Genomic DNA, 288358 nt, shown 5'->3' with positions numbered 1-288358 from the left:
GTTTAAGCTTAGCATAATAATTAATTGTGTGTTATGTCAATTGATGTTTTTATTCAGTTCAATCAAAACAATTGATTTAGAACTCGTGATTTGAACAATTACTAATTAATAGGTACATTCAGGTACTCGTAAATTAAGAAGAGGTTAACGAGTTTGTTTGCCCATAAAATCTTTAAGATATTAGGTTAAACTTATTTGGCTTGCTGTCCACTGAAGAGGGGCTCGATGAAGCAGCTTCAACTCGAGCTTTGATATACCCCCCCAGTGGCTAAAAGTAGGATATGATAATTGAAGGGCAAGGTACCTGAGATGAAGGTGGAGTTTGGGGAGGTGGAGGGATACTGGAACAGCTGATGCAAGAGAGAGGTAAGCGGCTGCTTATATACTCAGGCTGTTGATTGAAAGATTAGATGGGCTCACTCCTCCCTAACTTGCGTTTAGGAACTTCATTTAACGAGTTTGTTTGCCCATAAAATCTTTAAGATATTAGGTTAAACTTATTTGGCTTGCTGTCCACTGAAGAGGGGCTCGATGAAGCAGCTTCAACTCGAGCTTTGATATACCCCCCAAAAGTGTCGAATACAAATTTGGGACAGCAAGTTAGAATAGCATGATTAAATAGTTTAAGAAACTTAGAAAATACAGTATGCCTAAGAGCTTTAAAACATTCTACCCCCCCCCCCCCCCCCCCCAAAGAAAGTGGAAATTTAAAGCTGTATGGGGCATGGTTTAACAGGGATCCTGTGGTAACTCTGGCTGGACTGCGTCTCCCTACTATGCCCACCATGTGGGGCTATGAGTGGAGCTCCGGCGGGAGCTGTGTTTGAAAGAGTGTGCCTGCGTTCATTGTGGAGTGGAACGACATGAGCTTGTGGAAATTTATTGGGGTACATCTCACCGCTGTACTGCTGCGGCAGTGACTTTCAGAAATTACTCCTGCGGGAGTATCCTGGGACTGGAGGTTTGAGTACGAGGTTGGAGAACGCCCTGCCGCATCCATGACATGGAGCCCCATGGAGTTAAAGAACATAGGGCCTCCAGATGTCACGAACGGGGGAAGGAGTCCTCGTCCCTAAAGGCAAACGGGCCATCAATACTCGAAGCAAAACTCCCTACACAGCAAGAGGGAGCCTACGGTATATAGAGGAAATGCAGAACTACCGTCCTTCTGACGCAGGGGGCTTAGATCAAGTAAACATAATGGCCCGTCGCGCTCGAGGGACCTTGGTACCTCCAGTCCTCTTTTCGGATAGGAGGGCCCACACTGCGATCCGAACGGGAGAGCCTCCATGGTTAAACATGAAGGGTCACACAGCGATTCGGAAAGGGAGAGCCCCCACGGCGCCCGAACGGAAAGCTCATACTGCAATTCGACCGGGAGAGCTCCCGCTGCATTTCGAAGGAGAGAGCCCCCCCAAATGTGTAAATAGGGAGTTCAACTCTGCGATCAAAAATGGGAGAGCCCACACAGCAAGTCGAACGGGAGAGCCTACGATGCATCTGAATGGGGGAGCCCACACAGCGATTCAGATGGGAGACCCCACTCCAGGAGTGGTATGTCACGCGCATCTGAAAAGGGAGAGCTCTCGCTGCATCCAGATGAATGCACGCCCTGCGGGGCTAGGTAAGCGGGAAGATGCAAATAGTAGGGAGAAGCGGTCCGGACTCAGAAGGATGCTAGTGTTTGTTGTGCTTGTCTAATGTTATGCAGATCTGAACGAACATATGTTTCAAAGGCGTGGGACGACCATCGACCTAGCATTTTGATTTGGTGATCGGAAAGGCCCCTTTGCGCTGCTGTAGTGGCTGCACCTATTCTGAAGGAATGTGAAGAGAAATGTTTGGTTGGGATGCCGGAACTGTTGAGGATGGATTTGAGGTTCTTTTGAAACCAATGTCTGGAGGCAGGGAGGTTTTTATCATCAATAAAAAGAGGGTCGAGAGAAGAGGTGATTTGGGATTTCCTCTGGTGAAGAAAAACGTTTAAGGACTGGTATGGTTGGATGGGGGTTGGCAAATTGAAAATGAAAATCGAATGACCATGTTTCAATTGATCGGTTTTGCTTTGTTTGATGTTGAAACGTATGGTGTCATGGTTTATTATTTGAAGGTCGGAGAATGTAGGATGGATGGATGGGTTGAATTTTGAGTTGGTGGTGAATTCTGAGACTCTGAGGAAACCAAAGAAAGCCAAAATGAACATGGCGTCTAGGGTTCTTGTTTTGTTGGGAGGAAAAAGACCTGAGCGGAGAGTGGTTAGGCAGATGCTAAGAATGTCGATGGTTAAAGGTTGTCTAGAGTCTGGACGAGGGGGATTGGTTTTTTGTAAACCTTTGATGAGGAGGGATATCTGAGGATTCGAAATGTTGGGGCACTGTTGGCCGTGGAGGAGCTTAAAAAAGAAATGAATTCCGCTAAGGTAGACTTTGATTGATCCTGGTTGAATTAAACTGGTGTGATGGAGGTATGTGATGAAGGAGGATATTGAGAGGAGGGAAAACTCAGGAAAAACCATGTTGTGAGCTCTGTGGAAGTTTTTGAAGGAACCCCAAGCTGTCCAGTAGGTTTGGAGTGTTCTGGGAGAAACGGCTTGTAAGATGGTATTTGTGGATAGGGTATGGAGATATCTGAGGGGATGGTCTAGAGGAATATGAGTTCTGAATAAGGTGGAACTGGAGTTGGATCGGAGTCTGCTTCCGGAGCCAATGTTCTGAATTTCTGAAAAAGAAAACGGGATAAAGCATCAGCTATTTGATTTTGGTGACCTGGAATATGTTCAGCTTTAATGACAAACTGATGACAGGCAGAGATCCAAATGAGACGTCTTAGAAAGGGCATGATTTTTGGAGCATTAGAACGGCTCTTGTTGATACAGTGAACGGTGGCAGAATTATCACAGTGGAACAGGATGTTTTTTGTTGACCATTCGGATCCCCATAGATAGGCTGCTACTACTATGGGATATAGCTCGAACAGGGCGGTCGATTCGGCAGTTTGAGGTGTATTGGTGAGCTCAGGAGGCCAGGTTGATGCAAACCAACGTCCTCTGTAGAAACCTCCAAAACCTGTGGAGGGGGCTGCGTCAGTGAACAGGGTGATGTCGCAGGGTCGGGACAAAAAGTCGTTGTAGAAAAAGGTAATCCCGTTCCATTGCTTGAGGAACGTGATCCATAATTTCAAGTCTGCCCGACATGGTTGGCTTAGTGAAATTATGTCTTCTAAACCTGATGCTGAGGTAGCGAGAGTTAGCAGGTGTGAAATGAAAGGCCGGCCTTGGGGAACTATGCGCATTGCATAATTTAGGTGGCCTAAGAGAGAAAGCAGATCACGCTTGCTGCAATGGTTAGCTTCCAGCAAATTTGATGCGATTGTGATTATGCGATCTATTTTTTCTTTGGGGAGAGAAGCTTGGAATTTGACAGAGTCTAGGAGGATTCCAAGAAATTCCAATGATGTAGATGGGCCTTCGGTTTTCTCAAGAGAGAGGGGAACTCCTAGTTTGGAAAACACTGTTTGGATGACGGTTAGGTGTTTTGCTGGGGGAAAATTACTTGGTGAGATGACGAGGAAGTCGTCGAGGAGATGAATGAGGTATGGGATTGCATAATTGTTTTGTAGGATCCAGCAGAGTGCTTCTGAAAGCATGTCAAAAATTTTGGGACTGCTTTTACAGCCGAAAGTTAGACGTACTGCAAAGTAGTATTTTTCGTTCCAACGAATGCCGAAAAGGTGCCAGAAATCTGGGTGAATTGGCATGACTTTAAAGGCAGATGTAATGTCAACCTTTGCTAGCCAGGCTCCGAAACTGGCGTTTTTTATGAGAGTGATTGCTTGGTCTATGTCGTGGTAGTGCAGTGAGAATTCATCTAGCGGAATTAGGCTATTGATACTGGGTTGGGAATTTCCATGAGGAGCAGAGAGATCGATGATCATTCGTTTTTTGCCGGAAAATTTTCTGGTGGCTACTCCGATAGGACTTATACGGAATAATTCGAAAGGTGGAAAATCAAAAGGGCCGATCATGAAGCCTGAATCTAGTTCTTTTTTAATGAGGGCTTCCACTATATCGGGTTCGGCTATCGCGGATTGCAGATTGTTGCAGATCAGGCTGGAATCAGGTATGCTTTCCAAGCCGGGGTCAAAACCTTCTTTCAGGCCTGAAAGAAGAAACTGGGTGAAGTTTTTGTCTGGATAATTGTCTAGTTCTCTAGCTAATGAGGAAATAATGATTGGACTAGAGAGGTACTTTTGAAATTTTTTATTAAGGTTAGCTGAGGAGCGGCGCACAGGGCAAATGGAACGGGCATGAGCTCCGCCACAGAAATTACAGACATGGAGGAAGCGGCATCGTTGTCTGTTGCAGCCTGATGAATTGAAGCTGTTGCACACTTGTCTGCCTGAGACTGAGGTAAAAATCTGGTTACGGTCATTCCTTGATTGAGGGACATGTGAAGTGGATTTTCCTTGGAATGGAGCTGGATGGGTTGGAAGATCTGGGCTGGTTTGGGGACATTCTGAAGTAGAATGAATGATAGACCTGCAGATGGCGCAAGAAAGGCTTCGAACACCTAAGAAAACTCTGTTATATAGTTCAAGGTCTAAGGCTCCCCAGTAAGGACACTGGTTCCAGTGGGTGACGCGGGCGGTGCATTTAGCTGAAAAAAGCTTGTGGTATGTATAAAAATGACTACCTCCGAAAGAGAGACTGAGCTCTGCTATGATAGAGAGGTAGTCGTTTAATTCCTTGCGTCTGGCTGGAAAAGAAGTGCAAATTACTTCTGTGTATCGGGCAAAAGCAATGCAGAATTCTGCAAGTGTGAGAACTCGTTTTGAAGGTTGGATGGAATTTTTTAGATTGATGGTTAATGGGCCACAGTCAAAAGAGCGGTGGGATTCATTGAGAGGGACAGAAGTCAGAAGAGAAGGAAGATCGATATCTGCACCTGATAGAATTAGGGAACGGAGATGGGCTGAGACTGGAGGTGGTTCCATGGCGACTGCGTTGGGAGGAGCTGGAAGATGGACTGCTGTGGAGAGTGAATGGGCTGGCAAGCGGATGGTATCTGAAGAGCAAGTGTTAGTGTTGAGAAAAGTTGATGAATGTTGATCGGAGGGTCCCATTACTGACTGGTGTCCAAGATGGCTGGCATGGGCTGGAATGAGAGGAAAAGGAGGGTTTGTGGGAAAAAGAGGTGTAGAAATTCTTTGCGGAGGCAACCTCACGCTCGGATGTGTACTGGGAAGGATATTGGGAGGTAATTGGAGGATAGAAGGGGGAAGAAAGGATTGAGGTGAATTGGAATGGAAGGAAAGAGGAGGGGGGATGGCTAGCGAAGGCAACCTCGCGCTAGGATCCGCTATCTGAGTAGGTTGGTTTGAGGGTGAGAGAAAAGTAACTGTCTGTGAGGGTGACCTGGCACAAGGGTTATTGTAAAGAAGAACTGGAGAAGCAGAGGGAAGAGCAGTGGAAAGTGTTTGGAAGTTTGGTTCTTGCCTGAGGAGTGGGGCTGACTGCAAAAAGTTTGAGAGAACTGGAGAAGAAGCGGAACTGTTTTTTGCCACCGCTGTTGTTGGCCGGGTGGAAATACCGGCGGACAAGGAAGAGCGAGACGTGGCAGCGCCGGCGGCCTTCGGATCGGCGCGTTGGGATTGTGTGGGTTCAGAACGCCGGACCGGGAGAGAAACGGAGGTAGAAGAGGGGCGAGTCTTGCTTTTATGAGCTGTTGAAGTGTTTGTTGGAATGCTGGAACTGATGAAAAGATCGTAGAGTTGAGCTTTTGATGATCTGCGGGAGAAATGGATTCCGGAGCTGGAGAGGACTTGACGTAGGCTGTTGACTGAACATTTAGAAATGGGTGGAATCGGTGTAATAGCAGCGGTAGAATGAAGAGATGAAGTCTGAGAAGATGGACGAGGCTCAGTTAAAACTGGCGATCTTGAAGGTGGAGGAGAGCGTTGTCTTTTGGAACGTGGTTTGTATGAGCGCTGGATTTCCCGGCCAGAACGCTCATGAAGATTATCCGTATTTGGATCCGTAAGATCCGATCTTACGCGGGGAGTGACTGTCGGTGTTTCAGGAAGACTTGTCAGTTCGTCGTCTGAAGGAAAGAGCTGGATTTCCGGGATGTCGGACATTATTCCGTGCGGCAGTACCAGATACTGGAACAGCTGATGCAAGAGAGAGGTAAGCGGCTGCTTATATACTCAGGCTGTTGATTGAAAGATTAGATGGGCTCACTCCTCCCTAACTTGCGTTTAGGAACTTCATAAAATGTCTTAATTCTGTAGAGTATAAGGACTCTAAATAGGTACATTACTGTAAAGATAAAAATAATCTAGGGACTATTTTTGAAGAAACTTGAGGGTTTTAGAACCCTAATTCAGATATCATAGATGCTAAAAAAAAAAAAAATTAATAGTTGTAATAGTTGTTCTCTAATAAGAGAGGATAAGTTATTTTGCCGGACTAGGTCCGAATAGATAATTGGGTAAACTTCTATAGCGATTAATTAATGACTACATTAAATATTTTTTAGGTGTTTCCATTTGTTAAAATAGCAAAAGAAAAACTTTCAAAAGGAGATTGATTTTGGGAAACATATTTAATTTCTGGATTATTATTAGTTAAAGAAGTTACCAGTGTGATTATTGAAATGTTCCTTTCATGTATTGTCTAATGTCTGTATTTGATATCTGAGAGGTGACTACGGGTCTAGTCAATCTATGAATACAGTAACAGTGCTTGCTAATTTAGCCAGGCTTCCATAAATGAAATATGGACTTGTTTTGTTGAGAAAGGTCTTCAACGAATTAAAAATAATTATGTAGGGGGCACAAAGTTAAAACCTAGACCAAGAACAATGTAACACTTTTGAATTTGAATTTAACACAGTTGAAATGTTAAATTTAAACTAAAATGAATCGTCTCCGGTTACTTATTGTAACCTTGTTCCCTGAGAAAGCGGAATGAGATGCTGCGCTGCTCAGCGCATTGGGAACGTCTTTAATCGTGACCAGCTGTGAATATTGTGTATAACACGTCAATGAAATTGACCCGGAGGCAATATAGCCTCGGTCGGTGACGTCATCGGCGCGCCCCCGCGACACGAGGCTATAAGTAGATGAGCCACAGGTGCATCGTCAGGATATTTTGTCTGAAGAGCAGTCCTGGGACATCTTCAGCACGGCAAAGTAGCGCAGCATCTCGTTCCGCTTTCTCAGGGAACAAGGTTACAATAAGTAACCGGAGACGTTCCCTTTCGAAAGCTACAATCGATGCTGCGCTGCTCAGCGCATTGGGAACGAGAATACCCACGCCGCCGTGCTTGAACATGTCTGGACTCCCACGGTTGTGCAGGTGTGTTTCACAAGAACGTAAGAAGGCCTGGACATTAGCTTGCGATGTCGACTCAAGGACATGAGAGCCCGGAGTGGCATGAACATCCAAACTATAAAATCTTATGAATGTGTGCGGAGAGGACCGGCCTGCCGCATCACAAATAAACTGCAAGGGGCACCTCTTGCCAAAGCAGCAGAGGAGGCGACCCCTTTAGTGGAGTGAGCCCTTAGAGCCATTGGCGAAGCTTGACTGTGCGCCTCAAAGGCAAGAGCAATAGCATCCCTGACCCAATGTGACATGGTCTGCTTAGTGGCGGCAGCCATCGGTTGCGGCCCCCATAACAGACGAAAAGTCGCTCTGACTTACGCCACTAGCTAGTGCGGTGGACGTAGGCCTGAAGAGCACGGACTGGACATAGTCTATGAGATATCTCCTGTTCCGGCGCCGTGAACGGCGGAGAGCAGAAAGCCTCAAGCGTGACAGGATGTATAGCCGAAAAAGGCACCTTATGCAGGTAATCAGGATTAGGATGCAAAATCACTTTCACCATTCCTGGGGCAAAGTCTAAGCAGGGTGGCAAAATCGACAGAGCCTGCATATCCCCAATTCTTATAAAAGAAGTTATTGCCATAAGAAAAAACATCTTTAGAGTCAGAAGTTTTCAGACGCTGATTCTAGAGTTTCAAAAGGTGTCTCAACCAGACCCTTCTAGGACTACTGCTATGTCCCATGATGGGATATTGGTTTTTACGGGAGGCCTCAGTCGTCTGGCCCCACGAATGAAACAAGCGAGCAGAGGATGTCTCCCGAGTGGCACCCCGTAAACCAAGGCATGGCAAGCCAAAAGAGCGGCCAAATAAACCTTGAGAGTGGCGGGGCATGTGCCTGTTGTTAATTTTTCCTGCAGAAAATCCAGAACTGAAGCAATCTGGCAGTTGACCGGATCTGCATTATGTACAACACCTTTCAAAGACACTCCATTTGTTGGCATAACTCTTTCTAGTGGAGGAATCCCTAGCACTTAGAATGGTCTCAATAACGGCAGGCGAAAGCCCAGTGTCCCTCAGTTGGTACCCATCAGGGGCCAAACATGAAGGTTCCAGAGGTTGGGCCTGGGATGGAATATCGCGGCCTCCGTCTGAAACAGAAAGTCCCTCCTCTCCGGAATCGTCCATGGCGAGCCGTTGAGGAGAGATATTATCTCGGAGAACCAAACTCTGGCTAGAACTCCTGGGAGCAGAGAAACTGGAGGAAACGCATACAGGCACATTCTGGGCCATGTGTGCGCCATCGCATCCAGACCCAGGGGCTGGGTGATTCAGAGAGAAGTAGAGGGGACATTGCGCTTTCTGATAAGAGGCGAAGAGGTCCAACACCACTTCGTAAAATCTGGTCCAAATCTGTTTGACTACTTCTGGGTGGAGTTTCCATTCCCCTATCGGTAGTTTCTGTCTGAACAGTAAATCCGCTCCCACATTCAGGTGCCCTGAAATGTACACTGCCCTGAGTGACAGGAACTTTTCCTGGGCCCAGAGAAAGATCTGCCTCGCTATTCTGTTCAGATTGCGTGAGCACAAACCTCCCTGGTAATTTATGTAAGAGACTGCCGCTGTGCTGCACTAGGACATGACGGTCTCTCAACTGAGGGAGAAAGTATTTCAGGGCCAGAAATACAGTCATCAGCTTGAGGCAGTTGATGTGCCAATTGAGCTGATGACCCTCCCATTCCCCTTGAGCTGGACGACCACTTAAGACCGCTCCCCAGCCCATCAGGGAGACGTCTGCCGTTAGCATTCTGCGACAGCGAGACGCACCTAAAGTGGGACCCAAAGCAAGGAACCGGGGTCTGAACCACATAGAAAGGGAACGAAGCCGCAGCGCGTAACCCTTACCATAAACATGGATTTTAGAAAGTGCACGAAGCGTTCAGCGCGTGACTCACCATAAACATGGATTTTAGAAAGGACACGAAGCACTCAGCGAGTGTTCTTGCCTTTATTTGCCCTTGGGGATTGTAGTTGAAATCCCCCGTTTTGAGCCACAACTAAAATGGTCTCATGCGCAAAAGGCCCAGAGGAATCATTGTGGACACAGCTGCCATGAGACCCATGTAATGTCCTGACCTAGCTAGATGTTGCTTAGGATGTTAAAATTGGTCCTGACACGAGCGGGAGACAATTATGCCCGATGGTGACAGAGTCTCATTTAACCCCAAACATGTTACCCTCAGGGTGGGAGAGAGAACGCCCTTGGCGTTGACCTCAGCCCCCTAGAGATAACATGGCTAGGTCGAATGGAAGGACCCAAATTGGTAAGCTTTGCCCCCAAAAGCAAACTTGGGAACCTCCTGTGTTGTGGCAATATTCTATATGAAAATATACGTCCTTCAGATCGATCGTGACAAATCAAACGTGATGTTGAATTTACGACACGATCGTCTTACCGTTAACATCTTGAACTTGAGTGCTTTAACTGTACGGTTTAAGCCTTGAAGATCGAAGATTGGACGCAACCCCCCATCCTTTTTGGGGACCAGGAAGTATCTGCTGTAATAGCCTGACTCTCTCTCTGGAAGAGGAACATGTTCTATGGCCTCTTTTCTCAGCAGAGATTGTAGCTCTTGTAACAGTACATGCGCCAGTTCCGGTCTCACGGAAGTGAATACCACGCCGTTGAAACGCGGAGGACGATTAATAAATTGGATTCTATCCTATTTGTACTGTACTTAATACCCACATAGAAAAACCTGGCAGAAGTTTCCACGCTGCCAGACTCTCTGAGAGTGGTATCAACTTAACACTTCCTTTTGAGGGGATGTTAGATGTTCCGTGTCCTGGATGACAGCAGAAAAGCAACAGAACATCTAACATTTCGCTGGAAACCGCTGCTCCCCGAATCACCAGAGGTGGCGAGGAAGTACAGTGGTTTCGTGAGGGTGTCAGGTAGGAGCTGTTTGATTTACATGTCTCGTCCCGTAGGGGCACACCCCCACAGACCTGGGACAAAACAACCCTCAGGATTTTGTCTTAGGTCTATTATGCAGCTGCTGAGTACAACGAGCCGATCCCCAGTTTTCACGAGGGGGAGCGCAACTCGTTACACTCTGCTTTTGAACCCTCCTAAAATGATGATGAGCAAAAAGAAGAGAAGAAAATGTCTCTCAGACTGGCCCATCATCGTATAACCACACAGCCCCGCACCCATGATAGTCTTAATACGTCAAGGGCACAAAGATGCACGAAGAATAAGGTTTTCCCATAACCGAGTTAACGTCATGGAGATCCTCAAGGAGGGCAGTCTAGCTGTAATCCGACCATCACTCAAGTCACCACCAGAACCTCTCAAACGTTTTAACATAACGAGAGATGTGTTCAGAGGCAGCTTTAATTCTTCAGAATTAAATGTGTCCGGAAAACAGCCAGACAATATTATATTATATATAATACATACATATATATGTATATAATTATATTATATAAATATTATATATATAAATATAAATATCAGTTCCTCAGCAATAAACACATCCCAATCAGACAAGCAAACACGGTCTGGATGAGAGGCTGTGTTTAAATCTTTCATAAGATCAACCTGGTATGCTTTTCACACGGCCATGGTGTACAACGCAGTACCAGCCTAACCGCTGAAAATGCATCTGATAATATGATCCCAGGGGAGAGATAGCCCGCGAGCGTCTCTCCAAACTGAGGCAATATCATATAATCGCGTGCCCTCGCACCCGCGATAGTAGAATGGCTCGATGTCGAGGACACAAGACATAAATATTTACAATCTTTATTTATTTATAGACTGTTTTTTATGTGACTCTTTTTGTTGTGATCAGATCAATCTGGTCACTGCACAAGCGATCGCCACGAGCGATCTCCTTTTATCATCACGGGAGAAACGCTCGGAGGCGACAAACCCACGAGATTCAATGTCCTCTGCCCGAGCCGAAGAAGCGCCGAGGCACGCTTCGGTAGTCAGGCAAAAGGACATCGCGATCTGGAGAGAGAGCGAGCGATAGGGAACCAACGTCTCTCGCTTCTCAGCCAGACAGGGGCGGATCTAGAAAAATATTTATGGGGTGGCGAGAGGGGGGCAGGAATTTTTGAGGGGTGGCAACATATGGCAGAAGTATATATACTGAATTTAAATCGCAGTTAAATTGGCCATAACTTTTAATTCGTTGCTGCCAATAGGGATGGGTATCGTTAAGGTTTTAACGGTATTACTACTCTTACCAATACTCCTTATCGATCCGGTACTTTAACGGTATTCTTATCGGTTCTTTTTGTTATATAAAAAAAAAGGGGGAAAAAACTATTATGAACACATTTAATATTGCTTTATATTTATATTTTGAACATTACTGTTCAGGAGTAATATGGGCTAAAAAGACATCTAATAAAGTCAGATTTAAAATAACACTGCATAGGTTATCATAGATTAAAGTTATAAAAGCCAAAATTATTCATTCAAGAGCTGCGACTGATTTTCTCTTTGCCTTTTGTTGTTTGGTTCACATTAATGGAGCAATCGTCAGCAGGTTTATTAGACTGCTGCCCCTTTAAGACCAAATGCAGATCTAATCATTATTACGCATCATATTTTCTCCCAACTATTAACGCCCATTTAAGACATAAACTGTATTTAAGTGAATAAACTGTTTAAGTGAATCTCCAAGACAGCCATTTTGACATATTTGATCGTTTAGATGTGCACACGAAGCCCAAAATATACGTTGTTTGTCTCGGTAGTTGAACTTTTCTATTGTAAAACAGTCAAATATAAAACAAAAAATTCTACTTACATTTTACCAGGCATTCGTTAACTTATTTAATCATTTTGACGATGAGCTAGACCGCTGAACTTTTAGTCTTCCTAACAACAAACAGAGCGTTGCGTAATGTAGTGCATCAGAGCAGGATCAATAATAATATCAAGTGAATCTCTTATTTGCATCTTAAGTTTATTGCCAATAATAATGACAGGTTTGCGAACGTGAACTCGGTGAGCTCGCGCAAAACACATCTTCAGCACAGCGACTCATTTAAACGCCTCTGATTGGCCGATGTGATCAACAGACATGTCTGTGATTGGCTACAATGCTCAACGCTGCAAAAGCACGTCAAAAGTACCTTCAATGCAAAGGGAAAAATATAAATAAAAATGTAATATGCACTGTTCACGATTAGGTAATCGCGGCCGCTGTAATCTTATTCACATTTGTTTTTCTGATTAATTGCTTTGCTCTGTGAGAAAGACAATTGAACAACATATTCGGGGCTTTACTAAAAACATTCGGGGCTTAAGCCCCCTTAGCCCAGCCCATAGCGCTGCCCCTCAATATTTTATATTTTTTATTAAGCTGTTCTTGTCTTTACTAAAATCAAAATTAGGCTAATCAAAGGGAAGAGTGCTCTTACAAATCACGAGGGAGCGATTTGACCGCTGATTTTGGCTAACGTAATAGACTCGCTGTTTTTGCTGATGCTGAATTGTCTTTAGCATACAATACATTCATTACAAATGTAACTTTAAGTTAAACGTGTGTTTAAACTACACCTGGGGAAACTCACTTCACCTTCAGAGGCTCTGTCAGGGGCAACTCAGTCTAGTCGGGTTGCAGGACCACCGCACCGCAGCAGACTTGCTGTGTGTGTGAGCCAGACTGAGCGAACGCCGCTCTGCACGTTTGAATCAGGGACGTAACTATTTGAGAAGCAGGGGGGAGGGGCGAATAATACATTTAAAATAAAAAATTAAATTGTTCACTTTTGGTAAATGTATTGGACATAGTGGTGGGTTGTTTTTGTAAGTACAGTTTTTGGATCATCAAAGTTAGGGGGGCAGCTGGGGGGGCAAGGCTCTAGAGTGGCTCTTGCCCCCCTGTAGATCCACCCATGCAGCCAGATCACACGCGAGCCCCACAATCTTTATGGGCGCTACCCCTTGAAATAAGCAAAGCGAACGCAAAGCACTTAACTGTAAACATTCCACAGTGCTCGCAATCACCATGCTCAAATGCAAGGGCAGCATGTTCTTTCCCAAACAAAGCAAGCAGTAAGTGTGTGTATCCAGTTCTGACATGGAATGGGAGCATGGAGGAACACAACACTTATTGTTTTGTTGGCTCATTTCTCCTCTTTTTAAACTCTTTGATGTGCGAGAGAGAAAAGGCTTGAGAAATGAGAAATTTTCTGCACACTGCCTGAATAAACTAACTCCTAGCAAAGATCTGTAGCAGATAAAAGGTAGAGAGAGAGTTTTGACGTTCACACATGCACAGTAATGGACTGAAGACAAAAGACCTGACGATGCACCTGTGGCTCATCTACTTATAGCCTCGTGTCGCGGGGGCGCGCCGATGACGTCACCGACCGAGGCTATATTGCCTCCGGGTCAATTTCATTGACGTGTTATACACAATATTCACAGCTGGTCACGATTAAAGACGTTCCCAATGCGCTGAGCAGCGCAGCATCGCTTGTAGCTTTCGAAAGGGAACTAAACAGTTAAGACATTTCAGTGAAATAGAATATTTGCTCATAAAGCAAAATTCTAAAAAAGCTTTCTTAATTCAAAATGAAGTTACAGATTTAATGATCTGGATCAATGGATCCATTATGAATTATTCTGCATTGCCAACAAATAGAGGCAGGACATGTTATGTCCATCAGTTAATTCTGGAAAAAATTGGATTTTAGGATAGATAATAAAAGATTAAATGACATATCAGCAGCTAAAGCTATTCTCATGGCAACAGCTGGGTGAGATAATTTTAAAATTAATGACATTGTTTGAAACAAGATAATACAATTATTGATATTTGTGTTAAGGATAAAAATGAAAGTATTTTAGAACTTTTTGGTTAGATTTTATTACACAGATCCTTAAATAGATCTGACTAAGTAAAACAATCGCTTACTTGAATTAACAGCTAGCAAAATAAGGTTAAGAAAAATGGTTAATCAGCAGGTATCAGCCTGTTAAAGGCCTAATAGATCAATGTGATTCGAAATTTAGCAAAGGATAATGAAACTTGATTCAAAGTTAAAAGGCAATGTACTATGGTATGATTAGTTTTTTTCTGAAAATAGAATTAGATTGCTAGAATTAGAATGTTGGGAAGAAGATGAAGTTGAGGTTACAGTGCCTGAAGATGAGGTATACGAGAACAAGAGCGAACATGAGTTTGACTAAGAAACTAAGAAAATTTACCTGTTGTAAATTAATGATGTTTTATAAACAAAGTTCGGGAGGAGCACGTTCAAATAAGCAATCCAATCTACTCGTCATCAAACAATTATGTCTACCCTAATCAGCATGACTAGAAGTATATATACACTCACCTAAAGGATTATTAGGAACACCATACTAATACTGTGTTTGACCCCTTTTCGCCTTCAGAACTGCCTTAATTCTACGTGGCATTGATTCAACAAGGTGCTGAAAGCATTCTTTAGAAATGTTGGCCCATATTGATAGGATAACATCTTGCAGTTGATGGAGATTTGTGGGATGCACATCCAGGGCACGAAGCTCCCGTTCCACCACATCCCAAAGATGCTCTATTGGGTTGAGATCTGGTGACTGTGGGGGCCATTTTAGTACAGTGAACTCATGTTCAAGAAACCAATTTGAAATGATTCGAGCTTTGTGACATGGTGCATTATCCTGCTGGAAGTAGCCATCAGAGGATGGGTACATGGTGGTCATAAAGGGATGGACATGGTCAGAAACAATGCTCAGGTAGGCCGTGGCATTTAAACGATGCCCAATTGGCACTAAGGGGCCTAAAGTGTGCCAAGAAAACATCCCCCACACCATTACACCACCACCACCAGCCTACACAGTGGTAACAAGGCATGATGGATCCATGTTCTCATTCTGTTTACACCAAATTCTGACTCTACCATCTGAATGTCTCAACAGAAATCGAGACTCATCAGACCAGGCAACATTTTTCCAGTCTTCAACTGTCCAATTTTGGTGAGCTCGTGCAAATTGTAGCCTCTTTTTCCTATTTGTAGTGGAGATGAGTGGTACCCGGTGGGGTCTTCTGCTGTTGTAGCCCATCCGCCTCAAGGTTGTGCGTGTTGTGGCTTCACAAATGCTTTGCTGCATACCTCGGTTGTAACGAGTGGTTATTTCAGTCAAAGTTGCTCTTCTATCAGCTTGAATCAGTCGGCCCATTCTCCTCTAACCTCTAGCATCAACAAGGCATTTTCGCCCACAGGACTGCCGCATACTGGATGTTTTTCCCTTTTCACACCATTCTTTGTAAACCCTAGAAATGGTTGTGCGTGAAAATCCCAGTAACTGAGCAGATTGTGAAATACTCAGACCGGCCCGTCTGGCACCAACAACCATGCCACGCTCAAAATTGCTTAAATCACCTTTCTTTCCCATTCTGACATTCAGTTTGGAGTTCAGGAGATTGTCTTGACCAGGACCACACCCCTAAATGCATTGAAGCAACTGCCATGTGATTGGTTGATTAGATAATTGCATTAATGAGAAATTGAACAGGTGTTCCTAATAATCCTTTAGGTGAGTGTATATCCACACTGTCAACTCACCTAATATTCCTTGACAGTTTTTCAGCATCCCTCCACCACCCCGACTCCTCACTCTTGGCTTAACCCTCTGAGGTCGGCAAACGCGCCCCCGCGTTTTGTTGGATTTTCTTCACATTGTAGCACTTTAAACTTAAATTACTCCGTCATTTATGGTCATACAGAAAAAAAGAAATATAAAAAAAGAATCTGTGATATTTCTACTTTTGTATGTGTCCACTTACAATCAAATCAAAACATTGTGCTTTTGAAAAATAAAGAAAATAAACAGGGTGTGCGTTCTGCCTCTCCGTCGCGGTGAACTTTTTTTTCTTGAGCACGTCTATAAACTGAAACAAAACTCAGCGAATACTTGTCACACATTTATGAGCCATATACCTTTATAAACATTTAAGTGTGTACTTTTAAATGATCGGATTCAAACTGAAAACAAATATTCTCTGTTTAAGTAATTTGTATAAAACCAACAAGATGTCCAGTATCTCAAACGCTTGCTCATTAGTTTTAATTTGACCACGCCTACTCGCGCAAAAGATATTCACATGCAAATCTCCACATGGAGCGCGAACGCGCTCATTACCTCAAAAACAAAACACCAAAACACTTCATCAGTCTCTGCTTTTCATCGAGATTGAAAGACGCGTCGTGAGCTTACATTGGCTTTACCCCAGAAGATGAACGCGATTTGAAGACAAGAAAGATAAGGTAAGAAATTCTTACATATTAGTTTGTTATTGTTGCATAAATTTCACATTGCAGTTGAACTGTTGCTAGATATATGGTGACTATTATCATATTTAGATCCGTGTTTACTGTTACTGTGTCTGTGGATATCTGGTCAAACGTAGATATGTATGGTAACCATAATGTTTTATATTTGAGCACGATCGCGTTTGAATGTATCACATTTTGGATCGCGATCGCGTTTGAATGTATCATATTTTGGAAAAGCAAAACGCTCCAAACGGCTTCATGTTTTTACTATTATCTCATTTCATATCATCATAACGAATGGAAACATTTGAAGTAACATGATAATCAATATATTTTTCTCTAGCTTAGTTACTGAAATCTTTTGGAAGATTTATATAGGCTGCTATATTGTTATTATTTTATGCAGCACTGCGCATAGCCTATGCCTACAAGGCACAACAAACGTGGTGTTCATTATATAATATATTGTTGGAAACATTTGTGTGTGTGTGTGTATTCTGTGAATTTTAAAAAGCAATTTTAACCAGAAAAATCTCAAATGTATTCCCAAAATCGTGCAGGCCTTTCTCTTGATATCAGTGTGTTCACTTTTTTTTTTTTTTTTCAGGACCCAGATGCCACTGAGTCCTGCTGACTTCAACATTCACAGTACATGTCTCTGTACATGAACATGGTAAAGTGAAAATCAAACACCTTGGAAATGAAAGGTATGTACAATGTTTTTAGGAATGGCACAAAGGTCTCTTTCTTTGGATCATGTTGTGTTGTAAATAAATCCAAACAATCTAAAAGCCATTCTTTTTTAAATCTCCTCATTCTTTGTGGAAGGTTGGTCAGAATGATGGGCCCTGATAAGCTCCTAATAGGGCCATTAGGGTGTGTCTTTGTCTTTCTCAGGTGTAAAAAGCCTTACATATTAATGAGATGATCCGCCCCTTCGCATATTGCTTTTTCACACAAAACACGTCGTAAAAATTTCAAATCAATATATTGTCTTCTCTGAATGAGCAGTCAGGGTGATTTTCACATAGTTTTGGAGCAAATATTCTAGGCTACGCCATACAATTTTCAAAAGTCTTGTGAAGAAATAATCAGTATGGGTTTCATGACCTTATTTCAGTGAGAATTTTTTTTGTATTTTCACAAACCACGCATAAATGTCATTATCTCAAAACTACAAACTTTTACACACATGCTGCTGATATATTATTGTAGCAGAGTTTGTGCTGAATACAGTGTAATCAGACTTTAGCCATGAAAATGTCACAAGTAACAGAAATAACCACAAATGTCAGAGCATGTCAGAACACCTCCAGGGCCCAGAAAACAGCTCAGACCTCAGAGGGTTAATCTTTACAGCCAGGAATACGGGGGGAGTACTCTGGGTTCGAGCCGAATACCGAGCCCGGAGCCCTCTCCTCGGACAGCACGCCAAATACGCATTTATTCTATCTAACTTATTTGTAAGTGTGAACTAGTGAACTATGATTATGGAGAAGTAAATGTCAAATTGTGTGTATGTTCTTTGAATGAACATGGGGTGGATTTGTATTGGAATTTTACAATTAGATGTGTTTTTTACTTTCAGATGTGTGCAACTTGGGTTAACGTTGAACATTTATTTTTACTCATAAGCATTTAAAGAAATATAATCATATAAGCTTGCAGGAACAAAATGTTCAGGGTAGCAAAGAGACTATGTGTACTCAAAGTGACCTATTGTTGTACTTCAAGTGTGAAAAGTATGTGCGCAGCTTTGATAGAAATAGAGATAAGCAAAATATGTGAATTTGAGCAGCAGCTAAAAACAGGAACTTGTAGTAGGCATGGTATTGTTCTGTCTAGATATAATTTATGCAGACAAGAGATCTTGAACAAAATTGTTTCCTTTTAAGGTAACTAAGGCAATCTTTTGAGAGAGACCAGGATGTGTTTTGTGTATGTGGCAGTTTGAGACTTCAGGTGAATTCCGACTACGCCACCCAGATGTAATCTGGGAACCCAGAAATAGTTTAAGTATTTAAAGCACACAGGTACGCAATGGCTGAGTCAGATACCAGACAATGGTGAAAGTACAAACAGTTTATTGAAAAAGCATAATTTACTAAACACACTTTTTAATAAAGAATCTTAAAACCAGACACGTCACACATTACACACACACACACACACACACACCCCCACACACACCACTTCAGAACCTGGGGAATTTGTCCTGGCTATCAGATCAACACTGCAACCACTCGTGCTCTCTCACAACACTACACTCACTGTGAACACTGCAGACTGTCAATCAAACCACCACCACACCCAGAAGACTTCAGGAACCACGGATGGCCCCAGATTCTGAAGGGAAAAGACAAAGAATATTCAATACAAAAAACGATACACGAAACATGCACTCTCACATCAAGGTTGTCAAAGAAGCATATAAAAATCACACGCACGGCCAAACAGGCCAGTTTCTCTATAATGACCGTGCTCAGCACGATAGCGGGAGGTTCTAGACCACCCCACAAACTTCCTGACAGAGAAATTAACGACAATGTCACAAACAGTAAATCAGTTCATCACACAATAATGAATGCAGAATTCGGATTAAACACCCATATATAAACTATATAAATACAAGGGTGACATAGCGAATTTGTCAGTGTGCAATTATTCCCCCCAACCTCAGTTCAACAGCCGAGGAATACTGTCACATTAAGGAACGATTTTAGAAACATCCGGGCAGGCTGTACGTTCGACGCGTGCTTCAATCGGCTTGAATACGGTCCACAACCGGATGGAAGCAGTCACACTGTTGAAATAGAATACAGCTTCTCAAAATAGTAGACAGTTTGAGCAAGAGACGGAAATGAGGGCGAGCACGGAAATTTACACGTGAAACGCCACCCCATCCACTTCAGGGTCGTTTAGTAACACACGTAGATAAACAGTCAGTAAGTAGCGTGAGCCAGTCTTCAAGGTCTGCCAAGCCTGCTGCAACACCTCCACGTTTGTATCGCTGTGGTAAATAACTCGCGGTGCTCAATGCACTCAATAACGTGCTAATAAAGAAAAGCTCGTAGTGATAAATGTTTGCCTCTTGTGTCTGCTAGTCTCCTCTGCCGCACTCCTGAACCGAAACCGGCGCCCCGAAAATGACGTCACTTCCCAGAAACGGAACAAACGCTCGCCCAGATGTCCGTCGCATCTCCTTTTATCCTCGCGGAAACGCCATATTTGGGAATTAACCCCATGATGTCTGATAACATCACCACATGTATATAAGCTGGGCAAAAAGCAGAAGTCGGGGCCTTCTCATATCAGACTCTGACTGATGTGTGAACTGCCTTTCTTGCAAGGAAATAAAGCTGATCTTTGTTAACCTTTGAGATATCCTACTGTCTTACAATTATTGATAAAAGTTGAGAAAATTATTTCCACAACAAGGGTGATGCACAGCCACCAGGTGAAGACCTGTAGGCTGTGCATGAGCCCAGGACAAGACAAAGAAACTGACAGCGAAGGAGAAATAAGGATGGAGGCGGACGAGAAGGAAAAAGTGGAGAGGGGACAAGTACGAAGAAGATCGCTAAAGGTAAAGCCAAATATAGAAACTGCAAGAAAAAAAGTGCTGAAAAAAGGACTAGTGAAATGTTTAAACAGGTTTGAGGCGTTAAAGGAACTGGAGGAGAAAGACTGAGAATGATGGGTTTTAGATATTTATTTATTTTCTTTTTAATGGTTTTAAGTTGTGTGACTATTAATGTGAGAGGACTTTTGAACTTTAAGAAATTTGAAAATGTAAAAGAAAAATGTAAAAGAGAAGACATTATTGTGCTACAAGAAACAAACTGGAGAGAAAATGTGATGAATGAATTCAAAAAGAGATGGGAAGGAGGAATTTTATACAATAATGGAGATGGGAGGCTGGGGAGAGGTGTGGCTTTTTTAATGACGGATGAACTGTTTAAAGCAAGTAAAATTATATACAAAGATACGATGGGGAAATGTATGCTGGTTGAGACAAAACATGAAGGAAGAGAATTGATTTTAGTAAATGTACATGCACCAACGGAGGAGAAGGAAAAGAAAGAGTTTTTTAATGTTTTAAGAAATATTGTAAAGAAGTATAAGGAAATAATAATGATGGGGGATTTTAACACGGTTTTTAGTAAACAAGACATGGCAGAAGGAATGGTTTTTAAATCTGATACAGGGAGAAAAGAATTAAAAGTATTAATGGCAGAAAATAATATGATAGATGTGTGGAGAGAAAGAAATGAAAAGAAAAAAGAATTTTCAAGGAGACAAATAGTAGGGAATTTTGTGTACAAAACAAGAATTGACTTTATTTTATGTACAAGGAATGTGGAGAATTTTATCGAAAATATTAAGTACGAAGACACAAGTTTTAGCGATCACAGTTTTTTATTTTTTAAAATGGATTGGAATAAAGTGCAAAGAGGGCCAGTAATATGGGTTTTAAATACAAAAATGTTACAAAATGAGGACTATGTTTTAAAGGTTAAAGGAATTATAGAAAAAGAAAAGCAAAATGAAATGTATGAAGAAGATAAGAGAATATGGTGGGAGAACGTAAAGTTTTTAATTAAAAAATTCTCGATTAAGTATTGTAGTATAATACGCAAATGCAAAAGATACAAAGAAAAAGAAATAAAGGAAAGTTTGGAAGTGGAATTGAATAAAGAAAATAAAGAGATACAAAAGATAAAGGAAATGGAGGAAAAACTGAAAGAAATAGAGGAAAAAGAATATGAGGGGGCAAGGTTAAGAAGCAAAGCTAAATATATGGTGGAGGGAGAAAAATGCACAAAGTTATTTTTTGATTTGGAAAAAAAGAAAGGGAAAGCTGAAACGATAAAAGAGATAAGAGGAAAAAATGGGGAAATTGTAGAAGGGAATGAAAATTTTTTAGAAGAAATAAGGATTTTTTATGAAGATCTTTTTAGTACAAGGGGTGTAGAAGAAAATGAAAAAAGGGAATTGTTGAATCAGATAAAAGCAAAAATAAGCGAGGAAGATAGAAAAGAATGCGATCAAGAAATCTGATATATAAAAAGAAAGGAGAAAAAGTAGATTTAAAAAACTACAGGCCAATCACAATGCTGAACACAGATCTTAAGATTTTAGCAAAAGTTTTAGCAAACAGATTAAAAGAAGTAATGCCAAGTATAATTGAAACAAACCAAGCGTACGGAGTAAAAGGAAGGGATATAGCGGATATAACAATGAGCATAAGAGACACAATATGGTACATGAAAGAAAAAAAGGAAGATGGATACGTAATTAGTTTAGATTTTGAAAAAGCTTTTGATAGGGTTGAACACGGGTATTTATTTGATGTTTTAAAGAATTTTGGTTTTGGGGGAGATTTTATCAAATTGATTGAGATTTTATATAAGGGTGCTTTAACAAGAATAAAATGTAATGGGTTTTTAACAGATTGTTTTAAAATCACAAGATCAATAAGACAGGGTTGTCCGCTTTCAGCGTTATTATATTCACTTGTATCGGAACCATTAGGATTAGCTATAAAACAAAAAGAAGGAATAATTGGAATTGAAATTGAGGAAAACAAAGCTGAAGGGAAGGTTTTTCAATATGCTGATGACACTACAATAATAGTAAAAGGAAAGGAGAGCGTCAAAGAAGTTATGAAGGTTGTAGAAAAATATTGTAAAGGATCTGGGAGTAAAGTAAATGAGGATAAGACAGTATATATGAGATTTGGTAAAGCAATGGTTTTAAGGAATTATTTTAATTTCAAGGTAGTGGAAGAAATTAGGATTTTAGGAATTTTAATGGGGAAAAATGAGAGGAAAGTAAGAGATGAAATGTGGGAGCAACTAGTAACAGAAATAGAGAGAAGGTTACATTTTTGGAAATTGAGTATATTAAATTTGAAAGGGAGGGTTTTAATATTGAATGTTTTAATGGTTTCTAAGCTATGGTATGTTTTATATGTGTCGGAGATGCCATTGTGGACAGAAAAGACGTTGAAGAGTTGTTTTCTTGACTTTTTATGGGAGGGGAAACCAGCAAGAATAGCTTTTAACACGATTTTAGGGGCGGTAGACAAGGGGGGGTTAGGTTTAATGGATGTGGAACAAAGAAAAAATAGTTTGAGAGTGAAAATAGTGAAGAAATACCTACAAGATGAGGGAAAACCAGAGTGGATAAAGACGATGAAATATTTTTTAAACAAATGTGGGAATTTTAACACGGGGGATGCTAAATTTTTAGCGCCTGGGGGAAATTTTTAGCCAAAGTTGAGTATGATCCACATGGGAGAGAAAACATTTTAAATCGACCTCTGTTCTTAAACAAAAACATTTTAAACCAAGAGAAAGAAATGTTTTTAAAGAAATGGATGGAAGTGGGGATAACAAGAGTAAGAGACGTTTTTTATGAATTTAAAGAAGGGTTTTTACCGACACAATTTATTGTGGATGCAATGGAGGAGGCAAAAGAGGATTACAGTGAACAAGGGATAATAAATAAGTATGAAATCATTAAAAGTGCAATACCCGAAAAGTGGATTAAAAGAATAGAAAGTATGGAAGGAGAGCCAAAAGAGAAAGGTATTTATGTGAAGTTAGGGGGAAAACTGTATGATTTTAAGGAATGTACTGTGAAAATGATTTATTGTTCTTTTAGAGATGGTGTTTTTAAAGAGCCGATTGCAAATGGATACTGGGTGCAGAAATTCAAAGATTTAAAAGAAGAGTGTGTATGGAGAAACATGAGGGGGAGGTGTGTGGAAACAAAATTGGAATGTTTGGAGTATTTTATAAGGCATAAAGTGGTTTTTACTGAGGTTGTTTTAAATAAAATAGGTTTTGAAGAAAACGCTCTGTGTAAAGTGTGCCAGGAAAAGGAAGAGTGGATTTTACATATGTTTTTATATTGTAAAGAACTGGAGGAATTTTTAGAAAAATGTAAATGTTTAATTAAAGATTTGACTGAGGAGTGGGATGAAAATGGAATGGAATGGAACAGAGTGGTGATGTTTGGTTGGGAAAAGAAGTGTTAAAACAAAAGTTTTATCAATCTGTGTGTAATGTTAATGAAAAGTGCAATATAGGAGAGAAGAACTGTGGCTAAAAAAGAAAAAATTGTATTGGATGTTTGGACTGTGTTTAAAAGGAAAACGGAGCTATATATTGAAAGATTGTATATGTATTTTAAATGTGAAAATATGTTGGATGCTTTTTATCGTGTTTTTACCCCAAATGTTTGTTGTGTTTTAAAGGATTTAATGTGGAAGCTGCCGGGAAGTGAAGGTGATTTTTAAATTGTGTATGTAAAAGAAAGATATGTGATGTAGAGATGATTGTAGAAGAAAATATGTATTTTTTATTGTATTTATTCTTGTTGTATTTTATTGATTGAAATTTCTTAATAATAATAATAAAAAAGAAAAAAAAAGAAATAAAAAAAAGGAACGCCCGATCTCGTCTGATCTCGGAAGCTAAGCAGAGTCAGGCCTGGTTAGTACTTGGATGGGAGACCGCCTGGGAATACCAGGTGCTGTAAGCTTTTTAGTTTACTTCACTAATGTTCTAACCTTTTAAATAGCCCGTTTTTGGCAGCAGATTTCGCTTACGGCCATACCACTTTGAGAACGCCCGATCTCGTCTGATCTCGGAAGCTAAGCAGAGTCGGGCCTGGTTAGTACTTGGATGGGAGACCGCCTGGGAATACCAGGTGCTGTAAGCTTTTTAGTTTACTTCACTAATGTTCTAACCTTTTAAATAGCCCGTTTTTGGCAGCAGATTTCGCTTACGGCCATACCACTTTGAGAACACTCTGTCAGGTGGAAACCCCGCAGCGCTCCGCTTCTTTTTCGTGGGCGGGCTGCTGCTCGCCGCCGCTGGAAACTGCAGGAGGAACGCTCCAAAGTCCCTGCCATCCTGGTCAGCTGCGCCTCTGCCTCTCTTCTGCTTCCGACCTCTCCTCACGTCGGCCGGCTCATCAGAAGAAGAGCTGAAAATTTGAGAAGATTTCCTGTTCAAAACTCTGACAAAAAGCTAGACAGACCTTGGAAGCAGCTGACAAACAGAAAATATATGAATCTTGTGTGTTTTAGATTATGACACACACCATGCCATAGTACTTTTGGCTCTTCTGGCTTGCTGGCTCGAAAAGCTTGGCAAATCGTACCTGCAATGAAGAACAAATCTCAGATTAATCCTCAATAGGTGGTTTGCAGTCACGTGATTGTGATGACACGCGAAATTCAGATGGAGGGCAGGAAGTGAAGAGCGGAATGGACGAGATGGAGGAAAGTCCGAACTATACTACTTTAGACGCTATTACAAGCGAAAAATATAACAAAAAATTTAAACATATGTTGGACGTGATCCTTACGTATTGAAGAGGAGTGATTTTTCAACTGAATTGAAAGATTTGCCTGTAACGTTACATTTGTCTTCAGTTAACTTACAACCTCAATTTTGAGTTTGCTATAGTGCTTCCTAAATGTAACAAATCACTTCCTGCCCTCCATCTGCATTTCGCGCCATGGCAACGCAGTGACGTGACGTCATATGCAAACAAGCTATTTTTTCAGTGTATTTTTCTTACAGAAAATAATATTATTTGAACTTTATGTAGTACATAAGCCAGACTATCAACTTAATCATTTTATATTTCTCGGTACAGTGTGTATAAATGCATACACTATTATACATGATTCTGCTAAAACTAACTGTTCATGCAGACGCCTGAGGTCGCTCGTGACGTTGCCAACTGGCAGCCCCTGTTTGGACAGGAAAAATCTGCCCTGGTCGTCCACACTGTCCTGCAGACATCCTGGACGAATCTTCTGGAAGTATGTGTCCAGCATCTGTGGAGATCAGATAGGAAGTTAATGCATACTGAAAACTGTAAGAGGTCTGACCTCTGACCCTGAAAAGATTCTCCCCAGGTACGTACAGCAGAGTCCTCCTCTGTGAGGGAAAATGTTGCACTCTGCTTTGTGGATTGCACCTCCATGTGAATTCGTCCATCCACATTTCTCTTGTTGATCCAGTCTGAAGCCTGGAAAACAAATAAAGACCACAGTGAGTGACTGACTTTAAACACACTGAGGAAACACTGTAAACTGAAAACAGTGTCAAGTTAACAGACCTCCCCCAACTCTCACACACACAGAGTCCATTGAAATGCTAATGAGTTGGGCCACTGCTGCTACACACAGAAGCACTTAGTAAGTTTAGGCTTAGTTAGTTTAGCTGTACTGTATAGTAAAAGTACTTACTGTGAATGCCATCACTGCTTCTGGTCGCTGGATGTATCTCAGGACCAGGATGGCTTCGCAGAAGTACCGGAACAGCGTCCTTTGGTCTTCTTCCACATGCTGCTGGTCCAGGAGCTTCCTGTGGATGTCCAGCATGTCCGACTGGGACACTCTGAGGACTCTCTGGCAGGCTTGGAGAGTCGGCTGGGCAGGCCTAGAATGATTAGATGAAACAAAAAACAAATGAGGAGGCAATATTTCTGTATGTGTGCCTGGCAGCGTTCCAATATTAAATTGAATGACTCTGCATTAAATGAAAAGTAATACTAGTAAATAACAACTCACTTTGCAGCGCCTGGTGGTCTGTGACTGGATTCAGCCTGTGCGTTGATGGGGTCATTTAGGATCAAAAAATGCCTCTCACGCAGGTCTTCCAGAAGAGCCTGTCTGGACGCCTCATCCGGATACCGTTTGACCATGGTGTTGTAGTCCCAGGTTCTGCCTTGGAGCGTCCAGGCCTTCATGGACTTTTTGGCTCTCTCTACCTCTGCTTTCCTCTCCTCATCAGTTTGGCCCTTCATACAGACCCTCAACAGGTGGTTAGGCAGCATGTCCTGTGGCTTGAAACACTGCAGACAACAAATGATGCGACGATTTCATTGTCACTGTGAGAGAAAGAAAAAGAATCAAAAAAGTGTTCGAAGTATTCACACAGAAATATTTGTGACTGCCATTAGAAGCATGGTAACAACCACCACAATGACCTCTGATCTCAAATGATTATTCTTGAATTTAATAATTCTCTAAATGAAGGAAACATACTCTGAATGAAACACAAATAACATAAGCACAAACAGATAAGAAACAAAAACACAAGCCTTACCTCTTCTGAGCCTGTTCAGCCATTGTAAAGGTATCAAACAAAGTCAAATGAAGTCAAGTCAGAGCAAATATGTGTCCTCCAGCAGTTTGAAACAAACAAGTGTCTCAAGCTATCCAAACTATCCATAGATAACCCCAGTCGGTATTCAATCTAGCCAATGAGGTTGCAGCATTCCACAAAGCCCCTTCCAGGTGAGAATGGCCCATCATGGCATTGGCTAGAGCCATGGCAAGCTGAAAAACTGGTTTTGAGTCAGAGGAGGAGTCAGAGTCAGCTCTCTCAGAAAAGATGTTTTTATAAGTTTCAAATTAGTTAAAAATCAGCAAATGTGACAAAATCTTTGTAAACTGAACATAAAGAGCTTCATTTTGATAGGAAACACATGAAAAAAGCTTGAGATTTTAAAAGAAAAAAGAGTCCATATGCACTCCATCCTCAGATGAGAGAGCCTTCTTACAATGAGAGCAATACATAACAGTATTTGCCCCTCTTATTTCTTTCCTTTATTTTACATTTTTTATACAGTTTTATCTTTTCAGTAAAACTGTGCCACAGAGTTTAACTAAATTAGTCTCATTGTAAGAAGGCTCTCTCATCTGAGGATGGAGTGCATGGAATCTTTTTTCTTTTAAAATCTCAAGCTTTTTTCATGTGTTTCCTATCAAAATGAAGCTCTTTATGTTCATTTCACAAAGATTCTGTCACATTTGCTGATTTTTAACTAATTTGAAACTTATAAAAACATCTTTTCTGAGAGAGCTGACTCAGCTAGCTCAATGAAACTTTAAAGTGGCCATTATAACAGGCCAGTGTGGCCGTTCGTCTGACCGAATGTGAGAACGTGTTTTCTGCCATGCATGGTGGATGTCCATTAACGGTTCAACACTGACCATTAATGGTTCAACACTGTTCTAATTGCTGCTATTTCTGAGTCAGTGTTAAACCATTAATGGACCATCTTCTGACTCAAAGCCAGTTTTTCACCTTGCCACAGCTCTAGCCGATGGCAATGATGGGCCATTCTCACCTGGTAAGGGGCTTTGTGCAATACTGCGACCTCATTGGCTATAGTCTGAATACAGGTTTATGGTATCCTGGTCTACAGAGAAAGAAACACACACAGTTTCAAAAAGTCAGCTAGAGGACAACTCACCAATTTGTGGACAACGTATAACTGTTGATTTCTAAAACAACTTGAAATGGCTTCTGAAGGGTAAGTGAATCCTATATATTATTAAGCTGCCTTCTCTTTGTTGCTGTCTTTGTTTGGTGAAAGACCTAACTGAATTTTCTCATATGTACCTAAGGGCCCGTCCACACGGAGACGCGTTTCGCTGTATACGTATACATTTTTTATCGTATTGGCGTTTCGTCCACACGGATCCGGCGTTTTGGGAGACTGAAACCGCTATTTTTTTAAACCGGGTCCCAAAGTGGATAAATCTGAAAACGACACCCTTGCGGTTTCGTGTGTACAGCCAATCCGTATATTTTGTGAAACGATGATGTCATCACATCACGTGTCGTCTGTGTCACGAGTAAGAGCAACAACAATAATGGCGGACTTATATGATTGTATTCGTGCTGCAGAAGCTACTAAGCCTACTAGCTTTATTACAGCTAAATCTATTGCTTCTCTGCAACTGTGGTGAGCAAAAAGCGATAATCTTTGTCTTCTTCTTCTTGGTTCGTATACAGCGCGCAAGGTTATGCGCATGCTCAAACTCTTCTTCTCCGTGTATAGTGTATCTCTGTGGCAGAATTACAGCGCCCCATACTGGTCTGGCATATATACTACACCGTTTTCAGTCGGTTTCAGTGGTTTGGTGTGTACGCAGATATTTCTTGAGACGACGCCGTGTTTACGGAATTTTTTTTTAGAACGAGGAAAAAAAAATATCGGATCGGGAACGCACCGGCTTCGTGTGGACGTGGCCTAAGTAACTTTAAAGGGATAGTTCACTGTATGAATTTCTTTCTTCTGTTGAACACAAAGGAATATATTTTGAAGAATGTCAGTAACCAAACAGTTGACTGGAACCATTGACTTCCATAGTATTTTTTTTTTCCTACTATGGAAGTCAATGGTTCCAGTCAACTGTTTGGTTAGTGACATTCTTCAAAAATATCTTCCTTTGTGTTCAACAGAAGAAAGAAATTCATACAGGTTTGAAACAACTTGAGGGTTGAGTAAATGATGACAGAATTGTTATCCCTTTAACAGTAATGCTGTATTGGAGATACTGGTGTCTATTAATTAGATAAATCAAATTTCAATCTGTTACACAACGACGTCATATCCCAGAGTGCTTTGCATCAAAAAAAACATGGCCGCGCCTTGCAATGTAATAAGACCGTCATAATACACTAATATCTCTGCAAAAACTGATCGGATTCGGCGAGCTATTAGCTCGTTCGAATCGTTTTGACGTACTGAAAAGAATGATATAAGTTTTATGATTGTGAGTGTTTTTTTCGCGGAGATCAGTGGGCGCGCGGTGACGATCTAGATTAGAAATATTAGATAGAATAGCTCTCGCGTTCGTACTGGGGGCCGCCATTTTGCCGTTCTATGTCATATATTTCTAATCGCGCACCCGGTGGTTTTCGGCTAATATCTCCGTGAAAACACAACGAAAAATCACGAACCTTGTACCGTTCTTTTCAGCTCGACTAGATGATTCCACAGAGCTCAGTGCACGCAGGATCGTTTTAAGACGCCCACTATGTTCTAATACTAACAAATACTAACATAGTTTTGCAGGCCCTGTTTGTTTGTCCACACACAAACACTAACATATAAACCTACAAAGTGTTTCCTCTCCACCATGCATTATTGTATTGTGAACCTTTAATATGATGCAAAACAGAAAGAAAGCTTGTTATTTTACTGCTTGTTTTAAGCAAAAATTACTTAAATTACTTTCTGTTTATCTGAAAACAAAATAGAATTCCTTATGTCATTTTACTTCTCAAAAATACTAAATAAGAAAAGCATTTTTTTGCAGTGTAATTTGAAGTTAAGTTAACCAAAAACTAAAGGGTCAGGTGTAAATTGGTCAGTCACTTTAGCACACACCAGGCCTCTGTCTTAAGAAGGCTGAAAAACTGGTTCTGGGAGCATTACAGTAGCTTTCTATGATAAGTTTTGCTGGTCAAGGGTCACATTAGGCCTCTGTTTTAAGAATTCTCTGTCTTCATTCATTTTCACATTTGTAATCTTTGGTGTGTCTGCTTTGTCTCACAGCCAGAAATCCGACCGTCGCATTGTTCACTGCTTGCTGTGTGAAAAACCACAGGAGATGCTGACGACGCATCTGAGCAGGGTCTGCATGAAAAAGAATACACCTGAAGAACGGCTGGAGGAGGCGAAGAGGGCCAAGGAGTCCACCAAGGTGTGGACAAGGGAAGCCAGGAACTGGGACTACAAGGAGATGGTGAAACGTTACCCCCACAGACCATCCAGGCTGGCTCTTCTGGAAGAGCTGCACCAAAGAAACTTTTTCGTGGCCAATGCTCCTAACCAGGCAGACCTGGAAGAGGCTTCCACCAGCACAGCTGCCGTTCCCACAACCAGTGACCTCTCTGGAGCAGCCGGTGGCAGCTCTCAAGCGGCTGGTGGTGTCTCTGTGGCGGAGGACAGCAGCTCTGAAGGCAGCACCACCGATCCAAGCGACCGAACATGGCAAAGGTATGTTCTAAACCTCACACACATCAGTGCATGCAAAAAAATGCTTTTCTTACTTAGTATTTTTGTGTTTTTTCCAGTCCAAATATAAAAAAAAACTTAAATCAAGAAGCAATTACTAGATGAGTATAATTACATAAGAAATTCTATTTTGTTTTCAGATAAACAGAAAGTAATTTAAGTAATTTTTGCTTAAAACAAGCTAAATTATCTGCCAGTGGGGTAAGAAAAATAATCTCAATTCAAATAGAAAACCAGAAATAAATCTGAATTCAAATGGAAACCAAGATTATTTTTTCCTACCACATTGGCAGATAATTTTGCTTGTTTTAAGGAAAAATTACTTAAATTACTTTCTGTTTATCTGAAAACAAAATAGAATTTCTTATGGCATTTTACTTCTCTAGTAAATGCTTCTTGATGTAAGATTTTTTAGATATTTGGACTGGAAACAAAACAAAAATACTAATTAAGAAAGCATTGTTTGCAGTGCAGAAACTGTGAACAAACTGTAAGGTTGCTTTGAGCTAATTTTCTTCTGTCTGTATTTTTTCAGAGATCAAGCGCAGCAGAGCACAAGTGTCCGGGTCAATATGATGCAAATGGGGCTCTACGAAAAGTTTGACGAAGAGGGCGCCCGGGCAGAGAAGAGAAGGCGAGTGGAAGAAAAGGTGGGCAGCCCAACACCGGACTTTGACGTTTTCCTACAGTCCTTCCCGGTAGGAATCACTGGCCAGCCACCCAACAAAACCCAGAGAGCAAACGCTGGGTTCCCCGCCGACAGAGTCTTCTATGACAAGTGGAGAGCTCTGCAGTACAGCAAGCGGAAGCAACATCTTTTGTGTAAGTGTAGATACTTTCTTAGCCAATGATTAGATATGCTCCAACAGAAACATTTAGAACTCGTGTGTGAACCTGAATTTTAATTTAAATGTTCTCTCTTTGACAGCAAAATGCTCAAGATGTGCCCCAACTGCAGCGAAGGTGGCTAAAGTCATCAAGGCAGAGGGGTGGATGGCCAATCATCCCCGCCCAGAGGACATCATCGCGAAGTGGAGGCCGCTCAGCAGAGCACAGGCGGAGAGTGACCCGGCCATCATCAGGGGGGTGACCAGGCAGAAATGGCGGGGTCTGGCTGTGAAGGATTTTGGGGAGCAGAAAGGTATGTACAAATGTCTTATGAGCACAGTAAAATCCATCCAAAACAGTTGTTGCAACAAAGGCCTTCGGCAAGGGCTCCATCCTGTGTGATTTCCACGGAAACGTGATCACAGGCGCTGAGGGGAGGGAAATGGCACAGATGCAGGACGAGCTGGGCCACTTGTTTTTCTTCAAACATGGCAGTGATGAGGTCTGCATTGATGCGGAGACCTTCCCCTGCGAGTGCCACCCGTCTCTGGAAACCACAGGGAGATGGATTATGCACTCCAAGAAGAACTACAACGTGCAGCCACGCCACTGCATAGTGAAGCTTCAGGAAGGAGACAGGCACGTCCTGCTCTTTCAGGCCACAAAGGACATTCTCAAAGATGAGAAGATCCGCTTCGACCACAGCATAAAGAAGAGGTCTTTTCGTGGGGAGGAAGTGGAGCTGGAGTGGCTGGACATCTGATTTGTGAAAGATTCTTGTGTCATGTCACAATGCTGAGAGCTTGCAATGGACTATCAATGTGTCATGTCACAATGCTGAGAGCTTGCAATGGACTATCAATGTGTCATGTCACAATGCTGAGAGCTTGCAATGGACTATCAGTTGTGTCATGACATAGATAGTTCCATGGAGCTGTTAGAACTGACTTTGTTAATCCTATGGTAATATGGAGCTGCTGTTTGACTACGGCGTCAAGCGCAAGTCTTTTCGAGGAGAAGGACTGATCCTCGACTGGCTGGATGAGTGAACACATCAGGCCGTTCATTCAACAGTAGATTATTGTTTTATGTCACAAAACGGAGAGCTTGCGTGTGGACTTCCGATGTATTATGTCACATAATGAGAACTCGCGTAGGGATTATCAAACATTGATAATTCATGTAAAAGGAGTATCAGTTGTGCATAACATTGGTTAGTTCATGTGAATGGGGCCTCCATGTGAACTTTGAAACGATTGAAACATCTGTGTCCTGGAGCTGGAGTGGCTGGATGTCTGACAACCCTGACAGACTCTATAGTAAGACTCTCTATAATTTTGTACATATATTTATGCTTACATATTAATGCTTACCTTTTATACTACAGTTAAATCACATCAAATGCATTACTATGAACAGCAGCTATGCTAATTATTTCCCATCTGCTTTTCTGTTATTATCTCGGGACGCCAGTCCCGAGGTAAATAGAGTTTGACGACTCGACGCCCGTGAAGAGACGAATCGATGCCCGTGAAGAGACGACTCGACGCCCGTGAAGAGACGACTCGACGCCCGTGAAGAGACGACTCGACATGATTAACTAACTGTATTTTTTATGTACATTTCTGAAATGTATTTTCTATAAAGCTGCTATACATATTTTGTTACTGTTTTAAAAATAAAAATGCCTTTAATCTTTTGATTCATTTGATTCTTACTTTTATCAGGATAAGGCATGCATCTAGGCTATATGTTACCCTTTGTTCACAACTGCCTGTACTTGCACTGGCACTGGTGTTTTGTTTTGCAATGAAATCAAAAATCATATTAAAGGTATGTATACAATATTTATTTTTATTTACAAAAAAAAAAACCATCCAACCACATTAAGCAAGGAATAAAAAGAACTGCATTTATTCAAAATAAAACAATATTTTCTAACAATATAAATATTTACTCTCAGTTTTTTTAATTTAATATTAACTTGCTCAGTATTCATTTATTCCACAAACTTAGAAAAATCAAACGAAACAAACTACATTTCCCATAACTCACTGCCCGGAGTCATTAGCGCATTCACCTGTGTGTCATTACCGTGTTTAACTCACACTATAATAGCCTGGTTTTCACACTCACTCACTGCTAATGGTGCGTTCACACCGAACGCGAATAGCGCGTCAGGCGCGAGTGATTTCAATGTTAAGTCAATGCAAAGACGCGTTTCGCGCGTAAAAAATTCCTGCGGCGCGAATGAGGCGTAGAGCGCGGCGCGGTAGACGCGAATACGCCTCATTCGCGCGTCAAGTTCGCGCGAATAGCGCGAATTGAGCGTCTAGCGCGTTAAGCGCGTTATGCGCGAATGATTTTATTAGTGCTATTTGTGCATTCACGCGTTTGACGCGAATTCGCGTCTGCCGCCCGAGTTGAAAAATCTGAACTTCTGCGTCAATTCGCGCCGCGTTAACCAATCAGGAGCCGGCTTGCTGCTGTCACGTGGTGAACTGACAGTTTATAATGTTATTTTATGTTTGGCCTCAATAAATTATTTTGTAATATGACTAAAATGCACAACAAAGCAAATCTTTCACATAAAAACTCGATTTCAATATGAGAGATACTCATTTTTTATTGAATGCTATTTATTCCATATCTATTCTAGATTATATGAAACTTTATTAATCTAATGTAAAGACAACAAACACAATTTAGTGTATAAAAACTTTTTAAAAAAAATCACAGGACAGGTTTCACTTTTGGAGGCTGACTCTATTATCAAAACAAAAATAAATGACAGATTAGGTGCGGGTGAGGGTGAACCTCGCGCCGGGCTGTACAGCGCGGGCTCGTCATGCAGCGACCACTCGAGGCCGAGGCTTATACGGCCTACGCTGTCCTCGTCAGCGTCCTCACCGTTAGGTCCACCAAACCTACCTCCTGGAGCAAATTGTGAAACTCCTGAAACCCTCCGGAGGGTCTGGTGGACCCGAGTACAGCGACGATGTCCCCTACGCAGCTGTTTCTGCTCTCCAGAGCATATACGAGCGGTGACTCTCTCGATTAATGCTACTGCTAATGCTCGATAAACATCTAAAAAAGATGGCCGCCAACAGGTTTCGAAACTTTCGCCTCCGGATTTCGCCTCTGACGCGCGTAAATTTCATTTCAAACTTTTGATTTTACGCGCGTCAATTTCGCTCTTGACGCGCGAATTAACACAAAGTGGTCAAGCGTATAACTAGACGCGGCAGGCGCGAATTTGACGCGCTATTCGCGTTTGGTGTGAACGCAGCATAAGTCTTGCTTTATTTGTGTTCCAGTGAACAGAGCATAAAATCCAAAAACCGAGAGCCAAGAGACAAGCAAACAGAACACTCAGAAATGCAGTACCCTTTTTGCCTCTGACCCTCGCCTGTTTTGTCTTTGGATTTCCCTTCTAAATAAACCCACATTTGGATTTAACATGAGGTAAGTCTTACAGTTCAGAATTTCAAATTGTCATATTATTTTTCTAAAGCATTTTTCTTTTTTTAAGCAGTCAAGTCAACAGTTCATTCAACCTAGCAGAAAATCCACTACTCAAAAGAAAGGTATGTTTCTGCTCAACCTATTTTGAAATATTTGATTTAAATATTAACACTTGCGTTTAACACACAAATAATGCAATCTCATTTCCATCCATCTTCTTCCGCTTATCCGGGGCCGGGTCGCGGGGGCAGCAGTCTAAGCAGAGAACCCCAGACTTCCCTCTCCCTAGACACTTCCTCCAGCTCTTCTGGGGGGACACCGAGGCGTTCCCAGGCCAGCCGGGAGACATAGTCTCTCCAGCGTGTCCTAGGTCTTCCCCGGGGTCTCCTCCCAGTGGGACGCGCCCGGAACACCTTCCCGGGAAGGCGTCCAGGAGGCATCCGGAACAGATGCCCAAGCCACCTCAGCTGACCCCTCTCGATGTGGAGGAGCAGCGGCTCTACTCTGAGCTCCTCCCGGGTGACTGAGCTTCTCACCCTATCTCTAAGGGATCGCCCAGCCACCCTGCGGAGAAAGCTCATTTCGGCCGCCTGTATCCGGGATCTTGTCCTTTCCGTCATGACCCAAAGCTCATGACCATAGGTGAGGGTAGGAACGTAGATTGACCGGTAAATCGAGAGCTTTGCCTTGCGGCTCAGCTCTTTCTTCACCACGACAGACCGGTACATCGACCGCATTACTGCAGAAGCTGCACCGATCCGTCTGTCAATCTCCCGTTCCATCCTTCCCTCACTCGTGAACAAGACCCCAAGATACTTAAACTCCTCCACTTGAGACAGGAACTCTCCACCAACCTGAAGTGGGCAAGCCACCCTTTTCCGACTGAGGACCATGGCCTCGGATTTGGAGGTGCTGATTCTCATCCCAGCCGCTTCACACTCGGCTGCAAACCGTCCCAGTGCATGCTGAAGGTCCTGGCTTGATGAGGCCAACACGACAACATCATCCGCAAAGAGCAGAGACGAAATCGTGTTGTCACCAAACCTGACCCCCTCCGGCCCCTGGCTGCGCCTAGAAATTCTGTCCATAAAAATCATGAACAGAACCGGCGACAAAGGGCAGCCCTGCCGGAGTCCAACACGCACCGGGAACAAGTCTGACTTACTGCTGGCAATATGAACCAAGCTCCTGCTCCGGTCGTACAGGGACCGGATAGCCCTTAGCAAAGGGCCCCGGACCCCATACTCCCGGAGCACCCTCCACAGGCTGCCGCGAGGGACACAGTCGAATGCCTTCTCCAAATCCACAAAGCACATGTGGACTGGTTGGGCAAACTCCCATGAGCCCTCCAGCACCCTGTAGAGGGTATAGAGCTGGTCCAGTGTTCCACGGCCCGGACGAAAACCACACTGTTCCTCCTGAATCCGAGGTTCTACTATCGGCCGGATTCTCCTCTCCAGTACCCTGGCATAGACTTTCCCAGGGAGGCTGAGAAGTGTGATCCCCCTATAGTTGGAACACACCCTCCGGTCCCCCTTCTTAAAAAGAGGGACCACCACCCCGGTCTGCCATCCCAGAGGCACCGTCCCCGACTGCCACGCGATGCTGCAGAGGCGTGTCAGCCAAGACAGCCCCACAACATCCAGAGACTTGAGGTACTCATGGCGGATCTCATCCACCCCCGGTGCCTTGCCACCGAGGAGTTTCTTGACTACCTCGGTGACTTCAGCTTGGGTGATGGACGAGTCCACATCTGAGCCCTCAGCCTCTGCTTCCTCAATGGAAGACGTGACAGCGGGATTGAGGAGATCCTCGAAGTATTCCTTCCACCGTCCAACGACATCCCCAGTTGAGGTCAACAGCTCTCCACCTCTACTGTAAACAGCGTTGGTAGGGCACTGCTTCCCTCTCCTGAGGCGCCGGACGGTTTGCCAGAATCTCTTCGAAGCCGACCGATAGTCCTTCTCCATGGCCTCACCGAACTCCTCCCAGGCCCGAGTTTTTGCCTCCACAACCACCCGGGCTGCAGTCCGCTTGGCCTGCCGGTACCTGTCAGCTGCCTCAGGAGTCCCACAAGCCAACCAGGCCCGATAGGACTCCTTCTTCAGCTTGACGGCATCCCTCACTTCCGGTGTCCACCACCGGGTTCGGGGATTGCCGCCTCGACAGGCACCGGAGACCTTACGGCCACAGCTCCGAGCGGCCGCTTCGACAATGGAGGTGGAGAACATGGTCCACTCGGACTCAATATCTCCAGCCTCCCTCGGGATCCGGTCGAAGCTCTGCCGGAGGTGGGAGTTGAAGATCTCTCTGACAGGAGACTCGGCCAAACGTTCCCAGCAGACCCTCACAGTACGTTTGGGTCTGCCGAGTCTGTCCAGCTTCCTCCCCCGCCATCGGATCCAACTCACCACCAGGTGGTGATCAGTTGACAGCTCCGCCCCTCTCTTCACCCGAGTGTCCAAGACATACGGCCGGAGGTCGGATGAAACGACCACAAAGTCGATCATCGACCTACGGCCTAGGGTGTCCTGGTGCCACGTGTACTGATGGACACCCTTATGCTTGAACATGGTGTTCGTTATGGACAAGCTGTAACTAGCACAGAAGTCCAATAACTGAACACCGTTCGGGTTCAGATCAGGGGGGCCGTTCCTCCCAATCACGCCCCTCCAGGTGTCACTGTCGTTGCCCACGTGGGCGTTGAAGTCCCCCAGTAAAACGACGGAGTCCCCAGTCGGAGCACTTTCCAGCACCCCTCCCAGAGACTCCAAGAAGGCCGGGTACTCTGCACTGCCGTTTGGCCCGTAGGCACAAACGACAGTAAGAGACCTATCCCCGACCCGAAGGCGCAGGGAAGCGACCCTCTCGTTCACCGGGGTAAACTCCAACACATGGCAGCTGAGCTGGGGGGCTATAAGCAAACCCACACCAGCCCGCCGCCTCTCACCATGGGCAACTCCAGAGTGGTGAAGAGTCCATCCTCTCTCGAGGAGTGTGGTTCCAGAGCCCAAGCTGTGCGTAGAGGTGAGCCCGACTATCACTAGTCGGAACCTCTCAACCTCACGCACAATCTCGGGCTCCTTCCCCGCCAGTGAGGTGACGTTCCACGTCCCTAGAGCTAGTTTCCGTGTCCAGGGATCGGGCTGTCGAGGCCCCCGCCTTCGACTGCCACCCGATTCTCTAAGCACCGGCCCCTTACGGTCCCTCCTGTAGGTGGTGAGCCCACGGGAAGGCGGCCCCACGTCGCTCCTTCGGGCTGAGCCCGGCCGGACCCCGTGGGGGGAGGCCCGGCCACCAGGCGCTCGCATACGAGCCCCAACCCCGGGCCTGGCTCCAGGGTGGGGCCCCGGCTGCGCCATACCGGGCGACGTCACGGTCCTCTGTTTTTTCTTCATCATAAGGGGTTTTGAACCTCATTCTCAATCTCATTTCAAAATACACAAATGTTTAAATGTTATTGTATGTTATTTGTTGGAAAATTTGTAGATGTTTAATCATGGATCAGTCCTAGATTTTAAGTTTGTGAGCTTTGGCTGTCCATGTTAAAGAAAGGCCTTGAAATGTATAAACTAAGTTTATTGTGATGCAGCTACTGAATGAGTTAATCGTTTGTATTGTAGTCTTTTTATCAGGTGTGCACAGAGTATGGATTATCAGTGAACGTTACATATGCCTCCACTGCCAAACCACTGGACCTGGGAAGCCAGGCCAAGATTTGTTCCTATGGTCTCTCTTGCTCGCTGTTGGCCACGTCTAGTTGGCCACCTCCTCCTCTTCCAACAGTGCCTTGAAGGAAGAACTGCTCCGAATGTGCTCGTGATTCACTGTGGAGGCAACGACCTAGGACACCTAAATCCAACCTTATGTGTTGCGTTGTCTCAGACATGGGCCAATATCAGTTAAAAAAAAATATATAATTTCCCTTAGGGCTTAAATGAACCATCTCTTAAAAAATAGTTCAGGCTTTTCAAACAGCGATCCGGCGGCGTTATTCCCATGACCCTCTGGGCAGCTTGCGGGAAACCGTTGTTCACAAATTTTCTGATTTTTTTTTTTTTTCACAGTATACACAATACAGACAATAGATTTATATACAGTGCCTAAGAACAAAACTGATGAACTCGCAGAGACTATGAAAAAGAAAGAAGAGGAGAAATGAAAATAGCAGCAGTTAAAAGAACATGTCAACTACAGAACCTTAAACAAGAACACACACATTAAGCACTGAAGACGGCGCCGGTCTGTTCATGCTGCAGTGCTGCAGTAGCCTGGCGAGCCAGACTTACATCAAGATGTTTTGTCTGGAAACTCTCCATAGACGCGGCTTACTTTGAGGGGCGGGATAAACGGTTGTCTCTCAAAATCCCTCTGCACGCAATAGGATAGCGCTTCAACCAATCAGAGCAACGAAGAAGGTGACGTAGTCAGAGCGGCGGAAAATAATTGATGGGAAAGTGTTTCGCGGTAAAGTTTGAAGAGATTTCTGTAAGCGACCAAATGTTGTTGTAATGGAGCATAATGACTGTTGCCGTTTTTGTGAAAAAAAATATGAGAATTGCGGGTGTGCTTGTACATTCAGCAAGCATTTTCGATAAACAGAAGAAACAACTAAGTATTGCAGAGAGATTACTGCATGTCGGAGTGGCGGTAGTTAAAACATCGATAAAGTCGAACAGGATTTGTAAGGTCTGTCTCAATCTTTTATCGAGACTTGAACGTGACTTGCCGGTGTACTGGAGATGGGTGGAGGATGAAAAGAACGAGGAAGCCTCCGCAGTAGAAACAATTACAGGTCGTTCAGATAAAAGAGAACGTGAGCCTACTCCGTCGAAGACCCCCAGGGCCTTGAAGAAGTTCTGCCATAAACCTGCAAGTCCTGGAAGAGCTAATATTCGACGCAGCATCACCGAGGTATGATAGTTGTATTGTTACATATGTTTTAACATCCAGTAATAGTGCAGAACAGCCTGATTTTCATTACAGATATGTTGCCCACCAGTTACCCTGGGAGCAACATCATTTATTGATATGTTTACTTGTACTAGCCCTGTTTTCAAACGCTTTAACTAAAGCTGTTTATATCTTCGTGTCTGTCAGATGTCTATATCAAGGGCTTTGTTTTTAAAAATTCTGTCATACCATGAGTAGCAGACTGAGACAACTTGTGAACTTTGTAGTAGCCTATTCGAAGTACAGACGTTGCATGGTCTTGATAGCTTATTTAGATCTTTACTGTAAAAGTAATGATATGCTGCAAAGTTACTCGACACTTCATAGACCTATTAACAAACTTGTCAACATTGCTGTGAATGTAGTCGTTGACTGCATTACTCTACATTGTAGATTTTCACAATAAATCATTTTCACATTAGAACTGCTTTGACTCGTTTCAGGTCATCATCAAATGCCCTAAACAAAAGGTGTGCGAGGCTGAGGATGCTTTGATGGTGAAACACATAAACAACAAAAAATGGAAAGCGGCGGCCAAATTAATCATGAAGCATGAGGAGCTTCTACAGGAAGTGAAGGTCATCATCCTTACAGTCATTGCAAGTGAATGCAAAACACTTTGCGACCCCAGCCAGAATTTCATGTTGTGGAGGTCTTCAGCAGAAGATTTGAGATCTTTCTCAATTAGCAGCCTTGAGTCAGACCTCCAGCGCCTCTCACCACTCCTCTTGTCTGTCTTTTCAACCATCACAAGCCATTTGCGTCCTGTCACCTGTGCTGCTGCTGCGATTTCACTGAGAGGTAGAGAAACCCGACTCTCAGCGTTCGCTCACTACATAAATTGCATTCTTCAATATGGGGGTGCGAAGAAGGCAGTGTTTCAAAGGCTCAGCAAATTTGGCATTTCAACGGTGCACAAAAATGCTATTGGAAAGCAGAAGGAATTGTCTAACAAATGTGGATCTGGTCTTTGGCATCTAAAGAGGCAAAATGAAGAATTCATAACTCTGGAAGCTGAATGTCAGTCTGTCAATCAAGGACAGAACAAAACCTCCATAGACCACAGAAGTGAGTCTGAGCTGTTACTCAGTGATGTCTTCCGAAGCATGGAAGATCTTCAATTATCAGGTGAAAAATAACACATACAGACACACACTCACACACATAGAGATACTTTCATGTGCAAGATATGTGGTTATGCTGTCTTATATCTATGTGTCTAATGTATGACAACAGATGAGGTAGCTGAAAGCAGTGCCGTAGACCATGCTACACAAGATGAAGAGGTGAGGATCACATCAGAGGTAGTTGAAGGCAGTGCCGTGGACCAGATTTCTGGACATGACGATGTGAGGATCACATCCGATCCGTGGACGGGGACATGGCCAACTCCACCACATACATATTCCTTAATTTTTGACAATTTGGATTTCTACATGCATGCACACCACCAGTCCACCCTACGCAGCAACCGGTCAATACACTGGATACACCACATTGCAGTCCAAGACCGGATCCCAATATATCACCTGGCTAATGACAAACCACTTGGAAATCTTCTGCACTATGACCTGAATTTATCACTCCCTGGAGAGGGTGAACAAATTCAAATGCGAAGGGAATACATTGTCCTTACCAGCCGAATCCTGACAACTTATCTCTCTGTATTCAAGCCATTCTCCAACGTGGTCTTGCGTCACATACCACATCAGTATTCAACAGAAATGGCACAGCGTTCCACTGATGTAAGAACTTAAGATAATACTACATTAACACCTGTACCAACCGATTTTAGTGTAACAATTTGAATTGTGACTTTTTCCATTTACAGTTCCCATTAGGACTGCTTTTTAAAGACGAAAACAAATCCGCTGACCTGGCAGAAGTACTTCAACACTTTCAGAAGGCGTAAGCATGAATTAGAGTCATACAATTACTTCAAATCTAATTACTGTGAGCAGTGGTTCCAAAAACAATTGCCTCTGTCTTCATTGTAGGTATGTACCGAAAGGACCGGATGGACTGTCAGCAATTTTGGTGGGAGGTGACAGGCTCTCTGAAGCAAGTAGCAGAAATCTACAGTGGGCCTATGCAGATGGTATCAACATAGAGGAGCGATTAGATGGCATGGAGTTCATGTTTGAGGATTGGCATGCCATTAGGGTGCTATTCGGAGTAAGTAATCTATCACAATGTAACATGGTTTGCTTGAACTGTTATATTTATTAATTTATTTAATTTGTTCATAGTTGTAGTTCAACAGTATTATGCTGCAGTGTACCTTGCTGCTTTGTAGGCTGCCTTATCCTTTGTTTTGGTCTTACTGTTGTCTTTCCCTTTTTAAAAAAAAACTTAGATCCACTTCAAAGTTTTCTTCAGCGAGAAATCCGCAAAGGAACATGGGACACTGTGCGCCAACATGACAAAGTTGAGGTACAGCTGCTGCATTGACACTGAATTCATGACTTTTCCGCTGCAATTGAAACATTGGCCACTTTGACCAGCATAAAATATTTTGTGCTTGCTACCTAATGTTATCTAAATTGTTGACAATGTTCTCTGCAGTTTTGCTGTTACACAAACTCCAGTCATCCTGTACATATTTCCGAATACACCATGAATTTATGTTGTTTGTGGTGGGATGGGATGGGATGGTATGGGCCATCAGGAAAAGCCGTGGTTCGGTGAATTTACCAGTATGGTACGGGATTACAAGTTTTCCAATTGTACTGTCACTAACTTTCCCAGAATGAAATGTTTGTGTGTTTGAAACATGAAAGGTGGGGTGAGAGATGACTGACGTGTGTGTCCGTGTGTCCGTGTGTCCGTGTGTGTCCGTCCCCATATGTTCAAAAGGAGAGTTATAGTGATACATAAAAAATGTGTACCAACTATTGACTAACATATGTATGTGTCACAGGTGCAGCAATGTGAAACAGGGGCCCCACAGTGCCTACAATGCATACAAACATTTTTTCATCACAGACACAACTGCGTTGCTTGTGACGGCAGCAATGGAGCACTTTGGACTGCAGGATGTAGCAGGTAAACAGGGTGATATCAAATGGGACAACAATGCTTTCAAAATAAAGTGTGTGGGGATGAGGAAAGATTGATAAGACTCATTTTTTGTTTTTTTCCATGTGACTTAGAAATCCCTGAATCGTTTGTTCCGGAGGAAATTGCATCTGGATCAACAGATGTAAGGCGAACGTGGTTGCATGCTAAATCTGCAGAGATTGTGGAAAAGTTCATCCTGCTTGGGGACGTGATAGAGGCCAGGACTGGTCTCTGTGAAGCTTCTGTGACATCAACAAAGACAAAGCATTACCCTTGTCGAGCACAGGGCTGTAAACAGGTATACGCATATCTCAAAGCCAGAGAAAACCACGAGCTTAAAAAGCACAACTTGGATGTTCCTTCCGAAACGTTGTCTGAGAATACGACACTGTCCAAACGAGACCACAAACAAGAACGCACTTTGGCAAGGCTAAGCTTTAGCTTTTTGATTTTGGACATGCTTGATGCGATAAAAGAGGGTGACGGTGAAAGACTATTGAGGCTGTACAAAGTTGCCATGCTGTATTACAAAGGCTATGGGCACAGCCACTATGCTTACAGTACTTTACTCATGACACTGCAGGTGAATGCGTGTCTGACCCCTCGGTTGTCGCATAGTGTGATCTGGAACCGGTGTTGGAACAGCAAGGGAGGGAATGGAAACAACATCCCCCTAGACCTTCATTTAGAACACCTGAACAATTTTCTTAAGTCTTTCCTGAAGGGTCTGGGTCCAAACCTTTCTGAAAAATCAGCAAGCCGGGTCAGCCAGTCCATTGGTGTTTTGAAGGAAATGATGGAGAAGGTGGATGGCGATTTGGGTATCAACTGGCACCCATCGTGCCGAGCAGCAGACACAGGATGTTATGACTCTTATAGAAGTTTTCAAGGCGGGTCAATTGTTTACAGAAATTCCTGGCAGGGAATTTCAGGCCTACCCTAGATTTGACAAGAACCTGTTGCGCAAAATCAAATACAAAGATATGTGGCAGTGGATGAGGCTCAAAATGACGGAGTGGAGAAAACTCAAAAAGTAATTCACACACATTTGTGGTTTCCTATCTTGTCTATAGACCCATTGTGAATAATCTGTAGTTACATAATCTTTCATTGTTAGACAAGGCACATGTTCAAAATCAACAATCTGTTCCAAAGAACTTTGACAATGGATAAGACAAAAAAAAGAAATGGAGAAATGTGAAAGGTAATTACACTTTATCTTTGTTTGTTAAGCTTGTATACAGACTCTTTGAAAATAATCTGTACATTGTTTCACCTATTTTTTATTGCTGGTCAAGTTACATATTTAATTGTAAAACAATTTGTATACACAACATTTTCAGCTTGTTTGTTACTTTCATTTTCACCCCTTTTTCTATTGTATGTAAATGTGAAATAAAGACTTTGACAATAACTGTAAATATATCAATCTCAAACTTTATTTATATACAGTCATATGACATAAGTTTGGAGAGCATTCATGGAGAACTTTCAAATACAGGTCGGTGGTCATATGTTCAACTGTTATATACAACTGTTATATATGGTGTGTCATATATACAAATATTTAAAAATTGCTTTTAGGCATCAGTCTGAACTCCTCAAATGTGTAAACCCAGATTCAAAGCTGCTACATAGTGATAGGGTGTCTGGATCAGACTCATCATCAAAATAACCTGTGTAATCTTGGTCAGGCACCACAATGTCCTCTGCAGGCAGATCAACGTCAATGTATTCAAAATCTCCAAAGATATCAAAAAACACCTTTAGAATTTTTTGTCCGTGCCTTTTACTAAACACGGGTAGGTTGTCCATTATGAAAGTAAGATCAAATATTTCTGCGCTACGCTCAAGAGCACAGTCGATCAGCTCATTACTAAAACCAGTGCAATCTGTGCTGTTAGTGTACAGATGTATGTGCTGTACTAAGCTGAGCTTGTACCTGTACAAAAGATCTCTAATCAACTCTTTGTGATCCTCTGTAACTTTCCTGCTTTTGACTGTGGCACGAACGTCTGGAGACATTTCGTATTCAGGTATTGCCAAGTCACAACCTGCAGAGCTGCACAAACAAACTGAGTGGCAGTATGAGCAGCACAAATGTCCTGGTAGAACGCTTTCAGTATGGTGCTCAAACTGCGAGTATAACGCCTTCCTAAAGCAGCTAGTGGTGCCCTTTTTTAACAGTGTTTTAACACCCTCATCCAATCTTATCTGCTGCTCTACATTGTAAATAATGGCATGTGATGGAGACCCATCTCGCCCAGCCCTGCCAACCTCTTGTACTATGTCCTCCACATCCTCTGGTGAGCCATACATTATGACATGGGATATGTTGGGAAAGTTCAGGCCCATTCCGAGAGCTGTCGTGGCTACAACCACTCTGCATGCACCATCGCCAGCTAATGAAGCAAGTACTCTACTCTTGTGATGGGGAAGTGTTTGGCTATGAAACATACCAATAAGCAAGTTTACTACCCTGTGTTCTGGATCCCTATCAACCCAGCAGTCATCACCAAGTTCCTCTTTTAGGTGACAGAACACCTTTCCACAAGTCGTCAGTGTACGGCAGTAGATTATTATTGGTGACATTCTTGGGCCGTTATCTCTCAGTTTTCTCACAACCCAGTTCAGACAGTCCATAGTATCTGAAGACACTGTAGTCAGGCCAAGCCTAATATTTGTTCGGTTTGGGCTTATGGTGACGTGAGTGGCATTCTCCAAATGCAACTGTCTTTTGATAATTGCTCGGGAATCCAGGTCCGCTGTTGCTGTCAAGGCCATTATAGGTGTACCTGAAGAACAAAGGCAATTGCATTAACACTTACAATACAATGTCATTATAGATTTCTGTTTAGCAAAGTGTTCACTAATGTAACAAAACAAATTTTTAGTAAATGATAGTCCATAGATCATTTTTCTGGGTTTATCAACCTTAGCCATTATCAGGGAGGAATGTAGTTAATTTCAGCATGGCAGCAAGTGTTTATCAGAGAAGGACAGGTAAACAAGCTAGAGGCTTTCTTTATAAGAGAGATGATACTGATAATCATTAAGTCTTTAGTGGCTACTGCACCTGGCTCATAAAAGTCTTCACATATAAGCCTGAGTGTTTTTTTTAATAATAGGCTGAAGAGAGGATCATGGTAATGTGTCTCACAACTTCCATACTTACCCTGTTTTACGATGGATCGCAGTTCTCCTAGCCTTGCAAAACTGTCTCTGAAGGCCTTCTCTCCTCTACCAGCCTTTCCCCTGGTAGATAAATCAACATACATGTACATGTTAAATATATCAAATTTGAGATAATATCAATGACTACCGAAATAACAAAACACATTCTACAACAAAATTTTTTTTTTAGGTCTGATAAAACTGTTCCATTAGTTAATTGTTATGTGATGTCACTGCTGTAATGTAACATCAGACTCTTTAAAAATTATAGGTTGACAGGAAAAAACAAACCATACAAGAGATGTCAAGGCATACATTTTTATTTATTTTACATTTTTATTTTAAATTAAGATCAAGCATTTGCCTCTGAAGATACACACATTTGACATATGAATTTTAATTTGGACTTTATTTGTTCTTGATATTTAAGTCCAATCGTTATAACAACTCATTTTTTTGTGCCAAATGCTGTCAAAATTTTAAATAGACATTTTTAACATTGATATGTGAGTCTGGAATTTTTTTATTATTGCAATGTTGTTATGTTGTAATTATTGTATGCATATTTACCATTTGTACGTGAGATGTGCTTCATCCACCACAATTCCCAAAATGTTGTCTTGAAAGAACTTGGTGGACAACATATCTCGCCATTGCTTTTGAAGAATCCAGGATTCAGGACTCCCGTATAGCAACTGACACCGGCCGCTTCGAATGTCCCCCTGGTCGCCTTTGCCAAGTTGCATGGCCTTAAGTCCAAATTTTGTAGCCTCCTTTAAAGGCCATGTTGCAGGTTAACCACCACTGTTGATCAATGGGTACATTAATCACTCAAATTATGTATACCATTTTTAAAATGTCTCAAAAATGGTCTTAAAGACCAGTTTTTTACGTTTTTTGGTATGAACGTTTTTTTTTTACGCAATTCGGTGATGACGTCACGTTGGGGAGAAGCGGAGGAAAGGTAGCCTCAGCCAATACAGTTTGTATTAGAACTATGGCAACTGACTGGGAAAAATGAGTGAAAAATCAACGTTTTCTTTATATCTAGTGGCAGTGATCATGACATTAGTTCAGATAAGTACCGGTAAACTTTGTCTTCATCTAGAAATAGAAGGCATCATGCTAGCTATGGGCTAATTTGCCAGTCCCACCTGTTATCCACCCCCTCCAGATAATCCCTAATTAAGTCTTTCCCCCAACGTGGTAAACACATTAATGATTAGTTATCCCACGTTTTGATGGTAGCTACTAGCTCCAGTAACAGCATCATTGCCAAGTGTTTCTAAGCGTTTACCTCTTCCTCCGGTGAAAATGTTGCAAACACAGCCGCCGCATGTCTGTCGCTGTTTGGCAGGTGCTTGTGTGGGCGCCGGCGGTGCCGTCCCATGGAAACTGCGTTGGAAAGCTTGTGCTGTAAGTGAGTGCGTTTTGGTCGCTGCATGGTCGAGGAGCTCACCCCGCGACCAGATGTGACGTGCCTCACTCAGCATCCAGGATTTGCATGCTGCCTGAATCCGTTTGTGCTAAAGATAGCATACACCCATTTCAGGCAGGATCATGGTCCCCTTCAAGCCGGCACGCAAGAGTATGTTAATTGTTTGTTTACTTTACCATTTTTTTTTTACACTAAGTCTTATGAACCGGCTTAAACAGTTATAGGTGACTAGAGATGTGTTGTATAATCTGCGCTATCTGAATACTCTCGTCTACTACTCGTCTCTCTAGTCACTCTCAACGCTCTCAAGGCGGGCTTTGGAATATTCTCTCCCCAACGTGACGTAATGGAATGCATTGTGGCGGAAAAGAGAATCGTTGCAAACCGCTGTAAGATAGCCTACTTTTTCATTTATATTGCGTTTTGTGATACCCAACAACATAAAATACAATGGATAACAGTTTAAATGTTTATTACCAACAAGTAAACTGCACAAATTCGATGAAAAAAAAAACCTGCAACATGGCCTTTAACTGGTCCTCCATAAGCGCTATCAATGGTGAAACAACAATCACAAGCGGGTTGTGGCTGAGTCCCATGCGTTTTCCCACCAGCGGAGCTAATTGGTATATTAAACTTTTTCCGTATCCAGTCGGCAAAACTCCAAACACATCTTCCTTTTTTAAAAATGACTTAAGTGCCGTTCTTTGCTCTTTTCTTAAAGAAAAACTTAACTCCAAGTCCTCCAGAGTCGCGGCCAAAGCCGATTCGAAAGACCGCTGTTCGCCAGCTGCAGCCGCCATTCTTGGTTTTCAAGTGGCAGCCGTCGCAACTCTGTCGTCATATGTTAAGCCCGCCCCGCCTACTCTATACGCGTTGTGATTGGCCTGACCCAATTTGGGTTTTTGCAGCTAGAAGGTCTATTGAGAGTGTCTAGACCACCTGGCTGCAAAATACATTTTGCTGCCACTAGGGTGCGTCTAGATTTCTAGGCTAGTGCTGCAGTCCAGTGCACGCCAATATCATGTCACCATCATCTGCTTCATTAGCTCAAAACTGTCACAATATGACGTCATCCCTCTCCTCCTCCTTGGAGAGCTCCACTGTCCAACTGCTGCACTTGTGTAGCGATGACGATGACTGCATTCACTGTTTTTTTTACGTGAATTTAAACATTAAGAACTCAGAAACCGATATGTACAGCCAAAACATACATTGTGGCTGTGTGTGTGTGTGTGTGTGTGTGTGTGTGTGTGTGTGTGTGTGTGTGTGTGTGTGTGTGTGTGTGTGTGTGTGAGAGAGTGACCTTACCTGGTTGCGTGTGTCTGTAAAGCATGTCTGTCCTCCTTTGGTCCAGCATCTCAGCAGGTCAAATCACTGGAAAACAAAAATAAGTCAGTGACCTCTGCTTATAGAGATTGAATAAATGATTTAAAGATCTACATCTAAAAGATGGGCTGTATCTAGTTCCAGATGGCTTTACGCAGCTAGGAAGTGTCCACACCCTAGTGTGTGGCCGTTGTGTTTCCATGGAAATCACACAGGATGGAGCCCTCCTCCAAGGCCTTGGTTGCAACAACTCCTGTGGTCAAAAAGAGGAGTCATTAATGTGCTGTCCATGATGTTTGTTTATCCACTCACAGATACTAACCTGAACAAATATAAACCTACAACCATATAAATACACAAATACTAACATAGTTTTGCAGGCCCTGTTTGTTTGTCCACACAAATACTAACATATTAAACCTACAAAGTGTTCCCACTTTGTTAAACATCTCCCATTACAATACGATGATCATTTTCATTTCACCCCCTTTATTTAAGTTAAACCATAAATAAAAAAAATAAAAAAATATATCTTTTACGTCTTGGTACTTGCCATAAGCGCGTCATATCCCAGAGTGGTCGCCATTTTGCCATTCTTTGTCATATATTTCTAATCGCGCACCCGGTGGTTTTCGGCTAATATCTCCGTGAAAACAACGAAAAATCACGAACCTTGTACCGTTCTTTTCAGCTCGACTAGATGATTCCACAGAGTTCAGCGCACGCAGGATCGGTTGGGTTTTCTCCGAATTACGGCCGTTTTAAGACGCCCACTATGTTCTAATACTAACAAATACTAACATAGTTTTGCAGGCCCTGTTTTTTTGTCCACACACAAATTCTAACATATAAACCTACAAAGTGTTTCCTCTCCACCATGCATTATTGTATTGTGAACCTTTAATATGATGCAAAACAGAAAGAAAGCTTGTTATTTTACTGAATTACAGACTTTTCCTTTCTGAACTTTGCCCCTTTAATTTTAATTACCTGAACAAGATACAGCTCTCATTTATTGTGTGTGTGTGTGTGTGTTATTATTATTTGTGTGTAGAGTTCTGAGAGTATGAGGCATGCTTTCAGAAAATGTGTGTAAACAATTGAGAAAAACTGTCAAAAGAAAAGCAATGAAATTGTTTTATACTTTAAACTATGCAACACATCAGCAAAACATTTTTGATTAAAAGTGATTTTACCCTTTAGTCAGCATCAGTCTGCTGAAAATCAAGAAAATGTGACTTATCTGAAGACTAATAAAGAAATGTGCACATTGTCCCTTTTAAAATAAATTAAAGAATAAAAAAGAATGGCCAGTCAGGTATGCACCTTAGCACTTAAATTGTTTGTATTTGAAAATTAAAAGCTATACGTAAGACTTATATGTAAGAATCAGTAGCACTTGATGTAGGCTACTGTAAAGTTAAATAGATTTAAACTTAATCTCTCTTTTACACCTACACACACACACACACAGACAGAGAGAGAGAGACAATGGAAATGCTAATTACAAACATCCCCCCACTCCCTCCATGAAAAAAAAAAAAAGAGTCTAAGAGTTTGTTCAAAATGACAAAAATTGTCTCTGAGTTTCTTCAAAAAGCCCAGTCTTGGCAGCAGAGTTTCTTCAGAAAATCTGAAAAATCTATGAATTTCTTCAAAAAGCCCGTTTTTGGCAGCAGATTTCGCTTACGGCCATACCACCTTGAGAATGCCCGATCTCGTCTGATCTTGGAAGCTAAGCGGAGTCGGGCCTGGTTAGTACTTGGATGGGAGACCAGAAATTCCCCTCCAAACTTAAGCGATCGTCAGCCGTCCAATGGGTGAGCAATGCTGAGCAGCGATCAGCTAATGGTTGAGCAATGCTGAGCAGAGCTCAGCGCTCAACAGACCAATCATTGAGCGAAGATCGGAAAACGTCATCTAGCTGTGTGAGCGTGTGAGCTGTTTTATAAAAATACTGGCGGCCATATAATGTATTGTGGTCGGCGTTATTGATGACCGATTGGACTATATTTTTACTCTCAGGTACGTTTGGGATAATTATGTGCTAAGTAATGAATGAAACTCGATATATTTTTGGATAATTTGCCTGATATTCAGTGATAATATTTTTTATCATATATGATAATATCTCGTTAGCGCCGTACTGACACTAATTTTCTGCCACCAATTGGCTAGGCTAGCACTGCTTGTTTACATTAAAATAGCTGAAATGCGTTTAAAATGCGACCAGACTATTGATTTTACATGTTGAGACCTTGAAGAATGAACTACTACTGTGTGGACTCGCCGGCGCGTTTTGCTGGATTTTCTTCACATAGTAGCACAATAAACTTAAATTACTCCCGTCATTTATGGTCACGCAGAAAACAGAAATATGAAAAAAAGAATCTGTGATATGTCTACTTTTGTATGTGTCCACTTACAATCAAATCAAAATATTGTGCTTTTGTAAAATAAAGAAAATAAACAGGGTGTGCGTTCTGCCTCTCCGTCTCCGTGAACTTTTTTTTCTTGAGCACGTCTATAAACTGAAACAAAACTCAGCGAATACTGAATGAATGAGCTACCAATCGCCGCTGTAATGACCTGACGATGCCTGGAAATACTTCAAAAACGTGATCAGACACTCTAGCTCACTTCTTAAGAGTTGAAATTCGATGTGTAAATATGCTTTAGAAGTGTAAACATGACAACCGCGATTTGCATTCTAAAAACAAAGTGATGAATGAATGGGCTGTTTTTGGTTACTACTTTTACGAGGGCTGCAGGGTCTCTAAAAATGTATTTAAGCTCTCATCTGCTTTTAGTTTTACTCATTTATTCATGTTTTACTGTACCAGATGAAACATGGAGAAGCCTAGACATCGGTGCGACGTGTGCGACAAGACTTTCACTGAAAAGTCCAACCTGACGAGGCATCTGAAGATCCATGCCATCGCCAGGGAGACCTTTGACTGTGATGTCTGCAGGAAGAGCTTGACCACCAAATCATTGCTGGTCAGCCATCAACAGCAACACCAGTACCCCAACATCGTTTTGTACCGGCAAGGAGAGGCCAGGCTGCAGTGTACAGAGGCAGCAAAGTCTGTGGCAGAGGCCCCCAGCACCGTTGTTGACCCTACATGGCTGGATCCCAAGACAGCAGAGGCGGCTGCCAAGAGGTCCGGGGGTGAGCTGTGGAAAGGTCAGCTGGTCATCGTGTTTGGGAAGTACGCCGGTCAGACCTTCAGGTGGCTTCTAGAAAACGATGTCGGCTGGCTGGTGTGGTTGCTGTTCCAGTACTGCCAGCAGGGAGAGCAGAACGAGCTGCTGAAGTGGCAGAAGGAGCGACTGCTCGAGTACGCCAGAGAGTTCCCTCCTGTCACATGGCACCTTGACAGGAGGTTGAAGGTAAGATAAACTCAGTTACCTTTTAGACCTGAGTAATTGATGTTAAGCAGTAACCAGTATTAGTAAAAGTATTATTTTATGAGATTATTCTATGGTTGTGTTTTATTTTCTGCAGAAAGCGCAATCGAAGAAAGACCGGGCTCCTCCGACCATCCCCGACCTCTCTCAGCAGGACCTCAACTACGCCAGCGATGCAGAGTTATTGGCTGCTGCAGGTATAGTAGTATTATGCTGAAATGAACATGAAATGGCTTTGTAGTATGCTGTGGAGCTGCTAGGACTTGTGTTTGTGCCACGTGAAATTCATCAGTATGTATCGAGCAGTGCAGCTGATACATTTTTGTGGTGTTCTCCTCTTCAGAGAGTGTCCTGGACAGGTCTGAGGCGTCGGTCAGCACGCAGCTGACCACCTGGGGAGACCTCGCCAGCTCTGTGTGCCAGGACGACAGGCCCGGACCCTCGTCCCTCCGAGAGACCTCGGAACCCGGTGGCGTCGTGCTGCAGGGCTGGCAGAAGTTCTGGGAGCAGCCGCCTGAATCCGCCCAAGCCCTTGGTATAGCCCCCGCGAACATCAAGTGGCTGAAGACCAACGAGACCTACGGGCTGTTCGAGAGGGCGTCCAAGTACAAGAATGTCAGGGGAGAGATGGCCGAGAGGAAGCTCTTTAAGGAGAAGATGGACTTCCACCCGCCCCCACCTCCTATGGCCGTCAAGGGAGCTGTGCCCAATATGCTCTCCTTCTTCACCTCCCCTGCCTTCTTCTGGCGCCCGGTCGGCGTGATGAAGGCATTGATCCACTGCCCCAACACCAACTGCCCCGCACCACCAGAGTACTACCTGGAGAAGAGAGGGTACGGCAGCTACGCCAGGCAAGTGTGCGGCATGAACTTCCATTACACCCTGCTGACCGAGAGGTTGATGTGCAAACACTGTCTCAAGCTGAGGGAGGAGCCGAGCCAGGCACACGCGGACGACAGTGACGACTACGACAACGAGGAGGACGGCGCCCACCGTGCCCAGCAGCAGTACACATGGCTGGCGTACAGTCCGAAAATTCTGATGAACCTCGCCCCGGCCGTCAGAAGCATGTTCCCTGCCATAATCTGCGGCAAGCGTGCTGTGGACAGGAGTGTGGTCACCCTGATGAGCGACCGACTCAACGCTGTCTCAATGAACAAGGTGCAGAGGCTGCTGCAGCAGGGCCATGACGAGTGGTACGTGGAGCGTTGGGACCTGTACCAGACTCTCCTGTACGATGCCCACACGTCGGCGGCTGGATCGTCTTCGTCTCAGCGAGGCATCCTGTCGTTTGCCAGAGCAGCCGGCACTTACACCCCTCCCATCGCCCCGTCTCCCCTTCCTTCTGCTCGGGTCCTGAGGCATGCGCAACTGATCCTGGAGATGGAGAAGATGCCCGTGTACAGGGACCAAATCCTCAGCACGACTGGGGAAATCTTGTGTATCGACGGCACGAGGAAGGTATGTACAGCATAAAGTACTTGTGATCACGTCCACATGCCCTGGACGCGTACTCAGGGCATGTGCGGAGCAGCTCGCTGGGGTTTTTACAGACATTTTCAACCTGTCTCTTGCCCAAGCAGCTGTACCAACATGCTTTAAATGCACTTCCATTGTGCCAGTGCCAAAACACTCCAGCCCGAAGTGCCTTAATGACTACCGCCCTGTAGCACTCACACCCATCGTAATGAAGTGCTTTGAGCGGCTGGTCCTGGCACACCTAAAAGACTCTCTACCATCCACATTGGACTCACACCAGTTTGCCTACCGTAGCAATAGGAGCACAGAGGATGCAGTCTCCATGGCACTGCACTCTGTGCTCACACATCTGGACAATAAGAACACTTATGCACGCATGCTGTTTGTTGACTTCAGCTCAGCATTCAACACTGTCATCCCAACTAAGTTAATAGCCAAACTTGGAGACCTGGGCTTCAACACCTCCATGTGCAACTGGATTTTGGACTTCTTGACCAACAGACCCCAGAATGTTCGATCAGGCTCCAACTGCTCCACATCCATCACACTCAACACTGGTGTACCACAGGGCTGTGTGCTAAGCCCGTTCCTCTACTCCCTCTTCACCTCCGACTGCAAGCCTGTGTACGGATCTAATTCCATCGTCAAGTTTGCGGACGACACTACGGTGATTGGTCTCATCAGCAACAACGATGAGACTGCCTATAGGGAGGAGATCAAGCACCTGGCCACATGGTGCACCGAAAATAACCAGCTCCTCAACACCACCAAAACGAAGGAGCTCATCGTGGACTTCAGGAAAGTGTCAAGAGGCACACACGACACCATCCACATCAATGGAATGGCTGTTGAGCGTGTCTCCAGTTTCAAGTTCCTGGGGATCCACATCTCGGCGGACATGACCTGGACAACCAACACCTCCAGCCTGGTCAAGAAGGCTCACCAGCGCCTTTTCTTCCTGAGGACACTGAGGAAGAATCAGCTTTCCTCCACTATCCTGGTGAACTTCTATCGCTGTGCAATAGAAAGCATCCTGACCAACTGTGCTACAGTGTGGTATGGGAGCTGTTCTGTTGCAGAGCGCAAGGCACTGCAGCGGGTGGTGAAAACCGCCCAGCGCATCACTGGGACTCCACTACCTGCCATCGAGCACATCCAGAGGAAACGCTGTCTGCATCGAGCTCGCAGCATCCTTAAGGACTCCTCTCACCCAGCCCACAGACTGTTTTCTCTCCTGCCCTCCGGCAGGCGTTTCAGGTGCCTCCGGACCAGGACCAGCAGACTAAAGAACAGTTTTTTCCCCAGAGCTGTCTCTTTATTAAACTCTAACCCTCATTGATCCCACTCCCCTCATATACTGATTGACTCTCCTCTCCCTCCTCACACCTGCCTCCATTTTGTTATTTGCAATACTATAATGTTCATTTGCACTGCTGACTGTTATTACAGTAACAACTGTTTACATATGCATCTTGCACTACTACCTTGACTGGAATATGCTCAATTTGCACTGCCGACTGTTTATTACAGTACCGACTGTTTATATATACATTGCAATATCGTACCTTAACTGTAATATGCAATTACTTTCCACTGCACTTTCACTCGGATAGCTTCTGTCCAAACTTTATTTGCACTACTTTAAATCCATTGTTATACTGCTCATTAGCCTAACTTATACATATATCTATTTGTTAAATTCTGTTTATAGTAATAGCCATCTGTATATTATGCTCACATTCTGTTTATAGTAACAGCCATCTGTATATATATTCATAGTACATATCTATCTGTAAAATTCTGTTTATAGTAACAGCCATCTGTATATTATATTCAGTACATATCTATCTGTAAACATTCTGTTTATAGTAATAGCCATCTGTATATTATTATATTCAGTACATATCTAGCTGTAAACTCTGTTCACAGTAATAGTTATCTGTATATTATATTCATAGGACAATCTATCTGTAAATTTTTGTTTATAATAGTATTCAACTCTATATTTATTCAGTACATATCCATGTTCTGCACTTATGGAACCACTGTATATCCTGCACTTGCTGCTATTGCACTTCTGGTTAGACCTAAACTGCATTTCGTTGCCTTGTACCTGTACTTGTGTAATGACAATAAAGTTGAATCTAATATAATCTAATCTAATCATATGGAACAGACTGACTGTTGATAAAAACCACGCAATGAATGTTCTGCTTTGTTTTTATAGATTCTCAAGAAGATCTATGGCGACGGCCAGGGCACCATGCAGTACGTCACCAGCGTGCTGAATGAGTGGGGTCAGTTCTTGACCACAGTGGTGGTGGCGTCCGAGTCTGAGGGGTGCTACGCACGCATGGCCAGAGGTCTGGTCGCCCGCTTTCGCCGTGCCAACGCTCCTGCTCCAAAGGTGGTGTACGCGGACAACAACTGCTGTCGGTGAGTTCAATAGCAGTTGAAACCTATGATGAAATGGATAATCCAACATGTTAACACACCTACACAAAATGTCATGATATCATTTTCAGTGACAGCGGTTCGTCGTTCTTGGAGAATCTGTTTGGTGACTGGGTGAAGAGGGGTACCGTCATCAGGCTGGACATCCGCCACTGGCTGCACCACTGGGACGCCGTCGTGATCAAGCAGAGCCACGCCAAGTACAGGGCTTTCATGAGTGCCATGGCGGGTGCCGTGCTCGCCTACAACAAGGCGGACATGATGCTCCTGGTCCAGGCGGTCAGGAACGGTAACCCAGAGCTCTACGGCAGGTACTCTGATGAGGAGATGATGGCCTTCCTCAAGCCTCATCAGATCAGGTCGTATGTGAGGCGTATTACCCGTGGGGTTGTGGTAAGTGTGGCTTTCATATTCACATATGGATTCAACTGATCCAGATCTATTAAACACTCAACGCTGAGAATATATCCTATGTGTTACAGGAGACTGCTTTGGTGATAGAGTCCATCCTTGCTGAGTTCCGGGGACCAGCCGGCCTTGACATCGATGGCATTCACCTGTTCAAGTCGCCAGAGGCAGTCGACGCTCACTGGGCAATTGCGAGCAAGCACCTCAGTTGCATGCAGGTGGGTTAATGTCTTTGCGGTCATCGTGTGTCAAAACCATTCAAACTTGTATATGGCAACATTTCAAAAGGATAGCAGAATAAATAAGGACCTTGCAATATGTTGTGTGTTACAGGATCCCCCTGGCATACCACTGTATGTGTCTGTGAAGGTGGTGGTGATGAACGGCGTCCGACTGAACAAGCACAAGTGCCGGCGAGGCCCATTCTGCCAAGGCCTGCTGCATCCACCCACCTCCAGCCAAAGCCTGCTGCGCCCACCTATGGACCACCCCCTGTGTCGGCAGCACCCATACTGCTGGTTCTCCCCGCACAGCCACAGGCTCCCTCCGTCCTGTTTCGTGGGCCATCGTGCAGCCAGAGCTTTGTACCTCCTGCACCAACAGTCAAGGCATTCATGCCGAACAAGTCCTCGCGGCCATGTGGGGCTTGCCACGTGCCTAATTGTGGTGGACAGCGGAAGAGGTACACACCTTCTAAGGACAAAGTGGCTGGAAGCACCCAGAAGATATTTTCCTACTGTCCATCCACTAGGAAATCCACCACAACTGGGTTTGATAATGTGGTGTACAACAGCTTTGAACACTTTAAAAGTGTGGTGGATGCGGAGTTGGAAAAGAGGAGAACTGTGTAAATAACTGTGTAAATAACTTACCTGTGTGATGCCACTTGTCCTGTGCCATATGTAGGAGAGAGAAAGGGGCTTGTTTGTTTGTTTGTTTGTTTGTGTTTGTGTGTGTGTGTGTGTGTTTGTTTGTTTGTGTTTCAAAGTGCTTCAGCAAGTACAATCTATTTATTTATATAGTTCAAAAGTTCAAAAAAATGCACTTTACAGTTTTACTTAAGAATGTTCTTGTCTTTGTTTTTTATTATTATTTATGTTGCTGTTAAAATGCACTTTGTAGTATATTTTATATAAACATGTTCTGGCCTATGTTCAATATCAAGGCCAATCTAACCTCAATCATTTTAACCTTAATCAGTTCTGATCTAACACAATCAGTGTACATACCCTTTAGTGGTTGTTCATGTTCAGATAATCTGTGTTTTTGTCATGCGTGTTGTTTGTTTGTCTTTGTCAGCTTCATGTCTTTGTGATGTTTGTATGTCTTTGTCTGCTTCATGTTTAACAAAAGTTTGCCAAAGAAAACACACACAAAAAATGTAACAGACAGGAATGGCTTGAGCCTTTATTTGTTGATTGGTGACCTGAGTCTTTGGATAATCCTGTTCTTTATTGGGCTTTGGCCTGTACAAACCAATTGTTAATTTTTATCTTAAGTACAAGTTGTTTTTTATTAAGTGTTTTTGATTATTATTAATGTTATTTATGTGTGTGTGTCCTTGTGATGTTTGTATGTCTGTCAGCTCCATGTTTAACTAAATGTTTGCAAATGGTAGTAAATGTTTGTGGCGAGCACGACGAGGTCGAGGGCCGTGGGAGGACGGCGCGAGGCCGGTGGCGCGATTGATAATGAGCGACACGTGCGCGACGCACCGGTCTCGCATCTCTCACGGAGGAGCGGAAGCATAAAGGAGGAGCGACGACAGTGAAGAGCGAGAGAGGACAGGCCTGGATTTTAGTTGATGTGTTGTTTCTGCTTTGTGTTGCCAGCAGTCGTCCGTGAGGGGCTGCTGGCTTTTACTTTCATTTTTGTATCTTGTTTATTTATTTATTAAAATGTTGAATGTTTGCCGGTTCCCGCCTCCTTCTTCCCGTAACAACATACCCCCTTACAATGTTTGTCTCTCGTCTTGTCTCGTGTTCTCGCTCGTAGATCTGTACCTTGTCGTGGTGAGCGAGCTTTAAACCAAACAGATCTTGTTTACTTGTGTTTTCATGCATTGCCTTTTAAATGAAACATTCTGGGTGAAAAATAAAAGTTGTAAAAGTATTTCAAGTATTTTGGAGTCTCTGTATGCTTGGGTTTCAGAAGGGGTGGGATAGTGTAAAAAAAAAACACATCAAAGCAATAGTCCTTGTTTCTTCTCCGCCACTACCAGAGGTGTGAATACACTGTGCGCTGGCTGTACCCCCTGGGTGGTCACAACAATGAGTTCTGTGAACGGCTCTGATGTCTTCCAGACAAAGTGAGAGTGCACTGATACATTGCACCCTTTCTTAATTCAGCCCAAAAATGTAACAATTGCACACTTTTCCACTTGACTATATGAATCTCATCAGTTACATGAACTCAAACTATGAAAATAATAAACAAAACATTCAGCAGACTAGTGGATTGGCTCATGACCCCCCCAAGTACATATTCCTCAAACCTGGGATCGATCGAAAATGATCAAAACGGATGGTGCAATCTGGTGGTCAACGTCCTGAAGTGTTATTTACAGAAATTGTCATGTACAATGCCTAGTTTATTGAAATCCACTAGTCTGCTGAATGTTTTGTTTATTATTTTCATAGTTTGAGTTCATGTAACTGATGAGATTCATATAGTCAATTGGAAAAGTGTGCAATTGTTACATTTTTGGGCTGAATTAAGAAAGGGTGCAATGTATCAGTGCACTCTCACTTTGTCTGGAAGACATCAGAGCCGTTCACAGAACTCATTGTTGTGACCACCCAGGGGGTACAGCCAGCGCTCAGTGTATTCACACCTCTGGTAGTGGCGGAGAAGAAACAAGGACTATTGCTTTGATGTGTTTTTTTTTTACACTATCCCACCCCTTCTGAAACCCAAGCATACAGAGACTCCAAAATACTTGAAATACTTTTACAACTTTTATTTTTCACCCAGAATGTTTAATTTTAAAGGCAATGCATGAAAACACAAGTAAACAAGATCTGTTTGGTTTAAAGCTCGCTCACCATGACAAGGTACAGATCTACGAGCGAGAACACGAGACAAGACGAGAGACAAACATTTACTACCATTTGCAAACATTTAGTTAAACATGGAGCTGACAGACATGCAAACATCACAAGGACACACACACATAAATAACATCAATAATAATCAAAAACACTTAACAATTAAAAACACAAACTTGTACTTAAGATAAAAAATAACAATTGGTTTGTACAGGCCAAAGCCCAATAAAGAACAGGATTATCCAAAGACTCAGGTCACCAATCAACAAATAAAGGCTCAAGCCATTCCTGTCTGTTACATTTTTTGTGTGTGTTTTCTTTGGCAAACTTTTGTTAAACATGAAGCAGACAAAGACATACAAACATCACAAAGACATGAAGCTGACAAAGACAAACAAACAACACGCATGACAAAAACACAGATTATCTGAACATGAACAACCACTAAAGGGTATGTAAACTGATTGTGTTAGATCAGAACTGATTAAGGTTAAAATGATTGAGGTTAGATTGGCCTTGATATTGAACATAGGCCAGAACATGTTTATATAAAATATACTACAAAGTGCATTTTAACAGCAACATAAATAATAATAAAAAACAAAGACAAGAACATTCTTAAGTAAAACTGTAAAGTGCATTTTTTTGAACTTTTGAACTATATAAATAAATAGATTGTACTTGCTGAAGCACTTTGAAACACAAACAAACACACACACACACAAACACAAACACAAACAAACAAGCCCCTTTCTCTCTCCTACATATGGCACAGGAGAAGTGGCATCACACAGGTAAGTTATTTACACAGTTATTTACAGTTATTTACACAGTTCTCCTCTTTTCCAACTCCGCATCCACCACACTTTTAAAGTGTTCAAAGCTGTTGTACACCACATTATCAAACCCAGAGGTGGTGGATTTCCTAGTGGATGGACAGTAGGAAAATATCTTCTGGGTGCTTCCAGCCACTTTGTCCTTGGAAGGTGTGCACCTCTTCCGCTGTCCACCACAATTAGGCACGTGGCAAGCCCCACATGGCCGCGAGGACTTGTTCGGCATGAATGCCTTGACTGTTGGTGCAGGGGGTACAAAGCTCTGGCTGCACGATGGCCCACGAAACAGGACAGAGGGAGCCTGTGGCTGTGCGGGGAGAACAAGCAGTATGGGTGCTGCCGACACAGGGGGTGGTCCATAGGTGGGCGCAGCAGGCTTTGGCTGGAGGTGGGTGGACGCAGCAGGCCTTGGCAGAATGGGGGTGGGCGCAGCAGGCATTGGCCGAGTGGAGGAGGACGACGCCGTGGGCTGAACGGGCTGGTTCACAGGAGGCACAGGCTCTGGCTCGTCAACAAATAATCTGGAAATATAAAATACACATGTAATGAGTATTGATATGATGTGTGTGCTATTTGCTTTCCAAAGCCAACAGGTGAAACAAAGTGCTTATGACAACTTACCTCCGCTTCTCACCACGCCTTTTTCCAGCCTTGTGATGAACGTGCTGGTACTGGACCTGAGGCCGGTCTGGCGGTGGGAGGGATGTTGGCAGCGCAGGAGCTTCCGGGAACGGTGCGTCCAACAGCACTTTCAGGTGAGGCGTCACCTTCGGCAGTACCGTCGCCCCAAAGTTGGCCTTTTTCTCCTCCCTGGCAACGAAGGTCGAGATGGACTTGGCGTTCAAGTTGGGCAGTGGAATGGCGAGACCGCCGAGGATGGGGTCGTCTCGGACTCGGTCTGCAATCCTCTTATACTGTCCCTTCAAAGAAGCCGTGACCTTGCCGGGGGAGGTGAGCTGATTGGCCGGCGCTCGGTTCTTCAGCATCTTGAGGAGGAGGTAGAGCAGGCGACTGTCCTCGGTCACCTGTGCCGCCTGAGCGTACCTCATGCAGCCAAACTTGGTCTTCTGGGCTGCTCTGGTCTCGGGAGAGTCCGCCCCAAGGCACCGACCGAACAAGGACCACCTGGACTCGTACCGCTTGACGAAGCGGGCGGCGGTCTTGTCGTGGTCGTGGAGAGAGCTGGCGGCGGCTGCGATCTTCTGCGATCTTCTGCCTGAGGTCAGCCGGCACTAGGTGGTGGTCGCTGTTGTGGGCCAGTTCTAGGAGGAGCAAGGCCAGTGCCTCCACTTCCTCTATACCTGGCAGATGCAGATGTCGATGGCTCATCAGCACGTCTTGCAGGGCAGGACTGTCCTCCTCTTCCGCCTGTTCTGCCTGGGTGAGGACGACGTGCTTCCCACAGACTCTGTCTATCGGGTCCTCCTCTGTATCAGAAGACATGCCGAGACCCTCGTCCGCCATCTCGTCGTCTCCCTGCTCAGCCTCCTCCTCCTCCTCCTCCTCCTCCTCCTGCGACTGCTCTTCCTCAACTGCAAATATGTAATTGTACTAATCACAAACGTGTCTACACAACAATAGGTTTTTTTTTTGCACCAGGTTTGTCATCATTGTTTAAGTGTGTGTTCAAGTACTGTACCTTTCTGCACGTAGTAGTCCCTGGCAGTGAAGCTGGTGGACTGGCACATGGCGTACTCGACACCAAGGAGCTCCTCCTCGTCGGGGTGCTCGTACGCTTCGGGGACCGGCATCGGTGCAGCAAAGTTGGGCTCTAGGACGTGCTCCTTGCCGAAGAGAACCTCGGCATGCTGGTTGACGCGCTGGATCTGCCGCACGTCCAAGCACGACGTCTGCCGGCCATGACCACCAGCGACACGGAGCGATGCCATGCGGTGGTATCACTGCACGGCAAAGGACACCAAGTATACCTGAAACACATTTCCATTTTGACTGTTATTGTGTACAATGTTTACAAGTGATGACTGGAGCTGTGAAATAAAATGTATCATTGAAATTATCATTGACACTTTTCTTTTTAAATGATATTGTATGATGTGCTATATGAACATGTGTCTGCAATAAAGCTTTATATATATTATGTTTTAATCACTCACTTGGAATGGCATAATCCCACATCGCTGTGAAGGGACGGTGTTGAACAGGTGGGCGTGCAACCCATCCAGAGAGTTGCTGCCTCACCGGCACTTGTGCTTGTTCAGTCGGACGCCGTTCATCACCACCACCTTCACAGACACATACAGCGGTATGCCAGGGGGATCCTGTAACACACAACATATTGTAAGGTCCTTATTTATTCTGGTGTCCTTTTGAAATGTTGCCATATACAAGTTTGAATGGTTTTGACACACGATGACCGCAAAGACATTAACCCACCTGCATGCAACTGAGGTGCTTGCTCGCAATTGCCCAGTGAGCGTCGACTGCCTCTGGCGACTTGAACAGGTGAATGCCATCGATGTCAAGGCCGGCTGGTCCCCGGAACTCAGCAAGGATGGACTCTATCACCAAAGCAGTCTCCTGTAACACATAGGATATATTCTCAGCGTCGAGTGTTTAATAGATCTGGATCAGTTGAATCCATATGTGAATATGAAAGCCACACTTACCACAACCCCACGGGTAATACGCCTCACATACGACCTGATCTGATGAGGCTTGAGGAAGGCCATCATCTCCTCATCAGAGTACCTGCCGTAGAGCTCTGGGTTACCGTTCCTGACCGCCTGGACCAGGAGCATCATGTCCGCCTTGTTGTAGGCGAGCAGCCAGTGGCGGATGTCCAGCCTGATGACGGTACCCCTCTTCACCCAGTCACCAAACAGATTCTCCAAGAACGACGAACCGCTGTCACTGAAAATGATATCATGACATTTTGTGTAGGTGTGTTAACATGTTGGATTATCCATTTCATCATAGGTTTCAACTGCTATTGAACTCACCGACAGCAGTTGTTGTCCGCGTACACCACCTTCGGAGCAGGAGCGTTGGCACGGCGAAAGCGGGCGACCAGACCTCTGGCCATGCGTGCGTAGCACCCCTCAGACTCGGACGCCACCACCACTGTGGTCAAGAACTGACCCCACTCATTCAGCGCGCTGGTGACGTACTGCATGGTGCCCTGGCCGTCGCCGTAGATCTTCTTGAGAATCTATAAAAACAAAGCAGAACATTCATTGCGTGGTGTTTATCAACAGTCAGTCTGTTCCATATGATCACAAGTACTTTATGCTGTACATACCTTCCTCGTGCCGTCGATACACAAGATTTCCCCAGTCGTGCTGAGGATTTGGTCCCTGTACACGGGCATCTTCTCCATCTCCAGGATCAGTTGCGCACGCCTCAGGACCCGAGCAGAAGGAAGGGGAGACGGGGCGATGGGAGGGGTGTAAGTGCCGGCTGCTCTGGCAAACGACAGGATGCCTCGCTGAGACGAAGACGATCCAGCCACCGACGTGTGGGCATCGTACAGGAGAGTCTGGTACAGGTCCCGTACGCTCCACGTACCACTCATCATGGCCCTGCTGCAGCAGCCTCTGCACCTTGCTCATTGAGACAGCGTTGAGTCGGTCGCTCATCAGGGTGACCACACTCCTGTCCACAGCACGCTTGCCGCAGATTATGGCAGGGAACATGCTTCTGACGGCCAGGGCGAGGTTCATCAGAATTTTTGGACTGTACGCCAGCCAGGTGTACTGCTGCTGGGCACGGTGGGCGCCGTCCTCGTTGTCGTTGTAGTCGTCACTGTCATCCGCGTGCGCCTGGCTCGGCTCCTCCCTCAGCTTGAGACAGTGTTTGCACATCAACCTCTTGGTCAGCAGGGTGTAATGGAAGTTCATGCCGCACACTTGCCTGGCGTAGCTGCCGTACCCTCTCTTCTCCAGGTAGTACTCTGGTGGTGCGGGGCAGTTGGTGTTGGGGCAGTGGATCAATGCCTTCATCACGCCGACCGGGCGCCAGAAGAAGGCAGGGGTGGTGAAGAAGGAGAGCATATTGGGCACAGCTCCCTTGACGGCCATAGGAGGTGGGGGCGGGTGGAACTCCATCTTCTCCTTAAAGAGCTTCCTCTCGGCCATCTCTCCCCTGACATTCTTGTACTTGGACGCCCTCTCGAACAGCCCGTAGGTCTCGTTTGTCTTCAGCCACTTGATGTTCGAGGGGGCTATACCAAGGGCTTGGGCAGATTCAGGCGGCTGCTCCCAGAACTTCTGCCAGCCCTCTAGCACGACGCCACCGGGTTCCGAGGTCTCTCGGAGGGACAAGGGTCCGGGCCTGTGGTCCTGGCACACAGAGCTGGCGAGGTCTCCCCAGGTGGTCAGCTGCGTGCTGACCGACGCCTCAGACCTGTCCAGGACACTCTCTGAAGAGGAGAACACCACAAAAATGTATCAACTGCACTGCTCGATACATACTGATGAATTTCACATGGCACAAACACAAGTCCTAGCAGCTCCACAGCATACTACAAAGCCATTTCATGTTCATTTCAGCATAATACTACTATACCTGCAGCAACCAACAACTCGGCATCGCTGGCGTAGTTGAGGTCCTGCTGAGAGAGGTCGGGGATTTCAGGCCTCTGCCACAGACTTTGCTGCCTCTGTACACTGCAGCCTGGCCTCTCCTTGCCGGTACAAAAAGATATTGGGGTACTGGTGTTGCTGTTGATGGCTGACCAGCAATGATTTGGTGGTCAAGCTCTTCCTGCAGACATCACAGTCAAAGGTCTCCCTGGCGATGGCATGGATCTTCAGATGCCTCGTCAGGTTGGACTTTTCAGTGAAAGTCTTGTCGCACACGCCGCACCGATGTCTAGGCTTCTCCATGTTTCATCTGGTACAGTAAAACATGAATAAATGAGTAAAACTAAAAGCAGATGAGGGCTTAAATACATTTTTAGAGACCCTGCAGCCCTTGTAAAAGTAGTAACCAAAAACAGCCCGTTCATTCATCACTGTTTTTAGAATGCAAATCACGGTTGTCATGTTTACACTTCTAAAGCATATTTACACATCGAATTTCAACTCCACACTGTTGTAACACCATCTCTATGGTCTTAAGAAGTGAGCTAGAGTGTCTGATCACGTTTTTGAAGTATTTCCAGGCATCGTCAGGTCATTACAGCGGCGATTGGTAGCTCATTCATTCAGTATTCGCTGAGTTTTGTTTCAGTTTATAGACGTGCTCAAGAAAAAAAAGTTCACTGAGACGGAGAGGCAGAACGCACACCCTGTTTATTTTCTCTATTTTACAAAAGCACAATATTTTGATTTGATTGTAAGTGGACACATACAAAAGTAGACATTTCACAGATTCTTTTTTCATATTTCTGTTTTCTGCGTGACCATAAATGACGGCGTTTATTGTGCTACTATGTGAAGAAAATCCAGCATAACGCGCCGGCGCGTCCACACAGTAGTAGAACATTCTTCAAAGTCTCAACATGTAAAATCAATAGTCTGGTCGCATTTTAAACGCATTTCAGCTATTTTAATGTAAACAAGCAGTGCTAGCCTAGCCAATTGGTGGCAGAAAATTAGTGTCAGTACGGCGCTAATGAGATATCATCATATATGATAAAAAATATTATCATTGAATATCAGGCAAATTATCCAAAAATATATCGAGTTTCATTCATTACTTAGCACATAATTATACCAAACGTACCTGAGAGTGAAAATACAGTCCAATCGGTCATCAATAACGCCGACCACAATAAATTATATGGCCGCCAGTATTTTTATAAAACAGCTCACACGCTCACACAGCTAGATGACGTTTTCCGATCTTCGCTCAATGATTGGTCTGTTGAGCGCTGAGCTCTGCTCAGCATTGCTCAACCATTGGCTGATCGCTGCTCAGCATTGTTCAACCATTGGACGGCTGACGATCGCTTAGGTACTTGGAGGGGAATTTGCTTGGGAATACCAGGTGCTGTAAGCATTTTTGTAAAAAAAAAAAAAAAAAAAGAGTCTAAGAGTTTGAAGAATTAAAGTTCTAAGTTCTAAGAATTCTGTTCTAAGTTCTAAGAAGTTCTAAGAATTAAAACACCAGTGTTTTAATTATTCTTATTTATTTTAATTATTTTAATTTCTTCTATGTAAAGCACTTTGAATTGCCATTGTGTATGAAATGTGCTATATAAATAAACTTGCCTTGCCTTCTTGCCTTGCCTAACCTTTTAAATAGCCCGTTTTTGGCAGCAGGTTTCGCTTACGGCCATACCACTTTGAGAACTCCCGATCTCGTCTGATCTCGGAAGCTAAGCAGAGTCGGGCCTGGTTAGTACTTGGATGGGAGACTGCCAGGGAATACCAGGTGCTGTAAGCATTTTTGTAAAAAATCTTAAGAGTTTGTTCAAAATGACAAAAATTGTCTCTGAGTTTCTTCAAAAAGCCCAGTCTTGGCAGCAGAGTTTCTTCAGAAAATCTGAAAAATCTATGAATTTCGTCAAAAAGCCTGTTTTTGGCAGCAGATTTCGCTTACGGCCATACCACTTTGAGAACGCCCAAGTGGAAGCAGGAAGTGGTACAGCTTGCAGGAGAAAGCAAACAAAGTGTGTTTTGAGTTTGAGAACTGGAAACTGAAACCTTTGTCTTAAAACAACCTTTAAAAAAAAAAAGGGAATTGGTGTGCAGTAAAGTTATTTAATCCCCAAACGGCTCTTGCTGTTTGGGGATAAATACTTTCTGTGCTGAGAAGGCTACAACGCTGGATGACAAAATGGAGAAGGGAAGAGGCCTGGAGAAAAGGAACACAAGAGAAATGGATGGAGAACTGGATCATAGAAGAAGGAATTATGAAAAGAGGCTCACAGCACTGGTGGAAATAGAAGGTGAAGATAGAATAACGATGATGGAGATACTGAAGAAAGTGAGAGAAGAGTGTGGAGTGGTGATCGGCTGTAGATACAAAACACCGAAAGAATACGAGCTGACAATGTAAGAGGAAAAAGGAAAGGAGAAGTTGTTGGATGGCCTAAAGATAAAGAACAGTAGGGTGATGGCGAAAGAGGTGGACTGTATGGAGATGGTGGTGTCGTTTCTTGGTCTACCAATGTACATACAGGACTAGGAGATACTGAGAAAGCTGTCGGAATGGGGAGTTAAAGCGGTCTCAAGAGTGAAAAGGAGAATGTGGCCGGGGACAGATATCACTGATGGGACAAGATTTTTAAAGGTAAAATTCAATGATGTGGTAAAATCACTGCCGTATTCAACAAAGTTTGAGACATTAGGAGGGACGGAGTACTTCAGGGTAATACGTGACAGGCAAGTGAAAGTCTGCCGCCTGTGCATTCAGCCAGGTCACATTGTAAGAGACTGCCCGAGCTTCAGATGTTTTAAATGTGACAAGCAGGGACATTACGAGAGAGAGTGCAAGGAGGCAAACTGCAATATGTGTAATATGCGACCTGGATTATGTGTGTGTGAAACGCCGGCGGAGATGGGTGAGGAAAACAGCGATGAGGAGGATTCGGATCTGAATGAGGTGGATGAAGAGGTGGAGATCGAAGGAGAGGAAGGTGAAGCGACTGGAGAAGAAGAAAGAAGGGATGCATGGAGTGTAGAAGAAAGAGCAGTGGAGTGGAGAGCGATTGAAAATGTGAGCAGTCAAGAGGAGGAGGCTCCAGGGCAGAGGCAGAGAGAGAGAGAAAGAAAAAAGAAAGAGAGGAAAGCAGAACCCGGAAAGGAGATGGCTACAAAGGGCTTGGAGTGTGAAGATGGAGAAGGGGAGACAACGAAAGGTGATGAAGAGAGTCAGGAGGGTGACAGTGCGAAAGGGCAAGGCGAAAAGCTGCAGGTGGAGGGACGTGGAGGAAAGAAAGAAGTGCCAGAGAGTCTAGCGACAATCAAAGACGAGGACATGGATACAAGCGAAGGGAAAAGAGTGCAGAAGAAAAGAAAGAAGAAAGAAATGAAGGAGTACACTGCAGAAAGTAAGTGCCTGGATTTAACAAAATGAGTATGATTTTTTTCAAAACTATGATACTTGCTATGTGGGGCATTATGAGCATTGCCTGTTTGAATAGCAATGGATTAAGAGATGAAAATAAGTTTGAGAAGGTGAAGGGTTTGTTAAAAGCGGATATACTCTGTTTGCAAGAGACACACTGGTCTGATGACATAATGGACAACATAAGAAAGAGGTGGGAAGGTGACATTATTGTTAATCATGGGAATGCAAAATCCTGTGCCGTGGCAACCCTGATAAAAGGAGATAGATTAAATAATGTGAAGCAAGTGTAGCCAATGAGAATAATCTCTCTCTGGGGCGTGCCTTATTTTACGTGGCCTATAAAGATCGCTTCGGGTGTGGTAGGAAGGTGCGTCTATTAGTCACAGGTGACGTCATCTATTTCCGGCGTGTCGCGGGAGTGTGTTGTCTGGTAAGGAGCTGCAGTCGCGGCTGTATTCCTGAACGTTTGAGTTGAACTGTGCTTATTTGGCTCGCGTATCTTTCCAGTGTGGACTGAGGAAGCCTGCGGTACAACGCATGTGGTACCCGATCGCTTTTACGTACTGGAGTTTAAAGGCCCTGTGCATTGCAAGCAGTTTAAACGAGTAAGGGGAGGCTGCAGACCTGGAGCCGGTAGATCTACGCCCCAGGCAGTTTTACGCCCCAGCAGTTTTACGCCCCTGCTATTCCTGATGCGTCCAGTAGGGGGAGACTGTACAGCGACACGAATTGAGGTATATTAAATAATCTGCTAAAGTTATTGTTGTTTAGCAATGAAGCAACATTTATTATTTATAAACGATTAGCTTGATAGAGCAAAAAGTTCTGGACGGTCAGGTTGATGTTCTGTCTGGCTTAAACTTAACTAACCACGTGTAAGTTTAGCTGCCCTAGTCTTCTCACTTTCAAAATTAATTTTCTTTTGTTGCCTGTCTTTATCTTGCGTGAGATGGCCTCTTCTGGTTAGACTTTGTTTACTCCTTTCTGGTTTGAGTTGTTTCTTATAAATGAGATGATCTAACTATCTAATTTATATCTAAATATACATTTTTCTTAAAATTGTTTACTGATCTGGACTAAAATGTAGTCTGTGTGAACTTAATGTGGGAATTATCATACTCTGTCTTTACCAAGTTCTCTTTAACTTGCATCCCATCTTTTTTTTAACTGCATTCCAAACCAATAGCTTCTCTAGTAAATAAATGACTTACAGAGACATACATGGACATGTTTTTAATGTCATTTTCAATTTTCTCTGCACAGTTCATCATCAGTGGCCAAAAGAAATAAAAGTGTCTTGACACTTTTTCCAAAAGTGTTCCACCAACAAGTGCCTGTGCCGTTGTACTTTGAAGATCAGGAGCAAATTGATGCAATCCACACTCACCTGACATAAATTCTGGGCAGCACACCCACACACACTGTGACAATATCAAATTCACCATATCAAAATTCCTTTTAATGTTTTTTATTTATTTAATTTTTTTTTAATTTTTTTATGAAATACCCACAGATATGAAACTCAAATTAAAAAGGCAGTTTGTGTTCTCGTAAAACTTTCTTTTATGTGGTCTGTGACTCTTTTATGTGGGTCTACAGTTATTCTGCAGGGTCTCCAATAAGTCTTATAGTTTATCTCAGTTGCTTTGGTGCATTTCTCAGATCACAACTGAAATCACATCATCTTGTCACTTGTGCACATCATAAAAGCAATTTCTCATTATTTTATACAAATTCCAAATGCTTCAGTACATTCATGCAATTGATAATGTACAACTGTCTGCTGTTTCCTACATTATCAACTCTTTAGGTCATGTTGATCAAAATATAGGCCTATTATACTATTTCTCTGTTGAATTGTCATACTTCTCAAAACATAGGCATTAGTTCCTTGCATAAGTCATTAAATGCAAAATGGTTGACTATATAAACTGTCAAGCATGTTTTCAATACATTTCTATTAGACTTTATTTTGTAAATGTGTCCTGAATTGATCAATTGTGGAGGTGTATTTAGAATTTCACTAATAAAGGAAATAATGAATTGATAAATTAGGAAGCAGCAAAGCAATTCATAATCAATTGCATGAATTTACCAAAGCATTGGCAATTTGTTCAAAAGTAGTTATGAGAATTTCAGTAGTGATCTGAGAAATGTACCAAAGCATGATAAAAAATTAAGTATTCAGGAATTGTATACAAAATTTAACAGTGAGTCCTGCTGCGTGTGAATTTGACAAGATCAAATTCACCATGGATGTCCTTTTTTTTAATGTTTAAAAAATGTTTTCATCAGTGAGCAGAAACACTTTGACAGGAGGATAGAAAAACAGTTAAAGAAGAGTGGCAAGCCATAGGGGAGTCATCATAATTCATAAATGGTGTTGATAAATAATGTTTTTGTGAACAACAATATTGTCTATTTCTTCTAAATGGCCCTTGGAATTTTAGAAAAGGGATAAATTGTGTTTGTCTTCATAAAATGCTATGTAGGACACTGTTTTGTAGCTGTATGATGATCAATAGTGAATAGTACAGCAGATATTTCATCGAGGATCCATATGATTACACGGTGCTGTATGTCTAATGGGCTAAATATGGTTAATATCTAAATGTAACTTTATATAAATTCACAATAACATATTTCACTCAGTCTCCTGTATATATTCTATATTATAAAAATATATTTTATATTCAATATTCAATGAACTATTCTACAGTAGGTCATATATCATTACTTGTCATCTGATCCAACTATGTGTATTATTAATTTTTTAATTCACAAAAACATAGTCTTATGTTAATTTTTTAATTCACAAGAAAATAGTCTTCTGTAGGCTGAGTGAAGAGAGTGAAGCCCAACTGAATATCTACAGATATTTTAATCCATAGTGCAGATCTACACTGTAACGTTTATATTTAAATTAACAAAAAACACACAATTGGGCAAAGTCTATGAACGGGAAGGTTATTAATGTGTAAGTTTTGAGCGTCGATTTAATGGTGTTATTTCGCAGTATATCCCCCTACTGGACGCATCTGGAACAGCAGGGGCGTAAAACTGCCATGGGGCGTAGATCTACCGGCTCCAAGTCTGCAGCCTCCCCATATAGGTTTAAACCGGTAGGTTATTTATTGGTTGTTGCACTAGGGTCTGGATTGACCACTTTTAATTTGTATTTATCTTTCTAGTTTACAGAAACATTGCAGTGGGTTTCTCATCGGGGCTTTTGTGGCTTGAGTATGCTGACTGTTCACTGATTGTTGTTCAGTAGCGCTGCATATGGTCACGTTACAGACTCTCGTCTCACGGTGCTTTGCTGGCTCGACTGCAGGAATGGATGCGTAATCTACCGCGAACTGCATTCACGTGCGGCTGTGGTCTTGTTTATTTCTGCTTAAGGCTGGACACCTGCAACATCAACTGATTGTAGCCTGGCGTGCCGCAGATTCGAAACGACGGCCTACGTTACTTTCGCTTTGAGGCATCAAATGGTTTCACCATCCAGCAGTCATTATTTTGATCTGATTCCTTTTTGAGTGGTTCAAACGCTATATAATTTGAATTATCTTTTTGCTTATTCTGTTTTGCTTTCTTGTTTTGTTTGTGAACTCATTGCTTTAAAACATTTAGTATTCTTTGGTCATAGGTTTTTGTTTTGTTTTCTGAATTTATTATTTGTTGTCAACCAAGTCTCTGTGAGCTGGTTGTTAATCGAACGTTTTCTTTGATTAGATTTGTGAATTTGTAGTATATTTTTCTTGCATCCACCGTTTCAGTGAACTGGTTTATTAGCGGATGGCAACAACCATACATGTGTGTAATTGCTCTTAACTCATTGAGTACTTGGTTTTATAAGAATGTGTGAGTGTGTTTGATTGTATATTTAATGTGCAATTCTGCTTCCTCTCCAGTTGTTGGGGGTGATTAGGATTCGTGTCGGTGTGGACGAGTCTCTCTCTCTGCTTGGTGGTGGTCTCTTCCGATTGCAGTGTTCCACATTTGTGGTCTGAAGTGTGAGTGCACGAGTGTTTGCTGTGTCATTTTCAGAGAATGAGCGAGTAGTCCCCAGCTCTGGAGTGGAGGCTGAATTGTGTGTTTGTGTGTATTTTGATTCGTATATTTAATACAATTATTTATGGTGTCTAAATAAAAACTGTAATTTTGTACTTCATCTCTGTCTCGGGTCTTATCTCAGCTGCAACCGAACCTGTGTGCTTTAAAGTTAATCTTATCAGGCGATTTTCCCCGGTAAATTTGCCTCCGGGGTGGCGTAGTCGGGTATCTTAGAGGAGTAGAGTTTAAGTGTGCCTGTTGGGGGTCAGGCAATACTCTCTCCCTGGTGTAAACTTTTATTATATGCCCATTCTGAACCAACACGTATGCCACACAAGTATACAAGGATGGTAATGGGAGACTGTTAGTGACTGAATTTGTATTTCACAATGAACTGTTCAGGCTGATAAACATTTATGCACCTAACATAGAAAATGAAAGAAAAGTAGTCTTTAAAGAAATTAAGCCGTTGTGTAAAGGCAACTATATAATAGTCGGAGATTTTAATGTATGGTGCACAAGACTGGACGTGTCAAGTAGCGCAAACTTTAAGTCAGATGTATCCAGAAAATATTTAACTGAATGGATGCAAAATGAGGACATAGTTGATGTATGGAGGGATGAGAATCCCTACAAAAAAGACTTCTCTAGAAGACAATTGGCGATGGGAGTTTTGAAACAAAGCCGTATAGATTTATGTTTAACCAAAAGGGAAATGTTAAAATATATAAAAAATTTGAAATATAAGTTTGTGGGAGTAAGTGACCATGCTATGATGATGGTAAAGATGGGTGTAAATGAGGAGGAGAGGGGGGGAGGAATGTGGTGTTTGAATGCAGACTTGCTAAAAGAAGAGGCATACAAAGAAAATATCAGAAAATGTATAGATTATGAAATGCAAAATGTATTATTTGATGAAAATGTGCGGGAGTGGTGGGAGAAAATGAAAGGGATAATTAAAAAAAAGTATTAGATATGCTAAACAAAGGGATTTTAAGAGAAGGAGTAAAGTTGAGGTAATGGAAAATGAATTGAAGATGGAAGCAGAAAAAAATAGAAAGTAATCCCGAGCAAGATAAAGAACGCTTTAGGCAGATAAAAGCAGAAATAGAGGAGTATGAAAAAGAAAAAAGTAAGGGTGCAATAATAAGGAGTAGAGCGCAGTATGCGTTAGAGGGAGAAAGAAGCACGAAGTTCTTTCTAAACTTAGAAAAGAAAAAGCAGAGGAAAAAGTATATAACAGAGCTGGAAAATGAAAAAGGGGATAAGATTACTGATTATGTGGAGATAATAAGAGAAGTAGAAATATTTTATAAGAAGCTATTTAAGAAAGAAGGGGTGAAACAGGAGTATGTGGAGGAAGTTTTAAACTCTATGAGTGCGAGGTTAAGTGAAAGTGAGAAAAATATATGTGAAAGTGACATAGGTATTGAAGAAATAAAAGAAGCAATAAAACAGACAAAGAAGAATGAAAGCCCGGTCTCAGATGGCTTAACGCATGAGTTTTACAAGACTTTTGAAGAGACTGTAGCACCAATATTGTGGAAGGTTTATAGGAGTATGGAAGAGAGAGGGGAAATGCCAGAGTCTATGGGGCTAGGAGTAATCACAATACTATATAAAAATAAAGGAAGTTCACTTAAGCTAGAGAATTATAGACCGTTGAGTCTTTTAAACACGGATTATAAAATACTGACAAAAGTGCTGGCAAATAGGATAAAAGAGGTAGTAGGGTCAATAGTATCACCAAGCCAAGCTTATAGCATAAAGGGAGGAGACATTACAGATACAATTTGCACAATAAGGGACGTAGTAGAAGGGATGGGGAAAGATGGGAAAGGGGGATTGGTTTTATCTGTAGACTTAAATAAGGCTTTTGATAGGGTGGAACATAGCTTTATAGAACAGACAATGGGGAGATTTGGGTTTAGAGAGAGAATGCAAAAGTGGATAAAATTAATATATGGAAATGCTAAAAGTTGTGTTAAAGTTAATGGGGTGTTAACTGACCCCTTTCCGTTAGAGAGGTCAGTAAGGCAAGGCTGTCCGTTGTCTGCAATATTGTATTCAATAACAGCTGAGCCGCTGGCGACACTTATCAAAAAAGACAAGGAAATAAAAGGTATTCAAATACCAAATGGGGGATTGAGTGTAATACACCAATATGCAGATGATACAACTTTTACAGTTAGGGATATAGAGAGTATAACTAAAATTAGAAAACAGATGGGAAAATATGGGTAAGCGTCATGTGCAAAAATAAATGTGGAAAAATCTGAAATAATGAGTATAGGAGGAGTAATGGTGGAAGGGTCAGATGTTCCATTTAAAATAACGAAAGATTTTATAAAAATTGTAGGGGTAAACGTGGGAGAGAATGCAAAAGAGGCAAGAGATGCAACATGGTCGGGAGTGCTAAACAAAATCAAGCAGGTGTTACAGTTTTGGAGACTAAGGGAATTAAGATTAAGAGGAAAAGTGGTAGTGGTTAATTCTTTACTGTTAACGAAATGTAATTATGTGATGGGAGCAATTGATTTACCAGACTGGGTGTTAAATGGAATAAAAGAGGCTGTGAATACTTTTGTGTGGGGTGGAAAAGGAGTAAAAATATCAGCAAAAACACTAATAGCAGATTATAGTGAGGGGGGTTTGAAATTGATGGATTTAGATGTGAAAAGGAAGGCAATAAGAGTTAAGACAATAAAAAAGTATTTATGTGGCAAAGTAGAATATGGATGGAAGGGGTATATGAGAAAATATTTAAATGAAGGAGGGTGTGGTGAAGAAGGAGTGTTCATGGTTTTAAAAAAGCCAATGATTGAAAAGTTGCCTTTGTTTTACCAAGAAGTGTTTACTGCATGGGCTGAATTTGTGATAAATGTAAACTATGAGTGTGAAAACATAAACCAAATACACAATCAACCAATTTTCCTGAACCCAAGAATAAGGAGGGGAGGGAAAATGCTCTACAACAGACTGTTCATGAGAGCGGGGGTAAGGAAAGTAAAGGATTTGGCTTACGAATATGTAAAGGAATTTTTACCGAATAGGGCAATATATGATTGTGTGGTGGGGTGGGATGATGAAATTGAGAAAGCAAAAGTGGATGGTGAATGTGAAAACATTAAAAAAAGCCTGCCTGAAAGATGGGCAGAAAGGATTGAAAGGGAAACTGTTAAAGTGGGAGATTGGGGAATACCTGAAATATATATTGTGGAAACTGGGCGAAAAAAGTTTTTGTGGGAGATAAATGTGAAAACTATATACAAAATAATGGTCAGAAAGGAGATCAAAGTGCCTGCATCAGAGGCGGTATGGCCAAGACTGTTTCCTGATTTGAAAGTAAAAACAATATGGAGAAATTTAAATGTAAAATACAATGGACTAGACTGTGAAAATTTGGACTTCAAGCTACGACACAATAGAATTTATACAAAGGTGGTAATTCATCAAATGAATAAAAATGTGAGTAGAGAATGTGATATAATAATAACCTGCAGAGAACGGAATTCCCAGAACGTTCTCTTTAGGTTATAAAAATAAAACCTAAAAATAACCTGCAAGGAAACGTTCTGGGAAGGTTCTCTTTAGGTTATTAAATAACAACCTGCAGGGAACCTTCCCAGAGCATTCTCTTTAGGTTATAAAAATAAAACCTAAAAATAACCTGCAGGGAACGTTCTGTGAAGGTTCTCTTTAGGTTATAAAAATAAAACCTAAAAATAACCTGCAGGGAACGTTCTGTGAAGGTTCTCTTTAGGTTATTAAATAACAACCTGCAGGGAATGTTCCCAGAACGTTCTCTTTAGGTTATAAAAATTAAACCTAAAAATAACCTACAGAGAACGTTCCTAGAACGTTCTTATTTGGTTCCCAAAAAAATAACCAAATGGGAACCATATGGGAACGTTAGGGGAACGTTCTGTGTTTGCTGGGTTTAGCCGAATTCAGTTCTCTTTAACTTTCTTTTGAGCTTAAACGGATACGTGCACGCAAAATGAAGTCAAAATGCCTATCTTGGCGAGTTTCCTCGTAAACAGTCTTGTGTTTTAAACAGAAAGAAAACGAATGCGTGTCATTTATGTCTAGGATTAGGATTAGGATTTAGGTCTGCGCATTCGTCTTAAAGGGACAGCAGCCTAACTTTGTTTGTGTCGCCAACGGTGATCAAACATCAAAAGAGAAAATGACTTGTAGCTTTAGCAAAGATACATTTAATTAATTTATAGTTCTTTTATTTTTACAGTGAAGACTTATTTTACATTTTGATAATTCAATTTCTGTACCTGATAAGTTAGATTTAACTGAAAAACATAATGCACTGCTTATTTCAACTGTATTTTTCTTCTATTGTATTTATCTATGCTTGTTATCTATTGTAATTTTCTATGCAGGTTCACTCCTCTACAAAATCCATTTCCGCTTTTCACTTCCGTACACATCTGCAGCGGTAGGTGATCTCTGAGTTTACTCTTAATTTTTGCTTATTATACTAAAATTCTTACTTCTGTTTTAATTAAAATGTCACGAATGCTAAAATATCAGAAAAGGGAACATCCGAACAGCAGTTTTTGTTGTGTGCCGATCTGCTCTATGTCGGGGAAAATGAGTAGTACAGAAGTACAAATAGGTTCTGTACTCATAAAGTGACGTCAACATCCGCGTCAGCAGTAGCATTCGCCGTCAGGCAAGTGTTCTTTAAATAAACTCCTGATGTACTTACAAACTTTCCAATGCCTCGTTTAATGAGTACAGAACCTATTTGTACTACTGTAGAAGTTTGGTACCATTCTGGGCATTATTAGTGGGGTAATTTACGAGATTTAGCGCCGTTAGCGCCTGCACTAAACCATACGGCAGATATCTCTAAATAAACTCTACATTTTTCAATATCGTGCAGCACTAATATTGAGCATATCTTAAAGTGAACCTGGAATGATAATTTGTGATACCAGATGAGATGTATGTATGATAGATTTTGAACTGTACTATTTTTTTTTATTTCAGGTTTTCTGGGATCCCAGCAGAAGGCATCAAGGCATCAGATGTTGGCCTGGACAGATGTACCTGTAAACTACACCGACCTTTGCTTTTGCATGGATGGCTGATTATTACCATGTTCTGTGAGGGTATCATTATAGCAAAACTGAGCAAACTGTGACAGTGGAATTTGTAGGTGTAAAGTCACAGAGATAAATAAAAATTGATAGCAGTTTCAAACATTTTTTCTCTTTCTCTCTCATAAACAATACAGCAGTTACAGGTTTTCAAATTCTTCATCGGAGGTGAGACTTATACGTTATATGTAGAGCGAATTCGCAGAGTTCACTAGACTTGAATATTATTTTCTCTGTTTTTTATTTGACTTCAGAGTTGAAAGTGGGCTTAATGGGTAGTACCCTTACCCCTATATAAAACATTCCTTTTTTGATTTGTAGTCTGAAATAATTAATAGTGCAATATAAAGAAATGCAATGTAGTGTTTTCAAATGTATAAATTTTTCTATACACATTGATGCTGAAATATCTGAATAAATACACGATACCAGCAGCGCTCATGCTCTCATATCTCCTATAGCTTGTGACACACAATCTTACCTCACTCTTTTCATCTGCTCCGGATGAATATTAATGCCATTACAGGGCTTGGCATGGGATTGTGTGTCCATCCCAGCTAACAATTTTTGGTTCCCTTAACGTTAGTTTTTGGTACCCAGAACATTCTCAGAATGTTAGTTTATGGTTCCCAGAACGTTATTTTTTATGGTAACCACCCAGCAACGTTCTGGGAACGTTATTTTATTGTTACATAAAAATAAAACCAAAAAAGAACGTTCCCCTAACGTAAGTATTTGGTTCCCAAAAAAATAACCAAAAAATAACATTAGGGGAACGTTCTGTGTTAACTGGGATGTAACGCGTTGTATTTTTATTTTCCTGTTAAATTTGCAGATGGTGTTGGGAGTTTAAATGTTTTGAGCGGAGTGAAGATTGGCACATTCATGTATATTGTATATAAATTAATACTTTTTCAATTTTGTTGTAAGTTATAGGCTATAGTTTGCAAAAAGATTGTTTTAATTAAAATGTTTGTGCAGTTTTATTTGAAATATTTTCATGTGTGAAATATTAAGTGTAAATTACTGTTACTGAATACCTGAATACATTTTGCTAATGCTGTTTTTAATGACTTATTTTAGGTTGATAATTAAACAATGAATCAACAAAAACATGGATTATGTGCTTATTTATTTATTGCAAACTGATTGATTTACTTATTAATGATAGTTTCTGTTAATTCAATTTATTGTAATAATAATATATTCATAGGATTCTTAAGTGTTTGAACAATAAACAATGTAGAATGTGTTGTTTGTAGAACGTTCCCAGAATGTTCCCAAGAACGTTCCCTATTGGTTAGCCAGGAAAGTTTTCTTTATGTTAATAGAACGTTCCTTATAGGTTAGGGGAACGTTCCGAGAACCTTCCGGGAACGTTCTGAGAACCTTCCGGGAACGTTCCGAGAACCTTCCGGGAATGTTCTGGGAACGTTCCCCTAACCTATAGAGAACGTTCTATTAACGTAAAGAAAACTTTCCTGGCTAACCAATAGTTCTTGGGAACGTTCTGGGAACCAAAAACTAACGTTCCCAGAACGTTCCCAGAACGTAAAATTGTTAGCTGGGTTTTCAACAGTGCATCAGTTGACATTCAACAACACTGTTTCAACAGACAAGTAACATACGTTCAACTGACTGCCTATAGACTATAAGGTACAATTCAAGTGTTAATCTACAGATTTTACAAAAAAGTGCCTGTTGACTGTCAATATTATTTTGCAACAGGTTATTAACCAATTGTCGACTAACTTTCAATTGTCAACTAACTTTCTGTAGATTGAGTACCAACAACTCAAGATCAATCTGTCAGTTAAAAGTCAACAGTCATGTCAGCATATGAAGTATATGATACTGTATATCCTACTCAAGGGGTCTCATATGCATCAAATTAATGATTATTTTAGCTGATTTAAAACTGTTTTTAAAAAATTGTTAACCATTTGTAGATAATCTGTTGATAGTCAACTAAAGATTAGATCTGTTGCTTGTCAACAAATAAATTGTTTATGATCAGTAGACTATTAATAGACATTATCCACTAAGTGTTAGTAGATACATTTTAGGACTATCTAATTAAAGTGAAAAACAGTTGATATCAGTAGAAAGTCAATAACCTATCAACAGATTGAAAACATACTTTTTTTTTTAACGTTTGGATAGATGCTGAAACGTAGCCTATGATACAGACATGTCTGCAACGTAGAATTATTACGAATTCACAGCTACAAAACGTTTACGAATCATAAAGATATCTGTATCATTTCCCTTATACTGTTTTATAGATAAATGTAAGTTCCCTTAACCCTACTCCCAAACCTAAATATAAATTACTCATTTTATACAGAATATAAAAAGAATAAAACACTTTATGGACAGAGATGTGTAGGGAAATGCCAGTTTTATTAATAGCATTAAAATATATTTTGAGCCACTAACATTAATCCTACTCCTGCCCCTAAACCTGTTATAGTTTTGAGTTCTGTTTTAGTGTTTTCAGTGTTTCTGTTATCGTTTTCCCCTGTCTTCTGTTGATTTTGGTTTAGTCCTGTTTTTCCCGGTCTGTTTAGTTCATCATCAGTAGTTCAGTTCTGTCACCTGTGTTTAGTTAATTAGTCTTTGTTCATCATCACCGTCACCTGTCATTCACTCGTTATCATCTGGGTATTTAAGTTCCTGTCTTTCACTTTTCAGTTGTCGGTCAATGTTTATGTTAAGGTTATCTTTGTCTGAGCACACGCTCCCTGTTTTTGTGTATCTGTGTATATTGAGAATTAAAACCTCGTAATTGATCTCCTTCGTGTTCATCTCCTACTTCATCACCCCGGAACCCTAACAGATTGACCGACCAAAAAAGAGAAGAAAGAGGATGGGGAGATTTATTGCGGGGTTCTTCTGCCCCAGAGCTCATAAGCTGGTATCAAACAGTGCGGATCTGGCTTTGAAGATGTTCGACCCAGCCTTCATGTCAGTCAGAAAAGCCTTCGAACACGCCAGTCCAGCCGAGCTTGCACTTCACACCAGTCCAGCCGAGCCTGCACCTCACGCCAGTCCAGCCGAACCTGCACTTCACGCCAGTCCAGCCGAGCCCGCAGAGCTAGAGACTGACAGCGTCATGCCCGCAGAGCTTTTGTTCTCTTTGATCCCGCCGAGCTTGAAGCTCCCTTCGCCGCTGGTTCCGAGTCCAGTTCCGAGTCCAGCCGAGCCCGCACTTCACGCCAGATCTGCCGAAGATAAGGCAGTTCGCGTCATGCCCGCCGAGCCTGAGACAGTTGTTGGCCCAGAGAGGCCAGATCCAGTTCCGAGTCCAGCCGAGCCCGCACTTCACGCCAGATCTGCCGAAGATAAGGCAGTTCGCGCGATGCCCCCCGAGCCTGAGACAGTTGTTGGCCCAGAGGGGCCAGATCCTGTCCCGAGTCCTGTCCCGAGTCCTGTCCCGAGTCCTGTCCCGAGTCCTGTCCCGAGTCCTGTCCCGAGTCCTGTCCCGAGTCCTGTCCCGAGTCCTGTCCCGAGTCCTGTCCCGAGTCCAATTCCAAGTCTAGAAGAGCCAGAGCCAGTCTTCGAGCAAGAGCCAGAGCCTTCACCGCTGGTCCCGTCCAGCACAGAGCCTTCACCGCTGGTCCCGTCCAGCGCAAAGCCCTCATCGCTGGATCTGCCCAGCACCGAGCCCCCAACGCTGCCCAGCCCAGAGCCGCTTCCGCCCCCTGCCTCTTCAGGTCCAGTGTCGAGACCCGGGACTTTCCCCAAGTATTTTTTGGGGGGCGGCTACAGGCCTCCGTCCTGGCCATTTGAGGGGCCACGGTCACCCGAAGGGTTCTCACCACCGTGGCCACCCGAAGGGTCTGCACCGCCGTGGCCACCCGAAGGGTCTTCTCCGCCATGGCCACCCGAAGGGTCGTCTCCGCCGTGGCCACCCGAAGGGTCTTCTCTGCCATGGCCACCTGAAGGGTCTTCTCCGCCATGGCCACCTGAAGGGTCTTCTCCGCCATGGCCACCTGAAGGGTCTTCTCCACCATGGCCGCCCGAAGGGTCCGCACCGCCATGGCCGCCCGAAGGGTCCGCACCGCCATGGCCGCCCGAGGGGTCCGCACCGCCATGGCCGCCTGAGGGGTCGTCGCCGCCCGAGGGGTCCGCACCGCCATGGCCGCCCGAGGGGTCGTCTCCACCATGGTCGCCTGAGGGGTCGTCTCTGCCGTGGTCAGGCCTACAGTCTGCTCCGCCGTGTCCACGCCCTCAGTCTGCTCCGCCCTGGAGGCTTCCTGCCTTGTCTTCCCCGTCACCCTCCAGGGCGCCCACCCTCACACCCCTTTGGTCTTTCTACGGCGCGAGGACGCGCCTACCGGGAGGGGGGAGTAATGTTTTAGTTTTGAGTTCTGTTTTAGTGTTTTCAGTGTTGCTGTTATCGTTTTCCCCTGTCTTCTGTTGATTTTGGTTTAGTCCTGTTTTTCCCGGTCTGTTTAGTTCATCATCAGTAGTTCAGTTCTGTCACCTGTGTTTAGTTAATTAGTCTTTGTTCATCATCACCGTCACCTGTCATTCACTCGTTATCATCTGGGTATTTAAGTTCCTGTCTTTCACCTTTCAGTTGTCGGTCAATGTTTATGTTAAGGTTATCTTTGTCTGAGCACACGCTCCCTGTTTTTGTGTATCTGTGTATATTGAGAATTAAAACCTCGTAATTGATCTCCTTCGTGTTCATCTCCTACTTCATCACCCCGGAACCCTAACAAAACCTACCCATAACCATTTCTTAAAACTATGCAGGCTAAAATTATGAAGAAAAACAACAGATGTGCAGTGTAATCATAATGATTTATTGCGAAAATGTAAATCGGTACCAAAAGTCGCTCAAATGGCGATGTGTTGCAGTCCTCTCTGGCAGCATATAATAGTTTTGTATAAGGGACAGAGCAGAATTTAAGTTATTAATCCATGAAAATGTTAACCCAGCTTCCCTCTGTGTGAAGACGGCGCGCGCGCTTCTGCATTTCAATGTTGTTTCAACTGAAACACGGCATGCTACAATCTGTGACGAAGCAGGCGAGAGCCAATGAACGTTTGATATCACTGCTGTAAAACTTATGTTTTGCATAAGTAATTAAAATTATGTATTTTGTTCATTTATATTGTGTTTTGGTGTATTATGGTTCTATAGGAGAAAACGCCTTTTGTGTCTCACCATAACGTTAAATAAACTAAATGTTACAAAATGGTTAAACGATTAAAGAAGGTATTGTTAAGGGTTTTAAACGATTAAAGAAGGTATTGTTAAGGGTTTAAACTATAGTCTTGTCTGTTAATCCTCCGAAGTGAGTTTGCAGCAGGAACAGAGATTATTTCTTAAATGAGTAACTGTTATAACGTTAAACTGCATTTAATAAATGTGATTTTCTGTAAAACTTACTGTCATGAAAGGCTAAATGTATTAATTAATAATTATTGTTATTTGTTGTTTATAACTTTTGATCTTGGCCTCGGGCATTTGAAATGATGTAGACTATTGAGAGTTTTCTCATTTGGAATGCTCAATATAATTTTTTTTTCACATAATCAGATGTGATCGTGATATCCTAGTAAATAATGGGTTGTATTATTATTATTTTTTTTTTTTTATTTAATAAAAGTGCTTTTTTTTTCTCTGATGTGCTGGCCATAGTGTTTGTTCTACTTCAGTCAGGTTAGGTATGCAATCTGTTGATAGGTTATAGACTTTCTACTGATATCAACTCTTTTTCACTTTAATTAGATAGTCCTAAAATATATCTACTAACGCTTAGTTGAGAATGTCTATTAATAGTCTACTGATCATAAACAATTTCTTTGTTGACAAGCAACAAATAAGCAACTACATGTAATCTTTAGTTGACTATCAACAGATTATCTACAAATGGTTAAAACATTTTTAAAAACAGTTTTAAATCAGCTAAAATAATCATTAATTTGATGCATATGAGACCCCTTGAGTAGGATATACAGTATCATATACTTCATATGCTGACATGACTGTTGACTTTTAACTGACAGATTGATCTTGAGTTGTTGGTACTCAATCTACATAAAGTTAGTTGGCAATTGAAAGTTAGTCGCCAATTGGTTAATAACCTGTTGCAAAATAACATTGACAGTCAACAGGCACTTTTTCGTAAAATCTGTAGATTAACACTTGAATTGTACCTTATAGTCTATAGGCAGTCAGTTGAACGTATGTTACTTGTCTGTTGAAACAGTGTTGTTGATTGTCAAATGATGCACTGATGACAAGCTACTGAATGACTACTAATAACTAGTATAGTCTCAACGAACAGACTATCAAAATAAAGTGTTACCAAAAGAAGTCGTGACATCCCATTGACAGATGTTCTCCAGTCCTAAAAGTAAACAAAAAAACACAAACAATCTGTTTTTAAAAGATCTTTTAGAAAGTCATGGTCTCTTTTGAGCCTTTGTCAGTGATGCTTGATTTCTTTCTTTCAAGACACCTGAAATACTTCCCATCCCATACATGAAAAAAACAAAAAAACATGCCGTGTTGGTGATATCATATTTTATATATATTAAAATATTCTTACATAGGCTATATAAAATAAAATGACACAACTCTGTCTCTTTTTGTTAAATTTCAGTTTTATTGATCAATAATAGCCATTATAAAAGCAGCCTAAAAGGTATAAGAAGCTATATAAGTCAAGAAATAAAGTAAACCGATTCAGTCAAACATAAGTCAGCAGGCTACAACGTTAAAGATAAATAGCCTAAATAATTTAACGTTATATAAAGTTATGAAACTAAAACTTTGCCCTCAGCCAAAACGATTTGCCACAATTGCCAGGGAACAAATTATAGATTAATGAGATCAAAGATCGTCCGTTAGATATAGCCTACACAAGACGAATGGCAGCACTAGCCGAGGTAAGGCTGTTCCAGGCGGGATACATGAGCGCTGAGCGCCCGGTGATCCCTTGGATCTCACATCTCCGAAAACGTCAGATCAAAATTTTAAATAGGCGCTATCTGTATAAACAAACAACATATTTGAGATTGAAACAACTACATTATCGACTGAAAAACTCTTAAAACTACATTTCGTGACACAATAACAGTAGTATTTTTTTTATTTCGCGGTCTTTCTCCTCTGCTATTGACGCAACTTGAGATTTTAAATATTAGCTATAGAATATACACAATTTACATATACAATATACAATATAATTTAATTTTACCTTGCATATAGCAGCGGGATTTAGTATTCTACATAAAGCTACCACATAATAACACTAAAACAGCTCACGTTAGCTACAAGTTATCGCGAGAACAGATTTAGATCAGGCATACTACTGGCATACTGGCATACTATTTGGGTCCTAAGCCCGGACTCATCACTTCAAAGTGACCGGATACTTCACCACACCGGCGCGTTAACTGACTGAACGTCATTTCCCTCTAAACGCCACACTGGCCAGAAATGGAAACAAATCCGGCCGCTGTATACTTCCACCACCCCACTAACTGTGCTTTCCTAAAATCACCAACTATAAACTATATAAACATCAAATAAGAAAGATAGAGCAAAAGATCACAACCACTCACCAAACACTCTCAGACACGCGCTCACTCACTCACCCGCACCAGTCGCGCATGCGCACAGAGAGAGAGAGAGAGAGAGAGAGAGAGAGATAGATAGTTAGATACATACAACACAATACAACAGTACATAGAGTAACAAGATACAAGACAAACGTGGCTCTCAAAAGTGCCTTTTTATTTAGAGAAAGAGTTTACGTACTACAGAAAGAGTTTACGTACTGCAGAAAGAGTTTACGTACTGCTTTATTTCCCAACCTTTTTTTTATTTTTATTTTTTTGTGTTATTTTATTTATTAAATATTTATTTATTTTATCTAAGAAAAACACAGATTGAAAGAGGGAGAGAAGAAAAAAAATAGGAGGGAGGGGGAGGTGAGAAGGAAGAAAGGAAGGAGGAGAAAAAAAAAAAGAAAAAAAAAGCTTCATTCAGAGGGTAAGGGTGACGTGGGCATGGGACTTGTAGTAGTAGACGTTATAGTATTTTTAGTAGTCACTCCTTACCACTGATTGATTTCTTTATATTTGTTTTATTTATATCTGTTATTTGTTTTCATATACTGACTTATACATGTTTATGTATGTATGTTTATTTGCATATATATCTTTTTTTTTTTCTCTATCACTTGTTCTTCAAAGTATGTACTGTGACACATCCACCCAGTTACCTTTACATGCACACACGCACGCATCTGTCAGTTCCTGACTGTATTGGTTTTGTTTTGCTTGTTTGTTTGTTTGTTTGTTTATTTGTTTTCCCTGTTTGTGATCCCAACTTATGTACATCTTGCATATTCTAATAAATAAATAAATAAAATAAAAAAGTGCCTTTTTATGTAATGAGATGCTGCTAATAAGTATTAGGAAAGGACAGGGATTAAGGAATCTGCAGAGAAAGAGAATAATAAATCAAAAAAGAATAGATCACCAAACTACATATGAATAACTACTAGGCTAAGAAGTTAAGTAAATGCTGCTCTTGTTCATTCATGTAATCACAATATCATAAAAAATGAATGACTTTAAAAAGAAGTCATTGTGTGAGAAAGGGTTCTATCATGATATTTTGAACACATCCTTGTTCTGCCTTAATTAAAAAAAAAAAAAAAAAAAAAACAGGAATAACATGATCAGGGTACTTGTATAAACTTTGCCTTGCCAGACTTAAAACATCTATCTATCTATCTATCTAAGATCTCAGAGTTACAGGGTTAGCAACAACGTTAGATCTTGTGTGCGTTGCAAGCAACAGCATTTGTTGTTTCTTGGTTGAACAATGGAATGAGTTAGTTATTTGCAACACGGTCTCACCCCATTCGTCAAAGTCCTGCCGTTTGGTCATTTCCCCCTCACGTCCGTAAGCTGACGTTGAGGGTACTCCCTCTTCATCACTTGACACTGTAGAGGGTCGCTTGATAGATTTGAATGCAAATCCTTCATCTTTGGATTGTGACGAAAGGGGGTTAGCCGGGGGCGGGCTCAAGATGGCGGAGAGAGCAGACGCATTCTGAATAGCTCAGAGTAGCAAAGCCTTGAAAATCAACGGAATTAACTTTTAACTCAACAAAACCCTCAAATATCAGATGTAAAATTGTAGGGAACTTATCATATTAATTCAGAAACGTGTGAGTGACCCGGAGCACCTCCTGGAATACAATATTGCAGACCATAACATGGCTAGCACAAAAGCTAATGCAAAATTGAAGGCTCTCCAAGAACACGACTATGGTGGTCCAGAAAGGATGGAAACTAACACCAGAGGAACCAAAAAACACCTTAGCATCTCCTTCCAAACCACCAGCACCACAGAAAAAGTCAAAACCAGAAGACGTCGTGACTGCTGGAGCCCATGCTGAGGACGACTCTAACGCTGCGATCCTGGCTGCTATCGGCACTCTTCAAAACATGATGCAGGACTTCAAAGCGGAGCTAAAGCAGAACACACTGACCATAGCCAACATCGCGAAAGCGGTAGTTTAACTCTGCCAAAATCAAAGAATGTAAAGAACAGTGCCAAAACCTGCACGTCGAGGTGAAACAACTGAAAGAGGAGAACACAGATCTGGGGAAAAGAGCAGCAGAAGTGGAAAAAAGAGCTGTAGAGTTGGAGCATTATAAAAGAAGTTGGAACCTGCGAGTAAATGGCTTACCGGAGGGAAAAGACGAAAACACACGACAAATCATCTCTGATATCATCGGAAAGATTGTGCCACACTGGAGGGAGAAGATGGATTTCATCCTGGATTCGGTGCACCGACTGGGGCCGAGTAACACTAACCGCCCTCGTCAGATCATCACCCCGTCTGCAAGGATCTCACATCCGCTTCGCAGAAGATCTCACCAAGGAAGACAGAGAGGCACGGAGGGCTGTGTGGCCGAAAGTTGAACAAGCAAGGAAGGCAGGGCTAAAGACAGTGTTCCGGGGCCCCCATGCTTTCATTAATGGACAAAGAGTCTCACCATAGACACAACTATCCAGGGTTTTTGAATCCCGAAAAAAAGTGAGTTTGAATGAAAACGTATTCTCTGGGTTTTGCTAATATTATATATTCCTGATAGGAAACTTCTACTGTTGTTTTGAGTAAGTTCAGCAATCCGTTCTTGTTGATTGTTTATTAATATATATATATTTTTTTCTATGTTCAGTTTAAAGAGTAACATTTCTCTAATTTCTGTTAATGCAAGGGGTTTAAGAGACATGATAAAAAGAAAAAGTATTTTTTTATTTTGTAAAGGGAAGAAATCAAATATAATTTTTTTGCAGGAAACACATTCTAAGGTTGATGATGTTATATTTTGGTCTAAACAATGGGTAGATGAGGCTTATTTAGCCATGGCACTTCAAGGTCAGCAGGTGTCGCCATCCTCCTAAATAACTTCAAAGGTCATATTGTGTCCCATATGGCAGATGAATTTGGTCACTGGCTGATTCTTATCATAAATGAAGTTTTATTAACTAAGTTCGGGAGGAGCACGTTCAGATAATTAACACGAGTGGATAGCACTCAGCAATCAATGATAAGAGGGTATATATAGACTCAGCAGTCTTACCTCGATCCATTGACAGTTTGCAGCAGTTAATAGATTCTTGCTTCTTCGCTCAGCTACTAGCAGCTATGTCTCAAACAAACTCCTCTTCCGACGAAGACGTTAACGTCACCAGGGATGCACCCTCGCACTCCGCCGGTCCCACGGTCATCCCTCCTACGCCGGTCGTCGCACTTGAGCCCCCGGCTTCTCCTCGCGGCCGCACACCGGCCCGATCAGCCCGGCGCTCAACAAGACGCCGAGACCAGTCTTCGCCGCCCCCGGCAAGACTCCCATCTTCTTCCCCAGCTTCCTCCTACCGCTCGGCCGTCCCGACGATCCCACCCATCGGGAAATGGACCGTAGCTGGACTGAGGCAAGCGCTGGGTAACTCAGACTTACAAGCTTCGAGGAAAATGAGTAAAGCGGAGCTGTATGATCTGTATGTCTCCTTAAAGTCAACTCCCAAGACGACCCACAGGCAGAGCAAAGCCCGCAGGGCTCAAAATTTGCCTGCCCAGTCTCCACCGTCGTCTTCCCGCAAAGGACGCGGCTCGCTTCGCAACCCCCACCAGTTTCCCATTACATCCGCGCTCAGATCCTCAGTCTCAGGTGCGGATATAGACCTCTCTTCTCTGCTCTTTCTCCTCCCCGCAGCTGAATCCGACCGCCAAGTGGATTACGGTGATTTCTCAGTTACCCTGAAAAACACAAACACCCACTCATCTCGCGTCCTTTCATTTCCCGAATTTACGATCGCTTTTTCACGTTTCACCGAAATCATCTGTTCAGCCTTCCCCCACAGGCGGCGCGAACTGAACGATTCAAGCAATCATTGCCGAACTCGTGCTGTCCTATGGGGGCGGGCATTTCTACACTTACCATAAACTTTTTTCAGCCAAAAGTGCCGTGCGAGTCGCACAATGGAATCAGTGCACATACTGGGGTGCACTTGACTCGGATCTCCACAGCAGGGTGGAGGTTGCAAAAACATCACCTGTGCAGTTTGCAGGTCAGTGGCGCACTCAACTGCATCGTGCCCACAGGTTAACCCTTCCTCTCTTCCCTACGTGGGAATAAGCAATACTAAATCCACCAGCTATGTGCCGCGTGCAGCAACCACCAGCGCAATACAGGACTCTGCTTTCGATGAAAGCAGGCAGCCTTGTAATCATTTCAACGCAGGCAAATGTCAAAGAGCGCGCTGCCGGTTTATGCACATCTGCAGTTTTTGTGGCGGCGCCCATGCCCGCATTGTATGTCCAGTCTTCAAGTCCAGTCTACAAATTACTTGGCGACTCCTATGAACATAGCTCATCACCCGGATGCCGAATTTACTGATTATCTGCTCTCAGGCCTAAAAAACGACTTTAAACCCAGCTTAGAATGCCCGCTTTACCAAAACATCATATGTAATAATCTCCAATCCGCCCTTATAGAACCTGAAGTTGTAGAGAAACTGATCAAAAAAGAAGTTGAGTCTGGCTTCATGATCGACAATCCTCCATTTAATCTGTTTCGTATCAGCCCCATTGGAGTGGCTACAAGGAAATTCTCGGGTAAAAAACGCCTAATAATCGACCTGTCAGCCCCGCACAATTCCCCGTTCCCAAGCATAAACAGCTTGATCCCTCTCTATGAATTTTCGCTCAATTTTCAGCTAGGAATTCCTATCGCACAGGAAAAAACCATGGGCCCTGCAACATCCATCGAGTTCCTAGGAATTAATTTGGATTCAGACAAATTCCAAGCATCCCTCCCCAAAGAAAAAATCGACCGAATAATCCTCGTCTCTTCTACTTTCCTATCAAATTTTTCAAAATGCGAACTCCTATCCCTGCTCGGACATCTAAACTTCGCAATGCGCATCATCCCGCAGGGCCGCCCCTTCATTTCGCATCTCCTCTCACTCGCGTCCTCTGTCCACTCGCTAGAAGACCGCATTTCTATAACTCAAGCATGTCGCGACGAACTCAGGCTATGGTTAACATTTCTAAAACAGTGGAACGGCCTATCCTTTTTCTACAACAACCTTGTTTCATCCCCCACCGACATCCAATTGTTCACAGACGCCGCCCCCTCAATCGGGTTCGGGGGATTTTATCAAGGTCGTTGGTTCACGGCTCCGTGGCCACCTCAGCTCCAGGACATATCTCAATCCTCAGCTCTATTCGAGCTTTACCCTCTCGTAGTAGCAGCTTTCCTGTGGGGAAAAGAATGGGCCGCTAGTAGCGTTTTAGTGCATTGCGACAATGACGCAACAGTGCATTGCATTAACAAAGGCCGTTCCCATTCACCCGCTCTGATGCCACTCTAAAGGCGTCTCCTCTAGATTTCAGCTTGTGACCAATTCATTATCATTGCTAAACACATCCCTGGGTAAAAAAACCAAATCGCTGACTCTCTGTCTCGTTTTCTGTTTCAGAAATTCAGGATGCTGGCTCCAGAGGCGGATCAATTCCCAACTCCAGTTCCTCGCTATTCAGAACTAATATTCCCGTAACCCACCCGTTAAAACCCCTGCTTGACGCATCACTCGACACTATCCTCCAAGCAGTATCTCCCAGGACCCTTCAATCCTACGTTACTGCTTGGAGATGCTTTAAAACATTCCATGTCTCTTATAACTTGCCTTTCCCAGATTTTTCTCTTCTTTCAATCACCTCTTTTATCTCCTACCTTAATATCATTAAGGGCCTACAAGTATCCGGCATCCAGTTTTTCCATAAATTGATGTACGGCGCTCCTTCCACGGAGATAAACAATTCACAAACCTCCCTCCTGATTAAAGGGATTCAAAGATCCCAGCCCACCCGCCCCGACGCCAGACAACCCATAACGCTAGACATTCTCACCAAATGTATTCAGGCCCTCCGCACAGGCTACCAGCCCCTCGGTTCCACTCGCACACACGATGCTATGTTTATCCTAGCCTTTTTTGGTTTTCTTAGATGCTCGGAACTCGCCATCACTTCTAAATTCGACCCAAAAATCCACCCCACCATCTCAGACTTATCAGTACTAGACGGCGAAACCATTTCATATTTGATTAAACAAAGTAAGACTGACCAAACCAAAAAAGGTAATTTCATCTACATTTTTAACCTCGCTTCGCAAATCCAACCATACCAGTCAATTCTGGCATATCTGCAATGGAGAAGTTCCCAGGCTAAATCTGCCCTGGAACCCCTGTTTTTAGACGAATCCAAAAAACCCGTGACACGTTTTTGGTTCCAGAAACACCTCAAATCTGTTCTCCAACAGTCAGGCATTCCAGCAAAGAATCTTTCAAGTCACTCATTCCGCATCAGGGCAGCAACTTCAGCAGCCCAAAAAGGCCTCTCCCAACAGCAGATTCAAGCCCTTGGGAGATGGTCCTCCGATGCTTTCCAAAGCTATATCAGGACCAACCGGTTCCACATTAAAAAAAGCTCACCAAACCCTCATCGAGTAAAAAAAAAAGGGTAGAGCACTCAATCTCCTCTTTCTCCTCTTTCCTGTCTCCTCTTTCTGTCCAGCGAGCATTGGTCTCACAGCGGACGGAGTGAGAACTTTCCCAGTAGAGCGCTTACGTTTTCTCTTTCATCCAGCGAGCATTTGGTCTCACAGCGGATGCATTGTGAGAAAATCTCCTGGGCAAGCACTCATTTTCCTGTTTCCTGTTTCCTCTTTCCGTCCAGTGAGCATTGGTCTCACAGCGGACGGAGTGAGAACCTTTCCGGTAGAGCACTTACGTTTTCTCTTTCATCCAGCGAGCATTTGGTCTCACAGCGGATGCAGTGTGAGAAAATCTCCCGGGCAAGCACTCATTTTTCCTCCTTTCTGTTTCCTCTCTCTGTCCAGCGAGCTTTCAGCGGAAAAGCGCAAATTCTCCCGATCGGTCATTGTAAAAACTACAACCGCTCGCCGTTCGCAGACCAACAGGGGCCGTCAGTCCAGGCAGTGAGCCACCATTACGGGCCTCCCCTGTCAAGCATCCAGGCCCCTTCTCGAGATGCCAGCCCGCCAAACTCTGCACTCATTTGGGGGGTCTTTAGTCTGGCGGCTGTCCTCTGCTCTTTAGCCTATTGGGGGGAGTACTCTGGGTTCAGGCTGAATTCCGAGCTCGGAGCCCTCCCTCCGGACAGCACGCCAAATACGCATTAAATCTTACTCCCTCAAAATTATATGTAAGTGTGAACTCGTGAAATGAAGTTTTATTAACTAAGTTCGGGAGGAGCACGTTCAGATAATTAACACGAGTGGATAGCACTCAGCAATCAATGATAAGAGGGTATATATAGACTCAGCAGTCTTACCTCGATCCATTGACAGTTTGCAGCATCCCCCCACCACCCCTTCTCCACACTTCTAGTTCTAAACACTTACATGCGGGGGGAGTACTCTGGGTTCGGGCTGAATTCCGAGCTCGGAGCCCTCCCTCCGGACAGCACGCCAAATACGCATTAAATCTTACTCCCTCAAAATTATATGTAAGTGTGAACTCGTGAAACATAGATGGTCTGATATTCCCTAATATTTCATAAAAACAACGTTACAGTCAGGCGAAATATGAAAGACAACATTTTGTTGACTAGATTTGGGTACAGTTTTTACTGTAGAATATACTGCCACATCAAATAAGCTTTGTTTAGCAATTTCTGCTCATATGTTCTATATATATATATATATATAATACTATTTTTGTCAAAAATAAAGTCATAAACTAAGATGTTAGATGTTCCAATGTTGGCTATATTCAAACTAATGAATACGTATGATAAAATGTAGGCCTATAGTCATTTTTTTACAAAGAAAGAGTACACTTGAAATATGGTTGAAATTGTAATTATTGTTGTAATTGTAACCTTTTTAATAAAATAGCAAAACATATTTACAAGATAGATGTAAGCAAAATCTTAAATGGTCAATATAAGTCTTCTTCTAAATATATCTTTTGTCCTTGCATTTATTCTTGTGGCTCAGTCAGTGTCACACCTGAATGAATGGCTATGCAAGACGTTACACATAATGGGTGGGACATTGTATTCTCAGGTGTAAACTACTCCCCCTTTACGCCCCCCTCGCATATTGGCTTTCCAAGCAAAACCTGTCTTACACAATTTAAATCAATTTATTGTGAATGATAAAGCAAGACTATTTTCACATAATTTTGAAGCCAGAACTCGAAGCGACAACATCCATTAGTCAAAAGTCTTGTGGACACATATTTAGTATGAGTTTTGTGGTCTTATTTCAGCAACTTTCATTTTTATTTTTTTCAATAACCACGCATAAACATTATTCTCTTAAAAATACAAACATCTACATACATGTTGCTCACATATTATGGTAGCCCTGTTTGTGCTATATAGAGTGAATTTACACCTTTGCCATTAACATGTTTATAAATAACTGAAAAAAGCACAAATGTCAGGGCATGTCAGAACATCCCAAGGGCCCCAAAAACACCTTAGACCCCAGAGGGTTAAGATTGTCTGCCCCTGCTTTAAGGTGATTTGATTCTTCGCTGGCTCTCAAAGGTTAACTGTTTGTGATATTTTGCCATTCTGTGACCTGTTCTTTCTTTCTTTACTTTCGTTATTCTGTTTATATATAGTCTTTGTTTAAATGTAGTCATATGTTATTTTATAGTTTCATTTATTAAAACCCATTATACGCTTGATTGTCTCTGTCTGCTGCTCACTGAACAAAGTCACCGAACAAGTTAATTGCTACAGAGCAGGCTCCCGCACCGCCTCCTCTTCACCACCGGAGGGAACCGTCTCCGGAATATTAACATTACTCCCCGAATTCCCATAATGCCTCTTACCTGGGACTGATTGCACTACACACCTGCACCTCATTTAAACACACACATATAAACCACTTCCACACATCCATTCAGTGTGAAGTCTTGATCTGCCCCGGCCATCATCTCTGAGCATTAGTTCCCGTGTTTGATTTTGTTTGGACCTTGGACTGTTTATCGTTGCTGATTACCTTCTGTCTGTTCTGACCTGGATTGTTTATTGACTTCTGATTATTGCTGCCTGCCTCGACCCTTTGGCTGTCAACCTGGTTTGTCTCTGCCTAACCTGCATTGCCCTGTCTGCTGTTATTGACCCTGCCTGTCTTGACCATTTTCTAATAAAGCTGCAAATGGATTCCATTGTCTCTGCCTCTTCACAAGAGAAGACATCGCCAATTACGGATCCAGCAGCAGTCATGCAGATCACCACTGAATTATCTGCTCAAGCATCGCAGTTATCTCTCCATCATCATCAGCTGAATCGTCTCACTACCCTCACTGAAGAGCTTGTTCAAGCACTACAAGTTCTCCGAACTTCAGCCAGCAACGCTCCCACTGAACAAACACAGAGTGCATCATCACATCCCGTCAACGCTTCAGTCAACACTCGTCTCGCCTTCCCGGAGAAGTTTGTCAGTAATCCAACCAAATGCAAGGGTTTTCTGTTACAATGCACACTCTATATCGATCAACAACCTTCATTGTATTCTGACGATGCTGGACGCATCGCTTTTGTTTGTTCATTACTCACTGGAAGGCACTAGAGTGGGTCACGGCAGTTTGGAGACCAGAAGGTTTGTCATTTTCTTAATTCGGAGCATTCATTCAGCAATTCCGTAATGTCTTTGAACATTCCACAGCAAGAGGGAACCCGGGAGAACAATTGTTAAACCTCTCTCAAGGAAGAAACACCGCCACTGAGTACGCTCTCACCTTTCGCACTCTCGCTGCTCAGAACAATTGGGTAGAAGATACACTCAAAACCCTCTTCAGAAAAGGGTTAACAGTCGAACTGCAGTCTGTGTTGGCCTGCCGAGATGAGGGTAGGAGTTTAAATGAATACATCGATCTCACTATCCAGGTTGACAATCTGTACCACTGTACCACGCTCACGAAACCACCACCACGCACAAACCCATGCAGCTGGGATTCACTCATCTCTCTCCAGAAGAACGAGAACGTCGCCAGCAGAACCGTCTTTGCCTGTACTGTGGTCAACCAGGTCACATGAAAGCGTCTTGCCCTGTTCGTCCTTTCAGCAAACCCCAATCTGTGAGTCCTAACACCAAAGAGAATATTTTAACGTCTAGTTTCCTGCTACCCATTCGCCTGTACATCAAAGACCGAATCATTACTACCACTGCTATGCTCGAGTCAGGAGCCGCCGGGAACTTCATTTCTCATGAATTCGCTTCACTACATCAACTGAAATTAAATCCCTGTAATTCTTCCTTGACAGTGGAGGCGCTAGACGGCTGCCCCATCGGAGGAGGAAAAGTTCATCGCTTGACCAAAGAAATCAAGATGCACATCGGTACCCTGCATTCAGAAACAATTCAGTTTTATGTCATTCAAGCTGGGTTTTTCTTTGCAAAGAAGGATGGAGGTTTGAGACCCTGCATTGATTATCGTGGACTGAATGATATCACTGTCAAGTTCCATTATCCTTTACCTCTGGTTCCAGCCGCTCTAGAACAACTCCGCCAGGCCAAATATTACACCAAGTTGGATCTTCGTAATGCCTACAACTTAATTCACATTCGTGAGGGTGATGAATGGAAGACAGCATTTTCAACCAGTAGTGGGCACTATGAATATTTGGTTATGCCTTTCGGCCTGGCTAAAAGTCCTTCTGTGTTTCAGTCATTCATGAACGACGTGTTTCGGGATATGTTGGACAGATGGGTGATTGTTTACATCGATGACATCCTGGTTTACTCAAACTCCCTAGAGTAACACATTCAACATGTCAGAATTGTCTTAAAACGTCTTTTACAATACCAACTCTACGCTAAAGCAGAAAAATCATTTCTGGGGTATGTAATCAGTCTAAAGGGAGTGGCCATGGACGAGAAAAAGGTCAAGTCAGTGTTGGACTGGCCAAAACCGTCAAAGAACTGCAACGCTTCCTGGGGTTTGCCAACTTATACAGACGTTTCGTCAGGAATTTCAGCACCGTAGCCACTCCTCTAACCACCATGACCAAACGCCCCACACTTCCCATCTGACCTGGTCCGCAGAAGCACACCAAGCATTTGACAAACTCAAGACCCTTTTCACTTCTGCTCCCATTCTCCGACACCCAGATCCCAAACGTCAATTCATCGTGGAGGTGGATGCCTCCAACACAGGGGTAGGAGCCATCTTATCTCAGCGTCAAGGTAACCCAGAAAAGATGTTCCCATGTGCTTTCTTCTCCAGAAAACTGACCCCAGCGGAACGAAACTACGACGTGGGAAACCGCAAATTGTTGGCCATGAAACTCGCTCTTGAGGAATGGTGACACTGGCTGGAGGGAGCTACCCAACCTTTCATTGTCCTTACTGATCATAAGAATTTTGAATAGCTAGACGTCTGAACCCCCGTCAGGCTAGGTGGGCTTTATTCTTCTCCAGATTCCAGTTCACTGTCTCCTATCGACCAGGGTCCAAGAACATCAAAGCTGATGCTCTCTCTGGCCAAGCAAAATAACCCGTTCAACCTTTCTCCAATGACACCATCATTCCAGAGAATCTCTTAGTGGCTCCGGTACGGTTGGGACATCATTACAAAGATCGAACAGTTCAACCGTCAAGCAGAACCTCCATCCGAATGTCCCGAAGGTCTTTTATACGTTCCAGAACCCATACGCTTACGACTACTCGAATAGGTACATTCAGCACCCAGTTCAGGACATACCGGGATCACAGCTACAATCCATCTACTACAGAACCGCTTTTGGTGGCAAACCTTACAGTCAGATACAATCACCCACATACATACAAAAAACATACATTTGCTGATTTTTCTATCAGAGTTAGTATTGGCTGCAGTGCAGATAAAGTCCTAATTGTTGGTGATTTTAGATAAAATGTAGATAACGAAAAAGATGCATTGGGATTGGCATTTAAAGACATTGTAAACTCAATTGGAGTTAGACAACACGTGTCAGGACCTACTCATTGTTGTAATCATACTCTAGATCTAATATTATCACATGGAATAAATGTTGAAGACGTTGAAATTCTGCAGCAGAGCGATGACATCTCAGATCATTTTCTAGTCTTGTGTAAACTTCATGTAGCCAAGGCTGCAAAGTCGACTCTGTGTAACAATATGTTAGACCTATCACTTCTGCCACTAAAGATTGCTTTATCAATAATCTTCCTAATCAGTTTCATCATCTCAGCATCCCGGATAGCTTAGAAGAACTAGATATTGTGACAGAAACTTTTAACTCTCTCTTTTCCAGCACTTTAGACACAGTTGCTCCTTTGCACTTAAAGAAGATTAAAGAAAATAGTCCAGCGCTGTGGTACAACGAGCACACTCAGGCCCTTAAGAGAGCAGCCAGAAAAATGGAGCGCAACTGGAAGAAAACAAAACTAGAAGTATTTCGCATTTCATGGAAAGAGCGTTCGATTGCATACAGAGAGGCTTTAAAAGCTGCTAGATCTGCTTATTTTTCAAACCTATTAGAAGAAAATAAATAAAACCCTAGGTATTTATTTGAAATAGTGGCTAAACTAACAAAAAATAAATCTTCAACCCCATATGTTTCCATGCAGCCCAGCAGTAATGACTTTATGAACTTCTTCACTAACAAGATTGATAATATCAAGGAGAAAATTATAACTATGCAATATACTACAGTATCGCATCAGGCAGTGCATTGTAGTCTCCTTGAAGAAACATTTTGATTAATTCGTTGCTATAGGAGAGGAAGAATTTACTAAACTCGTTAAAGGGACAATGTGTAGTTTTTTAGGTATTTTATTATCTAAAATCAATATTTTTAATCATAAATATGTCCTCAATGGTGTACAAATACCTCTGCTAATTATCTGACTTATCCTCGTAAACGAAGAATTTTTTATTTTTATATACATGGGACGGGTAGGTCCACGGAGGCTTCCATGTAGTTCCGCCATCTTGAAAAATAATAATAGCAGAGAGGGACAAAAAGTCCTAGGCCAACGCATTTCCACAGCGCGTTTTCGTTCAGAGCCAGCGTCACGTGACTGAAACCAGCAGAAGCGGAGGAGCAGAGCAGTGAGAGGCGCTTGTCACTGCCCCGGCAAGTTCAAAAGGCTGCACTGTACGGACCATACATATGCTGAGTTACAGGATAAGGAGTCCTCGTCGTCGAAAAAGTCCAAAATAGACCGTAAAAGGAAACGTGACCGGAGATTACAAAAAACAAGGGTTAATGTCGGGATAGCTAATGCAGGAGAAAGCTTTCAAAAGAGACGCTGAAGTTGCCTGCTTTCTTCTCCACAGGTAAGTCAATGTTACAGTCTTGATTACAAGCTTTTTTTCAATGCTTGGTTGTGTACTTTATTATATAGACAGTAGAACATTTATAGTTAAAAGTTAAACAGACTTTTTGATGAATAGCAGCTATTGAGTAAAGTAGAGAAGGCCCTAAAAACAAGGTTGTAAGTTTTGTTTGTTCAAAACTGTAACATTCGTTTGTTCGTTGTGTCAAGTTGCAGTTTGTTTGAAATAACAAACCAGTTCACCTGAAGGAAAACTCGATGAAGTGCTATTATAAGACATCCTGTCATAACTTTTTGGTACATAACGGCTACCGTAGATGCAACACGCATTTGAAAAAGCGAGGCGCTGGAGAGCACTATTTGTTTGAATGCAAAGTACAATTTCACCGCTAGATGGGAGAAAATCCTACACAATGTCCCTTTAAATCATCTAAATCGACAACATGTATGTTAGACCCTATACCGACTAAGCTACTGAAAGAGATGCTTCCAGAGGTCATAGATCCTCTTCTTAATATCATTAATTCCTCTTTGTCTCTAGGATACGTTCCAAAAAACTTTAAGCTGGCTATGATTAAACCGCTTGTTAAAAAAATGCAACTTGATCCTTCAGAATTAGTCAATTACAGGCCGATCTCGAATCTACCTTTTCTGTCAAAGATACTAGAAAAGGCAGTAGGCTATCTTCACAACTATGTTCCTTTCTAGAAAGAAATGATATCTGCGAGGATTTTCAGTCCGGATTTAGACCATACCATAGTACTGAGACTGCTCTCGTTAGAGTAACAAATGATTTGCTCTTATCATCCGATCGTGGTTGTATCTCGCTATTAGTGTTACTCGATCTTAGTGCTGCGTTTGACACCATTGACCACAACATTCTTTTAAATAGACTAGAAAACTATGTTGGCATTAGTGGAATTGCACTAGCATGGTTTAAATCATACTTATCTGACCGTTATCAGTTTGTAGCAGTAAATGAAGAGATGTCTTATCGATCACAAGTTCAGTATGCACTGTTAAAAAAAGTTCCGTTAAAAAACGGAAAAAGTGCTGGTAATTAATTACCAGCACTTTTTCCGTTATTGTACGGGCACTTCCGTAAACCTTAAAACGGATATTTCCGTAGATTTACCTGAGTTTTTCTGTACCATTGACGGACACTTCCGTCAAACCTAAAATGGAAAATTCCGTATTTTCCGTAAATTTTTGCGTTATTGTACGGACAATTCCGTAAACCCTATAACAGATATTTCCGTAGATTTACCTGACTTTTTCTTTACCATTTACGGACACTTCCATCAAACCTTAAATGGAATATTCCGTATCATTAAAGTACTCAATCGGTACCATTTACGGACACTTCAGTCATCTTAAAATGTTTAATTCCGTACAGTTCTCTATACCGTTTATCATCAATAAAGCACAAATGTAGAATCACAACAATTATTTATTTCCTTTAACAGCTGCCAGTGCTTTAAAGTGATTGCACTTTTTGTGGTGAATGAATTGCAATATTTACATTACAACCATTAAAACATTCAGAACATCACAACCATTAAAACATTCAGAACATTACAACCATTAAAACATTCAGAACATAACAACCATTAAAACATTCAGAACATCACAACCATTAAAACATTCAGAACATCACAACCATTAAAACATTCAGAACATCACCTTCACATTCAGAGCAATTTTACATACATAAACCAGCTGTTCTCTTAAAGAACTACAGCCATGTCCTTTAACAGGGAGCTGCCAAATCTAGCAACTTTTTAGCACCCACAGGCTGACAGGCATTAATAACAAATGGATTTGTTAAAGACATTGACAAAATAAGACAATAAAACTGCCTGCATTGCTGTTGCTGTCTCACCTGTCAGTGCAAAATGAGGAGCCCCCTCCAGGAGGATGCAGAAACCTACACCTCCAACTCCACATATCACACCGACAGGCAGAGCTCTGCAACCAGTGTCTGACCTTTCTACAAAAAACAAATAAAACATTAGAAGTATTACATTATACAACTTTTCTATAAAACATCAGTGCAGCAATAACAACCATGACCTTAGAAGGATGACTCTGTGCAACATGCCATAAAGAGATTTCTGCAAAAAATAAAACTTAAAACTTACACCTCCAACTCCACATTGACAGGCAAAGCTCTACCTGGAATGACAAATATCGCCCACCTTCCCTCCCCCTTAACATGGGGGATTTGATTTGAAACTGCAGCATGTGTGTTGTGGGCATCTAGTTAAAACATCTGAACTCACATCATACTGTAAAAATCTGTATTTCTACTCCCAATCCCAATGTTTTTGGATTTGTTTGTGTGTTTGTGTGTGTGTGTGTGTGTGTGTGTGTGTGTGTGTGTGTGTGTGTGTGTGTGTGTGTGTGTATTCAGTCCAAAAAGCTTTGAGAACAGCTCAAATGGCCCACTCAGATTCCTTCTGCTTGCATTCAAATTCCTTCAGTTGAGAAACCAGCTTGCACACCTGTGGAGGAATGCAGTGCTGTTTCTTCCCCTTCTTCTCTGCCTTGGAGCCTCGCTCAGGATTGATCCCAAAGAAAACTCTGAGAAAAAAATAAAAATAATAGTGAGATGCAGACAAAGTTTGCACGTGTAGTGTGGCTTGACAGGAGTGGAGCAGTTCAATAAAATCATACATTTGTTTTCTTCAATATGCCCCTATGTGTGAACCTCTCTATCATTCTAGTTGACCATCTGTCTAGTACCCAATGTTGTTGTGGTGCTGGTGCCAGTGGCTAAGCTTATCTTTTCCTTTGTCTTTTCAAGACACATGCATTCACACTGCGCATATACAGAAATGTTTGCAAGGGCGAGAAGTCTGCTTATCACCAACACATGACAGCATGCATCCTCAACATGTGTGCAGGGATATTTTAAATGCACAGAACACAGAAGGGGATAGAAAACACAGTTGACATCGTCCTATCAAAAGGTGTAACAGCACATTTGAACACGGACTGTCCTGGGGGTTACTCAAACATGGAGTGGAGCAACTGTGACATTCAGTGCATGTTACACATCAAAGTATTAACATTTGGGCATGAATCCAGCATGTATTATTTTTTAAATGAATATGTTTAGTCTTTGCTTCTGCAGGGGGTTCCTGGAACAACATATTTTGAGGTTGGAGTCTGCAGCCAAATACATTTCAGTTTGTGTGTCTTTGACATGAAAAGGTTTGAACACCACTGACATAACCTGGTCTCAGGTGCTAATGGTTTTAAAGAGATAGCTCAAACGAATTTTGTGTCAAGAAACCATTCTAAGAAAAATATGTTTTTGCTCCATTTCCCAACTAGAATCATGTTATGTTTGTTTTGTTTTTGATTGACTTGGGACACTATGTAAAGCAAAAAGCATGTTACCTGCCATTTTAAAAAATATGACACGTTTATTCCAACAATAGTCTTCAACAGGGAGCTACGAAATCTACGAACAAATCCATATTCAGGGGGATCATAAGCCAATAACAGCTGATCTAAAAGCTCACAGCATGTGGCGACACATTTTGAACTTGTACATCTCAGGCAAAGGGGTTTGGTGTAGATTGACAAAAAGCAGGTCGGGTGCAGAAAGGCACGGCAAAGTCACATTTACAAAGTATTTCCAAACAATGAGTGCTTACCTTTGCATGAATTCGAGAGTAAAAGCCATCTCCGGTGGGTATTGAACGTTGCAGACATAAAACATGGAGAAGACGTAGCTCAAGGCCACAATGGGAGAGGTGATGTGGTCATTGACAAGTAACCCATCAAGAGCAATCTTGAATTGCTGGTCACCTTAAACACAGATAAAAAAAAAAGATTAAAAAAAAAAAAAAAAATTCTGAGCACCATGTACAAAAAACATAATCCTATATTTTAAGGCAAGCAAAACATTTCTTTAATAAATACGACAAACCAACAGCTTATAAAACAGCTCGCTGAGATACAAAAAATATTTAACTACAAACCTCTGACTAGGATGCATGGGGTCACTGGGAGTTCGACTTCAGGATCTGCAGAGATCTGTTTTGGTGACAGACATGACACATGAATTAATGTTTCCAGTGCAACACGCAAAATTCAACTTACCTAAAAGCTGTCGTCTCCTTGTCCGACATCTTGTCCCGCTGACGCTGTGTTTGATTGACGGGTCGTGCCGTGTGCTGCAAAACCACGCCCATCTTAGGTAATAGGTCGTTCGGACGTGGGGAATGATCAGATAAAACTACAGTCTATCATAACACATTCCCTGTTTTCTCTTTGACTGTAATTGCAAAAGTTTATTTTTTTTTTTTTGTATGATGAAGAGCCTGCGTGCTCGAAACGTTACCGCTATGCGATAGTTGTCTTGATAATAAATATTTTTGATAATTTTGGAGCTTAGGTGTTGCCGACTTTATACTTATACTTATTTTTTTTAGAGGTAAAACCAAATTTATAATTGACTGTACTTTTTGAATTATTTCCTGTTGAATCGATAATTATTTTATATCTGGGATTTTTTTCTAAACTAATAATAATATTTGAAAAAATATTTTAACCCCCCAAAAAAATTTCAGTGCATTGTGTCAATGTATATACAAATTATGTTTCTGAAGTTGTTTATTTGTTTTAATTTAGTAACGTTTTTAAAACGTTCCACTAACAAGTAAGAATAACGTTTTGATACTAACGTTTTTAGAACGTTTATCAATGACATGTTGGCACAACGTTACTTTGGTAACTTTGAGAGAACTTTTATCTAAGTTAATCAGCATTGTGATAAAAGTGTCTAATTCATACAACAAGCAAAATGCACTCAACTTAAATGAATACTGCTATTTTCCTGAACATAATTATTTTATATTCTGGGATTTTTTATTCTGACCATAAAAAATATTTAAATGAAATAGTTAAATAATTTCAGTGCATTGTGTCATTAGTTGTGTCACTGGATTTACAAATGATATGTTTCTGAAGTTGATTTGCAGAATAAAAAGCTGTATAACTAATTTGTAATGACTAATATATATTTTTTAACATAATAATGTTTTTTAAAACGTTTATCAATGACATGTTGGCACAACGTTACTTTGGTAACTTTAAGAGAACTTTTATCTTAATATATATTTTAACAATAACGTTTTTAAAACGTTCCACTAACAATGTAAGAATAACGTTTTAATGCTAACGTTTTTAGAACGTTTATCAATGACATATAACGTTGGCACAACGTTATAATAACGTTACAACAAGAACGTTTTTGATAACTTTTAGAGAACTTTCAGAGAACGTTAGCCAATGTTCTGAGAACGTTCCCTGTTAGCTGGGTATGAGTGGGCCAAATTGTAAAGTCAAGTGTGCATAGTGAAGCAGATAGCCTAGTGGTGTTTCGGTCTAAGTTGAACTCTTGGAAATAACTCTTGCCTCAATTCCACATACAGTTCAATCAGTCCCTTCATGAAAGCAATCTGCGACTCTGAGAGCCGAGGTGCACAGACAAATTCAACAAGCTCCCTCAGAAGTAGTACCAGTCCCCATACTTCATTATCAGCATCTTCAATTGTGTCATGCACCAAAACAGGCAAGAATCTCAAAAGCCACCTGTTTTGGGCTGCATGCCCTCCAAGCCTTGCTCCTGTAGTGGGAATAGTGTTTAGCTTGTCGCTGCTTTCACCAGGAAATGATTTGATTCTTTCATTAAGAACCTCATAACTTAACCACTTTTGTGTTCTGATTAAGAACTGCAAAAACAATGCCAAATCATAATCTACTACCCCCTCAAACAGATAATGAGCTAAACAAGCTGGTAAGCCTGGCTGACACACATGAAAGTTGGACAGTTTGTTGAAAACACTGTCACATTTAACACCGTGATGAGTGTGTACTTCATCGTTACTTTCCAGAAACCGCACAGTCTCATTATGATCAGCTGGATTTCTATGAGTGAAAACTGTGAGAGGGTTCGACTGAAATTCACTTTTTGTTGCCAAACAGTATCTGCAGAAATATTGAGCTGTGCTGAAATTTTCTGTAAAGCCACCAATCATGTGGGAGCCCAGATTATCTCCCATTATGCACGCAACAGTGCCTTTATATATCTTTCCATTGAAAGATATGCCCCTTTCCTCCAGCTCACACAAGTCTGACACTAGCTTATTGAAAATCTTATCCATTCCAAAGTATTTGCAATCTTTCTCTACACAGAGTAATGCCAACTGTATCTGATCAACAGTTGATCGTTGGTGTGGATGAAAATTTCCAAGTGTGAAGTAGACAGCCAATACTTTATGCTTTGTCTTGGCAGATCCGAGTGGATTAGCCACCTCAAAAGCATCCTGAAAAAGCATTACCTTTAAACTGTCTGGGTCTGAGGAAAACATGGCATTGGATTTGATGGCCCACCCATCAGTGACATCACAGAGTAAATCATCTTCAGAATTTGAACTAGGACTGTGCTGATCTAAACCTTGCTGTTTCAGAATTACTTTGAGGGTTTCCAGTATTGGGATGTAATGATAGTACCTCTTCTGGCCACAGCGATTGCGTCGAAGAAAGACTTCAACAGGTTCAACATAGTCATAGTGTGACTTGTAATATTTCAGCCTCTTGTGTTGCGTAGTTAAATGACCCTTTTCATGTAATGCCTTGTGCATAGGGCTCTGCTCGTATACACTATTCCCAAGAGATGTTACAGTCTCCTTTGGAACACCATACTGCCCCAGTTCACGGGCTAGTGCATCCACAGAATATTCCTGTTGAATATCACTTATAGTTCTCATTTCATTTGCTATATCTGTTATTGTGGAGGCTGGGACCAAATATTTTGCCTGTAAACCCAAGTAAAACTGAGCAAGACTCTCTGTGAAGTTGTCTTTCACTTGATCACTGCAGAAATTATCACTTTGTTCTGCATCAATGTTAAAACTTTCAGGTTCTTCAAGTTCTACAGGTTCTACATGTGATCCTTCACCTTGGAAAGACCGTTCTGTTAGTTCACATATATGAACTGGGGCTATCTTGGTAACATCCCACCCTTTATGGTATCTGGAAATATGCGTTAAAAAGGATGACTTTACATTGAATGTCTTAGAACATCCATCAAAGGGACATGTTACAGTCAAACCCTCATCTATGTGACCACTCAAATGACACTTTAAAGTTTTAAGATCAGCATATTCACTGCTGCAAAATTTAAATGAGCACTTTAACTGTACAGACACATTGCGGTTCCATGTTTGTGTGCTCCTACTGTCTACATGTGCTCGTGACATGTGCACAGCAAGGCTACTATTAGCGGTTGTGGACGAAGCAAAACATAGTCCCGCAGCCGCGAGGGACTAAACACTGAGAATCTGAATACACTGCGACGCGCAGAAACTCATTTCCACTCGTTGATCCAAATTCAATCATTTATTGTACTTCAACACGTAAAAATACATGGTACTGCAGTTACCAGGTGATAAAAGTGCTGTATGAGTGCTAAAATTGCGGTCAACAGAAAGTGTTCGCTCCCCAGGCTCACTCCCTCTCTCCGTCAAAGCCCCATTGAATTCAGGTGAGCCCGTGAAGCAACAAATAAACCACTATCACTTCCGCCCAAACCCCGGTGGACACGCCCACCACCTTCAATCCGAGTGCAGTAAATATTTATGAATGAAACCATACAGAACACATAGGAGACTTACTGGTGGCTCTTACATTCCGGCCCCTAATTATTTTCACATAATAATTATACAACTGCACATTATGGAAGAGATCAACAATAATATATATTATTATTATTATTTTTCAAGATAAGGCAGTCCGTTTGAAAATGTCCTTTCTTCTTTAGACCAAACCAAAGAAAGAGACAAAGTCCTTTGTCTTGTAAAGAGTGATCTTCACAATCACTTAGTCAGTCATGTAAAGAAAAAAGGTCCGTATAACAGTGTCAAAGTTAAAGTCAAAGTCTAAGAAGTTCAAAGGTCAGATGGATATCCTCATGGCTCCTCTGCTTCCTGTATAAGGCAAATCTTGGTAATAGGCCTGTCCAAATAACTGGTCTTCGTCCTAATTCGCACTTGACGAACGAGTCCTCTTCTGTCAGGGACAGTTTGCACAATCCTTCCTGTAAGCCATGAGTTGCGAGGTGCTGAGTCGTCAACTATGAGTACAATATCTCCAGTAAGAAAGTTGCGCTTGACACCAGACCACTTCTGACGCTCCTGAAGAAGAGGCAAGTATTCTTTAATCCAACGTTTCCAAAACAAGTCAGATATATACTGAACTTGTTTCCATCTGCGACGAGCGTAGATGTCCTCCTTTTTGAACTGACCCGGTGGCAAAGATGGCATAATCTTGAGCAGCAACAGATGGTTAGGGGTTAAAGGTTCCAAGTCATTGGGATCAGTGGATGCCTTGGTAATAGGACGGCTGTTAATAATGGCTTCTGCTTCACAGAGAACTGTGTGTAGACTCTCCTCATCCAGAGTCTGCAACCTCAAGATGGAATTCAGGACCTTCCTCACAGACCTTATCAACCTTTCCCAAACCCCTCCATGATGCGATCCGGTGGGGGGATTGAAAATCCACTTAATTCCTTTCTGAAGGAGGGTGTTGTTAATTAGAGCATGATTCCAACCTTCCATTGCCTCTCTCAATTCTCTCTCTGCACCGACAAAGTTGGTTCCATTGTCTGAGCGCAGTTCCGATACTTGTCCACGTCTTGCTGTAAAGCGTCGAAGAGCATTAATAAAGGAATCTGTGTCCAAGGATGATGCAACTTCGATGTGGATCGCTCTTATGGAAAGGCATGTGAAGAGAACCCCATACCTCTTCAATGTACTCCTTCCTCGCTTAACTTCAAAAGGTCCGAAGTAATCAACTCCAACCCGAGTGAATGGCGGTTCATCTGGAGAAACTCTGTCCTGAGGTAAATCTGCCATCTGCTGCTGCCCTGGAGCTGCATGGAGTCGTCGACAGACAATACATTTCGACAGGGTTCTCCTTATAGCCACACTAACCCCAGGAATCCAATATCTTTGGCGCAGGCTAGCTAGCATGTGGTTACGACCACTGTGTCCCACCTCTTGATGTATGTACTGAAGAATTATGTCAGAAATATGTAAATCTTTTGCCAATATGGCAGGATGCTTAGCTTCTTCCGGCATAGCTGCTCTGCTAAGTCGTCCTCCGACTCTCAGAACACCATCTTCAAGTATTGGGTTGAGCTTGTAAATGTGACTAGTCCTTTTCACACTTTCTCCCTTTTGCAAGCTGTTGAATTCTCCTGGAAACCTCCTTCTCTGACAAAACTTAATAATCTCCATCTCAGCTCTTCTGAGTTCCTCAACTGAAAGAAGACCACTGCCAGTCTGAGCCTTGATACTCTTCATCTCTCTTTCTATTTTTTTTTTCCTGTTGGTCCTTATCCAAGCCAGAATGAGCAACGCTCAGTTGCTTTCTCTTCTGACTGAAGTACAGTAGTAGACTCTTCAGCTTAAGGAACCAACCAACCGTCTTCTTCAGACGGGTCCAAGAGGAGAAGTAGTTATCTCCTATCTAGTAGTTAGAAGTATCAAGCGAGTGACTGCATCAATCCTTTCTTCAGCCTGCACGGCATTCACAATCAAGCCCATCTTAACCTCGGGATCATCTGTCGGGATTCTCACAGAGCCATCTGGGTTTTCAGGCCACCCCTCCTCAGGCCCAACAAGGAACTGAGGTCCAGACACCCATATGTTGTTTCTCAGGAGTGATGTCACCTTTACTCCTCTGGAGGCCAAATCAGCAGGATTGCTTGTGGTGTTAACATATCTCCACTGAGATGGGTTTGATACACTCAGTATCTTTGAAACCCGATTGGCTACAAACGTACGAAACCTTGAGGTCTCATTGCTGATATACTTCAGTACAGAAGTACTATCAGTCCAAAAAATTGAGTCCTGAAGTTGCATCTGCAGCTCCTTCCTCCACAGCTCATCCATTTGACCTGCAACCATGGCAGCCGTCAACTCCATACGAGGGATGGTGATTGGCTTTAATGGAGCCACTCTGGCTTTACCCATTATGAAAGCACAGTGAACTTGTCTATCTATGTTGTTTAATAAAAGATAAGTCACTGTTCCATAGCCGCTCTCACATGCATCCGCAAAGTGATGTAACTGAGCAGAAATCACTTCCCCAAAATCCATTGGTTTTAGGCATCGGTCAATTTCAAACCTTTCAAGCTGCCAGATCTCCTTCAACCAACTTCTCCACTCCTGTGCAGACAAATCTGGTATAAGATCATCCCAACCTAGATCCTTTCTGCACAAGTCTTGAAGGATCTTTTTGGCAGATAAGACCACAGGTGCCAAAATTCCTAAGGGGTCATAGATTGAACTGACCGTGGAGAGGATCCCTCTTCTGGTTAAGGGTCGATCCTTGATGAGGATTTTGAACTTAAAAGTGTCGGACTGAACACACCACTGTACACCCAATGCTCTTTCTACAGGAAGTGTGTCATTGTTTAAATCCAAATCCTTAATCTCTTTTGCTCTCTCTGTTGCAGGTATGGCTGCCAGCACGGCACGTCTGTTGCTGATCCACTTCATGAGCTGAAAGCCCCCTTTCAAACAAAGGGCACGAAGGTCCTGGTAGAGTGATATCGCCTCCTCCTCAGAAGCCACTGATGTTAGGCAGTCATCCACATAGAAATTGTGTAGTACCGTTTCGATTGCTTTGGAGCTGAATTGCTCCCAATTATCTTCTGCACACTTTCTGAGAGCAAAGTTTGCACAACTTGGCGAGGACGTGGCTCCGAACAGATGCACAACCATTCTGTGCTCCACTAGGCTCTGTTTATGGTCTCCATCCGGCCACCAGAGAAACCTCAACAGGTCCGAATCCTCTGCTGGTACTCGGACCTGGTGAAACATAGCCTCGATGTCAGCCATGAGCACAACAGGCTCCTTTCTAAATCTGGTCATAACTCCAATTAGCGTGCTGGTAAGATCGGGTCCCTGTAGGAGCTGAGCGTTCAAAGATGTTCCCTGGAATGTAGCTCCGCAGTCGAAAACGACCCTGATCTTTCGTTTCTTTGGATGATATACACCATGGTGTGGTATATACCATACCCTGCTGTCGCTCCGATCCAGATTTTCAATTGGTACCTTCTCTGCATAGCCCTTGGAGATGATGTCATTCATAAATGTCGTGTAATCAGCATGAAATGGAGTACCCTTTTCAAACCTCCTTGTGAGGCTTATAGCACGCTGTTCGGCAACTCTTCTATTGTTTGGCATATTTACATCCTTTTTTCTTAAAGGTAAGCCGACACTATAATGGCCATCCACCAACTTAGCAGATTTTGTAACATACTCGATGAACTGACCGTCTTCTCTTGATAACCCCATCTGCTCATCCTGATTACATTCAGGAAAATCTGCCTTTAGCTGCTGTTTCCACAGATCATTGAGGTTTGCAATAGAGATCCTATTGACAGTGACATCTGGCCGTCCACAAGTAGTTTCTCTACTTTCATCGCCTCTAAGAGGTCCGTTTACAGTCCAGCCCAGCATCGTTTTGACTGCGTATGGGCCCCCCTCCGTGCTTCGAATGACTTGCCATGGTTCCAATGCTCTAGGGACGTTGGATCCAATCAGCAGGTCAATATCTGAATCAATCTCCCTTAACTGGACATGTTTCAGATACGGCCAGCGTTGGAGGTCTTTCTGGCGAGGAATATTACCTCGGTGAACTGGCATGTTTTTCTGCGTATAAACATCAGGCAGTTCACAAAAACAACTGCTGTCTAATTCAGCCACCTCCAAACCTGAGACAATATGGCTTCCAACGAACTTCTCCTGACCCATAGTCCGAAGGAGAATACCAGTTCTTCGTCCCCTGACATTCAGCTTGTTCATCAGTCGCTCTGTGCAGAATGACGCTGAGCTCCCAGGATCCAGGAAAGCATAGGTGATCAACACCTTATGCCCTTTCCTAGGTTTAACTTGCACTGGAACTATGGGGAGCGTACAATCTTGGTCACCGGCCCCAGTGAGACCACTGGATTGAACGGAGATCAGAGCACTGCCCACTGCTGTCTCAGATTCTTCTTCAACTTGCACTAAATTAATTTCTTTCTCTTTTGGATAAATGTGGAGTGCAGTAGGGTGCTTCAGACTGCATACTTTACATGAGAGACGCTTCCTACAGTCTCGGCTAATGTGCCCACTGCACAAACAGCCAAAGCACACACCATGTTCCTTTAAGAAAGTAATCTTCTCACTATGCACCCTATTTTCCAACTGGCGGCACAGATCCAATGTGTGCTCACCTCCACAAAACATACAAGCCTTCATAACAGCTGAACTTCCCTCTTCAGGTTTTGTTCTAGGTTCAATTTTCCTTTCCACTGTTGCAATGGTGGTAGCAAAGCTACTCCCCCTGGCTCCAGAACTAGGCTCAAACCTAGATTTCCTTGCGTCCTTATTTGCTGTTGTCAATGGTGTATCTTGTATATCCCCAAAAAGCGGATCACTTGCAATCTCCACTTGTCTTTCAATGAAACCAACGATATCTGTAAATGTGGCTCTCCGGCCACTCCTTTCCTGCAACTCACAAGCTATAGTTCTCCATCTGTCCCTATACTTGTAGGGCAGCTTTTTTATGATGGTCAGCATGGTGGCAGGAATGTTCAACTCTTCCATATATTCAACATCCTCCATGGCGTTACAACATCCTCGTAGAAAAAGACTGTATGCCTGTAGAGATTTCACATCTTCAGATTTTATTGGTGTCCATGAAAGAGCCTTTTCCATGTAGGCTGAAGCAATTTTCTGTGCATTACCAAAATGCTCTTGTAGCAAAGCCTTAGCCTTGGCATATCCTCTATCATGTGCCATATGTTGACAGCTTCTGACAAGCTCCCTTGGATGCCCCCTGATGTACTGTTCAAGGAAGTACAAACAGTCTTTAGGATTGTCAGCCTTCTCTTCGATGCTGTGTTCAAAGGCCCTCATGAAGGTATGGTATTGCAAAGTATCACCGTCAAAAACCTGAATGTCTCTTTTAGGCAGCAATGAAAGAGATTGTTGCTGAACCAATAAAGCAGTTATCTCGTTTTGTTTTTCCAATACCGTAATTATTTGACTTTGATCACTGCTGCTTGTCACCTGTGTTGCCGATTGATGACCTCTATGCTGAAACAGTGGACGTGATTGTACTGTGGACGTGATATCTTGATGTCCCGTGACTTCTGGACGTCTAGATGATGTGGGTTGAGGTTGTGGTGGTTGAATAACATTTTCCACTTGAGGGTTTATACCCAAGAAATGTGGACTGAGCTGTCCAAGTATTGGAATATTCATATCAGGCACAAATGATTTTGCCTCAGCATTTAGTGTTTTACTTTTCCTTTGTCCCCTTTCTAGATAAGAATTCATGCCATTGGATTTCACAGATGGATGACTTGAAACACGAGACCCTCTTGAGCCTCTCAGCACATTCACTTTGGCCACTGATGCGGCTATTTCCACTTCAAGATCAAACTCTTCCCGTTTTTTCCTTAGCTGCTCCTCTTGTTCTTCTAATGCATGTTTATCCTTTAATAATCTTTGTCTTACCATGAGAGCAGCCATATCTGCCTCTGCTTTAATGCATGCCGATGATGTTGTTGAGACACTGGACCTTTTCCCAGCTGAGCTCTGCCCAACGCTAGAACATTTACTTCCCATGTTTGACACGCTATCACTTGGTTTAATTTCATCCTGTGCAACAGAGACTTGAACACTTTGCCCAGAGTGATTTGACACATTAGACTTATTATCATTATGAGGTTTGTCCAACATGTGCATTGATTCCTTTTGTGATACAAATATGGGAGCATCATTTGTGACAGAATGAGCAATAGTACGGCTTGTTTGTCTCCCAATTTCAGAAAGCCATCCTTTTACATCCTCCATAAATCCATTGTGGCATTTTAGTACATTCACAAACCATTCCTTTTGTCTTTCCTGTTCCTCTTCAGGAAGCATAGGAATCACAGACTCATGTAACGTAGTAGTTTCGTCCACCATTTGACTCATTTTTTCAAGATGGGAACGCACTTGTGGGGCATTATCATCCTTTTGCATGAGATCCTTTATTGTCTGTATTAGACCTTTAATTTTATGAACCTTTTTCCTACGTTCCTTTTGTAATGTTTCAATTTTATTCACTTGTTGCCATTTCCCAATATACCACAAATCATCCAAAATCCGCGCTTTTCAATCAGTCAATCCATCCATCAATAAATCAACTGCTGCGTCATAAACCACGTCCGAAGACCAACAATAAACACCAGCAAGCAACAATGCGTCCCCTATGGACGAGCGGCAGTAGCCTGTTTACACTGTGTTCAAACAAACAACTTGCACAGCACAAATTGGCGTGTTGTTATTACATACCGCTTCCGTTGCTGTATTGATCGCGGCCGATGGCTCCCGTGTTTCCTCTGATATCCAAAGTGTTCCGTCGTAATCCACGGAATCCGTGATGAACAGCTCGTTTCCGTAGAACAACACTCTGGTTTAAAGAAGCATTTCTGTTGACTATATTAGCGGTTGTGGACGAAGCAAAACATAGTCCCGCAGCCGCGAGGGACTAAACACTGAGAATCTGAATACACTGCGACGCGCAGAAACTCATTTCCACTCGTTGATCCAAATTCAATCATTTATTGTACTTCAACACGTAAAAATGAGTTTCTGCGCGTCGCAGTGTATTCAGATTCTCAGTGTTTAGTACTAGGACCGCTGCTGTTCACTCTGTACATGCTACCCTTAGGAGATATCATTAGGAAACATGGAATTAGCTTTCACTGTTATGCTGATGATACTCAGCTCTATAGTTCTTCACGCCCTGACGAAACTTACCAATTCACAAAATTAACAGAATGCATAGCTGATATAAAAAACTGGATGACTAGTAATTTCCTACTACTAAATTCTGAAAAAACAGAGATTAATTATCGGACAAAAAACTTCCTCAGGTAATAATCTAGAATACTGTCTAACACTTGATGGCTGCTCTGTTAAGTCTTCGTCGTCGGTTAGGAACCTGGGTGTGCTCTGTGATACCAATCTTTCATTTGAAAGTCACGTGTCTAGTATCTGTAAAACCGCATTTTTCCATCTTAAAAATATATCTAAATTACGCCATATGCTCTCATTGACAAATGCAGAACAAGTAGTTCATGTGTTCATGACCTCAAGGCTAGATTATTGTAATGCTCTATTGGGTGGTTGCCCTGTAAACAAACTACAGCTAGTTCAAAACGCAGCAGCTCGAGTTCTTACCAGAACCAGGAAGTATGACCATATTAGCCCAGTTCTGTCAAAACTGCATTGGCTGCCTATTAAACATCGCATACATTGTTAAATATTGCTGATTACTTACAAAGCACTAAATGGTTTAGCTCTGCAGTACTTGAGCGAGCTCTTAATGCAGTAGTCCTTCACGTCTATTGCAATCTCAAAATTCCGGCCAGTTGATAATACCTAGAATATCTAAATCGACTGCAGGCGGTAGATCCTTTTCCTATTTAGCACCAAAACTTTGGAACAGTCTTCCTACCATTGTCCGGGAAGCAGACACACTCTGTCAGATCAAAGCTAGATTAAAGACACATCTCTTTGACATAGCGTTCACATAATACATTATAGACTTCTATAATTCAATGTTAGGCTGCATAGATTAGATCAGCCGGAACCGGGAACACTTCCCATAAATCCTGATGTACTCGTTACATCATAAGAAGAATGGCATCTACGCTAATTTTAGTGTCTTTGTTTATCCCAAGGTTTTCTCGCAGCCTCCCGGATCCAGGCCGTATCCAGATCTGACGAAGGACCTTCGCCTGGACCCGATGACAACGCAGTGCTGAAGTGCCAACTAGTCTCTCCCTATGGAGGATCCCTTTACCACTCTACAGATAAAGCATTTTTGAAGGGAAATTCGTTTCACGCACCTACCCCAAAGTGAAAAAATAAAATAAAATTCTGTATAAAAATGTATAAGGAAAGACCAGTACTTTGTTTAGGATTGGTTTGTAGGGAATTACAAACCTGCGCACATATATTCAAATACACATAACTATAGAACCAATTCTTAATGCGCACTTGAACGCCATCAGCGTTTATCACAGGTTCACGTTTAAAGTCTGTGTAGAGAGAATGGTGTCGTCTTAGCGGCCCCTAATTTAATAACAAATGATCGTTGCGACGGAAGCGAATCAATCAAAAATAACTTTAGCTGGAGAATAACTTTATTAAAGAACTGCTGTAAAGCCAAAACAATCTCTGTTACCTTAAATTAAACGTTTATCTCTGTAAAGCTGCTTTGAAACAATCTTTGTTAAAAGCGCTATATTGTTAAAACAACATTGTTAAAAGCGCTATATAAATGAGGATGACTTGACTTGACTCTACAAATCTTTAGAGCATGGCTTCCTACCAGAGACACTTACACAACATCCAGAATTCTGCTACTTACAAAAAAAAAAAAACTACAACCACAGTCTAACAAGCTACAACCTCAGCAACAATGAACAGAAATACAGTAGTTTTGTCTCCTTGAGCTGGAGCTGGCTACAATACATCCTGAACATCCTGTAACCTGCAGAGATTGTGGCTCTCATGGACCATTAACACTGCGCCCTGACAATCACCTCACTATCTCCCACCCTATTGTACAAAATAGTATTATATCACAACACAGTATCACATTAAAATAAAAAGAGAGCTTGATCTGTTGGTGTTTTTGTAAGGTTTATACATTTTTCAACATTATGAATTTCATCTCATGGTTTAGCAAGTTAGGTAGCCTGTTAGCCATCTCGAGTAGCGGTTAAACTAACATTAAATTTAAACTTACCTTCATGTGTAAGATGTGTATGTGTTAAGCAGGGCGCGGCTGAGAGCTGTGGGAAATGAGCAAGTGATGATGAGTATCTCGCGGAGGAGTGACGACAGTGAAGGATGAGAGAGGACCAGGCCTGGACTTGGACTTCTGTGTTTTGTTTATGTGGCAGTCATCCGTTTTGATGTTTGTTAATCTTATTATTAAAGTATGTGAAATGCCCCCTCCTTCCCTGAACATTTAACTGTGTTACAATGTAGTTTTCCTAGAAGAATTTATTACCCTTCTCAAGTTTATCTTTGTTTGATAATGATTTCTGACAAGGGAGATTGCGAAGCGATGCAGTAAACCTTTGTTTGTCCATTGCTGCTGCAGAGCGGAAATTCCTTTACGCTACTAATCCCATTAGGATGTGACGACATGCGGATAAATGTGAAAAGGCCTATTCCCGCATTATAATATTGAGTTTAGTTTTTAAAATAATGTTTGTCTGTTCTTTTATTTGTCTTTGACACTTTAACTGATTTATTCATCTGTTTCTTTGCCCAAAATGATGAAAGTTTGTAAGTAATCGTGCTTAACGCTAGGTTAATTTGCCTAGCTCAAGGTGTTTTGCTTCATCCAGGAACAAATTTTAGTTTTTTTTTTTTTAGAATAAATAATAATTTCTTTTAGAGTAAAATTTTTTTTTTAGAAATAGTAGAGAATTTACCAAAGTAGTTAATTAATTGACTTGTAGCAAACAATGTTCGACCACTTACAAATGCGTCAACGTTTTTCTCTCCTTAGGTACTAAAGTTTTTCAATTTTGAAACGACTGAAGACACTTTGCAATACATGATGAGTGATTTCTTTAAAAACTGCTATAATTGTTAATAGATAATGTGAATTACTAATATTGGATATGTTTGAGTAAAATCCAACTAATGCTGTCTATTGACTTGCATGTTATCCTCATTAACAAACTCATTAACAAGTGTCAGACTTAGAATTATCCAAACAAAATGTCCATTATCTCTTTCTTGTGCCACCCCAAATGCATGTGACACTTTTTTTCTGAAAAATATGCCTATTTTTAGTTTTGTTTTGGACTCTCAATGTGACGGTAGCCATGGCCTTGCATTATAATGATCATATGAATCACCAAGGACCACGGTTTCAGTTAAAAATCTTCTTTACATTTCTACTGAAGAAAAAAGACAGCTACATCATAGATAGCCTGAGGGTGAATAAAAATTCACTGCAAATTTTCATTTTGCGTGAACTATCCCTGTAACACTAAGCTGTTATAAACACTTTCCATGATCTGTTTGATATTATTTACATTTACATTTAGTCATTTAGCAGACACTTTTATCCAAAGCACTTACAAATTAGGACTAAAATAAGCGAGTGATTGTGAAGAGGCGAGCAGCGAGAGGTAGCCAGTGCAGAGAGATGAACAGAGGAGTAACGTGGGCCCTCTTGGGCTCGTTGAAGATGAGAAGAGCTGCAGCATTCTGAATCATTTGAAGAGGTTTAGTTGCACATGCTGGAAGTCCAGCCAGAAGAGCATTGCAGTAGTCAAGCCTAGAGATGACCAGGGCCTGGACGGGAAGTTGTGTTGCATGCTCAGTTAGGAAAGGCCTGATCTTCCAAATGTTGTGCAGTGCAAACCTGCATGATAAAGCTGTCTTTGAAATGTGGTCTGTGAAGAATGATTGGTCTGTTTTATAGTTCAGTTTAGGGCATAACTAAGCTTTTCTAAAGCACGTCTTATAATATGTTTATTATGGTTCTATTTTAAGAATATATTAATTGTCTTTATGTGGCTCATTTTAGGGCATAACCACTAAATGATGTTTTATTAACAAGGTTCGGGAGGAGCACGTTCAGATAATTAACACAAGTGGAGAGCACTCAGCAGTCAATGGTAAGAGGTGCATATATACTCAGCAGTCTCACCTCATTCCATTGACAGTTTTTTGCAGCATACTAGCAGCCATGTCTCAATCAAGCTCCTCTTCCAACGAAGACGCAAACATCTCCAGGGATGCACCTTCGCACTCCGCCGATCCCACGGTCATCCCTCCTACGCCGGTCGTCGCACTTGAGCCCCCGGCTTCTCCTCGCGGCCGCACACCGGCCCGATCAGCCCGGCGCTCAACAAGACGCCGAGACCAGTCTTCGCCACCCCCGGCAAGACTCCCATCTTCTTCCCCAGCTTCCTCCTACCGCTCGGCCGTCCCGACGATCCCACAATAAACAAATGATAAACAACAAATTTATCTTGTTTATCTTGTTTATCTATCACCCATCGGGAAATGGACCGTAGCTGGACTGAGGCAAGCGCTGGGTAACTCAGACTTACAAGCTTCGAGGAAAATGAGTAAAGCGGAGCTGTATGCTCTGTATGTCTCCCTTCAGTCAACTCCCAAGACGACTCACAGGCAGAGCAAAGCCCGCCGGGCTCAAAATTCGCCTGCCCAGTCTCCACCGTCGTCTTCCCGCACAGGAGGCGGCTCGCTTCGGCCATCGAGTCGCCGCAGCAACAGGCCCTCAGTGAGCCTGGGCCAAGCTCCAGATTTCGCCATGGCAGGTCCACTACCACCTTTCGATGAGGCCCAGCCCTCCACCTCTGCTTCCGCTGCCGCAGCGCCGCATGCAGCCGGGCCCAGAGGCCTACCCACAGCCGCTCAGTTTTATTCTCCCGCGGTTCATATCCCTTTTCCTTTTCAGTGGCCTCCAGCTCCAGTGGCAGACACTAGCGCGAAGCTATCGCCGCTAGCATCACAGGTCCATCAATGTCAACAGTTCTACCCAACAGGTTACAACCCCGCCCATTTCCAGTGGCCTGCAGCTGCAGTAACTCAAACGAGCGCGGGCCCGCCTCCGCTTGCAGCTCAAGCTCACAGTGCTTTCTATCATCCCTCACATCCTCCTACTAACTTTCCTTTTCAATCTTCAATAGGTCTTCCAATTGCAAGGGCACCGCTGACATTCGCAGCCCCGGATTATACCCTTCCCAGCTCTACCATACAAACTAAATCACCATATTCTCTCTTCACAGCCACTCCGATGCCCGTGCCGTCCAACGCAGTTGCTATGGAACCCCCACCAGTTTCCCAATCCATCCGCGCTCAGATCCTCTCAGGTGCGGATGTAGACTTATCTTCTCTGTTGTCTCTCCTCCCCGCAGCTGAATCAGACCGTCAAGTGGATTGCGGTGATTTTTCAGTTACCTTAAAAAACACAAACACACACTCATCTCGCGTCCTTTCATTTCCCGAATTCACGATCGCTTTTTCACGTTTCACTGAAATCATCTGTTCAGCCTTCCCCCACAGGCGGTGCGAACTGAACGATTACCAAGCAATCATTGCCGGACTCGCGCTGTCCTATGGGGGCGGGCATTTCTACACGTACCATAAACTTTTGCCAAAAGTGCCGTGCGAGTCGCACAATGGAATCAGTGCACATACTGGGGTGCACTTGACTCGGATCTCCACAGCAGGGTATTTAGGCTGCAAAAACATCACCTGTGCAGTTTGCAGGTCAGTGGCGCACCCAACCGCATCATGCCCACAGGTTAACCCTTCCTCTCTTCCCTACGTGGAAATAAGCAATGCTAAATCCACCAGCTATGTGCCGCGTGCTGCAACCACCAGAGCAATACAGGACTCTGCTTTCGATGAAAGCAGGCAGCCTTGTAATCATTTCAACGCAGGCAAATGTCAAAGAGCGCGCTGCCGGTTTATGCACATCTGCAGTTTTTGTGGCGGCGCCCATGCTCGCATTGTATGTCCAGTCTTCAAGTCTGTGAATAAAAAATCTAAAAATTATTGGGAGACTCCTGTGAATATTTCGCGCATGCACTTCGAACTAGCTCATCACCCGGACGCCGAATTTACTGATTATCTGCTGTCAGGTTTAAAAAACGGCTTTAAACCCGGCTTAGAATGCCCGCTTTCCCAAAACATCATATGTAATAATCTCCAATCCGCCCTTATAGAACCTGAAGTTGTAGACAAACTGATCAAAAAAGAAGTTGAGTCAGGCTTCATGATCGGCCTGTTCGACAATCCTCCATTTAATCTGTTTCGTATCAGCCCCATTGGAGTGGCTACAAGGAAATTCTCGGGTAAAAAACGTCTAATAATCGACCTGTCAGCCCCGCATAATTCCCCGTTCCCAAGCATAAATAGCTTGATCCCTCTCGATGAATTTTCGCTCAAATACCACGACATAGATCAGGCTATCGACATGATCAAAATCGCAGGTCGGGGTGCTTGGCTTGCAAAACTCGACGTTACATCTGCTTTCAAAGTAATGCCTATCCATCCAGGTTCATGGTACCTATTTGGAGTGCGCTGGTTCGGGAAATATTATTTCGCAGTACGTTTAACATTCGGATGCAAAAGCAGCCCGAAAATATTCGACATGCTATCAGAAGCCGTTTGCTGGATCTTGTCGAACAACTACGCCATTCCTTACCTCATTCACCTGTTAGATGATTTTCTAATAATCTCGCCTCCCGATGCTATCCCAGCCGCACACATCCTCACGGTACAAAACGTTTTTTCTGAGCTAGGAATTCCTATCACACAGGAAAAAACCATGGGCCCTGCAACATCTATCGAGTTCCTAGGAATTAATTTGGATTCAGACAAATTCCAAGCATCCCTCCCCAAAGAAAAAATCGACCGAATAATCCTCGTCTCTTCTACTTTCCTTGAAAAATCAAATTTTTCAAAACGAGAACTTCTGTCCCTGCTTGGACATCTAAACTTCGCAATGCGCATCATCCCACAGGGCCGCCCCTTCATCTCGCATCTCCTCTCACTCGCGTCCTCCGTCCACTCACTAGAAGATCGCATTTCTGTAACTCAAGCATGTCGCGACGAGCTTGGGCTATGGTTAACATTTCTAAAACAGTGGAACGGCCTATCTTTTTTCTACAACAACCTCGTTTCATCCCCCACCGACATCCAATTGTTTACAGACGCCGCCCCCTCAATCGGGTTCGGGGGATTTTATCAAGGTCGTTGGTTCACGGCTCCGTGGCCACCTCAGCTCCAGGACATATCTCAATCCTCAGCTCTATTCGAGCTTAACCCTCTCGTAGTAGCAGCTTTCCTGTGGGGGAAAGAATGGGCCGCTAGTAGCGTTTTAGTGCATTGCGACAATGACGCAACAGTGCATTGCATTAACAAAGGCCGTTCCCATTCACCCGCTCTGATGCCACTCTAAAGGCGTCTCCTCTAGATTTCAGCTTGCGACCAATTCATTATCATTGCTAAACACATCCCTGGGTCAAAAAACCAAATCGCTGACTCTCTGTCTCGTTTTCTGTTTCAGAAATTCAGGATGCTGGCTCCAGAGGCGGATCAATTCCCAACTCCAGTTCCTCGTTATTCAGAACTAATATTCCCGTAACCCACCCGTTAAAACCCCTGCTTGACGCATCACTCGACACTATCCTCCAAGCAGTATCTCCCAGGACCCTTCAATCCTACGTTACTGCTTGGAGATGCTTTAAAACATTCCATGTCTCTTATAACTTGCCTTTCCCAGATTTTTCTCTTCTTTCAATCACCTCTTTTATCTCCTACCTTAATATCATTAAGGGCCTACAAGTCGGGTCCATTAAAGGTTATTTGAGCGGCATCCAGTTTTTCCATAAATTGATGTACGGCACTCCTTCCACGGAGATAAACAATTCACAAACCTCCCTCCTGATTAAAGGGATTCAAAGATCCCAGCCCACCCGCCCCGACGCCAGACAACCCATAACGCTAGACATTCTCACCAAATGTATTCAGGCCCTCCGCACAGGCTACCAGCCCCTCGGTTCCGCTCGCACACTCGATGCTATGTTTATCCTAGCCTTTTTTGGTTTTCTTAGATGCTCGGAACTCGCCATTACTTCTAAATTCGACCCAAAAATCCACCCCAACATCTACGTACAACATCTGGACGGCGAAACCATTTCATATTTGATTAAACAAAGTAAGACTGACCAAACCAAAAAAGGTAATTTCATCTACATTTTTAACCTCGCTTCGCAAATCCAACCATACCAGTCAATTCTGGCATATCTGCAATGGAGAAGTTCCCAGGCTAAATCTGCCCTGGAACCCCTGTTTTTAGACGAATCCAAAAAACCCGTGACACGTTTTTGGTTCCAGAAACACCTCAAATCTGTTCTCCAACAGTCAGGCATCACTCATTCTGCATCGGGGCAGCAACTTCAGCAGCCCAAAAAGGCCTCTCCCAACAGCAGATTCAAGCCCTTGGGAGATGGTCCTCCGATGCTTTCCAAAGCTATATCAGGACCAACCGGTTCCACATTAAAAAAGCTCACCAAACCCTCATCGAGTGAGTTTAAAAAAAAAAAAAACCTCTATCCTCTCCTTCTCCTCTTTCCGTCCAGCGAGCATTGGTCTCACAGCGGACGGAGTGAGAACCTTCCCGGTAGAGCACTTACGTTTTCTCTTTCATCCAGCGATGCAGTGTGAGAAAATCTCCCGGGCAAGCGCTCATTTTTTCCGCTTCCTCTTTCCGTCCAGCGAGCATCGGTCTCTCAGTGGACGGAGTGAGAACTTTCCCGGTAGAGCACTTACTTTTTTCTCTTTCATCCAGCGAGCATTTGGTCTCACAGGCTGCAGTGTGAGAAAATCTCTCGGGCAAGCACTCATTTTTCCTCCTTTCTGTTTCCTCTCTCTGTCCAGCGAGCATTTGGGCTTTCAGCGGAAAAGCACAAATCTTCCCGATCAGTCTCTGTAAACTACAACCGCTCCTCGTTCGCAGACCAACAGGGGCCGTCAGTCCAGACAGTGAGCCACCATTACGGGCCTCCCCGGTCAAGCATCCAGGCCCCTTCTTGAGATGCCAGCCCGCCAAACTCGGCACTCATTTGGGGGGTCTAGTCCGGCGGCTGTCCTCTGCTTAGCCTTTGGGGGGAGTACTCTGGGTTCGGGCCGAACTCCGAGCTCCGAGCCATGAAAGCCTTTCTTTTTGCAGTATTATTTTATTGCAACTTCCCTTTCGTTCTGATGCTCTACATTGTATCTTGAGTTATTAATCTTTTTAAAATCCAAAATGCCTTTCTTTAATTGCCACTGTGCATCCTTCAGACCACCATGGTACATCTTTTAATTCTTTCTTTCCATTGTCATCAAAGAAATCTATATTGCTGCAAAAAAAAAAAAGAAGAAATTCCTTATAATATTTTATTATATTTTACTTCAACACTTACTTCCAAATTTATATTATTGACTTTTTCTTCACACAACATATAAAATCACATTTTGCACACCGATTAACGTATTATTATTTTATTTTTTATTTGACACAAGTTATGTTATAGCGGCGGTTTCTTCATTAGGGCGATTGGGCGACGCACCACCAAAGTGTGAAAGGGACTTTTTCAATCACAATCTCATTCAACCACAGAGTTACGCTAGCAGTCACTCACTGTTGTTCTGCCTCTGGATATAGTCCAATCAGCGCCAAGTCACGTTCTGTGGAGTACCGCCTCTTTTTGGGCGATTTCACTATGGCCAGAGCCCGTCTACGGAGAGCCTGCCCACTCCCTATTAAGCTCTATTGTACCGAATTTTGGTTGTAGTACCACCAGAGTTCCACTGGGGACGATCGCCATGAGTGCAAAATGAATGGGAGTCAATGGGGCTAGACAGCTAAATTTGTCTCTTTCACCCGATTGCCGTTGAGAAATCTCAGATCTGATTGTAGATTTTCCTAGTTCAACATGGGTTTTAGGTCGAAAGTTGAATGAACGAGTACTTATGTCCTTTTGATTTCTTACAGGTTGAGTTGTTGTTGCCCATAACACGCTAGCATTCTGCTAATGAACGCTGATTGGTCAGTGATGGGCTGATTACGACCAGAGATACCGCTTGATGGCATCGTGTCATCTGCAGCGGGACCAGAAACAAACAAAACAAAAACTCTTCTAGCACGTGTGTTTACCTGTGTCAGCTGTGTTGTCGATGCCTCGAGTGAAAAGAAAGTGCAGAGCGTGAACGCACCAGAGTGAGTGAAGGATTGCCGTGAAGCAGTATCTCTGGTCGTACATGTGTATGACGTCATTGACACTTTAAAAGACTTTTTAAAGCAAATAAGTGACTCAAAAAAATCCATCACCCAGCAATGTGTAATTTATTTGCATCTCCTTTCGAATTCAACATTCAAATTACTAGACAAAAAATTATATCCTGAGAAAAGTGGATTTTTATTGGTATAGCGCCATAGACCTCCATTCATTCTGCACTCGTCCTGTGAGCGCCCTCATATGGAATCAGAGAGGAAAATGCAACCAGTTCAGAAGCCGGAAGTGTACTGAGAGTGAAAGTTCTCGCCATATTAGACATTCTCTGCTATGGCCGAAAATCGCCCAGAGTGTTCCCATCATAGACAGTATATAAACTGGACACAGCGACCCCATAGGTTTCAACGGAGAGAAGTGAAGCAGATTAGAAGCCCTCATTTCCTGATTGCCGAGCGTACTGCGCAGACTCAAACTGAGCTTGACGACGTGGATGTGACGTGAGCAGCCTGCCTGACAGTTGTAAGTTTTCTAGTAGCTGTGCCAAACGAAATCTGAACCATTCCCTTCCGAATCTTGCAGAGACGGAAAGCGTGAGTAGGATCTGTCCATGAGCTAGGAGCAGGAGCAACGTCATGACTCTCTATGGGCTTCTCCCTTGACTTTATCGGACTTTATGCCTCCACGTCCCCCCGATTGACTGCAAGCTTCTCTTCCTGTCTCTACGGTAATTTCCAGAGAGTCGCGTGGTTATGACGCAATCGTTAGCCTACTTTTACAAAAACTGCTTCTTTTTTTTTTTTTTTTTTTTTTTTCAAAAAGCTTTATTTTCAATTTATAATATGTCATATAAACTTAACATCAAAAACTCGTTTGAGGAAAAAACATGTGCTCGCATTTTAAACAGTACAAACTCACATCATATCAACAAATAAGATAAATAAAAATAAAAAATAAAAAATAAAAATTTACAGGGGCTGACAAAACAACATAGTGCTTCAAGCGTGTTTAAGAACATAGGACTGTAAACTCAAGGAGCAAGAGACTCTGACATTGTTCCATATAACTCATTTATGGACTGGTTTTCTTCCGATAACACCTTTAGAGATGCTATATAATTTTTTATTTCATTCTTAAAACAGTTTATGTTGGGCTTGCTGTTATTCCACTTATTTTTGTGTATATGATACTTCCCCATAATGAAAATAATGTTCACCATTTTAGATACCTTTTTTGACAGACCATCCATATCATCACTTGAAATTTGTTAAACAAAGAGTTGTTGATCCCAATATTTAACCATCGATAAACATCCTTCCAAAACCCCATTGTGACTGAACAAGAGAAAAAAAGGTGTTCAATTGTTTCGTGTTCTGTCATACAAAAAACACACTGATTAACTTCAAAATTGAACCTTTTCCTTAGGGTTTCAGCAGCAGGATAAATATTATGTATTAATTTGAACTGAATTTCTTTTACCTTAGGTGAAATTGGCCATTTAAGATAGCTACAACAAGTCTTTGTTAATGTAACTTGATTATCTGTTATCTTTATTTTCGTTGGCTTTTTGATATCATAGAATAGTTTTTCTTTAAACATACTTCCAAGTATTTTGTTATTACATTTTCTTTCTCCAAATTTCAATTCACCAATTTTTAATTCAGGCAATTTAACAGTCACATTTGAATTTGTGAGGATATTTTTAATCATGAATTTTAAGGGAAGTGGAATAGCTCTACTGATTTGGTTAAATTCTCTATAAGAGCATTTTAAATTAAACTTTTCGACAAAGGAATTAAACTGCAACAGACTGCCATTTTTATCCATCAAGTCCGTAACATATAGAACATTTTTATCATACCATTCTTGTTTAAATAGTGTCTTTCTGTTAATTAATATGCTTCTATTATTCCACAAGGTGGAGCTATGCGGTGTGAAGTTGTGAGTGAACATCATTTTCCAGTAGAGCAGTATTTGTTTATGGAAGTCAGACAGTTTGATTGGTAGTTTAGTTATTTCAAAGTCACACCTTAACAAAAATTCTAATCCACCAACATTTTGGAAAATATATTTTGGTATGTGGAACCATATGGAATTTGGTTGTGTCAAATAAGCTTTAACCCAGTTCAACTTTAATAAACCTATCATGGATTCAAAGTCAGCAGCTTTCAGCCCACCGTGTTTATAGTCTTTAACCATCACAGACTTTTTAAGGTAGTGTGTCTTATTTTTCCACATGAAATTAAAAATGATTGAATTTACCTTTTTAATCATTTGGGGGGGGACATAAAGAGATTGACAAGGATATACTAATTTTGATAAACCTTCTGCTTTTGTTAATAAGATTCTGCCAAAAATAGAGAGATCTCTCATGAGCCAATGATTAAGAAATTTTTTCATACTCTCTATTTTCCCTTCAATGTTTAGTTGTTCTCTCTTATTTCTATCTTTAGACATTATTAATCCTAGGTATTTTAGTTCAGTTTTGACAGGTATGGAGTCTATATTCGTCTCAGCACATGGATGAAGACATAGTATTTCACATTTTTTCAGGTTTAGACATAATCCTGAAGCTTTGGAAAAAACTGATATTATATCTAGGGCTTTTCCAATTAAAGATTTATCTTTTAAAAAGATTACTGTGTCATCTGCAAATTGGCTTATTCGATATTCGTAATCGAAAATGGTGATTCCTTTAATTTGAGGGTGATTTACGATTAGATATGCTAGCATTTGTGTACATAAAATAAATAATTTTGGTGAAATAGGACAACCTTGTCTAATACCACGCGAAATCTTAATTTTTGGTGTCATTCCAGGGTTGAGGGAGATGTAACTATGAATATCATTATAAAACATTTTTATGATTTTGCAGAACCCTTCTCCAAATCCGAATTTTTTGAGCACCGTAAACATGAAATCATGTTCCACAGTGTCGAAAGCTTTGAAAAAATCTATGAATAGAACAAGACTATCTGATTGATTGAATGAATGATTGGTAGTCAATCATATCTAGAATCAGACGAATATGATTGTGAATATATCTTCCCTTTATAAAAGCTGATTGATACTCTTCAATAAGTTTTCCAATTACATGCTTTAAGCGATTTGCATACACTAAAGCAAGAAGTTTATAATCGCTACATAATAAGGTTATTGGTCTCCAGTTGTCTAACATCAACAAATCTTTTTGAGGTTTTGGTAATAAGGTTATCAATCCTGTTTTCATAGTAGGGGACAAACATCCTTCCTTAATACATTCCAAAAAAGCTTTACATAGTAACTTTTTAATATCTGCCCAAAAATGTTTTAGGAATTCAGATGTTAACCCATCTATTCCTGGGGATTTACCGGTTTTCATTTGTTTTAATGCAGTTTCAATTTCTATTATAGTTAATTCTTCTTCAAGTATGTGTTTGTCTTCCACATCCAGTTTTTTAAAGTTTACATCGATTTTTTCAAATAAAAAGTCACAATCTGATTTGTTAAATTTTGATTTATATATGTTACCATAAAAGAGACTAATTTCATCTTGGACTAATTTCAGATCTTTCATTGTTATACCATTTATCATAAGTTTATTTATTTTTTTCTTACTTTGTCTTTGTTTTTCAAGTCCGAAGAAATAAGTTGAACTTTTTTCACCCTTTTCAATCCATCTAGCTCTTGATCTAACATAAGCTCCATTTGCCTTTGTTGTGTACATGTCATCTAATTGGGACTGCAATAACTTTAATTCAGTAATGTTGTCTAAGGATAATTGTATATTACTTGTTAGGTGATTGATTTTGTCAATTAGATCCTTTTGCTTCCTTTTCCTTATACATGACAGTTTTTTACCTGTGTCAACTGCTATTTGTCTGGTTTTGAACTTAAACCATTCCCATTTACTGATATCACTCATGTCTAGCTTTTCAACCTCTGGGATAAGAGACTTCACCTGTTCACAAAATGCAGCATTTTTTAAGAAATCATTATTAAACTTCCAGATATTTGGAGAATTCAATTGTTGAATTTAATTCAACATTAATAGGTTTAGACTAATCATGCAATGGTCTGTAAGCGGAGAGGCTGATATTTTACAATCTGAAATATCACTACATAACTCACATGAAATCAACCAGTAATCTAATCTTGAACATTGACCATTTCCTGCAGAGTTATACCATGTAAACTGAACTGAAGTTGGATTTAATGCTCTCCAATAATCAATTATATACGTTGTTGTACATAAAGAGAGTATAGTGTTGCTATATACAGGAGGTTGAGAATTCCTATGAGGTAGCTGGTCTAGCCATGAATCAGGGGCTATATTATGGTCTCCTCCCAATATTACTTTATCTGAATCATATGTTGTTTTCCATTCAATTATAAGTTGGCTTAATTTCGCATACAACTTCACATTGATTGCTTGGTTGTTAAAGCCATAAACGCATATCAAAATATAACGTTTGTCATTTGTCTCCACAACCACCATTAACCAGTGACCTTCAGTATCTTTTTTATGATCCATTATGTTACCTGGAAATCTATTAAATAGTATCATGACTCCTGCTGAGTGTGATGTTCCATGTGCAAAGAAGGCGTAATCCCCCCCATTGATTTTTCCAAAATTTTTCATTATCCATAACAGAATGAGTCTCCTGTAAAAAGATGCATTGCGATTTCTGATCCTTACAAAACAAAAAAATGGCTTTACGCTTTGTAATGTTATTCAATCCCCTAACATTCAATGATATAAAAGAAAGTATGGTTGTTCTAAATGCGCTTAACTTTGTTTGTTTTGTTTTTTTTGCAGGAATGAACATGTTGTCCTGATTAACATATCAAAAATATAGAAAAAACATCAACTTGTAATTGAAGTCCTTCAACCCCTTTAAGCAGTTAAATCAATTAAACGTTCACCTGGTAAGATTCATACTAACAGAATATAAAATACCTGAGAGTTCTTTCTGTAAAACTTATAGGCCTACATCTTACCATGTTACTGAATTTTTGCTCTAAATAAGCAGAAAGTGCCTGAGCATTTGCTTACTACACAGTACTTAAGGGTCAACTCTGCGTCCATCAATGAGAGCGTATCCTTCTCTTAGGGAGGCCTTTTTTCCGTTTCTTCTGGCTTCTTGCACCTTAGGCCAAAGCTTTGCACGAGCCTCACGATCTTCTTTTGAGAAGTCCTCCTTGAACTGAATGTTCATCTCTCTGCACACTCTTGCCTCTCTTGATCTCCTCCATACTTCATCACGGACAGTTCTCAAGGCAAACTGGATGATTACAGGTCTGGGCATCTTGTTGGTGGCTGCATCGTTCTTCCTTCCCAAGCGGTGCACTGTGTCAACTGACTCACGGAGTTTCTCCACTGACACCGGGATCACTCTTGTAAGGATGCCAATCACGGTCTCTCTTGTATCCTCTTTGTCTTTTTCAGGAAGGCCCATCAGTCTAAGATCCCACCTTCTCTTATACCTGGCTTGCTCCAAACAGATCTGCTTCAGTGACGTATTTTCTTTTTTCAACAGCAACATTTCTTCCTTCACTTTGCTTATTTCTTCCTTATTTTCTCTCACTGCTTGTGTGTTAGCTTCCATTCGACTTTCAAAAGCTTTCAGTCTGTCATCTTGTTCATCAAATCTCTTTATCAAAGTTTGAATTGCATCTAAGATGGTTTCATTTGTTATCTCACCCGGCTGGTTTCCCACATCTTGATTCTTTGGTTTCATTTTCTTGGGATTTGGGCTAGGCAAAGGTGTGTGGTCATGAGACATTTTCCGATTTTCTTCCTCCATTGCCTCTATTTCTTCTTCCTCACATGCCTCGCGCAGGGCCGTCAGATTATAGTCGTGGTCTGTTAGCAGTTGAGCTTTAGCCGCTTTGCTAACGTTAGCCATCTCGGTCACGTTGCAGATAAAGAAAAACCGAGCAAAGGTGGTCAGCTTCGAAAAACAGAACTCCGTGGGGCTGAGATGTTGTTCGTGCAGTTCTTATGTGAAGTTGCTGAGTTTTTCTGTCGGAGATTAAATGTTTAGGACGATTTCAAGACTTTAATAACAGAGCCTGCAAAAAACGCTACCGCTCATTCCGCCATCATAACTCCTCCCTGCCTTCGCTGACTGCGACGGAAGATCTGTGGTGAAGTATACGGTAACTCTCCAAAAACTGCTTCTACGGGGCCATAACGTCAGATACAAGGTAATGAAGCCTTTTATACATTGTCGTGTTTCTTTAGAAATAAACCATGGACAAATGGAGTCTATAAACACCTCAGATGTAAAGTTATTCGCTGTCAAAGTGACGCCAAAATGAATGGGAGTCAATGGGATGCTAACAGCAGGTGAAGGCTTGTTAGCCAATGGAGGCTCCCGGGGGTACCTTCAAAATAATATGAAACGCTGCCCCCCTGGTTCCCATAGACTTACATTCAAAGATCTGCAGGCACTGCAATGCATTCTCTATGGGTTCCGGGAGGGCTCGCACTAACGTGCTTTCGTCATCACACATAAACTTCACTTGTGCAGCGATTGGTTGAAACAAATATACCTCTAATAATATTTAGCCATAAGCTGAAGTGACATCCAATAATTTCCTCAGTGCATAACTTACATTTCACGGACATATTCTCCATCTGTAAATGTTATAAAGTCAATATTTCCAGCTTGTTGTCATGAGCTAAACTTCCGTGAACGAGCGCCGCCGCGTGCATGCGCGCCGAACAGACGGAGCGCAATAGAATAAGAGCGCAATTATTCTTACTAAAATATACATTAGCACTAAATTATAAATATATTTAGCTAAAATATTTGTTGTTGAATATTTGTTGTTGTTGGTGAACATAAATGTGCTAGAGAATTTCAAACCTACATGTGTATTTTTTATGATATTAGCTTTGTTTTTATTTTTTTTATTTTAAGTTTAGTAAATTTAACTACTTCTTTAAAAAGCATTATTTAGTTTTTAGATTGTAATGTTGCAATGTTAGAATGTAATGTGATTTGACCCCTTTTTTGGATAGACTGCAGATAGACAGCAATGTTTCACTATGTTTGTTTTTATAACCTTCAATATAAACATTGTTTGTAGGACAATATTGATCAGGATATTAAATATTTTTAAAAAAAATTAAATAGTTTTTTTTTTTTAAATAGAAAAATAATAATTAAATATTCAGATTATACCATACATCGCCATTTAGCCCAAAAATTCAGATTTATTTGGCAATTGGCTATTTTCCAACCCTACCAGCTGAAGTTTTAGCTAAACTTTAGGCTAATGATAGCTACATTATCACTGTTAAATTGTTATTTAACAATTAGCCTACATTCAGTCCTGGATTAACAATTAGCCTACATTCAGTCCTGGATTAATAATTCAGTGTGTTGGCCCCCCACTGGTACTTTTTTTAGCACCAGCCGCCACTGCTATAGACATAACAGTATTATTATGAGAACCCGAAACAGCAAACAGGACTTGCCATGATCTTGAAAGTGACGTCAAATGACGCGCCTCGCTGTGGTCGGGGTTGATCTGGAGTTGATCGACCTGTGCCGAGTTCGCATGTTGGATGTCCGAATTCTAGCGGCGTTCCAGGCGTTATTCCTAAGTAGGATATGGGAAACATCCAGATTCCCAGTTGTCTGTAGCATTAGCTGCATCACTCTACCTACGTCATCGTCACGTCTCGGGTGTTGCGTGGGCTAGCGTTAGCTTTAGCTTTAGCAGCGTTAGCTGTATAACGGTGATGGCGGAGAGTGAGGATTTCTGAAACACCAACGGAGATCGACATTCATGAGAGGCGTTTATTAATAGTGAGGTGAGTGAATGTTTTCTTATGTAAAATGAGTGCGCGTTGTGTTGATCGCTTATGGCGTGAATTATGAATGTGTGAATGCGATTGAGTGAACGACAGATAAACACATCAGCAGGGAGAGACAGACAGACAGATCATATCCTCGATGCCCTTTAGTCCTGCTGTAATCTTCTATATGTCTAACGTTTTATATATATATATTTATGGCATCTGCCTCTGAACACACACGCACATATATGTGTGTATATATATATATAGGCCTATATATATATATATATATATATATATATATATATATATATATATATGTGTGTATATGTATATGTGTGTGTGTGTGTGTGTGTGTGTGTGTGTGTGTGTGTCTGTCAGGCTTTGATATTGTCATCATGCCGTTTGATCAAATATGCATTATATGTATGATCTTTAAAAGTGCATTTTTATATTTCTATCTATCATTGTTACCATTATAAGAGCTTTTTTTTCTAATCATCTTTTGTCAATTTCTTAACTTAAAATAGAATATTTGTTTTTAAATGTTAATTTTAACAATAAATTCAGTTACAATAAGGCCTATTCATAAGACAATAAGAAAATCAATCAGACTGTTACCAATCAAATGAAATCAGCGTCAATAAATCCATCTTTGCACTGCAGAAGAGGCACAGAAGCGCCACCTGAAGTGGTATTTACACTCTTAACTTGTGAGTCATTCATTGAATCGTTCAAAAAGCAGATTCATTCAAGAATCTCCATTGCTTGGAGATGTGCAACACGTCTGGTGTAACTTTTTTAAAACTATTTTTACAAAATAGAGCAAAAACAAAGTACTGTGAAGTCACTTTATATCAACTTGTTCATTGGACTTCAAGATCAGAATCATATTTGCAATCATGCCAATGATTCACAAGACGATAGCGGAAGATTTGGTTTTAAAGCGAAATGTAAAAGTACCTATTTAAGCGAGTTTATCATTGCAGATTGCACTAGGGATGTCATGATACCAGAAATCTAGTACCGATACCACCAAAAGTACTCAATACCAAAGTCAATACCATGGTTAAAAAAAAAGCAACAAAACAATAATATTTAAACATTACCTCATAAAAACACACTGTATTTGTGTTTTTATGATGTAGTGTTGCAGTAGTCAATAATAAAACAAGAATGAATAAACACATTAGAAGCAGTAGCATAAATAAAGATACAAATTTAACAATGCAGTATAATTTTTCAGGTAATTCTAACAGTAGTATTCAAGTAAAAATACCACAGAAATTGAATAATCAAATAGAAAACAACTAGAGATGCACCGATTACAATTCTCTAGGCCGATTCCGATTTCCGATTTTTCACTGAGTTTGACCTGCCGATACCGATTTTAGCCGATTCCGATTTAATTTTTTTCTAACCACTTTACAGCACACACAAATATTTATTTTCCATCTTTTCTTTAACCCTTTCACGCGTAAGTTTAAAATATTCTAACTGACACCCCCACCCCCAGAGTGAGTTTTTTCGCGAACGTTCCCTTTAATGTTTCCATGGCGACGCGTCACGCGATACACCGCAGCCACAATAAAACTGTATGACAGATGTGACGCTTTTATTTCACTTTTCCTTTTTTATTCAAAATATTCACAAACTTGCTTACCATGTCATCAACTAGCCTATCTGATATTCCGATTCTCAAATACGTGTAAGTGAGTGGTCGTTTAAAAACCTTTAATCTTGATCTATAATGAGATTGGCGCCGCAATGTTGTCCTGTCAGTCGGATTTACAGCACGTGAATTCATCAGTTTCTCCGAAATAAATGCAAGAAAGTGGCCGGTGAACTGAGAAGAATAGAGTAAACTTTATAGTTACTTCCCCTATGTTTGTCTGATATGAATAACACACATGTCGGCAAATTATATTTGAATAGATTGTTATTGCTGCTTCCACAGACATCAGTGTGTGTTTTACAAACTCCAAATGTATTGTTTTAATCGTGCTTATGTGTATTTAAATATCTGAAACCTAAAATAAACATTATGAGGTTGAAAACACTGCTTAGTTGTGCCATAACAGCGCTGAACGCGTCCGACTCTGGCTCAGCGCCAGGCAGCCAACGCGCGAAAGCACAGTTTGAATCTGGCAGTTATGCGACGTCACTGAACATCTAAATGTGGCACCGCACCGTACTCTCATGGGCACAGACATACAAATCTCATATATGAGACCGTACCGCTCAAAAGGTTAATCATGCGGCGCCCGAGTGCATTTGACCGGCATAAAATCGGCATATGTCAGACTGACCGGCCGGTCGCCGGTCATGGCCGATCACGTGAAAATCGGCCAATTCCGGTCACCAGCCGAGCAATCGGTGCATCTCTAAAAACAACCATATAGATTAATCCTCATTAAATTAGACCTACCTGAAAAAATATACAGCATTGTTTAATTTGTATCTTAATAATACAGGTGCTGGTTTTAAAGGCCCCCTGAAATCATTTTGTTTTTGTTTTTTAGCTTTTAGTATGAATTAGGCTTGGCACGATAGTCGGTGTTACCGGTGTTACATGGTGTTCAGTCGCAACACCGGTTTCATCACTTGCCCACCGCAGCACCGCAAACATTTTTTTTAAAGCAGTTACGCAGTATCCGTATTTTCGGTCACCAGTTGACTAGCGTTATATGATCACGCTCAACCATTCAAGCGTGACAAAACAAGAGACCGCGCTGTAAGTTCTGCCTATTACACACATGTGCGTACACACGGAAAAGATGCGCGTCAGTATCAAGTTCTCTTTTCGGCCTTGAACAAAACATAACACACACAAATTACGCCAAAATGTCCGTTTTGTTGTTGCGTTTTTCATGAATAATAACGAATAATAACGAACCCACCATTCAAAACACTGTGGTTGAATCCGAAATCGCGCCCTATACCCTCAAATCGCGCGTTATTGTTCTCAACATGATCTCAAGCAGTGAAAAATAGAGGACACTGACAACGCGCTGAAATACAGGACCGAGCAGGTAATATTTAATATTAAACAAAGTCTTAACTTTCAAATTTGGTCAGTCAAACAAAAATAAAATAAGCCTACCGTTTTTTGGCTCTTTAATGTGTCGTGACAGATTGCCTCAGTTAAAGCCAAGTTCAAATCCACCAAAGTTAATCAATAACTCTTCTGACTGCTTTGTCGCACAAAAATGGTGGAATTTGATTGGTTAGATCGCATGTCAATCAAATTCAACATGAATGATGAATTGACGCCATGTAAACAAAAAAAATACATCACTCTAACACCCCCCACCCCCACGATGAAACCGGTAATACCGGTGTTGTCACAATTCGATTAACCGGTGGGAGAATATTATCACCGTCACATCTCTAGTATGAATATGTTAGGCTTAAGGTTTTGAATAAGCTGGTGTGTTCCAAACCAATGACAAAATTCACATTTAGGAGATATAAGCATTCAAAACTCACTGTCCCTCATTTCCGTTAAAATGCATCACGGATATTTATCAGTTAGTGTTTCCGGTGGCTGGAATTTTGTCAGTCAAAAGTAGTCGATCTCCGAATGCAACGTAATGAACTGAGCTTTCCATCTTTACTCCCCTCATGTTGCGTTGCATTCGGAGATCGACTACTTTTGACTTACTAAATTCCAGCCACCGGAAACACTAACTGATAAAGTGAGTCGTACAATTCCTTTCTTTTTAGTAAACTTTGTATACACAAACAATGTCAATGCTGGAGTTCATGTGTAGAGCCCCTGGTGATACTTCCAGCACAGTTTCATGTTGTGTCGAGCCTCCTTAGTGTTTTAAAAATAGTGATTTTGTAGTGCCCCTAGCGATCCCATTCAAAAGGCATTTTGACGGAAAACGAAAATATGGTCAATCTTAAAAGTGGTGTTTCCATTCTAATTATGCTTTACACAAATGTTTGACTCGGGTAGATGAACAAAAATAGCATAGGTTGCAATTTGGCGAGAGTTACCCTTTAAGAATAATTCAAGAAGAATCATTGCCGCCTCCGAATTGCTGCTAATTCGAAGCGGCGCTTTTTTATAATTTTTTTGGTGGCATTTTTGCCCCAAGCCTCCATTAATTTCCGACCTTGCTTATGATAATCCAAATGTAGTTTTTCCAGTTAATTTGGCTGCAAAGAAACGTCAACAGCATGAGACGGTCAGGTAGTTGAATAGAAATGTTTGCAGTGTAGAGCCCTGAGGTCACAATGCAAAATGGACATACAAAGTGTTTGAAAGTGCTACAAATTAAAGGCTGTGGTTGTGGGTTGTGGGATAAATACTCCAGCTTCGAGATCTGACCACTGGGTTGCAGTGATATTCATTTCTTAAAGGAGAACTCCGGTCAATTTTAACATTGAGCTCATTTTTTTGTACATTTGGAGTGCTGTCAGTACAGAACACAACGACAAAAATCGGTGTTGCCTACACCGTGTTATCCTCTTTTTAAAATTTGCACCCTGTTGACTTCAATGGGGCAAGTTTTAAACCTGCTTTTAGGCTCTTAACGTCCTTGATGTGTCATTACAAGTGCACAGGTCATGTGAGTGATTCCTTCGGAGTGAACGCGAGTGAATCTGACTGCAGTAGATGTGAAAGAAATATATAAAAAATTATGTTTATTCAGCCAGCGCACATACCTGTATTTACATCCTGTTTTCGGTCGAAGTCCACAGTAGTCGATTAATCGATTACTGTACACTTCGACCGAAAACAGGATGTAAATGGGTCAATGACGTATAAGGATTTTCAACAGGCCAATTTTAAAATCCAAAAAAACATAATACCTGTTGCAATTGTTCAAACATTAGGGTGTTGTGTACACCTAAATTCATTTTAAAAAATTTAAGTGATTTTAGTGTTTTTTCATCTAGATGAATTGTCCGTAGCCTTAAAAAATGTCATGTGGTGCGACCATGATTTATCTTAAAATTAATTCATTTCCTTAACATGCATAAACATTTTTTTACAAGTTCTTGGTAATTAAAGTGTTTAGAAACCAAGTATTTGCATTTCTTTTGAGTTTTTGTAAATAATGATCTTATTTTTTGTTCTATAATTTTCGAGTTGCCCTCTTAAATCTAGTTAACAGACTTATTTTTCCTGTAAATCACATAAAACTGATAGAAATGTTTTAAAAATATAACTTACTAAAGCATACTGAATCAGTGATTCATATTTCAGCCACAGAAATAAGATATTTTATTTTAAATTTAATACAGTGATTGCTTTTATTGGTCGCACCACATTATAAGTGGTCGCTCCAAATGACACGAAGACCTTATATAGTTAAAAATCTATTTAAAGAGATCAATGAACAATACATTTTATACAAAAAAATAGATTTAAACCAGATTTTATACAAATTTCACAGAATTTTCCTGAACATAAACATTTAATAAACTTTTTTTTTTTTTATAAAAATCACATCACAAACACAAGTGCACCATTTAATTTAACTTGACTTAGAATTTCTTTCTAACAAATAATAATGTTATAGATATAAATTATTTCATAAAAGTATTGTATACAGTTAACATTTGGGGTCAATAGTTTTTTTTTAAGTAATTAATACTTTTATAATCAAGGACACATTCAGTGTCGCATTCAGGCGCAGGCTATAATGTTACGAAAGATTCTATTTCAAATAAATGCTGTTCTTTTGAATTTTCTATTCATCAAATAATCCTGACATATAAAATGTATCACAGTTTCCACAAAAATATGAACATTGATAATAATCAGAAATGTTTCTTGAGCAGCAAATCATTAGTGACTCTGGATCACAAAACCAGTCACAAGTCGCACAGGGTATTTGTGGCAATAGCCAACAATACATTCTATGGGTCAAAATTATCGATTTTTCTTTTATTCCAAAAATCATTAGGATATTAAATAAACATGTTTTATATTTTGTAAATGTCCTACCATAAATTTATAAACATTTATTTTTGTGAGTGAATATAGCAATATCGCAAACATAAATGGACAACTTTAAAGGTGATTTTCTCAATGTTTCGATTTTGTAGCACCCTCAGATTCCAGATTTTCAGTTGTATCGGCCAAATATTGTTCTATCTTAACAAATCATACATCAATAGAAAGCTTATTTATTCAGCTTTCATATGATCTATAAATCTCAATTTCAAAAAATTGACCCATATGACATTGACCCATTGAGTGGTTTTGTGGTCTAGGGTTACATATTAGAATGATTTCTGAAGGATCATGTGACACTGAAGACTGGAGTAATGATGCTGAAAATTCAGCTTTGATCACAGGAATAAATTACAGTTTACTATATATTCACATAGAAAACAGATATTTTAAACTGTAATAATATTTCACTCTTCTCCTATCAAGGTACTCTGCTTTTGCTGCTTTTTTTTTGCATTTTTCTCATATTGTACAAAGAGTAAACATAAACATAAAAGAGTAAAAAAAAATCCCAAACTGCATAAAAATCTATTCCAAATGATACTAAAGTAAAGTACTTTTTATATAAACCGTCAATTCAATATAAAAGCATAAAACTGCCAATCTAGGACATATATCTATCATTGAAAACAGTCTGCAGTGGTCGCGCCACATGATATTTGGTCGCACCACATGATATTTTCAAATTCAGTCATAATTTACAGGCACAGAATTGGCCACCTAAACAAAACAAGCTAGCTTGCCAAAAAAGGTCACTATGAAATTTATAATAAAAATATATATTTGTAGAAATAACTTTAATATAAATTTTTTTTTGAGGTCATACCACATGACATCCAAATTTGGCAACTACATACCAACCATTACAAAGGTTTTTTTTTTTTTCAATTTGAGAGAATTACAAACCTTCTTGCTGCTTCCATGGGTCCTTGGTAAATTGGTTTATGATGTAACTTCCTGTGTTTGAATAGTTTTCAACATATAAGTCCCAAAATGGTAGTTCCTTGATGGTCGCACCACATGATATTTCATAAAATGGACATCATCGGACAAAGTTTGTTTGTATATTATGATGGAAATATAAATGCAAATGCTTTGAATTTTTTTTAAAGGATTACAAAACATTTTGGAAATCATGCCAAATAGTGCAGAATATAAATTTGAATAAATTCAGAGCAATTTCAAAGATGTTTTCAAAACAGAAGTTATGGTCGGACGGTCGCACCACATGATGTTTTGACACTTTAAATAACAAAAAAAAATAACAAATAAGTAAAGGTTTTTGAAAAGTTAAAGTGAGTACATACATGGGAGAGGTACAACAAATATGCAGTATCTTTTTAGGCATTTAAACCCATTTTTGCCTGAAAAAATGCAATCGGACAGAAAATGTAGGCGTCACGTCATTGACCCAAATACAGGTATGTGCGCTGGCTGAATAAACATCATTTTTATTAATATCTTTCACATCTACTACAGTCAGATTCACCCGTGTTCACTCAGAAGGAATCACTCACATGACCTGTGCACTTGTAATGACACATCAAGGATGTTAAGAGCCTAAAAGCAGGTTTAAAACTTGCCCCATTGAAGTCAACAGGGTGCAAATTTTAAAAAGAGGATAACTCGGTGTAGGCAACACCGATTTTTGTCGTTGTTCTCTGTACTGACAGCACTCCAAATGTACAAAAAAATGAGCTCAATGTTAAAATTGACCGGAGTTCTCCTTTAATTTATGTCTGGAGTGCAAAATAATCAAACTGTATTTCATGAAAATAATTTCTCTCTCGTTTGCTCCGTTTTATTTGTGTTCACATGCATGCACTACACAGTGTTCGTTAGGGCTAGTTGCACATATTTGGAGAAATATTGATTTATTCTCACGTTTGCAAAATATTTTGTCATACATAATTCCATTTCTATTTATTTCTCGCTGAAGTATGCGATCTGAAAGGGCTAGTTCAACCCAAAAATGAAAATTCTGTCAGTAATCACTCTCCCTCATGTTGTTCAACCCCGTAAGACCGTCGTTCATCTTCGGAACACAAATTAAGATATTTCTGATGAAATCTGAGAGCTGGCTCACTCCTCCATAGGCTTCTCTGTTATTGAAACTTGCCGGCCCAGAAAGTTAGTAAAGACAATGTTTAAAATAGTCCAAGTGACTACAGCGGCTCAACCATAAGTTTATCAAGCGACGAGAATACTTTTTGTGCGCAAAAATAAAAATAAAATAACGACTTTATTCAACTATTGATTTTCTTCTGTGTGGCCTGGGCCTCTGAGTGAGTTCACGTAGTGTAACAGCGCAGCCAGCATCACACACATGACCAGTTGGCCAATAGTGATCCTACGTTCTGACGTACAACCCAGAAGCGCTGCGCTGTTACACTACGTCAACTCACTCAGAGGCCCATTTTATTTTAATGTGCTTTTTAAAATGCTTTAAAATATAAATGTAACAAAGTTCAAAGTACCCCGTAGGGATGAAGGGGGAACCAGTGAACGGTAAACGGAAGTTTTAAAATAAAGAAAACAAAAGAAAACGGCACACTCTAAAAAACACTGGGTTAAAAACAACCCAATTTGGGTTGTTTTCAAACCGAAGGGCTGGGTAAATACAGGATGGATCACATGTTGGGTTAATTTTACCCAGCATAAAGGGTTGATTCATTTGTACTTTTGTACTAGCGTTTTTTTGTCTCTCTTTATTTATTTTTTTATTTTTTCTCATACAGTAAATAATGTTTACGGATTCACTTGAATCCTCTAAACTAAACCTCCACACTAAAACTCCACACAACCACTGGTTTGTTTGATAATTTGCTTGATATTTTACGGTATAGACTATTTTATATAGTTTTGAATACATATTGCCAACATTTTAGCTCATTTAGCAAATATTGTAAGTAATAATGAACATTTATAAGTAGCCTAATTCAAGTGTAATGGACCAGTCTCTGTTGTCCCGCTGGATCTCGTGCTGGAGCTCATGTCGTGTTCAGCGGGGGAACTGTAGCCCAAATATTCTTTATGTACGTAGGGGAGTTTATTTGACATAAAAGGTGATGCATACCTAATAAGTTTAGAAAAAATGTCCATATATAGGTAAAAATGCCCCTGGAAATCAATTTAATGTGGCAAATATTGCCCCTTCGTAAAAATGTTCATTTCTGTCACTGCTGTGAACTGACCACTAGGGTGGTCCTTATCAAGTCCAATTTTTTTTTTTTGTGCAAAATGTTAGTGTCTTAACCTCTTAAACTGTTCCTTTTAACTTCAAAATTAGAAATATGCAAAAATGTTGACAAAAAAATTATATCTAGAGGTAGCTCAATCATGTGGAAGATTGCCTATGTTAAAGGTCCCGTTCTACGTGATCCCATGTTTCAAACTTTAGTTAGTGTGTAATGTTGTTGTTAGAGTATAAATAATATCTGTAAAATTATAAAGCTCAAAGTTCAATGCCAAGCGAGATATTTTATTTAACAGAAGTTGACTACATAAAACGGCTCGATTGGACTACCGGTACATCCCTCTACTTCCTTCATTAGTGACATCACCAGAACTGTGTTTAGACTAACCTCCGCCCACAGGAATGCTCCCTCAACTCTACTGGCTACTTGCGCACTTCTTATAACTTAGGCTACTGTGTTTACTCAGCTCTTACCGTGATTTTCTGAAGTAAAACTGACGCTTCATCTTTTGTGTGATGTACAATAAACTTTATTAAACTCATCAGTACATGTTTGATCATCATTCGGACTTGGTCCGAAACAGCAGACTTGTAGGCTGTTAATAAATAATGGATACATACAAGCAGATGACAATACGTTATAATAACCGTAATTAAACTACTAAACCATACCTGTTTCATCTCTATACAGCACTCTGACTCTGTAGGCATTATTGTCCGACTCGAAATGAACGCCGTTACTGAGAGTTTCTGATATTATCATCATTCCCTGAGATGAAATTGTCCTGAGAGACTGAGCGCGACCTCATGAAGCTCCGCCCCCTGGGTCGTCCAGCAGCAGCTCATTTGCATTTAAAGGGCACACACTGAAACAGCTCGTTTTTCTGAGCCCCAAAAAATGTAAATTTAAACATGCTGTAAAAAATGATCTGTTGGGTATTTTGAGCTCAAACTTCACATACACACTCTGGGGACATCAGAGACTTATTTTACATCTTGTGAAAAGGGGCATACAACGGGACCTTTAAGCTGTGCGGCGTTATTGTGATATGCAAGTAATATTTGAAAAAAACCTATTGAAATCAGAGCAACAATGACAACAATCTAAAAAAAAGCACAAAGTTTTCAACAATCCCTCATTTCTGATGCTCAGCAGCCAGTGTTGACTTTTTGCAGTCTGGATAGATCGGTCGGTGATCTTCCACCACATGAAGGAGAAACTGCAATTGTTCTTCAGAGTGTGTGAGATAGCCATTGTATTCTTGAATCAGAGCCACTCCTCTCTCGGTGTGATCATTGACTACTTTCATTGCATGTGTGGTTGCCTGTGCCTCCTGATAATCTGCTTGCAGGGTGTCCGCGGGGTTGTAAAAGGTATTAAAAGGTAGTAAATGAAATTAGCCAAAATTAAGGGCATTCAAAAGTATTAAAAAGTAATAAACGTCATCTGATGAGGTATAACATTTTCGAGCCCCCATCCAACTAGGCATATGAGTTTCAATTTGTGTTAAGTGCAGGCCTTTCTTCTAAAAATCCAAAATTTCGCGTAGATTTATTTATATGTTGCGAGTAGGACCCGAGCGATATCATGTGACGTGGTGTTCGTTCATCGTTCGCGCTCGCGCTGAAACAAACTGGGTACCCGGCTGGCTGGCTTGCTGTCAAACCTGTTTGCGAGTTCGCTTCTATTTCAGTCATTTAAGAGACATCAGGGTTTTTCCTGCATTGAACTTTTTTTTGGCGGCCGCCAAAGCCTTATTTGATCGATGAGTAGCCTAATGTAGATGACTGCTGCGTTCGTGACAGGGTGCATGTTAACTGAAAGAACGAGCAGAGAGAGAGTATTTTCAGGTTATTTATATTATAATGTGTAGAAACATTACCCCAAAAAAATCTTTTAGTTTAGACTGGAGTGAGGTGAAACCAGAAAAAAAGTGCAAAGCAAGTTATTGTTATCTAGCAGCTTTTTTTTTTTTTTTTTATCTGGCAGCTAATTTTATTCAATTGTACAGTATAATGGTAGAAAATTAGACTAATAGTTAAAATGAACTTTTTAATGCTGCTTTTTTAATTCTACTTTTTGATATTGATATGATTATAGACCAAAATAATTATCAGGTCTAGCAAAGAAGGATTTTATCTTACAAAGCTATGAAATCAAGTGGTAAAATCACAGCTTAAAAAACAAAACAAAAACCTTTACTTTTCACTTTACACCGCTACAGTTGCAGCTTGAAGTCGTGCTGGTATTAAAAAAAATATCGTGAAGGTATTAAAAAAGGTATTAAAAGGTATTAAATTCAACTTAAGAATTTCTGTATATATCCTGAATTAGGCCAAAGTTCCGGGTCAATTTTAAGGAACGTAATGTCATTTTTTAAACCAAAAAATGTGCTCTAAACCCAAACAATAACCAAGGTGATCATCAATAGAAATATGTATTGATTCCACCAGGAAAGGTAAATCTGCTAAACTGGGTCATGGATAGATTTATTTGGATTTAGTTTCTACAATAAGTAAACTGAGATATGTATCTAAAATACATATTTAAGAATATATGGTGCATTAGATGCTTTTATGGAGATCTCTTTTTGAATTTTACTAGCCAGATACAATACCAATTCAAATGATCTGTTTTTACGAAAATCATCAAAATCTCAGAAAGTTTAAAGGGATACTTGAAGACTTGAAACTCTTTGGTCATTTTGAAAGAAATGCTACTGGACTCATCAGATTCAATGATCTATGCTAAGCTATGCTAAAAGTGGTACCGCCAGACCCGGAGTTCGGCTGAATGGATTCTAAAACGGTAAAACTCAACTGTTTGACTCTGAGGGAGTTGTAAAATGAGCATATTTCCGAAAAAAGTGGAGTATCCCTTTAAAGCTATTGAGCTACCAGTAATTATTATGTTACTGCCATAAAAATTGGCATGCTGTATTTTCTTATATAAAGGAACAATTTAAAGGGTTAAGAGCATGACAATTGGAGACTTTAAAAAATAAGGACCACCCTACTGACCACTGCATAGAATATGAAAAATATGAATATATATTCGTGAGTCAGCTGTCAACAACAGGCCTAAACCAGCCATGGCACCGGTACAAAAACACAATCAGTAAAATAGCATCTAATTATTATCAACAAAACTTACGAGATATATTTTTGTCAATATTGCACACCCCTAATGTACAGTATTAATTTAGATTCCTTCAGGTTTTAAAAAGCCTTAAATTTGACTTTAAAAAGTGTGCAGCAACCCTGGTACAGTTCTGAGAACATATTTCAACATCCTATGTATTTATATTCTTTTTCAAACACTGAAAAAATAACCCAAAAAAATCTACCCAAAAGCTCAACCCAGGATTTGGGTAGAAAAAATAACCCAAGATTTTTCAATTTGTTTATTATTGAAAATAAAAGTCATTTATCTGTGCGCGTCAGAAATCAATAGGCACAGTAGGACAAATCGCCCAAACTATTTCTAAATGTCAAATAATGTTCATTGTCTATATTATTTTATTTACACCTTTTATGTCTTTCAAAAACTAGCCACCAGGGTGGTTCCCTCAGGAACGCTTTCCCGGTAGGAACTTCCGGTAGTGATGTAAGACACGCTTGTTGTTGTGACTTTTATTCTGACGGCGCTGAGAACGCCAGCCTGAGCTCACAGTGCTCGCATTCTCCTGTTCATTAGTTTACGATCTGATCTGTCTAACACGTTATTAGATAGAACTGCAGAACAAACCTCACAAACCTGTTGGTGATTGGTTGGAACACTATTTATTTTGGTTTTGAGTGGTTGGTGAAACCAATTGTTTTTGTGTGCAGATTAGGGCTGTCAACGAATATTCTAAATTCGAATATATATTCGAATAGTTTTAAAAAACAGAATTTCGAATGTGAAAATTAATATTCGAATGTGGAAAAACGCCCGCGGTAGCAGAGGCGCGGCTGTCTGCTTTGCGAGTGGGCGCGCTGCCTGAGGGGTCAGGGACAGGTCACAGGAAGAAGCGTTAACGTTAAACAGAAACATTACTAAAGTGTAGGCTACTGTACTGACTGAATAGATATTGCATGAATAAGGTAGGTTAGATACAGCAGTTTCATGCACTGCAGGCTTCCACTGGTTTGATTATTTTCCGTTTCATGTCAAGGAAAAGTTCTATGTTTACCACAGCACAGCTCGCTCGGAGCGTTCAATGTCGGATTCAAAAAGTAGTTTGAATCCGACATTCAAACTATACTATACTATACTACTATACAAGTAGTTATGTCTCTTTCTATTAATTTGTCCTGTTATTGACGTAATGTGCGTCATTGACAAAATGCGCAACCAGATGTTCGAATAGTTCGAATATATGTGTTTTTTTTAGAGGGAATATTCGAACGTCATTTTTGAGCAATTTTGACAGCCCTAGTGTAGATCTCAGAGGCTGCCTACAGAGACGCGTTTTTTTGACGGCCTGCTTATGGGGCGGGCAGCTAGCGGATCGTTAGGAAAGATTAGATGAATGTGATCATTTATGTTTGGGCCTTTTTTGGGCCTGAAATCGCTGATACAACCTTTAAAGTGCGCACATGTGGCGAAATAATCGTTTACTTCGATTATCTTGTTTTCTTAATCGTTGGAAGTAAAAATAAAATAAAATACAATTTTAGTCGCACAGCCCTACACTAAATCTTTTATTGTGCTTTTATAAAAGCTTTTTGTCCTTTTAGTAACAAACATTTTTAACACACAGTATTGGATTTGGATCGATTCCATCTGATCGATACCCAATCCAACAAAAAGGTTTTTTGTCAGTGCTGAGGCAGATCAGGGTATAACATCCCTAGCTGTGAATAGTAAAACTGAAATGTAAAATGATTAGATGTGAATTAGGATTTAGCATGTTTTTCACAGTGAGTTTGTGTGTGAAATGTTCATGTCTTTGATGGAGTTACAGTAAAGGTGTTTGTGTGTTGTTGTTTCAGCTCTGTGTCATGTCTGTGAAGAACCCCTCAGACCTGCTCAATGAAAACACGTACATCCCACCTTCACTGACCCTTGACCTCTGCTTATCTTATGAAAGAAAGTTGGGCCTGAAAGATACTCCAGGTTCAACCTCTTTCTCTCCAAAGAGTCGACATAACTACGCCAGCACAACCTCCATCCAGCTCCTCAAAGGCATTATGGGAGGACTAGAGAACGATGATGCGTCCCTCCAGCACCAGGAAGATGAATGGAGCAGAAATCAGGAAAATGAACATAGTCTTCCAGTCTCTGAGAGCAACACCAAGTGGATGAAGGAAGATCAGAACCAAATATGCAAGTTAGCAGAGCAGCAGCAGCAAGACCAGAATCTCAACCTGGTTGAAAACAAGAACGAATCCACAGATAGAAACCCAAACCAGAACTCACAGCGGCGAAATGAAGAGAAGAACAAGACCCTGAAAGCGCTGTGCTCTGACCTGCAAGACTGGGCGGCTGATGAACCTCTTCTCATTTACTCTTCTGCCGCCATGATGGAAAACAATCAGGAACACCAACAGCAGACGAGAGACAAGGAAGCTGAAAGAGAGGAAGAGGAAGGCTTGAATCCCAGCGTATGCGTGAACACAGACGCTGAGCTGCAGAAGAGAGCCGGCGAGGGTGGCGGCAGGAACGCGGGTCTTCTGTTGGGCCGGACCGGCGTGACCAGTGACGAGGACTCCAGCTGCATGTCTCTGTCCCAGGGCAGCACTGCGAGCAGCACCCCCGATGGAGAGCCAGGTACAGCACACACACCAGCAGATGATCCCAGAGAAACACCCCACACCAGTGGTTTCCTACCTTTTTTTGTCTGAGACCCCCTTTTTCCCAAGAAAATATTTCAGGGCCCCCCTTCAAGGATGACAAAAACATTAGTTTTCAAACAAACGGTATGTTTATTACTTTAAACAGATATATTTATGCAAAAATAATAGCCTATATTGAAAACACAATAACAAAAGCATCAGTAGGCCATTTGTAATTATTTATTTACTCCTAAGTAGCCTATAAACTGGCCCTATTTTAAATGAAATAACAAAAATGTCAGTATTCACATAGGAAAAAAAAAAAACGAATAGACTATTTCAAAATGAATGCTGTCTGGGACCTCAATACTTGAATGTTATAATATACTGCATGTTATCTGTGAGGCTTTAGCAATCAGTGTGAGGATCGCTGCTGGCAGTGAGTAATAATTTGGTCAGTGCGTGGAGAGATCTTTGACAGGGCGAGATGCATATCATCCTCAAGGGTCAGCCTGGCCCTGTATTTGGTTTTAAGGGCTGTCATGGGGGGTGTTCTGCAGTTTCAGACCAGAATGACTCCAATGGGACCTCACTGAAACCTCAGGCTGGCATCTGAGGATATTTCTATAAGCTCTTCCAGAAGTCTTGATAGCAGAGTAGCTGGAAGCTTTGCTCTCAGTGAAGGGGTTTCTGACCCACAGAGACTCAGCTGCTTGCTCCCCAGAGCTTGGAAATAACTATCAGATTTCTCCAGGACCTTTGATAGATGCACTGTTATTTGACGTTGAATGATTTTAAAATTCAAATGTCTGTCTGCAATAAGTGCATGGGTGTGCTCGAACATGTCACTGATTCCGGAGGAGACACGGGTTTTCCACGTGTAGTTTTCTTTTGAACGCCTCAACTCGTTCATGCTGCACCACAGTGTTTATGTTTGCACCTTGCAGTGCTCTGTTAATTAATTTCACCGAATATGTCTGAAAGGTAGCTGAGTTGAGCAAGCCATTTGTCATCCGCTTTATTGCCACGAAGTCACGCAGAAAGCTGATCATTCTGACATTGTTGCGATGCGACGTTTGACTGTATTATTTGATAATGGTTTCTTAGCCAATTGTTTTGATTTGTCCTCTCCAAATAATTTCTTGACAATCTCTGTTGCGCATGGCAAAATCAAAGTTTCTGCAATTGTATGCCCTTTCATTGCTTTGGTGAATTTTTTTTTTTTTTTTAGCAACTGTATATGATATATAGTTTCTTGTCAGTAGCTGTGACTTCCCTCATCTCATTTTGTGAGAGTGTCAATTCTTTTGCTTTGCATTCAAAAAATGCCCTGGGCATGTCGCGGTATTGGGGACGAGTTGTCTGAAAATGTCTTATTAGTTTGGACGGCCTCATGCACTCGTTAGCAAGGACTTTGACGCAGAAAATGCACTGTGGCTGGGTCAGGGACTCTTTGCTACGATAAAATGAAATAAAGCCATAGTCAAGGTAACTATCTTGCTATTTCCTGCATTTCGTGTTTCCCGTATTGCTAGCACTGCTAGCACCGCGACCAGATGTGATGGGAGCTTCCTCACCTGGGTCATTATTATCAGCAGCTGTAGGCGAATCGGTGGGACTCTGTCTTTTTGTGGAGGACGAATTACAAATTTGTCCATTTTTTGGTCAGCTAAAATGAGCTAATCTAATATGATCGTTCTCCTTAATGCTCACTGCTCAACACTTTTCAAAATATGACGCGACCCCCCCACAGAGCTCGCTGAGGCCCCCTTGTGGGCCGCGACCCCCCTGTTGGGAACCGATGCCCTACACCATAGTGGGATCCAGCTCCGCTGATCAGATAAAAGACATCCGCTCAAACCACATCCAGAGGTAGTTCCAAACATTTCACATTTGTAGTGAATACGCTTATCTGACACATCCCAATAACACTGGGTTTAAAATATTTGCCAGTAATGAGGGGCTTTAAAATGACATATTTGGAAAGCTTCAAACTACTGTTCGCATTTGTGTATTATGCACATTCAAATCGACCTAACCTTTAATTTCTCTGGTTTAATTTAATTTTTTTTTAAGTTTAATATCATTCACCATTGTTTTGAAGCTCTTTTTTTTTTAAAGTATCGGTTCAGGCACCGGTACCATTTTCAAAGTATCGATTCGGCACTGGTATAAAAATAAAATAAAAAAAACGATACCCAACCCTACTCAACTGTTTGTTATAGGAACTGTTGCGATCAGTTAAGTTTCATTCAATGTTTTCCCCTTTTACCTGATAACCAATAATATAATTTTACTGCCAGGTGTAAACGGCCATCCGCCTCACCTGACAACTTTTGATCAGATCACTTGAAGTGTTAATACCAGGTGTAAACAGGCCCAAAGAAACGTTTCTTTATTGTAGAGTCCTATTGGGATGGCAGTGCGTTTGAGACGGACACGGACCTGCCCGCTGGCTGGATGCGAGTGCAGGACACATCAGGCACCTACTACTGGCACATTCCCACAGGCACCACACAGTGGGAGCCGCCCGGGCCCCTGGAGGAGAGACCCGCCAGCGCCTCGCCTGCGCTCACACCCGCTGACGGGCCACAGGTGCGCACACTTATTAATATATCACATCAGTATAAGGACTGTTGTAACCCATGTGAATGCTTATGTCACATTTGTAATTAGATTACATGGAACGGTGTTTCACAACCAAACACATTGAGTGTTGAAGAACTCTGGCAGGTAGGTTCATAATGGTGTTACAGACATACAAACACCTTATTCTGTTTTTTTAAGTCCATATAATGCTGTTTTTATTGATCAGAAGGAGGATATAGCTTCTGATGAAAGTCTGAAGGAGTTTGAGGGAGCGACTCTACGCTACGCCTCCATCAATCTCAGGTACAAGATCAATCAAACATCACACTGAGGCCATCCTTAAAAATATTCTTGTTTGCCGTAACCCGACCGACCCTGTCAATTTAGTACCGACCCAATTATTTATTTATTTTCCCTTTCAGTCCGACCGACTTGCCGGTTGTAAACTTGCGTTAAGACCGACCGATTTTTTTTTAACTCTTCAAACAACTAATACAAATGCAATAAAATAATATTAGTTATTAAGTATTGTGAATATAAATTGCCTAGACTTACATACAAACATAAGCTACGTTCTTTCTTTTAAATAAAAACCCGTGGCGCGTCATCTGATTATGTTTACACCATTGGTTAACCATTAACGCATGTCACACTACTGCCTGCAAGCTAATGGTGCGTTCAAGTCGTCTCGTATAGATCGTATTTACGAGTTGAACGCACTTGAACGCCACCACAATGTCGTAAATACCAGTGGGGAGCTCGGGATTTTCTCTAAGCTCCGATCTTTCCGAGTTGGGGGCGTGTCAGTGATTAACATGGCGGAATACACAATACGTAAAGGTATTTAGCTGTGATATTGTCAGGCTTTTCTATTAACAGCTCAGTTAGCTAATCGCCAACACAGAATACGATAGTATTATAATACAACAATGCAACATGTAACGATGTGTTGGCAGTGGCTTCATAAATGAATTAAAAACATAAAAATACAAAGTACACCTGATGCACATTTCTTTGTTCTTCATTTTCTAGAACTAGAGTTTAAGAACCTTACTGTATTTTTGTGTAATTAATTAAGAGAAAGTACTCCGCCATTTTGCTCTGAGCCGACGAAAGTGACTTGAACGCACATGCCGTTATAAACACGACTTCCCACCTCGTACGTACGAACTTCTCAGGAGGACTTGAACGCACCATAAGTTTGCTTCGTTTCATTCACTGTCAATGGTTCGCGCTTGGTAATGATGGCTGCGGCTTTACTCTAAAGATTATTTCATTTTTATATGTTTAAAAAATAAACATGCGAGAGCGTGTTATAGGCTATATGTCATGTTTTAGTCAGATATGACGACGCTACTGCAACACGCATTGCCGCAGATGAGAAGCTGAGCATCAACGTGCAAACTATCGCAAATCAAAGTGAAAGTAAGTCGCTGACGCTTAACACACAATCATCATCATTAAATGTAAAGAAACGAAATGATCTTACCAAGGCTGTTTCCGCTTTCTCTTATTGCGGACTTTGATTCAGAAATTTTAGCTGATCAATAAAATAATGTAGTCATAACTGTTGCTTTCGGTGACCTGCACTCCATTAAATCTACATATAGCGGTAATTGAAGATCGGATTTATATCCGCAAAAAAACAACACACATTTAGCCTATGTAACCAGGTGTAAATGGAATCGTTTTGATAAATCAGATTGCAATCCGATCTGAGAAAACCGAGAAAACGCATGAAGTGGCCTGGTGTAAACAGCCCTTAGACATAGGTGAAAAATGTCATCCCACCCCCCCCACCGACCCTGATTTTCTTTTTTTTTAAATGAAAAAATATATACTTTTTTATATTATTTTTTTTATATATAAAAAAATATAGACCGACCTACCGACCCTTTTTTTTCTTTTTTTTTGCTGTTACTGCAAACCAAAATATTTTTAAGGATGGCCTGAGCATGACACAGTATCACGGCACAAAAACATTTATATGGCGTTGCATTTATGCATTTCTTAGACGCTTATCTAAAGCCACTCACGTTAAGACTCCTGAAGGGGTGCCCAATCCTGTTCCTGGAGAAAGTTCAGCTTCAACCCCTGATCAAACGCAGCTGAACCAGCAGATTCATATCTTCAGGAACACTTGATATACAGAGAAGTTTGCAGGATTGGGCTCTAGTGTTTGAGCTACGGGAGTATTGACCCGTCTCTGTGTGTCATCATCTTGTTGTGTGCAGTTTTTCTCAGTCTGAGGAGGAAGAGGAACAGTCTTATGTCAGCAGTACCGAGGGGGTGAAGGTAAACACACTGATGACTGAACACATACACATCATCTAGATGCTGGTGTTCTTCATGCTTGTGTGTGTGTGTGTGTGTGTTTGCAGTGTTTTGCGGTGCGATCTCTGGGCTGGGTGGAGATATCAGAGGAGGAAATGGCTCCTGGCAGGAGTAGTGTTGCCGTTAATAACTGCATCCGACAGCTGTCCTACCAGAAACACAATCTCGACGACGCGGCTGGCATCTGGGGCGAGGTGGGTGCATATGTCTGGAAATTGTTCAAATTTGAATGGATGAATGATTAAAACAGACATTGGCTATGTTATTATAAAAAAAACACTACATTGAAGAGAAGCATGGCAGCACTTCACTCCAAACACAGAAGCAAGCAACATTTTCTATGGTTTTATTTAATTTTTGATATGTTTGCCAGTATTTCATAGTTTGTATGTAAAATAGTAAAATAATAATCGAACTTATTAAAGTTTAAAATCGATTGTAGAATTACAAGTTTTAAATCAGGATTTTTTCAAATGTGTCTGTCCATTAGAATGTACAGTGGATTCCAAAGTCTATTATGAAATCACATTCCAGTAACTGAAGTCCAGTAATGCTGATTGAAATTTCTTATATAAAAAATCTATATCACAGTACCGATACCTTTTTTTTAACAACTTTTTCATATGCAGAATATATAGTTCTTGAAGTGCTTGAACATATAGCTGATGGAAATATCTCAGATGTTGACTTTATGTGGAGTGATGAGGAAGATGGAGATGTAAGAAAAATATTCGTATTTAAAACTTTATAAAGTAAAATGACTAGCTTCCGGCCAAACGAACATACGGATTTGACTTAAATCTAAAGCATAACTTGAATATGAATATTTTACTTACACAAACGCATCGCTTCGCTTCAGAAGGCCTTTATTTACCCCCCAGAGCCACATGGAGCACTTTTATCATGGATAGATGCACTTTTATGGACTTTCAAAACAGAAACAGCCATTCACGGCCATTATAAAGCTTGGAAGCCAGGACATTTTTTAATATAACTCCGATTGTATTCGTCTGAAAGAAGAATGTCATATACATCTAGGATGGCTTGAGGGTGAGTAAATCATGGGCTAATTTAAAATTTTGGGTGAACTATCCCTTTATAGGTACAGTACACCCAAAAATTATATTTGTCATCACTTTAAATTATACAAATATCAGAACTAAACCCATTTTATTCTTTTTTTAAGAATTATGTTTAAGTTAAGTTTAAAAACAGCCAGAATAGTTATTTAGTCCAAAAAATAAATAAATGAAGTCATTCATAGTGCTATGCTGCCCTCTTGTGTTCAAAATCAGGTAGGCCTATAGTATGGTATAGTTGTATAGTAGTATAGTATAGTATGTTAGGGATGTGACTCTGGGAATATTTCCCCACCGGTTAATCGACGTGTGACATCGCTGGGGGCTTTTGAATCGCTAACTTAAAAACGAAAGTAAAATATGTTCGTCCGCACGGACATTGATAATGGTGCGGAGCAGAGCGTGCGTTTTCAATGAATTCCTATGGAAGTAGGAAGGAACTAAAAAACGTTGACTCTGTTCTGCTCGTTCCTCACACGCACCGTTATGAATGCCCGTGCAGCCGTGAGCATTTTTGGTTTAATTTTAAAATTAGCGCCTTTCGGGGGGTGAATTGCTTGAATTTATTTTGCAAAAGCACAATGTTGTGTTTTATTGCGACTGTACATAAATATAAGTTAACACTTTGTAGTTTGAACGATGTCCTGTATGAAAATAATGACAGAGTATATTTTTGTGTGTCCACTGTTCAATCGCGCCCGCGCCCCACACACACACACACACACACACACACACACACATTCCAGCATTGCAATCTTGATATCGCAGCCTGTTCATTATAGCCTTAATAAAAAATAATAATAAAATAGTCAACCTAACATATAAAAATTACACTGCTCTGTTTAAATAGTCAGTAGTAGGCTACAATTCGTACCATTCACAGTAAGCAGTGCTCTGATGTTTCCAAGCACATTTTTGCACGTGTGAAGAGGATGATTTTTTTTCCGTTGATATTGGAATGTGAGTGAAGTACAAAGCCTATGATAAAGAATAGTTTAGCATCCAAATACATTGCAAATGTTGAAACATTTTGATTCTAATGAGAGGGTTACGTGAGCCAAACACTTACTTTTGTTTTCATTTTAATTTTATTTCGGTTTGGCTTGTTTATGGTTATATAATAGTTAATTATAGTTATTTTTAATATTATTATATATAATATATAATATATTTTTAATACTATTATATATAACTATATAATAGTTATTTATAGTTATTTTTTATTATTGTTCCGTTCTGAATATCATTCAATTTAAAGGATTTGTTGTGGAATATTTTGAGTGTATCATAAAATCAGAATAATTCTCTCGTTTTAGTGATTCCCTAGTTATTTTTATTTTTTTTCATTGTTCTAATCAGGTCAGGCAAGTAAAATTCTCTGTCTTGTCCCTTAAATTTTATATATATATATATATATATATATATATATATATATATATATATATATATATACATAGTGGTTAAAGTGGGATTTGGCAGGTGTGGGAACCCTCAAATTTTGTGTAGGTGCAACAGGGAAAAATTACTCACTGTGGGACAACACATTTAGTATTGTGGCATAGCAATACTTTTTGGGACAAGAGCATCACTGTGGCGCCAAGTATCACAAAACTTATTTACTTGATATTTTAATGGTATTATTTTGGTCCATCTACATCTACACTGATATGATGACAATTCTATGTTAAAATTGCTGCCCACCACAATATGTAACACAACCTTGTTTTGGAAAATTTGGATTTCTCTGACATAATTATGTGCAATTTAGGGCTTTTGAAGGCCAATTTTTTATTTTTTTTTATAAGAAATAGGTTTAAAACCTTGTCATTAGATTATCAATACCTGCTCTCTCCTCATCTTCATCTTTCTTTTTCTCTCAGTCTCCTTATCCTGCCCTATTTCTTCCCCTCCTAAAGCTGAACTTTGACTGATAGTGTTTTCATTTTTCGTCTGTGTCAGTGAAGAAAGTAAACAAAGGCTCAAATGTTTTATGAATCATTTTCTTAGACAAGTTAATTTACTCAAGGCTACCAGGAAAGCTGTAGCCTAAGTCCGTATTGCCAATAGGAACCTTCTACAAGCTTTGGAATTTGAAAACGTCTGTTTTTAAATGTTAAAAGCAATTTTAAATAAGACAAATTATAGTCTACGTTTAACACAGTTGGTGGAATTGGCAGACGTCCTTTAGGTGAGTGTGTGTGTGTATATATATATATATATATATATATATATATATATATATATATATACACACAAGGGCTGCACGATATTGGAAAAAAAAATTACATTGCGATATTTTTTTCCCAACGATATATATCGCGATATTGCGAGCCATCAATCCAGGCTAAAGTCAATAATTACCATTCCATGTTATTAATAATTTCACTAATAAGCAAGCTTCATTACAAGTGACAAAAAGGCCACTTAATATTTTATTCCAGAAACATATTTCTCTCAGAATTCGGTGAACGTTCTACACAGGACCTAACGTTCTTCAGGTTCTAGGACCCGAAAAATGATGTTTTCTGTGCTGATTCAGTGACGCGTTCATGTAAACGGCACCTAGAACCAGCAAAAGTAATGATTAATAGTATGTAAAATATTATAATGAAACATTTTAATTGTTTATTAATAAACAAGTGTTTTCTGTAAAGATTAAGTTGACAATAGCCTACTTTTTTTTTTTAATGGTTCTTCTGTAGATAAGTTACATTTCTATTTTTTTTTTATTATTATTGTTATTTTTCGGTGTGTGAGGCGAGTAGGCTACCTTTTATGCTGAGTTTCGGTTCATGGATGATAGCTTAATCTCCAGTTCAGGCGCTGGCTGCTATATTTAATTTTTAGGCTATTTATTAAATCCAGGAAATTGGATAATGAAATACTGATTAAAATTAAGATACAATTAATACAAAACGAAATTCGTTTTAAAGAAAGGCTTTGTGCTTTCTGTTTGAGGTCTCTGTGAAAGTTTTAAAGCAGTCTTTTAGTGCCGCTTTCATAACAGCCGCGTGACGAGTCCGTAATGTCACGTAACATTTTTTTCCTCATAAATGCGAACACGAAACGACTTTTTTTTAAAAGACAACCATCCACAACTTTATAACACTCCAGCAAAGTAACCTACCTCTTTTTGGTCAACATCCTCCTTTTTGTAGACGAAATAGGCTAGTCCCAAATAGCTGATTTTGACTTTTTTTGCGGTGGATCCTCTTCGTCGCGCATTTTTAGCTATAGGATTGCCAGTGAATGTTGGCTGTGAGTGGTGAGCGCGTTCCTGTCAGATCCTCACTGTGCAGGCACGCGGAACGCGTATGTCACCCCAGCAAAAAGCCATACAACAAACTTGTGTTTAGTCAAGTCAAGTCAAGTCATTTTCATTTATATAGCGCTTTTAACAATGTAGATTGTCTCAAAGCAGCTTTACAGAGATAAATGTATAATTTAACGTAAGATTGTTTTGCGGTTCTTTAATAAAGTTATTTTCCAGCTAAAGTTAGTTTTGATTGATTCGCTTCCGTCGCAACGATCATTTGTTTCCTAACTAGGGCCGCCAAGACGACACGATTCTCTCTACACAGACTCTAAACGCGAACCTGTGAGAAACGCTGATGGCGTTCAGATGCGCATTAAGAACGGGTTCCATAGTTATGTGCGTTTGAATATATGTGTGCAGGTTTGGAATTCCCTACAAACCAAACCTAAACAAATTACTGGTGTTTCCTTATAGTTTTGATTCAGAATTTTATTTTATCAATTCGGGGTAGATACGCAAATTGAGTTTTCCCGACGACGCGTTATCTGTAGAGTGGGAAAGGGATCCTCCATAGGGAGAGACTAGTTGGCACTTAAGCACTGCGTTGACACCGGGTCCAGGCGAAGGTCCTTCATCAGATCTGGAAACGGCCTGGATCCGGCAGGCTGCGGGAAAACCTTGGGATAAACAAAGACACTAAAATTAGCGTAGATGCCATTCTTCTCATGATGTAACAAGTACATCAGGATTTATGGGAAGTGTTCCCGGTTCCAGCTGACCTAATCTATGCAGCCTAATATTGAATTATAGAAGTCTATAATGTATTATGTGAACGCTATGTCAAAGAGATGTGTCTTTAATCTAGATTTGAACTGACAGAGTGTGTCTGCTTCCCGGACAATGGTAGGAAGGCTGTTCCAAAGTTTTGGTGCTAAATAGGAAAAGGATCTACCGCCAGCAGTCGATTTTGATATTCTAGGTATTATCAACTGGCCGGAATTTTGAGATCGCAATAGACGTGAAGGAGTATAATGCGTTAAGAGCTCGCTCAAGTACTGCGGAGCTAAACCATTTAGTGCTTTGTAAGTAATCAGCAATATTTTAAAATTGATGCGATGTTTAATAGGGAGCCAGTGCAGTTTTGACAGAACCGGGCTAATATGCTCATACTTCCTGGTTCTGGTAAGAACTCGAGCTGCTGCGTTTTGAACTAGCTGTAGTTTGTTTATTAAGCGTGCAGGGCAACCACCCAGTAGAGCATTACAATAATCTAGCCTTGAGGTCATGAACGCATGGACTAATTGTTCCGCATTTGTCAATGAGAGCATATGACGTAATTTAGATATATTTTTAAGATGGAAAAATGCGGTTTTACAGATACTAGACACGTGACTTTCAAATGAAAGATTGGTATCAAAGAGCACACCCAGGTTCCTAACCGACGACGAAGACTTAACAGAGCAGCCATCAAGTGTTAGACAGTATTCTAGGTTATTACGTGAGGAAGTTTTTTGTCCAATAATTAGAATCTCTGTTTTTTCAGAATTTAGAAGTAGGAAATTACGAGTCATCCAATTTTTTATATCAGCTATGCATTCTGTTAATTTAGTGAATTGGTAAGTTTCGTTAGGTTTTGAAGAAATATAGAGCTGAGTATCGTCGGCATAACAGTGGAAGCTAATTCCATGTTTCCTAATGATATCTCCTAATGGCAGCATGTACAGAGTGAACAGCAGCGGTCCTAGTACTGAGCCCTGTGGTACGCCATACTGAACTTGTGATTGATAAGACATCTCTTCATTTACTGCTACAAACTGATAACGGTCAGATAAGTATGATTTAAACCATGCTAGTGCAATTCCACTAATGCCAACATAGTTTTCTAGTCTATTTAAAAGAATGTTGTGGTCAATGGTGTCAAACGCAGCACTAAGATCGAGTAACACTAATAGCGAGATACAACCACGATCGGATGATAAGAGCAAATCATTTGTTACTCTAACGAGAGCAGTCTCAGTACTATGGTATGGTCTAAATCCAGACTGAAAATCCTCGCAGATATCATTTCTTTCTAGAAAGGAACATAGTTGTGAAGATAGCCTACTGCCTTTTCTAGTATCTTTGACAGAAAAGGTAGATTCGAGATCGGCCTGTAATTGACTAATTCTGAAGGATCAAGTTGCATTTTTTTAACAAGCGGTTTAATCATAGCCAGCTTAAAGTTTTTTGGAACGTATCCTAGAGACAAAGAGGAATTAATGATATTAAGAAGAGGATCTATGACCTCTGGAAGCATCTCTTTCAGTAGCTTAGTCGGTATAGGGTCTAACATACATGTTGTAGATTTAGATGATTTAACGAGTTTAGTAAATTCTTCCTCTCCTATAGCAATGAATGAATCAAATTTTTCCTCAGGGAGACTACAATGCACTGCCTGATGCGATACTGTAGTAGACGGTTGCATAGTTATAATTTTATCCCTGATATTATCAATCTTATAAGTGAAGAAGTTCATAAAGTCATTACTGCTGTGCTGCTTGGAACCTTCTGTGTTTGAAGCTTTCTTTTTCGTTAGTTTAGCCACTGTTTCAAATAAATACCTAGGATTATGTTTATTTTCTTCTAATAGGTTTGAAAAATAAGCAGATCTAGCAGCTTTTAAAGCCTCTCTGTAAGCAATCGAGCTCTCTTTCCATGAAATGCGAAATACCTCTAATTTTGTTTTCTTCCAGTTGCGCTCCATTTTTCTGGCTGCTCTCTTAAGGGCCCGAGTGTGCTCGTTGTACCACGGCGTTGGATTATTTTCTTTAATCTTCTTTAAGCACAAAGGAGCAACTGTGTCTAAAGTGCTGGAAAAGAGAGAGTTAAAAGTTTCTGTTGCAATATCAAGTTTTTCTAAGCTATCCGGGATGCTAAAATTATGAAACTGATCAGGAAGATTATTAATAAAGCAATCTTTAGTAGCAGAAGTGATAGGTCTAACATATTTGTAACACGGAGTCGACTTTGCAGCCTTGGCTAAATGTAATTTACACGAGACTAGATAATGATCTGAGATGTCATCGCTCTGCTGCAGAATTTCAACGGCATCAACATCTATTCCATGTGATAATATTAGATCTAGAGTATGATTACGACGATGAGTAGGTCCTGACACGTGTTGTCTAACTCCAATTGAGTTTACAATGTCTTTAAATGCCAAACCCAATGCATCTTTTTCATTATCGATGTGTATATTAAAATCACCAACAATTAGTACTTTATCTGCAGCCAATACTAACTCTGATAGAAAGTCCGCAAATTCTTTGATAAAGTCTGTATGGTGCCCTGGTGGCCTGTATACAGTAGCCAGCACAAATCTCAAACGTGATTTATCATTTTTACTATATATTTTTACATTAAGCACTAACACTTCAAAAGAATTATATTCGAAACTTGATTTCTTAGTGGTTTTGAAAATATTACTATAAATTACAGCAACACCACCCCCTTTGCGTTTCAGACGAGGTTCATGTTTATAACAGTAATCTTGCGCGGTGGACTCATTTAAAGTAATGTAATCGTTTGGTTTTAGCCAGGTTTCTGTCAAACACAGCACATCTAGGTTATTATCTGAAATCATATCATTAACAATGAGTGCTTTTGAAGTAAGCGATCGAATATTCAGCAACCCAAGCTTTAGCATTTGCTCATCTGTATTATAGCTGTTTTTTATTTGTTGAACATCAATTAAATTTTTAACCTTGGATAGGTTTAAACATTTTTTGGATTTCCAAAATTGGGGAACAGACACAGTCTCTATATGATGATAGCTAGGTGAAAGAGGCTCTATGTGATGGGATTTATCTGACCTGGGTGACGCGAGGCTGCTAGCAGACGGTTGGTTTAGCCAGTCTGTCTGCTTCCTGACCTGGTGCCCAATTTGTCATGTTTGAGCTCTAAGACTATGAGCCATATTACTAGATAGAAGAGCAGCACCATCCCAGGAGGGATGAATACCATCTCTTTTCAACAGGTCAGGTTTGCCCCAAAAACTTTTCCAATTGTCTATGAATTCTATATTATTACACGGACACCACTCAGACAGCCAGCGATTCAGTGAACACAATCTACTAACTATCTCATCACTCCTGCGAACAGGAAGGGGGCCAGAGCAAATTACAGTGCCTGACATCGTACTTGCAAGTTCACACACCTCTTTAATATTAATTTTGGTGATCTCCAACTGGCGGAGTCGAACATCATTAGTGCCGACATGAATAATGATCTTAGAGAATTTACGATTAGCATTAGCCAGCACTTTTAAATTTGCTTTGATGTCAGGCGCTCTGGCTCCCGGCAAACATGTGACTATGTTAGCTGGTGTCTCTATTTTCACGTTCCGTGTGATCGAATCACCAATTACTAGGGCACAATCAACAGAATTCTCAGTGGGTGTTTCACTGAGCGGGGCAAATCGATTTGTTGTGGTAATCGGAACGGAAGAGTGGTTTTTTGATCTGCGACTAGAGCGATCCCTCACTGTCACCCATTTGCCCGGCTGCACAGGCTCTACTTCAGCTGGAACCGAATCATGTAAAGAGTTCACTATGCTAGGCGCATCCAAAATAGTATCTAAAGCTCTAGCACTCTTACTATCCTCAATTAAAGTTTGGATGCGTGTCTCTAATTCTGAAATCTTCTCTGTCAGCCTAACTGTCTCCTTACATTTATCACATATAAATCCTACATTGCCAACAGAGAAGTCTATGCTAAACATGTGACATGAAGTGCAAGTGACAATAACAGGACAAGACATTACTCACCGTGTTTGTTGACTGATTATCACTTACCTGAGCTTTTATGAACTCAAAGGCGCGAGCGCGCGAGAGAAAAATAAATAAATAAAACAGCTGAGCGCACGGGTGGCGCGTTAACAGGCTAGCAGTAGCGAATTAGCGTGTTGTGTTAGTAGTAACGGAAGCTAGCGATGTCAATCTGAGATGTTGGGTAAGCTGTATTTAGTATAAACAACTACAAATTGTAGTAAATGATGGTTCAAAACAAAGAAATACGAGGCTAAGACGGAGCTTACAGCACCGAAGCAAACACACTCACAGGCAGCAGGCAGCGAGTTTACTGTGTGCTACCCTGGTGCTACCGTTCTCTTACACTATGGGTGCTACTAACGTAACGTTACCCTTCACATCGCATGTTCCGGCGATGTGACTATCGCTCATTCGCACATCGCGATGTCGATGTTAAACCAGAATATCGTTCAGCCCTAATATATATATATATATATATATACATATATATATATATATATATATATGTATATATGTATATATATATGTGTGTGTGTGTATATATATATATATATATATATATATATATATATATATAAATATAGCTGCGAGCAGCGATGAAGGGCCAAAGCCGGCGGCACCGCTTGGGCCCGTAATCGCCCGAATATTTCCATCATTATTTTCATAACTTGTAACGAAATAAAGTCGCTCACCTCAGAAAAACGAAATTTCATGTCCTGTCATCGTTATACTGTGCTCGTAGCGTGCACTCTTTAATTGCACGCGCAAATGTGCCGGCACACGCTGTATCACTTCACTAAAGCGCAAAAGAAATACGACCTAATTGTTGTTTGTTTCCATAACAAAATGCCACTGTGGTGGCTCATACCAAGATTGGATTAACAAAAACTAGTTTGGGACTGCTATTTAATAGCTTAACCTCGCAGTGACTACTTTTTATCAGTATTTGTCATATTCTTAATTTTTTTTTTGTATGTTAAGTAAAGGGGGACAGAACTTGTGTGTCAACAATTTTTGTGTAAACAAATGTATTATAATAGGCCTAAATAATTTCTAAAAAGGTGGGTCACGGCTTGATGACCATGGGGAAATGTGGGTCCCATGGCCAAACTATTCAGAACATCATTCAATGTAGTGATAATCGTAATTAATAATCACAATTACAATTTCTAGGGAATAATCGACAATTATGATTTTTGTCATAATCATGCAGTCCTACTTAATTCAAATAAAATGTGAATGCATTTGACATTAATTGTTGTTTACTTGTTTGTTTATATCCATAATTAATTGATACCTGATTCCCTTACAAGAATTTTTGGCCAAAAAGTCACTGAATCGATTTCAAGTCACTGAATCGTTTCGAATCGTATCGTTCTAAATGAACCAATATCGTCCTTGAATTGTATCAACAACCACGAATCGCGATACGAATCGAATCGTTGTTAAAACGAATCGTTACACCCCTAACATTTAGCATTGAAAGGTTGCCTCTAGTTCACATTTCAACATGTTTCTGTCTATATATAGATAGCCTACATATACATGTACGTCATAGGCTTCATGTTTTTACTCCAATCTCAATTCATAACGTACATTTTAGTCTGGCACCAGTTTAACTAGTAACTACAATGTAAAGTTTATACAACAATAACGTACTTACTATTAGGAGTGGAAATGTCTTACCTTAAAAATCTTCTCATCTTCAAATTGCGTTCTTCTAATTCTTCTGAGGTAAATCCAAGGTAAACAACACAGCACAAACACAGTCTCGATGAAAAGCAGAGAAGTACATTACTGTAATCTCTGATTCTTTGTTTTGAGGTAATGAGGGCGTTTACAGGCCCGCGTGGACTATTTGCATGTCAATCGCTCGTGCGCGCGTGAGCACATTAGAGGTAACTATATGTACCGCATGGCGGTACAAAATATGACCGCCGCTCAGGCCTGCACTGGCTTTCCACAAAAATAAATGACGTGGAGCAATTTGGCTGTATTGCGTGTTTATGTATATACCTAAAAAAAGTAGTAGTATGTGCATGTCTGTCTGTGTGTGTATGTGTGTGTGTTTGTGTATGTGTGTGTCTGTGTGTGTGTGTGTCTGTGCGTCAGAGGTGGGAGTAAATCACTAAATGCCAGTCTCAAGTCAAGTCCAAGTCTTAACATTGCAAGTCAAAGTCAAGTCAAGTCATTCTGTTGTAAGGCTCAAGTCAAAGTCAAGTCAAGTCATTCTGTTGTAAGGGTCAAGTCAAGTCAAGTCATACTCTTTGTCAAGTCATGATACTCTTTGTCAAGTTTGTGATTTGCCATTGTTGAGGACATCTGACACTCGTCATTTCCGGTGAGAGTACGCTGTGCGCGCCTTTGCTGCCGCTTCTCGCTGGAACTTTTTGTTTGTTTGTTTTGAACACTGTGCTGTGTTTCGCGTCTACCATGTCATCTCCCTGCTGAACTGGACGTTTGCTTGGACTTTATTGCTGTCACGACTAACACTACCTCTGGATCTTATTTCGGATACAACGCAGACACGGACTTATTCGAATACAACGCAGACACGCTGTAACTTTTGTCTGTCTGTTTTGAACACTGCTGTGTTTCGTGTCTACCGTGTCATCATCATCTTCCCTGCTGAACTGAACGTTTCCCTTGACTTTATTGATTGTCACTTACCTCTGGATATTATTTTGGATACAACGCAGACACTGACAACTCTTCGACTCATCACTGGCATTCATCCAACTCACACTACTCATCTGCTGTTTGCCGATCCTCGCACTACTCCACTGTACCTTCTACATAGGTGGCCGGTGAGTCTCCACTCCCTCGCTTATCTATCGTGGACAGTCTTTTGGATGGTTGGTTACCCCCAGTCATTCAATTTATCTGAAAGGTCGTCATGCTGTGTTGATCGTGCACAATTAGCAACGAGAGTAACGTTACAGCTGCTTTCTTGCATTTTTTGCAAGAAAAGTACGGTTTTCAACTGCCAGTGATGTTCTGTTGTCCCGCGGTCTGAATATGCATATTATTTGCAACATCTCTGCACTGCTTGGAGTTTTAACTCTGGGTTTATTGCTGAACTGTGTACCTATGGCTCTCAACTATTCATTACTCCAACTGCGTAGCCTGAAATCTCATCCTCGTCTTGATGCGACTACATACAGACTCTGCACGGAACTCGGGGTTGCTAGGCGACCGCGCTATGTATATCGTTCCTGTCGTCGCCATTTCTCCTCGCGCTGCCCATCGTCGTTAGCCATTCCTTCCATCTGGTCGAACAGATCGGATATCTGTAATTCTATACTGCCGTCTACTCACCGTGGTATACATCTTACCTCACTAATAACGGTTTCCTGTGTGATCTGTCTCTGACTAACCCATATACACGCAATAATTGCGCGTTCGATCCTGCAGTTGCGCTGTTTAACTGTCGGTCTCTCACAGATAAGGCTACTGTTCTTTGCTCACTACTAACTGAGAAAAACTTTGACTTTATGCTCCTCATTGAAACATGCCAAATTCCTAATGACTATTTCCACCTTAATCTACTCACTCCCTCTGGATACAGCTACCTGGCCAAACCTCGTCTGACATCAAGGGGTGGTGGCCTGGCTGCTGTTTATCGCAACAGTTTCAGTTTCTGTCAAAACTATTGACTTTCATGTGACTTCAACCTTTGAATATTTAGTTCTCAAAGTTTCCGGCACATCTCCAATGCTCTTGATTCTCCTGGATCGTCCACCTAAATCTGCCCTCAATATCCACGCCCCTCTTAAAAGTCGATTTGTGCCTTCTACGCACACGTCTCCCTGGTTTACCCCTGCACTTCGCAATCTAAAAACAGCTGGTCGTCGTCTTGAACGCCTGTACAGGAAAACTGGTTTAACTGTTCACCTTACTGCTTACAATGACCATATTCAGTTCTACAAATCTACTATATATACTGCACGCTCTAGTTACTACTCTGCCATCATTAACAATGCATCCTCTCGACCAAAAACACTGTTTTCTATAGTCAACAAACTCACCAACCCTCCTGCACCCGCTATGAGTAACTCCGCAGACCTCTGTGAGTCATTTCTACACTTCTTTCAAAGTAAGACTGATAGAATCTATACTCTCTTCCCATCCACTACCTCTACTATTGTTACACATGTCTTCCCCACCTCTTCTACATTTGGTACTCTCACTGCTTTTGCCCCGCCAACCCCTGCTTATATCTCTGAGTTAAATAACAAAGCAAACTCATCTTCCTGTCATCTTGATCCTGCTCCTACTACTCTACTCAAAAAAAGTGCACCCGTTATTTCACCGTCGATTTCACTTCTCATCACTCAACTTTTAAGCACTGGTGTTGTTCCTCTGGAACTTAAAACTGCTGCCGTCACTCCTGTCCTAAAGAAACCTGGCCTCGACCCCTCTGACATGGCCAACTACCGACCTATTTCTAATTTACCATTTCTTTCAAAACTGCTTGAGAAAGTGGTTGCTGCTCAACTTCAAACTCACTTGTCATCCAACAACCTTTATGAATGTTTTCAATCTGGTTTTCGCACCCTTCACAGCACTGAGACTGCACTTCTTAGGGTTGTTAATGATCTCCTTGTGGCCACTGACTCCGGCTCCACCAGTATTCTAATTCTCCTAGACATTTCCTCTGCATTTGATCTCAACTGCAATCTCTCATAGTATTCTCATTTCACGACTCTCTGCTCTTGGTATTTCTGGAACTGCCCTATCCTGGTTCACCTCCTACCTGTCTGATCGCCAGCATTACATCTCCATCCGCCAGTCAAAGTCCATTTCTGCCTCTGTCCCGCACGGTGTTCCTCAGGGTTCTGTTCTTGGGCCTCTTCTCTTCATTATCTACATGCTTCCACTAGGTGATATCATCCGTCATCATGGCTTCAAATTCCACTGTTATGCAGACGATACCCAACTATACATCCATTCCCTACGCAATGCTCCTTTCCCAACGCTTTCCATATCAGCTTGTATTGATGAAATAAATGCTTGGATGACCAGTAATTTTCTCAAACTCAACACAGACAAAACAGATTTACTTCTTATTGGTTCACCTCAAACTACATCCCGGGTCTGTGTTGACAATTTCAATATTGCTGGAGTTCCGGTTAAACCTTCCACCACTGTCAAAAACCTGGGTATAATCTTTGATTCCTCTCTTTCCTTTCTTCCTCACATCTCCTCTCTCACTAAATCTGCCTTCTTCCACCTTCGCAATATTGCACGCTTACGTCCATTTCTTACCATCAGTGATGCTGAGACCCTAGTTCATGCTTTCATCAGTTCACGGCTTGACTACTGCAATTCTCTTTTCTATGGTCTACCAAACTCATCATTAAATAAAATTCAATATATCCAGAACTCTGCCGCCAGAGTCCTCACTTACACTAAGAAATCTTCCCACATTACTCCCATCTTACGCAGTCTACATTGGTTACCCATCCGCTATCGCATTCAGTACAAGATACTCCTTATTACATTCAAAGCACTCCATGGTCTTGCCCCAAACTATATCTCTGACCTCATCCATACATACACACCTGTCCGCACACTTAGATCATCTGATACTGGTCTGTTGACAATCCCACGGCACAAACTATCATCATTTGGTGGAAGGGCTTTTTGCTCCGCTGCACCAACTCTTTGGAATTCAATTCCACAACAAATCCGCAATCTCTCATCACTACAAGACTTCAAAACCCACATTAAAACACATCTTTTTGTCACTTGTTTCCCTGACCCCTGAATGTTCTGATTCTATATGTACTATACCTCTACTATGTTATCCTTCACAGTTTATATGTATCGTCTCTGTCATGTTTCTATGTTATGTGTAATTGTAATTATTGTAAAGCGACCTTGAGTTCTCAGAAAGGCGCTATATAAAATAAACATATTATTATTAAGTCAAGTCAAGTCGCAACTTAGTCATCAAGTCATACCAAGTCACACACAGGCTCGTTTTACACATTTTTTTTAACTCTGGGACTTTTATTACAGACACAGAGGGCTGATGGGTTACAAAAATAAATAAACTAACTTGTGTGTAATAAATAAAATATCATTAAGAAGCACTTTAAATGCTCTAAAATAAAAATAAATTAAATGAACACAAGTAAACAAGAATTAATAAAACTTTTCCCATCTTGTGCTAGCCATACATATAGTTATTTTGCTGTGATGTCAAATTTCCAGATACTTACATAATTGTGATGAATTTAATCCTTTTTAAGTTATTATTTTGCAGTGTAAGATTCCAGTTAACACCTTTAAATATTACATAAATGTATTATGCATTTTTATTAAACTTAATGTGTATAAATCAGCAGCAAAAAGTAATTCTTGAAAAAAATCTGCACAGTAATTTTATAAAATCTAAACATGTTAATAAAAACAAATTACTATTAGTACTCTTATAAAATTCAATCAGGCAGTCATACATTTCACAATTTTATATTTATATATTAATGTCAAGAATTCAGAAGTGTATTTATATAGCCTACACTACACAGAAATAATATACAATTAAATGATGCTTATTTTAAATGTATTGAGCAGGCTAGGTATAAAAAGATATAAGCTTTTAATAATCTTTCAGTGTGCAAAACTATGATAATGAAACGCTTCAAAACAGAACGCACAAAGCGCGTATGCAGAATGATGTGCTCAAAGCAACATGGAGTCACAGTGTTCAGCGCTGCGCTGCACAAGTGCGCATTTAAAAGTTCACGGCACAAAGCGAAGAAATGTCGAGCGCACAAATCCTAGTGTATATCTGTCCAACAGTTTATTGATCATTTGTTTCACAGTTTTAAATTCCAGTTATTGTGCGTTTGATGCCGATTCATAGTCCTTGTGATGTGCGTGATCTAACAAGCACACGGTAGTGAGTCGTTTAAAAACAGCAACAAACTCCAACAAAATAAAGTCATTTTATGCAAATCCACAGCCTTTTATCTACAGATCATGCATTATAATGTGAATATATCATATTGGAGAATGGAGAGAGTTTTACCGTGCATCCAACCGGAAGAGGCGCGCGCGCTGTTTGAATACTGAATGGAGAATGATTGACAGCCACAGAGGAGGGAAAACGAGTTTCCGTAAAAAAAAAAAGAAAAATTCACAATAATTGAAATAAATTATTTTCCACAAGTCATTTCAAGTAAATAGGCACAAGTCCGAGTCAAGTCTAAAGTCACAAGGAGCAAGTCTAAAGTCAAGTCGAGTCTTTTCAGAGATCTAGTCAAGTAAGTCTCAAGTCCAGAAAATTGCGACTCGAGTCTGACTCGAGTCAAGTCATATGACTCGAGTCTCCCACCTCTGCTGTGCGTGTATGTATGCGTGCGTACATGTGTGTGCGCGTGTGTGTGTGTCTGTGCATGTGGATTTGTATGTGTGTGTATGGGTGTGTGTCTGTGCGTGTGGATGTCAGTGTGTGTGCATGCTTGCGTTTGTTTGTATTCCTGCATGTGTGTGTGTGACAGTATCATCCTAAACCAGCAACCCTTCGCTCAACACCACCATCTACAGGCCGATGAGTGTACAGTCACTAAATGTGCACATAAATTAATTTATTTTATACCCCCCCCATGGATGAAATTCTACGAAACTTAGCATACCCCCAGAGGATGTCAAGTTAATCATACACATGAAATATGGTGCAGTTCTGAACATCTCAACTGAAGATAGGGGCGATTAAAGCAGAATAATATTGCATTTTCATTTTTTATGGGAGGGGCGCAAATCACAAATGAGTGATTATGGGCTAGGTTGATGTGGGCCCTTAAGAGCAACATACCATAAAAATGTCTTCATCCTCAGTGCCACGGTTCAGGTAGTTATTTAGGAAAAACTGCATTTTTTGGGTTTGGGGGGGCCCAGCGCGGGGGGGGGAGTGGCCCCCGGGGACCAAACGAAATTTTTCCGTAAAAGTCTAGTGGGGCTACATGCCCACCAAATTTCATGTTCCCCGGTGTTTCGGTGTCCCTGGTATCGTTGAAGAAAAATTCACAGGGGGCCCAGCGCGGGGGGGGAGTGGCCTCCGGGGACCAAACGAAATTTTTCCGTAAAAGTCTAGTGGGGCTACATGCCCACCAAATTTCATGTTCCCCGGTGTTTCGGTGTCCCTGGTATCGTTGACGAAAAATTCACGGGGGGCCCAGCACGGGGGGCCCAGCGCGGGGGGGGGGGGGGTGGCCCCCGGGGACCAAACGAAATTTTTCCGTAAAAGTCTAGTGGGGCTACATGCCCACCAAATTTCATGTTCCCCGGTGTTTCGGTGTCCCTGGTATCGTTGACGCAAAATTCACGGGGGGCCCAGCACGGGGGGCCCAGCGCGGGGGGGGGGAGTGGCCCCCGGGGACCAAACGAAATTTTTCCGTAAAAGTCTAGTGGGGCTACATGCCCACCAAATTTCATGTTCCCCGGTGTTTCGGTGTCCCTGGTATCGTTGACGAAAAATTCACAGTGGGCCCAGTGCGGGGGGGGAGTGGCTCCCGGGGCCCAAACAAAATTTTTCCGTAAAAGTCTAGTGGGGCTACATGCCCACCAAATTTCATGTTCCCCGGTGTTTCGGTGTCCCTGGTATCGTTGACGAAAAATTCACGGGGGGCCCAGCGCGGGGGGGGAGTGGCCCCCGGGGACCAAACGAAATTTTTCTGTAAAAGTCTAGTAGTGAAAGTGACACGTGACGGCCAAGTATGGTAACCCATACTTGGAATTTGACCTCTGCATTTAACCCATCCAAGTTAATGCACACACATTAGGAGCAGAGTAGTGAGTAGTTAACACACACACACTGCAAACGTGGATACACACCCAGAGCAGCGGGCAGCCTTTGTGTGGCGCCCGGGGAGCGATTAGGGGTTAGGTGCCTTGCTCAAGGGCACCTCAGTAATTTCCCACCGGTTCTGGAATCGAACCAGCAACCTTGGGTTACCAGTCCAACTCCCTAACCACTAGGCCATGACTGCCCCCTAATAGTAGACCAACATACCATAAAAATTTCTTCATCCTCGGTGCCACGGTTCAGGTAGTTATTTAGGAAAAAATGAATTTTTTGGGTTTGGGGGGGCCCAGCGTGGGGGGGGGAGTGGCCCCCAGGGACCAAACAAAATTTTTCCGTAAAAGTCTAGTGGGGCTACATGCCCACCAAATTTCATGTTCCCCGGTGTTTCGGTGTCCCTGGTATCGTTGACGAAAAATTCACGGGGGCCCCAGCGCGTGGGGGGAAGTGGCCCCCGGGGACCAAACTAAATTTTTCCGTAAAAGTCTAGTAGACCAACATACCATAAAAAATTCTTCATCCTCGGTGCCACGGTTCAGGTAGTTATTTAGGAAAAACTGCATTTTTTGGGTTTGGGGGGGCCCAGCGCGGGGGGGGAGTGGCCCCCGGGGACCAAATGAAATTTTTCCGTAAAACTCTAGTGGGGCTACATGCCCACCAAATTTCATGTTCCCCGGTGTTTCGGTGTCCCTGGTATCGTTGACGAAAAATTTCAGTAGATGACGAAAAAAAAAAAAAAAAAAAACCTTTGACATTCCCTATATGACCGCTTTCGCTAGCTACGCTAGCGGCAGTCATAGTTAGCTCAGACTGGAGAAACTGTTTATGTCGTTGCTTTCATACGGATTACTTAAACAGAGAACATTTGTTTTTGATATGATTTACATCATTTAAAAATGGAGACTTCAAGCTTTGTAAAGACATGTTTCATGTCACAGTCAGTGTCAAGCATTCGCTGAGTTACAGAACATTTTCTGACGCGTTTCAGAATGATCTTCACATTGACAGTGTTTGATAAGATGGCACCGTTGTGTCGCAATCTCTAGTTTTGCTGTCCTTACTGTTCTTATGCATATCTTTTTTAATCACTGGTTGTAAAATGGCGTTGACGTACGATCGTCAAATACTTTTGGACATTCGAGTGGCTGTTGAAGCTGCTAGAGGTGACATTTGCCTGCCTCGTCCCTCTCCTCTGCCTACCCATACTTATCTTCCAGTATACCAATATTGGCGTCCTGCTGATTTGCCTTGGAAGAGGAAGCGTCGGAGAAAACTTGGAAAGCGGGGTGGAGTTGCTGTTCGGCTTAGGTCTCCTGCGTGGTCGCCGTCTGTGAGGGTCTGTGAGCGGCGCGCTTGCCCGCACTCGCTGAGTACTGGTGCATGGTCGCCGTCTGCTGAAAGGCTATCTCCTTTGCCTATGACCCGAGAACGGCGTGCGCTCTGGCGTCCGCTAGATACATCGCATCGATGGCTTCGACCCGTGGTTCCCAGCACTCTTTTTATGTCTACGCGCCACCTTCCTCCTCGTCTTCGCGCTTGTGGAGTGAATACCTCTAAATCTTCGACCGTTGCAGAGATCAACGCAGCTCCAGGAGGATACGAAGCTACTAAATGTGGCTTTGATCAACGCACGCTCTCTGGTAAATAAGACCTTTATATTAAATGACTTTTTTACCTTGCACACCTTGGATATTTTATGCATTACCGAAACCTGGATTAAACCGGGAGACTTATGTCCATTTACTGAACTGGTGCCACAGGGCTGCAATTTTCTTAATTCCCCTCGATTATCTGGTCGTGGTGGGGGGTTAGCGACAGTGTTTAAAAACAACTATCTTTGTCACTGTTTATCAACTCAGACACGCAGGAGTTTTGAAGTTCAGCTGTTTCAACTTTCTCTGGTAAATCCAGTGGTTTTTGTTATTATATATCGGCCACCCCATGCAAATAATGACTTTATCAATGAATTTGCAGAATTTCTGGCTGAAATTGTCACCAGCCATGATAGAATTCTAATTATTGGGGACTTCAATATCCATGTGTGCTGTGACTCTAAGCCTCTCTCAAAAGACTTTCTTAGCCTAATTGACTCTTTTGACTTTGTGCAATGGGTGTCTGGACCAACTCATGTTCAGGGGCATACTTTGGACTTGATTTTATCTCGTGGTCTATCAGTGTTGAACTTCAAAATTGGTGAGCCTGGCTTATCTGATCAGATGCCTTTATTGTTTTCTGTGCCATTTGATGGAAATACTGAAGGACATTCTCCACAAGAATTTTCACCGAATGTTCAGGCAATGAATTTTGTTCCAGGTATGTACAATTGGGTGCTACTCAGGATACAAACCTTTCCATATCCCACTTAGATGCTGATGAACATTTAAATATTTTCAATACTACTTGTTTTAACATCTTAAATTCTATCGCACCTCTAAAAGAGAAAAAAAGCAAGCATAATTCATTACCTTGGCATAATGATATTACTCGTTCTCTCAGACAGACCTGTCGAAGGGCAGAACGCAAATGGAAAAAAGACCGATTACAAGTTTCATATGAAATTTTAAGGGATTCTCTTTCTGCCTTTCAACGAGCTGCTAAGGTTGCTAAAAGTAGATACCTTTCAAACTTAATCATACGGAATAGTCATAAGCCAAATATTCTATTTTCCACCATCGAATCTGTTCTCCATCCAAAGGCTAATTCATTCCCTGAAGCATCTGTCTCTTTATGTGAGGACTTTGCGACATATTTCAATGACAAGATCTCCAAAATTACATCCCCGTTGTGTATTTCAGCGTATAAACTGTCTGATGTCTCACTCTCCTCTTCCACTTGGTCTGTCTTTGAGTCTGTTAACCTCAATTCTCTGATTGAGACTATGTCTCATTTGAAACCAACTATGTGTCCCAATGACGTCATTCCATCTCGTTTCCTTGGGCAAGTTATTGAGACTGTTGGCCCTGACCTGTTGTCTGTCCATACTGGTACGGTACCTTTTGATTTTAAACTTGCCACAGTGCGACCCCATCTTAAAAAAACAAGTCTGGACTCCAAACTGTTGGCTAACTTTCGACCTATTTCAAATCTACCTTTTTTATCTTGTTACCTTTTTGGATTGTTTGGAAGAACTAAAACTCTGGCTTGCGACCAACTTCCTGAGCCTGAATGAGAGTAAAACCGAATTTATTGTGTTTGGTTCAAATGGACACTATGTACATGATCCTGAATTTGCATCTTTGTCGCTTTATAGTACCACATGTGTCAGAAACTTGGGTGTTTGGTTTGATATTAATCTTAAATTTGATAAGCAGATAAGTACTGTGATTAAGTCGTGTTTTTATCATCTTCGTCTTCTGTCAAAGGTGAAGCCTTTTCTTTCCCTTAAGAAATTCGAAACGGTCATGCATGCTTTTGTTACATCACGACTGGACTATTGTAACTCATTGTACATCGGTGCTCCACAGGCTTGTGTTGCACGTCTACAGAAGCGGCTCGGCTTCTTTATGGGAAGCGTAAATATGAATCTGTCACGCCGATCTTGATCTCACTACATTGGCTGCCGGTCAAATATAGAATTGATTTTAAAATTCTATTGTTTGTTTTTAAATCCATTCATAATGAGGCACCACAGTATTTGTCAGACCTGCTACACCCTTACGCTCAGTCAAGGTCACTTAGATCAGCTAATTCTGGTCTATTGCAAGTTCCGAGGACTAGATTAAAAAATAGAGGAGATCGTGCCTTCTCTGCCATTGGCCCTAAATTATGGAATAGTCTCCCGGTCCATATCAGAATTGCCCCAACTCTATCGACCTTTAAGTCTACTCTTAAGACTTATTTCTTTTCTTTGGCGTTTAATATATCTTGACTCATTGTTTTATGATTTTACTTTCGTGTGTTATACCCATTTTACAACTGGTGTTTGTAAATTGTAAAATGTTTATTCTTACATTTTATCATTACTAGTCTTTTTATTATTTTCTTTTTTTTTTCTCTCTTTGTGTTTACAGCACTTTGGTCAACTTCGGTTGTTTTTAAATTGTGCTTTATAAATAAACATTGTATTGTATTGTATTGTATTGAGAGACGGGAGAACGCGCAGTGTTTCCCCTACCATTATATAAGGGGGGCGCCCCGCCCTCCTAACGGCTCCCCCCGCCCCCCTTGGAGGTCAAGTAAATTTGATTTGATTTTCTTTATAGCGACAGATTACAATTTGTTATTTTATAAAAAAAAAAAAAACCTAAATGGCCCTTAAGTAATATGTTATTTATCTTATTTCCACGATGGCATGTCTTTTCTGTCTGTGTTTACAATTATCCCAATGAGTGCGCACACTCACACACAAACAAACACTTGCGTCACATACAGTTGAGCACTAGCGGACAGAGAGCGCGCGGCTGGAAATGTGTCGCTGAACTGAAGATGGCAACACTCGCTCTACTGCGAGTAGCAGCCGGAGTAGCTCTCCTGCTCCAAGTCTAACGCCCGTTTCACATATATTTCGTTTGCGGTGAGTATTTTTTTTCCGTACCCATGTTAACAGAGCTTTCACACTGCACGAGGATGCAGTCCGTCGATGATCGATCTGTTCCAGTTGCGGTGCGTATACAGCAGTGCAGAGATCGTTTCTGCACCGAGTCTATTTCTGCTGTGCTGCAAACGCTGAATTAAAGTGACAGCGCATGTTTCGTGGTCAAAATGAACACCGATTGACCTGAAAATGTAGTAATTTCACCATAAGTGCGATTAATTAAATAAAATGTAGTAATCTCACCATAAATTTATTTAATTAATTACTACTTTTTTCACTTTAAGACTGAGTTAAAGCAAGGAAAACTACAATTTACCTCAACAAGGCGACATAATGAACAACACTCGTCTTATTCGTGGAGGTGGAAAAACAAGTTCTTTGTGACATGCAAGATTTATTGTATTAAAATTTAAATACAAAAGATTTTAATATAAGTACATGGTTAAATATTTTACCACTTGCTTGAGCAACTTAATATATAATTATAGAAGTAATGTATTGAATAATACATTGTTTAAATTGTGTTTACGTGAACGCGCGTTCACAGCAGTGGTGCGTCTGACAGGATTATTCTCTCCAATAAATGCATCATAGAAATAAAAACTTCTCATAAAAAAAGCCCATTTAAAATGTATATATATATTGGTTAGTAGGCTATTTATAAATCTTTTTTTAGTTGTTAGTTAAAAAATAAAACTATTTAAGCTCTGGTCCATTAATATTAACAAATACTTCTATAAATTTAACAAAGGTTATTTGCAAAAGTCAATTTTAAAAAGATTTAAATGTTTATTTATTTTTTTAAAGAGATATCTTATGTTAACATTTTTTAACTTTTACAAACCATTACCCTCCCAGACAACCAATTTATGTGACAGATAGATAGATAGATAGAGATAGATAGCGTCTGTGTTAATCCCCCCCCCCCCCCCAAACCTGTAAACCTAGGGGAAACACTGACGCGCATCATGTTTATTTTCTTTACTTTACGAAAAACACAACATTTTGTTTTTATTATTAGTGTACACAAATAAAAGAAGACATTTAACAGTTTTGAATGATGTATAACTAGCTTCTGGCCAAACGAACATATGGATTTGACTTAAGTGTAAAGCTCAACTTATGTGAGTAATGTGACATACTGCTGATATTTACGCTACTTCTGATGTCACAAGTTGCGTAAGTTGTGCTTTAGACGCTAGTAGACTGCGTTTGGCCGGAAGCTAGAATTTTACTAGAAATTTACACAAACACATCGCTTTACTTCAGAAGGCCTTTATTAACCCCCTAGAGCCGTGTGGAGTCCGTTTGTGATGGACTGATGCACTTTTATGGACTTTGAAACAGAAACGGCCATTCACTGTCATTATAAAGCTTGAAGCATCAGGGTGTTTATTAATATAATTCTGATTGTATTCATCAGAAAGAAGAAAATCATATACACCTAGGACGACTTGAGAGTGAGTAAATCATGGGCAAATTTTCATTTTTGGTTGAACTATCCCTTTAATTGCCTCATCCCTGACAATTATTTGCAGCTTCTTACAATACAATCAAAGACAAGAAATGAAAGAGAAATGGTAAGTTGAGTACTCTGTGTTCTAGTATATCACACTGTGTGCTCTTGTCTGTGTGCTGCATGTGGAGTAGGGCATCCAGGATTTGAGTATATTGTATATTTTGTGTGCTGTGTGTAGGGGAAGGAAATGCTGCTGGTGCTGGAGAACGAGACACTGAATCTGATTGAGCCTCATGGACGAACACTGCTCCATTCTCAGCCAATCGTCAGCATCCGTGTGTGGGGAGTGGGACGCGATGATGGCAGGTGAGTCTGGAAGCAACTTCTGTAAGCAATGCTCTAACTGATGCTTATTTTTTTTATAATTAAGATGATGCTGAATTACTTTGTAATTGTGTTTTAATTTTGTCTGTCCTGCTGCATCCCGGATCCCAGGGAGAGGTAGTGTGTTGCTGTATATTATATTATATTATATTATATTATATTATATTATATTATATTATATTATATTATATTATATTGTATTGTATTGTATTGTATTGTATTGTATTGTTTGCTTTGTGTGCTAGCTATTACAGTATCAAGCATAATGCATCCAAAAATGTAAATTTTTGTCATTTTTCTCACCCACATATCGATTCAACTTTCATCTGTGTAACACAATAAGACAATTCTGGAACAGTTTTTATGCTGCTCTTTTAGTTAACTACTGTTCAAACATTGATGCCACAGCTGTTAAGCTTATACAGTGCCCTCCACAATTATTGAACCCCCTGGTAAATATGATCAAAATTGGCTGTAAAAAATAAATCTGCATCGATTATCCTTGTGATCTTTCATTCAAAAAATGTTCAAAATTCTAACCTTTCATTGAAGTAAAAGAATTGAAAGTGGGGGGAAAATCACATTATGAAATAAATGTTTTTCTCCAAAACACGTTGGCCACAATTATTGAAACCCTTTTATTAAATACTTTTTGCAATCTCCTTTTGCCAAGATAACAGATCTGAGTCTTCTCCTATAATGCCTGATGAGTTTGGAGAATAACTGACAAGAGATCAGAGACCATTCCTCCATACAGAATCTCTCCAGATCCTTCAGATTCCCAGATCCATGTTGGTGCTTCTCCTCTTCAGTTCAGCCCACTCATCAGGTCAGGGGACTGGGACGGTCATGGCAGAAGCTTCATTTTGTGCTCCACAACAAATTTTTTGTTTTGATTTTGATGTTTGTTTTGGATCGTTGTCCTGATGGAAGATCCAACCACGGCCCATTATAAGATTTCTAGCAGAAGGCGTCAGGTTTTGATTTTTTATCTGTTGATATTTGATAGAATCCACAATGCCATGTATCTGAACAAGAAGTCCAGGACCTCCAGCAGAAAAATATGCCCACAACATTAAAGATCCAATGGTATATTAAATTGTACACATGGGGTACTTTTTATCCTTGTGTTCACCAAACCCATCTAGTGTGTTTGCTGCCAAAAAGCTCTGTTTTAGTCTCATCTGACCACAGAACCCTGTGTTGTTTGAAGATCCAGTCGTGTCTGACAATTAAATTTGCTGGAATTTGTTTTTTTTTTAAACCCTCCCAAACAACATGTGGGGATGTAGGGGTTGTTTGATAATTTTTTTTTTAGGCTTTCTGACCCTAAGACTCAACTAATCTCTGCAATTCTCCATCTGTGATCCTTGGAGAGTCTTTGGCCACTCAAACTTTCATACTCGCCGTGCATTAAGACAGTATAGACACACGTCCTTTTCCTGGCAGATTCATAACATCTTTAGTTGGTTATAACTTCTTAATTATTGCCCTGATGGTCAAAATGGGGATTTTCAATTCTTTAGCTATTGTCTTACAGCCACTTTCTAGTTTGTGATGCTCAACAATCTTTTGCTACGCATCAGAACTGTATTCTGTGGTTTTACTCATTGTGATGGATGATTAAGGGGATTTGGCCTTTGTGTTTCCTCATATTTAAACTCCTGTGAAACACGAAGTCATAGCTGGACAGTTTCATGTTCCTAGTCACCCTGGTGTACTAAAAAAGGTAAATATTAATGGGAATATACTTCAGAGATATTTTACTCGTAAAAAATTCTAGGGGTTTCAATAATTGTGGCCAACGTGTTTTGGAGAAAAACATTTATTTCATAATGTGATTTCCCCCCACTTTCAATTCTTTTACTTCAATGAAAGGTTAGAATTTTGCAAATTTTTTGAATGAAAGATCACAAGGATAATCGATGCAGATTTATTTTTTACAGCCAATTTTGATCATATTTACCAGGGGGTTCAATAATTGTGGAGGGCACTGTAAAAACAATGTTAAAGTGTTATGCTGGGTCATGCTAAGTCACTTGGCTGCAACTAAATGTTTCAGTGAATGACACACACACGCAGTTTAGTCTAGGGCTGCACGATGTACCAACATTAAATGAGAATCGCGATATTGCTTAGTGTGATTTTCGAATCACAAAAGGCTGCATTTTATAATATATAAATATTATATTTATATATAAAAATATTTTATTATATAAATATTAATTATATAATATAGCTTGTCAGTGCATTGCTGCTGATCGGTAGTAAATGCTGCTCCATCGGAACACCAGAGGGCCACACACACACACACACACACACACACACACACCCCTCTAAATACCAGAGGGCGTCTCTCTCACACACACACACACACACACACACACACACACACACACACATTACATATCCCTCTAAACAGGGTGGCCTTACGAACGGGAGTGTTAACAAGTCACCCACGATCTCTGCTTGCGTTTCGGTGATTTTGCGTGCGTGCGAGGCTTGGCCTTGGCCGGGCAGTGTGTGTCGCTGATCATAGGCTGCAACCCGCAGATTCCTTCAGTGTTGTCTCTGAGGAAGGGTTTTCTAGGGCAGAGATAGTGAATGTCTTTGGTCAGAGTACACGTGCAGGTTTGGGGCCAGGTAAAGCTGTGTGTTGCTGTCATGATAGGCCATCACTTCTGGAGTGTGTAACTTGATGTGGGTGTTACCTTTCCAAAACCCGACATTGACAATGTCCTTGAGTCTGTAGATATAGTTTGATTCGATGATGGGTAGGTTCAGGAGGAATGCCACCTCCCTTTGCTCTGGGTTGACGTGTAGTGGGATGTCGCTACCCAGAGAGTAGGCGAGGTGGGTCTGAAAAGGGTTAGTTGGTGTGGTAGTGGCGGGTGCCAGCACAGTTTGCACAAGGCTCAAGGGTAGCAGGTAAAGTGGAATCCTACCCATGGCCAAGCTGTCAGTGGAGGAGCTCACCTACTGCAGCATGTCTGTCATCAGGGCTGTGACCAGCTGAGTCTGGGCAAAATCATTTTGGAAGACTGAAAACAGCTGCTTCATGGATTTAACCGTTTGTTTCAGCAGGATGCTGTGAGTATTGAGAACCACCACAGTCCCCTTCAATGATTTGCAGATGGTCTGCAGGGACACACTCTGTGTTGTGAATTGCTTTCTCAGCTGTGGAATCTCAGTCTGAATTTCCGCCACATGCCGCCTCACGGTGGCTAGGTTCACTGCATTGACACTAGACATGCCAATGTTAAACAGGGTTTCGACGGCAGTGGTGGCTCCGAGCAAAGCTCCCAGTAAACGTTTAGTGCGGCGGTTGTGTCTGTCTAAGGGGCCGCTCACATATCGCGTCTTTTGCGCGCGCAAGTTCGTTATTTCAAATGTAGCCGCGCGGTATGCGCGCTCATAATGGAAGCGACGCGGTCGCGGTGCGACGCGCTCGTTTTTTCCAAGCGCGTCCGCGCCGCATCGAGATAAAAACATCTCAACTTTTCAGAATGCCGCAAGCGCACCGCAGGTCACGTGACAAGAACCAACCAAGCGCAGCTGATAGTTGCTTAGCAACGACAGACGCCTCCGGAGCGCAACCACCCGAGCGCTTTGGAAAAAAGGAGAACGCGGCGCGCCTAGCGTTTTCGACGCGTTTTTATGCGCGATATGTGAGCGGCCCCTAACTCCGCTTGTGTGATGGTCATCTTCTCCAGTTGGGTGAGCATGTGATTGACTTCGGCCTCAGTGTGAGCGAGTGAGTCCTCTGTCCATCAAGCACCTGCCCAGCTGTATTGTGCTACTGCACTGGGGTGTTGTGTACAAGGAAACATTTCGACCAGAAGAGTTCTTGATGCTTGAATTAATTTTATTATCTATTATTTTACAACTCTAAGTTGCGTGGGGGAAAAAGGGAATGGGAAAAATAGCAATATGGAGTCTCTTGTGCTCTGCACGTGTTCCACATCATAGTTCCTTTATCCTAGGAAACTCCAATGAACCACGCCCACTGCAACAGGTTATATCCATATATGGAAACGTGCGTCACACGAACCCCTAGGTTGAGGGAGCGTCTCCATTAGCCATAACAAACTCCGGCCCGATGAACTTGTCATTAGTCAATGTTTATCCACTTCTAAAGGGTAGAGTAATTGTACAGGTCTCCTATACACAAATCCAGACGGCAATCGGACAGCACACGATCTAATTTTACCGTCTCTTCCCATGAAGGTCTCTTCAATACGTCCCATCTTCCACATATGCTTGAGTTGTTTATGATCGTGAATCAATACAACATCTCCAATTTTAAATGTAGATGGTTTGAATGTATTACTCACATGGTGTGCAGAACGAAGTTCCATCAAATACTCTCTTTTCCATCGATTCCAAAATTGAGTAGTCAACAACTGTCGATACTGTGGTCTTTTATTGAGCTGAATGGCAGTCGCTTTCACTAAACTGGAATCATGTAACGGATAGGAAGGAAGAGTAGTTATTCTTTGTCCAGTCAGGAAATGAGCAGGTGTAAGAGGCGAAGGTTCACTGCTATCTGTGTGCAGATAAGAAAGAGGGTGGGAATTTATCACAGCCTCCACTTCACAGATCAGGGTTTGGAGTTCCTCAAAATTGAGATATGACCTCCCAAGTACTTTACGTAGACACGTCTTAACAGATCTCACCAAACGCTCCCACATGCCTCCCCACCAAGCAGCATGCTCCACGATATACTTCCATCTAATCCTCTTGTTTGCAAACAATTCTTGTATTTCTTTACCGTTTATCAATGTCCACAGGGATTTCAAATCTTTTTCAGCCTTCTTGAAGGTCTTAGCGTTGTCAGAATAAATAACACTGCAGATAGCACGTCTGGCAATGAACCTTTTAAAGGCAAGTAGGAACGCATCAGTGGTCAAATCGCAAACAAGTTCTAAGTGCACAGCTCGGGTTACGGCGCATGTGAATAAAGCAATATATGCCTTCTTATTTTCTGGTTTCACATAAATTGGACCAGCGAAGTCAACTCCAGTAATCTCAAATGCTTGGGCCTCGTTAATGCGTTCTTTTGGTAACGGTGCACAGACCTGTTGGCCCGCCTTTACACGTGCACGTCTGCAAATTAAACAATGCTTGACACAACTCTTTGTCATCTGTCTGGATTTCAGTATCCAGTACACTTCTCTTAATTGATTAAGAGTGGCTTGTAGACCTGAATGCATCACTTCTTCATATGCGTTTCTGATCAAAAGTTCTGAAAACACATGGCAAGATGTACGGATGTTTCTGGGTAAAAGACCAGGGCCCGTATTCATAAAGAATCTTAATGCAAAGAGTAGCTCCTAGTGACAAAATTCTAAGAATATTCTTAGAAATGTGGGCGTTTACTCTTAAAATTAAAGAAAAACTCCTAGTAAAGAAAAAAGTAATTCAGAAAGCATCTTAACCCTTAAAAGAGGTCTTAAGGTCAAAATTGTTAGGAGCACAGACGAGGACTTTTAAGAGGCTTAAGCGTTTCGGTAACACTTTATAATAACGTTCAGTTGTAAGTCATTTATAAGTGGTTAGTTAAAGGAGAACTCCGGTCAATTTTAACATTGAGCTCATTTTTTTGTACATTTGGAGTGCTGTCAATACAGAGAACAACGACAAAAATCGGTGTTTCCTACACCGAGTTATTCTATTTTTAAAATTTGCACCCTATTGACTTCAATGGGGCAAGTAGTAAGCCTGCTTTTTAGCCTCTTAACATCCTTTAAGTGTCATTACAAGTGCACAGAAAATGTGAGTGATTCCTTCCGAGTGAACACGAGTGAATCTGACTGCAGTAGATGTTAGAGATATTAATAAAAATGAAGTTAATTCAGCCAGCGCTCATACCTTTGTTTACATCCTGTTTTCGGTGGAAGGCTATAGTAATCGATTGTCGAGTTCACGCGCGTGATCATAGGTAACTAAGCAACAGTGGAGACTCAGACTGTCAGCCCAGCCGATGACGGTGCTCTGTGGTGTTCTGAGAATATCAGATCTGATGGATAGTTCATCCGAATCAGATGTTGAACACACAGAGGATTTTTTTGAACTCGACAATCGATTACTATGGCCTTCCACCGAAAACAGGATGTAAACAAAGGTATGAGCGCTGGCTGAATTAACTTCATTTTTATTAATATCTCTAACATCTACTGCAGTCAGATTCACTCGTGTTCACTCGGAAGGAATCACTCACATTTTCTGTGCACTTGTAATGACACTTAAAGGATGTTAAGAGGCTAAAAAGCAGGCTTACTACTTGCCCCATTGAAGTCAATAGGGTGCAAATTTTAAAAATAGAATAACTCGGTGTAGGAAACACCGATTTTTGTCGTTGTTCTCTGTATTGACAGCACTCCAAATGTACAAAAAAATGAGCTCAATGTTAAAATTGACCGGAGTTCTCCTTTAATGATGAACTAATAATTTACAAAACATTCAGAAATGATTAGCAAGTGATATACTAACATTTTATGTATGTTTTGTAAATTCCGTTACAAGTCATTTACATTTGATTAAAGCTACAATATGCAGGAATTTTTTGCCGCTAGAGGGCGCTACATTCCAAACAACAACGGCGTAGCTTGATGACGATGTGAAGGAGCATGGAATGATGGGAACTGTCGTTTTAAACTCCACCGTGGATGTAAATCAGTCAGAAGGGAATCGAAAAATCATGTTCATGGATGAGTTCTTTTTTTATAATGACTTGCTTTTTGTGGCGAGGAGGGCGTGGTTCAGCGCGGTCTGTAATGGGAGAGAGAAGAGACGAGCAAGTAGCTGCTTGGTCAAGTGCAAATGACTAACTCATGTGTCTTATTGCTGTGATCCGCGTGGAGAGACCGCTTATAAGCTGCGCGCTGGAACGAGAGAGAAAAAAAACGGTGGATCCGAGCTCTCATTTTTGAACTGTTTTGTGCCGTCGCGGTTGCCACGGTGAATGCGCGTTATGCGCGACTTTTGTTTGTTTTGCTTTATTTTAATAAAGTACGAGTCCCAGTCACGCCGACCCCTGTCTTCTTCCTTCCTGACTCTTGAACCTCATCACACTTTTATTTCATTAAAATTAATTAACCGCAAGAAAAGTAAGGTTTAATACTAAATTGGTTATCATAGATGTTACTGTATGTCGAATTCATTGTTGTGATAACGCGGCGCAGTTTTACGTGTTCTAAACAATTGTTGTAAAAGTACATTCGAACATACCCACATCATTTGCCAAAATACTGATTAATCTTTATGTATAACACATGCTATATTTATTTACATGGCCATAAACACCAGACGTGATAAGCAATGTCAATAAACTAAACACAAATCTAAAGCAATATTACTTCCCTTACATAAACATAACTATTACCGAATGCTACATTTGGAAAATATAAATAAAATTAAGCATGCTTTGTCGACAGAACCAGCTGCAATCGGTAAAGAATAATTGTGTCCCATAACGACTGCACGAAACAAGCTAACGTTTGTTGCTTGATCGACGCTACAACTACAACTTCCGCATTTGTCCAACAGGACTCCACGCAGTACGAGCGGAAACCGAGGGTAACGCGGATATGACGCAATTGACTGGCGACTCCCAGCTCCCCCTGCTCTAACACCCCGTTTCCTTGGTTAAAATCGCAATTTTCTCACGATTTAAAAATAGTTGGAAACATTTGGGATATTGTAAGTAATCAACTTATTCTTGCTTATTTTGTTACTCAAAATATATAACACTGGCCTTGAGATTATGGGATATTTTAATGCAAAATTCTTGCATATTGTACCTAATAATAATAATATTAACTAATAATTTATTAAACATGACTATGCGTTTCATAAATGTTTAATAAATTGTTAAAAAAAAATAATGTTTTCATTAATGTTTTCACATCAGGTGCACAGTGGTTAAAGACAGCTGTCTATACCCTCACCAGTCAGCACTTACACTGCAGCACACACTACAGTGTTCAACACCTGTTACAGATGTGTAAACGCATGAATAAATCATTTACAATACCTTCTGCATCCCCTAATCTAAAGTGTAAACTATTCATCACTTGTAAATGTATTACACATAATTCGTAGATAACATTCGTTGATCTTATGCCTTGTTGGTTCTTGACGTGGTAATCTACAAATGATGTGTAATACATTTACAAGTGATGAATAGTTTACACTTTAGATTAGGGGATGCAGAAAGTGTTGTAAATGATTTATTCATGCGTTTACACATCATTGTGTTGAACACTATTACTTACCTGTTACAAATTATCTTTACGTATATACAAGGCATTTACAACACTTTCTGCACCCTCTAATTGCTATATAGGCAAAAAAAAAAAAAAACATAATTTATTAAACATTTATGAAACGCATATTCATGTTTTGTAAATAATTGGTTAATCATTAACTAATCAATTGTAAATAACTTATAACTGAATATACAAAACATACATACAATAATGAACATATCACTTATTAATCATTTATGAACGCATAATTCGTAAATAATTAGTTCATCATTTACTAATCACTTGTAAATGACTTGTAACGGAATGTACAAAACATTCATAAAATGTTAGTATATCACTTGCTAATCTTTTATGAATGTTTTGAAAATGAATAGTTCATCATTAACTAACCACTTATAAATGACTTACAACTGAACGTTATTATAAAGTGTTACCAGAGTTTCTTTAGCAGAGGAGAAAATGGCAGAAAGACGAAGAGGGAGAAGAAATGTGTTGCAGACAATGGATAACAGTGAGTTAATAAGACGCTATAGATTAGATCGTGCAGGGATCATGTTTGTGACTGATCTTTTTTAGAGACACGCTAATATCTCCGACACAGCGCAGAAATGCCATAGCGCCTGAAATGAAAGTAATCACTACATTACGATATTTGGCAACTGGGAAAATTCCATGTTTGATACATTAAAACCAACATTCAAACCACCGCTTAAATAGCCAGCAATCAGTGTAACTGGAAAGAGTGGAACAATTTTTATCATTCTAAGCAATCAAATAATACCTTATAGGAAATCAACAGCATGGTAAATAAAAAAAGGATTTATATACACATATATAATGTGTGTGTGTGTGTGTGTGTGTGTGTGTGTGTGAGAGAACGATCAAATAGGAAAAATTACGCATGTAAGTTCAAAGTGGAGGCTTAGAATAGACCCTATACTTAAAATCACTTTTTTTTTTCTTCTTGGACAACCAACCAATCACAGTCTTCAAAAGATTGTGTCATACATAGCAACGGGGTCAACCCCGCCTCCTCACTAAGATAAAAGTTTTTGTATTTTCCTTACTCAGAGTTGCTCTCAGATCGGTCCCGAATCGCTCTTAAGCTAAGACTCCTGCGTAAAAGTTTTTAAGCTAAATTAAGAGTTTTCTGAGAGGATTCTTAGAATCTTTATGAATACGGGCCCAGTTCGTTTCCTGCAATCTCCCTCCCACGCGCAGAATTCCACATTCATCCAGGAATGGTTTTAATGAAATGATTTTCGAATTCCTGTTCACATCATCATTTTTCAACAAACTATCCATTTCCTTTGAAAAACTGTCACTTTGAGTTCGCTTGATCCAGTACTGCTCTGCTTGCTGAATCTCATCTGTACACAATGGTCCATAGCGTTTTTCCTGTGTCCGTGCATTATGCACAAAACGCTGTATCCATGATGTGATTCTTAAAACTCGGTTGAGTTCGCTGTACTTGTTCAAATCAAACAGCGGAGCAACTTTACAGTCTGGATCAATCATTGTTTTCTGAACGACATACTCCATCACATCAGTTTCATTCATCGTGTGTCGTGTGTCTGCGATCCGTCTTTCAGCCATTCCGGCCCGTGCCACCAAAACGTCTCTCTCTGGAGCGCTTGAGCGCTCATTCCACGCGTTCCGCGGTCAGCTGGATTCTCTTTTCCAGAACAATGTTTCCAGTTTTCTGGTGATGTCAGACTTTGAATTTCAACTTCTCGATTCTCCACAAACGGTTTCCACTGTTTGGAACTGCACCTAATCCAATGAAAAGTTATCATAGAGTCAGTCCAGAAATACATTTCATTTTCACTCACATTCAGATTATTCGATATGAATTTTCCAAGTCTTGCTCCGAAAAGCGCTCCCATTAACTCCAATCTGGGTAGTGTCATTTTCTTTAATGGAGCAACTTTAGTTTTGGAACCGATCAGACTGGTTTTACACTCTCCATTTCTTTTCACGCACCGTAAATATGCCACGGCGCAGTAAGCCTTCTCACTGGCATCTGTAAATACATGAATTTCACGTTCAACTGTGGTATTTACACTCGTTTCGTTACATTTCATTTCAACATCATTATCGTAACGACGTGAGATATTTATCCTTTTCAAATAGGGTACCTCTGAGCACCATTGATGCCAGGTTTGGGCGAGATCACTGGGAAGATCTTCATCCCATGAAATTCCTCTCTCCCACATCTCTTGAAATAAACATTTGACTCGAATGGTAAACGGGGACAAAAATCCAATGGGATCGAATATGCGCGCAGCTGCTTGTAAAACCTCTCGTTTCGTGTCTCTTTTATTCTGCAAAAAGTCAATCAGTTCATTAGTTTCAAACATGAATTCATCAGTGACTCTATTCCACGTTAGACCAAGAACTTTAAGTGGATTTAAGCCTTTGATTTCCACTATCTCATCCTTATTTCGTTGTTTCCATTCGTTTTGCAACTCAGATGAATTTGTGTACCATTTGCATAATTTCATACTTGCACTTGACATTATTTCTTTGGCTCTCTGGGACAATTTAAGTGCATTTTCCACATCATCTGCTCCTGTTATGAAATCATCCACATATAGACATTCATCCAACACTTTGACTTCTTCAGGGTATCTCTTTTCATATTTCTTAAGATGGTGTCTGATAGTTGCAGCTAATAGAAAGGAACTTGCTGATGCACCAAATGGCACACGCGTCATTCTCATAATTACCACCTTAATCTCTTCATAAGGGGTGGGTCTTTCTTTGAACCACAAGAATCTAAGCACATCTCTGTCTCTCTCATTCAAGCCAATTTGCAGAAAAGCTTTCGTTATATCTGCCATCATAGCCACTCTATGCTGCCTGAATTTTATCAAAATGCTTAGCAAGTCAGGGTTCAGATTCAGTCCCGTTAAGAGACATTCATTAAGTGAGCGGCTTTCTCGTTCATGGGATGACGCATTAAATACAATTCGCAACTTAGTTGTACTCCTACTTTCTTTAATTATGGGATGATGAGGCAAATAATACACTGGATTTTCGGTCTCGACATTAGTTACATCTTCAATAATTCCTTCAGCTATATATTCTTGTATTACGTAATCATATTGCTCATACAACTCGTTATTATTATGAAAACGTTTTACAAGGCCGTTCAAACGATTTCTAGCAGTACAGTAATTAGTAGCCAAATTAATATTATCTTCTCGCCAAGGCAAACTAACTTCATATCTACCTTGTAGGTACTTTACGGACTGCTCAAACTTCCACAGCGCATCTGTCTCTGGGTTCTGTTTGATATCCGTAATCCCCAACGACTCAGTCTCCCAGAAACTACGCAGCTGTTCGGTCAGCACTTGTTCCTCACCGACGCAGATATGCAGAGCATTTACATCCACTGTTTCAGTTGTCACATTCATTACAGGGATGGAAACAGTTCCTTGAATTAACCATCCGAATTTGCTCTCTACAGCCACAAGTCCATTATCCAGTCTTTCTGTGTTTCCTGACACAATGTTCCAATAGTAATCTCCTCCAATGAGAATTCCAAGACCTTCCTGTTCCATACCTCTCACAGGGTGATCCGCGACTTGGAGTCCTTTTGCTTCAAGAGAGTGTCTGATTTCTTCGTTAGCCATTTTAATGTTAGATGAACATACACTTGGGGTTTCTAATAATTCAAATTTGACAGACACATTTGTTTTTAGGTTTCTCAAACTAGCCTTAACCTTTTTTACTGTCATTCTTTTGGCATTTACGGAACCAAATACGTGTAGCTTAATTATTTCTGTACCCACTACTGGTAGGTTCAAAGCTTTAGAAATATCTTCACGGATAAAGCTACGTTGACTCCCCCCATCTAACAAACATCTAGTAATTTGGCTTTGTCATGGCTTATCTACCCAAACGGTTGCAGTTTGTAACAGCACTGCTCTATCGTTACAATCACCTGGCGAAACTGAACATTGAGCTTGAGCGGTATCTACCTCTGGTTTTATCGTTGCTTCTCGTGTCTGGGTTGACTGTTGGTTACAAATTGTTTTATAATGTCTTTTGCCGCACTGTGCACATTCAATACCATACGCCCTACAATTGCACGCAATGTGTCTGGGCCCTAGACATACAAAACACCTGCCTAATCGTCTCAATTTTTCTCTTCTAATATCCACTGTGGATTCAGTACAATCAGGAGAGCTATGATTAGGCTTACCACAAAACAAACAGTCACTGTCATTCAGACTCGACATATGGAATGCTGCGGCAGAGGAGTTTCCGGTATTGAACCTTTTCGTCCTGCGCTCTGGCACGCGCTCCTTGTCAATTGCAGCATTCCTCCTTTCCTTTTGAAACACTTCTTTCTTCTGAATGAGATTCTCAGTTCTTTCTCTACTTTCCACTTCTTTTTTCAGAAAGTCCATCAACTCCTTTGCTTTAAGAACATTGTCAGCTTCTGATTTAGTGAATTCGAGAGCAATATCTTCTGGAATAATTTTCAACAAGATAGGACATAATAAACTTCCATAGGTGTCCGCTACAACACCTAGTGCGTCAAGGCTACGCACCTGTATCTCACAGTCATCATACAATTTTCGCAAAGCGCTCACATCAGTTGCTCGATTTACGGGAGTCATGTTCAGTAACTTATTCATATGAGCATTAATCACTAGATCTTTACGGCCAAATCGGGTTTTAAGCAGATCAATGGCAGTGTCATAATTAATATTAGACAAAGCGAGGCCTGTTACTGCACTCGCTGCAGTGCCGATCAAAAATGATTTCAAATAACTGAATTTGTCAGTCTTGCTCAAACGTTCATTATCATGAATGGTTGTTTCGTACTGACTCCAGAATCCTTGCCACTCACATATCTCCCCAGAAAATTTCGGAATGACTAACGTGGGAAGTTTGACTGTATCTCTTCTATATGGTCCAGATCCATGCTCACTCTGTCCAGACTGGCTTTCTACTTCCATGCGCAACGCACGTTTCACTCTTGTTCTCCTCGCACTTATTGCATCCATATACTCCATTGCTATAGTTATCTCATCTTCCAAATCCTCTTCTTCAGTTACTGCTTCAACATTTTTGTCATGTTCTATGAGAATCTTTTCTTTATCTTTCAACTGATCAAGTAGTTCCTCTAGTTTCGCAAAACATGGTTCTTCTTTATCCAACTCACCATCAATTTTCTGATTGAGTTTTGTCGTTGCAGTTCGCATCACTCCCCGCTTTATCTTTAACTGCTTTAAATCTGCTGAATCCATGACTTAAGTTCGAATTCCCCACGCAACTTCTTTCAAACAATTCTTTACTCCCGTTCAGTCTTCTCCCTTTTCTTCATAAATTAGATCCTTGAAATCCCAGGTTTTCGGCACCATTTTGTTGTGTACAAGGAAACATTTCGACCAGAAGAGTTCTTGATGCTTGAATTAATTTTATTATCTATTATTTTACAACTCTAAGTTGCGTGGGGGGAAAAAGGAATGGGAAAAATAGCAATATGGAGTCTCTTGTGCGCTGCACGTGTTCCACATCATAGTTCCTTTATCCTAGGAAACTCCAATGAACCACGCCCACTGCAACAGGTTATATCCATATATGGAAACGTGCGTCACACGAACCCCTAGGTTGAGGGAGCGTCTCCATTAGCCATAACATGGGGTAGTGTGCTTGGTAGACGTTGCGAGGGTCGAGTCGAACATACACTTTCTGGGTGTGGGTCCTGCAGTTGGTGATTAGGAGTCCCGGTTGTTCCCTTAGTACAATGCCTGATGCTGGACCTGGTGAGGTAATAATAATAATAATTAAAGCTGCAAGCAGCATTTATCGGGGTTCAAGCATTTAAGGCCTTTAAGCACATAAGCATTTAAGACATTAAGTTTTATTTGGAAAGCTTTTAACCACTGAAATAATAGATGGAAAAGACCATTTACAGCCAAAACAGGCAATTTACCATAGGAAATATATGGTTTTCAAAGCTTTTTGACAGTTATAGCGCCAGCTATTGTCCGATCTCCATGAAATTTTGCACGCTTGTTTACAATGTTATGGCACATATGCTCACCAATTTTTGTGAAGTTCTGAGTTTTCGTTTAGGATTTATAGGCTTTTGAGTGCATTTTGCCACGCCCATTTTCTTTATGACCCAATTATAGCCATACGAAAAATTCAAAAGTTCAACTTTTTTTCGATAATTATTGATCAGGAGAGTCCAGAGAATTGTCCTAGACATGTCTGGTTCCGATCGGGCGAAAAACCAGGGACTAGTTCGCAAAAGTAGGTTTTTAACATATTCGCAAATAATTAATGAACGATTTGATTGACAGCAATGGTTCTTGAGGCAATGTTGTTCAGCATGAGCAGATCTATCAAATGATATGCATTTTGTGACAATAAGTGTAACACCACGTGATTACAGAGCCGTAAAACTCGTTAGCGCCAACTAGTGGCCGATTTCTTTCAAAATTCTTACAGACCTCTAGGGCTATGAGTTGAACATGCCCATCGAGTTTCGTTCCGATCGGCCTCCGTTAACCTTGTCTAATAGGTGCTCAAACTTCATTGGCCGATGGCGGCCATGTTTTTTGAGATACACCAATGTCCTCATAGACATACATGACACCTTGGGCCAAGACACTGCATACCAATTTTCAAGTCAATCGGACTAACGGTCAGGTGGTTAAAGCCTGTTTTATGATTTTTTCATGTTATAGCGCCACCATGTGGCCAATCGCCGCGATTTTTTTACTGTGACCTCAGATTGACCTCTTACACATGTGTACCGAGTTTGGTGAAGATACCTCATTTACTTCTGGAGTTATAGCCATTTTAGTAAAATAGGCCCCTCCCACAACGTACGTTTTGGCGCCCCTTAGCGTTCGTGAATCGAAATTTCAACTTTTTTTCGATAATTATTGATATTCAGACTCCAGAGAACATTTCTGTACTGGTTTGGTTCCGATCGGGCGAAAAACCTAGGACTAGTTCGCAAAAGTAGGTTTTTGGCAAAATTCAAAATGGCGGAAAATCTATCATGGCGGAAATGAAATCGGAGATATACGTTTTGTTCGTCAGGCATCCAGCTTTCCAATGATATAAGACACTTGAGTCTACGACATACGGTCTAGGAGTTCTGAGCAGTTTCGCGCTTTTGGTCGCTGTAGCGCCACCTATGGGCCGATTTGGCTAAGTCCGTGTATCTGAGTAGCGAGCAATACTACTACCATTTGACCAAGTATCACGTCTCTAGGCCTTACGGTTTTGGCTGCACGATGCGTTTTAGGGAAGAATAATAATAATAATTAAAGCTGCAAGCAGCATTTATCGGGGTTCAAGCAGTTAAGGCCTTTAAGGCATTTAAGCACAAAAGCATCAAAAGTTATTAAGATTTATTTAGCAAGCATGTAACCACTGACATAATAGATGGAAAAGACCATTTACAGCCAATACAGGCAATTTGCCATGGGATATATATGGTTTTAAAGCTTTTTAACAGTTATAGCGCCACCTATGGTCCGATCTCCATAAAATTGTTTACTGTGACCTCAAATTGAACCCATACACATGTGTACTGAGTTTGGTGAAGATATCTCATTTACTTCTTGAGTTATAGCCATTTTAGTAAAATAGGCTCCTCCCACAACAATTTACCACATTCTAGTATTATTTACTATGATTCTAGCATGATTTGCCATATTCTAGCAGGATTTACCATGATATACTACATTCTAGTATGATTTACCATACATTCTAGTATGATTTACCATTGTTTACTGTGATTCTAGCATGGTTCACCATAGTTTATCATGATTTATCATAGTTTACCATGATTTACCCTGTTCTAGCAACGTTTACCATGATTTACCATGTTCTAGCATGATGTACCATGATATACCATGTTCTAGAATGATGTACCAGGATTATAGTATGATTTACCTTGATACACCACATTCTAGTATTATTTACTATGATTTACCATGTTTTTAGCGTGATTTACCATGATTTACCACATTGTTAGCAATTATGTGAAGTTAGGTTTCTGAATAAATTCTGAATAATCTGATTAATAGTTTACAAAGACTTTGTGAAGTGTTTATAGACCATTCAAATATATTTTCATAATGACATATCCCAATAGCATTGAAAAAACAACATTTGTGTGTGTGTGTGTGTGTGTGTGTGTGATCTGTCTGAAAATGTTCATGCATGTTTAGAGTGATATTTCACATGTTCTGACTTGTTTTTAAGAAGGTCTGAGCATCTTAAAAGATATAAGCTTTCGGGGACACTTGGTCAAGGCCACGTATTGAAGTGACCCTATTATAGTCATCCAAATGAAGTAGTTCAACTTTTTCTGATAATTATTGATCTAGAGAGTCCAGAGAATTGTACTGCACTAGTTTTGAACATTATGATATGAAAATTATTTGATCATAGATGAAACAGACCATTTGCAGCCAATACAGGCAATTTACCATAGGAAATATATGGTTTTAAAGCTTTTTAACAATTATAGCGCCAACTATGGTCCGATCTCCATAAAATTTGGCATGCTTGTTAAAGATGTTATGGCACATATTCCCACCAATTTTTGTGAAGTTCTGAGTTTTCATTTATGATTTATAGGCTTTTTAGTGCATTTTGCCACACCCATTTTCTTTATGACCCTATTATAGCCATGCGCAAAATGCAAAAGTTCAACTTTTTTTTGATAATTATAGATCTAGAGAGTCCATAGAATTGTCCTAGACTGGTCTGGTTCCGATCGGGCGAAAAACCTAGGACTAGTTCGCAAAAGTAGGTTTTTAACATATTCGCAAATAATTAATGAACGGTTTGATTGACAGCAATGGTTCTTGAGGCAAAGTTGTTCAGCATGAGCAGATCTATTAAATGATATGCATTTTGTGACAATAAGTGTAACACCACGTGATTACAGAGCCATAAAACTCGTTAGCACCAACTAGTGGCCGATTTCTTTCAAAATTCTTACAGACCTCTAGGGCCATGAGTCGAACATGCCCACCGAGTTTCGTTCCGATCGGCCTCCGTTAACCTTGTCTAATAGGTGCTCAAACTTCATTGGCCGATGGCGGCCATGTTTTTTGAGATACACCAATGTCCTCATAGACATACATGGGGCCTTGGACCAAGACACTGCATGCCAATTTTCAAGTCAATCGGACTAACGGTCAGGTGGTTATAGCCTGTTTTATGTTTTTTTCATGTTATAGCGCCACCATGTGGCCAATCGCCACGATTTTTTTACTGTGACCTCAGATTGACCTCTTACATATACGTACCAAGTTTGGTGAATATATCTCATTCATTTCTGGAGTTATAGCTGTTTTAGTACAATAGGCTCCTCCCACAACATACATTTTGGCGCCCCTTAGCGACCGTGAATCGAAATTTCGACTTTTTTCCGATAATTATTGATATTCAGACTCCAGAGAACATTTCTGCACTGGTTTGGTTCCGATCGGACGAAAAACCTAGGACTAGTTCGCAAAAGTAGGTTTATAACAAAATTCAAAATGGCGGAAAAATTTGCATACCGGAAATGAAATCGGAGATATACGTTTTGTTCTTCAAGTGTCCAGCTTTCCAATGATATAAGACACTTGAGTCTACGACATACGGTCTAGGAGTTATGAACAGTTTCGCGCTTTTGGTTGCTATAGCGCCACCTATGGGCCAATCGGGGTCATACTCTCTGAACCTCTCCTCGATTTTTGTACTACCATCTGGCAAAGTTTCAAGGTTCCAGCTCTTACGGTTTGGGCTGCACGATGCGTTTTAGCGGAGAAGAAAAATAATAATTAAAGCTGCAAGCAGCATTTATCGGGGTTCAAGCAGTTAAGGCCTTTAAGGCCTTTAAGCACAAAAGCATCAAAAGTTATTAGTTTTATTAAGCAAGCATGTAACCACTGACATAATAGATGAAAAAGACAATTTACAGCCAATACAGGCAATGTACCATAGGAAATATATGGTTTTAAAGCTTTTTAACAGTTATAGCGACACCTATGGTCCGATCTCCATAAAATTGTTTACTGTGACCTCAAATTGAACCCATACACATGTGTACTGAGTTTGGTGAAGATATCTCATTTACTTCTTGAGTTATAGCCATTTTAGTAAAATAGGCTCCTCCCACAACAATTTACCACATTCTAGTATTATTTACTATGATTCTAGCATGATTTGCCATATTCTAGCAGGATTTACCATGATATACTACATTCTAGTATGATTTACCATACATTCTAGTATGATTTACCATTGTTTACTGTGATTCTAGCATGGTTCACCATAGTTTATCATGATTTATCATAGTTTACCATGATTTACCCTGTTCTAGCAACGTTTACCATGATTTACCATGTTCTAGCATGATGTACCATGATATACCATGTTCTAGAATGATGTACCAGGATTATAGTATGATTTACCTTGATACACCACATTCTAGTATTATTTACTATGATTTACCATGTTTTTAGCGTGATTTACCATGATTTACCACATTGTTAGCAATTATGTGAAGTTAGGTTTCTGAATAAATTCTGAATAATCTGATTAATAGTTTACAAAGACTTTGTGAAGTGTTTATAGACCATTCAAATATATTTTCATAATGACATATCCCAATAGCATTGAAAAAACAACATTTGTGTGTGTGTGTGTGTGTGTGTGTGTGTGTGATCTGTCTGAAAATGTTCATGCATGTTTAGAGTGATATTTCACATGTTCTGACTTGTTTTTAAGAAGGTCTGAGCATCTTAAAAGATATAAGCTTTCGGGGACACTTGGTCAAGGCCACGTATTGAAGTGACCCTATTATAGTCATCCAAATGAAGTAGTTCAACTTTTTCTGATAATTATTGATCTAGAGAGTCCAGAGAATTGTACTGCACTAGTTTTGAACATTATGATATGAAAATTATTTGATCATAGATGAAACAGACCATTTGCAGCCAATACAGGCAATTTACCATAGGAAATATATGGTTTTAAAGCTTTTTAACAATTATAGCGCCAACTATGGTCCGATCTCCATAAAATTTGGCATGCTTGTTAAAGATGTTATGGCACATATTCCCACCAATTTTTGTGAAGTTCTGAGTTTTCATTTATGATTTATAGGCTTTTTAGTGCATTTTGCCACACCCATTTTCTTTATGACCCTATTATAGCCATGCGCAAAATGCAAAAGTTCAACTTTTTTTTGATAATTATTGATCTAGAGAGTCCATAGAATTGTCCTAGACTGGTCTGGTTCCGATCGGGCGAAAAACCTAGGACTAGTTCGCAAAAGTAGGTTTTTAACATATTCGCGAATAATTAATGAACGGTTTGATTGACAGCAATGGTTCTTGAGGCAAAGTTGTTCAGCATGAGCAGATCTATTAAATGATATGCATTTTGTGACAATAAGTGTAACACCACGTGATTACAGAGCCATAAAACTCGTTAGCGCCAACTAGTGGCCGATTTCTTTCAAAATTCTTACAGACCTCTAGGGCCATGAGTCGAACATGCCCACCGAGTTTCGTTCCGATCGGCCTCCGTTAACCTTGTCTAATAGGTGCTCAAACTTCATTGGCCGATGGCGGCCATGTTTTTTGAGATACACCAATGTCCTCATAGACATACATGGGGCCTTGGACCAAGACACTGCATGCCAATTTTCAAGTCAATCGGACTAACGGTCAGGTGGTTATAGCCTGTTTTATGTTTTTTTCATGTTATAGCGCCACCATGTGGCCAATCGCCACGATTTTTTTACTGTGACCTCAGATTGACCTCTTACATATACGTACCAAGTTTGGTGAAGATACCTCATTCATTTCTGGAGTTATAGCTGTTTTAGTACAATAGGCTCCTCCCACAACATACATTTTGGCGCCCCTTAGCGACCGTGAATCGAAATTTCGACTTTTTTTCGATAATTATTGATATTCAGACTCCAGAGAACATTTCTGCACTGGTTTGGTTCCGATCGGACGAAAAACCTAGGACTAGTTCGCAAAAGTAGGTTTATAACAAAATTCAAAATGGCGGAAAAATTTGCATACCGGAAATGAAATCGGAGATATACGTTTTGTTCTTCAAGTGTCCAGCTTTCCAATGATATAAGACACTTGAGTCTACGACATACGGTCTAGGAGTTATGAACAGTTTCGCGCTTTTGGTTGCTATAGCGCCACCTATGGGCCAATCGGGGTCATACTCTCTGAACCTCTCCTCGATTTTTGTACTACCATCTGGCAAAGTTTCAAGGTTCCAGCTCATACGGTTTGGGCTGCACGATGCGTTTTAGCGGAGAAGAAAAATAATAATAAAAATCAGTACAATTACAATAGGGTTTCAGCACTTCGTGCTTGAACCCCTAATTAAAGCTGCAAGCAGCATTTATCGGGGTTCAAGCAGTTAAGGCCTTTAAGCACACAAGCATCAAAAGACATTAAGTTTTATTTAGCAGGCATTTAACAATTGACATAATAGACGGAAAAGACCATTTACAGCCAATACAGGCAGTTTACCATGGGAAATATATGGTTTTAAAGCTTTTTAACAGTTATAGCGCCACCTTTGGTCCGATCTCCATAAAATTTGGCATGCTTGTTAATGATGTTATGTCACATATGCTCACCAATTTTTGTGAAGTTCTGAGTTTTCATTTATGATTTATAGGCATTTTAGTGTATTTTGCCAAGCCCCTTTTGTAAATTACCCTGTTACAGCCAGGCAAATGCAAAAGTTCAACTTTTTTTCGATAATTATTTATCTAGAGAGTCCAGAGAATTGTCCTAGACTGGTCTGGTTCCGATCGGGCGAAAAACCAGGGACTAGTTCGCAAAAGTAGGTTTTTAACATATTCATGAATATTTAATGAACTGTTTGATTGACAGCAATGGTTCTAGAGGCAAAGTCGTTCAGCATGAGCAGATCTATCATATGATATGCATTTTGTGACGATAAGTGTAACACCACGTGATTACAGAGCCATAAAACTCGTTAGCGCCAACTAGTGGCCGATTTCTTTCAAAGTTCTTACAGACCTCTAGGGGCTTGAGCCGAACAGGCCCACTGAGTTTCGTTCTGATCGGCCTCCGTTAACCTTGTCTAATAGGTGCTCAAACTTCATTGGCCGATAGCGGCCATGTTTTTTGAGATACACCAATGTCCTCATAGACATACATGGCACCTTGGACCAAGACACTGCATACCAATTTTCAAGTCAATCGGACTAACGGTCAGGTGGTTACAGCCTGTTTTATGTTTTTTTCATATTATAGCGCCACCATGAGGCCAATCACCGCGATTTTTTTACTGTGACCTCAACTTGAGCTCTTACATATGTGTACCGAGTTTGGTGAAAATATCTCATTTCGTTCACGAGTTATAGCCATTTTTGTATAATTAGCTCCGCCTCCTGCGAACGTTTTGATACCCTTTAGCAACCGTGGATCGAAATTTTACATTTTTTTCGATAATTATTGATATTCAGACTCCTGTGAATATTTCTGCACTGGTTTGGTTCCGATCGGGCGAAAAACCAGGGACTAGTTCGCAAAAGTAGGTTTTGGACAAAATCCAAAATGGCGGGAAAATTTGCATACCGGAAATGAAATCCTTGAGGCCTTTTTTGTTCGGCTTGACCCAAGGATTCCAAAGATATAAGACACTTGAGTCTGTGACAAAGGGTTGATGAGATTTAAGCAAAAATATGCAATTTTTTTGTTTTTTGCACTGTAGCGCCACCTATTGGCCAATCTAGCTCATATTCTCTGAACCTCTCCTCGATTTTTGTACTACCTTCTGGCCAAGTTTCAAGTCTCTAGCACTTACGGTTTAGGCTGCACGATGCGTTTTACGGCAGAATAATAATAATAATTAAAGCTGCAAGCAGCATTTATCGGGGTTCAAGCAATTAAGGCCTTTAAGGCCTTTAAGCATAAAAGCATCAAAAGTTATTAAGATTTATTTAGCAAGCATGTAACTACTGACATAATAGATGAAAAAGACCATTTACCATAGGAAATATATGGTTTTAAAGCTTTTTAACAGTTATAGTGCCACCTTTGGTCCAATCTCCATAAAATTTTGCATGCTTGTTAAGGATGGTATGTCACATATGCTCACCAATTTTTGTGAAGTTCTGAGTTTTTGTTTAGGATTTATAGGCTTTTGATTGTATTTTGCCACGCCCATTTTATAAATGACCCTATTACAGCAATCCAAATGCAAAAGTTCAACTTTTTTTTGATAATTATTGATCTAGAGAGTCCAGAGAATTGTCCTAGACTGGTCTGGTTCCGATCGGGCGAAAAACCTAGGACTAGTTCGCAAAAGTAGGTTTTTAACATATTCATGAATATTTAATGAACTGTTTGATTGACAGCAATGGTTCTAGAGGCAAAGTTGTTCAGCATGAGCAGATCTATCATATGATATGCATTTTGTGACGATAAGTGTAACACCACGTGATTACAGAGCCATAAAACTCGTTAGCGCCAACTAGTGGCCGATTTCTTTCAAAGTTCTTACAGACCTCTAGGGGCTTGAGCCGAACATGCCCACTGAGTTTCATTCTGATCGGCCTCCGTTAACCTTGTCTAATAGGTGCTCAAACTTCATTGGCCGATAGCGGCCATGTTTTTTGAGATACACCAATGTCCTCATAGACATACATGGCACCTTGGACCAAGACACTGCATACCAATTTTCAAGTCAATCGGACTAACGGTCAGGTGGTTATAGCCTGTTTTATGTTTTTTTCATATTATAGCGCCACCATGAGGCCAATCACCGCGATTTTTTTACTGTGACCTCAACTTGAGCTCTTACATATGTGTACCGAGTTTGGTGAAAATATCTCATTTCGTTCACGAGTTATAGCCATTTTTGTATAATTAGCTCCGCCTCCTGCAAACGTTTTGATACTCCTTAGCAACCGTGGATCGAAATTTTACATTTTTTTCGATAATTATTGATCTTCAGACTCCTGTGAATATTTCTGCACTGGTTTGGTTCCGATCGGGCGAAAAACCAGGGACTAGTTCGCAAAAGTAGGTTTTGGACAAAATCCAAAATGGCGGGAAAATTTGCATACCGGAAATGAAATCCTTGAGGCCTTTTTTGTTCGGCTTGACCCAAGGATTCCAAAGATATAAGACACTTGAGTCTGTGACAAAGGGTTGATGAGATTTAAGCAAAAATATGCCATTTTTTTGTTTTTTGCACTGTAGCGCCACCTATTGGCCAATCTAGCTCATATTCTCTGAACCTCTCCTCGATTTTTGTACTACCTTCTGGCCAAGTTTCAAGTCTCTAGCACTTACGGTTTAGGCTGCACGATGCGTTTTACGGCAGAATAATAATAATAATAATAAAAATCAGCACAATTACAATAGGGTTTCAGCATTTCATGCTTGAACCCCTAATAATAAAAATCAGCACAATTACAATAGGGTTTCAGCATTTCATGCTTGAACCCCTAATAAAAATCAGGGCAATTACAATAGGGTTTCAGCACTTCGTGCTTGAACCCCTAATAATTCGTTACATTTATATAGCGCTTTTCAGGGTCCTCAAAGCGCTTCACATATGGAAGGGGAGAATCTCCTCAACCACCACCAATGTGCAGCATCCACTTGGATGATGCGACGGCAGCCATATTGCGCCAGAACGCCCACCACACACCAGCTTACTGGTGGAGAGGAGACAGTGATGAAGCCAATCAGTATATATGGGGATGATTAGGAGGCCATGATGGACAGAGGCCAATGGGCAAATTTGGCCAGGATGCTGGGGTTACACCCCTACTCTTTTTCGAAGGACATCCTGGGATTTTTAATGACCACAGAGAGTCAGGACCTCGGTTTAACGTCTCATCCGAAGGACGGTGCTCTTTTGGCAGTATAGTGTCCCCATCACTACACTGGGGCGTTAGGACCCACACAGACCACAGGGTGAGCGCCCCCTGCTGGCCTCACTAACACCTCTTCCAGCAGCAACCTGGTTTTCTCAGGAGGTCTCCCATCCAGGTACTAACCAGGCTCAGCCCTGCTTAGCTTTAGTGGGCAACCAGTCTTGTGCTACAGGGTGATATGGCTGAGGTGATGTCTGATTGCAGCTGCACTCCGGTTGACTGGAGGCACAGAATGGTGAACCACAGTAGCATCCTGGTACAGAAGAGAGAGAGAGAGAGAGAGAGAGGGAGAGAGAGGTAGTAGGTCAGCGAAGTTTGTCCTTGGTTGGACAGGACAGTCTTTTTGCTTTGAGGACTGCAACTGAGTTTAGTTTGTATTGGCCCCTCCCTGCCTTTCCCTGCCAGCAGCCACATGTCTTTTAATTTGATTATGGTGGACCCATTTGAAAACTGTCTCTTTCTGTCCCCGGCTTAGTTGGATTCGGTATGCAACCAGGGTGAGTTTGTCCACAATCTCATGAGGTCCCATCCAGTGGGGCAGAAATTTATTTGACCGCTGATGGGAGTTTGTCTAGGATGGCTGGGTGAAGCTATAATACCAGACCCTGTCGCCGATGTCCAGTACCTGGTGTGACGCTTTCCGGTCATAGTATGCTTTCTGGCCTTCAGCACTCTTTTGAAGTTGTTGCTGGGCAAAAGCAAATGTTGTTTTCAGGTGCCGGTGGAGCTCGTCAAGGTACTGGTGAGTGGTGTAGGCTGTGACGAGGCTGGAGTCTCCTGGTTGATACAGCAGATGCAGTGGCAGTGTCATCTGCTGCCCCGTCATTAGTTCAAAGGGAGATACACGAGTTGATTCCTGCGGGGTGGCTCTGATGGCCATTAGCACCAGCGGGAGTTTCATATCCCAGTCTTTATGGTTGGCAGGCACATACTTTCTCAGCATGCTGACCACAGTTCGAATCGATCGTTCCACTTGGCCCGACGAGATTGGATGGTGGCTGATGTGCAGTTGAACTTGTTCCCCCAGGAGTTTCCAGATGTGCTGCATGATCTCAGCTGTAAAGTGAGTGCCTCTGTCTGAGTTGACTCTTAGTGGCACTCCAAACCTGGAGAAGTGGTGGTTCATACCCACTTGGTGAACTGGCACACGACCGAGAGGAAGTACTTGTTGCCCCTCGTCGACATGGGCAGAGGTCCTAACCAGTCGAGGTCTGACCATGGAAATGTGACTCCTCTGCGTTGCAGTGGGGCTCTGTGGTTTGGGTTTGCTGGTTGAAACTGGCAGCAAACCAGGCATTCTCTGACATGTTCTGCCACATCTTGCTGCATGCCAGGCCAGTATGCCACTTGCTTCAGTGTCTCATAAGTGGCTCTGTTACCGTGGTGTCCGGCACATGGTGCGTCATGGGCATACATTAGCATGACCCCCCTTTGGCACTGTGGCACCACAAGCCTTGGCGCAGTGACATCATCAGGTGCATAACACAGAATGTTGTCCTTCACACGCAGCATGTGTTTGATGTCATGCAGTCGTCTGAGGCACAGGTTATCAGTGAGTTCAGACGGTGTGATAGGATGGTTGGAGGGGTCAGAGAGGTGGTTTAGCATAGTTTGTATGGAGGTGTCAGAGGTTTGCATGTCCGCTATGTTGTTGTTTGAAATCTGCGGAACCAGCGTTAACGGCTGTGAGGTGGACACTGTTGCAGGAAAAGTTTGCTTGCTGCAGGTTATCACTGCAACATTAAAGGTGGGTGGGTTGGAGATAACCATAGATTGCCAGGTAGCGCGCCAGTCTTTGCAAGGACATCAGTTTGGTCATTCAGGTCCTTGTCAAGACCTGGTTGCCTAGAGTGTCCTTTCACCACCTTCCAGTAGACGATCATGTTGTGTGTTCTTGTGATGTTATCACATTCTTGGAACAGGTGTTGGTGTTTGACTGGCTTGTTATTTGCAGTCTTCAAGCCTTTTTTTTTTTTTTTTTGCCGGGAAGGTGGAACTGTGAAACTGAGTCTGGCTTAGTTGGAGTCTGTGCAGATAAGGAGTTCTCTGATGTTATGGGCCGATGTGATTTGCAGAGTTATGAGAATGGCTGCTACCTCAGCATATTGTGGTGACTGGGGACCCAACTTGAAGTGTTGTGGTGGGCAAGGCAGGTCATTTACCCATAGCACACCTGCAACTGCTTTAAGGATGCCCTCGTGGTTGTAGGAACATCCATCGACGTAGGCTGTGGGCATACCTTGGCACGCATTCTCTTCAAAATACCTGTGACAGGTCAGTTGTTGCTGTTGGGGATCCTCTACATCCACTGTCGCAGCTGGTGTATAATCAGAGCAGTTTTGCCAGGCAACCAAGCCACTGCCCAGCGCAGACTTGCGATTCTGAGCATATCGTGCCTCAACATTGCTCCCCCGGAGGGCCATTAACCACGTGGCTATGCGTGAATTAGTGACCATGGTGCTTGATGTTTTGAATGGCTTGAATACGGCTGGACTGTGGTTCAATGCCCCGTGATCCGATGAGTAGGCCGACGTAATTGACCTTGGTTCAACACCACTGTCCTTTGTGGAGGGCGATCTTGGCGGTGGATAATTGTTTCAAAACATAGTCTATCTCTTTCAGGTGGTCAGCCACTGTTGTGCTCTTCATGAGAACATCATCTACGTAGATGAGGTTAAATCTCATTCTGGCATCTGGGCATGCTTTGTTCAGGATGATGTTTAACTTAGCTGGTGAGTTGGCATAGCCGAACGGACACCTGGTGAACGTGAATTTTCGGTTGCCAAACATGAAAGCTAGCTTGTGCTGATCTTCTGGATGCACTGGTATGGTCCAGAATACGGTGGCCACATCAAGTGTAGAGAAGATTGTGGCTCTTCAGATTCTGGGTATTTCTTGCTCCAGCTGGGTCATGGGCCATTGTGACAGTGGCACCTGTTGATTCAGTTTCCTGTAGTCAATGATTGGTCACCACTTGCCGTTAGGTTTGAGGACCGGCCAGATGGGGGCAGAATAGGTGCTGTTGCATGGACGGATGACACCTTTCTCAAGCATGGATTCGATGATCTCTTGCACCGGTTCGTGTGATGCAATGGGGACGACAGTGGGAGGAGCATTAGGTTGCGTTGGGATGCGCATTGTGTGGAGGTTGGTTAGACCACAATCTAAAGAGTCTTTGGCAAATGACGCTTTGAACTTATAAAGGACTTGTCTGAGTTTTAGTCGGTCTGCATCGTCCTTAATGGCGTCTTCATCTTTTAGAATTTGCTGAACTTGAGACTCAAATCCTGGCTACGGCTCCTCTGTCGGTGTGTTGTCTGTCGTGTTGGCAGTCAGAGGTGCAGGCTGGTTGGAGACTGTGTACCACAAGGTCTTCTGTCAGCTTCGTTCTGCATATCTGGTCTTTGGCCACTGGCATGACAGAAGTGATGGAGATGATTTTAAAGGGTGCTGTGAACACTTGTATGTGCTCCCTTCTGGTATCATTGAAGATGGGATGGGCCCAATGATTGGTAAGGTGAGTTCAAAGTCATGAAAGTCGTGACTCACTAGACATCCCCAGCTGGTAGGCCTTGGGAATTGTGATTGTCCGTTGCCATGCAGTTGTTAAAGAGGATATAGACTACACGGGATGACACTTCAGTAAGGGGTGTGGCTTCCAGTGTGAGTCCAAGTTCCACGCATTCAGGTGAAGGTTGGAAGAAGCCCAGCGTGTGGTTTAGGGTTTGACCGCATCGCATGTTTAATAATTTTTGTTGGCATATACAAATGTACTGATCTCTATATTTGGAGCTCAACAAACAATTAGTGCTCGGAACACTACATTTTAATCACAATTAATATAATCAATTTGGGATTTCATATAGACATGGGCTCATTTTTGGCTGCTGATAACTCAAAATTCAGAACAAAATAAAAAAAAAACCTGGAAAATGTTTAAAAATGTTTTCCAATAAAGTAAATAAGACTTGTTTTATCATTAACTCAACAAAAAACTGAATTGTGTAATCTAACACACAAATATGGGTTAAATTAATTGCCCGTGTCATTGTTAGCCGGAATGACATACTATTAGCCGGAAGGACATTCTGCAATATTTTTCAGGATTACCATAAAAACCATCATTAGTATCATTTTTCTTTCCAACACTCAAACTTGAAACAAAGTAAGAGACACTGACAAGTTTTTAATGATTTAAAAATCTGTAAAATTTATAGTAAATCTGTAAAATTATAATGCTTAATAAACAATGGCCAAGGGTATAGTCCAACACATTATACAGCTAAAACATTTAGGGCCCTATTTTAACGATCTGAAACGCAAGTATCAAACGCGAAACGCAAGTAACTTTGTGGGCGGATCTCGCGGATCCCGACGCAAATCTAAAATGGGTTGGTCTGAAGTAGCTTCATTATTCATAGGTATGGTTTGGGCGTAACGTGAAATAAACCAATCAGAGCATCATCTCACATTCCCTTTAAGAGCAGGCGCGCTTGTTCCATGGCGGATTGCTATTATAACGGCGGATTTGCCAGACGCACGCCAGGAGCGGTTCACAGCCAAGGAGACCGACGTTCTCGTCAGGGCCGTAAAAGAGACATTGTATGGGAATGGAGAAACCCACCCAAATTAGCTTCGGTTAAACAGGCGTATAATAATTTGGTTAAATGTGTAAGCTAGATTTATGCCTATTTTTTCACATCTTCATGGACACAACAATGATTTCCCTCATGTGGAATATTTTTCCTTGTAATAATGTATGGTTTGCAAAAATGGGAACTGCTGCTTCTGTGTAGATGAGAGAATCAAAGTGTATGCGCGTTGTGCTCACGCTACATTATGGCCAAGTATGCGCCCTTAAATAGCATCTGAATAATGTGCCACTGACTTTAGACTAGGTTTTTCCTGGTCAGTGGAGGAATTGTTTTCTGTAACTGCAAAATAGCACCAGGGAACGTTTGCGCCGGAACACGCCTCCTCTTTTCGCTGAACCGCCCCCGGGAGCGCAAGTTCATTCCCTAATTTACAGAAGTGCGTCTGTGGAGGGAAAAGTCTGCTGTGCGCAGGTGCAAAATAGGAATGATACATGTGTCGGTGTACAAAGTCAATTGCGCTGGGTGCAAGATAGGGCCCTTAGGCTTATTGCAAATAAGTCAAGTCACCTTCATTTATATAGCGCTTTAAACAATTTAGATTGTTTCAAAGCAGCTTTACAGAGATAATAGGAAATTAAAGTAACAGAGATTGTTTTGGCTTTACAGCAGCTCTAGGATAAAGTTACTGTCCAGCTAAAGTTAGTTTTGATTGATTCACTTCCGTCGCAAAGATCATTAGTTATTAACTTAAGGGCCGCTAACACGACACCGTTCTAACAGAAAACCCTAAAGTTCTTTCTGCGCAAACTTTAAAAACGCGAACCTGATGGCCTGCACATGTGTATTACGTGTGTAGATTATAGGAATGTTTATAGGAGTGTGAACCTATTGTGATTAATATTTCAAGTTTGCTTGTTACTGATACATTATCACTCCACTGAGTCATCACTATAATACCTTGCTCTCTTTTGTCCAAGATACTCAGCCCTAGTTTCTGCATCTGCGTTTATCCTGGCTCTGAACCGTCTCTGCCTCTCTTTATTAGACAGGCATCTGGCAGGACAGAATTGACCTTAAAACACCATAAGCTATACTAAAGCTTTAATAAAATGTTGATAATTAATAAATTTGATTACATTATTCATAATTTGACCATTAACATTACAAAATTTAATTCAGTAATAAAGACCCATGTGACTCATTGAATCATATGAAATCAAGTTGAATGACAGCAAAAATATGGCAAAAAACATACAATTATGTAAATAATGTTAATTTTAATAATATAACTATAATAACCATGCCTAAAAGTTTACAAATGTTAATTAAAAACTAGATTTTTATGCATATGTCATTCTGGATAACGGATGACATGTCCTGGCTAACAGAGTTTTTTTGTTATCCAAGAATGACATGTTGTTATCCAAGAATGACAAAACAAATATTTTTCTTTATAATCAGGCACTAACTTAACCACCTATGGAAAACTACAATTTAGCTATCATCGCTTAAGGTAATCTTTTAGATCAAATAGATCGTTTTTTTAATATAGAATCATTATAAATGGTTTATCAGTGTTATCCAAAAGGACACATGATATTGCTACAAAGTGCACCAGTGACTGAAAAGGTCAAAATATCAACATTTTAAGAGACGCTTCCTGACGTTTGCACATGTTCTGGTGTTCCTTCATGGTCTTCTTTTTGATACAATATTATGTCACATGACATACCAAAATGCATTATGGTGTAAAATGGTCAGTGACTACGTTTACATGCAGCCAATAACCCGTTCAAAACCGGGATATTAGCAATAACCCGGTCGCGCACGGCCATGTAAACACCGGCAAAAACCCGGATATGCTCATATCCCGGTTTTTAAAAACCCGGATATTACCCCTGGGGTACCCCTTTTCTAACCCGAATATTTGGTCATGTAAACGCGTATCGGCATATCCCCATCAAAAGGAACATTGATTTGTGTTCTGCGCATGTTCTATTCGCAAGGAATCGTGGTCTTTTGAGTAGAGACGGCGCATACAAAAACCCGCGTGCAGTATACCGGAAGTAAACAAGAAGTAGAGGTTAACATGGCGAGACGCAGCACAGCAACACACTTTTGGAGCGAGAAGGAAAGCGCAAACAAAGGCGATCGCTATCTGCCCCGAACTATTCATTATCCGGGTGCTGCTGCTGTTGTTGTTGTCTTTGGATACAGGAAGAAGAATAGGAAATGACGCATATTGCGTCTTAAGGTTGTCCGTACGTCGCCGTTTACATCGGGATATTCCCAACTGATTACAAATTCCATGTATACAGGAGTAACTCTCTCTGCTCACGCATGTAAACGGGTTATTCCGAATGTTTCAGAAACCCAAATAGTGACCCTAACCCGACCATAACCCGGATATTGGCTGCATGTAAACGTAGTCACTGATGTCTGTTATCCAGGAATGACATTAGAGAAATCACAATTTGGGGACAAAAGTCTTTCTGTCATAAAAATTAAAATAAGCTTAGTATTACCACTATATTTGTAGGTATCGTTGAAAACATAAATACAATTATGCCCAAGTAGATTTTAAATACTTTTATTCATATTTTTTACATTTTTGTCGCATTTTTGTATTCAGATTTTAAGCCGGGACAGTTACCCGGAATGACATTTTAGGACTTTTGAGCTCAATAGTTCCTTAAAGATTAATTATTTATAATAAATTCTCACGAGTAATTAAAGAGGGGGAAGTTGAGTCACTTATGAAGTGCATTTAAAAATGTATACATTTTTAATATTATGAATATGCTTTGGACACCAGAATTGACACGCCACGTCATTGACCCATTTACACTTGTCCAGTTTCATCTGGAATACGGCCCAGACCTCCTCCTGATGTGGTTTGAGTGATCGGATTCAAATCCGTCTCGAATGCGTTTCGGAGGGCATTTACACCTGGTCTTTTCACGATCAGATAGCTATCCCATCACAGAAAACGTATGAAGTGGCCAGGTGTAAACAGCCCCTAACATGCGGCGAAACCTCTACCTGTGAGTTGCAGAGGAAAGTGCAAATTGCCTTCTAAAGGTTACATTTACATTTAGTCATTTAGCAGACGCTTTTATCCAAAGCGACTTACAAATTAGGACTAAATTAAGCGAGTCATCATGAAGAGGCAAAGACAACAACAACGCAAGAAGTGCTCAGAATACAAAGTTCAGGCATTATTCAGAGTAGCATAAGCCTGATAAGTGATGTTTCAAAGGGAATTTTTTTTTTTTTTTTTTTATGAGGTTAAGTGCTCACGGAAGAGATGGGTTACACGGTTGTTGATGGGCCCTGTTTCTCATGACATTTTCCTTTTACCAGAGATGGGGGACTCGAGTCACATGACTTGACTCGAGTCAGACTCGAGTCGCAAATTTAAGGACTTGAGACTTGCTTGACTAAATTAAGAAAATGACTCGACTTGACTTTGACTTGAGATCCAATGACTCGAGACTTGACTTGACTTTATCTGTATGACTCGAGAATGACTTGATATACATTTTTATATAAATCGTCGCAACATCAATTGATGAACAAAATGAAAGCAACGGAACCATTGACGCCAGTCATCAGATTCTGCGCGATTGCGTGACGCTGCACAAGCCCAGAAAAAACACACATCGCGGTGAGCGCGCGCTTAATACAAAAACATCTCAAGGCCAGCATCGTTTCTTTTTATAAAGACTAAAATTGACAATATTCATACAAGAAGATTTGCTGTACGCATAATAACTGGCAAGGGATATCGGACGACCATCACAACCTCGAACAGTCGAACTTCATTCACCACGTCTAAAAGTAAGCTATGGCTTGTTTAACCTGTTTGTTAATTTGACTTTCTTTAAAGCTAAATATTTAAATCTAGAGAGAATATTGGTCAAAACAGCATGCCTCTTTATACACAATTATGTTTTCAAATGTAGCTTAATGTTGTCAATATTCAAATGATAATTAATGATGGCATATGTTTTGTATAACATTTGCCACATTTCTTTCCAATCATGCTTTAAAGCCAAATATGTCGTTCTTTCCAATGACAAAAAGCAACATAAAAAATGTTAATGTTTTGTCGTGTTTTATGTTTCTCTTAAAGCAGGGTTAGATGTTATCAGGGGGTTGGGGGCAAAATGCCAGCAGAATTAATATGCACCCAAAATTCAAAATGTGGTGGAAAAATTGCCATAGTATGAGTTATTTTTATAATTAGCCTAGGCGGATTTAACTTAATATATATAACTTATATAAAGGGGATGCCAGTTTGAAGAATACCATTTGGTGGCATACTTTTTGTGAATTGTTTTAATCCCTTTTAATGGTCTTCTGCAATGTTTGAGGCATATTTATTTTTTCATGATTGAATGTTGGCCTAATTTCAGTTACATTTACATTTACATTTTAGGTTTAGTTTATTTTTTTATTTTTTTTATTTTTTTATTGTAGTAACCACTCAGCTGTATGTGGAAATGCATATATATATAAAAAAAAAACGTATTTAATATATAAATTCAGTGAAATCATCAAACGTTTGTATGACTTGCCAGTGACTTGTGACCCAAGCTACGACTTGACTTGACTTGCTTGACATAAAGCAGTGACTTGACTTGACTTGCTTTTCTCAAAATTGACTTGGACTTGCTTGAGACTTGAAGGTTAAAGACTTGAGACTTGCTTGTGACTTGCACATGTGTGACTTACTCCCACCTCTGCCTTTTACTTGTTTATTTAGATTTATTTTTATTGTTTCTAACATGTTCTGTTCTGTAGACTTGCTCTTTATTGATTGTTTTTTATACTGTAGTGTACATGCAACCAGTAAAACTTGTCCTGTTCTGTAGACGGTTATTATTTATTCATGTTGTACCAGTCCAATATGACTCAGTTGAAATAAACCTTGTGTTGTTAGAAAACTTATTTTATTTGTTTATTTGCGTTCTGTGTGAACGCAGCTTTACTGTGCAGCTGACACCTCAGTGCCTGTTGCCACCAAGTCTTGCTGCTGGTCTTTTGCAGTCACTCAAGGGTTTTTCTGAACCTGCCGCCTTAGAAATCTGGTTGCAGCCGGTAACTTCCTTTTTCTGCCCCGTCCAGGTAGTGGACTACTACACTGTTCCTTTAACTTTGAACTTGCAAACTAACTTTGCTATCTTTTTGTATCCTGTTCCTTGTTTGTGAAGGGTGATGAAATCTTCTATGCACTTTTTTTTACCATTCTTTTGCATGTATTTCAAACATGCAGTCAAACGTGACACTCAGCGATCCTAGCCAGTTCAGATATTTCAGGTGTGCTTGAGAAAACACAATTTTTTGCAGATTTGTGCTGTTGTGAGGGATTCTATTCAGGGGGTTGAATAATTTTTAAACTGCAGAAGTCATTAAAAGTTGCATTTTCAGTTGAATTTAGGGAAACCACTTGAAACATTTGTTGTGTTGAGATATTTCAATTACTTGTTTGTTTGATTTGTTCATTTCAAACTACTGAAAGTCTGTCAATTTTGCCAATAAACCTGATTTGCAGTGAGTGGCTCCCTCATAGTAGGGCGTGTTGGTACAGCGTTTCCCTTGTGTCAGCCACTGACGCAGCTTTGAAGTAAACCTATGAAAGGGAACGTTTTTTTGGTTGGTAATTAATCTTGGTTTCCTGTGTAGGGAATAAGATGCTGCGTAGCCAGCCATGCTCAGTCTCTGATTGATTTCTTTACTAGGAAATCTATCTATGAAAGCATGACCACATTCTTAAAAGGCATCATTAAAGCAACACCTTAGTAGAGAAGGCTGGTACTTCTGGGCGTGATTCTATGCTTCAGACAGCCGTCAAACCAGAGCGTGTTCCCATAGTGTTAGCTACTGATGCAGCGTCTCATTCCTACATTTATTGAGTTGATGATGAGTTGAAATGATTATGAATACATGCAGCTGTTTAGTTTTGTTTCTTGTCTCTTATTGCAGGGACTTTGCATATGTGGCTCGAGACAAGTTGACTCATGTGCTCAAGTGTCATGTATTTCGGTGTGACACCCCTGCAAAAAACATCGCCACAAGCATGCATGACATCTGCTCTAAGGTAAGGACATCTGAGCTGCTGGCTGAAAATATTCATATTCTTGTTCGTTTAAACATTGAAGACGTTGTGTGCTGCAGTATGCAAAATATCCTAGATTTATTGAAACAACAGCGATTCAGGTAGGCCTATTTATAAGCAGGGAATAATAATTGGAGTGGTTACTCAGAAAACTTCTTGAGAGTGAGGTGACTAATAGAATAGTATGCGATGTAGATGATAACCTAACTTTTGTTGGGTACGAGGATAAAGGTTATACAAGTTTAATAAAAGATGTAAATACATGGCCCTTGCATGTATTGAGAGTCTTGAGTAAATAGATCCAGTAAGTGCCACTCAAGCATCATTTTGGTCAAACCTCCACTGAATCTGAGGGTAGATTTTTAAGATTGATATTTTTTGTACATAGAAGTATGTTCCATCACTATTTGAGTATATTCTTGTACAGCAGGTGGTGTTTTTTTTCTGTGCTGTAGAACATTTTGAACTCTTTAAAAATGTATTATGCTTATGCTGTAGTTACAAAAAAGTTATGAAAGACCTAAACTTGGTCATTGCTCAGTGAGGGATTGACTATTAGCTTACATGAGGATGTAAGAAAAACTTAAGTTAAACTTAAATACCCAATACCCATGTAAATTAAAAATAACTCTCTATAGAAAACAGGTGATCACCTTAATCAGGTTTTCAAAATAATCTTCGTTACTTTGAATTTCCTTCCCGTTTAAAACGAGGTATTCCAACTCTTCCCCCAGGTGTGGCAATTGCGCCCAGTTTGCCTTTACACACAAATGCAATTATTTTAGTCATCCGCACACTGGTCGCAATATTTTGATATGCAGTACTATTACCTGTTCTTCTACTCATGTGATTTATCTTATTCGGTGCCCTTGTGGTCTTGCATATGTTGATAAAACTTCTAGACCATTGCATACTCGCATTAGCGAACATCGTAGTAATATTAGGACCGGAGATATGCGTACTCATGTAGCGTCTCATTTTATAGCTGTGATCTTTGTTTGGAACTATTTTCGCTGCTAAAACAGAACAAAAATAGTCATGTGTCTAAATTGCAAGTTACTTAATTTGAACTGTTTGTTTATTGATATGAAATCAGTGTCTCTTTTTCAATCGTGATTTGTGACTCTGGTCGTGTGATGTTTCTTAACTGTAAAATATATTTAAAATCGTATAATATTTTCAAATTGTGAGAGACCACAAACATGAGGACAAAAATCCTAGATTTAACAGTTTTGTTTCTATAGTGTGTGACGTGCTGCAATGTAGTAGACACACACCACACACAAACAGATTTTCAACCAATGTCCCAACTGTGAACACAAGAAACCTCGCAAATTCTCTCGAGACTTCAGAATAAACATGGTGGACAAAGAAATTGCTATGATAGTGTTTGGAATGCTTTTGACAGAACATTTACGGGAAAAAAAAGCCTGAACATATTTTGGTGTGGCCAGCATAAGGTTGATCACCTGCTTTCTATAAAGAGTTGTTTTTATTCCACATGGGTATTGTACCTGATGGTCGAAATGTTGTGCGATCAATAAAATTACTTGGATCTGCTATTTTCAGTATACAGATTTCACACTGCTTTTTTCCATTATTTTACATGTAAGAAATACTACAAAATTGAATAATCAATAGTCTTTGCTTTATGAATTAAATATACATTGATTATCATTAAAGACACAAAAGTTATTTAGTTGGGCAGTGAGTGATTGCTCTTTGTTGTTTGATTAAGATTAATGACACAGACAGCAGCAGGTTTATTAGGCAGATGTCACCGAATACACAGACCAAATTGATTGACACAGGTCTGGTTTTCGCCCAACTGATAAGCTCATTTAAGACAAAACCGACTTCATGAGAATACTCCACATGATAGGGATTTTGACGTGTGTATTTGACCATTTCAAGTGCAGTTCGCATGCTGTCTGAGAGAAATGACTTTGTGTGTGTCAGTCATTGCGCATTAAGATCTTTTTTTCATGACATGTTGCACATAACTTTTTTTTAACATCATATACACGATATAGCAATTTCAGCCTTTAATACCCTCTATACACAAGTGTCACTACTTCTATTTGCATTTATAGCTGTGTGGCTTATGCTTTGAGATCAATTTGGAGATCGAGACCGCAACACGCAAGCATCACACTTGTGACTAGTAATGCAGTAATATCCATGTGCTCTTTGTTAATAGTTTGCTTTATTTGTTTATCTTTTTCTCCAGATCATGGCCCAGAGGAAGTCTTCCGGCAGACTAAACACTGATCCCTCCAGACTTAGGGACATCCCTTTCCAGGGTAACATATGACAGATATGCTGAATTTAGCTTTTGTTTTGTGGATGATCTCCAGTGCGGATTTAAATGTTGTTGTTGTTGTTTTTTTATGTTTACATCACCTCTTTAAACGAGTATTGTAATAATGGATAATGGAATTATACTGTTATGACTGATTTTGATCTTTTCTCCTCTAGAGTTCCCAGCTCCCAAGAATGAGTTGGCCCAACACTTCCAGGTTTGGTATTTGGGTCGTGTGCCGGTGACAAAGCCAGTTGGTAGGATGCCATCTGTTTATTAACGCTTTACTCTCATGCTATTATATACAAAATGCACGCTTTACCTGTTTTTTTCTGCACCAAAACTGATACCTGTCACATGTTTTTATGTGGCTATGTCATTAGAGCTGTCGCGGTGAAGGAAAATTCCCTTGCAGTAATTTTGAGTGGCTCAATATAGCGTGATATGTGGTATTATCCCCATTTATTCATTGGTTTATTTATTGTTTATTTATTGCTACACAAGTAAGTGTTATGCTGTGGTCAACATGCACAAAAATGAGGACATATTCAGTAACCCATGTAACCGAAACTAAACGGTGTTGAAACAGGAAGTGAAGTTAACAGAAGAGAATGTCAAAATAAGTGTACACATAACAGAACATAAACCTGACAATAAGCTTGTTAGACTATTGTTATATGTATAACAGTTAGATCGAATCTCCCTTGAGGAGAGGCTTTCAGCTGATATTTCTCTAGCACTGCTCGTCTCTGCGGACAGACTGTCCCTCAGCACAGTTTCACTGTTGCACCACTAGGTGGCTGCAAGGGACTGCACTGTAAAAAATTTCTAACCTCCCTAACTCAAAATTTTCTAGTGACTGATAACATCTAAATTTTTCAATTGGCCCAAGTGAAATTCTGTAAATTTAATTTGATAATTTACAGAATTTCACTTGGGCCAATTGAAAAATTTAGATGTTATCAGTCACTAGAAAATTTTGAGTTAGCGAGGTTAGAAATTTTTTACAGTGTGTCTTTGAGTAAGGCACTAAGTTCATTGGTAACACTTTATAATAACTGCATGCTATTAATCATTAGTTAAGCATTACTAAACAGTTAATTCAGCATTTATAAAGCATTAATAGACATTAATAAGCAGTTTATAAATACAGCTATAAATGCTTTATTCTTGATTTATAAGCATATCTATAATGTTTAATAATTGTATTTTCATACTTTATTAATGATCAATTTATCATTTCTAAATGAAGTATAGCATTATTTACAAACCAGTTACATTATTTACCATTATTTACAAACTAGGTGTTGTCATTGATTAATAAGATCACTTAGAAAGTGTAAGTAAATGTAGTAGATTCAGGTAGTTATAAAGCATTTAGTGGTGGTCAGTTAACTATTTCTGTGAGCTCATCTAAAGTGAGGACTAGTTATGCCTTGTAAAGCATTTATAAAGGAGATTTAAAGACTCAGTTATCTTCTAAACAGAAAAAGGAAACAAACACACACAGTGATACAGAACATAAAAATATTTAACAGCCTTTAAATCTCCTTTGTAAATGCTTTACAAGGCATAACTAGTCCTCACTTTAGATGAGCTCACAAAAATAGTTAACAGACCACTACTAAATGCTTTATAACTACCTGAATTAACCCTGAATTACAGTAGAAACACATGTTAATAAAGCATTTATTAACACACTAAGTAACTATTACTATATGTCTGAATAATAATATGTATTAAACAGTTTATTAATCATTTACTCACACTTTCTAAGTGATCTTATGAACCACTGACAACCTCTTAATAACCGGTTTGTAAATAATGCAATACTTCATTTAGAAATGATAAATTGTTCATTAATAAAGTATGAAAATACAATTATTAAACACATTATAGATAGCTTATAAATCAAGAACAAAGCATTTATAACTGTATTTATAAACTGCTTATTAATGCATATTAATGCTTTATAAATGACAAATTAACTGTTTACTAATGCTTAACTAATGATTAATAGTATGCAGGGTTTTTCCTACATTGAAAATTTTTTGGCGGCCGCCAAAACTATTTTTTGTCCCGCCAAAGCCTTATTTGATCAGTAATTGGGTTTTGTGAGTAAAGCAGGCTACTGACGGAGTGACGGAGAGAACGATCACAGCGCCCCACCCCCGTGCGGGCACTCTCCGTCTTCAGTTCTGTCTTTGCTCTCTCCCTCGCATCAAAATCAACTGATCATAAAGGTCGGAACATAGATATCATATATAAAGGCTAGATGTCTCGTGCGCACTGCTGGCCAATGGAGGTCGACGTCAGCACGTGGCGGCCATCTTGCCACAGTGTACTCGCTCACTACTTCAATGGTGCATGTACTTTTAAATAACCATAACTTGCTAATTTTTCTACCGATTTTCAAACGGTTTGGTTTGTTATAAACGTCAGAGATGTAGTTATGACACTGCATACATACACTGCATACATATGAAAAATTATAACATACATGTTCAAGCATTCGGAATTATAGCCACGTTAATAACGTTTGTAAGAAACCAAACCGTTTGTAAATCCGTCAAGATTTCAGCGAGATAAGAGGATTTGTGTGCGTGCTGATCATTCACCTTAATGCACAGAGCACTGTGACAAGATGGCCGAACGATGATGCCGGAAGTGACTGCGCCATAAGACATCTAGCGTTTATATATGATATCTATGGGTCGGAAGACCGAATCCATGTTTCACGTGGTGCATTCGGAGAATATTTTTGCTGAATTAGCGCTGGGTGTGAATTGCAGTCAAAAAAAGTTGCCTTATCTTCTCTTACAGCTTGTGACAAGCATTCCGCACATGCAGCTGACATAACTTTAAATAAACGCAAAAAAATAAAAAAAAATAATAATAATCTATCCAGTTTGAACTGGTTTTTTAGGGGTGTGCGATATGACGATTTTTGATCGTGGACGATTAAAATGTCTCCACGATCTGCTTTTGAAGAAATATCGTAGAATCGTGCATTATATCTGTTACGTATGTTCACATAAATGTTAACGCAGCGGAACGGGACACTGCAGTTCATAATTTGCATGTGCTTTAATGCCTTGTCGGTTAAACATTTAATTCGCGTGCTGATGCGCTGTTCTGACGTGTGCTGTGAAGCTCACATGCACTAAAACAGGGTAGCCGCAGGGTCTTAAAAGTCTTAAAAAGGTCTTAAATGTCATGTTCCTAAATTAAGGCCTTAAAAAGTCTTAAATTCCGTTGTCCAAGTCTTATTTTTTTTAATGAAGGTCTTAAATTTAATTATACTAGCCTATTTATTCAAAAAATTCAACAGGGTTTAGTGTAACGTCAGAGAACGTCTCAAACAATAGTTTGGGTTTTCGCGCCGGCGGCAATGGAACAACATTCGAGAGGAGAGACATGATGGGGAAGTGTCGTTCGGTTCGGTGTACGCATTTTCAAACCGAACGGTTCGTTGGACCCAGTGCCGCTGCTAGCCATTTTGGTGCCCTAAGCATAATTCCTTTATGATGCCCCCCACCCCGTCCCCGAGAAAAAAAAACGTTTGTTTTTGCCAGTTTAACTTTTTATTACCAAACATATAACTCAATACCAATAACACAATAGCAGCATCACAGTATAAAACTTAAGAACACTAAAAAGAGAAAGTAAAATCTTCACAGCTTTGCTGACTTTGTAAACATAGGCTATGTAGAATAGCCAACACACACTACACATTTGAAAGTGCAAACTTTTCTTCAGTAAACAGAATAGCAAAATAAAATAAAATAAAATAATAATCCAGACATGTTTTTCCCAAATTCAATGTCACTTTGAATAAATTACATTTATTAGACAAAATATTCAAACAAAGAATCTCATACCGGAAAAAATTATTAACATTTAAAACTGAAAGCATGGCAGCCAAAGAGTTCTCCCCCTTTATTCCTTATTTATCAACTATTTGATAAATCTAATCTAATATAGGCTAATATAAAAGCATAATAGAATGAGGTGCAATAATGCACACAATTAAAGAGTATTGTTTGCTTTATATCATTCATAATGACATTTTATATTTTTTACTGCACTGCACTGACTGCTAACGTTAACTGTTAGTATTAACCACCGTCACGTCAAAATAAACTTTAAACTACTGCTCAATATCTAAAGAAAGATAGTAAAGAAAGTAACAGCTAGCTGGTGTCAGTTATTTGTAAAATAGGTAATGTTTAACAGTAAAATCTCAATTTTGCTTGCACCGAAGTTATAAGTTATAATAACAAGTTTGCTAACATTAACGTCAGCAAGTTCGAGGAGCGTTACGATTAGTAGCAGCACATTTCCCGTATTTAAGAATGATTAAACATGGACTTACCTGCAAGTGATGCACGGGCATCATCTCGCAGTTTCTTCTTTCTTTTCTCAGATCCTGACCACTGCTGTCTTTTAGGGGCCATTTCCAAAAAAGTTGCCTACTATCTGTCTGTCAAACTAGTCCGCGCGAACGCGTCCTTCGCAAAGGCGCCCGCGCGAACAACCGGCATGGACCATCCAACGCGGGGGGGGGGCGGTACTTTCTTGTCTAGAGCAATTAAATGATCTTGTCCCCCCTTTTTTGTTACATATACATGGCTAAAATGTGCCTAATAATATTTCTATAGGCTAATGAAATAATATCGGCATTATATATTTTTTTTCATTAGGCTATTTTTGGTGCCCCCTCAGCACTTGGTGCCCTACGCACAGCGCGTGATGCGCGTGGTGGGAGCGGCGGCGCTGGTTGGACCATTTTTCCTGCCGACCAAAATTTCATTATTTCAAATGTAGGCGCGTTGCGCGTGGCAAGCGCGCTCATAATGTAAGAGACGCCGGCGCGACCACAACATTGTCCAACATCAAATGTGCAAACGTAATGTAAGCGGAACGAAACTGGGCTACTCGTTATTGTGTGGTTGAAGGACCGCTAATCAGTTTGGACCAGTGCAGCGCGAGCCGATCGTGATCATGCGACACTGTCACTACACAGCCCTAATAAGAGATCCAGTATAGAAAGCATTTGAATTCGCCACAGAAGTAATAACATCGCTGTGAGATCTAGTGAGAAACATTCACATTTCTCCGTTATTAACGGATCAAACAGCGCGTGGAAGCCAGGAAGAAACATTGTGCCATGAATGAACTATCCAGCGTCCACAGATCAGCAACATTCACCATGGATTTACTGTAGTAACACTAACTGCAACCATGGAAGTTTGGCAGGAATAGTAGGCTATAATGCTTTCAAGTAACATTACCTTGGTTTTATTTTGACATTATGAATACAATTGCTGCCCTCAAATTTGAATCTGAACTAAAAATAGACCTTTGTTTATAACTACTACAATAGTAGGTTACATTTAATTTTTTTCCAAGGTGCTGTTTTGTTTATGCTCCTAAGAAGTCTATTATAGCTCCATCATTGGTCAAAGTGTGTTAGTTTTTATAAAAAAAATATATATAATAATAATAATAATAAAAAAAAAATGTATCTGGCATTTATTTATTTTTGCTGTATCGAAAACGTACCAAACCGTGACACAAGTGTATCGTATTGAACCGAACCGTGAATTTTGTGAACCGTTACACCCCTACTATCTATATCTCTCTTACCTGTCTACCCCTCTGAAGCAATGGTTGAAGCAATTTGAATGCTGAGAAACTTTACTAAGACGATTTGTAAAGTTAGTATATCTGTTTATTGTTATGAATGTTTGATATTTACCAAAAACATCACTTTGCAGTGTGTTGTTGAATGAGTTTTTTTTTATAATAAATGTATTTTTAATTAAAACATTTGTTAGTAATAGTCATCATTGGGATTTGATCTGGTGTTTTACGACTGCATAATGGGTGCGATGTAGGTCTTAATTTTCATTAAAGTGGTCTTAAAAAGGTCTTAAAAAAGTCTTAAATTTGGGGTGATCAAACCTGGGGAAACCCTGTAAAAGCCTGTCTACCAGCGCCTGGATACTGGACTAAGTTATCTTTCGAGTCTTATTGTGCTTATACTGTTAAATACACACAAGGTTTATATAAACAAAGTCGGTTATGTCTAAAGTGAAATCAAACTTGAGAAAATTGAGAGAAAATCTGCTTGTCAAATGCGTGTATATTAGACGCGTCGCGCGCAACTCTTAAAGAGACAGTAGTTATAGTAAACACGCTGCCACTTGTCCTTAAAGGGATAGTTCACCCAAAAATAAAAATTATCTCATCATTAATGCACTCTAATGTTGTTCCAATCCTCTATTAATTTCCTTCTAATATTTTCTAATATTTTTCTAATATTAATATTTTGAAGAATGTGGCTATCCAAACAGTAGCTGATCCCCATTGACTTTCATAGGAGAATATACAATGGAAGTCATGGTACATCAACTGTTTGGTTACCCACAATCTTCCAAATAACTTTTATTTTCAACAGAAGAAAGAAACTTATTCGAGTTTAAAACAACTTGAGAGAGTAAATTATGATAATTTGAATTTTTAGCAGAACTATCCCTAATAAGACAACAAAATGCAAAGAGAAAATCACTCACTGCTCTTCACTGATAACTTTAGCTTTAATAAGTATCAATGTATAATTTATGAACAAATTTATCATAAAATGTTTTGTTTTATTTTCATATTTGTTCATTTAATTACTTTCTGTAATTAAAAATTACAAAAAAAATAAAATAAATCGCAAACTGTTTCTTTGTATTTATTTTAAATTCAACATGTATTGTCAATATTGGGCTTGCGGATCATGTGGGTACTAGAGTACTCTTTGCTGTGTGTGGATGACCATGTCGGTCAGCCACCACCGAAGACCAATTTTGAACCAGGAAAAACCCTGGTATGCAGTTATTATAAAGTGTTACCAGATCATTTAACAAACACATTCAAAAACGCTGATACGTTCAGAGATCGATGTAATGAAACAAGGTGTTAATTATTTTAACTTTGAGCTCCACTTTTCAAGGCTCAGGTGATAAGCAATGCGTCACATGGGTTACACTGATACTTCACTTCATAGAGATCAATGGCATTGATTGCATTGACCAGCGCTGACACCGTTCATGGGAAATACCCTTAAACTACAAATATTTCGCTTTCTTTGGACGTGGCCTTGTTATGTGCAAATCCATGGAGCCTCTGTACAAATCACCATGGTAAACACAGTCTTAATATCATTATGAACTTATTTAACATTCAATACACATGCATGAAGTGGCATAGGAAACCCTGATGAAGGCTCATTGGCCACAACTCTTCGGTGTGCGGTTATCTGTAAACTGATTTTAATTACCTAAGCCAGTGGTTCTCAAAGTGTGGGGGGCGCAAGGATACTGCAGGGGGGGCGCGGGGAGATCAGCAGAAAAAAGAAAAAGAAAAAAACAGCTGTTGCAACGGCGTTCAAGTCAAGCGGCAACATTCTAATCTGAAAAATGAAGCCTACCCGGAAGTGCGAAAAACTGCAATACATCGAAAATCCGCTAGAGGGAGGTCCCAAAAGGGAGCAAATGTCCATAGACCCCATGTTAAAATGTCCGTAAATTCACAGCGTAAATTCATGTTTTTACAGGTTGGTCCCATGGACTTTTATTGTATTTTTCGATAGCTTCCGAGTGCCTGACAACTGTGAGGGGGGTGAATTTTTTTCTAACTCGTTAGTTTAGATCGTATTTAGATATAAAATGTATGACAAATAAGGGCGTGGTTAACTTTGATTGACAGCTTGATTGACAGCTTAGGCTGCGCCAAGGAGAATGTCAACATAAGAAGCGCCATTTTTGAACACAGTTGAAATATAATACTACTGTTTCTGTATCATGAAATGTAGTTTTAAGAGTTTTTCAGGCGAGAATGTAGTTGTTTAAAGCTCAAACCTGTGGTTTATTTAAAGATTTATGAAAATTTTATCCAGTTGTGAGATCCAGACGATGGAACAGTCTTTCCTCGGCTACTCGTTCTGACGTTTGCCGCGGACTCTGGCGTCTCTGTAGTGGTTAAACATGAGATATAATTCGTCTTGTCTATATCTAATGGACGATTTTTGGTCTCGTGAATCTATAATTTGTTCCCTGGGCAATCGTTTTGGCTGTGGGGAAGTTTCATAACTTTATAAGCTATTTAACTTTACCGTTGTATGGTTAGACTAGAGCGCTGACTTTGTATGTTTGACTGAATTCTTTGCTTTATTGGTATAGCTTCTTATACCTTTTACTTATACTTTTATAATGGCTAATATTGATAAAACTGAAATTTAACAAAAAGAGACTGGGTTGAGTTTTGTCATTTTAAATTTTAATACAACGAATATGATCTGTAATGTTGTTTACTGCAAAATCTGTTGTTTAGTACAAATGCACATATTGCCTGGACCATATTAAAATGTTTAATATTTTTATATTATATTTAAAACGAAAAGAGGCAGGTTTGTGTTTTATATTTAGTTTTTTTATAAATTTGTATTTTTACGTTATGTGCAGTGAATATAATCAATACGCGTTGCCTGAACCACATTTGTGTGGCTATAATGTTTAAGATTTCTTTAAATGAAAACGAAAAGAGTTAGTATGGTGTTTTATAACATATTTCGTTGCCTAAAATATACACAGAGATAACCGGAGTAGCAGAGCGAGCTGAGTGACGCGCGCTGCGTCAGAAGGTGGGCGGGGTTAGGATTTCCCAAGATTTTCCAAGATGGCGCCGCCCATACCCCCCATAAACGGCTTCAAAACCGTTCTTCAGAAAGTCTATGGGTGACGTCACAGACGCTTTGTCCATATTTTTTACAGTCTATGGTTCAAGTGCATGAATTGCGGTTAGCACTCTGCCTTAATAAAGCAGCATTGAACGGCAATTATACTGAATCATTCTTCTTCAGACCATTGACTTGTCACCGTTGGAACAAGTCTAACAAAGAAGTTGTTCGCCATAGAAAAGCACCTCTTCAGCGGACCGAATCACATGCGATTTGTGAATGCGCCTCTCCACTGCTGTGTGTTCTGGTGTTCTCAACCAACAAGAATTTGAGCTCTTGTCTTGAGGCGCTGTCAAAAGCTGTTATATATTTGTGCTTTTATATATTGTTCATCCAAAACATAACTGAAATATTTAAATGTTTTTGTTTATTTAAATTAAAAGTTAAGTTCTGTATTATTATTCTCTCTTACTGTTATATGAAATAATGACATTACAAAGTGAAACTATAGCAGGTGTTTTTCATTGCACGTTTTTTTTTTTTTTTTTTTTATCTTTCTGTTTTTTTCTGGGCGGCAGATTTTTTTAAGGTTTAAAAGGGACAAAAAAAAGTTTGAGAAGCACTGGCCTAAGCCATGATTTTAAAAAAAGCTTTTTTATATATATTTACTTAAATTCTCGAGTGCTTTGGCTTGATACATTTTTAAGAATGGCAGAGCCTTATGAAAAAAGAAAACGCGAATATCATGGTTGCTTGCATTCTTCTGCGGTTGGCTTGTCAGTATCACGGTATTTCAATATTGCGGTTATTGCGACAGCCCTATGTGTCATCACCTCTGAGCACTCAAAATAACATCTATTTATTGTCATGTTCAAATCAAATGTAGCTGCCTGAAATCTAAGTGGAGTTGTGTTGGTATGTGTCTCCTGAAGGCATGGAAGTTATTAATGTAGCGCTGGAGACGGCCCTCAACAACAAAGACAAGGAGGATTGGACAGCGGTGAACGTGAACGTGGCGTCCGCTACACTCACCATTATAACTTCTGAGGTAAAGTTTGTGTCTGTTGACAATCTTCCAGTACTTCAGTATCATACAGTTTTGGTCAGAATTATTGGCACCTCTGGTAAATATGATCAGAGATGATTGTAAAAGTAAATCTGCATTGTTTATCCTTTTGATTTTTCATTCAAAGAAATCGCAAAAAACGAACCGTTCTAAGTAAAAGAATTGAAACTGGGGGGTAAATCACATTATGAAATACATGCTTTATGAAATTAATGCTTTTCTCGAAAACACATTGGCCACAGTTATTGGCACCCTTTTATTAAATATTTTTTGCAACCTCCTTTTGCTAAGATAACAGCTCTGAGTTTTCTCCTATAATGCCCAGTGAGTTTGGAGAACACATGACAAGAGATCAGAGACCATTCCTGCACACTTAATCTCTCCAGATCCTTCATTCCTCCTCACAGAATCTCTCCAGATCCTTCATTCCTCTCACAGAATCTCTCCAGATCATTCATTCCTCCACACATAATCTCTCCAGATCCTTCATTCCTCCTCACATAATCTCTCCAGATCCTTCATTCCTCTCACAGAATCTCTCCAGATCATTCATTCCTCCACACATAATCTCTCCAGATCCTTCATTCCTCCTCACAGAATCTCTCCAGATCCTTCATTCCTCTCACAGAATCTCTCCAGATCATTCATTCCTCTCACAGAATCTCTCCAGATCATTCATTCCTCCACACATAATCTCTCCAGATCCTTCATTCCTCCTCACATAATCTCTCCAGATCCTTCATTCCTCTCACAGAATCTCTCCAGATCATTCATTCCTCCACACATAATCTCTCCAGATCATTCATTCCTCCACACATAATCTCTCCAGATCCTTCATTCCTCTCACAGAATCTCTCCAGATCATTCATTCCTCCACACAGAATCTGTCCAGATCATTCATTCCTCCACACAGAATCTCTCCAGATCATTCATTCCTCCACACATAATCTCTCCAGATCCTTCATTCCTCCACACATAATCTCTCCAGATCATTCATTCCTCCACACATAATCTCTCCAGATCATTAATTCCTCCACACATAATTTCTCCAGATCATTAATTCCTCCACACATAATCTCTCCAGATCATTCATTCCTCCACACATAATCTCTCCAGATCATTCATTCCTCCTCACAGAATCTCTCCAGATCGTTCATTCCTCCACACATAATTTCTCCAGATCCTTCATTCCTCCACACATAATCTCTCCAGATCATTCATTCCTCCACACAGAATCTCTCCAGATCCTTCATTCCTCCACATATAATTTCTCCAGATCCTTCATTCCTCCACACATAATCTCTCCAGATCATTCATTCCTCCACACATAATCTCTCCAGATCATTCATTCCTCCATACAGAATCTCTCCAGATCCTTCATTCCTCCTCACAGAATCTCTCCAGATCCTTCATTCCTCCACATATAATCTCTCCAGATCCTTCATTCCTCCACACATAATCTCTCCAGATCCTTCATTCCTCCACACATAATCTCTCCAGATCATTCATTCCTCCTCACAGAATCTCTCCAGATCCTTCATTCCTCCACACATAATCTCTCCAGAACATTCATTCCTCCATACAGAATCTTTCCCGATCCTTCATTCCTCCACACATAATCTCTCCAGATCCTTCATTCCTCCACACATAATCTCTCCAGATCATTCATTCCTCCTCATAGAATCTCTCCAGATCATTCATTCCTCCACACATAATCTCTCCAGATCCTTCATTCCTCCACATATAATCTCTCCAGATCCTTCATTCCTCCACATTTAATCTCTCCAGATCATTCATTCCTCCACACATAATCTCTCCAGATCATTCATTCCTCCACACATAATCTCTCCAGATCCTTCATTCCTCCTCACAGAATCTCTCCAGATCCTTCATTCCTCCTCACAGAATCTCTCCAGATCATTCATTCCTCCACACATAATCTCTCCAGATCCTTCATTCCTCCACATATAATCTCTCCAGATCCTTCATTCCTCCACATTTAATCTCTCCAGATCATTCATTCCTCCACACATAATCTCTCCAGATCATTCATTCCTCCTCACAGAATCTCTCCAGATCCTTCATTCCTCCTTATAGAATCTCTCCAGATCGTTCATTCCTCCACACATAATCTCTCCAGATCCTTCATTCCTCCTCACATAATCTCTCCAGATCCTTCATTCCTCCACACATAATCTCTCCAGATCCTTCATTCCTCCACATTTAATCTCTCCAGATCATTCATTCCTCCACACATAATCTCTCCAGATCCTTCATTCCTCCTCACATAATCTCTCCAGATCCTTCATTCCTCCTCACAGAATTTCTCCAGATCCTTCATTCCTCCACACATAATCTCTCCAGATCCTTCATTCCTCCACACATAATCTCTCCAGATCGTTCATTCCTCCTCACAGAATCTCTCCAGATCCTTCATTCCTCCACGCATAATCTCTCCAGATCATTCATTCCTCCACACTGAATCTCTCCAGATCGTTCATTCCTCCACACATAATCTCTCCAGATCCTTCATTCCTCCTCACATAATCTCTCCAGATCCTTCATTCCTCCTCACAGAATTTCTCCAGATCCTTCATTCCTCCACACATAATCTCTCCAGATCCTTCATTCCTCCACACATAATATCTCCAGATCCTTCATTCCTCCACACATAATCTCTCCAGATCCTTCATTCCTCCACACATAATCTCTCCAGATCCTTCATTCCTCCACACATAATCTCTCCAGATCCTTCATTCCTCCACACATAATCTCTCCAGATCGTTCATTCCTCCTCACAGAATCTCTCCAGATCCTTCATTCCTCCATACATAATCTTTCCAGATCCTTCATTCCTCCACACATAATCTCTCCAGATCCTTCATTCCTCCACACAGAATCTCTCCAGATCCTTCATTCCTCCATACAGAATCTTTCCAGATCCTTCATTCCTCCACATAGAATCTCTTAGATTCCCAGCTGGTGCTACTTCTCTTCAGTTCAGTTCTTTTTCTATAGAATTCAAGTTAGGAACTGGGACGGTCATGGCAGAAGCTTTATTTTGTGCTCAGTGACACATTTTTAAGTTGATTTTGATGTTTATTTTGGATTGTTGTCCTGATGGAAGATCCAACCACGGCCCATTATAAGATTTCTAGCTGAGGCCGTCAGTTTAGATTTTTTTTATCTGTTGGTCTTTGCTGGAATCCATGATACCATGTATCTGAACAAGATGTCCAGGACCTCCAGCAAAAAAAATAGACCCACAACATTAAAGATCCAGCAGTATATTTAACCGTAGGCATGGGGTACTTTTTATCCCTGTCTTCACCAAGCCCATCTGGTGAATTTGCCGCCAAAAAGCTCTTTTTCCAGTCCCTTTTGAAGGTACAGTTTTCTTGAAACTCTCCCAAACAACATGTGGTGATGTAGTGGTTGTATGAATTAAAACATAATTTTTTTTTTTTTGGCTTTCTGACCCCAAGACTTCACCAATTCTCAATCTGTGATCCTTGGATTCTCAAACTCTTGCATTAGGACGATATAAACGCACGTCCTCTTCCGGGCAGATTCATAACATCTTTAGTTGATTGGAACTTCTTAATTATTGCCCTGATGGTGGAAATGAGGATTTTCAATGCTTTACCTATTTTCTTATAGCCACTTTCTATTTTGTGAAGCTCAACAATCTTTTGCTGCACATCAGAATTAGTTTTATGATTAAGGGAATTTTAATTGTATGCATTTTTTTTTAGTTTCCATATTTATACTCCTGTGAAACAAAAAGTCATAGCTAGACAATTTCATGTTCCTAGTCACCCTGGTGTGCTAAAGAATGTAAATATTAATGGGAATATATTTCAGAGGTTTTTTTTTTTATTATTATTTTTTTCTAGGGGTGCCAATAATTGTGGCTGATGTGTTTTGGAGAAAAACATTTATTTCATAATGTGATTTCCTCCCCACTTCTATTATTCTTTTACTTAAATGAAAGGTTAGATTTTTGTGATTAAAAAAATAAATAATAATAATTATTGAAAGATCCAAAGGATAAATAATGCAGAATTATTTTTACAGCCATCTTTAATCATATTTACCAGGGGTGCCAATAATTCTGACTTCAACTGTACTGTGACGGTCACAAATACGTAATGCTGTATTGTAACAATCTGCTTAGATGAGTCACTTCACTGATATTACACCTCTCAATGTCACCAACACAGTCCGAGGAAGTTCTTTCCGAGTGTCGTGTGCGTTTCCTGTCGTTCATGGGAGTCGGGAAGGATGTGCACACATTTGCATTCATCATGGCAGAGGGACCTGGAGACTTCATCTGTCACATGTTCTGGTGTGATCCTAACGCAGCCAGTCTAAGTGAGGCCGTACAGGCTGCCTGCATGGTAAGCTTATTTCTAGTTAATCATCTACAGCACAAATTCAACACAGAATCTGATCAAAATCAAAAGAGTACATGTAAAGAGATACAGATAGTTCATGGTGTAGCACACAGTGTAGGGCTCCAGGCTGCGACTAAAACGTCCAAAAATATTAATTTGCAAGTGATATTTTTGATAAGATCACCACAATATAAATTGACAAGTTATGATTAAAAATTGTGTGCCTTTTTACCTGCATGTTCTGTGATGCTCCATAACAGTCATAAATTAGTCCATATGATTTTTGCTGTATATTCCAAGTCTTCTGATGTCATGATCTTGGTTTGGGGAATGAGCCCAAAATTTAAGTTGTTAATTCCTCCATTGCAGCTCTCATAATTTAATTCATATGTGATTTTTCAATGAACCTGTGGTGTTTAGAATCACTGGAATTACACACTTCAGTTTTAACAGTATAAATTAGATAATTTTGATAAATTAGATCATTCGGGACCAAAAGTATTGGCACCATTTATTGACACTTTTTTTTTTTTGGTGTGCAAAGTTTGCTGCTTCAGTATTTGTAGATTATTTGTAGCGGTATACTGGAAAATAATGATAAGAATTTCATACGTTTTAAATAGGGGTGCACCGATCCGACTTTTTCAGTCCCGATACCGATGCCTGGGCTTTGTGTATCTGTCGATACCCGATACCGATCCGATACTATAGTTGAATTAATAATAAACTGTATACCTTCCATCTTATACCTTCCTTGAAGAGACTAAAGGCACCAGACTTTACTAACTAAACATAACTAAAACAAAATAACAGATGTATGTAATGTGTTGTATTCTTATTTATTTAAAAAACAATTGTGCATTCAAATCGAAAATAGAATATAATCAAACTTCTTTAAATAAATGTAAAAAAAAATCTAATTAAAATGTAGCGGTGGAAACAAAAAAACTGTGTTTCCAAAAATTGTAAACATGTAAAAATATAAAGTGCAAAGTCCTGCAACAGGAATTTAAAATGCAACATAGCAGCTGAACCTGAGAATAAAAAAAATAAAAAGTTGGTCGAACAACAACTTGATCACACATACAAATAATAATAACCAAACATTGTAATGTGTGTCACACCACCATCACAAACATGACCTGTGAATGCTCACTTAATCAGCAATGGCAAATTTAAATGTCAGTTTTAATGATCATTATGTTTCATATTTTTAAAAATGAAAACAAAAAGAAGCAGGGTTGTGTTTTATATTTCGTGTTGTTAATATGCAGTAAAGATAATCAATGTACGCGTTTGCCTGAACCACATTTATGTGGCCATTAATATGTTTAAGATTTTTTTTTTTAAATGAAAAGAGGCAGAGTGGTGTTGTATAACATACTTCGTTTTATTTTTGGCTAAAATATACATAAAGAGATTACCGGAGTAGCCAGAGCGAGCTGAGTGACGCCATCAAGAACGCATGCTGTTCCATTTGCAGAATAACCGGACTCGCGTCCTCTCATCCTCGGGAGTTCGTTCTCCTGAGTCGAACTTGGCAAGTCCGAACTACCAAGGAGGACGCAAGTCCGAAGTTTGCGTACTTGGTATTGAGAAACGGCCTCTGGCTCGCTCCATGTTGCTTCTAGCATGCGACACGCGTGAAGCTGACGAATGACGTAGGTTCTGCTGCGACGACGAGAAAAAAAAAAAAAAAACCTGGATCGGCCCGTGGATCTGTTATTTTTTCCGATCCCCGATCCAGCTATTTTATCAGTATCGCGGCCGATATCCGATCCTAATATCGGATCGGTGCACCCCTAGTTTTAAAGGATTTTATTTGCAAAAACGTTCAGTGTATGCAGAGTCAATATTTAAAGTGTTAACCCTTCTTCATAACCAATCCTGATCGATGGTGATCCATTCTTGCATTATTACTGCTATTATGGCGCTTTTCCACTGCATGGTACGGTACAGCTCGGTTCGGTACGGCACACTTTGGCGCTTTTCCACTGCATGGTACGGTACGGCTCGGTTCGGTACGGCACGCTTTGGCGCTTTTCCACTGCATGGTACGGTACGGTACGGCTCGCTTCGGCTCGCTTTAAATGGTACCACCTCTGTTGAGGTTCCAAGCGTACCGTACCGTTACAAAAATGTGACGTGAAAACACTGCAGATCACTGATTGGTCAGACAGAATCATCACTACCAGCGTCATTGTATTTACGACACGAGACACTAAACCCGCTAGATTTAAATAGCCAGTAGACAACAGCCAACGCTGTAGCACCTGTTTTAAAAGTATTTGCTTCAAAAAAAGAGTATAAACTTCAAAAAAAGAAATGGCTGAATCGTGGTCAGTGGACGGGGTGCAGACGTGCCTCTCGTTGGTTGCCGAGGAGTGGATGGGGCAACACGGAATGAAAAATTTGCATTTAATATGATGATGTCATGGCAGTAGAGACGGCAACTATAACGATCAGTCCCACCCACTTTGAAGCGGTACTAACTGCAGTGGAAAAGCAACCGAGCTAAAGCGAACCGAACCGTGCCGTACCGAGTCGAGTCGTACCACGCAGTGGAAAAGCCAAGCGAGCCGAACCGTTCCGCGCCAAGTCGAACCGTACCGAGCCGAACCGGGCCGTACCATGCAGTGGAAAAGCGCCATTAGTTCTTCTGATCACAGGTTCTCTGTTTAAATGTAATGATATCTGAGCCACTTCATTATCACTCTTGCCTTGTGACGTGTCCCATCGTGGTGGAAAATGCATGGATCATCATCAAATTGCTTCAGGATCATTGGCTCTTGGAGGATGTTTTGATACCATTCTTTATTTCTTGCATAGTTTTTGGACAGAATTGTGGGAGGGCCACTTCCTTGGAGGAAAAGCAATCCCACACATGGATGGTCTCTGGATGCTCCACTAATGGCACGACACAGGACTCATGGTAGCTGTGGCGAGCAGGACGAGGCCGAGGGCGTGATTGCTGATGAGCAGCCCCTCACGGACGACTGCTGTCACATAACAAAACACAACATAAATCCAGGCCTGGCCTCTCTCCTCCTTCACCGTCGTCGCTCCTCCTTTTATGCTTCCGCTCCTCCGTGAGAGATAAGAGAACGGTGCGTTGTGCAGGTGTCGCTCATCAGCAATCACGCCACCGTCCTCGCTCCATTCTCCGACGGCACTCTGCCTGGTCCTGCTCGCCACTGTATTTCTTCTCTGGACAAACGATTTTGTCCCAAACAGTCGGAATGGACTGTTAATCAGAGAAAATATCCAATCCTTGTACTTCCTGCAGGCCATTTAATGCATAGTGATGATGACTGCACACCTTTCTGTGGAGGGAACCACTGCGAAGACAATGATTGGAAGTGCTTCTTCCCTCCTTTTATATCAATCAGTTTGCTCTTCTAATCAATTCAGAATGATCGAGTGATTTCTGAATGATACTACTCATGTGCTGGTAATATGATTAGTGAAATGATGTTAGATGGTAGTGTAAGCGAATACCTTATTCTGAACGGCCTGGAAAATGAAGAATGGCGTCTACGGAGCCCTAGCATAGTTAGGTTTACTGCGGTAGTCGGTTACATTACTTCCCCCCCACTGTCGGTTTATTTTTTTAATTTTTAAAAAAATGTATAGAAATAAAAACTTTTAGTTCAGTTGGGCAACAGACACTTCAATTATAAACTGAAAGCATCTGCTCCTCTCCATGCATCATTGAAAAATATCTTATCTAGTAAAAAATCATAAAAATCATACACATACACATGCGTGATTGCGAATTCGAACATGAAAGTGAAAAGTGAGCACACATTCAAAAGCTATTTCAATACCCCGCATGTTTATAATGGCTCCCTGATGCCCGCACATTATATACAATATAAATACCCAACTATATAATTGCAAGAGAACACAAAAGCATTGAAATATATTTTTTCCACCCATCTCGTGTTTTTTTCCATCACCATGTCCTTTAAGGGTCCAGGGTCTAGAATGCGCTGGGTATTGGTGTTCACCTTCATCTAGCTGGTCTTTTATGTCAGGGCCAAAACATGGTGAAATGTGCATTTTTGTGATAAAGTTCCCTCTTTTTTTTTTCTTTTCTTTTTTGCCAATGAACAAATAATGTGAATCAACACCACAAATACTGAAGTGGCAAACACAAAATAAGCAGGAAACACAACATTTATGTCATTGCCAATACTTTTGGCCACAGCAGTACAGAGTGTGTATAATCTAATAACTAGTTTAAGTTGAAATACAGTAGGTTGCTGTTCTTCTAAAATGTTCTAAACGATATCTTCCATGATTTCCAGCTGAGGTATCAGAAGTGTTTGGACGCTCGGCCTCCCAGCAGTGGCTCTTGTCTGCCTGGTCCTCCTGCTGATTCTGTGGCCCGCCGGGTCGGCTCCAGCGTGAAGAAGGGTGTGCAGAGTCTGCTGGGTAGCTTCAAAAGATCTGGGTCTCAGACACCCTGAGAAGGGGAAGTCAGCAGTGCTCACTGCACATTCTTCCTTGTGTGTTTCGTTGTGTTTTTATGGGCCTAAAAGTAGAGGGTTGTTCATGTCACTTCATGTCCTCCTGCAGTTAGTGCGCATTATGAGCGAGAGGCACACAAGTTACATTCATAGATATTACATTATCACACACTACATTTTCATTTGCTTTTTCCACGTTTGTTTACATTAGCGGATGTACTGTAAAAGTGATTTAGCAGCACGGGGTATGAATGTGACTTACCAAGATTGGATTTTCAATGTAGTGGATGTTATGTGGACTACTCAACCTACAGTAAAGGCACTAAACATTACGCATGCTATCACAAAACACTAAAATGAGCTTATACACTATGCAATGTGCTTATTTATTATTTGTCGTTCTTCCTGTGGCTCTGTGTTGTGAAACATATTGTGCTTTTTTTTTTCTCCTCCTAAAGAATTGATTCTTTCCCAACCTCAACACAGGGACAGAACCACGACTGAATCAATAGCAAACCCAGACCTCGTCGTTCACCCTTAAAATGGCAATTTTTAACGTTCTAAACCTGTATGCCTTTCTTTCTTCTGTGGAAAACAAGATTTTTTTTTTTAAATGTCAGTGTTGAAACAACATTTGACTTCATATCTTTCACTTTATGGAAAAAAAGGTGCAGTTTCACATTTTATTTGACTTGCCTCGCTGACTGCAAGTTACAAAGCCTTTTAATTTCCATAATTTCTTTGCTGATATAGATTTGTGTAACAAATGAACTCAATTCAATTATATTACACACTACTTTACATTTACCCACTCTGTTGGTTTGTGAATTTGACTACTTTATTATGTGTAATGAAATAGCATTAACATATCCTAGTCTTCCAAAGTGGATTTGCTCATTAGAAAGCCTGCTTTTTTTAATTATCTTGTAGGTTTATGAAATGTTTCCACCCTATGTGTTTGTTGTGTTGGATTGCTTCATCTGGATCAAATGATCAAAACTGCTCAGTCCAAACATAAGCGTAGTGTGTTTGACAGAGTGTGTGACATACACTGCTTCTCTAGAGGTGCTCTCTGCATTTGTCCTGGTCCAGTTTCTACCGTCACTGAAATTGTTCCTTCTCACAATTTCAAAAGTGTATATTGGAAGTCTGATTATCTGCACAATTTACATGTTGTGTATTGGAAACAATCTTTGGAAATATATCTTAAATGCTTTGCAACCATAGTGGTCCTGCTAAATATAAATATTATTTCTTTCAAATACACATTTGTAACATATTGCAATGTCTTAAACTTTTAAGAATGTGTAAGAATTCATTAATATCATGTTGTATTAATTGTAGTTCATGTACATACTGACTCTAATACACTAATAGTGCCAGACAGCTCAGTTTTTCATCTGTTTTCAGGTTCATTTTCATGTCCAGTTACACCTGTTGTTAAAGATAAATGTTTGAATGCACTTGAGTGTTCAATCTGATTTGTGTATCTGAATGCTTCATCTTGGCCCTTTTTACTCTAACATTTTGTGTAAGTCTAGATGTAAGCTTGATGCTTAAAATGCGCTGCTTTTGTTAACGCTCTTGAAAAGACTTTATTGTAGAATAAGCATACATTCTCGGCATATATTCTGCGTTACATTGAGAAATGGTAACAAAGAAAAAGTCATTCTTTCCACTTAAATATCATGAAGGGTAGTTTGTGGTTTGTGTGCCAAAGCACAGCTATAAAATCACAAGCTGTTTCTTATAAAACAAGGAAATGTTACTTTATGCATAAATCTTCACTGATTGGTAACCTGGTAGAAATGCCTCAAGTACATTTTGCTTTTCAAATCAAGGCAAGTTTTAGCTATGATACTCAGAAAATTGAAGGATCAGTCCTGTAAACGCTTGCGTAGACACTTGTGTAGAATCCTGTAAACACTAATGTAGAATGTTTTAACCATTACATTTTTAGGGAGAGTTGACAACTGATTTCTTAAAATGTAATGTTATATAGATACATATGTGACTGGATGAAATAAAAAACTGAAAATACATTTAATGCTTATCTGCACAATTTAATTAAAATACTAAGGCAGTTGTTAAAACTAGGGGTGTAAAGCACTTAGGATTTTTGAGGAGGGGGAGGGGGGAATGATTGTTTCATGTGAAAAAAAACTAACCCCAAATAAAATAACTATTATTATTATTTATAATAAAACTTTACTTTTGCTTTCACTGTATTAATTACTGCATTGTCATTGTGTCCGATTATACTTTTGAATTATCGAACGCATTTACTGTTGCTATTCCAGAATATTAATATTAGGCCTATGAGTCCTGCATCGGTTCAGTCTTCCACGTATTTTGTAGCTTTTAGAAACAAACTGTTGTTGTTCACTCTGTACATGCTACACTGTAAAATCTAAGTAGTTGGACTTACTTAAAAAAAGCATGCAAACCGATTGCCTTAAAAAAAAGTAAAGTGAAACAGGAATAGTATGTGGTACTGACAAATGCTTAGTGTAGTTCACTTACACAAGAGTTCTAACTAAAAAATAACTGTAGAGAGTACTTGATAATTTATTTTAAATAAAATATAATTGTTACCATTGTTGTGTTTTGCAGGCTGAATGTTGAAGTCTGTGTGACTCAAGTATGATCAATTGCAAGATTGTCACAAAAATAGAGGGATTATATCAACACAATTAAAAGTTTCACAAGGTGTGTAGGACCATAAGTGTTAGCAACAAAATTATAAAAGATCATTAGTTGACATGAAATATGTTATACATCATTCATTAATTCATTAATACATGCATATATGTATAGTGTTAATCTTTTAGGACTCTTTGGCCAGAAATATGTTCAGTAGGTCAAAAGGGGTCCTCTGAATAGCAGATTTATCATCAGAAGCACTCTATAATTTTATATAGATGGAAAAATTTTGAGGACACTTTGACCAGAAATAAGTTCAAAAGGTCAGATATGGACATCTATATGGCTTATGAAGCATCAGAAGGAGTCTATGAGTATGTATAGAAAGCCCAAGATCGAGGACTCTTTGGCCAGAAACATGTTCCTTGGGTCAAATATGGACTTCTGTATGGCTGTCGTAACATCAGAAAGAGTCAACGATATATATGGAAAGGTCAAGTTTCGAGTACTCCTCGGTCAGAAAAAATTCAGTATGTCAAATATGGACTTTTGTCAGGATGATAAAACATCCGAAGATATCAATCTGAATGTATAGTGTTAATCATTTAGGACTCTTTGGCCAGAAATATGTTCAGTAGGTCAAAAGGGGCCCTCTGTATAGCTGATTTATCATCAGAAAGAGTCTATAACTTTATATAGTTTAAAAAATTTGATGACCAGAAATAAGTTCAAAAGGTCAGATATGGACATCTATATGGCTTATGAAGCATCAGAAGGAGTCTATGAGTATGTATTGAAAGCCCAAAATCAAGGACTCTTTGGCCAGAAATATGTTCACTATGTCAAAAGGGGACCTCTGTATAGCTGATTTATCATCAGAAGCAGTCTATAATGTTATATAGTTTGAAAAATGTTGAGGACACTTTGACCAGAAATAAGTTCAAAAAGTCAGATATGGACATCTATATGGCTTATTATGAGGCATCAGAAGGAGTCTATGAGTATGTATAGAAAGCCCAAGATCGAGGACTCTTTGGCCAGAAACATGAAAGAAGTCAACGAGTATATATGGAAAGGTCAAGTTTCGAGTACTCCTTAGCCAGAAAAAAATTCAGTAGTCAAGAATAGACTTTTGTCAGGATGATAAAACATTCGAAGATATCAATCTGAATGTATAGTGTTAATCTTTTAGGACTCTTTGGCCAGAAATATGTTCAGTAGGTCAAAAGGGGACCTCTGAATAGATGATTTATCATCAGAAAGAGTCAATGACTTTATATAGTTTAAAACCTTTTGAGGACCCTTTGATCAGAAATAAGTTCAAAAGGTCAGATATCTATATGGCTTATGAAGCATCAGAAGGAGTCTATGAGTATGTATTGAAAGCCCAAAATCAAGGACTCTTTGGCCAGAAATATGTTCCTTGGGTCAAATATGGACTTCTGTATAGCTGACGTAACATCAGAAAGAGTCAACGAGTATATATGGAAAGGTCAAGTTTCGAGTACTCCTTGGTCAGAAAAAATTCAGTATGTCAAATATGGACTTTTGTCAGGATGATATCCGAGGATATCAATCTGAATGTATAGTGTTAATCTTTTAGGACTCTTTGGCCAGAAATATGTTCAGCAGGTCAAAAGGGGACCTCTGTATAGCTGATTTATCATCAGAAAGAGTCAATAACTTTATATATAGTCCAGGCAAAGTAACTCATTTTGGAGCCAAAAATAGAACTAATTGTAAAAGACTTTTTTTCAGCTTAGATAATTTCTATGAGGTGTCCAGAACAACATACTAAAAGTCCTAAGAAATCCTAGTTGAGGAAATATGTTAAATTCTCATCAATCCGAGATGTGTGCTAATAAGGCCAGGCAACAATACACCCCAATGGGGCTATTTTTTTCCTTTACTCCTATCAAAATGAAACTTTACACAATGAAAGTACCCATGAAAAGTAAAAAAAATTGTATTACAAGTTTCTTTGAAAATTTATTTGAATATGCAAATGAGCTATACTCTAATCGAATATGCCCAAAATACACCCAAATAGGCTTAATTTTTTCCTTTACTCCTACCACAATAAAACTTTACATAGTAAAAGTATACATGAAAAGTAACTTTTTTTGTATTACAAGTTTCTTTTGAAATGAATCTGAATATGCAAATGAGCAATATACTAATCGAATATGCCCAAAATACACCCTAATGGTAGCCTGGGTTTCTCCCTGCTGCCTTGAGCAGCGTGATTTTATTCACACTGCTAGGCAGCCTGGATACCATGGACCAGATTTACCAATCACAGAACGGGGAGGGAGCATCAAGACGATGATGACGTCTATGCGACACAATGAAGCAGTTTGTTTATATCTATGGAATTCAACATGGCATCAGACTAAGGAACCATAAAGTCACAAGTAGAAAAAAAGGGGCCAAATAATTAACACATTCATGTCCATTCAGTAAGTTAACCTATGCATAAACACGATAAATTTGAAGTCACTTGTCACACTTACCTGGGTCACTTGCCACAAAAAGACTTATATTGACCTTAAAGGGTTAGTTCACCCAAAAATGAAAATTCTGTCTTTAATTACTTACCATCATGTTGTTCCAACCCCGTAAGACCTTCGTTCATCTTCGGAACACAAATTAAGATATTTTTGATTAAATCTGAGAGCTGTCTCACTTGCTGGCCCAGAATAGTTATTAAAGACGTTAAAATAGTCCAAGTGAGTACAGTGGCTCAACCATATGTTTATCAAGCGACGAGAATACTTTTTGTGTGCAAAAAAACAAACAAAAATAACGACTTTATTCCACTATTCATTTCCTTCTCTCTGGGCCTTGAGTGAATTCACGTAGTGTTTTAGCACAGTGCGTCTGTTGCACGTCACCGCGTAGGCTCTCTATTGGCCGACGCTGGTCATGTGTGTGATGCGTGTGACGTGCAACACAGAAGCGCAACGCTAAAACACTACGTGAAGTCACTCAGGCCCACGGAGAAGAAAATAAATAGTGGAATAAAGTCGTTAGTTTTGTTTGTTTTTTGCGCACAAAAAGTATTCTCGTCGCTTGATAAAAATATGGTTGAGCCACTGTAGTCACTTGGACTATTTTAACGATGTCTTTAATAACTACTAGTGCAAAATGCCTGTGCAAAATCAGTTTTTGTGTGTGTTTTTAGTAATTGTTGGTTTGGTGCCCGTGAAAGAGACTGTAAACGCATTGAATTCAGGGAGCAGGCTAGGTTACTACAATTGATGGCCGTGAATAAAATATAATATTCAGAAGTAAACAGTGTAGCTGACAGAGTGTTTATGTCAGAATGTTTATTTTTAAAACCACAACCTTCTAAGTGCTTCTTTTACCGATATATTTAAGGAAACGCTATGCTTGAGCAAACAGTTTGTGAATAGGCTACTACAAATGATGCCCGTGAAAGAGACTGTGATCACATTGAATAGGATATGTTTAGTTACTACCAAGCCAGGCAGTTTTCAGGTTAGAGGCCAGTCTAAAAGCAGCATTGCCATCACCCATTGGATGATTGGATGAAGATTGAGCCGATTTATTTGTCATAGATATGAATGGTGTTTCTGCCTATATTAGTCCATGGGCCCAGGCCACAATTTTCACTAATTGGTACCACCCAAGGTGGCAAATTCTAGTTTGATTTTTTTTTTTAGTCCATATCTCTAGATGATATTTCAACATGATAACCTTTTGTAAGTGGTAGCTTTGTCACAGAAATGAACCTTCAATGACACTCACCGTTGAGCCAAAGAATGAAAAAATCTTGTAACTTTATTTGAACAGAACATGTCATACAAAGAAAAACAAAATAATTATACCTATAATTATTCATGAACTTAATTGGTCATTGCAAAATGTTTCTGTTTATTCATCATCATCATCATCATCATCATCATCATATTCAACCAGTTTCATGACATCGGTATTCTCCTCCTCCTCCTCCCTCTGATTGCTGCAGGTCTGTAGCTTGCACATTTCTGTGCACTTTTAATTTATTGGCAAGACAGGAACAGTCGGGAAGCTTGCAGGTCTGTGAACACTTGCAGGCCATAAGCTCCAGAACAGCCATTGGTGCTGGGGGTCCCCGCATCCAGTCTAACATCAGCATACCTGTACAAATAAGTGGGAGATATTTCTCATCCATTTCGGTGAGGTGTCAAGTTTGAGAGCGGTAAGTTTTCCTCGTCCTGCAAAAGCACTTACGCTATCACAACCCGTAAAGGCATGTACCCCTATAAGAGCATCACACCCATAGGTCATCTCCAAGGAGCTGAGCAAGGTTGCTGATGTTGATGTACCTTGTTTGATTCTGAGTGCCAGATTTCTGATAAAGGGGGCAGTTTATCTTCTTACAGCATCCAAGACAAAGGATCATGACATCCGTATCCTCACTCACAATAACTGGTTTGATACCCATTCTGGCTAGCATGATTTGCATGTAGGAGCATACGGGTATCGGCCTCCTCATGGGAAGATTTCAGCTCTTCAACAACATTCCAGTCTTTTTTGGTCAGACAATAGCATCTCTCTCCACAGGTTGCAAATAGCTGCTTGTCCTGAAGCTTTACCCGGTTCTCTGCTAGCTTCCACTGGTCCACGATGAATGTTATCAAGGCTGTTTTACTGTCTGTATTACTTAACAGCTTTCTCCACTGCACTACATTGTGTCCCGGGGCAATGTTCTTCCATTTAGTGCTACTTGCTGAACCACGATTGTATCTTTCAGCATTCTTGATTGATGTTTTCCAGTACACATCAAACACCACATCTATGCGCTTACTGTTTCTTCCTTCTTGCAACATTAGGTTCAATACAGAACCAGCAATCTCTCCAAAAGTCTTGCCATCACCTTTTAGTTTCTGAACAAGGCTCATTCCATCAATGATGCATGCAGATTGTTCTCCAATATCTTCAACTGTCTCAATCAATCTCAAATGATGCTGATTTCTCTAACTCTCTTGCAAGAGCAGCCTTATTAGTGTTCGCAATGAGCCATCTGGATTTGAAAGTTGATTTAACGGGAGATTGACAGACGGATCGGTGCAGCTTCTGCAGTAATGCGGTCGATGTACCGGTCTGTCGTGGTGAAGAAAGAGCTGAGCCGTAAGGCGAAGCTCTCGATTTACCGGTCAATCTACGTTTCTACTCTCACCTATGGTCATGAGCTTTGGGTCATGACCGAAAGGACAAGATCCCGGATACAGGCGGCCGAAATGAGCTTTCTCCGCAGGGTGGCTGGGCGATCCCTTAGAGATAGGGTGAGAAGCTCGGTCGCTCGTGAGGAGCTCAGAGTAGAGCCGCTGCTCCTCCACATCGAGAGGGGTCAGCTGAGGTGGCTCGGGCATCTGTTTCGGATGCCTCCTGGACGCCTTCCCGGGAAGGTGTTCCGGGCGCGTCCCACTGGGAGGAGACCCCGGGGAAGACCTAGGACACGCTGGAGAGACTATGTCTCCTGGCTGGCCTGGGAACGCCTCGGTGTCTCCCCGGAAGAGCTGGAGGAAGTGTCTAGGGAGAGGGAAGTCTGGGGATCTCTGCTTAGACTGCTGCCCCCGCGACCTGGCCCCGGATGAGCGGAGGAAGATGGATGGATGGATGGATAGATTTGAAAGTGCCCAAGGCAATGGACCAAGTCAGTGATCTCAAACTCAATTCCTGGAGGGCTACAGCTCTGCACATTTTTGCTCCAACCCTAATCAAACACACCTGATCCAGCTAATCAAGGTATTCAGGATTACTAGAAACTTCCTTGCAGGTGTGAGTTGGAGCTGGTTGGAGCTAAACTGTGCAGAGCTGTGGCCCTCCAGGAATTGAGTTTGAGATCACTGGACCAAGTGGATGAGCCAGGACATCTTTTATGTGAAGTTCTCTACTTTGCGAAGCAATGATCATATGCCCAAAGAGATTTCTGTCAGCTTTCAAGACCACCTCTTTCTTCTGTGCTTGTTTTACTCTAGCACTTGTCTTGATGCTTGAGAATGTCTTTAGATTCTGTTTTCTCATTTTGTCATGGAACCTGGTTGCAGGTGACTCTTTCTCTAAACGTTCTCTTCTGAACGTCTGATATGCCTGCTCTCCAGTCTGGTGAGCTTGCAGCAGATCACTGGCTATGTCTGGTGACACAGCCATTTCTGTGGATAGACTAATGATATCAGACTGATCTGGACCTAGAGGGTTTACCCAGCTTCTCTCCATAAGTTCTACAAAGGCATTTACATCTGCCATATCCTTTCTCTATCCTGGGCTTCTGTAAATCTAGATGACTGAAACATTCTGTAGACTCATTCCCTGTCATGTTCCTGAGTTGCGTCAGATACTGACTTCTGTTTTCTGAAGTGAGATAGTATCTGGTGACTGCTCCAGTTTTTAGGATAAAACCCTTGGTTCCACCGGCAGTCTGGGTGTCCTTGTTTACAGTCTCCTCAATTGTCTGGTCTACCGGAATCTTTCCAAAGCGACTGTTCCTGCCCAGCTGGACAGAAAAACCACCCTCTATAAAGTGCGCATGAACACCAGGATGATCCCCCTCCAGGCGAGACATTTGAGCATAGTAGTATGTCAGATATCTGGCATAGTTTAGCTTATCATAAGCAAAACACCATGGAATGGTTTCTCTAATTGCTGCAAGATGCATCATCCACTTTCCCTCTCTTATTGCTCGAATAAGACTAAGCAAAATCTCAACCATGTCCACATAAGACATCCAGAAGGCAGACAGGGGACCATTGTTATCCCTAAGGTAGGCTGAGGAACTTATTGAATCGTGTCAGAATGCGTTGACATGAATCCTGCTCGAGGGTTCCCTCAAATCTTATCTGAGATATTTCTTGACACAGGTTATTGACTGCTTGCAGAGTTGCTTCCAAATGAATAAGATCTGCCTGATGATTCTGTTCTAACCATGGATGAAAACCTTTCCATGCATCTCAGGAAAGCCTCATAGAGCAGCTTGTGGAGCCTTACTCCTCGATTATACCTGTGACCATCAATAACCCCTGAGATTGAGCCATCAGCTATCACTACTGCCTCTACACAAAGGTCTCTTAGACTAGCATCTGCCAACCATTTTCCAATTGTTGCCATGAACGTACAGGTGGTTTGGAAGACCCCCATTCTAAGGATGATGTTCTTGAATACCTCCTGGTGTTTCCAGGTAATTTCTGCAGCTTTGGCATATAATGCCTGGTCAAAAACAACAACAATGTTGTTGAGCTGCAGAGACTTCATGATGCTTATCGACTGGTTAAGTACCTTTTCAGATGAACATAGTGGCTTATCTGTACAACGAGGTATTGAGGAGTAATCTGAAACTTTTGAAACTAGCACCAGTCGTTGTTGTTGCATAATATTATTTCATATACAGTACATACATATTTTTTTCAAATTGCTAGGTCATGGATTGTCCCACCAACATGATTCTGATATCACCAGATTACAGACAGTCTTGTCTATCCATATCTGAAAAGATCCCCCCTTAACATCAATATCTTTTGAGATAGATTTACAAATATAACAATTTAGTAGATGCAAAAAATTGTTTTCTTTAATATGAAGGCTAATATAAAACGTATACCACATATATTATGTCAAATTATGGTAGATCTGGATAGCCCTGACTGTCCTGAAAAAATAAACATATACCATGTATGGCTACCTCTTATAATAGACTTTATACAAACCTGCGGGGCAGATACTGTAGGACGATAATGGCAATAATAATGATTGTCCCAAAATATTAGTAAAGCTACTCATTTGAAAAGGTTATCATGTTTCAAAGTACTTATATGGACTCTACAAACAAACTGGTACCAAAGAGATTTTGCCACCTTAGGTGGTACCAAATTCTGGCTTGGCCCATGGACTATATGCAAATTAGGACATATTCAATAAGTGTGGCGCTCATGTGCATATTCAGATTCATTTCAAAAGAAACTTGTAATACAAAAAAAATTACTTTTCATGTATACTTTTACTATGTAAAGTTTTATTGTGGTAGGAGTAATGGAAAAAATTAAGCCTATTTGGGTGTATTTTGGGCATATTCGATTAGTGTATAGCTCATTTGCATATTCAAATAAATTTTCAAAGAAACTTGTAATACAATTTTTTTTTACTTTTCATGGGTACTTTCATTGTGTAAAGTTTCATTTTGATAGGAGTAAAGGAAAAAAATAGCCCCATTGGGGTGTATTGTTGCCTGGCCTTATTAGCACACATCTCAGATTGATGAGAATTTAACATATTTCCTCAACTAGGATTTCTTAGGACTTTTAGTATGTTGTTCTGGACACCTCATAGAAATTATCTAAGCTGAAAAAAAATATTTTACAATTTGTCTGTCGTAAAACGCTATTTTGCCTGGACTAATAGTTTAAAACCTTTTGAGGACCCTTTGATCAGAAATAAGTTCAAAAGGTCAGATATGGACATCTATATGGCTTATGAAGCATCAGAAGGAGACTAAGAGTATGTATAGAAAGTCCAAGATCGAGGACTCTTTGGCCATAAATATATTCAGTAGGTCAAAAGGGGCCCTCTGTATAGCTGATTTATCATCAGAAGCAGTCTATAATTTTATATAGTTTGAAAAATTTTGAGGACACTTTTACCAGAAATAAGTTCAAAAGGTCAGATATGGACATCTATATGGCTTATGTAGCATCAGAAGGAGTCTATGAGTATGTATAGAAAGCCCAAGATCGAGGACTCTTTGGCCAGAAACATGTTCCTTGGGTCAAATATGGACTTCTGTATGGCTGACGTAACATCAGAAAGAGTCAATGAGTATATATGGAAAGGTCAAGTTTCGAGTACTCCTTGGCCAGAAAAAAATTCAGTATGTCAAATATTTAGTTTTGTCAGGATGATAAAACATCCGAAGATATCAATCTGAATGTATATGTTAATCTTTTAGGACTCTTTGGCCAGAAATATGTTCACTAGGTCAAAAGGGGACCTCTGAATAGCTGATTTATCATCAGAAAGAGTCAATAACTTTATATAGTTTAAAAACTTTTGATGACAAAAGGTCAGATATGGATATTTATATGGCTTATGTTGCATTAGAAGGAGTCTATGAGTATGTATAGAAACTCCAAGATCGAGGACTCTGGCCAGAAATATGTTCAGTAGGTCAAAAGGGGCCCTCTGTATAGCTGATTTATCATCAAAAGGAGTCTATAACTTTCTATAGTTTGAAATTTTTTTAGGACACTTTGACCACAAATAAGTTCAAAAGGTCAGATATGGACATCAATATGGCTTATGAAGCATTAGAAGGAGTCTATGAGTATGTATAGAAAGCTCAAGATCGAGGACTCTTTGGTAAAAAATATGTTCAGGAGGTCAAAAGGGGCCCTCTGTATAGCTGATTTATCATCAAAAGGAGTCTATAACTTTATATAGTTTTAAAAAATGTTAGGACACTTTGACCACAAATAAGTTAAAAAGGTCAGATATGGACATCTATATGGCTTATGAAGCATCAGAAAGAGTCTATGAGTATGTATAGAAAGCCCAAGATCGAGGACTCTTTGGCCAGAAATATGTTCTGGAGGTCAAAAGGGGCCCTCTGTGTAGCTGATTTATCATCAAAAGGAGTCTATAACTTTCTATAGTTTGAAAAATTTTGAGGACACTTTGACCATAAATAAGTTCAAAAAGTCAGATATGGACATCTATATGGCTTATGAAGCATCAGAAGGAGTCTATGAGTATGTATAGAAAGCGTCTCCGGTTACTTAATTGTAACCTTGTTCCCTGAGAAAGCGGAACGAGATGCTGCGCTGCTCAGCCCATTGGGAACGTCTTTAATCGTGACCAGCTGTGAATATTGTGTGTAACACGTCGATAGAATTGACCCGGAGGTAATATAGCCTCGGTCGGTGACGTCATCGGCGCGCCCCCGCGACACGAGGCTATAAATAGATGAGCCACAGGTGCATCATCAGGATATTTTGTCTGAAGAGCAGTCCTGGGACATCTTCAGCACGGCAAAGTAGCGCAGCATCTCGTTCCGCTTTCTCAGGGAACAAGGTTACAATTAAGTAACCGGAGACGTTCCCTTTCGAAAGCTACAATCGATGCTGCGCTGCTCAGCGCATTGGGAACGAGAATACCCACGCCGCCGTGCTTGCACATGTCTGGACTCCCACGGTTGTGCAGGTGTGTTTCACAAGAACGTAAGAAGGCCTAGACATTAGCTTGCGATGTTGACTCAAGGACATGAGAGCCCGGAGTGGAATGAACATCCAAACTATAAAATCTTATGAATGTGTGCGGAGAGGACCAACCAGCCGCATCACAAACATGTTGCAAAGGGGCCCCCCTTGCCAGAGCACTAGAAGAGGCGACCCCCCTGGTAGAGTGAGCCCTAAGGCCTATAGGCGAAGCTTGGCCGTGTGCCTCATTAGCAAAAGTGATAGCATCCCTGACCCAATGAGACATAGTCTGCTTAGTAGCAGCTCCTCCTCTGTTGCTGCCCCCATAACAGACGAACAGTTGCTCCGACTTACGCCACTGGCTAGTGCGGTGGACGTAAGCCTGAAGAGCACTGTTAGGGGTAAACAGTTTAGGACCCAAGGACCAGATGTTTGAAAGAAGACCCGGAGTCAGAATTATAAAAAAATGAAGAAAAGTTTTACTGAAGATAGTTTGCAGTTTCATCAGCAGAAGTCAGCTTCAAGACTCACACAGGAGTTCGTAGGCCGCCCCGCTTACAGTTACAAAGATTACAGCAGTTATACCATTTCCAAGGTCTAAGCTACGTCATTGCTTACAGGTTGAATGATTCTGATTGGCTAAGAAATTGATAAACATAGTAATTTTCCACACATATACAGATAGACTGAAGCATATCTCCATAGATTATATAGCTGACACTCAGACCCTGAAGTTAGGCACGTCGTGACCTTCCAGGTCGCAGATTTGGGTTGCTGGGCGCCAGCATGTCTCGAACAACAACTCAGTCAATCTCCAACAATGCCAGTGGTTCCTTAACCTGTAAGCAAGAAGACTAACACACACACACACCGACACACAGCTTTTCCAAGGTTGGATTTGGCCAGGCTCTAACTATAAACAGGAGTCTCGTCTCAAAACATCAAGATAACAAGTTCTTTCTCTCAGGATAGGACATTTTAGTCTAAATGAAAATATAGGCTTTAACTGAGAAATGGTCCCTTAAACTAAAGACTTCAATGACCTCTATGTGTTTTAACATGTTGAAGACATTTCTCAAACACAAATCCAGTCCCTATTTAATTTCTGGAAGCTGGGTTAAATGAGAAAGCACTGTTACTGCATTCAGATATCAAATACTGACATTAAAGAATACATGAAAAGAACATTTCAGTAATCACACTGGTAACTTATAACGAAGTAAAATATCCAGAGAAGTCATTCAACTCATTTGATATTTAGAAGGAAAAATATTGATTAATACCTTGATTATAATCACTCATTACATATACATTGAAGCAGCAGTGGATTCCAATCCACTCCCTTCAGTCCCCCGTTTTAGACCAATGTGGGGTCCAATACCACCACATCTGGTCTTTCCATAAAGGCTGCTTCAAAATGTTTGGTTTCTGACCCATGCTCCTCTATCAGGTAATTTTTTTTTTTTTTTTATAAAACAGACAATATCTTTTTCCTTCAAGGACTTAACATGAACATAATATCCCAAATAGCACATAGTATATAATTGATCTCCAGAACCTTCTGACATAGCTGTCTTTACATGTCTTACACAACTGTTATTCATCTTGACGAATTTGGTATTATCATCCACTAACTGATACAGAACAAGTACGTATTTATTCTCTGGAAGCCGGGCTAAATTGGCAAACACTGTTGCTGTATTCCTAGCATGGGCTAGACCCGCAGTCACTACTCAGATCCTAAATACAGACATTGTCTACAATCATAAATACCAGGATACATTCATAAAACTATCATTTCCAATTCCTTTTATCATAAACTAAGAAAGATAGTTAATCCATTATTTTTACTACCCCTATTATAGACCCTTTAGGTTCAAAACACAATGGTTGTCAAACTGAAAATAAACAACAACAAAAAATAATAATAATAATCCATCTAAGTACTTTAAGTCTCTACTGAATTCATCCTTCAGTTTACAGTCACATAGCATGTAACATCTTGTACTTTTTTTTTCAAAAATAGAAATAAAATAAAACAAATTCATATTATCATTTCAATCATTATTTTACCACTAAAATATAGAATTGTTCCCCATTCTGCTTAATAAAACTTTTGTTCATTCCTTATCTTTATAACACGTCAGTCTCTGTTGATCATACTCAATGCCTTATTATTTTTATCTGAAACTCACTTTTCATACCATTTCAACTTAATTTGACTTAACAGGCGTTCATAAATAGTTCCATAAATTCAATCAGAAATTTTATTTTCATAACATACATTTTTCTACTATATTTCTTCTCATCTTACCCTTTTTCCCTACATGCCAGTTCCTTCTGCATCATTTTCCTTTCTTTTCACTCTGCCTTACTAACCAGTACAGTATTGTTTTTTACAATCCCCACACACACGTCTCATACAACCTTTTTGTTTTTCACTTCCCTCTTCCACCGAGTCTCTCAGCGCTGTCAGCCTAGTGACACTTAAAGTTCCCTCTTTAGGGAAATCATGGTATTTTATTAATTCTTCAATACTCGTGTTTTCATAACATTAATTTTAACTTTATTTTTCATTATAACTACTTCTCACAGTATTCCTCTATCAAATGGTTAGTCTGAAAATCCCCAAAAATATTCAGTCCCACTTATCTTTACTGTTTTTCACAAACCAAAATATTATGTTACTCGAAGACAGTCATATAGCTGCTTTCTTCTTTAAACTTTATTACCTAAATTGTAGTTTTCTTAGACATCTAATGTCATACATCCATTTAATGGATTGAAAAATAAAACTTTTTTAGAAGTTATATCCACTCCTCCTTTGTTCGCCCACTGGCCTTTCATAAAAATGAGGGTGCCCTCTCTGGATAATTTGGATAGTGACTTTGCCAATGTGTCACTGTGTCTCTCTGCCATCAAGTCTATTATTTTTACGTTTACCATTATTATCCCACCTAGGTGTCTTATTTAAATTTAGACCCTCAGTTGAATTTTGAGTTTTTACCCCATAATGGATGACAATCTTAAACTTCACAATTCCAATTTACATAAATACTAATCCAGAGAGTAATTCAGATCAACATCATAAATGACAAAAGTTGTCATAATTACCAGTAGCAGACAGAGCTGGAAAACCAATCCAATTAAAGCTCGTCCCATGTTCTGTATCGTCTTTTCATCAGATTGACTCAGAATTTTCAGCTTCTTTAAAGTTTGTCTTTTCACTTAACCCATCTGTAATGATAAAACACTCATTCCAGAGGTTAATGACACAATATTCACAAAATCAGGAAATAATAGTACCACAAACTAACACATACAAGACATGAAGTGCAGTCACCATCACACACATGCATTCTAGACACACATATGCTCATTTTCAATGTTCACTTTTTTATATTAACTCTAAAAATATTTACTTCACATTTTTCTTTCGGTTTTACCTAATTTTACATAGTCTCTTAACCAGTTTCAAAGCATTTCTGTTCATTATTCATTTGATTTTAGAAAAGTCAGCTGGGTTGTTTTGGTTCATTATCATTATTTTGCTTTAGCTTGCTTTAGCAGGCCAATAACAGAAAGACAGACAGAGTACCATCCCTTCCTCCACAACAGTCTCTATCATTATATTAAATATCATATTAAACAAATAATCTTTTCAACAGCCTCCTAAGACTGTAGCTAAATTAATCATAGCCTAGAACCCTTAAAGGTGCTGTATGTAGGATCCAGCGGCCTCTAGCGGTGATGTTTCAGATTGCAACAACAGCGCTCGTGCTCGTGAAAAGCAATAAAGTTACAACTGTAGTCTTTCACATCAGATAACGTTAGCAAATGGTCGGCGTTACCTGGCGAACTAATGATGTCTAACTTGAGCCAACTAAAGCACAAAATCACAATATATTTTACATGCTTTGAAGTAACTTATTGTTAGCTTACCTGTCCAAAAGGATGAAAGCCAACTCAGGGTCTGTTTTTATACCTAAAACAAAGCGGAGGTCTCTCCATAATTCAAACGCTCTGCCAATGTTGATCCGTGTTTTCGTCCTGAGTCGATCCGATTGACGTTTGGCCTGACGAGCTTCAGCAGATAAAAAAATTTTTTTTTTTTTGGAGTTTGTGTTGTGCTGGAGACAGGTCGTTTTTTGGTGTTATCAGACTCCATGTCGTTAGCTGCCGTCGCAATAGACTGTAAACGGAGAGGCTCGGGAGCGCGCATGCATGTCACATCCGGTGGATTACGCAGAAAATCCGACCCGGAGACTTCACATAAAAATAGGAATGCTGGCCTTCAGAGGTAATAGCAAAACGTGAAAAGTGGATCATTGTAATGTGTGATTACAACCCCTTCACAGACGGGAAATAAAAAAAGGATTCATTTTATAAAAAAAGTTACATACAGCACCTTTAATAGTTCACAAATGTTAAAATACAAATGTTTAACTCAAATTAGAACCATTATAACAATCTAAAATACATTATGCTATGAGCATTTCTAAGGTTATTTTTATTTTAAATACTCAATTCACCTAACCTTTAAAGTTATCCAGACTTTTTCTTGAATCTACAAAAGCTGTCTTCATCTTTAGCCACCACCATGTCTAACGACCTTCAGGAGTTAAAACTTTCTTTTTGACATATTATTTCAATATCAACACTTCCATATTTTTTTTTTTCCTTGCCCATAAGGCAACCAGCATCATATTCCTGATATAAATTAAGTTTTGTTACTGTCTCCACAACAAATAATGACAATCACCTCACGGTCTCAACTGGCTCTTGAAAGCCCATTCCCATTAGCTCTTTATCTTTAATCTCCATCAGGGTGTTGTCCCCTGGCACAGTTGCACTTGTCACAATTAAAAAACAAGCCATAAAATGAATGCGGTTTCTGGTGAGTGTTATGGAGGAACTCTCATTTCTGGGTCAGACATGCCGTAACTCCTTACAGCTCCATCTCCCCTTAATGATATGCTGACGCTGGTGGCCTCTCCCAGTCATTCAGCGCCACTTTCATAACCAACTCACATAACACACCTCCATTCAGGAGATGCCCAGTGTTTGTTACGTGACCCTCTGTCTTAGGTTGACCTCTGGCCCTAGAGAATCTTACCCGTCTTTGAGTGATATCACTTCGTGCACACTGGTAACCGCTCTTCCCCATAACAGAATCTTTGACCATTTTCTTCAACATAATCAGTTCTGGAGCTTAGGAAAGGCACACTCAAGAGTCACCAGAGCCATTCGGACTGCCTAATAGTGTTAACACAGGGAGGCAGGTTAATAACAGCAAATCGGCAAAATCGCAATACTGAGCTTATACTCAGTGAATTTAGTTATCACAACGTCCATTCAGTGTACTGTTACATCTGTAGCCGGAGCCATCAGCCCTGCATGGTGGAGACTAAAATGAGACAAAGAAGTTACTGGCCCTGAATTAAACTAGTCAAAAACGTCACTTCGATTGTTTAAGACTTCTTAAAAGTCATTCAGTTTTACTTTTAAAACATTTACAAATTTCCCTTTAAATGTATGAAATCTAAACTGCCTGTAGCATGATTTCTTGTTCCATGTCTTGTACCATTTCTATCTCCATGTCTATGATTTTTAAACTGAAACACTGTGCTTCACTATAAATAGCTTATTATCACTTATGACACAGGGTCAGATAACAGCTTTTAGCTGACTTTGAATGAGAGAGACTCTGAGGCATTCAGGACTGGTACACTGCACTCTCATCAACTTCTAAAATCAAACTTTTTTTTTTAACCATCTTATAACTCTAGCCCAGCGTAAGGCATCTTTGCCAGAATTTACATGCGTTTTCAAATAAACATAATTTTTATATTTGTCTTTTGCCCACATCAGGGAATTTAGACATTACAAATTTCCACTCAGATCGTGTCTCTGTCGCACTGGCCGTTTAAGCCAATCACAAGCTTATCTTTTGAAAGCAAAACATCAGCTCCTAGTTCTTTCATGGTCAACACTATTCCTCCACGTTCAAGACACTAACAAGCTGTTTGTTTAATCAGATGCCTTTCTACATATTTTACATTTAGCAACTGTTAGTCCAGTAATACTGCTTTTACTTATTTGATCACATTTCATCTCAATTTTAGTTGTCAAGTTCCCGTTGTAGCACTCTCCGCTTGTGATGCATCTTTTGCAGTTATCATTGTAAATCATTTATGAGACTAGTCTCTCAATATAATCTAAACCCTTTCTAAAAGTGTTTCATTAACACACAATCATCCCTTTAGTTACTTTTATGTATTTTGCAACTCATATTTTTAGTCATTATCTGTAATTTTACATCAACCTGTATTCATCAATTCACTTATGAAAAATATTATTATAGATATTTCCTTCAAAAGGATTCCCTTAAGACTTCAATATTTTGACCTTGTTTTTATCTCTTATTCTTTCTCAGACGAAAACTTTGATATCGTCATTTAAACACTGATCTAATTTCAAACCCACATTAATACCAGAAATTTCTGTTACTTTCACATTTTTTTTTTTTTTTTTTTTACCTTCTGAGTGGGCATTTACAATTATGGGCTAAATGGCCCCGCTGACCACAATTAAAACACTCTCTGTCATCTGGTGGGTTCATGCATCAGCCTTAACTACAGCAACAGACACCTTGCCTATAGTTTGATCATTGAGCTTGCAAAGGGCTCCAACTTACTGCACACCCTTGAAGCAGTGTGTCCCAATCAGGAATGTAAGCACAGCCACTGATAAGCAGTTCTCTGTATTCTTTTACAATCCACCAGTGGCAGATTCAATCACAATAGCCAAATCATAATCTTCATCATTATCATTGGCAGCACCTTCATTTTCATAAGCTGCACAGAAAATCACTCAACATATTCTAAGGGGTTTTCACAATGTTTCTGTTTAACTTGAATCACATTTGTCCAAGGAAATGATCCCCAACTCATAATTACATTTACTTGATTTTTGTAATCATCAGAAGCAATACAAGGCTAAAAATAAAAAAAAATTCAGTTTCTTTCTTTGTTTAGCCAGTCAAGTTGTTGTTTAAATTTCCAAACAGAATCAAAACCCTGACTACCTTTTTCTAATTAATTTCACTTTTCTTTGAAGTCAGAGCATCAGAGCACAGCTGCTTACAGCATTTGCTCTCTTCTGTCTCACTATTTGTTTCAGGACTGTTCAGGTTATTGATCAAGTTACTCAATTTGTCTGCCATATCTTAATCACAGTAGTTCAAACTCACCTGAAGTTATTGCAGAAATGGAGGCGGCGATCTTTGAACAACACAGCTTGGCTTCTGCGTGATGAAACTGCAAAGTATACTCCAACATGACAGTTACATATACTGGTCCACGCCAATTTGGGTCACAACTTTTTTTTTCTCTTGGGATCATTCCTGATGCATCCCTGGCAAACAACCCTATTTTTGTTTGTATCCCTAACTGCCTGATTCACTAAATTCGGGGATCCCCTATCTGAGATGGAAGAGATGCAGTAGGTTTGCGGCACCCTGGACCTTCAATCCAGGGACGTACTCTGCTGGGATGTTGCTATACCAACAATGCCCAGCGGGGCCCCCCCAGAGCACGCTTCGCATGCGCTGTCTGCTCTTGTTAACTTTAAACAATGCTATCAGTGACTTCTTATACTTTTAACTTAGTATAATTAATCTTCACTCTCCTCATCAGAGTGAAGCTCTTCCGTCCCCCTTCACAATCTCTTCTATTCAGACAGCACTTATCAAATGATAAAATCTTTCTACCTTGTTTGCTGATTTGCCAGGGGTGTCACCAAGAATAATTGCCCGCATCCTCCACCATTACTGTTAGGGGTAAACAGTTTAGGACCCAAGGACCAGATGTTTGAAAGAAGACCCGGAGTCAGAATTATAAAAAATTGAAGAAAAGTTTTACTGAAGATAGTTTGCAGTTTCATCAGCAGAAGTCAGCTTCAAGACTCACACAGGAGTTCGTAGGCCGCCCCGCTTACAGTTACAAAGATTACAGCAGTTATACCATTTCCAAGGTCTAAGCTACGTCATTGCTTACAGGTTGAATGATTCTGATTGGCTAAGAAATTGATAAACATAGTAATTTTACACACATATACAGATAGACTGAAGCATATCTCCATAGATTATATAGCTGACACTCAGACCCTGAAGTTAGGCACGTCGTGACCTTCCAGGTCGCAGATTTGGGTTGCTGGGCACCAGCATGTCTCGAACAACAACTCAGTCAATCTCCAACAATGCAATGTTCCTTAACCTGTAAGCAAGAAGACTAACACACACACACACCGACACACAGCTTTTCCAAGGTTGGATTTGGCCAGGCTCTAACTATAAACAGGAGTCTCGTCTCAAAACATCAAGATAACAAGTTCTTTCTCTCAGGATAGGACATTTTAGTCTAAATGAAAATATAGGCTTTAACTGAGAAATGGTCCCTTAAACTAAAGACTTCAATGACCTCTATGTGTTTTAACATGTTGAAGACATTTCTCAAACACAAATCCAGTCCCTATTTAATTTCTGGAAGCTGGGTTAAATGAGAAAGCACTGTTACTGCATTCAGATATCAAATACTGACATTAAAGAATACTTGAAAAGAACATTTCAGTAATCACACTGGTAACTTATAACAAAGTAAAATCTCCAGAGAAGTCATTCAACTCATTTGATATTTAGAAGGAAAAATATTGATTAATACCTTGATTATAATCACTCATTACATATACATTGAAGCAGCAGTGGATTCCAATCCACTCCCTTCAGCACGGACTGGACACAGTCTATGAGATTTCTCCTGCTCCGGCGTTGTGAAAGGTGGAGGACAGAAGGCCTCTAGAATGACCGGATGTACAGCCGAAAATGGAACCTTAGGCAGGTAATCAGGATGTGGATGCAAAATCACTTTCACCATTCCTGGGGCAAAGTCTAAGCAGGATGGCGAAATAGACAGAGCCTGCATATCCCCAACTCTTTTCAAGGAAGTTATTGCCATTAGAAAAAACATTTTTAGAGTCAGAAGTTTATCAGACGCTGATTCTATAGGTTCAAAGAGGGGGTCAACCAGACCCTCGAGAACTATAGATAAGTCCCATGAAGGGATCTTGGTTCTTACTGGAGGCCTCAGTCGCCTGGCTCCCCGAAGGAAGCGTGAGAGCAGAGGGTGTCTCCCAAGTGGCGCCCCGTCAACTAAGGCGTGGCAAGCCGAAAGAGCGGCCACGTAAACCTTAAGAGTGGCAGGACATGTGCCTGTTGATAATTTCTCTTGCATGAAATCCAGCACTGAAGCAATCTGGCAGTTAACTGGATCTACATTGTGTTCAACGCACCATCTTTCAAAAACACCCCACTCAATGGCATAACTTCTTCTAGTGGAGGAAGCCCTAGCACTCAGAATGGTCTCAATAACATCCGGCGAAAGCCCAGTGTCTCTTAATTGGTTCCCATCAGGGGCCAAACATGAAGATTCCACAGGTCTGGCCTGGGATGGAATATCGTGCCCTCCGCCTGAGACAGAAGGTCCCTCCTCTCCGGAATCGCCCACGCTGAGCCGTCGAGGAGAGATATTATCTCCGAGAACCATACTCTGTTCGGCCAACGCGGCGCTATCAGTAAGAGGCAAGACCCTTGTTGGCGAACCCTGGCTAGAACTCCCGGGAGCAGAGAAACTGGAGGAAACGTATACAGGCGCATCATGGGCCATGAGTGCGCCATCGCATCCAGACCCAACGGAGCTGGGTGACTCAGAGAGAAATATAGGGGACATTGCGCTGTCTGCTGGGAGGCGAAGAGGTCCACCTCCGCTTCGTAAAATCTGGTCCATATCTGTTTCACTACCTCCGAGTGGAGTTTCCATTCCCCCGTCGGTAGTGTCTGTCTGGACAATAGATCTGCTCCCACATTCAAATGCCCTGGGTTGTAAACTGCCCTGAGTGACAGGAACTTGCCCTGGGCCCAGAGAAAAATCTGCCTCACTACTCTGTTCAAATTGCGCGAGTGCAGACCCCCCTGGTGATTTATATACGAGACTGCTGCTGTGTTGTCCACCCGCACTAGGACATGACAGCCCCTCAACTGATGGAGAAAATATTTCAGAGCCAGAAATATGGCCATCAGCTCTAGGCAATTGATGTGCCAATCGAGCTGATGACCCTCCCATTCCCCTTGAGCTGGACGGCCATCCAAGACCGCTCCCCAGCCCGTCAGGGAGGCATCCGTCGTTAGCAGTTTGCGACGACACGGCGCCCCTAAAGTGGGACCCAAGGCGAGGAACCGGGGTCTGAGCCACAGAGATAGTGTACGAAGCCCGCGGCGCGTCACTTTTATTTGCCTTTGAGGATTGGCTCTTGGATGAAACCCTCTGGCTTTTAGCCACAACTGAAACGGTCTCATGTGCAACAGCCCCAGAGGAATCACCGTGGAGGCTGATGCCATGAGACCCAACATTCTTTGATACTGACGAACAGTACAAACTTGGCCTAGCTTGACTTTGGTCATGGTCTGCCGAATGGTCTCGATTCGAGCGGGAGACATTTGTGCCCGCATCGTAACCGAATCCCAAACGATCCCGAGATAATTCGTTCTCTGAGCAGGAGAAAGAACACTTTTCTTGGTGTTGAGTTTCAGCCCTAGAGAAACTAGATGAGCTAACACGATGTCTCTGTGTTGGAGCGCCATCTCTCGTGATTGTGCTAGAATTAACCAATCGTCTATGTAATTCAAAATGCGAATGCCCTGGAGTCGCATTGGAGCCAGTGCTGCATCCATGCATTTTGTGTATGTGCGGGGTGACAGTGCTAGACCGAATGGAAGAACCCGAAATTGGTACGCTTCGCCCCCGAAAGCGAACCTCAGGAATTTCCTGTGTTGTGGCAATATTTCTATGTGAAAATATGCGTCCTTCAGATCGATCGTGACGAACCAATCGCGATGTTGAATTTGCGACACGACCGTCTTGACGGTTAACATCTTGAACTTGAGTGCTTTGACTGTGCGGTTTAAGCCTCGAAGATCTAAGATTGGACGCAACCCCCCATCCTTTTTGGGTACTAGGAAGTATCTGCTGTAATAACCTGACTCCCTCTTTGGAAGAGGAACATGTTCTATGGCCTCTTTGCTCAGAAGAGTTTGCAGCTCTTGCGACAGTACGTGCATCTGCTCCGGTTTCACGGTAGTGAAAATCACGCCGTTGAAACGCGGAGGACGACGAATAAATTGGATTCTGTATCCTAACTGTATTGTGCTTAATACCCACGCAGAAACGCCTGGCAGAAGTTTCCACGCTGCCAGACTTTCTGAGAGTGGTATTAATTTTAATACTTCCTTTTGAGGGGATGTTAGATGTTCCGTGTCCGGAATGACAGCCGGAAACGACGGAACATCTAACATTTCGCTGGAAACCGCTGCCCCCCGAGGCACGAGAGATGGCGGGGATGGAGTGGTTTTGTGAGGGTAGCGGGAAGGGACGAATAGATTTTGAACGCGCCCCATCCCGCGGGGGACTACCCCCACTAGATTGGGCGCCAGACCATCAGGACTTCTTCCTTCTGTTAATAATAGTCCTGAGGTCTGGCTTGGGAGGCTGCTGAGTCTGGCGAGTCTGTCTCCAGTCTCTCTGAGGGGGAGCACGACTCGCCACACTCTGTTTCTTCACCTCCCTGACTTTTGAAGGACCTGGGCGGGGCTGGGTGGCAGACGGCCCCTCCCCTTGAGTGCGGCGAGGAAGAAACTGAACGAACGCTTCCTCATGTTTCTTAACTTCCTTAAAGCGTGTGACAACGGTGTTAACCGAGTCACCAAACAGCCCAGATGGAGAAATAGGAGAGTCGATAAGAAACAGACGATCTTTCTCTTTAATCCCTGTCAGATTAAGCCACAGATGCCTCTCCGTGCTGACTAAAGCAGACATAGAACGGCCGATGGCACGGGCCGTCTGCTTGGTCGCACGGAGAGACAAATCTGTGGCACGGCGAAGTTCAGTGAAAGATTCCTCGTCGATCGTACTGCCCGCACTTAAGTCCTTCAACAGGTCAGCCTGGTACGCCTGTAACACTGCCATAGTGTGCAGCGCAGCACCAGCCTGACCTGCAGCTTGATAAGCTTTTCCCACTAAAGATGATGTAATACGACAGGGCTTAGTGGGGAGGGTAGGCTTCTTAATCGAAGATGCCGATTCGGGTGAGAGATAGCTTGCGAGCGTCTCTTCAACCCGAGGCATCTCCGTATACCCCCGCGCTTTCGCACCCACGATAGTCGAAAAAGTCGACGTCGAGGGCACAAAAACGCGAGAAGTATAGGGTTTACTCCATGATTTAGACAGCTTGTCATGGAGGTCCTCGAAAAAGGGGAGAGACTGATGTAATGTTCTCTCCCCCCTGCGACCGGACAGAAACCTATCCTCAAGCTTACTGGGTTTGGGGGTCTCTTGGTCGCGTGGCCAGTCAAGCTGTAACCTGGCAACCGCGCGAGTCACCACCTCTAGCAATTCCTCGACAGATTTCTTTTCACGAGAGGAATGCTCAGAGGCTGGCTGCTCGTTATGATCTGACGAACCAAGAGATATATCATCCCCCTCGCAAGCCGAAGAAGCACCGGAGCGCGCTTCGGGATCACGAGAAGGGATGTTAGGATCTGGTGACGTAGCAAGCGAAAGGGAAAGACCCGTCTCTTGCTCGTCATGCAGATCCATGCGAGAGCCCCACGATGGTAATGCGGGTGCGGACTGGAAATAGTTCAGACGGGAGCGAAGCATCTTAATTGTGAGCTGATCACAATGCTCGCACCCGCCCTTCTCTATAGCCAGTACCGCGTGCTCTTCCCCCAAACAAACAAAGCAATAATCGTGTGTATCCAGCTCAGACATGGGACGGGAGCATGGAGGAACACAGCGCAATAAAGTTCCCTTGGCCTTTGGAATTAAAATAGCCGCACATCATCACATAGCCTTCACCATACCTAGAGATTGGCATGGAGTACTTTCCATAAGATCATCTCTCAATGCAAATCAAACTAGCTATTAGGCTAACTGAAATAAAACCATGCCAATCTCTAGGTATGGTGAAGGCTATGTGATGATGTGGGGCTATTTTAATTCCAAAGGCCAAGGGAACTTCATCAGGATGCATAGTATCCTGGATCCATGAAGTAACTGGCCTTTAAAAATAAAAATCTGCCTGCCTTTATGGGAATTTAACATAGGGGTGTCCAAACTTATGCACCCTGTATTTTAAGGAAGAACATTTATTAATTTACGATACATTATTCATTCACAAAGAAAATTGGTGTCCTTAAAGGTTGGATTTTTCCTAATTTCTTTAATTAAGGCATTAAGGTCAATTTCCAAAAGATGATTTTTTATTCCTCTTTTAAGTCAACTTTAGCATGGGTGTCTAAACTTATGCATAGCACTGTATTTCTGCCCAAAGAGTCCTCGATCTTGGGCTTTCTATACATACTCATAGACTCCTTCTGATGCTTCATAAGCCATATAGATGTCCATATCTGACTTTTTGAATTTATTTGTGGTCAAAGTGTCCAAGACATTTTTCAAACTATAGAAAGTTATAGACTCCTTTTGATGATAAATCAGCTATTCAGAGGTCCCCTTTTGACCTCCAGAACATATTTCTGGCCAAAGAGTCCTCAATCTTGCGTTTTGTATACATACTCCTTCTGATGCTTCATAAGCCATATAGATGTCCATATCTGACATTTTGAACTTATTTGTTGTCAAAGTGTCCTCAAAAGTTTTCAAACTATATGAAGTTATAGACTCCTTTTGATGATAAATCAGATATACAGAGGTCCCCTTTTGACCTCCTAAACATGTTTCTGGCCAAAGAGTCCTCAATCTTGGGCTTTCTATACATACTCATAGACTCCTTCTGATGCTTCATAATCCGTATAGATGTCCATATCTGGCATTTTGAACTTATTTGTGGTCAAAGTGTCCTAAATTTTTTTCAAACTATATGAAGTTATAGACTCCTTTTGATGATAAATCAGCTATTCAGAGGGCCCCTTTTGACCTCCTGAACATATTTCTGGCCAAAGAGTCCTCGATCTTATGCTTTCTATACATACTCATAGACTCCTTCTGATGCTTCATAAGCCATATAGATGTCCATATCTGCCCTTTTGAACTTATTTGTGGTCAAAGTGTCCTAAAATTTTTTCAAACTATAGAAAGTTATAGACTCCTTTTGATGATAAATCAGCTATTCAGAGGGCCCCTTTTGACCTACTGAACATATTTCTGGCCAAAGAGTCCTCGATCTTGTGCTTTCTCTACATACTCATAGACTCCTTCTGATGCTTCATAAGCCATATAGATGTCCATATCTGACATTTTGAACTTATTTGTGGTCAAAGTGTCCTAAAAAATTTTCAAACTATATAAAGTTATAGACTCCTTTTGATGATAAATCAGCTATACAGAGGGCCCCTTTTGATCATCAAAAGGAGTCTATAACTTTATATAGTTTGAAAAATTTTGAGGACACTTTGACCACAAATAAGTTCAAAAGGTCAGATATGTCAGCTAATACAACATCACAAGAAGTCAGTCTGTATGTATAGTAAGAACTCTTTGGACAGAAAATATGTTCTGTGAATGAATTTTAATTAATCAACTTTAATTAATCAACTAACATTTGTTTTTCTTGCAGGAATAACATTCATATGCTTTTAATGTTTCCAAACTCTTAGGGGAAAAACTTGTGACTTTGAGTATGTGTCTATGGGTAAAAATAACATAGTTTTGGGAAGTTAAACTAGACAGTCTGTTAGAACAAATGAAGTCATCATTAAAACCTTGTGATAAGTAATCACAAGATCAGAGTTTGCTTTACCTAGTAACAGAGGGGTTTGCATATGAAGAACCAATCAAATAGTGGGGATATTATGTAATGCAGCCTGACATTTATGCCATACCTCTATACTATAAAAACTGTGGTATATGTGTTTTACGGTGGGATTCTCAATGGAATTTGTCTGAGATCCTCCGGCCTTGCTTCTTGGGAGAGATTCCCTGAGAACTGCTCGGGAAGATCTCCTGGCCGTGATTAAAGCATTTAAAGGACATTTGCAGATCTGTTTGTCGATTTATTCCTGCGCAGGAAGCTAGTTTAGGGAAACAAGTTATTTAGAAACTCGGCCATTTGTCGACTGAAGACGCAAGAGCCGGAGAGTTAAGGTATTGGTGTCGAGTGTAGACGCCAGAGAGAGTTTAAGGTATTGGTGTCGAGTGGAGACGCCACAGATATTAAGATCAGTAGGGTGTCGAGTGCAGACGCCCCAGATAGTTAGGTTTAGGGAAAGAAATCCATGACATTTTGGCGAGCCAGCCAGGAGTCCTCGGAATGGTCCCTCTGTTGGGCGGATGGGAGCGAGGAACCACGTTGTCTTCACTCTGCCAGACTGCAGAACCCTCTTCGACAGAGGGAACCATTCCAGTCGGGCTAAAAGGACCTAAAGTATTAAGGTAGGACAAACAGACCTCAGCACTTTTCCTTTGAAATGCTTCTAAATTAATTAAAAGGTTTAATTAAATTTTGGCTTTTCTGTTAAGTGAAATTTTGAAGAAAACTGGTAATCACATCTAAAAGATTTAAGTGATTAAAAAAGATATGTTTTTACCTTGTCTATTAAGGGCAATGAATGATTATGGTTAAATGTAACCAAATTAGTATATGTTGAGTATTTTGTTAATTTTGTGTGTTTAAGAGTGCTTCAAAAAAGCTGTCAATAAAACTTCTGCAAGGCAACTTGTCATGCTGGAAATCAGATCCGGGAGGGGAAAATACCCCGAGATGCTGCCGTACTGAAACTTGCTTTTTGTTTGAAGTTTTGTTTGAAAAAAAAGACTTTGATTTTGATTGAATTAAAGAAAGGTTAATAGAGAAAGAAAAGAGAGAAATGTTGAAATGTTGAAATAAGATCAATGGATAATTTAAATGAAGAAATTGTTAAAATTATAAATCATAATAATAGGAAGAACCATTCTGTGATAATTAGGAAATTTTGAATCATAAAGAAACTTTTATGGGTTAGACTTTAATTATGTATTTATGTAGATGAGATATATAAAACTGAGCAATAGGGGCTCTTAAAGTGATGAAAAAATAGTAAGATATTGCGGTTTTTCTCGGTCGCTTTGGTGCGTTTCTCGCATCGCTATTTGCATTTGCGCCACAGTTAATGCAATTCTCAAAACAATTAGTACAAACTGCAAAACCTAGTTGATAACCTGCAAAAGCGTGTCACTTGCTCAAAATGGATAGCTCATTCCTCAAAAGCAAGTATTCATGTCAATGAAAGTGTCAGTGTCATCAAGATAAAAAGTCCAGACACCATTGTTTATGAACAAGATAATCAAATGGCTTTGTCATGTTTTCATTAGGACAGTTTACTCTGTAAATGTTTTCCAATGCAAAAAAGTCAGATCTTGGTGACACTACCTGAAAATGCTCAAGATAGCACTATATACTATTTGCACAGCCATTTGAAAAATACAGTAAAGTTACACAATGCTGTATTTAGTGAGGTAACTGAGTACAAGACACTGAATATGTATGTTTCACATTTTTACTGTATATGCTCTTTGCAATTCTAATTTGTTCACAGCATTGAGCAAAAGAACAAATACACCCTTATTTACAACAAACATAAACTCCCTTTGGGTAGAGCTTTTTCAACATTTTTGCATGTAATGACTCAAGCAATGAAATGAGGACTATTAGTTTTATATGGAATGACTATTCAGCATTCACAAGTATAGTTAATTTTGACTGACATGACATAAGCAAATGATAATGTTATAAAACAGCAGAGAGTTGTATGAAACCAATTGATGCATGTCCAAAAGCATTTGCAATTTGTTGGAAGGACTGAGAGAAACTGTAAATGCACGTGTTTAAATAATATACTTTCTATATGAAGGTGTCTAGAATTTGTATCCCGTTATCCCTTGTGGGAGACAGTGTGAAAAAACTGATCCATTGCGGAGAACCTGAGAGTCAATGGTTTATGTTTAACTGAGATCATTTTTGTGCATTGTGCATAGTATGAGAATGAGATTGGGTGACCAACTTTAAATAGAAATTGTGATTTGAACAAGCACATAACAGACATATTACAGTCATTTTATTTTGGTTTCTTGTAAAAAAGAAAAGACAAAGAATTCTTTTAATTTACATTATACACTGTGTTATAATTAGAGAAGTTTTCCTGCTTTTTCCTGCGTCTTTGCAAAGAAGAAGTGCTTGCTTTTTTCCGCAATGAAGGACTAAGCTTTTTAACAAATTGAAGAGTTGCTGTGTTGTAAACCAGAAGAGACTTTTGGAAATTAAGCTGTTTAATTTGATTTTTGCGGTTCTCTGAGTGTTCAAGATTTCAGACAGCTGCCTTGAAAAGTGTGATGACTGCAGAAAAATAAAAGAGGAAGTGGGGCCTGCAGCCGCCCTCCTGAAAGAGGAAGTTGACACTTCTGAGAGGGGTCAGAATGGGGAGACTGATTCAGCCTGCAAAGGTGACAATTCACTTGAGACTTTTCCTAAAGACATTTTTGCCATGCATTATGACATTTTGTGGCAGGATGGATCAAAAGCCAGACTGAGGAGAGTGCCATCACAGCCTGACGATCCAATGTATCAGCCTGAGTTCAACTAAATGACAATCCACACAGAAAGACAATCAGCCGTGTGGGCTAGGTGCTGCATTTTCAATGATCACTACAGAGACCGTTTCAAATTTAGTTACAGTATTATTAACTTGATTGTTTTTGATTATCCACTGGTTTCAGCAATTCTTCATATTTCTTCATATTCTTCATATTTCTTCAACTAACTCTTTGAATCTGCTTTCAATAGGTAACATTAACAGCCCTACTGCAAGAAGTTCAATAGCAGAAGTGAGAGCATGACTCTCCAATCTGGACATGGCAGTGAGGTTTATGTAAAAGCATTAATAGGTTATTGACATTGCAGAATTCTATGGAAAAGAAAAATATAATATAGGCCACAAGGGGTCTAAAGAGAAATTATGACTAGAAAAGTAAAAATATTGGTCACTCCATTTCATTTAAAGGTAATCTCTAGATTCAATAGAAACAATGTTTTCTAATTCTAAACTTTTGAAATCACATGCTGTCAGCACCAGGGGTACGAGATGGAAATGTTATTTTCTTTTTGTCCATGGACCAAAGATTATGTGAAGGTTTCTAAATCTTCTTTTAAATAGCTTGTGAGCAACAACAAAAAGTTGAAAAATTGAAATTGTGCAAAGAATGACAAATTGCATTTGAGAAATTAGAACTGATTCTCTCAACTGCAACTGTAGGTCTATACATTATTATTATTAAAAGTGTTTAATCTATTTGGTTTTTGAAAAGCTAGGTTTACGTCCACTGTGTAAACTCAAACACATGGCGACTGCATCGGACAATTGAAAATTGATATCCTAACGTTCAGACACTGTTGCAAGGGGAATGCCACAGTGTGTCTACGTTCAGTAGTTTCTGTCGTCGTCGAACTTTGTTACCGTTCAGATTTGGTGGTATTCCACTCCTAATAATAAATATATGTTCCCCATTCAGTTCATAAACTGCTATGGCAGACGAGAATGTATGAATCTCTGGCCAGAGAGGGGTGTGTGAAAGTGTGTGAAAGTGAGTGTGTGAAATATGGTGTTCTGAGAAACACAAAGACAAATAAATTATGTCAATCAAAACAGCTGTATCTAGATTTATAAAATTTGACCACACAGGTTAAAATATACCCAACAAAACAACGACCATGGATGATTTTGGCTAACTATCCTGAGCTGGGTTTATTGTTATGGCAGAAATAAACAATGCCACACCTGTGCAGTGTATAACTTTGGGAAGGCAGAGAGCAAGCAAGCTTGCCCTGTCCACCCCATATTTAACTTTTTACAGGATGTCATGATGGATCTCATCGAACAGAACTGATTCTGTTCCAAATGTATAAAAATATTGTCTTGTTACTGTTTAACATGAAATTTTACAGGTCTCATCAAAAAAGGACGACCGGCTAGACGAGCAGGCAACATGATACATGTTGTAATTAACAAAAATACTTAAGGTCTCCATTCACAGGTTGTTCTTGTGGTTCACTCCACAAACAAGGTCCCATCTGGGGTGCAGTGACACCTCCGTCCAAGCATCTCGATTTAAACTACACCAACCAGCCCTCAGCAACCACACGCCAACGCCAACGTCAACACCAACGACAACGCACGGCGTCAAGTAGAGGAAAACAGGCAGTGCTAGTAACTGGCCTCCTCTACCGACGGTGGAAAGACCTTGCGACAATTCGCAAAGAGTTATCAAGGTGAAGATGGAACGTCCATGGGGCAACGAGATGATCGACACATCTGGAGGAAAATGTGGACCAACTAATGGTTTAAGCTTAGAATACTGTAATAATTAATTTTGTGTGATGTTTATTGATGTTGTATTTGTTTCAATCAAACTATACTGTAAGACTGAGAATTTAGATCTCATGATTTGAACAATTACTGATTAATTTGAATATTTCAGGTAGTCTTAAATTGGAAAGAGGAAAATCTCTTAATTCTGTAGAGTATAGGGACTCTAAATAGGTACATTACTGTAAAGATAATAAATAATCTAGGGACTACTTTTGAAGAAACTTGACGGTTTTAGAACCCTAATTCAGACATCATAGATGCTAAAAAATTTAATAGTTGTAATAGTTGTTCTCTAATAAGAGAGGATAAGTTACTTTGCCGGACTAGGTCCGAATGGATAATTGGGTAGGTTTCTATAACGATTAATTAATGACTACATTAAATATATTTTAGGTGTTTCCATTTGCTACAATAGCAAAAGAAAAACTTTCAAAAGGAGATTGATTTTGGGAAACATATTTAATTTCTGGATTATTATTAGTTAAAGAAGTTACCAGTGTGATTATTGAAATGTTCCTTTCATGTATTGTCTAATGTCTGTATTTGATATCTGAGAGGTGACTGCAGGTTTAGTCTATCTAGGAATACAGTAACAGTGCTTGCTTATTTAGCCCGGTTTCCAGAAATGAAATATGGACTTGTTTTGTTGAGAAAGGTCTTCAACGAATTAAAGCAAATTAAGTAGGGGGCACAAAGTTAAAACCTAGACCAAGAACAATGTAACACAAACATGTTAAATTTAAACTGAAATGAATCTAAACAGTTTAGACATTTCAGTGAAATAGAATATTTGCTCATAAAGCAAAATTCTAAAAAGCTTTCTTAATTCAGAATGAAGTTACAGATTTAATGATCTGGATCAATGGATCCATTATGAACTATTCCGCATTGCAAACAAATAGAGTCAGGACATGTTATGTCATATCAGTTAATTCTGAAAAAGAAATAAATATATAGGATTTTAGGAGAGATAATTAATGATTAAATAGCACATCAGCAGCTAAGGCTATTCTCATGGCAAGAGTTGGGTTCATTTTAAAGTAATGACATTGTTTGAAACAAAACAATACAATTATTGATATTTGTGTTAGGGATAAAAATGAAAAATTCTAGAAGAATTTCTTTTTTGGTTAGATTTTATTACACAGATCCTTAAATAGATCTTACTAAGTAAAACAATCGCCTGCTTGAATTAAAAGCTAACAAAATAAGGTTAAGAAAAAATGGTTAATCAGCAGTATCAGCCTGTTAAAGGCCTAATAGATCAATGTGATTCAAAATCCAGAGAAAGGTGATAATTAAACTTGACTCAAGGTCTACTAAAGTTATAAAGGCAATATACTATGGTATGTTTAGTGTTTTACTAAAGATAGAATTAGATGGCTTGAAGATAGAATGTAGGGAAGAAGATGAGAAGATGGTATGTGTATGTGGAAGATGGTATGTGTATGTAGTAACGTTGGAAATTGGTTGTATTTTCATTACAGCTTAGGATGCTGATTGAAGGAATATTTGACAGGTATTATAAAGTAGAAGATGGAACATGGTATGATTAGAGATATCAGGTGGTATTAAAAACTGACTTATAATGGTAAAGGTAAATTAGATTGCAGGTAAATCATGCAGGTATGGAATAAATCATTAGAGTAATTAAGATCCAGATACATATTTTATTTGGTCGTAGAGTATGATTACGACCAGAGAGGGGAATGTGAATGAATTTTAATTAATCAACTTTAATTAATCAACTAACATTTGTTTTTCTTGCAGGAATAACATTCATATGCTTTTAATGTTTCCAAACTCTTAGGGGAAAAACTTGTGACTTTGAGTATGTGTCTATGGGTAAAAATAACATAGTTTTGGGAAGTTAAACTAGACAGTCTGTTAGAACAAATGAAGTCATCATTAAAACCTTGTGATAAGTAATCACAAGATCAGAGTTTGCTTTACCTAGTAACAGAGGGGTTTGCATATGAAGAACCAATCAAATAGTGGGGATATTATGTAATGCAGCCTGACATTTATGCCATACCTCTATACTATAAAAACTGTGGTATATGTGTTTTACGGTGGGATTCTCAATGGAATTTGTCTGAGATCCTCCGGCCTTGCTTCTTGGGAGAGATTCCCTGAGAACTGCTCGGGAAGATCTCCTGGCCGTGATTAAAGCATTTAAAGGACATTTGCAGATCTGTTTGTCGATTTATTCCTGCGCAGGAAGCTAGTTTAGGGAAACAAGTTATTTAGAAACTCGGCCATTTGTCGACTGAAGACGCAAGAGCCGGAGAGTTAAGGTATTGGTGTCGAGTGTAGACGCCAGAGAGAGTTTAAGGTATTGGTGTCGAGTGGAGACGCCACAGATATTAAGATCAGTAGGGTGTCGAGTGCAGACGCCCCAGATAGTTAGGTTTAGGGAAAGAAATCCATGACAGTTCCATAGGTCAAAGAGTATGCCTGATTTGACTCATAACATATGTGCTATCGCATTGCACTGAATAACTAACTTATTCATTTTTGCTTTGAAGGGAAATTATTGAATTTACCTCTTGCGTCACAATGCATAGAATAAACTACTTCATACCTCATGTGCAATGAAAAGATAACATTAGTGTTGCATTGCACAAACGATCTAAGAATTAGCGTTGAATAATAATGTATTATTATATCTAACTTTATCAGTTAGATCTTTTATGCAGTGAAATGTAACTCCAAAAAACGTATCTCTTCAATGCACATCGGAATGAGATAGTTGCTGTATGTTTGCAATGCACTCATAGCTTATATGTTATTCTTCAATGCACAAAGTTTGATCGTCTGTGAAATGCAATGCAACAGCACATATTGTATTGCCTCAAAGCACAACGCAATGAGTTTGGGAATGAGTTAGTTCTGGTGTGCAATGCAATGCAAGTGCATGTATATATTATTCTTCAATGCACAACGTTAGATTGTGCAATGCAATGCAACAACACATATGTTATCTCTTTAATGAACATGGGAATGAGTTAGTTCTGGTGTGCAATGCAAGAAGTGCATAGCCTATATGTTATTCTTCAATGCACAACGTTAGATCGATTGTGCAATGCAAAATGTTATCTCTTTAATGAACATTTGAAGGAGTTAGTTCTGCTGTGCAATGCAATGCAAAAAGTGCATAGCCTATATGCTATTCTTCAATGCACAACGTTAGATCGTTTGTGCAATGCATTGCAACATGTTATCTCTTTAATTAACTTTTTGCATTGCATTGCACACCAGTACTAACTCATTCCCATGTTCATTAAAGAGATGACATGTGTGTTGTTGCATTGCATTGCACAAACGATCTAACATTGTGCACTGAAGAATAACATATAGGCTATGCACTTCTTGTATTGCATTGCAATAAGGAATAACTCTGCAATGATCAATCCGCATTTTTAAACCAGCTAACAATAGGCTCATATTCAGAATGTCATTCTCGTATAACGCCAACGCCAACAAATGGGCTTCCTTTGTGAAATATAGCAGATTTTTAAATAGTTTAAAAAAGGTAATATGTTTATGTTTACAGACAGACAACCAGATTCTATATAAATTAAGGAACATAACAAGCATTACAAACTACAATAGCCTAAACAGAACTGGAAGCTGTGTAAGATATGCGCTCGTCCACATCTTGTGTGAAGAAAATATAGTTTATTCTGGGCAGTGTGGCAAGCCACACTGTAAAAAATTTCTAACCCTCCCAAATCAAAAATCTCAAGTGACCGATAACATCAAAATTTTTCAATTGGCCCAAGTGAAATTCTGTAAATTATAAAATTAAATGTACAGATTTTAACTTGGGCCAATTGAAAAATTTAGATGTTATCGGTCACTTGAAATGTTTGATTTGTGAGGGTTAGAAATTTTTTACAGTGAAAAAGCAGGATAACCTGTTGGCTATAGCCTACTTGAAAGGAAAACAAATTTGCCGAGTAAAAACAGAGTTTGTGTTGTTGAATCATATTTTTTTCTAGTACATCTTAAATATAGAGCTCATGACAAATACAAGATCCAGATGGACAAACATTAAATGCAAAAAACACTGGAATAACAATATCTTAAAAGAAATGACAGAGTGGCAAACTTTGAAGTAGGGTTAAAGTTTTAATTAGTTGTAAAGCTTGAAGTGTAAATCTTGTTCTCATACACAGATATGGCCTATTTATGAATGGAATTCATGCATTTGTCATTTAAACTGATGCAAACAGGGAAAGAGTAGAAAACACTTATTGTCCTGTCGCCCCCTCTAGTGGACAGCATTGAGTATTACGGCCTTCATTGCTCAGAGAACGCAAGTCAATGGATTTTTTGGGAAAGTAAGTCTGACCAGTTAGAAAAGATATAAGCGAGTCAGACCAGTCTGAAGGTCTGAGCTGAGTTTGGTGAAGCATTAAAGTTCTAGGCGGAGTCAATTTCTCATAATAATAATGCATAATAATAATGTTTAAATGCTTTCTTAAGCCAACATAATAAAGAAAACTCAGAGAAACATCGACCAATTCAGTATGTAATAAAATTGTGTTAGTTTTATAATAAAAATAATAACATTTTAAAGGTATGCCGTGCTCTTCAACCGACATGATTTTAATTAATCCCAAACCTGCTAATTTTGTCAGTATTAATGTACGTTCACTGATTCTAGCTTCTCTCTTTTCTGTCTCTTTCTTTTCATGTGAACTGAGTAGGCTACACGTGCTTATATTCATTAATATAAACTTTATTTCTGTTCAATTTTCAAAATGATTTATACGTCACACACACCTGCCTTTTGATGTAAATAAAAGACGAGAGTGGTAAATGTTACGGACATATTATCATGGTACAGTTCAGCAGCCTATTATTGATTTTTATTTCCACTTCACTTTTATCCAAAGAAACGGAACTATTTGCACTGTATTTATCAATGGGAAATACATCATGCTAAAATAATCTGTCATATACTGTGGTTCACATTATTGGGGTCGCTTGCAAGTCTCAGCAGCGCGAATTACGTGACCAGCAACATATTTCTGCTTCAAATATTGTAGTTAGTTAACAGTGAGTGGTGGTTTCAGAAATTATTTTATTACAGTGCATTTGTCAGTGCCGCACTCGTACCGACTCTTATTCTGCCTGACAGAAAGAAAAGCTCGTCGCTTACTGAAGGCGGAGCGTTTCGACCAATCAGATGAAAGGGGCGTTTCAGCGCCACCCACGTGTGCAAATTAATCAAGCCAAAAATCTAATTTTTCGTTTTTTAAAATAAACTAAAAAACGAATAAACGAGCTGGTTTTCATTTCTCGTTATTCCATTCCAAACAGGAAATGAAATGATCAAAAGATACACGGAACTTTCATTAATACAGCATATACTTTTCTCTTGATTTACCCTGAATGAATGAAGTGAAATGAGACAACATGCCCCATAAGTGGAGTACAATATCACATGATCATATGACAGATTAAAATGTTATCTAATCTAATAAAAAAAAATATACAAAAAGACCAAAAAAAATATTTTGTCAATAAAATAAAATTAACTTTTTCATATAAAATAATGGCAATTTTAATAATTAAAAATACATTTTGACAACACACACACTGCAAAACACAGCTATACAGCATAGTTCAAAACATAATAATAATGAATAATTTCAGTCTTTATTCACCTTTTTCTCATGGTTTCTCAATAGAATTGATAAAAGTATAGAATAGAATATATAGTTCTAATAGTAACATTCATTATAACTCATTGTGACAACATGCTAATTAATTCGTGTGCACTTTAAACCGGTTTTGCTAGTTTAAACCCGGCGAGTGTTTCTGCATTAAACAACTATCTCAACTGTTAAATAACAGATGTAAGATTAAAATAATATCAGATTTGTCTTATTTTAAATAAACACAAAAAACAGAGATGAAAAATTAACATGAGTAAGAAATGTTCATTTGCTCCATCTAGTGGCAATAGTCATGAAATGCCTATATTTCTTACATAGAACATCTAACATAGAACATAGAAATGTTATACTATTTTTGTCCACAAGAGGTCGGCAGAGACACCCAAAGCAGTGCAATGCAAACCGTATAGTTATACTATTTTTGTCCACAAGAGGTCGGCAGAGACACCCAAAGCAGTGCAATGCAAACCGTATAGTTTGCCGATAGCGCTGCGGATCATCATAACCCGCGGGTCGGGCGAGCCAAGTAATAAAAAAAAAAACATTCTAATTAATCGAGGGTGGATGACAGATAAATCATTATAATGTGTTGAGTTTAATAAAGTCATCACTGTAAAACGCAATGAACGTGCGTCACTCTTTTTTACTTTCGTTTTCAACCACGTAACTCTCCTCAGGGAAAACCAGTCAAGGAAAACATATCAGGGCTCCACATTAACTTGCCCGGGACACGTGTGTTTTTTTTTTTTTTTTTTTTTTAAGGGACACGTGAAAGAGAAGTGTACTCGCCCAACCGGACAAATGCCATGATTAAAATCATTTTTAACATAAAATAAAAGATAAAAAAAATTACTAGGGAATCACCGAAACCGCGAGGATGATTCTGGTTTTATTTCATTTAATGTAAAGTGGCGATTGATAGCACAGATCACGCGCATCTCACATGAACACTGTTGTTTCACATGTTTCAAACGCTGAATGATTCAGCGTTTTGAACGAATCGGTTGACTCAAAGATTCAATGGCCCTTTGAATGAATCGTTTGAATGAATGACTCAATGACTCGCTCATTAACACGGTCGCCTGCCGCCTCCTACTGGCGGTTTAGTTTCAAAGTATCATTCTTTTCAACATTCCTTATTTGTTTATTCAAAAAATATTTACACTCCCATAATCTCATTTAATACAGTAATTTTTCAATGTAAATTATTTTATTTGATTGGTAACAGCCTAGTGTCTTATTATTCTAATTGAATGTATTGATCAAATTTAAGAATTTGAAATGAAAGATGGAGCATGCATTTAATAAAATTAGGGGGAAAATGCCCTTTATAAAGGTTAAAAAAATATAACCTTTAATAGTTATAATAACCTTAGAATAGTTCTTCATAGTTCTAACTGGATGACTCGTTCATGTCTTCCTCTGCAAAACAGGGGAAAAAACATATAATTTATCAAACTATTTCCCAATATACACCGCGTTATTAATAGCTCGAATGATTTATACTTAGTGAGAGAAAATAAAAATCAGTTTTCTCACCTGCCTCCTTCGCTTTCATAACAAGACGAAAGTGGAGGCTGTTTGTTTGTTTGTTTGTTTGTTTGTTTGTTAGATTATAAATGATGCGAATGAACATTAGTTCAGCTCCACCCACTGCTGTTCTGCCGTGTCTGTTTTCCGTAACCATAGTGACGGGAACTGAGGAAGTGACGACATTCACTTAAAGTCACCATGAATTCAAAATTGATCATATTTTTTTAACAGAATATTACAATGTTTATCATTATTCTTATTGTTTAATTCGTGTGCACTTTAATCTTTAATCAATAAATTTAGCATCAATTCTTCCTCTTTTTTAATGAAAGAATGAAAAATTAGCATGAGTGAGAAATGTTCATTTCGTCATAAAATGCATGTTATACTATTTTTGTCCACAAGAGGTCGGCAGAGACACCCAATGCAATGAGTTATTTTGTGGTTTTTGTGTTTAAATTAAAGAATGTGGAAAATGTGCTTTTTTGTGTGTTGTTTTCCCTTTCCCTGAGGAGAATTACGTTGAAAACGAAAGTAAAAGAGTAAAAATGTCCAGCTTTCTTGACGTTAGAGGAACGTGTTTTAAAAGGTATAATGTTCCTGAAACGTTCTTGTTGAAACGTGACATTCCAAGAACATAAAAATGTCCAGTTTCCTGAATGTTGCTAGAATGTTATTGAAAGGTTAGTGTGATGTTCCTGAAACATTCTTTCAATCATCTTTCGAAAGAGTAATAAGAACACAAACTACAACTTTATTCAGACACAGCCTTGAACTGAAGATAAAAGACATGAACTCTCTGAAGATCTGACTAAACAACTCCACAAACAGCATTACCAGCTTCACTTTTTATTGCTAACCAGACTGACTTTATTTACTGTCACAGTGAATGCAGAGAAGATGTAGAGAAGGCTTTTGACTGGGTGGAGTGGAAATACCTCTTTTACACACTAGAGAAATTTGGTTTTGGTGATAACTTTATTTCTTGGGTGAGGTTATTATATTCCGCCCCCCAAGCGTCTGTCAGAACCAACAATGCCCGTTCTGACTATTTTCCCTCCACCGCGGTCCACTCGTCAGGGATGTCCCTTGAGTCCACTCCTCTTCGCCATCGGTATCGAACCCCTTGCTATTGCACTGAGGGTTGATTCAACTATAAAAGGTATAAAAAGAATGGGTACAGAGCAAAAAGTGTCTTTGTATGCGGATGATCTCCTCCTTTATATTTCTGATTTAGCTAGATCGATACCGGCAGCTCTTAATATTTTGAAATCATTCGGAATAATTTCTGGTTACAAATTAAATCTGAGCAAGAGTGAAATTTCTCCACTGAATTCTGCAGCTAGGGACTATAATTTTCCATTTATGATTGCACACCATAGATTTACTTATTTAACTTTGCTAATTTGTTACTCCAGATGGAGAAAGATTTTGAGCGCTGGTCTTTGCTTCCCCTATCCTTGGCTGGAAGAATTAATTCAGTTAAAATGAATATTCTTCCCAAATTCTCCTGTTATTTTCAGTGTATACCCATTTTCCTGCCTGAACACTTTTTTTTTTCGTAAAATTGATTCCCTGATCCTAGGATTTATCTGGAATAAAAAGATACCCACAGTTCTTAAGACATTCCTTCATAGACCCAAAATACTTGGGGGAATGGCTCTACCTAATTTACAGTTTTATTATTGGGCTTCAAATCTCAGAGTCATGCAATACTGGTTAAATCAGGATCAGGATCTGGATGGTTAATATGGAGGCTACTTCATGCATGCCCACTTCACTGACATGCCCCCATTAAATGCTCTTCGTCTCCCTATACTAAAAATGTCATTGTTAAAACTACGCTGAGAATCTGGAGGCAATTCAGACACCACTTTGGATAACAAACCTATTCTATCTTCGCACCTGTAGCAGCAAATGTTGCTTTCCCACCATCATTGATGATAGCACTTTTTCACAGTGGTCAGCACTGGGCATTATAACATTTAACGATCTATATATAGATAATGTCTTTGCATCTTTCCAGCAACTAGCAGAAAAATGTACACACCACTTTTTTAGGTATTTGCAGGTTCGTAGCTTCGTTCGAGACATGCACCCTCAATCTCCCTAGAGCTACTCCTATTGACTTTTTTTTCAAGCCCACCCATATTATGAAGGGTATGATCTCATATCTTTATAATGCCATTTGCACTTTGCCCAGCACTTGCAACTATTAAATCTCAGTGGGAGGAGGACATTGGAGAAAACATGTCAGAAGAACAGTGGAAAGTGTGCACTCTTCATCTTTTTGTGCCAGACATGCTCTGATTCAGTTTCAAATTCTCCACCGTACCCACTGGACCAAAGTTAGACTGTTAAAAATATATCCTGAAGTGGATCCCACATGTGACCGTTGTCACCAGGCCCACGCAACTACTGCACACATGTTTTGGTCCTGTCCCTCCCTACAAAATTAATTTGTAAAACATTATCTGAAGTTCTAACAAATCATATTGAACCTCTGGCTTTCACTGCTTTATTCGGTACTCTTCCCACTTCTCTTGATATGCCCAAATACAAGTCTGACTTCGTAGCCTTTGTCACACTGCTGGCAAGGCGTTTCATTTTATTAAACTGGAAATCGACTCATTCTTTATGGATTCAAGATATTTTCCATTTTATTAAGCTAGAAAAAATCAGACACACAATGAAGAGATCCTCGGATAATTTCAATAGAATTTGGGGATCTTTCCTATAGGATATGTAGGGAAATGAAAGGCCTTCATTCACCTGACTACACATCTCCTCTGGTAGTAATTATTTCCCTCCCCCGGTATATAGATTGGTACCCTGCTTTAGGGATATGTCGGATGTGCTCAGGATGTTTAGCACCTTTTTGTACCTGTGAAATTATTCTTTTTTTTAATTATTATTCTTTTATTCATTTATTTATAGGTTTGGATGACCATAGTTTTTTTTTTACTATTTGCTTGTCTTACTATCTTGTTGTTATTATTATTATTATTATTGTTCTTTTTTTCTAGTATAAATTGTATTCTTTTGTTATTTGTTTGTGTGGATCCTTTTATTAACTATATATATATATATATATATATATATATACTGTATATGTGTGTGTGTGTATATATATATATGAAGGTTATATAAGTATATGTTTTGTAAGTGTATGTTATATTTTGTTTAAATGGAAAATTTAAATAAAGTGAAAAAAAAAAAAAAAACATTTGCAAACCAGTAAGTGCAATTCTCCAAACATTTCATATAAACCGTAAGAACACAATGGATTATCTGCAAAAGCCTAAAAACCCTTAGTTCACCTCTCAAAAGTCAGTATTTATGTCAGTGAACTCTGCCATCAGAATGACAAGTCCTTGAGTCATTGTTCTCAAACAAGATAAAACAATATTACATTTTAACAAAAAAAAAGCACATTTTCCACATTCTTTAATTTAAATACAAAATAACTCATTGCATTGCTTTGCTCTGCCGACCTCTTGTGGACAAAAATAGTATAACATGGCATTTCATGACGATTGCCACTAGATGGAGCAAATGAACATTTCTTACTCATGTTAATTTTTCATCTGTTTTTTATTTGTGTGTTTATTTAAAATAAGACAGATCTGATATTATTTTAATCTTACATCTGTTATTTAACAGTTGAGATAGTTGTTTAATGCAGAAACACTCGCTTTTCGTTTTCAACAACGTAATTCTGCAGGGAAAACCAGTCAAGGAAAACATACCAGGGCTCGACATTAACGCTTGTCCTTGTCTTTTTTTAATTAAAGAAGCAAATGTTAAATTGTACATAATTTTTTTTTTTTTTTTTTGAGACATAAATTAAAAAAAAGTTCTCAGTTTGTGTAAATCTACTTAAGGTTCAGAGTATTTATTTTCCCCTTAATTTCACACGTCTAGTAGTGGTTTTGTTTCATTACAGCGTATACTTTTCTCTTGATTTACCCTGAATGAATGAAGTGAAATGAGACAACATGCCCCGAGTAGACATTATCACATGATCATATGACAGATTAAAATGTTATCTGATCTAATCAAAAAATATACAAAAGACAAAATAAAATATTTTTTCAATAAAATAAAATTATTAACTTTTTCATATAAAATAATGGCAATTTTAATCATTAAAAATACAGAGAATTTGTTCCTCGTATAGATGAACAGTTCAAAATGATATGTGATGCAGAATTAACAATCGAAGAGCTTGATTCTGCTGTTATGTGTTTGTCATTGGATAAATCCCCTGGCCCAGATGGTATTACGTCTAATTTTTAGCGCCATTTTTGGGACTTATTAAGGGAATTTATTTTTGCAGCTTTTCAGGAAATCACTAAAACCGTGGTTTTGCCTAATTCAATGAGACAAGACAATTTACGACCTATACCTTTACTAAACAATGACTATAAATTACTGACCCACATATATAATAATCGCTTAAACCTTGGTTTATCAAAAATGATTGGGGAGACACAAACTGGATTCATTAGAGGCCGATCTATACATAACAATATTCGACTGGTTTTGGACTTGCTGGAGTATAATCAAGAAACAGAGGATGATGGGGTTATTTTATTTTTAGATTTCTATAAAGCCTTTGATATGTTAGAACATTCATTTATTTTTAAATGTTTGAAAATGTATGGGTTTGGTGAACATTTTTGTAATGTTATTCAGTTATTCTACACAAATACCAATAGTTCAGTGGCCCTACCAACAGGTACTTCACCCAGATTTGATATTAAGAGAGGAGTTAAACAAGGATGCCCCATCTCACCTTCATTGTTTATTCTGGCTACAGAGATGTTGGCTCTCCTAATTAAAAACTCAAATATTGAAAAATTAAATGTGTTTGGACAGGAAATTATACCTAGTCAATTGACTGACGATGACGATACAACATTATTTTTAAAAGGTCTTGACCAGGTTCCTAAAGCAATTGAGATAGTTAACTATTTTTCTAAATTCTCAGAAATTATTACCATACATGAATGCCCTCTTAAAATTTCACATAATATTCCAGTCAAGTCGAATGTCAGATATTTAGGCATAAACATTTCTAAGGATGAGGTCATGATGGAAAAGCAAAATGTCTGGAATAGGTGGAATGAATGCAAAGGCAGGCTTGATGCATGGATGCAAAGGGATTTGTCTATCTTTGGTAGAATTTATTTAACTAAAATGGAAAGTGTGTATCTATCCTGCATCTTGTCTCTCCATTTCTAATAGAGCTATTAAGACCATTAATCAAATTCATTTCAATTATATATGGAGTAAACGTATATAAAGAGGGCAAATCTTATACAAGATTATGAAAATGGTGGATTACAAGCCTTTGACTTCTATTGTATAAATGGTATGTTGAAGGTCAAATGGCTTAAAAAATGTATAACAAATGAAACTAATTTCTGGTTTTGCATTCCCAGAGGTATATTTAGAAAATTGGGTGGAATTGATTTTCTACTGAGATTTGATTTTACTGTTTCCAGACTGCCAATCAAATTATCTTCCTTTCACCAGCAGATTTTGTTATATAACCACAACTTTTCTCCACACAGATTCCCTATATGGAACAATAGATTTATTGTATCTAGATACAATGTGTTCTTGATTGGCTTGAAAACGGTATTTGGTCAGTTCTTCATTTACTGTAATGGATGAAGATGGGAGCTTGTTAACTTTTAGAGACTTCTGTACTAAATACAATTTACAATGTGAACGCCAACAATTTGAGCGTGTCTTAAATGCCATTCCAAATAGTTTTATAAATTTTGTACAAAACGCTTCTGTCAACATGCCAGATGGATCTTGTGAACTCCCTTCTCTTCAATGACCTCAGGGCAATGCTTCCCAACAAACGTATTCGCTCTTATCCGTTCTATATTATATCCGACATTTCTGTTTAATAACTGTGTTTTGCAAGCTTATGACATTTGTTAAAGAATTGCGAACACAGTATATTAGCTTTCCAGTGGCTCCTAAAGCTAAGGAAACCCATTTTAAAATATTCAATGGTCAAGTGAATTTGTAAGACAACGGTTTAATTTTGAAGAAAATGCCTGTACTTTTTGTCAAGTTGACATAGAGACAACGATCACCTTTTTTTTCTTGTGTTTTTTCAAATACCTTTTGGGAAAATATGTCTTACTGGTTGGAGACAAAGATTCATTCACTGCCAACTTTTGCTAGGAAGCATATTATGTTTGGAATGTTGTTGGATGAGAAAAAAAATGAATTTTTTATTAATGTAATGTTGATTCTGGGCAAATTCTTTATTCATAAATGCGAAGACGAAACTTTATTTTTCTGTATTTAAAAGAGACTTCATTTGTAATTTCTTTCCATCGTTGCAATGTATGAAAAGTAAAAATGGCCAGAAATTGGCTAGAATAATAAGAGACCTTGATCTCTTAGAAGAGGAATGAAGAGACCCCTTCTTGTTCTTTTTTTCTTTTTTTCCTTCAAATATATGTAATGTTCTTTTGTCATTATCCATTTATTTGACTGTTATGTGCCTACTCATTTATCTGTATTTGTCAATGCCATTATAGATGTATATTCTGTTTTTTGTTACTTTTTTGATGTTCAATAAAACATAAAAAATAAAAACTTTTTGATCATTTGATTTCCTGTTTGGAATGGAATAATGAGAAATGAAAACCAGCTCGTTTATTCGTTTTTTAGTTTAAAAAATGAAAAATTAGGTTTTGGCTTGATTTTTCATTTTTCGTTTGTGGTTTACAAATCGGTTTATGGGTTAGATATTTCATTTGCACACGTGGGCGGCGCTGAAACGCCCCTTTCATCTGATTGGTCGAAACGCTCCGCCTTCAGTAAGCGACGAGCTTTTCTTTCTGTCAGGCAGAATAAGAGTCGGTAGAGTGCGGCTCTGACAAATGCACTGTAATAAAATATAAAATGTCCGAAACCACCACTCACTGTTAACTAACTACAATATTTGAAGCAGAAATATGTTGCTGGTCACGTAATTCGCGCTGCTGAGACTTGCAAGCGACCCCAATAATGTGAACCACAGTATATGACAGATTATTTTAGCATGATGTATTTCCCATTGATAAATACAGTGCAAATAGTTCCGTTTCTTTGTGTAAAAGGGAAGTGGAAATAAAAATAAGGCAATAATAGGCTGAACTGTACCATACAGTACGGACCATATGTCCGTAACATTTACCACTCTCGTCTTTTATGTACATCAAAAGGCAGGTACACGTGTGTGACATATGTAGGCTATAAATAATTTAGAAATTTTAATAGACACAAAATGTATATTTATGAATGTATGCATGTGTAGAAGCTAGTGAACGTACATTAATACTGACAAAATTAGCAGGTTTGGGATTAATTAAAATCATGTCGGTTGAAGAGCACGGCATAGGCCTACCTTTAAAATGTTATTAGTTTTATTATAAAACTAATAAAATTTTATTACATACTGAATTGGTCGATGTTTCTCTGAGTTTTCTTTATTATGTTGGCTTTAGAAAGCCAGCATATATTTAAACATTATTATTATTATTATTATTATTATTATTATTATTATTATTATGAGAAATTGCCTCTGCCTTAATGCTTCACCAAACTCAGCTCAGACCTTTAGACTGGTCTGACTCGCTTATATCTTTTCTAACTGGTCTGACTTACTTTCCCGCTCTTCGGGTAATATATGGAAATTAAATAATATACTTTTTATCAAATTATGGTTTTTGCAAACAAATAAAATCCCTCTGTCTAAAAGTAAAAGGAATGGATATGTCAAATAAAGGGAAGTGGGAATGGTTTAAATTTGAAACAAAGAGGTTGGCAATTGAAACGGGAAAAAGCATGTCAAAAACAAGTAAACTTAAACAGAAAGAAATACTGAAAAGGATTAACATACTCTGTGGTAAAACTAATGCTTCGGAGGAAGAACTAACGGAGTTGAATTCCCTCCAAAAACAGCAAGAAAAAGCAAGTGGAGCCTTTGTACGATCCAGGGCTAGATGGATCGAAGAAGGTGAGAAGACCACAACATATTTCTATGGCTTAGAAAAGTCTAGGTAGTCTAAAAAAAGAATCTGCAAATTAACAGAAAATGACACAGTCATAGAAGAGCCTATAGCCAAATACAGGAGGAAGTTCAACTCTTTTACTCTGACTTATAGCTCAAATTTCCACAAAGAGGACTGTGAATCCCTTTTACTCTGATTAAGAGCAATATTAAAAGGATTGGGGAGAATGACAAAAAAAAGGTTAGACGGCAAAATAAATCTGCAAGAAATAGAAATGCCCTGAAAAAAAATGAAACATGGGAAGTCACCTGGAATTGATGGGTTTACCTCGGAATTTTTTACGTTTTTTGGGGAAGATATCAAAGAATTGTTATTGAATACATTTATCGAATGTCTTACTCCAACAATGAAAACTGGTATAATAACCCTACTCCCCAAAAAAAAAAAAAAGATAAAACAAATTTAGACAATTGGAGGCCTATTATTAAGTTATATTATAGGCTATAAGTTATTAGCGTTAATATATGCAGAGAGATTGAAAACAGTAGCCTAATTGATAAAATAGTAGATGAAACTCAGTCTGCGTTTATAAAAGGTAGAAGTGTGTAATAATGTGAGATTAATATTGGACATGCTGGACTATCGGTCTATTCTGGAATCGGAAAGCCTGATTTTATTTTACAAAGCTTTCGATTCTATAGAACTCGATTTTTTTATTTTCTACTTTAGAAAATTTTGGATTCGACAAAAAAATTTGTTCAGTAATCAATAATTTCTATACTGATATTTGCAGTTATGTCTCCTTAAACGCAGGACTAACACCAAGAATAAATATAACTTGCGGAATAAGACAAGGATGTCCAATTAGTCCAAAGTTGTTCATTTTATGTTCACAGCTAGTATATCTGATATTAAATCATCCAAATTTTCAGGGTAGCCTATACATTTTTTTGATTACGAATTTCGCCTTAGTCAGTTTGCAGACGACACTAGCCGCGTTTCCATTACCCTTCAAATTGCGCAAATTGAAATTGCGAATTGAAAATAGGGGAGAGCGGGGCACAAAGTAACGCTTTTTGACTTTCTCAGTTTGTGTAAATCTACTTATGGTTCAGAGTATTTTTTTTTTCCACATTAATTTCCCACATGTCTACTACAATTATGTGTTTTTGTTTTATTAATACAGTATATACTTTTTTCTTGATATACGCCGAAATAATGGAAGTGAAATGTGACAACATGCCCCATAGGTGGGGTACATTGTAACATGTCGAGGGGCACATTGTAACATGACCATATGACAGCTTAAAATGTTATCTGATCTAATAAAAAAAAATACAAAACAAACTAAAATATTTTCTAAATAAAATACAATTAAAAAACTTTTTCATATAAAATAATGGCAATTTTTAATAATTAAATATAAACTCATTTTTGAGTTTTGACTACGAACACATGAAAACACAGCTATACAACATAGTTCAAAACAAATAAATAATTAGTCATTTCTGAACATTGACTCTCAGTCTTTATTCACCTTTTTTCTCACGTTTTCTCAATAAAATTAATACAAGTATAGAATATAATAGCATATTTCTAATAGGGGCACATTGTAACGCAGTGTTACAACATGCCCCGCCTGCACAACTGGGATTTAAACCCGGCTAGTGTCTTCTGCTAGTTAGCGAAGCATTAAATAACTATCTCAACTGTTAAATAACATCTTGGAGATTAAAATAATATCAGATTTGTCTTATTTTAAATAAACACAAAAAATAGAGATGCAAAATTAACTTAAGTAAGAAATTTACTTTTGCTATGGTTTAATAAATGTCTATGGATATCTTCCAAAAAAAAAAAAAAAATTAGTGTTGATATGGCAACTAGTAAATACACAAAAGCTGTGTCCCAATGTTGAAGGCTGCATCCTTCGAAGGACGCAGACTTCAAGGATGCAGCCTATGCGTCCTCTGAAGGACGCACCATGTAGCCTTCCTAGGATTTCCTAATTGTGCAACCAGGTGTTCCCGATCAGCGCTCCTGGCGCCAAGCAACGGTGCGCGAGGACAGCTGCTATCCTGATCATTCATTTTGATAACTGAGTAAACAGCTATGGAGCCAGAATTGGCTATTGTCATTTTTATGTTTTATATTTTACTGGAGGTCATGGTGTGCCCCGGCGCTGCCGGATCATGTATTTTCGGTTTAGCCCTGTTTGAATACAAAACCCAATTTAATATAAAAAGTCCAGTATTTCTCGCGCTCGTCATCTGCAGCTGTCACGGTTGCCAGGCGACAAGAACAATCCTTCATAGGCTAGACCGGTCCGAGCGCGTCAGATGCGCCCTTTGATATGGGACGCTGCTGTAGTTAGCAACAATTTGTTAATATTGTGACAATAAGCCTACATTTTGTTACTTTAATTTTCGGAACTGCATATTTCGTTAAGTATTCACTTACAAATGTGAAGTAACCTGAAGTACTTTTTTCCCTCACATCACAATGTGATTACATTACACTACACAAAAGTATATAATGTAACAACCAGATATTACTGTATATTGAAAATATACAGAAGTAAAATGCAACATAGCCTACGCAGTAATGCAGTAGTAGCCTAATATAAATGCAGTAGTTATTAAAAGTACTTTTTTCAGAAAGCCGTCGATTGAATCAGCCCTGCAAACCTGTTGGTAGACAACTTAGTGGATAGTGGAAATATGCACTTTAACACTCTGGAGACCATCCCAGATGATGTCCCACCAGCAGGAGGCATTACCAGGGGCAGCCCATCCCGGTCCAGCAGCTCAGCTCAATAGAGTCTACATCATTTTTTTCTTATTTTATGTATTGTAAAATTAAATGTTTATGTTGATTTTGATATGTTTAACGTATTTTGTAAATAGTTGGAAAAAGTACTTTAATGTAGCCTAAAGAACAAATGATTTTCATTTACCAATTTTATTTGAAAAAATAAAAAGGTATAGAATTTGTTTCATGCAGAAAGTATTACTGTCATTACAAAAATAAACAATGTCCAGAACAATTCATTCTCTTTTATTTACACAATTAAAGTTGCATAAAAATAAATGTACATAATTTTTCTTTAAAAAAAAATAAAAGTGAAAAAAGTTAAACAAGAATATGTAGAATATATATATATTTTTCAATCATTCTCTCAAGAAGAGAAAACAGCCTGTCCATCCTCTCCCTTCTTTCCTGTGCACTCCTCGCCTCTGCCTCCCTCTGTAGTTGCATTTCTTCTCTGATCAAGTCCAAAAACTCATCCTGTCTCTCCGCCTTTGTGCTGCTGCTGCCCCTGGCTCCTCCTCACCATGGGCACCCACTACTGAACTCGGCCCTGGTGTGTCCTCAGGGATTGAGGCGATGAGGACAGGGGGGTTGGTGCAATGCCTCTGTCCCAACATCTCATCCATGAGGACAAACCAGGGCCAAGTTGCAGCAGTGGGTTTCCCACTCACACCCTCTCCTGTCCCAGGACACTTGCAATCCTAAAGGCAGAGCAAATGAACCATATTGTTAACAACAACAGGACAATACATTTCAGCAAAGATGTGTGTATTACTTTTCTTTATATATATATATATATATATATATATATTAGGGCTGTGAAAAGATTAATTAAAAGTTTGTGTTTACAAAATATATGTGTGTGTACTGTGTATAATTATTTTGTATATATAAATACACACACATGCATGTATATATTTAAGAAATATTTGCATACATATACTGTATATATTTATATATAATTTATATCATATATATATATAATTTTTTTATATATAAATAACACATTTTTCTTAAATATATACATGCATGTGTGTGTATTTATATATACAAATTTAATTATACACAGTACACACACATATATTATTTTAACACAAACTTAAGAAATCATATTTCTGTATACTAAAATTTGGTTAAAACCACATAGCTTGCATGACAGCACTACAAAAACACATAAAAGTGAAACCCCATTGCCTTATCTATTGCTTTTCTTATTGTTTTGGGCTTTATTGGGTGAGTGATATTTCTTATAATACACAAGTGCAAATATTACAAATAGGTCGTTAAACTAATAACGTTATTACCACAAGTTTTGCCTAAAACTACCTGATAAATGAAGCCATGCAATGGTGACGAAGGAGTTAAGAAGAAGTTTATAAGAAAATTTAACTCTGGTTTCGCTAGCTATTTGAGTAAATGAAAACATAATACTTACATTTAAATGTGAATTTGCTGTCCACCACCGATCTCTAGTCTCGGCCGCCTTTAAAAATAAATAAATAAATGCTGTCGTCAACGGCGCGCAATGACTTATGGGGTAGAATAGGCCGCTAAGTGTCCATTTATGTATCCTTCTTTTCACGGGGAAACGAAGGGTGCATTTGGCGTCGCTTTTGAATCAGGGAAGCCTTCGTCGCGGCGCGATGACGCAACCGGCCTTCGAATACGGCCTTCGAAGGATGGAGAATTGAATTGGGACAGCCTTCATCGAGCCGCGGTGACGCAATCGGCCTTCAAATGCGACCTTCCAAGGATGCAGCCTTTGAATTGGGACGTCCTTCGTCGCGCCGCGGTGACGCATTCGGCCTTCAAATACGGCCATCCGGCCTTCAAATACGGCCTTCGAAGGACGCAGCCTTCACTTTGGGACACAGCTATTGTTTCGTCCTCCAAGCATGTGCGGAAGTATTTAAAACAAGCGCGTTACAACTAGCCCCGCGTTAGGTTGTGCCCCGCGCTCCCCTACGCCCAATGGAAACACGTCAATTTCGCCAAAACTCCCACTTATCGCAAAAAAGTTTTTCCGCTGGTTTTTCAAGCAATTCGAAAAATAAATATTTCCCAAAACTGCAATGGAAACAGTTTTTGCGCATTTACAGGTCACCTGACGTAGATGACGCGGTGTGTTTGGACAGAATACGAGACAGAGTTCTTTATTAAATTCATAAAAGACAAAATAATGATAGAAATACTGGATTCTAAACCTCAAAGAAATGCCACAATCAAGACCTCGAAGCAGAAATGAGGGAGTTATTTTATACATATAAAATGTATATTGTTCCAGAGACGATGTAGTGGAAGAGAAGTAAATTTGATATGAAAGAGACCGAGAAAAAGAGTTAAATTGATTGTATACTGTGTGACGCAGTTACGGAGAAACCGCATATGTGACGCAGTTACGGAGAAGCAGCCGTTGTAACACAGCGCGTTCACAAATTGAGGTTTATTTATTGAGAAACAGAGACTTATAATACGAATATATTTTTGAGTGAGGAAGAGAAAAGGATTTTTCTGAGTTGTAACCATTCTTCAAACCTAAAAAAAAAAAGGGTTTATATTCAAGGTCATCTGGTCTTGGTCAGGTTTTTTGTTTTGTTTTGTATTCTCTCTGTTTTCTTCTTGTCTTTTCCTGATTTTAATTTTTCATCGTCGTCGAGTGTGTGCTGAATTGAGTTGATGCTGCTGTGAGATCGAATCTTTCCAGATTGGAGTTCCTGGATTTTGTCTTAACTCTCGTTCGCGGAGGGAGTCGGGACTGGCGAGCCGCACGAGTCTAACAACGAGTATTGATCGATTGCCTGAAACTGACATTATCGTTGCCGAACTGGATGGTAGGAAATTGAACTAACAGCTCTCACACTTTTCACTGTTACTGGGAGGAATTTCATTCACGAGGAGAAACGGACAAAATCATTGTCATTACCCATTTCAGCCATAACTTCAGAGACTGCACTCAACTCATGTTGAAATTGAAAGGTTAAATTCCTGAAAAAAAGATTTTAAATGTGAAATTATTAATTATTTGTTTTATTTTGTGTTGCTTGATCAAAGGTAATTTTTTTTTTTTTTTTTTGTCCATTCTTTTATTTTGTTTTGAAAAATTAGAAGCTAAGAGAAGAATTTCAAAAGGAATCAGATTAGGAGTTTAACTTGAATTGATTATATTCTAAATTAAAATTTAATTATAAGGTGAAGTGAGTGTTACAGGTGGTGACTAAATTGAATTCTAAATTTTATTTTGTTTCTTTTATTTTCCAAAAGAACCACTGAAATATGAGTGAAACCTAAGAAGTTTTAAACAAAAGTGTTTAAAGAAATTAATTGGTTTGAGACGCACACTTCATTGTATTTTATTTACTTTTCTATTTCCTGTATTTTATTTTATCTATCTCTGTTTAATATGAAAGAAAAAATTGATCAAATATCAATTATCCTTAAACCACTGGCTTAGTAGAGATCTTTCCATTTTTGGGCGTTACTTATTGTCCAAGGCTGAGGGTATCCAAACTGATTTATCCATGTCAATCTCTTTACATTGCTCCAAAAAACGCGAGGAAAATTAACTATATATAAATTTATATGGAGAAATAAGACCTACTATGTTGGTTAAAGGGGGGGATCAAAACATTGGATTTTGAGGCAATGTTAGGAACATTTAAAATAAAGTGGTTGAAAGAGTTTCTATTGAAGCCGGATTCAATATGGTTTCAAATTCCAAAAAGTATTTTCAAGAGGTTCGGTGGGTTAAACTTTCTTTTGAAATGTGACTTTGAAATTTTCTAAAAAAATTTAAATTATCTGAGTTTCATAAGTTTGCATCATTGGAAGATGGTATTTACCCATAACTTTACCCCTCATTGTGCCACCTTGTGGAATAATAGAGTAATTTGTATCAAACAAAAAGTCTTTGTTCAACCAGCTTTTCCATAAAATTAGTGAACTTGAACAATTTACAATCGAAGATATTCTTATTTATAATACTAAACTGACGAGGGACATTTCACTTTTGATTAACTTTATCATCATTATGGGTTTGAACATTCACAAAAATAAATGGAAAAAACAATTGCCAAATGTAAACTGTTTTAAAAATGAATTTCGTATGTTATTATCCTCCTTGAACCTTGTAAAAAATTCTAAACAAACTGTAGAAGCTATTTGTTATGCTGCTGAAATGTTTTTGGTCCTGTAACACATATTATTTATTGCCTTATTTTATTTTATTTTTTTTATTTTATTATTTTATTTTATTTTAATTCTTTTTCATTGTCAAAACTGCATTTTGTTGATACCTTGCCTTTTTCTTTGCTGTTGTCTCCACGAGAGTTTGTAATAAACATTAATAAAAAAATAAAAATATAAAAAAGACTTACTTTCCCCAAAAAATCCATTGACTTGCGTTCTCTGAGCAATGAAGGCCGTAATACTTAATGCTGTCCACTAGAGGGGGCGACAGGACAATAAGTGTTTTCTACTCTCTTTCCCTGTTTGCATAAGTTTAAATGACAAATAAATGCATGAATTTCATTCATAAATAGGCCATATCTGTGTATCCACTCTCTAGTTTATTTTAAGATATTGTTATTCACACTGGGTTTTGCAGTTAATGTTTGTCCATCTGGAACTTTTATTTGTCATGAGCTCTATATTTAAGAGGTACTAGAAAAAAATATGATTCAACAACACAAACTCTGTTTTTACTAGGCAAATTTGCATTGCATTGCACACCAGAACTAACTCAATGCCATGTTCATTAAAGAGATGATGTGTGTGTTGTTGCATTCCATTGCATTGTATTGCACTAACGATCTAACAATGCAATGCAATGCAACAACACACATATCTCTTGAATGAACATGGCATTGAGTTAGTTCTGGTGTACAATGCAATGCAATGCGAAAAGTGCATAACTTATATGTTATTCTTCAGTGCACAAAGTTAGATCGTGTGTGCAATGCAATGTAATCCAATGCAATGCAACAACACACGTTGCGTTGCGTTCATCTCTTTAATGAACATGGGATTGAGTTAGTTCTGTTGTGCAATGCAATGCAAGTAGTGCACAGACTATATGTTATTCTTCAATGCACAATTAGTTCACACAATTCACAATTAGATAGTTTGTGCAAAGCAACAACAAATATGTTATCTCTCTCTCTAACATGGGATTGAGTTAGTTCTGGTGTGCAATGCAATGCGATGCAATGCAATACAATGCAATGCACCAACACACGTTATCTCTTTAATGAACATTGGAATGATTTTGTTCTGGTGTGCAATGCAATGCAATGCAAAAAGTGCATAACCTATATGTTATTCTTCAGTGCACAACGTTAGATCGCTATGCAATGCAATGCAATGCAATGCAACAACACACATATTATCTATATAATGAACTTGGGAATGATTTTGTTCTGGTGTGCATTGCAATGCAATGCAAAAAGTACATAACCTATATGTTATTCTTCAGTGCACAACGTTAGATCGTTAGTGCAATGCAATGCAGTGCAAATCAATGCAATACAATGCAATGCAACAACACACGTTTTGTCTTTAATGAACATGGGAATGATTTAGTTCTGGTGTGCAATGCAATGCAAAAAGTGCATAACCTGTGTTATTCTTCAGTGCACAACGTTAGATCGTTAGTGCAATGCAAAGCAATGCAGTGCAATGCAATGCGAATAAAAGCAATGCAATGCAATGCAATGCAAATAAAAGCAAATGCAATGCAGTGCAATGCAATGCAATGCAAATAAATGCAATGCAATGCAATGCAATGCAATGCAATGCAATGCAATGCAAAAACACACGTTATGTCTTTAATCAACATGGGAATGAGGTAGTTCTGGTCTGCAATGCCATGCAAAAAGTGCATAACATATGTTATTCTTCAGTGCACAACATTAGATCGTTAGTGCAATGCAATGCAGTGCAAATCAATGCAATGCAATGAAATGCAACAACACACGTTATGTCTTTAATCAACATGGGAATGAGGTAGTTCTGGTGTGCAAATGCAATGCAATGCGAAAAGTGCATAACCTGTATGTTATTCTTCAGTACACAACGTTAGATCGTTAGTGCAATGCAATGCAATGCAGTGCAAAGCATTGCAAAGCATTGCAAATCAATGCAATGCAATGCAATGCAACAACACACGTTATGTCTTTAATCAACATGGGAATGAGGTAGTTCTGGTGTGCAATGCAATGCGAAAAGTGCATAACCTATATGTTATTCATCAGTACACAACGTTAGATCGTTAGTGCAATGCAATGCAATGCAATGCAGTGCAAAGCAATGCAAATAAAAGCAATGCAATGCAACAACACACGTTATGTCTTTAATCAACATGGGAATGATATAGTTCTGGTGTGCAATGCAATGCAAAAAGTGCATAACATATGTTATTCTTCAGTGCACAACGTTAGATCGTTAGTGCAATGCAATTCAATGCAATGCAATGCAATGCAATGCAACAACACACATATCATCTCTATAATGAACTTGGGAATGATTTACTTCTGGTGTGCAATGCAATGCAATGCAAAAAGTGCATAACCTATATGTTATTCTTCAGTGCACAACGTTAGTAATGCAATGCAATACAATGCAATGCAGTGCAAAGCAATGCAAATCAATATAGTGCAATACAATGCAATGCAAAAACACTATGTCTTTAATCAACATGGGTAGTTCTGGTGTGCAATGCAATGCGAAAAGTGCATAACCTATATGTTATTCTTCAGTGCACAACGTTAGATCGTTAGTGCAATGCAATGCAATGCAATGTAATGCAATACAATGCAATGCAATG

The 288358-nt window shown here is 40.1% G+C and overlaps 4 protein-coding genes across 4 annotated transcripts; 2 read left to right on the top strand and 2 right to left on the bottom strand.

Annotated features, from left to right (window-relative positions):
- Positions 1-32276: 32276 nt before the first annotated feature.
- LOC311285444 (uncharacterized protein) lies at positions 32277-43729 on the top strand (the record flags this gene model as incomplete). The annotated part of the gene is made up of 8 exons (XM_084401100.1): positions 32277-32353; positions 39516-39687; positions 40170-40854; positions 40963-41471; positions 41558-41634; positions 41724-41864; positions 42647-42771; positions 42879-43729. The coding sequence occupies 8 exons, from the start codon at positions 32277-32279 to the stop codon at positions 43727-43729; spliced, it is 2637 nt and encodes an 878-aa protein (XP_084257226.1).
- Positions 43730-44279: 550 nt separating this feature from the next.
- LOC311285456 (ATP-dependent DNA helicase RecQ-like) lies at positions 44280-48199 on the bottom strand. The gene is made up of 4 exons (XM_084401107.1): positions 47926-48199; positions 46531-46733; positions 45962-46041; positions 44280-45581 (listed from the first exon to the last, which is right to left on the bottom strand). Exons 1-4 carry the CDS (start codon positions 47995-47997, stop codon positions 44374-44376), a joined length of 1563 nt encoding a protein of 520 aa, XP_084257233.1. The 5' UTR covers positions 47998-48199; the 3' UTR covers positions 44280-44373.
- A 51627-nt stretch (positions 48200-99826) lies between these two features.
- Positions 99827-130960, bottom strand: LOC311285430 (uncharacterized protein). The gene is made up of 4 exons (XM_084401085.1): positions 130774-130960; positions 102385-102439; positions 102058-102211; positions 99827-100975 (listed from the first exon to the last, which is right to left on the bottom strand). The coding sequence occupies exons 1-4, from the start codon at positions 130918-130920 to the stop codon at positions 100828-100830; spliced, it is 504 nt and encodes a 167-aa protein (XP_084257211.1). The 5' UTR covers positions 130921-130960; the 3' UTR covers positions 99827-100827.
- Positions 130789-232636, top strand: apbb1 (amyloid beta (A4) precursor protein-binding, family B, member 1 (Fe65)). The gene is made up of 14 exons (XM_084401084.1): positions 130789-131112; positions 145245-146022; positions 148432-148622; positions 148704-148760; positions 148843-148919; positions 150851-150911; positions 150998-151144; positions 175137-175264; positions 210076-210190; positions 212439-212511; positions 212687-212767; positions 222171-222286; positions 226528-226704; positions 231012-232636. Exons 2-14 carry the CDS (start codon positions 145254-145256, stop codon positions 231171-231173), a joined length of 2154 nt encoding a protein of 717 aa, XP_084257210.1. The 5' UTR covers positions 130789-131112; positions 145245-145253; the 3' UTR covers positions 231174-232636.
- Positions 232637-288358: the final 55722 nt, after the last annotated feature.

Source organism: Rutilus rutilus (genome assembly GCF_951802725.1).
Source record: "Rutilus rutilus genome assembly, chromosome: 25".
Lineage (NCBI taxonomy): Eukaryota > Metazoa > Chordata > Actinopteri > Cypriniformes > Leuciscidae > Rutilus > Rutilus rutilus.
This window is presented reverse-complemented; position numbering and strand designations above follow the sequence as displayed.

Coding starts and splice junctions, on each gene's coding strand:
- LOC311285430 (XM_084401085.1), bottom strand. CDS start 130,920: ATGTTTCCCATATCCTACTTAGGAATAACGCCTGGAACGCCGCTAGAA. Junction 102,212..102,384: donor CCCATGCATCCTAGTCAGAG/GTTTGTAGTTAA, acceptor TCTGTGTTTAAG/GTGACCAGCAATTCAAGATT. Junction 100,976..102,057: donor ACTCTCGAATTCATGCAAAG/GTAAGCACTCAT, acceptor TTTTTTTCTCAG/AGTTTTCTTTGGGATCAATC.
- LOC311285456 (XM_084401107.1), bottom strand. CDS start 47,997: ATGGGACTCAGCCACAACCCGCTTGTGATTGTTGTTTCACCATTGATA. Junction 46,042..46,530: donor GCACATCTCACGTACAAATG/GTAAATATGCAT, acceptor TTTATCTACCAG/GGGAAAGGCTGGTAGAGGAG. Junction 45,582..45,961: donor GCGATCCATCGTAAAACAGG/GTAAGTATGGAA, acceptor TTTGTTCTTCAG/GTACACCTATAATGGCCTTG.
- apbb1 (XM_084401084.1), top strand. CDS start 145,254: ATGTCTGTGAAGAACCCCTCAGACCTGCTCAATGAAAACACGTACATC. Junction 148,920..150,850: donor TACGCCTCCATCAATCTCAG/GTACAAGATCAA, acceptor TGTTGTGTGCAG/TTTTTCTCAGTCTGAGGAGG. Junction 226,705..231,011: donor CCGTACAGGCTGCCTGCATG/GTAAGCTTATTT, acceptor CATGATTTCCAG/CTGAGGTATCAGAAGTGTTT.